Raw genomic sequence first — 288,358 nt, forward strand, 5'->3', positions numbered from 1 at the left:
CTCTTCACATGTTAAATATGTTTTTGTCCTGTTGACAGTTTTCTCTGCTCTGTCCCTTTAAGGAAAAGACCCTGAAGGAGCTGCTCACCCCATTAATGCTAGAGGCTGTGAGTTTTTCAGTTCTACTGAACTCTGCATGACCCTCACAGACAATAATTGCTTTAACATAGGGTTAGGCAACAGCAACAAACTTGTCTAAAAATAAGCCGGGGCTTAAAATACAACTTAACCTGGGAGATTTAAGTAGGTAAAGAAGATGGCTTCTCTCTGGAATTGCTTCTTGATTAATCACCCCATCTGAGGCTGTTGGAAAAATGACAGTTTTCAAACGGGGCTTTAAACGTCTACCGTTCTACTTTTCCATACTGGCAGGAAGCCAGTCCCTGAAAGCCACTGGTTCTTAAAGGGAACGGGTTCCTTTGGATTTTCCTGAGCTGCAGCTTGGGAAGAGAGTGGGCTGGTGATGGACAAACTGATGAGAGTTTTCATGCTCTTCCCTGAAGCTTTGTCCATCTTCAGGACAAACTCAAGGAGCAGCCATGGAGCCTGGAGGTGTGAAGAAGCAGTATCTGGGGATATTTTCAGCCGCGCTCAGGGCTCAAGTCAAAAAGCTTCCGCGTCCACGAATTTCTTTCCGGTCACATTATCCAGTATTTTGCATTCTACTAGTGCCCCCAGGATTTTATTGACTTGTCTCTGGTCAGCCCTCCGTCCTTCCTGCTGGCCTGTCAATCCTAGGGTTTTTCCTGGCTACCCCTTCTCTGAACATCCATGCCTTGGCTTTGGGGACCTTCAATTTGCAGCCAATCTGGGGATCACCTCCTGTCCACAGCTGGTCTGCTGTTCCAAATGAATCATGAATCATTTGGGTTAAAGTCTGACTTCTCCACCGCAACTGCTGGGCCCCCATAACATCACTGGAAGATATCAGTGGTCCATCTCCTTGTCTCCATGTCCTTGTTGATTTCTGCCATCCCTTCCCCCTGGACATAGTCTCTGTGGTCTTTAGGTAACTTAGGCTTTATTACCTAGGCCTGAAGCATGCCTCCAACTGGTGGGATTTTGAGACAAGTGTTTCATCTTGGCCTTGGGTAAGAGATTCTTACCTAAGAGATTTGTTTTTGTCTTGAAAGCAGGTAAGCTCTGTACAGGGATATGTTGGCTTATTGGCTTTCACACTGTATTCTTCATCCTAAACCTACAATTCTGCAAAGGATTCCCTAGGGATTTCCCACTTGATTTCAACTGGAGTGGTTCTATTCTGACCAGTCTTGTATATTGTACTAGAGGAGTTCCAGCTAAGATTGCCCCTTTTGCCTGCAGCATTCATCCCAAGATATTTACATACCTTGCTCTTTCTCCTCTTTTGTGTCTATGGCTCAGTTGTTCTCCACAACCACCCTATGTAAAATGGCAACACTATTTCCCCCAATTTCAGACTTCCTTCCCCATAGTATCTGACATACTATATAATTAATATGGTGATTTATGCTCCCATTCATTTTGTTATGTTTAGTACTTCATCCCCTGCACCTAAAATAACATAGACACATAGCAAGTCCTCAATAAACATTTGTCCAATAAATGAGTAAGTTTGTCCAATAAATAAGCTATACTTATAGAAAGTGTCCCAGAGTTCTAGGGTGTTATGTCTTACTTATCATGAGTCAAAATGACCTCTTGCTGGAATCATTTTCCTTCTTTCTTTTTATTTTATTCTATTCAAAAAATTTATAGCCAAAATGACTTTTTGGTAAAGTGGAATGTGGCTCTTTAAGACACGTATAGATTTGTGTAATCACCACCATCAGAGTCAGGGTACAAAATGGTTCCATCATCTCCTTGGAAGCCCAAACTTTCAATGCTGCTCAAGTGAAGTTACATATTACCCTCCACCCTAACCCTTGGCAACCATTAATCACTATAGTTTTGTCTTTTTGAAAATATCATATAAATGGAATCATACAGAATGTAACATTTTCAAACTGTCTTTTTAAAGTCAGCATAATGTCCTTAATCTATGTTGTTATGGGTATTAACAGTTTTCTTTTTCAGTGCCAAGTAGTATTCCACGTATGGACATACCACAGTTTGTCTATGCATTCACCCACTGAAGAACATTCGAGTTGTTTCCAGTTTCTAGTGATTATGAAAAAAGATGGTATAAATATTTGTGTACAGGTGAATGTGTAAACCTAAATTATGAGAGCTCTAGGGTAAATACCCAGGAGTGGGATTGCTGGGCCATATGCTCAAGGTACATTTAGTTTCATAAGAAACAACAAATCATTTTCCAGGTCACTGTACCATTTTGCATTCCTAGCCTTAATGCATGAGAATTCTAGTTGCTCTGTATTCTCCTTAACACTTGGAATTGTCAGATTTTTTTTCCCCTTCCTTCTCTCCTTCCTTCCTTCCCTTGCCATTTAATAGGCATGCAGTGGTAACACGTGGTGGTTTTAATTTGCAACTAGTGGGATCTCATTTCCCTAATGTTGAACATCTTTTCTTGTGCTTATCTGCCATCCATTATCTCCTCTTAGTAAAGTGTCTATTTAACTTTTACCATTTTTAATGCAACTGAATTTTAAGACTTTTAAAAAATATATTCTAGCTTACAAGACATAATGTGATTTGCACATATTTTCTCACAACCTGTAACTTGTCTTTTCATTTTCTAAATAGTATTTTTGATTTTAATAAAGTACAACTTACCTCTTTCTTTTCTTTTATAGATTGTGCATTTGGAGTCAAATCTAAGAACTCTGCCTAATTCCAGGTTATGAATATTTTCTCCTGTTTTCTTCTGAGAGTTTCAGAGATTTGGGCTTTACAATTAGGTCAATGATTCATTTTGAGTTAATTTTTGTATAAGCAAGATTTAGTTTTAGGTTTATTTATTTTTGTATTATCACATCTTTTCATTCTGTAAGTCTAATTGTTCTAACACTCTTTGTTGAAAAGACCTATATCTCTTAATTGAATTGCCTTTGCACCTTAAAAAAAAAAAAAATTGGCCATACTGTATGTTCTATTTTGAACCTTCTATTCTATTCCATTGAAATATACATCTATCCCTTTACCAAAACCACACTTTCATGATTAATGTGTCATTATAGCAATTGTTAAATTCAAAGAGAATGAGTTCTCCAACTTTGTTTTCAAATAATTTCTAACGGCTGTCATCTTGTGCTATGAAAGCAGGAGAAAGTAAAGAGAAAAATCTTTTATTGAGCACTGTCTATTTGACAGACAGTGGACCATGGAAATTTACTACGTTTAATTTTTAAAACAATGCGTTTCAGGTAGGTATTATTTTACCATTTCTAAAGATAAGAGAACTGAGCCTCAGAATTTTAATAATCCACCCAAGGCTATGTAGTTAATATGAGGCAGAGCCAGGACTTAACCCCAGGTCAGACTGACCTTCAAGCTTGCAACCTGTCTGCTACACAATAGTTCATGTCAACTCTTCTGGATTCTGGAGGAAAGGAAAATGCCTGAGGATACCTTGGATCCTCTGCTGGATTTAATTTCAAAAGAAATCATTTATGTTAAAAAAAACAAAAAACAAAAAACAAAAAAACCCTCTGTGATTTCCCAAAAGATATTTTGTTCCCATGGTTGAGATGCAAACATATTCTTACTTATACAGTCTGAACAGAAGGTTTAGTTTGGACTCTTGAAAAACAGTGCTGAGTTAATAATCTAAGAGTAGACTGTCATACTGGCTACAGGAAGATAAATAATCAAGGATTCTAAGTCTTTAATTTAATATAACTTATTCTCATTAATTAAATGCCAATTACCTGCTTGTCTTTCCTGGGAACTGGCCTTTGCAATTAATCTTTTCAGAAACGTTGTACACACATGCTCACAGAGGTATTAATATCACTCTCAAGATTTACAGGCACTGGACTCTTTGGCTTAAACCATCCTCAAACACTCTACACTGTAACCGCAGATAATCGTCATAAATTTCCTGATCTTTGACCTAACTGGTTCTTAAATTTCCATTCCCTAACGGGCTTGAGGAGTTCGTATTTATCATACTGAGACGCTTACTTCTAAGGATCAACGCATTCCGGCAAGGCTTGGATTTCAGATCTTTGACCCATCTTCCTACTTGGGGTTTTTGCTAGTCACAACAGATCAGACTCTTTGGGGACTAAGAGCATACTCTGTCCTCTGACTCCCCTGAGCAAAATCATTCATTCACAGACGATATAACCTTGCAAAATACCCTGAGCAACTTGACCCCTAAGAAGCCTTTTGAATGCCCCACCTGTACTGATTTAAGCATTCGATGGCAGCACATAGCCCCTGCTGAGAATAGTCCCATTCCTGCCTTTAGCAGCTGGCTGTATGTATCTGCACTTTTTATTAAATTTTTTTATCCTCTAGACTGCTTACTACTTATCCTTGTACATAACTATACATTTTATGGTTGCTATAAATTTAAGTTTTTGCCAGTGGCTGGTGGTTTGCTCCGCAGAGCTCGTCTGGAATATGTGCCTTCTAATTCTGTATTTCAGCTCAACAAAACAAGGAGACAGAGGAGGAAACCAAGTTTATTGAAGGAAATCTCAGGTTTACTTGCAAACTCAGAGTCACAGCTTCCTACACCTGATCAGCTTCCATTCTTTGTTAACATTTCAATTTCAGTACCCAGAATACAATGATCTCCATCTCAATCACTAGTTGAATGTTCGTTTTCATTTGCTTATTTTTTAACTTAAAATAGTTACACATGCACATGCAAAGTGAATTTAAAGAGTGTAGAAAAGTACAAGGGACATAAGTCATAAATTAGCCATTGGAATATATAAAAGGTCTAATAAACGATTTGGTAACGGTAGCACATATGTACCAGGCACCATGCTAAGCTCTTTGTATCCATTTGCTCACCGACTTCTCTCAATAACCATGAGATCATTACTGTTATTACTCTCATTTTATTCTATTTTATTTTTATTTATTTTTTAAAGTAGGCTCCATGCCCAGCGTGGAGCCCAATGCAGGGCGCAAATTCACTACCCTGAGACCAAGACCTGAGCTGAGATCAAGAGTCAGATGACTCTTTACCAACTGGGCCACCCAGCTACCACATCACTCCCATTTTAATGATGAGGGAACTGAGGCTTAAAGAGATTAAGAAATTTGATCAAAACCTCTCAGCTATTTTGCGTGATGGAATCCTGTCCTGAATCAAATCTGTCTGACCCCAAATCCCATGTTCCAAACATGATACTAAAAATGTGAGCTATTCACCACCATTATCATCTCAGATTTGTCTTCTCACCATTCCTTGTGACCTAGCCTAACCATGTAATTAAAAATCTATCTATTATGAGTCTTTATAGGCAGGGCCAAACGTCTTACTAGAGATGCTTCATAGGTTAGCTTGTACAATTCATTCTTTGAGTTTGATCAACCCATTTCTCCAATTTGTAGGAAACAAGGAAAACTGAGCTGGGGGTTTCTTAATAAGTCATTATCCTTGTAGGTAAACATGGTACTATTATTCCTATCGGTACATCAAGGGCTATAAATTATTGTAGCTTTTTTCCACTTTAGAGCAGAGATAGATTTGCCTCAATTCACTGATAATCTTCTAACCAGTCTCTGTGGTCACACCAATGAGTTATTGTAAGGTGCTAGGGCTGACATTGTGTGGGGCTTTGGACAAGAATAATGAATACTTGTCCCCATTAACACAATGCTCTGACATAAACTCAATCTATTCCACTCATTTGCCAAAGGGGCAGCTCTAGGTCTTAGGTGACCCTGGCTACTGCTGATTAGATCAGGGTTATGCACATGACCCACAGTAGCAATTCATTGACTAGAAAGAAGCTGATCAGTTAGTATTTTTTTTTTTTTTTAACTAAGCATCAGATAAAGGATCCATGAACAACTACTACCGAGGTGCCTGAAGATTCTTGGCTTGTTCCTTCCCTAGGCTTGTTTGTTTTTTCTATTTATTATGTCTGTATCCTTTAAACTGTACCTACCCGCCCCCCTGCTTTTTCCAAAGTGATCTGGAGTGAATTTTGGTTCCTGGGAATCAACTATCACTTGGACAAGAGAGATGTATTAAACTTTCTTAATACCAGAAACAGCTCTTTGGAAGTACAAATGGGTGAAGGTCTACCCACTAAAATGCATAAAATGGTATGTATCAGACTTGAAAGAGTTAACTTCCCACAAAGAACTAAGGGGTTGACTTCCTTTTCTTCAGTTGGACCCAGATTAATTTTGGTTGGTTGCAAATGGTGTTTTTATTCAGGAGGCATGGGACATATGTGATAAATGTGGGGACTATCATATGTCTTATAAAGAGCTAATTGTTTGTGAAAGATGCTCTCCCAGTGACACACACAAGTCTGATGTACACTGGCTGCTGGCTCTTCTATAACAATTTCATTAAACTATCCACGCTCACACCAGAACATAATGTGACAAAGTAAAGATTGTCTTCTTTGACCTTGGCAGGATCTGGAAACATTAAAAAGAGATCAAATACTTTTTCCTACAATAAACAACTTTATGAAGACCTAATCACTCTGCATACTAAATTCAAGCAGAGGACTTATAAGCCATTTTCTCATTAACATTGTTGTTAATTTTTCATGCTGTATCCAATTTTCTCCATGTCTCAAACTAACCACTTACTCTAATTTATTAGCTTAAGAATTGCCGAATTACAAAGGTAAGAAAAAACTGTATGTTTTGCCTTTCCTCCAGAATTAGACTCCCAACCCAAGGAACTGGAATTTTTCACCATGGAATCATTCCCCCGGTCCTTTAAATTGGTGTTTTATCAAATCTCTGGCCTCTGGAATGCTGGCAGACATGACTCAGAGTAGAATGTAATGTACTGTTTCGTGTCTTTGTAGAAGTCATTTTGCATTTATCTTCAGAATTATTTTATCATTTTACGAACAGTTTAACATATTTACTCATGTGTAAATGGACAATGGGTGAAGATTAGAGAGGCTTCATTTGCAATGAAGACCTCAGTAGAGTCTCAAAAAAAAAAAAAAACCCATATATATATATATATATATATATATATATACATATGGTTGAGCTACCAGCTAAAGATTATAAATTACAGATATCAAATTATGGCCATAATTTCTAACCTTTAACATATTGCTTTTAAAAAAAGAGAAACAGAAAATTTCTGAAAAAAAAAAAAAAGAAGAAGAATCTATTTCAACCTCACAAAGATTCTTGAAACTCACCACTGTACTAAATAAATACTTAAAAGTCTTGAGTTTATAGTTAATTCTTTCCTTGTAGTTATAGAGCCATATTTGAGGAGAGAAAGTTTTTGGCTGACTTATTTGGAAGAAAAAGGAGGCACCGGAAAATAGTAGGAAAATTCAGGAACTGTCCCAAATTTTAAAGTAGTCAGGGTCCTGGCCCCTGGGAGAGAGAGTTCATTCTTCATTATTTGTGTCCCTTTCAACATGACTTTGCTGATATCAATGCTAACATTAGTCAGAGAGTCCTAAAACCTTGACGAATAGAAAGTGAATTCATTAGCCTGTTTTAAGACATACCATCCAAACATGGAAAATGTAAAAGGCCCAAAACTTTAATTTCTGAGATTTAACATTAGCCAGACCTCTCTGACATTTATAGACATGCTCTCCTAACTACGTGCTCCAAAGGCCAATTACTTTGTATTCATTTCTTTTTCCAATGAAACGTATTTGTCATCAGACGTTTGTAAACGGATTTACTGATACTTTTTCCTGTTTACACACATCATGGTCAAAAAGTAAAACTTATAAAATATAAACCATGGTCTGCAAAAATTCCTGGAGACAGCTGAGACTGTGCGTTACAGGACAGCAGGTGGAGAAAATGGAGTAGCATCACTGATTTTCACACAGGTAACCTGAAGGAAACAGGCTCATTTGCTCTGATTTAGGTCAGACCAGGTGGTTAAGAGTTTGGTGTAGCCTCACTTTGGCCCAACTCTGGACTGAACCTTATGCTCAAAAGAATGCGTGATGCAGAGCGACCACACGATAAATATTAGTTGTTGGGTGCATTTGCTTCCCTGACCTCCATCTAATATTCCCGAGGTACATGTTACTGGCCACGAAAACGCATGAAAAGTTATCTACTGGGTGTGTCGCCCCACTTCCAAACCTCTTCTAGGAATGAGGACTAAAACAGAATCTCTTTGACTTCAGGTGATCAGTAGAAACATTTTGTAACAAACTAAAACAGCTGTACATAGATTCAACTAGAGAATGACCATGATAATTTTGCAAAACTTTCAGATGAGAGGGAACTAAATAAAAGAAAAAAAAATGGCCAACACACATCTCCTTCCAGAATGCCTCTAGGTCAGCAATAATTATTTGCGGGTGGTAAGGGTGGAGGAGGGTGGTGGTGATGAAATGAGATTGCCTCCATTGAATTGCTTTTAACCCTGGTCCAAAGTGGTGGTGATGGAGGGGTTCTTTAAATAGCTTTGAGAATGCTGAGCTTTAAAAACAGTAGGTGATGTCCTCAGCATCCTAGCCAAGCTCCTCCCTGCAAATACTACTAACAATCACAGCACTACTGGCGTGGATATAAATATTCATATCAATAAATGGGATACTGCTGAATCCACAAATAGAGCTGGAATAGCCCGCACATTGTCACTTCACCAGAGATACAGAATTTATTTCTTGGGAAAAGTCTTCTGTAAGAGTAACATCCTCACAAAATAGTTCCCCACATGCCATTGTGTTGATTGTATTGGAAAAACCCATCACATATAGACTGCGACAAGGGGTCCAGATTTCCTGGGCCCCTATAAAAGCCAGTAGACCGCCTATTAATAAGACAACCAGGCAACGCACTTGCCTCCTTTGTTCAAGGGTGTCCTAACATCAGAGAAGATAAATATAACAATTCATAGTTTAGAGAAAGAAAACACACACAAGTCACACAAGTCACACCTCTTAGCCTGGGAAATTAAAAGGCTTGTCTGAGTACAGAACTAGATCTCTTGATTTCTCTCCTTTCTCCTCCCATTCCCCCCTCCTCCCACTTCACGTTTTTTATTGAGCAAATTTCTCTGCACAATCTCTAAACTCAATTAATTTCATAGCAATTCCTGGATGCTGTATTCACAGGCCTCACCGTTCCTTGGGAAGGTGATCTAATAAATGCAAATGCAAGAGAAATAAAATGCCCATCTATCCACAGTTCCTGAATCCTTCCAGAACACACAGATTCCATTCGTGAGATGTGAAACCAACATATTGTTCTCACTGCAACTAGCAGTCTTAGGATTAGCTCCAGATTCTTTATTTTGGTTATTTAATCCTTTAGAAAACAATTTAAGGACGTTCTTATCCTTCTGTACACCTTATTTCAATTCCATTGGTAACCAGAAATATAGCCAGTCGAGGAAAAAGGCTAATTTGTTATACACTGGACATAGTATTGTTGAATCAAGTATTGTTACACACACACACACACTTTCACGGGAGATACATTAATGCAGAAACAAAGTTGTGATAAGTAACATTTTTCTTATTCTGTAGATTTCTCAGGTGAAACCTTCCAAGCTCTATTTTTCAACTTTTTGAGTTAAGAATTGAGAAGATAAACATAGTATTTCAAATCTCACCACCGTTTATTAATGCTACTAGTAGGAGTACTGTGTTTAACATTTCAGGATCTCTGTAGTACCTGATTATCTCTGTATGAAACTGTGTATCGACATTACTGCCATCATCTAATGAAACAAAAACTTTGTGGAGTGGCCCCTTCTGGTGGGTATTTGAGTCACTACCAGATCTTACCAGATCTTAGAGAATGCTACACACTCTGCCTTCTCTCAAAGAATCTTCAGCAGTTAAGAATTATCTTGATGTTCCTATTTATCTTGCATTTCTGATCAGCCAATCTATGCAAAACTGAGGGGTAGTGGCCAGATGTCTCCAGCACGGGGAGTTCAAGGAAGTGGGACAAATTGAAAGAAGGAAGGGAACCTCACTCAGGCATGTAACACCTTTTCTCTTTCTGGTAAATGTGAGTTCAAGAGAGCCCATGGGGGAATCACTGCTTGTGCAAATGCCCACACACAGTTTCAAAGCCCAAAGCTTCTGGCTTCCATGACCCTAGCAGTTGCACCCACAGGAACCCAAGCTCTTACATCCAAAGAGTCACAAACCACAGTGGACATTTGGACCAGCTTCCCAGGAAACACTGGTCAGAAGGATGTCAGTGCAGCCCAGGCCAAAGTCACCCTCCAATACAAGCGGAGAACTGCATAAAGAAACATGTGTACAAGGCAGTATTTCTCCAGAGAGCTATTTCAGATTCCACATAAGAGTAACTGGTGGCCTTGGATAAATCATTCCTCTCATTTATGTGCTGAACGGGAGAAAACAAGTCAACAACTGATGCATGCAAAAGCATTTGGAGGTGATGGATGGAGACATTATGGTGCATTTCGTCAATGGCATGCCATTAGAGAAAACCATTTCATAGAGTAAATTAAGAAAACAAACCAGCTACGTGACACACTTGGAATTGCTACTGGCCAGACCGGTTTTTCTCCTCCAGGAATGAAGCTGCGTGGGATTGACATTATCATTATCACTCAGACTCCCCTTCCTAGGTTACTGCCAGTGCTTGTCTGACACGTAAATCCCCAGCCTGCACTTCCCCATAACGATGGCCACTCACGTAAGTGGCCAAACCTATCGCAGACCCCGATTTTCTTTTATTGATGCTTTGAACTATCCTTTGAATCTTACTGCTATTTACCCTCATGTGTCAATATCTTGTTTTCTTCCCCAAATTACAAGAACCTTTGGTGACGAAAACAGAGCCTGGCAAGTGAAGCTTACTGGTCCAGCATGGTGCCTGCAATGTGCAGGAAATATGTTGATTTCACCTGTGATTAATTTCCATCTTTCTCACATACCTGGCTCTTGTCTGCCCAACACTGATTAGTTCATTAAGACGGCATTTCTTCAGACCTAGATGCTGGCAGTGCAGAAGCAGAGACCTGGTCGCCGACCTCAGGAGCTCAGTGGCAGACCAGCGGCAGACAATCAGAACATGCAGCAGGTGGCACTGTTTGTGGGTGATGCGGCAGTACTGAGAGGAGGTGTTCTGGGGATGAGTAGGGGGATTCAGGGAAGGGTTCCAGGAAACAGAGGAGTTCCTTTGGAGGATTAAGTACTTGGTACCAGAGCGCTAAAGCCAGTGTGTGCAAGGGCGTGTTGCTGAGCCCAAGCTTGGAGCACTTGGGTTCCAAGTCATTTGCTATTTTAGAAGCTTCTACTGAAAATTTCAACCTGTCCTCAAGGTCATCCACTAAGGTCAGGGCAGAAATGGGCTATGAAATTAGAGGCCCCTTCCCTTGGTAAGCGGGCTCTGAGAGCACTCAGATGCATCTCACAGTAACCGTGGCTTCATAAACATCAATGCTGATTGATGGGTACAGGCTCTCTGCCTCTCCGTGTTTAGTCTATTCGTGCTTTTAGTACCACTGTGGCCATGCTCCCTAATGGAAATGCATTCCTCTCTCTCACCATTACCCAGATATAGACGCTCTCGGATATGAAAGGTTTTTTACCTCAAGACTTTTGTCTTGTAAGACAACCCTAATTCAGGAAGGAAACAAGGAGGAGTTGAGAAGAACCTACCACAAATGCTTTGTCTTGTAGTTTAGAAAGAGAGAGAGAGAGAGACAAGAGATGGGGGGAATTTAAAGAGCTCAATGTATGTATGGCGTGGATTTGTAGCTTCATTACCTTGACTCTGTTCAGTTCAAGGAACTCGCTTTCTCTTGTGAAAGGCTCTGAATAACCTGGAAAAATAAGCTTAATGTTTCCTTTTGCACCCTGACCCTCAACCCTTTTTCCTTTTAAGAAACTGTGATGGACAGCATAATAAAGTCCTCCATGTATAATGATAGCTCCCTGGGTCTAGGACCCTAGTGATATTATCATATTGACTCCGATAAATCCATCGTGAGGTAGGAATTACCCCCACTATGCAGGTGTGGGATCTGAGCCTCAGAGAAGTAAAGTAGTGTGTCCAAGGCTACCCAGATGGGAAATGGCATCACTGGGATGTGAAAGCAAGCACTTCTGTCTCAAAGTCAGGAGCTTTTCCTGACACCCAGTGTCTTCCAGACTGGACATACACATGTAGGTATGTCCATACACATGTGACAAACAGGGACATCTCTCTTGTGGGAGGAACAGCTCCCGTCAGAGTTGTTATAGGTGGACTGGCTGGAAGGAAAGAAAGTGAATCCTCATGGGAACACCTGGAAGTCTGATGCTAAGGTTCCTTTCAAATAATCGGGTTTAATAATAATAATCAACCACAGATAGGCAGGTTGTTTCCTGCTATAAAATCACGTTATGTCTGGCCAAACTGATCTGTCCATCTTTGGTTATTCCTGAATGTCAAACTGGAAAAGCAGTTCATGCTCAAAGTTCAGAGCCCAAATGCCAATGTGGGGCTATCTCTTTTGATTTGCTGTGTGACCATGGTTGGTACCACTGACCCTCTCTGAACTTCTCTTGAGTCACAGAGGCTCACTTTATGATGGGCGACAGGGAAGAGGGAGGCTTTTCAGAGAGGCTTTTGAATCGGTGTGGTTTTCTTGTCCATGGAAAAATAGGACCGGAGCAGAAAGACAGAGACGACATCTTGAAAAGGAAGGGGAAGTAGCTCTAAACTTCTGGAAGAACCTTGTCAGACAGCAGACACACAGGCAGCAATCTTGCTACTTCATCACAAAGTAGGAGAAAAAAACATTTTGCATTTAGAAGCAGACATCCAGAGGGGGGCCTGGAACCTTCTATAAAGCCACCTACTAAGAACACTACTAGAACACTACTAAGTGTTCCAGTCCCGGAACACTCCCCACATCCAAATGCCTCCGGCTCCCTACCCAGCAGTGTTTCCAAATGCCTCAGCTTATAGCCGATTTCTCAAAAGTAGACTTTAATTCACTTTGGTCTCAAAATTAAATGAAAAGCAATTAAAACTTTTAGGAAAGTGGAAAAGGGCATGAAAAGATACTGAGAAACCAAAATAAAAGATGGATGTTCAGTCTGATGGAGCAGCAGAGCCTTGCTGGGGGAGGGGACATTATTGTGGGCACAGCAAGTATTTTATCTGCCATTGACAAATCCCAAATCCTCCCAGCTTCTGTTTCTCCCTACTTAAGACCTGGGTCACAGTATTTATTTACTTAAGTGATGGAGATGAGGGCAGGCTTAACGTTGGCCACCTGTCAGAATAACAGTGACCTGCCTCTTAAGGGGATTTCAGCAACTACCCCCTCCCCCCCACCGCCTCCCCACAATATCTTTATAAGACAAAAGGGGATTGGGAGAAAATGTAGAGTGAAAATTCACTACCTGAGCCTGAAGGAGAGGGGGACATGGAATGTAAAGACACCAAGGAGTGAGAGATGCGGAGATCAACGGGAGCCATTGGAAGCACCTCTAGGGAGTACGGACCCAGTCCTCTCCTGAGATTAGAAGGGATCTGCAAACTAGGATACCCACACCGAAAAGTCAGGCCTCCTTATCTGCCTCTCACAAACGTCCTTGGGGTTCTTCATATTCTCATGAAAGAGGTTCATTATAGTTTCCAAGGAATGCCAACAAATACACTTTCTCAGAAATGAGGTCATCGCTGCTCTTGAGGGTGAGGAGGCAACAGACAGGTCCTGCCTGGAGAATTTCAAGACAGCACGGGGGACCGTATGTAACAAACTGAGGCCAGGCAGTAACCCCTGTATCACAGCTTACAGCCACTTCATCAACCTCAACCCCCTTTTCCAGCGATGGTAAGAATCCAGCCAAAGGCATCAGAGCCGGTCCGAGCAGGAGCCCGGACTTGGGCAGGCACGCTGGCCCCAGGCCCTGTGCTCATACCCACTGCCGTGCGCTGTGGCTCAAGCAGGGAAGATGTGGTCCAATCTGAGGGATGTGCCAACAGCAGCCCCAGGAAGGCCAAGACACGCCCCCAGGCCCATATCAGGTTTTCATTAGCTCTTCAAGGGTTTCAACTTTTCTGGTCCAGAGGCCACGTGTTAAAAAGGGCCGGGGCTATGAATTCAGACAGACCTGGTTTTGAACCTTCCACTTTCCTAGGGAAATTTATTTAACTTTTGGAGCCTCGGTTTCCTATCTATAAAGTGGGGCTTCTGTGACCTCTCCCAGGGTTTTGTGAGGATTCGAAACAAAATATGAGACCTGCTCAGCAGAGTGCCTGGTGATGAAAGGACAGCAAGTGCCAATTTGTAAGAGCTATTTCCAATGTTCCTTTGTTAGAAGGCCCAGTGGAGAGAGCTTCAGGCCTTTGGACAGTCACCCTGGCCCTCCTGGAGGCTATTCATACATATGGAATGATGAACCTGGACCACGAGCCAGTCTACCCCGCAGATTGAGCGGGCTGGGCGGCTTCCTGCCCCCTCACAATGGAAAGCAATTTTAGTTAAGTGCTTAGCTTAATTAGTTTGTGTCCAGACGTGCTGTCAAAAGCTGTACACGCACACTTGTCATCATGATCATCCCCCTGTCCCTGGAAAGCCTGCTTTTCCAGAAGTCTGAGCTTAGCTCCAGATGAAATTTCCATTCAGTCACTCTCACTCTCACTCCAGCTCCCTAGGAAGCGCCCTGAAGTCAACACCTTCTTCTATTGATGTGGCAGATCAGAGGAGGGTTGTTAAGTTCTCACAGTACCTCTTTTGGCCCATCATGGCCACTGTGGTCATGGACCACCTCTGCTTGGGAAGGTCAAGTGTCCGCTCTGTGAGCTCAGACCAAAGTGTCCACCACACATGCTGGGTGGCAGCCAAGACACTTAATCGATATTAACAATTAAGATGGTTACACACGTGAGCCTGAGCAGGAATTCTGGCCTAAAACATTCTCTCTACCCAGCGGGTACTGAAATCAAGGATTCTTTTCATCAGTTACACCAAAGAGTCCACAACAGAAGGAGGAAAGGAAGATCTGTCAGAATACGATCCAATGGGCACCGGAATGTAGACTTTTGGGCTATACTGCGGTTTTGAGATCATGCTGCATTTCTTCACTGGCTGTTCCAGAGAAAATACAGAAAACATTATTTAGTTTACCACACCCCATTGTGCCTGTTGACTCCTGGCTGCCATAACATTTTAGTGACGGACATAAATAAAGGACAGCGAGGAGGCAACAGTAACAGCTCCTGGGGACAAACGAGACCGAGGAGTGGTTACTCTCTTACCCACTGGTTCACCCTCTCCCAAGCACGCACACAACCACAAACCCATCCCTAGCCTCCACTGCACGTGACCCTCCCTCCAGAAATCACAATGGTCAAGACGAAATAGTCACCCTCTGAAGCCTACGGCAAGAGAGATGATGGTGTGGTGGAAGGAAAGAGGAGACTGAGTGCCTTATCGATCTACCTGCTGGCCTGTGAAAGGTGGGTAATAAAAATTTATTGAAAATCAGAAAAAAAAATCACTTATTCTAATTCTTCTGGAAGGCAGCACTAATGTTGCATATGAATAACCCCCGACCCCTTCCCCAGGACTAAACCACCATCCTGCTACCAGCCAACCCTCCAAACAGGACAGATTTAAAAATCTTGCAATTTTATTTGCATATAAAGGCCGCTAGATATAGAATATCACAATAAATTTAAAAGAAACAACTGCTTTCCTAAATTTCATTAACAAGATAACATAAAATAGAATAAAGCTCAACAGCATTTACAATGGGAAAACAGAAATGACTATTAGCGACAATATTTTGTGCTAGCGAAGATTGCATCGACACACAGTGCAAAATGGGGGGAGGGAGAGGAAGTAAGAAGACAATTCAGGGTATTTAAATATAAAGGACGACTAAGCCTTATTTTAGTTACCTTCCATTGCATCCACGTAAGTCTGTACATGCCTGCAACTGTACCTAGACTTAACTCAAGCTCTTTGAGACCTTGAGCTCTGAGACAATGTGTCAGCCCCTTCGGACTTCTGATGCCCTGCTATAAAGCATCCCTTTGCAGTTGTACTGTCCTTGGCAATATTAAACTCCTAACTTAGTCATAATACACAAAAAATATTTATATATATAAACCCATACTGAAAAGGAGTCTGCACGCTCAATTGTTTTTTTAACTGTATGAAATATCTGCTCTTGACAGATTCCATTTCCATATTTTTAAAGCTAAAATAATTTAAAAGAAACAAACAAACAATGAGATCTTGTAGAACCACAGTACAGATCTCACGAGCTAAGCCATCCTTTAAACGAGGGCCGTTTTCTTCCCTGGACGCAGCTTTCTTTATCGTGAGAGTGTGAAGAGAAGTTTTTCCACGCCTACTTTTGCTGAAAAGATTGCTATAAATCCAGGCCATGTCTGCAAAAAAGAAGGGTTACCAAGAAAACAACAACAACAACAAAACATCAAAAAATAAAACACTTCAAACAATACTCTTCAACAGTTGTGCAAATCTGGGTGGTTTTTAAAACACTACCTACCTGTTTTTCTTTCTTTTTTTATTTTTTTTCTTTTTCTTCCAGCTTAAAGCATATTAAAATAAGACTTTCATCACCTTTTTAAAAAGAAAGCTTGGCTGTCCTTTGGCGAATACTAACAATTTACAATGGCGTGGCCTTTGAGAAAACGGAAGTCATTTTACAAATTCACAATGCTCCTTTCATTTCGAATGGACGCCCCATTTAAAAAAAAAATAATAATAAAATAAAGGAGAAGCACAACCTCTAGCGTCATTTGTGTTCCAGTAATTTACAAAAAGAACTCACAGGATTTGGAAATAAACAAGTAAGAGAATGTAAGTTTATAATTAGAAAAATGGCAGTTTATAGACCTTCCCTCACATTCCAATTGGGCTTTCGGAGCTTCAGGAACCCTGTGGGTTTGGAAGGTCAAATATAATTGGAGGGTTGGTCGGTTGAAAGCTGACTGTACATGTTGAGGCATTGATGTACGTTGTATAACCGTCGGTCATAATGCCGTAACCTGTGGAGACAGAGTGTCATGCTTTACTGTAATAGATACAAATGAGAGTGACTCAGTGGTGAGCTGTCACGCAAGGAAAACTAAAAAAATCTTTGCCAGTGGGCAGCGAGATGAGATTCAATGAAGGCTCCCCCAATGGTAACAGCTTTCGGAAGCTGCCTTCCAATTACATTCTGTTTTCTTTAAAGGGAGAATCCTCACTTCAAAGCAAAGTGATTCTTTTTTTCTCTACTTAAGCCTTAGATTTGTCAGGGAAGACTGTGATTTCTTTCGTAGTGTGAATAAAGAAAAAAAACATCATTTTCCCCCTCTTTTTAAAATATGATTTTCATTTCAAAGCCCTGCATTAATTATTGAGCTCTAGGAACAGAAAGAGTACCGAAAGGGATTCCTCAGGGTACACAACTCCAAACCCCACATGGGCTTCGGGACAGGTGTGGAGGGAAAGGGCCTTGCATCAGGATCTAGGAGGGGTAGGTGTGCAGCTTCCTTATCTAGGAGATGATCTCTAAACTGCCTCAGTGAACGTTAACAATACCAGAACTTATCTCCCTCGAATTGTGTGGCTTTGGTACTGAGTTCCGTTTCATTCAAATAAGTCAAGTAATCGCTTTTCCCAGTGATTTGCAGAGACATCACCAGAGGTTCAAGCAAAAAAGCTTCCTGCATGCAGTACATAAATCTCTCGTGACCTATTGGAAGGAAACTAAGAAAGTTTCTCTGGGTTTTCGGTATGTTAACTCCCTTTTATAATTTTTAATTTGTTGACATTTTCAGCATGTTTGCAAGTTTGCACATTTCCCTGGACACCTTCGACCTACCTTAGAGCCTCTAGAATTAAGTTTGTAATTCTATGTTGGTATCAGGTTCTTGTGGAATAGAAAAATATGCACGTGAGAAATTAAATTACCAGGACTTACAAAAATAGCTGAGGTTTTTTCCTTTTCTTTCCTTTTTTTTTTTTTTCTTTCTTTCTATTTGCTAAAATGTGCCCCCAAGTAAGCCTGTGGAGAGCTTAATGAGGGTCAATGAAAAAATCTCTTAAGAAAAGAAAAGAGGCATTTAAAATGTGCACTGTTTAGTTCTGGGGTCATAAAGTCTTGTTATCTCTCTCCATCAAGAGGTTGGTATTTGCCCTCTCTCTGCCCTCTTCAGCTGTCTTAAGTGAATACAAGTGAGACAAGTTTATTTGAATATGATCTCCTCCCTTTTAAACAAGTTTATTATTTTGGGACTTCAGTGGAATTCCCCAATTGTCTGGCTAGCTTAAAGCTAATTAATGATTAAAAAAAAAAAAAAAAAAAAGGATCACATACAAACTCGTAGGCATGCTGCAGGAATTCAAGCCTGATCACTGTCCCCCAGAAATGCCAGTGAGACGCGTGCTCCCATCCCCCGCCCCATCCCCCAATCCAGTACCACGCCTTAGAGAAGTCCCCCCTTCTCTGGGACCACGGCTCAAGGTCAGGGAAGGACGATGCCCACTCTTGGGAAGTTGCCCCCCAGCATTCCATGCGCTCGGCTGGTGCCTGCCCTTGGATTTTCTCAGGCATTCGTAGGATGATTTTCAATACATAATACTTTTGTTTTTTTTATTTTTTTATTTTTTAAAGATTTTTATTTATTTATCAGAGAGAGAGAGGGGGGGAGAGAGCGAGCACAGGCAGACAGAATGGCAGGCAGAGGCAGAGGGAGAAGCAGGCTCCCCGCTGAGCAAGGAGCCCGATGTGGGACTCGATCCCAGGACGCTGGGATCATGACCTGAGCCGAAGGCAGCTGCTTAACCAACTGAGCCACCCAGGCGTCCCAATACATAATACTTTTAAATCCACGTCTAACCCAGAAGCCAATGGATCTGTGGGCTTTGAACAGCACACTTTGTTTTCTCATTTCATCAGACACAGAGGCCTCAGCAACTCACCTGCTGATTCATAAATGACTGCGGAGGACAAGCTGTAAGGGGGCGCTGGAGAAAATACAGCAGCTGCCTATGTAAACGCACCCACGGCCCGGAAACCCCCGGAACTGGGAGAGACCGGTAGGGCCAGGAAATCGAAGGCCTGCTGAAGGACAGCTTCGTATGGGTCTAAAAACCCTCGCTTAAAAAAGGAAGGAAAGACAAAACCTAGAACCGTCAAGTTTCCTGGGAGGCTTTCCGGTTCTGTGAACTTGACTCCAGCTCACCGTGAAAGGCAGAACTAGAGGCAACTGGACCAGTTCCCGTGAAGGCGAGATTAAATTATTCTGTTTCGCCTCAGCCTGACCCTAAGAGTGCTGATGATTTCTGAGAAGTCTGAAAGGGTTTTCGGAGGTTCGTAAGGAAACAACTACCTGCAAGTGTGCAGGTGCCTGCCGCTTCTGTTCTAGAACCTTCACTGCATGTCTCAAGTTATCTGTTTCAGAGAATGCCTTGTCTTCCTGGGTCTTCACGTGTGTTCCATATGAAGCACAGTATTTACAGACAGAAAGAGGCCACAGAAGTTATTTCGTCTAATATCTAGCCCATTTCTTTTATCTTAAAGAAAAAAAAATATGTACTTTTTTGACCTCAAGTCTGCTCTCCATTGGTGGTTAGTGAACATTCTTCCCCGAAACTCTGAGATTCCAGAAGTTGCCTTGGGGGAGTGCTGGGCTTTCCATAGGGTGAACCAAACCTAGTTCTTTCTCTCCACTTTCTCTCTGCTTCAGAGAGAGCAGCTCCACATAAAACACGCATCAGGGGCACCTGGGTGGCTCAGTGGGGTAAAGCCTCTGCTTTCAGCTCGGGTCATGATCTCAGGGTCCTGGGATGGAGCCCCGCATCGGGTTCTCTGCTCAGCAGGGAGCCTGCTTCTCCCTCCCTCTCTGCCTGCTTCTCTGCCTACTTGTGATCTCTGTCTGTCAAATAAATAAATAACATCTTAAAAAAAAAAAACAAACAAACACGCAACAGTGTCATAGGCAGGTGCTTCTCCTGATGCTTCATCTTATAAAAGGGTTCTGTCGCTGGTAAAAAGTTTGACAAGCACTGCTCCAGTCATTCCCAGGGGAGCCGAGGTCCCCACTCTGGAATGAGACCATGAACCTCATGAATGCCTTTCTTCTGATCTTACCTTCGTGGATGCCACCAAAAACGTGGAGCTTGGGCCGGACTCGCCTCTGGACGGTGTTTAAAAGCTCCACGCAGCCCACTCTTTGAAGCTCCTTTGGAACCCAGTCTCGAAAACCTATGGGCAAAATGCAATCAATACTCTTAATTTTCCTTCTTCAGGTAAGGTTTCATTTAGACTTTCAGGAAGCCATAACTCACAGAAGGTTTATTACATTATCTGTAATCCTAGCCTCTCCATTAAAGCTCACAATGGCTTTTAAGGAACTTTTCACTTGTCACTTTGTCTTCTTTAGGTTCTTGAAACTTCTTCTCTCTTTTTTTTTTGGGGGGGGGGTTTCCATTTTTTTCTTTCTGTTAATTAACATTTTTTTTTTCCCCTTTAAGGGATTTGATTTATGCGGCCCTGGTTTCAAATTTTCATGGGCCTAATGACATGTATTCCCGGCAGTTCCTGCAATATCTCTTTCTTTTACAATTCAGTTACTTTCTCATTTATTATATCTTTCTTATAGCAGTTTACTTCTAAGATGGCTCAAAGAAGACAGGCTAGGAGGGGCTGTCCGTAAACTGGCCACAAGATACCTGACCCTGCTTAGATACATCAGCTCTTAACCCTTGGTGGTTCCTGCTGACCAAATCATGGAAATGTCCTGCTCTTCCTCCGGTCTCCTCTCTAACAACAGGCAACAACATGACCTCATGGCGGCATCCCGTAAGCTGGGGCTAATTGACTACCTTTAAAGTAAAAGCCGCTTACTTCCATGCTTAATGCAGAAAATCCATAAAAACGGACATCAATTGTAGCACAAGTCAGGTATCTGAATGATGATGGTCAAAATGGAACCCATACGCCTCAGCAGGATGGGTATAAAGAAGGCAGGTGGGACTAACAGCTAAATCGTCATCTGGGAGAATCCAGACCATAGCTCCATTAGGGGATTTCTGCTACTTAGAAATGATCGGGGAGAAATGGACAGATAAGCTTGTTCCACTTTGCTTGAAGAAACTGTAGAAATGAAAATAGAGCATCTCTGTACAAATGTGTTAGGTGGGGGTTGGGGAATGGCCGGAGAGGCTGGAAAGAACATCAGATGAAAATGGGGGCCCCATGAAACTTCCACCAGGGGTTTCAAAACTGTTAATCAGAGGAAAAAAATCCTTAATCCAAAGTGACTGGCATATTCTGGCATATTCCCTCATGGAGGTCTGTTTCTCGAAGGGGGAAAATATGTAATTCATATATAATCAACCTGAGAAGGCAGCCTGTTTCTACCATAATAGTAAAGTCTCACAGAGCTTGACTCATAGAGTAAAGTCTCTTTCCTCCTCAGTGGGGCCCATCTTCACTCCCACCCCAATCCGGCATTTTCACAAGAATCCCAATAATGTACTGATTAAGGTTCAACCTCACCTGGTGAAAACCTTGCCTGACCTTTTATTTTGGAACCCCTTGAGGAAGAACTCACTTTGCTATATGCATAGCCCTCTCCAGATTACTCCATGTTTGCTACAGAGAAAGGGATGGTAGGCTCCCTGTGGAAAGTTCCTGGGATGTCTGAATTCTTTGGAGACTAGAATTCAGACTTATTACTACTGCCATTGGCTTCTGTACCAAAGTTAGTGGTTTGATGAATCTGTCAATCAATTGTTCTGTCCAAAGTTGTGTTCCAGATAACACTGGAGTCATGTGGACGTTTCTGTGGGGAGAATATCCCAGTCTTGTTTACAATACACAACCTTAGGGGAATCATGTCTGTTCCCAAGGAGGATAGTCAGTAAAAGGATCAAGTTGGCTGAGATGCTCTCTCTGTAGGTCTCGATGGGTAACTCATGCTGATCAGATATTTAGCTAGCCCTTCAGGAGTTAGTCTCTAATGACTGCAAAATAGGGAAATCAATGAATTAGGGATGATACGTGTTGTTGGTAAGTATAATCTTTTAAAACATGGATGGGATGGAATGGAATGGGATGAAATAGGGAAAAAAGCATGGGGATGGTGATTCTTAAATATTGAAAAAGTCAGGAAGTGCTAGATCTTGTGCAAATCTGGACAATTTCCCTATCTGCAACAGAGCAGGTTTCTCTTCTCTTGCTTCTCCCTATCATTAAAATATGCCACCATAACTCGCACCTGGGTCCTCCCTTTGGCTATTTCTATGTGAAACACAGAGCACTCCCCTGGTAAGAGAAGGAAAGCAGCCCTCCGTGGGTTGGAGGAAACAATACTGACAAAGATTAAATTCACAGTAGGGGACATGAGTTAGATTTTCTTATTTTTCAAGTTGACAGAGGAGGGAAGTGATATGGACAACAACCCAAGCCAAAGGGAAAAATTGTGAAAATAATTGTATTTTCTTCCTTTTTCCAAACCAAACCTTGCTAGTACTGTACATGTGGACATTTATTAAGAGTGCAGATTTCATGTTATGTGTTTTTTACCACAATCAAAGAAAAAGGAAACTCTCCTATTGAAAGTGAAGTATCTTAATGTCTTGAGGACACCTTTGTTGGACAGGAAGGGTCTTGGCATCATAGATACCAGACAGATGGGGACCAGGGTGATAGGCACGTTTGAAAAATGTTCTGTGGCTAAGCCAAAGAGATCACAAGTTCTTGAATAATTAAAAGATAATCATATAAGTCAAAGAATCATCTTCTAGGCCATAATCTTCGTAAATAAAGGCATCTCTGAAGCATGCTGGTGATCTAAACCAGATGTGGGCTCAAGGATTCTGTAGCATGACCGTCTCTAAGTAACGTTCAACATAAGTCCTTATTTAACACCTAAGGTTTAAAAAAAAAAAAAAGAAAAAGAAAAAAGAATTCTTTGCTCATAGAATCAGCTCAAGTGTTAAACTTTTTTTTTTTTTAAATTTTTTATTTTTTATAAACATATATTTTTATCCCCAGGGGTACAGGTCTGTGAATCGCCAGGTTTACACACTTCACAGCACTCACCAAAGCACATACCCTCCCCAATGTCAAGTGTTAAACTTTTGAAGACTTCCTTATATGGAAAAGGAAAATGAGCTACTTTATCTTATCTCTGGGAGAAAGAGAGGGACAGAGACAGAGAGACAGAGAAAAGGGAGGCAGAGGGAGAGGGAGAGAGAATTTCAAGCAGGATCCACGCTGAGCATGGAGCCCGATGTGAGGCTCAATCCCACTACCCGAGCCCAAACCAAGAGCCAAATGCTTAACTAACAGTGCCACCCAGGCACCCCAAAGGAGCTACATTAAACAAAAGTGTTTTCCGTCATTTCATTCCCTCACAAGCCCTGTGACTGGGAGGTCTGTATCTTCCTTCCATTCCCCACCACACCTCCCTCACTCCTAAGTGAGTATAGTTCTTAAAATAAATGATCGAGCTCAAAAGGCTGTGGTGCTCCACACTCATTTGATTTTCCCTGACTCAACGAAATAAAAAAATTTAATTTCAAGAACACCTGTAAGCCCAGCAGAACTGCTGAGTTTAATTATCATACTGGTTTCTTTTAAAGACATTGACTTTTCTTTTTGTGTTCGCTTTTTATTTTTTGAAGGAAAAGGATTCTATCCCTGAAGCATTATTTATTATGCTTTATTATTATGAAAAAAGGCATCCCTTATGACAAAAGGACAACCTTTGCTTCACTTACCTAGAGGAGGTCCGTGTGTCATGAGGATGTCGATGCCCTCAGGGATGAGGTTCCACTTGTCCAGCAGAGACTGACCTCTGGGCAGGTTAAAGCCCCATCCATTAAACCACGGGGTCCTTTGGGGGAGATAATGCACACGGTATCAGGCCAGCAGAGCCGCGTTTCCGCTCTACGATATTTCTCTCTCGCACGCTCCCCCCATGGTTTGCGTTGCTCTCTTTTCTCTTTTTGATGGCTGGCCCTGGCAGCAGGATGCTTTTTTGTTGACGGCTTCAAAACCAAGGCATTTGAAAGCAAGTGTGGAGCCGAATTGTTCAACCAGAGAGGGGCACACGAGTCTCTACAGTGGAGACTCTCCCAGCAGACCTCTATCAACATTTTAACAATGCTTTGTCTTCTCCCCCAAATCTCCATGCTTCCTCAGATGCCTAGTTCCGATCCAAAGCATTTCCACCCTTCCTGCAGTATCTCAGAGCTCAGAAATTCTATCAGGACGCCTTCCCCCCCAAACACTGTGACACTGCTTCACCAGGAGCCTTCTTACTAACGCCCCTGGAGAAAAAGCCGGTGGTCAGAAGGCAGAGTGCGAATCCCTATACACGGAGATGTTCTAAATACGCTGGACAGAGAAAGCTGAAATAAATACAGGGGCTCTGACAGGGGGACAGGGAACAAAGAGCAAAGGTGGGCTTTTCCTCCTGTCATCAAAAGGAAGATTTGGGGGTCACTCTGGAATCCGCTCTTCTGACAGGGAACGGAAGCAGTCCACTCCTCTCGACAACTTCTGCTCCGGGAGCGAGTTTCTGAGACTGACCGCTTCATGCAGAAGTGAATCGGTTTGGGTCCCTCCTGTGATCATCTCTAGTTGGTGCTGAACGTGCCTCTACCATTTATAATAACAAGAGAATAACCAATTTTTCTCTACAGATGCTACCGGCTAAATCACATCAGAACAAAGCAGTTCCCAGGGCTGTCCTCCCAAACATCTAGTTACAACCTTTATTTTTTTAAAAACGACTCTTTCCCCTCCTGTAGGAAAACTCCCACTTGCTAAGGCATACATGCAAAAGATAAGCTGGTTAGTTTTCTGGATAAGCTGAACTTTCCTCTTCGACTTAAGTTGGCTCTTCCGTGCCGAAGAGGTGACCCTGTGTCCAAGTCAGCCTGGGCTGTTGACTGACCAAACAAGGTTGCACTCTTACTTAACGCCAGTCACAGGCCAGATAATCAGACTCTCTCAAGACTCAGAACTCAGAAATACAGACGCAGCATTCATTTGGTGTAGGAAAGGACAGAATGAAAGGAGGGCACCTGAAAACCATGTGAAAATTCATCTTACACATGAGAACCTCAGTCTACGGCCATACCACCCTGAACGTGTCCGATCTCGTCTGATCTCGGAAGCTAAGCAGGGTTGGGCCTGGTTAGTACTTGGATGGGAGACAAATGAGAACCTCAGTTCCCACTGATGTGCTTGAAAGAAAGTTCCAGAGATAACAGACTGTGTGGCCCCAGCTAGAAAAAGTGAAAGCAAGAAAGTATCTGACCTGGTTCCTATAATTATTTTCCAAGTTCCTAAGTCATCCTCAGGGGTTTATTTAGAGTAACAATAATAACTTTCAAAGCTCCTAAATAGGTGTTACAAGTCACTAAACCTGCAGTGATTTGTTACAGCAGCCAACAGGACACTGATACAGTGGCTAAAATGTCTGGGCCGTCTCTACCCTCCAGGAGCTGTATGCGACACTGGGTCTTACCTAGCGCACCACCTAGCGCCTGTGTAGCCAATCAGCACAGCTCTTCTCAGCCATGCTCCGCTGCTCAGCTAGACGCTGTGTTTTTGGTTTCCTTGGAGGACAAGGCAGCACTTGCTTTCTTAACCCAGGCTGCCAGGGAGGCACAGACATCACAGGCCTGAGGGTAACGTGAGGTAGACCCTCTTAGGGCTCAATGAGCCAATCTTGAGTCCATTTATCTTGTAGGACTTCCTACCTTCAGGTTCTTAAACATTTTCATTAGAGTCTGAAACAGACCTTTCCCAGTTTGGGATGCCCACCCTTCTCGTTCATTTTACAGTGACCCCTTTCCATGATTTGTCTTAAAAGTAAAAAGAAAAAAAAAATGGCAAGCTCAAAACCCAGTGAAAACTCAGTGAGCATTTTGGCATGAGAGAGAGAAAAATAAGCAAAAACATCTGTTTTCCTAGATTTTGAAAACAAGCTTCTGGGCCTATGGTTCCTGTCTGAATGGCAAATAAAGAAGGCTTGAAAGCGTCCCAAGCACACCCAAGTAGCTGGTACAATGAGGAGCTCTCATTTCACTGTCAGAGTCTGTCTGAGGGCAGTCAGCCTCTGGACCCCCAGGTCATCCCAGAGGATTCCAGAGTCATAGGAATAAGACTTCAATTTTCAGTCTTTCTCATTTTCTCTTGCAGAGGCTTCTCGGGAAACCCACAGCCCTATTCCCCCAGGAAGTGCTCAGTTTTATAAGTGCTTTGCAAGAGTAAGACAAGCCCATTGTCTTTGGATACCCCAAATTTTATTTGGTTAATGTTAAACTTGTGACAAAATCCAGAAGTTTCCAAGTTAAGGGTAAACTTTAAAAATATCTGGCTTTCATTTTGACTCAAGCCAATATGAACATGTATGAAGTGAGACAGAATTTAAATGATAAGAAAAGGAATATTTATCCAGCCCCTGATATGCTTTACACAGAGGTTTTAACATAGACTATTAAACTTCATTACTCATACAATCCATGAATTATTATTAATAATCTGTGAGTACTGCCAGCTCTATTTTTAGATAAAAAAGCTGAAGATCAGTGATATCAAGTAACTTGTCAATATTCCTAGGATTGGTTAAGTAGCGAGCTCAGATTCAAGATTCAGATCTGCTGGCTCCAAAGCCAGCTTTGAACTAGAAAGTTTCAGTTCCCTTGCACAAGTCTGAACTGAAACCTTCTAGTCCAATTGTGGTTTTGGCTTTCACACCTGTAAAGTAAAAACAGGGTCGCTCCATACAGTCGCTTAGGCTGTGCACTGCTCAACTTCAGGGGGTGCTGTGGTATTGTGTGTTCGAATTGGCTCTGAGCAAAAATGAAATGTGATTTCAATGATGTTATTATGGCTTTTATGATATTTTCTGTTCCTTTAGATCCCCCAAATAAGGCCTTTTCCACAAGACAATGGCCAACGAATCGGGAAAGCAGCCCAGTGATGTGTGCCAGAATTAACCCAGCATGGCTTTAATAAATAGGGGCACACAGAAGAGACATATGTGCTAATTCTCATTCTGGCATCCATTTATAAACTCACGTGAACCTCAGATAAGAGAGGGATGGTCAGTAGGCCACTTTCCTCATTTGAAAAATGAATGAGTCCATGGATTTGACTACTGGATTTTAGGACTGCTTGTAGGTTGCAGAAATCTCATGCAGGAGCCGCACACCCAAAGCAGGGGTGCTCTTGCTGGAGGGTTGGGAAGAAGGAGCTCTGAACCTGCTCACTCCCTGAGTTCCCTCCTCCTTTCTGACCTCTGCTTCCAAGCAAAGCCAGCAAAACCCGGCACTTGATGGTCCTTCTGTGATCAAGAAATCCTAACATTCTCTAAGTCTGTGCAGACTATCCATGCTCTAAATAAATACTGTGACTCACTCTCAACGAATTGCCAAAATTGCCTATAAGGGACCAAGTCCAGTGTGGAAGAAATAGCTGCACAGAGCAGAGACCAAATGTGTCAGTATCAATGAATAATGCTTTATCCAGTTGAGTTTCAACCTGAAACATGAAACCCCAGCAGTGAGCCCATCAGGGGTTCACTGGAAAATGTGTGCACAGTCAACCTCCAGAGCCCCACAATGGGTTTTGTTCTGTAGCAATGGGGAGTGAGGGGGGAGAGGTGGGGGAGGCATCCAGGGGAACAATGTCTATTGCCTCAACCAAGGACTCAGTAATTAGCTGTGACTAACAAATACCACATGGGAACCAACTTGTAAGAAAATGTCCCACAAAGCGCCCTATTGCCCGTAGGCCAATCAGAACGCGCAACCCATCCCCTTACAGAGAAGGATTAGAAAACTCTGGAAGGAAGGGGAGCACTAGGGCTGCCTGAAGCCATTGGACCAAAGACTCAGATGGACAGAAGCTGCGTGTGCTTTGAGGGCTCCCTCCCCCTTGCTTTCAAAATTAGGGGCACTTAGCTTCTCAGGGCCAAAAGTCCAGGGGCAGGTGCTAAGGGAGTTAATGTAGGCAGGACTTGTTCCCAACAATGTCAACACAAAACAGGTTTTCTATATGGAACTGGGTTGAGATGCAATCGCTGCAAAGGTCATCTGTGTTTGCAGTACACAGTGCTGTGGTGCGGGCAGAAGGGAGCTGCGGGACCATAAATCTGAGATTAGGACAGGTGAATGACTGTTTACACTCCCCTACCCAAGTCAGTGGGGGGCTGGGCACGCCCCAGGAAAGCAGGATTTGGAAAAGAGAAGGTCCTGTTCTGCTCACATGGGCTACTCAGGTTCACAGCCCTGGTACTTGCTGGTCAATGTCTACAAATTCCCCAGGTTCAGACAAGCCCTGGTCAGGCTGCATCACAAAGACTCAAGATTGCTATTAATAGACTTCTAGGTGCCTCCTGCAAAGATTAAGGCTTGGGAGCCTGGTGGGCTTACATGGAAGGTGTGAAGGGGAACGTGCAAGGGCTCACAGCTGGTATGTTGGCTGTGCCACTTAGAGCTGCGAGGACCTGGGGGCTCTGTTTACCACACTTGTTATGGAGGTAGGAGGTATGAACATGGATTATGGAATCCCAGACCAATCAAGTCCCAGGTCTACTGGCTTGTCCGTCTCCTCATCTTTCAAACAGAAACAGAGTATCTGCCTATGTCGGTAAAGTGAGACCACTTCTGCAAAACTTTTGGCAGAATACTGCCACAAAGTATTAATGTGCGGCTTTTAATTTATATACAAAATATATCAGCAGTATACGTGTAAGTACCCACACGTACACGTACATGTACACACACACACACACACACACACACACACACAGAGTTGCTCATGTTACTTTTTCTTTCTAGAATTTCCCAAGCTTCAGCTCATCAAATAACAGGGACCTCCTGCTCCAGACTTTTGAAGAGTTCCCAATGAATAGGCAAGCATTGCTAGATAGCTCGATGGAGCCTGATTTCCTCTGGCTGATTACTTATTAAAAGGCACTTCCTCAGGTCACTTTTCAAACAGGCACTCGCTCGCAGGCTCAGTCTCGCATAGACAATCCCGTGGAATGTAAGAGCACAGGGCAAAACGTTAGTCAAGGCTGCTTAGCTGGCTACCACAGGTGGTTAGATTTTGACAGGATCTTAAATTGGGAAAGTTCCAGGAAGGGGGTGACTTGGGGTCCTCGGAATATTAATAACAGGGCGCTTGGAGAGGCTCACTGGCAGCACGCACAAGCTACTAATTAACACCATCACCACAGCCTGGCATCTCCGTGAAGCAGAATTCAGAAGCCAGGGGCCAGTTTCCACACACAATTGCTTTTCTGAACGACACACTTCAGAATTGCAACCTTGCTCACGCCCCGCTCTTCCAGGCGCCGTCGGCCCGTCTCCGACGTCACATTGCACCGGGTCCAACAGAAGCTAATTTAACCACCGCTGGTTAAAATCACACCGCACTTCACAGCCCCCTTCACATGCCATGAAGCTGTCACGATAATTCTTGATCTCCAGCTCACCTGACAGCTCAGCCCTCCCTCGACTGCAAAGCTTCCCGTCAGTTGGAAATCGCAGCTTCCCTGGCACCAGATGTGTCATCCTGAACATCCAGAGGAAAGGCAGACACCTGCCCCACTCCCTCCCTGGCCTCCTTTTCTCTTCTTAGCTCTGGAGTTTGTGAAGAAGCCAGCCTTCTCCCCCAAGTCCCTCCACTTTGCCATGGCTAGGAGCGAGAGGAACGGCTTAACTTCAGGGCGAGACTTATAGCCCCGTACAGCTGCCTGGGAATCCCGGCTGGCCCAAACCACAGGCTCAGTTGCTGAAAGGCCAGGTCTGGCTTCTCTCTCACACCAGCTGTCTAGTCCCATCTCTTCCCTGTGACTCTGCAATGCGCTCTTGCCTTCTTGAGGGCCTTGGGAGGAAGACAGACACTATTCTGATAAAGGGCCGGCGGGGGGGGGGGGCGGTCAATACAGTGGTCTGTGCGCTGTGGGCGGCACAGGAACAAAGCTCACCTGCGGGGGGGCACCTGAGGCCCCTAAGCTGTAAGCAGGGGCTTTATAAACCAAAGATCTGTGCCTTTGCAAACATGCCAACTGTGTCCCTCTTTTTGGTAACGAATAAAGGTACAAGTGTCAGAATTAAGCCTCTGTTACCCATTTTCTTTTCCCCTGATGGAAAGGAGATGGTGTAAGCGGAGTTTCCATTAAGAACCAAGGGCAGGGGCGAAAGGACAAAACAAAAACCCACTATGACCTGTTTTCCAATGTGGTGTGCCTTGAATTATTCAAAATAACATTACAGCGTCTGTTGCCTTCCCATTGGGCTGTGTGGGAGGCTAAGCTCATCAACCATGCAAAGAGCCTGACAGGGCAGAGGGAAGGCCAGGGCAGGACCTCTGTCTGGGTGGGCAGGTGAAGCAGATCTGGGGCATGGCCAGGTGCCTCCAGAAACAGCATTTTGTTTTGTGGCTGAGGAAATTAGAGGACCAATACCAGGGTGCCCAGGCCAGAAAATGGGACCCATGTTGCCCTTTAACCCCCAGCAGGGAGAAATCCTCAAAGATGGAGATCAGCCAACTGTCCAGGCTTTAAAGAAAAAGGGAGGCTCAGTGGATGGTGAGGAGGAGGTAAGAAAAGCAGCATTCCTCGTTTTTTTCTTTTTGGGTGATTTTAAAAATTTTGGTAAACAATGTATTACATAAAGCTTACCACTTTAGCCATTTTTAAAAGTGGATAATTCAGTGGCAGTCAGTACACTCACAACATTGTGCAACCATTACCACTATCCAGGCTCCAGAACTTTCTCCTCATCCCAGACTGAAGCTCTGCACCCATGAAACAACAGTTCCCTCTCCCCACAATCCCTCCAGATCCGGGCAACTACCGTTCTATTTTGTGTCTCTGAACAGGACTAGTGCAGGTGTCTCACGCAAGCAGAATCATACCACATTTATCCTCAGCTCTGGCTTATTTCCATTAGTACAATGAGTTCATGGTTCGTCCACACCATAGCATGTAGCGGGAAATCCACTCCCTTTTATGGCTCAATACTATCCCACAGTATGGCTACACAAGATCCAATTTCTCATCGAAGGTTTCTGAAAGTCTAGGATGTGCCAGGCATGAAGCTTGGCCATAGGGAGACATGGGGTCCCTTGCTTTGTGAAGCTGTGTGGTTACTGAGTTGAACGCCCAGTGAGGATGGGCTCAGTAGGGTACGCGTGGGGCAATTACTCATTCAACAAACATAATCTATTGTCAACCAGCAGGACTTGTCGTGGGCTAGGTTCTGGCAAAGCAGATGCGGGAAGTCCAAAATTGAATACTGTTTCCAGGATAAACTCACAGCTTGCCATCTCACAGAGGAGGCTGCCCTGGACAGAAGGCCTCCATTTCTAAGTAATCTAATTTCAGAAGAACTTGGGGAACACCAGAATGATCTGAGAATTAATCCAGCAATTTCAAGGGAAGACTGGCCCCCAGGCCACCAGGTGACGGGGAGCCTACTTGACAGGACTTTTGGGGGGAGGTTTCCCTCCATTTCCTCCCACACACTCCTTAATAAGGCCAGGCAGCCGAAGCCAGGACCACAAGACACAAAACCACATCCTACTGCAGACTGAGTCGGTGAGGGCAATGTGTGTCAGACGCCTGGCTGGTTCCAAAGCACAGGACAAGCAGGATGGAAGGAGACAGGAAGATTGCCAAGTACTCAGGCAACTTGGCAGAGGGCATCTGCACCTCCCACCTCCCTCTCCCCCTCTTCTACCCTGCAGACGTGTCACAGAAACCTAGTAGGTAGAGGAAGAGTTTCCTAACTTTGATTTCCAAATGAGCAAGAAAAGGAGGGAAAGTGTGTTCAGGATTAGTGGCATTTGCCTTGTTATATAGTGAACTCAAGAACTGATCTTAAGGGGCGCCTGGGTGGCTCAGTGGGTTAAAGCCTCTACCTTCAGCTCAGGTTATGATCCTAGGGTCCTGGGATCGGGCCTCGCATCGGGCCTCGCATCGGGGCCCGCATCGGGCTCTCTGCTCAGCAGGGAGCCTGCTTCCCTCTCTCTCTGCCTGCCTCTCTGCCTACTTGTGATCTGTCCAATAAATAAATAAAAATCTTTAAAAAAACAAACAAACAAACAAACTGATCTTCACAGGTGGGATGGCCCATGAAATCTGTGCCCCCAACGAGAGGATTCTACATTTTATTATGTTTAATTATTTGAGAATGTGCCTGTGTGAGTGTGCCTTGTCACACATTTATGTAGGTTAATGCTGGTTTCTTTTTATACTATTTCATTTTGGAGAGGGGCCCACGAGGGTAGATCTGGGGAGGACCACACTGGCAAGAAGCCCGCCACCAGAAAAATAGATCCCAAAAGAATACATAATAAGTAGACAATAAAATACTGTGCAGTCATTCGTTAAACATAACAAGGGAGATTGGAAGTTTGGTGACTTCAGTCTGGTTTACCACTCTATCCCTAGCACTTGGCATAAAGCAAATGCTTAGGTATTTGTCAACTGAATTAAGAGTGACCATTCATGAAGGGTTTGTAACGTCATGAAAAAAAAAATGTATCTATCGTGATGGTCAATGGTGAAGCAAAGTTTAATTTGCACATCACTATGAATACAAGTATGCAAAAAATGCTTAGAAAAAAGACACAGACCAACATACTGAATGGTTAGCTTGGGGGTGGGAGGAAGATTAAGAGTGATTTTTTCCCCCCTTCTCTTTGTTTACTATTTTCTACTTTTTCAATACTGATTAATATCATTTGGAAAAAAAATTATTTGGTGTAAAACTTTCATACACCCAAATTCAAGTTGGATATGGATGGACAGATTCACTGTCTCCTTAGACTACACTGACTGCAAGGCTGTCCCCCCCCCCCCCCCCCCGCCCCAGGGCGTGGAGCAGGTGTCCAGATGGTGTAGCTTTGGGGGGACTTTTGCTCAGAAGGCTGTCTTCTTTCTCCCCCTCCCCCCAAAACAGTTTGCGGGAAGAGAAAGGTGTCTTTAGTAGCATAAGTCTTTTATTCATTCAGGTAACTCAGTGCAGCATGTTTTCTGAGCACCTGCTATATGCCAAGCACTCTTCTGTTAGTGGTGGCTCGTTTTTCATTTTACTGAGGAACTTCAGTTTAAATGTGGATAATGTTATTTATCTGCATAGCACTTACTTAACAGAAATTATGTCCACGTTTCTTAGTTCAGGATAACCCCAAGCGGTGAGCAAGGTATTCATTTAAGAGAAAACAGTATGCAGAATTTTAGTGACTTGCCCACCATCCCCTTCGGCGGAGGTGGCAGGAACAGAACTGTGTAGTGTAATGACCATCTTTGCAAGGTTAAAACTTAGGTTGGTCTGGTTTCAAATTCGGACTGCTTTATTTTATTTTATTTATTTATTTATTTATTTTTTAAGATTTTTATTTATTTGACAGAGAGAAATCACAAGTAGGCAGAGAGGCAGGCAGAGAGAGAGAGGGGAGGAAGCAGGTTCCCCGCGGAGCAGAGAGCCCGACGCGGGGCTCGATCCCAGGACCCTGGGACCATGACCTGAGCCGAAGGCAGAGGCCTTAACTCACTAAGCCACCCAGGCGCCCCTCGGACTGCTTTCTAATCAGCAGTGTGACCTTGGGCAACTTCTTCCACTGAATCTCATTTTTCCATCTATAAAATGGAGATAACAATGGCAACACACAGGTTCCTTGTGAGGACTGGATGTGACAATATATGCGGTGCATGTGGCAGGATGCTTGCCCGACATTAAGAATTAAATTTAGCTCTTTTTGTCATCATCATGAATGTTAACATCATTATAAATATACGTTATCTTCAAACCTTTGGCTCTTTGTTCCCTACTTTATCTTCTTTGTAGGGCCACAAGAAGTACCTTCCCTCCATTGCTCAGATTTAGAATGTAAATACCAAGGAATCAGAGCGATCCATTTAAAAGCAGGGAGTGCTAACAGCTAAGTCCAGAGGAGTCAGCGTCAGATAATGAGACGGCAAGGAGTCAGAGTCAGAGGACAGAAGTTCCAGCCCTGGCTCTTCCAACTTACTTGCTATGTAACCTTGGGCAAATAACCTCTCTGATCTCCTGTTTCCGCCCCTGTGCCACAGGGACAACAATTCTTATGAAACTCGCAAGGCTGTCAAACAGAGGCCGGTATAAGCGAGTTGCCCCTAAAGGGAAAGTGCCTTCTAATTCCCATGTCACCGGCTGTCTGTGTTGCCTGTTTGTGCTGCTTGAAAAGCTTAGAGGAGCTGGAATAAGTGACAAGGAGGTCAGACGTAAGTTAAAGTGTTGGCCCCCACTGATCTACCATTTTGGCTCTAAACGACTAGTTGCGGTCCAGACCGATTTAGCAAAGTGAGAAAACTCTGAGAGCAGACTGGCGGTACACACCATCAGACGGATAAGGGAGAAGCTGGAGCTGCCCCTTCAATTCAGAGGTTAAAGCAAGCAGACAGAGCGGGTGTCTCCCTCACCGTGCCAGCCAACCATAGATTATTAATTGGGCTCAGCCACCATTGTCAAGCCCCTTCCACTGCAAGACCTTGGCAAAGGCGCTTCGGGGAGATCAAAATGCAACACGAGACTGTCCCCACCTGCCATCTGGTTGGGATAACGAGACAGTCACAGGCAACATTGTTCTTCCCTATTTCTACCCCTTAAAACTCGACTGAGCCCATGAAGGCCCAGCTCGCATATTCTCCAAGAAACTTTCCCGGATCCTCTCAACACTTTAACTGTCATTTGTGGAATTTATCATATTCTACATTATCACTGGCTTGTGTGTTTGCACGTGTGTGTTTTATTTCCTATCTCATTCCAACAAGTTGTCCAAGTCGTGTTATGGGTTTGTCTATCTTCCCCAATGGATAGTGAGTGTCCCTAAGATCTGTGTCCCCAATAGGCACAATGCCTGTGACATAATAGATGTCAAGAAAATATTCATAATAATGAAAAAAGCAAAAGAGAGTTTATAATAAGAGCCCAAGGTGGTGATCCAAGTAATATGTGTGACTGGAGGTCGGAATGGGGCAAGACAGATGAAGGTCTGAGTTTTTAAAAAACGAAGGCGATTTAAAAATACTGGACTCTATGTTTTGGAGGCCAGTGCTGCCAGATACTATAGCCACTGTGGGGCTCAGCACTTGAAATGTGGCTCGTCTGCTTGAGATGTACTAGAAATGTGAATGACATGCTGTATTTTGGATACTTCACAGAAAAAACAAATGTAAAAACATCTAAGTTTTTAAACCGACTGCAAGTTTCGATGATAATATTTTGGATTTATTAGGTTACATAAAATAGGGTATTAAATGAATTTTACCTTTTTTCACTTTCTAACAAGGCATATTTAAAATTACATATTTGGTTCATGTTATATTTACATTGCACAACACTGGCACAGGCCACAGAAGTATTTGTACTATGATTCAGAAATCCCAGTTTAGGTCTTATACACTAATGAGATCACCCAAAAGTGAGTAAAAATGCCACACAAAGTTTTTCACTGCAGCGTTATTTGTAAGTGCAAAATATTGGCAACAAGTATATCCTCAACTCTGCATAAAAACAAAAATGGTTAAGAAAATCACCATTTTGGAATATCCAATAATGTATATTAGGCAAGTGCTAATTATCAAGACTAAGTAGCAACACAGACAATTCTCAAGACACAACAGTGTTTGAGCGGAGCTCAGTGCCTAAATCTACAAACAATCTGGACGTAGGCACATCCTTTCACTCAACTCATCACACATCTGCTGAACTCTTCCTGTACCCCAGCTTCTGTGTTAGGCAAAGACTGGCACTGGAGATGAAAGGAGGTGTGTAAGGGAAAGAGACAGCAGGGTGTGCAAATAGAGATACCAGGTAGAATCTGAAGGAGGTCCCATCTAAGCTTTCCTAGGATGAAGAAGGACTGCGGAAAAGAAGAAAGCTGTTCTTTTGGTTTAGGGTGGGACGGGGTTTTCCTTGGCGTACCAAGATTTCTCAGGTTTTTGCCATGGAACAGAAGAGAGATCAGCATCTGATTCCACAGCAAGACCCTGGCACCCAGCAGGGGTGCGCTGTTGGTTCAAAGAAGAACAGGGCAGTCCTGCCCGGTGCAGCTCCGCAGTCTGAGTCCTGTCTATGTAGGCGCTAGCTAACACCTCTCGTGGTCTCAGTTTGCTCATCTGTAAAATGGAGATTATTAAAGTATCTGCCTCACTGATACATTGCGGAGAAAATTAAAGTTCCTAGCTTGGTGCTTTTGCACCTAAGGAGCATGACGTCAATGTTGACTTCATTATTATTGTAAAGACTAGAGGACTAGGCAGGAAATAATTGATCAGGAAGATAAAGCGGATGGTGGAACCCTGCTGCTCCCAACACTACATTTGAATGGAACTGGTTCACTTATTTTCAGCTTCTAGAATCATTTATAACCACTGAATTAATTCAACCAAGTTTTCTTTTTTTTTTTTTTAATGCCTTGAAGGATGATAAAATTGTGTTTTATATAAGGTGTCAGTGAAATAAGTTAACCAGAGAATTATTCAGGTCTGCTGTCTTTCCCTCAGCAGCATAAAAAAGCCAGATGTACGCTCATTTCAAATTTTACATTTTTCTTCCCCTGGCGTGTTACTCATTTGGTTCCAAACTCCTCAGTCAAAATATTAAGCATAATTTATCGACCTCTAGGTGACCTCTCATTAGACAAAAATAAAATCAGGTCAATTATCTCAATTCGTAAAAAACTGCTGATGAAGTCACGAAATTTTGAAAAAGAAACATTTCATCTTTCTGATTCCCTATCCTGCTCTTTTTCTAGTAAGAGTCTAAGCAAGTTTGTATGAAAACAGACTCTTTGTTTTATAAATAGAACACTGTTCAAGGTTTTTTAGAGGTGTCTGCTAAAAATAAAGAGGGTTCTAGTTTACTTCTTTATAGCTCTCAAAACAAAACTAAACACAACAAAAAAGCCTGAGCTTAACTAAATGTTATATTTCTATTTTGAAAGGTGTCTTTATGTGAGTCAGGCATGATTTCTTGAAATGAAATTCCCCAGAAATTAAATTTCCTGTGTTTATATACAAGGTGTGCCTCTGTTAAGTAATGACAACACAGTGTGTTTGTTGTGTTGGGGTTTTTTTTTTTTTTGACACCATGGTGCTTTTTTTTTTTGTTTTTGTTTTTTAAACATATGCCCCAGAATGAACACAACTAAATGTTCTACTTCTAACCTATAAAATACTCACACAATTCCTCTTTGAAAATTGCTTACTTTGTGGAGTATAATGACTATTTTTATACATGAGTTCTAGGTTATTTGCTGCCAAATTATCGGCATTACTTTGAAGGTGAACCCTTTGGTCCCCCAATGGTGAGCTGACTGTATTCCAAACTATTTGCAGGTTGCCTGGTTGGAAGCTGTCAAGCGTCACGGTGCAGAAACAATGCCAGGTTCCGAGGTGAGTCCCCAGGAGCCAAGCGAATCCCTACTGACAAGATTCAATAACATGGATAGCGCCAGAACTCCACCACCCAGCATGAGGTGAACTTGGAGGAAGGCCTGCTTTTCAAATCTGGATGCTAGGCACAAGGCTCTCCTGGCCCCAGCTGGATGGAGGCTCCAGGACCAGGGGCAGGAGACTATGAGTTGGACACAGCATCTGAGGCTTCCTTCCACGGAGCTTTCCGGGGCAGAATGTCCCACAGCGTGCCCAATGGATTGGATCTGTTGAGACTGTTCAGAATCACAAAGGGTTTGGGGGCTCAAGAAGTCTGAGAAATGCTCCCTGCCGTAGCATTTCCCTTCCACTTCGACGGCATAAGGTGACCCTTATCACCGTAAAGACTCCGAGCAGCCCTGCAGAAAAGAAATCTGTTGAATTTAATGTCACTGAACATGTCCCAAACATATGAGGCCCCTACCAATCCGGCTGCACGGTTATCTGTCATGCCTGTTAACGGCAGTGAAACTGTATGTAAAGTGTATGATGCGGCAGGCACTGTTCTGAGCGATTTACAGACAGGAAATCTTCGAAGGCCCACAGCATCCCCCTGAGGTAGAGGTTAAGATTAACCTGATTCTACAGATGCGGAAACTGAGACAAAGGGAGGTGAAGGATATCCAACGGCACAGAGACCCCTGTTTCAGCACCAGGCCAAACCAACCTTGGCAATCAAACACACCAATCTCCTGAAAAGTCACTTAGGATAACACTGCCCCATGCGCAGGCCCCGGTGGCCTGTGTCACCCCTTTCTTTTCTCACCCTGGCCCTTCCCTCTCATGAGTCTTCTGAAGCTAAATTTAGAAATTTCCCACTTTTGCCACAGAGAATGACAAAGTCAACATGGGTCTTTTTTCTTTTTCTTTCTTTTCTTTTTTTTTTTTTAAGATTTTATCCATTTATCCGACAGACAGAGATCACAATAGGCAGAGAGGCAGGCAGAGAGAGAGGACGAAGCAGGCTCCCCGCTGAGCAGAGAGCCCGATGCAGGGCTCGATCCCAGGACCCTGGGATCATGACCGGAGTCGAAGGCAGAGGCTTTAACCCACTGAGCCACCCAGGCACCCCATGGGTCTTTTTCAAAAAGACTAAAGAAAGATTCATCCACACTTCTGAGGAAATCAGCTCTTCTCTACCCTGCAGTATCAATCCTACTGCTGCTGTAACAAATTACCACGAAGTCAGTGGCTTAAAACGTCTCAGATTTATTATTTTACAGTTCTGGAAGTCAGAAATTCAAAATCAGCCTCACTGAGCTAAAAACCGAGGGATTGGCAGAGCTAAAAATCAAGGGATTGGCAGGGCAGTGGCTTTCGAAGGCTCTAGAGGGAAAATCCATTTTCTTACCTTTTCCAGCTTCTAGAGGCTGCCAGCATTCCTTGGCTCTGGGTCCTACACATCAGCCTGACATTCACTTCTGTGGTCATACCTTCTCTCACTTTGAAACCTCCTGCCTCTTCTCCCATGAGGACCCTTCGGATTATACTGGGCCCACCCAGGTTATCCAGGAGAATCTCCCCATCTCAGGGTTCGTGATATAATCACATGTGCAAAATCCATTTTGCTAGGTAAGGTAACATTGACAGGTTCCAGGGATTAGGATGTGGCCGTCTGTAGAGGGCCACGATTCCGCCAACCCCATTGGCATTGCACTGAAGGTGAGTGGAAGGGGAGATGGCCAGGGGCCTGGAATTGGCAGGGGGTGGGAAGAAGGAGTTGGAGATTCCTCAGGAGCTCGCAACTGCTGCTGCAAAGGGGAGGGAAGCTATAAGATCACGTAGCTTCTCTCTTTTACCATCACCAGCTCAGCTCCCATGGCCTCTGGACCGCAGAGGTGAGATGAAAAAAAGAAGGCAGGCTGTGATTCTCAAATAGATGTGTGTTTACCCCAGGGGGGCATGGTTCTACATTGGGAGCACCCGAATCCACAGATCGTCCTGATTTATCATCCTGGATCAATAATTTACCTTCAAGATGCTAAGATTTAAAACTGGAATCACTTCTTTCATAATAACCCAAACCCAGGTTTATCACTGGTTCTGCTTTAAAATGACACTTTTTAACTCTCCCTGGTTGTCTAAGCATATGGGACGTAACACAATCCATCTCCAATGTTAACAGTTAAGTTTAAGTAAATTAATAGCTTTGATCCATGCCTAGCATACAGGAAGCTCTCTGTAAGTGTGATAATTCGATTTGATTGCTTTTACTCCACCGCAACCTGGACCATCACATAGACACCTGCCGGGTACTTTCTATACCTTAGATGCTTTTAGCTTCACAACAGCTCTAAGAAATGGGAAGGACTGTCATCCTCTCCATTTTACAGATGCTCAAATGAGGTGAGGTCTACACTGTTCGAATCCTTTGATCAGGGTCACACATCTGACTGGCAAAGCTGGGAGCCAACCTCTGCTTGCCTCCAAAGCCCACCGTTCCAATGCTTCGGTCTCTCCTGCACATTTGCCACCCGGATTCTTCTGGGACCAAGAGAGCGTGCCGCAATCACAAGTCAAATCAGAGTTAGCAGAACTTCCGGTGAGTTCTTAGGGGGTTCCTGGTTGCAGATTTTCTGAGTTATTAATACTGCCAAGAACAGACTTCTGCTTGCTTCGTTGTTGGCGTCAGTGTTTCAGAAAGTATGGGAAATGGACTTTTTATCCCTCTTCCTTCTCCAGTCACCTTTACTCTCTATCTGATGACGCACCATCTCCTGTGTGTCATGGCCACAGCCTTCAGCTGGCCCAGTAACTTTTTCTTGAAGCCCTTTAATAAATAGTATCAAAAGTGGCATGGTCTGACTTCTTCAGCAAATGGAAATTTCTAGGAGTCAAATTTTTGCCGGCTCTCCTTACAACAGAGAATTTTGAACCTGTGGCAGTGGTGTTCGATTGCCCTGACTCTACATTTGGAAGAAGACACTCTGTGGTCTCCTGAGGACTTTGGCTAAGAATAACACGGGGAGAAAGAGCGAAAAGCCCATTTCCTGAAATCATCACAAACATGAAGAAGAGGAAGCTTTCCAAGTCCATAAGCAATGACACTTGGCTAGCCAACAAGGGCTGACCACCTACTATTCGTATCTCTTCCCTAGACTGGAGTCTCTCTGGATTTTATGAGCTAGAAGGAACTGGGGGTTGGAATTTCCAGCTTTGCCTCTACCAACAATGTCAAACTCCCCAAGGTGGGGGTAAATCTTGAAGTAGCCAAGCACAGATTCGGTCTCAGGACAGCCTGTCCATAAACTTCATGATTGTCCCCCCTTGACAATATGCAGAGTGGGCTGGCTCAGGAAAGCACGTTCAGCAGAGCACGGTATAGTCAGACACTAAGGTGCTGGGTTTTAAACCTGCCTTTGAATTAAAAGCAGTCGTGTCACCTGAGAAGTCACTAAATTCCTTATGCAGCGGTTGCAGCCCTTCCTTCCCTAAGATAATAGGGCTTGGTATATAAAGTACTTGATTTTCCTTAGTGCCTCTAAGCTGCAAGATCTATAAGGGAAGGCATTTTTGTACTTGCGCACCTCCAATAGGGCCTGGCCCTTACGGGTATTTGAGGAGTATTTACAGGATGCAAAACAAAATCTGGAGGGGTAGCCTTGTGTTGCACAGAGTACATCAGAATTGCCTGAAAGGCCCACTCCAGAGTTCACCAGGGGGAAGGTGCGGCCTGAGAATGTGCATTTCTAAGAAAGGCCCAGGGGCTCCCAGTGCCGCTGGTCCTGGGACCAGAGTTTGAGAAGCACCAGTGTCATGGTCAAGAGCAGGCTTCTGTGGCAGACTTCCTTAGTTCAAATCCTGGCTGTTAGCCCAGTTTACCTCTCTGGGCATTCCTCTGGGCTTCCTCATCTGTAATAACACAGATAACAATGAAACTTACCTCACAAGGTTCCTGTATGTAAAACGTTTCGAATAGGGCCTGATATGTCATAAACCTCGTGTTTGCTATTCTTATTGGGAGATTTTTTTCTTTTCTGCTTTGATGTCTTAGTCTGTGTTTATATTAGTTCTTCCAACAACCAAAGAGGTATATGTAATTTGGAAATCCTGAATCTCGCCCCAATAGTTACTCTGGACATGGCTGCGTTATACATTTTCCCCACTGAGATCTACACAGACCTTGGGCCTTTGCTGAGGAACAGAAAGAAATTTCTCATTTAAGAAGTCAATGTATCTTTAGACTTTTAGGGTGACCACCCGTATTTTCCAAATCAGGTAACATCTAGCTTCTAGCAATAAGTGGGGATGTCACCTCCTGCCTACAGAGTGTGGCCAAGCTGGTCATTTCTAGATGGTCAAGGCCATGATGGATATCATCACCTTTCTAAGACTGCCTGTGCTGGTCATGAGAAGTGCGGAGAGTTTCTCTATTTAAACTCCAGGAAATTAACAGTGGAACAAATTAAAACAACAATCAGATTTAAGTGGCCTCTATCAGGAAATTAACTTTAATGGATATTGTCATCACCAGGCCTACCTCAGAGCTGCTGGTCTCCCCGTGTCGAGACGCCATAAAAACTAGGGCCTAAACGCTGAGGTACCCACCCACGACGTGGAATGGATTTTCGTTTTACTACCTTATGTTTGCTTTAATATGTCCCTTTCCCCGTTCATTCAAGCTTTTCTGTGATTCTATTAAACTGATTACACACCTCTGCAAGTGACTGCACACCTTACCTGAGACAGAAGCTCAAATGGGGACTAGGAGAGCCATTTCCTGGTTTTGTCACTTTTTTTTTTTTTTTAAAGAGGGATCTGAAAGCTTCTCTTTTCCCCATCAAATTCCAACCATAGAATGCGAGGGTGGCTTAGAAGGGACTGTTTTCTTTTTCTAAGTCCTTTCTTTGCAGGAGAGTAAGAACCAACCCTGTTATCTAGGCATAGCGACATTTTCTGGATAAACACTTACTTGATATCTGGGCTGAATCTAGTCTCCAGCCTTCCTCTTCCTTCAAAACATCCCCAAAATCTACACGGAAAGGCCCAGGGTTCAGCTGTCATCTTTACTTGCTACTGTAAGAACCAGGGACAGACCAAGATCACTAGATCAAGGGAGGCAGTAGAGGGTATCTAACTCACAAAACCATCTGACTTACTAACAAAATGAGCCTCCAGGACCAAGGGGCAGGAATCTTGAGGCATAGAGAGCTGATGGGCCTAGTGAACCCAGTCCACCTGACGGCAGCACCGAGCTCGGACTCTGGAGCCAGTCCTCTGGGTCTGAATTCTTAGTCCACCACTCTCTGGGTGAACTCTGGCAAACTTCCTCATGCTTCAGTTTTCTCATCTGTATAATTAGAATAATTGTTCCTCTACCTCAAGGGCTTATTGTGAAGTTTACTTAAAATATATAAAACACTTTGAATGTTGCTTGACATGCATTGTATTAGGTATCTGTTATATGACTAAAATACATTGAGCCCTACTATGTGTCAGAAATGACAAGGACATGGCTTTTACTCTCAAGGAGTTCATGGTTCACTAAAGTTCATGGTTAAATTCATGGTAAAGACTTGAGAAGAAGTAAGTGGTACGAGTGAGTGTGGAATAATGAACTCGCGTCTAACAGCTTCCTCTTACAAAATACCTACTATAGGCGCTTTCCACATGTGTCCTCTATTTCATCTCCGTAAGAGTTTCACAAGGTAGGTATTATAGTCTTGAGTTCTCTATTGAAGAATAAGACTAAGAAAGTTTAAGTTAGTGACTGAAGCGTCATGGCCAAGTGGCTGAGCTGGGACCTGGACACAGAGCTGCCTGACTTCAAGGTCATGCTCTTTACCCGGATGTGGTAAAGTGGTGAGGGAACTTAGGAAACCATGCGGAGCACAGGAGACTAGCTCGTATTTTAACCCACAGAAAACGGTGATGTCAGGGAAATTACCGAACTCCCCTCTGCTTCCGCTTCTTCCGGTGTAAGAGGGTACTATCCAGGTCCTACCTGCACAGACTTGCAGAGTCACTGTGAGATCAATGGAGAAAACCAGGACAGCCCAGAGAGGCATTTCGAGTGCCAGAGAGAAGCAGGATGCTCCAACTCCAGCCCTTAGGGGCAACAGCTTCACTGACTGACCTGCCACCCTTTCTTCCTTGAGCTGTTCCCACAAGGTCCTAGTTCTTCAAGGGCAGGGGAAACATCTCCCCCTACTCCCATGGCATTTTGCCCACTGTTAGCCACAGAGAAGGAACACACTAAATAGTTCAGAAACAGGACTCTAGCAGGGGAGAAAGATTTAAGTCAAAAATGGCAAAATGTGTCCAAGGAACTCATAGAGGGATATGGGGTTTGGTGAAACGAGACGAGTGAAACTAGACAAATGAACTGGGAATGACATGTTGTCTGGTAGTGAAATGTCTCGGGTTCAGAGAAACTCAGGTTAGGCCCTTGTACTTCTCGATTCGGAAAAGAACAAACCCTCCAAACCTTGAGAGATTTGCCAATCACTAATTATATGCCAATTATTCTATTTTGGGCTTTTGCTAATGAGATCTGGGAAGTGTCTTAATTACCCAAAATTATGAAAATAATTTCAAACTTGACTCTAGGGCTAGTTTTACTCCACTTAGGAAGAAAAATATAAATGAACGTACATGGGGTTATTTTTTATTAAGAAATACTCTGAAATTTGCTGGAACTCTAGATCCTGTTATAAACCCACATCTACAGCTCCAAGTTTTAGGCACACGGCAGTGTCACTATTATGTTCAGTGGATTGCTGGTGCGTTTTGGTGATTTCCAGAAAAAGGTGATCTCTTTAAACCATGGTGCCCTAGAAATCCCAGTCCTTGCTGAACAAGGAGAAGGTGAATAATACTCGTGCGTGAGGGGGGCCGGGGAGAGCTGGGACACAGAACAGAAGCAATCGACCCAAAACGGGGAAATAGTAAGCTTATGATTTAATATGTGCTTTTCCTCATGAATTGTCTCCGATAGCCCAAGTAAAAGGGGACTTTCTCGGACAATACTGTGTCCTAGTTGTATGTATCTTTGTACTTTATAACCTGTCTTTTGGAAGGCCATAAGGGAAGGAGTCTAGTATGGAAAGTAAGGACCAGTTCTTGTCCTACTTACTATATACTACATTGCCTTAAGCAAGATACTAAAAGTCTCTGTTTCAGTTTGTTTGAGTACGAATCACTGTATTTATTGTCTTACCCTACAAGGTTAATTAAATAGAGGTAATATAGGTAAAGCTTTCAAAGTACCCTAGACTAGGGGTCAGCAAATGATGGTCTGTGGCCCAAATCTGGGTTGTTGACTATTTTTGTAAATAAAGAATTTTTTCTAAAAAAAACCTGTTTATTTGAGAGAGAGAGAGAGAGAGAGAACAAGCAGGTGGAGTCGCAGGCAGAGGAAGAGACAGGCTCCCCGCCAAGCAAGGATCCGGTCACAGGGCTCTATCTCAGGACCCCTGGACCATGACATGAGTCAAAGGCAGACGCTTAACCAACTGAGCCACCCGTCCCTGTAAGTGAAGTTTTATTGAGACACAGTCATATCTATTCATTTACATATTGTCTCTGGCTGCTTACACACTGTTATAGCTGACTTCAGGAATCATGATAGAGACCTTATACCTTGCAAATTCTAAGATATTTACTCTACTCCTGTTACAGACTCGTGAGGACTGAATGAATGAAGGTTGTTAAAGCAGATGTAGGATGGGTACCGTTATGGCATCTTACAGATAAAAGAAGGAAAGCTCAGTGGAGTTACATTCCCTCCTCAAGGTAGCAAAGTGAGTAAGTGCCAGGCCAGGACTAGGCACTGACTATCTGACCCCAAGGCCAGTATTTTATACATTATACTCTGCTGACATGTGCTTATTTTACTCAATAAGCAATCAGGATCGAGGGGGCACTGCTGACAAATCAATAGCTGAGACCTTGCCTTTGGCATCTGTATGAGGTATGCCTGTTACGAGTCCTGTCCGCTCGGAATCACAAGGATGTATCCGGAGGATGCTAAGAAATCCCACTACAGCCACATTTTTCCAAAGAGTGTACTGGGGAATGATAATAGGTCTGGGTTAAAAAGAGGGTTTCATAGTCAAACACATCCGTGAAAGGCCAAGTTAAAAAAGTTTCTTTCCTTCAGGACTTCTCAGAGCCTTTGGTGGATTAGCACACACGGAGAATCTCTGAGAGGACAGAGGGAGTGGCGCTTTCCTAATCAATCCTTGCCCCTCTCTCCTCAACCCATGGTTATCCAGCAGAACTGGTGCTCCTCAGAACACTCTGAAAATCACTGCTTTTCGGTCTCAGAAATAGTATTTCTCCATTTCTAAGAAGGACTATACCTCCCCATACCCAGAGGACATATTTTTTAATGAATTAAAAGAAATTAAAACCAAGGAAATGCCCTTTTAATTACAGCTGAAGCATTTACTGACCAAACAGTTCCCAAGAGCTATTACTAGAAACACATGCTTTCCAATGCTGCTGAGAAAAGACTTAAGTAGCAGTTCATGCTCCTTCTAATCTTCCAGACTTTCCTAACTCCGGGTTGACCAAGAGACAATCAAGATCATCTGTTCCATGTGGAAAATCAGAAATGGAACAAGTGAGGGATCATATTTTTATACATTTGCCACAATTCCCTTCTATGAAACCAATCCCTCTTAGAAACATCTGTAATGTATGAAATACTTACAATTGACTACAATCTTGTGGTCATTACTTAATTATGCTTCCAAAAGATGCCCCCTCATTCCAGGAGACTGGCAACAGATCTGTGAGTCTGTGGCTCAGTCTCATATTTCTCTCCTACTTTGTCCTTTAATTCAATCCCAACTACGAAGGGAGGAAACATTTCTGAAGCTTTGGTCCCAGGGCCATCGCCTGCATTTTCCTGGTCCCCTTTCTTTTTCACATTCTTTAGACCCCATTTCTTGGACCCAGTGGGAACACGTACGTGCTGCAGCTCCACCAGAGTCTTCAACGCCCCACTCCAGGCTAGGTTAGGCATTCTTCTGATCCCTCCTTATCACTCTGAAACATGTATGTATGTATCAACCTCAAAATGTTCCTTTATGGCAATATAAGTACTACAAGGCAGATCTTGTTTTACCACTGTATCCTTACAACCGAGTCTGGTGCCTGGTACCCAGATGTAAAATAAATATTTGTGTCTGTTGGTCTCAGGCTCCCTGGAACAACAGGCTCAAAGAGGACAAGAAGGGAGCATTTCATATATATTCAAGACCCCTGGTTTAAGTAGATATGTAGAAATTGCTGGAAAGTTACGGAAGAATGGGAAAATGGAAATACTCCCTCAGACGTGGTGGTTGAAGAAGAAAATCACAAGATTTTAGATGGGGAGTTAGAAGAGTAGTTACCAGACAGAAATATTCTGGGTATGTTTTAGAGGGAAAAAGTAGAGCCCCACTAATTAAGATCTGTGATATGAGTACACTTGGTCAAATGAATTCCATTCCTGGTAGGAAAAGAGTCTATAAAAGCAAAAGAAAATTCTTCTCCTACCCACTTAAGCCCCAATGTTGCATCACCACTTCCTCATGTCAGGGAGATCATATGATAGTTGTCTTTCTCTGCTTGACTTATTTCGCTAAGCATGATTCGCTCTAGTTCCATCCATGTTGTCGCAAATGGCAAGATTTCATTTCTTTTGATGGCTGCATAGTATTCCATTGTGTATATATACCACATCTTCTCTATCCATTCATCTGTTGATGGACATCTAGGTTCTTTCCATAGTTTGGCTATTGTGGACATTGCTGCTATAAACATTCGGGTGCACGTGCTCCTTTGGATCACTACGTTTGTATCTTTAGGGTAAATACCCAGTAGTGCAATTGCTGGGTCATAGGGCAGTTCTATTTTCAACATTTTGAGGAACCTCCATGCTGTTTTCCAGAGTGGTTGCACCAGCTTGCATTCCCACCAACAGTGTAGGAGGGTTCCCCTTTCTCCGCATGTGACTCTTAATCTCACAAAACAAACTGAGGGTTGCTGGGGGGAGGGGTGTTGGGAGAAGGGGGGTGGAGTTATGGACACTGGGGAGGGTATGTGCTTTGGTGAGTGCTGTGAAGTGTGTAAACCTGGTGATTCACAGACCTGTACCCCTGGGGATAAAAATATATGTTTATAAAAAATAAAAAATAAATAAAAATAAAAAGCAAAGGAAAACAACATTTTCTGACTACCTACGAAGTGTGAAGAACTATGTCAGGGCAGCAGGGATAAAGGGGAAGGGATGAGACACTGCTCTAGATCTGACTAGTTTCATGGTCTGATAGAAGACCCAGATATGAAAATATTTTAAAACAATGTGATCATTGCTGGCATTCATTCATGACTTCATTCATTTGGCCACACAGGCAAAAGTTACTGAGCACGCACAAGGTGTAGAGGCTGGAGTGACCACCTCCACGAGGAAGAGTTCTGGAATATCACACATAAGGTGACATTTCCACTCATTACCCACTGGGGCTCCATTTATAAAAACAGTTATCACTATTCCGCTCTGATTCTAATCTGCTTTGGATCAATCACGTGAGAAATTCCTTAGATGCAGTATCGCTACGTCTCTTTACACAGAAATGCAGACTCCTGCTATCCGTCCCCCAGACCTGATTCCCCAACCACTCTCCTGGGGATTTCGTAGGAAATGATATATTTTAAAGTCACGAAATAGAAATAGCATTTATGATGAGGAGATAGTACAACTACTGGTAGTTCCCATTAATGAGAGCTTCCTGTGCGTCAGGTACTAGGCAGAGTGCATTCCAGGCTGGAGTCTGGGATTACTACTTTGAAGTATCCGTATCCTCTGTTTTCAGCAGAGGAGTCTGCAACTTAGCAAAGGTAAGTAACTAGTCCAGGGCCACCCAGCACAGATGGGAGTCAAGCTCTGGTCTGCTTGACTCCAGGGCCAGTGTCCTGTCTCACTGAGCTCTTCACATGGTGGGGGGCAGGGAGGGAAGAGGAGGACAGGTATAGTGGGAAGGGAGAGAGAGAAGGCAAAGGAGAGACGGAGTGAGGGAGAGAGAGTGAGGGAGACAGAGGTTCAACATTTTGGAAAGCTGGCATGGTCAAGTGGAAGACTTGCCAGCCAGAAGATGTGGGCTCAACCTTTGGCTCTGCAGAATGAACTTAGGGAATGGGCCATGCTTTATATAGACTTGGAGGTAATAATTAGTAGACCCCCTCCTGTGGCACCTTCGGGCTCAAGAGAATGAGCGCTGAACTAGCTTGAAGGAGTTCTGCATGCTTGAAAACAGGATGAATCAGCGACCGTTCTCGCTAGCAGCAAGACTGCCTAATGAAAGAGAACTCATCTAAAGCAGGGATGAGCCCACCTTATGCTTCTCCTTAGCACCAGGCACTCGGAACAGCGCACTGCTCTCAACCCACACTGGGTATATGGATGAATGCGAATTGCTAAGGGACGCAAGATTTTCTGGAGAAAGCACTGCTTTCAAAGCAGAAGAAACACCATTTTGTGTTCTTGTCATTTTGTGAAAGTTAAAGCAAGAGTAAAAGCAAGGATATTGATTAAAGCTTTTGTAATGAGTTCGAAAATAAGTAACACACACACACACACACACACACACACACACACACACACACACACGGCTATTCATTGGGAAAGTAAAAAAACAAAAAAACAAAACCAGGATGGACTCATAGTTATGTGAAAAGATTACCCGTAAAGCACAGAAAGGTAGACAAGATGAAATCAGGAGCGGCACAATTTGCATTCCACCTCCACTGCAAAGTAATGAAAATAAAGCCATGTGCTTGGAGCAGACCTGTCACTTTCAATTGCCCCAAACTGTTTTGCTCATCTCACAAAGTGCTTCAAACGTATCAAAAGCACTTGCCTTCCCGAAGAAGTGGTCCATAACAAGACTGGAAATTAATATAGTTTCTGAATTACTCTCAAACATACAAATGTCACCCCCCCCCTTTTTTAATTGTGTTAAACAGGACACATTTTTCCAAGATGACCTAACTCCACAATGGCTAATCCATTTAAAATAAACATTCCAGATAAACCCACCTCAGGGCTGACCCAGTAAATACAATGTACATTTACTAGGATCCCAAATAAGCTAATTAGATTTAAAAAGAATATGTACATTAACTCACTTTAAAAAAGGACATCTGCTGTAATCGTGCTCCATCCCACTTTTCCTTCTCGTTTTGTATCTTATTTTGGGGCTGTGCTGGTTTGTGGGGATTCTCCCCACTTGCTTAGCTGATTCTAGTTTAAAAATGTTTAGATTATTGGGCAATCCACAAACATCTGAACGAAATCTTAGCTGCCTGTATGACAGCATTAATTTCTTAAATCCCCATAACTGTATGATAGGGAAACAGCCCTTGGACAACCTTAATTAAATAAATTGCAGTGCGTCCTCCGACTTCACCCAACAGGATTTCTAGGAGTCAGTGATCATCCACACTGGGACGAACGAACAGGACACACAGCAATTTCTTAACTGCCACCATATTAATTTTTTTTTCCTCGTTGGGAATTGAGAAATTAAGTTTAGGGGAGATGAGCAGTCCCTCAATGACTGTATGAATGAGCAGTCATTCATACTTTTCCCCAGATAACACCTAGTCTAAGTATCTAGTCACTACCTGAGTGACCGGTGACAAAGAGAAAATACACACAGCAAAAACCAGGCTGGCCTCATTAAAACGTCTACCGGGAGAACTCAGTCGGTGAGGAAGGGCTTTGGGCACATAGGGCTGGCTTCAGGGAAATACTCTTCAACCCTCTCATATAAAGAGGAAATAAGGCTCAAAGGGCTGACGTGACTTGTCCACAGACCTTTGACTAATACATAAAACTAGACTCCATAATTTCTGATTCATAAACCAAATTCTTACCGTTCTATTTTTGGACTGGGACTCAGGGGGTCTGAATTCTTATCTAATCTGTCACTAATTAATGTAAGTTTTATTGTGGCAAAATATGCCTAACAGACAATTTGCCATTTTAACCATTTTTAAAGGTACAGGTGGCTGGCGGTCAGCACATTCTCGGTACATTCCATCTCCAGAGCTTCTTTCACCTTCCCCAACCTGAAGTCTACACCCATTAAACAAAAACTCCCTATCCCTTCATCCTCCCTAGCCCTTTCTACTTTCCATCTTCATGCATTTGGCTAAAGTAGGTGCCTCATATAAATGGAACCATACAATCTTTGTGCTTTTGTGTCTGGCTTACTTAGAATAATAATTTCAAGATTCTTCTATGTTGTAGCCTATCTCAGAATGTCCTTTTTTTTAAAAGACTGAATAACGTTCTATCGTATGTATACACATGTTATTTATCCATTCATCTGGTGATAGACATTTGCTTCCACCCTTTGGTGATTGTAACTAATGCTGCTAGGAGCTTGGACATACAAACACCTGTTTGAGCTCACATAACTTGTTAATGGAGCAATTTCCCTTTCCCTAGTGTTGCCACTATCATCTCTAAAATGATGGTAGAGGGTATACACATACCTTCTTCAGTAGCCCATTTTCTACGTGTATAATCATTTCTCCATAGACCATCCAGTATTGTGCTAGGAGGGATGCAGACAGTTACTAATCCAGTCCAGATTTAGGATGATACAAAATTATTAGCTTTGCAGTCAAGATCAGAGAGTTTGATTCCTTCCTGGTCCTGGAAATTCCAACAGTGTGTAGAGAATGGGATATGCTAAAGGGTATGGGCAAGGTTCCTCTTCTACTCTCCCTTCCCAGTATTTCACCCATTAGGAATTCACCCTGAGCAGGATGCTTTGGTGGCTCAGTTGGTTAAGCATCTCCCTTTGGCTCAGGTCATGATCTTGGAGTCTTGGGATGGAGTCCTACATTGGGCTCCTTGCTCAGTGGGCAGTCTGCTTCTCCCAATGCCTACAGCTCTCCCTGCTTGTGCACACGTGCTCTCTAATAAATAAATAAATAAAATCTTAAAAAAAAAAAGGTAAGAAATTCATCCTGAGCAAAGACTCTTAATTCAACCCAACCTGACAATCATTTATTGAGCAAGCAAGCACAGAGGTCTGTGCTAGATTCACTGGCTCGATCATGGCATCACTAACGTTTGGGAGGAAGGCATTGTGATGGAATGACACATTGTTCAAAGCGCTAGCTATTGGGGCGCCTGGGTGGCTCAGTGGGTTAAGCCGCTGCCTTCGGCTTAGGTCATGATCTCAGGGTCCTGGGATCGAGTCCCACATCGGGCTCTCTGCTCAGCAGGGGGCCTGCTTCCCTTCCTCTCTCTCTGTGATCTCTTCCCTTCCTCTCTCCTACTGTGATCTCTCTCTGTCAAATAAATAAATAAACTCTTTAAAAAAAAAAAAAAGCGCTAGCTATTACACAGCGTGACTTAAAAAGAATAAATTAACTCACTGCAAAGGGGGAAAAAAAAGCAGTGTAAGTCAGCAGAAGAAACAAACATCTCTCCATCTCCTGGCATCTTTGTCCACGTTTGCTTGTCTTCACCCTCTGCCAGGCTGCTCCAGGCAGATTTAAAATATCTACAGAGCCTGCTCGGCAAAGCAATTAGAGAGCCCCTTGTATATTTCAATCTGGCTAATGGCTTCCCAGGCCATTCCCTCGCTAAAGAAGTGCCTACCGGCAAAGGCAGTCGGGGAGCACCCCTCTGACTGGAGCACACTCCAATATTGGAAAACAAGCAGCCTGTTCGCCAAGACGGTCAGGGTGCAGCAACCCCCCTCCCCCCAAAACCCCGCTCTCCCCAATGCTGAGTTCCAGTCTAAAATGACTTCTTATGTCCAAGTTCCTCATTTCCCCCAGTACAGCAACTTCTAATGAAAATGTGGACATTTAACTCAAGTGCTCTTTTGTAATGGTTTTACATTCGTGTCCTGAGAGGCAAAGCAGCCACAAAGTTAACATATTATGTTGTTTTAGCAGGGAGGAAGGGAAGGAGGGAAAGAAAGGCTGTTGAAAACAAAAGGTCATTTTATTTGATAACGTTAAAAGAACATTAGATTTGTACTCTATGAGCCGGGCTGCATAAACACGGGGGCATTCGAGGCAGACAGGCTGCGGCTGGTCAGGTGGGCTTTCCCTGAGCCCTGTCCATGTGCGACACAGCCCACTGGACCAGAATCCGTTTTCCTGGGCTGCCGCACGCCACAGAATTTCATCCAAGTTCAGAAGTTCTGACAGTCTGATTTGATAAAAATCCCAAACCCACAGTAGCCCATTATGTGGGCAAACTATTCATTTTATATTCACCTCCTTGTCGTGTTAGTGCAGAGGTCATCTAAAGAGGAGGCCTAATTAATCAAACTGTCAGAGGCAATGAGGAGGAGCATGTTAATAGGACTTTTATTTCACCCAGGAAAGCGGCGGCCTGACAGGGACCAGAAAATATGGCCTTGGTGTTGCTGTTTATTAGCAATTCTGAGATCAGTGGTAATAGGAGCCAAGCAGTGTGTGGTTGATAAAGTGCAGGGTGTCAAGCAGCAGCAGCAACTTGAAATTAGACTGACAAGAGCCAGCACTCGCTGGATATTGATAGCTGATAAACAGGAAGCCCAGTGCAAAGGGGCATAGCGAAGAGGGTGGCACGACCATGAAGGGTCTGGGCAGTTAGGTGGGGGCGGGGGAGAAAAGGCAGAGTACCGATACTGTCCTTTGCTCATTGCTCAAAGGGTCTCCTGCACAATGAATTTTTTTTTTTTTATATTTTATTTATTTATTTGACAGAGAGATCACAAGTAGGCAGAGAGACGGGGAAGCAGGCTCCCCGCCGAGCAGAGAGCCCGGATGCGGGGCTAGATCCCAGGACCCTGGGATCATGACCTGAGCAGAAGGCAGAGGCTTTAACCCACTGAGCCACCCAGGCGCCCCTGCACAATGAATTCTTTATTTAACCAGGGTTCTTCGGAGGCTGCAGTACCCCAGGCCCCGTGCTAGATGCTGGGGAAGCAGGCCCTCCTGTTTCATAGACTAGCGCTGTGCTTACTGATTGGGGGAGCAGACCCCATTAAAAATGCAAAGAAAAGGGCGCCTGGGTGGCTCAGTTGGTTAAGCAGCTGCCTTCTGCTCAGGTCATGATCCCAGGGTCCTGGAATTGAGCCCCACATCGGGCTCCCTGCTCCTCGGAGAGCCTGCTTCCTCCCTTTCCCTCTGCCTGCTGCTCTGCCTACTTGTGCTCTCTATCTCTCTAATAAATAAAATCTTTAAGAAAAAAAAAAGAATGCAAAGAAAACTCTCCACCTTCAAAAGAGAAAAATCATATTTACACCGGAGACACTAAATTAACATACAATTTTCTGGGTGTTTTAGAACTGAAGTTCCCTGAAAGATTTTCGGAGCGGAACTCTGGCTAAGAGAACCCTGTCTGCTGTTCCCATCTACTATTTGAAGGGTTATTTTTCCAGAGAGGAGTGAGGATTGATTTGGGGAAGGGGAGAATGGGACACATCATAAGGACACCATTTTCGTAATAGGGATTTCCACTGGCGGACTAGAGAACATCTTCACATCACTCACACGGAGCCCCATTCTTGTGCTTTCTACAGCAACATTCTGGTTGCTGAGGAGAGAGCCGTGATTTTCTGGAAATCAGCCAGCAAAGGCGTCAACAGGTCCCAGGGTGTGAGATGGGCTCTGAGACAGGAAGGCACAGTAGCACCTAAGGAGCTCCACGCACTTGACACTTAAGCCAGCCCCCCCACTCTCCGAAAGCCTCATTCTCATTCTCCGCCTCTGGACACAGACCCGGGCTTCGGCTTGTCTCACGGCTTCCACATATGCTCACGTTGCTCACTGAGGTTTTACAGCTTTATCACACTAATTCTGACCACAGCCTGTAGAAAGGCTCCTGCTACCATGTATCCATCTATAAGGACAATGCCTAAACGATTTTAGACAATTTCCTTCAACAAGGATGAACTGCAACAACTTTTTGTGTTTAGAAGACATTCCCTGGGATGCCTGGGTGGCTATTGGTTAAATATCTGCTCAGGTCATGGTCCCAGGGTGCTGGGATCAAGCCCCGCTTCGGGCTCCCTGCTCGGTGGGAAGTTTGCTTCTCTCCCTCTGCCTGCGGCTCGCCCTACTTGTGCGTGTGCTCTCTAACAAACAAAAACAAAATCTTAAAAAAAAAAAAAAAAAAGAAAGAAAGAAAAAGAAAATAAGAAAAGAAAAAGAAGGCATTCCCTGTCAGCCCAGAATAGCACCCCCCCATTATTTTTTTAACCTTCTCTTTATAGTTCCTTCATAGTACTTATTCTAACTCATACTGAATTTATTTGTTTTACTCACCCATTTACTTGTTCTTCAGTCTCCCCCACTAGATCTGAAGGTTACCACAGGAAGAACTGTGTCTATATTATACCAATAGAGATCCATTCTCACACACAAAGCCTGGCACATGGTAGGTGCCTAATAAATGTTGTGGAATAAATGAATGAGTGAATGTCCCGAAATATAGCCAAGAATAAAATTAGAGTGGCTCAATTGATTAAGCAGCTGTCTTCAGCTCTGGTCATGATCTCAGGGTCCTGGGAAGGGGCTCTGTGCTGGGCTCTCTGCTGAGCGGGGCATCTCCTTCTCCCTCTCTTCCCAGCTTGTGTTCTCTCTTGCTACTTCTCTCTCTCTCTCTCAAATAAATAAGATCTTAAAAAAAAAAATTACAATATTGCAAATCTTAAAGTTCTGCTCTGTTAGAATACAAATTCATATCTTCACTCTAAGATATTTATTTATATTTATTTTTTATTATTATTTATTATTGAGTATCTGTTATTGTCAAGGCTTGTCAGACCTGGGAATTCACTTAACAAAAGAGCCTTGACTCTGCCTTTATGTTGCTCTGTAATTTCACTCCTTGTCTAGATCATAATAAAAAATAAATATAAGGACTAAAGCAATGTTAGTGATAGCAGGTGTTAGGGATACATCTCATAATTTGTGCATATCTTCTCACTGATGCTCACAACTGTCTTAAAAATCAAATGCTGCTCTTGATCCCATTTTACAGATAAAGATCTGAGCTCTCAGAGGTGACGTGAGCTGCCGATGACCAGTGGCGGGCAAATGGGGGAGCTGAGATTTGTCAACAGCCAAGTCTGAGCCCAAAGCCTGACGTGTAGAATCAGCAGTAGAGCCTCTCTCCCCCTGGTGCTTCTAAGGGAACAGACACAGAAAAATAAGAACTACACTTGGGAGAGGTTTGCACCCAGGTTTTGTAGTCCAGAGTTTAATGGTATATATCATAATGGGAATTTTCAGTTTGCAAAGAATTTCCATGTAAAATGACACATTTCACCCTCAGAAAAACTCTGTAAGAGGGAAGAAAGAGAGAGACTATTTGATCCTTTTTCCAGAATAGGTAACAGGCTCAGAGAAGGGCTGTCTCAGAGCCATATAGCTGGTAAGCAGTAGAGAGGAGTCCTGAACCTGGTCTCGTAGGCTCTCTGGCTTCCCAGGATCACTTTAATTTTGCATTTGAAGGATTCATAAACTATCCCAATGGATCCCTGGAAAATAATCCATGGAATTAATATGACAGAATCCTGCAACAGCAGAGCAGCAGCGTGGTACGGCAGCAAAAGACACCTGGGTCACTGTCCCAGCCTCCTCACTTACTAGCAGTGGGTGTCTGAGCAAATCACTTTGCCTCTCTGGGCCCCCGTTTCTCCCCCCATAAAGAGGGGGCTGGGGACGTCGTGGACATGATTTGTAAGTTATTTCCCAGCCAGGAAACTGTGAAGCTCTATCTTACCCCTTGTTTCCTTCTCCTTTTTGGCTTCCTTTCTTCATCTTTTAGTGGCTTTGATGGCATTGGGGAATTAGAGGTGACACAGCTTGACCCCTCATGACTAAGGACCATGGCCTTTTGGTCTCACAAACACAAGTTCCATGGCGGCAGACCTGATACCCATGTGCGGTGTGAAGTGAGGGCTCAGAGCGAGGGAGGTAGTCTCTGCCAGCAGGCAGCCCTGTGGTGATGGATAATGGAGATCCTGAGGGCCCCGGGACCCCATATTTCTCATTTACACCAGGCTGATTCAGGAACTCGGCTATGGAGACATCTTCGCCCGAGGGCCAGACATGTAGTCGATTAAGAATCTTATCAGGAACCCTCCCACACCCCCACATCACTGTGTGGGGGATGCTATTTTAATGTTAAAAGAAGCCTGTTATCACATGCGCGTCCGTTGAAACTTTTACCATTTTCATGTGTGTTCCAATAATGTTAGAGGAACTTTCAAAAGAATACAACTGCTTTGTGCAGTGGGCCTCATTACCACCGAATTTCAAGGGGGTGGGGGTGGGGTGCTGTTTCATCTCCCTGACGGGCAGGCTGCCCTGGGAGATGCAGCTGGAGATCTGGAGGCGGGAGACCTGTGCCCTAGTTCCTGCTCCCCATGTACCTTGATGTAATCGTGGGCAAGTCGTTTAACCTTGATTTCTTAAATGGGGAATGGAATCACACCAATTAGGCCTGCCTCAGAGGAACGTGGGGAGCGCAGGGGAGCCGGAGCGGGGTTCCTATTTCCTGCCTCCTCTCATTTTGCCCTTTCTGCTCATGTAATTCTGCCTCAAACCACCTCACCTGGTCACTGCAGAATGAAAGCAGGAATCAGACTGTTTCACCTGTCTGCTTAAAATTCTTCAAGGGCTTTTCACTGCCTAAGAATAAACCCCCAATTCTTTTTTTTTTTTTTTAATTTAAAATTTTTTTTTATTAACATATAATGTATTATTAGCCCCAGGGGTACAGGTCTGTGAATCGCCAGGTTTACACACGTCACAGCACTCACCATAGCACACACCTTCCTAAACCCCAAATTCTTGAGTTCTTCGCGCGGAGGAGTCCTGGCCTGCACCCGGTGCTCTGGCTGTGTGGGGACCCCTGTGCCCTTGACCCTTTCACTTCAGGCTCTGCATCTTGCTGTTTTCTGTTCTGAAGGACTTCTCTACCCAGCACAGCCAAGTGACCAAGGTTGGGTCATCCTTCAAGATCTGGCTTAAACAAGACCCCATCTGGGGGGCGGTCTACGGATCTGGGCCTATCCTGCAGCATGAAGACTTCTTGTCCGAAGTCTTACAACCCTTACCGAGTGGAGGATATCACCTGTCAAAGTTGTAAACAGACTAGATGCTCCTGCACTGTCAAAGTTCGCCACATTGACCCTAAAAGGCCCCATCGTCAAGATTTGTGTGGGAGATGCAAAGGCAAACACCTGTCCTGTGACAGCACTTTCAGCTTCAAGTATATCATTTAAAGGAATGTTAAAAAAAAAAAAAAGAAAGAAAGAAATGGTCCTACTTGAACGTGAGCTAATGGAGCAGACACGTTAGCTTTTCTCTAGCTCCTTTCCTGCCTCTCCCTTCTCAAAAATACTTCATGAAAGGCTGTAGGCTCTGTTCCTACAGTGCCCCACAGGGAACTTCCTTCAGGCTGTGTCTATGGTATTGGAAATAATGTATTTCTATGTCTTTCCCTCTCACGTTCTCAGTATTTCTCTTGTGGTCCTTGTATCACGATTACCTTGGGGACTTGTCCTGGTGCTCTCTCTCTCTTTCTCTTTCTCTCTCTCAAAAAGTGTGGGGGTGGGGGGCACCTGGGTGGCTCTGTCAGCTGAGTGTCCAATTCTTGATTCTGGCTCAGGTCATGATCTTAGGGTCCTGAGCTCAAGCCCCGCAGAGGGCTCTGCACTCGGTAGGTAGTCTGCTTCAGAGTCTCTCTCTCTCCCACTGCCCTCCCCTCGCCTGAGTATGTGCACGTACACACACACACACACACACACACACACACACACACACACATTCTCTCTCTCTCTTAAAAAAAAAAGAGAGAGAGAGAGAAAAGAAAAATAAGAAATGAGGTCTCCTGGGTCCCACTCAAATGCACCAAATCACATCTTCTGGAGGAAGGGTGTGACCTGTACCTGTTAAAGTCTGAGAATCTCTTACTAGCAGTAAGCTTACCTCATTCACTGTGTGTCCCCAGAGCTCACTCACCACAGTATGTGGCACACAGTAGGCACTCAGTAAACATTTGTGAATGAAGGAATAACTTAAGCCCTTGGGACACAGGCAGGTGGAATTCTGGTCCTGAAGGTCTGACTTGAATATGAGTTGCCTTAAGAGGTCTCTGTGATGAGGGAGCAGAAGATTGGCTGAGGGCAAAGCAGAAGAGGGACACCCTGCCACTTCCCCCCCGACCCTCCACTCCTGGGTGGGACAGTGTGACATTCTTCCTGGAAGCTCCCAAGTATCTTAACCTTAATACCTTGCTAGAGGGAAAAAATGACCTTAACTTGACAATGACAAGACCTCTGGTATCCTGTAGGTCTGTTGGTTGTCTTTAGTTTATGAAAGTTCTTTTCAAACCTCCCTTTTTTTAACTTCCCCCAACTCCGGAGTGTATCATTACCACTCCTTAAAACCCCCATGCCCAAGCTCCTTGTGTGCTTTAACAAGCCACAATTTTGCCCCAAAGAGGTCTCAAGAATTCTTTCCTGGTCCTTGTCTCTAGACCTCATCCCACCTATATTCCCAAACCACATCATCTGGAAACACATTTGTCTGGCAGTGTGAGGCCCTAAAGTCACCATTAAGAGAAAAGACCTAGGAGAATGCTGCCACGCTCCTTTGCCAACATTATTCTATCTGGTTCCGGAGAAAGAATGGTGGGAATGGACAACGAAAGTGGGGTTTGAGAAAGAAGTTCCTTGAGGGCCACTGCGGATGGAGACATCACAGAGGAGACGCTCCTGGCTGAGGTGCCCAGCGTGCACCGTGCCTTGTCCACATGTGGCTTCCTGGTGAAGTCCACTATGAGCACTGAAGGAAAACTACTCTTTGAACTGTTTTGTTTGTTTGTTTGTTTCTATTCAGAACATTAAATAAATAGAAAAGGCTAAACTACCAGCATCTAAAAACCAAGTCTCTGGTGAGAACCATAAGAGAAGCCATGGAATCCCTGGGACCTTTTTCATTGTAAAGAGAATTTGGTGCCCAAGCCTACAGGGGTAAAAAAGTCCCATCAAGCTACAAACTCAGTCTCTGGAAAGACTCCACACCCCCAGGGCATTCCAGGTCCCAGAAAGCTGGGGAACCTGCAGAGGGGGATGAGCGGCCTCTAAGCCATCCAATGGCCCTCAGGTATCCCTTAATTCAGTCTTCTTCAAAACAATCTCTTTGAATTGAGGCTTTGCAGGGGACATAGCAAAATGAAGACGGAGACCACTTTATTTTATGTCGGGAACAATCAGATTTTTCTCCAATAGAGCAATTTCAAGCCTGGCTATTTTTCGCAAATAGCGTACCGCAGGCCCAACAGTAAGGCCGCACCCCAGATACTTGCTGCGTCGGGTGACATTCTCACTGAATTCGTTTCCTTACACATTAGGAAAATAAATGATTTTCCCTTCCTATGGGGAAAATTGAATGCACCAAAATTTCTGGTCATTTTGTACAGTTCGCGCTGTGATTTGAAAATGGCAGATTTCATTGGACACTGATAAGACCCAGAAAAAAAAGACTGTTTCTTCTACTCTGAGCTTCCCCACTTGGCTCAGAAAGGCAGATGCCTTCCCTCTATGTCTAACTATCCGTTACTCCCTTCCAAGGCTACAGAGGAATCTCAGATTGGTCTCTCTGGGGCAGGCTCTGCCCGGAGTGAGGTGGGATCAGACAGCATTTGAATAGCATTTGCATGCGGCAGGAATCAACAAGGCAACCTCCAGTGCTGGGTCCCGTGGAGATCCAGCAAACAAAAGAGGTTAGGGGAGTGCCCCCCCAAAAAGGTCAGCCCAGATCTTGTCTCCAGGCCACACCCCTTTGTTGCATGCATTTCTTTGAGCAAGCAACAACTTCTTCAAAAGATTCCTTTAAAAAGGGAGGGGTTTCTTTTTTACCTTAGCCAGGAGACTATTGTTGCTTGAAAACAAAAAGAATCTGCACCTTAATCCCGATGACATTGCTACAGGAACCTTATTTACAGTATGACAAAAACCCGTTCCATTCTTACAGCCTCATTAAATCTAAGCCTCATTTAACTAGCGGGACATTTTTACAATGGGTTTACTGGCGTACTGTGATAAATGGCTGTCTAACATCTTTCAACAATAGCCCGGCTACAGCCATAACCATGATGTGTATAAACACAGCATCGGTTTAACAATGCACAGTGCTGAATAGCAGGAAGTGAAGGCAAACATTTTCCCTGGGTGTTTCTGTAGGTGGGTGTTGTGGGGGGAGGAGTGGGTGGAATTCACTAGAGGGAAAATTTATGAAAATTTTTTTACAAGTTTAATGTTTCTGCTAAAGAGAGTAGAGATGACCTTTGGAACGCATGACCTATTTAAAAAAAAAAAAAAAAAAAAAAGTTTCCTGAAATTTGTTAATTTGATCCCTGAAAAGATAAAAGGGATTGGCAATAAAATGAAAATGACGACTCTGTTCCCTCCCCATTTAAAAAAAATTCTCTGTCCAAAAAATGAATAGAATGGCTTGGGAACACACACGGGTCACATGTCTAGAAGATGAAGTCCAGTCTGCCTGTTCAAGAATATAGGTTAGGATGCCAGGCAAATCAACACAACCATGGCCAGGCCAAAGACCAAGGCACTATAAAAAATAAAAACAAACAAACAAATTGCATTTTTTTCTTTGTGACAGAAAACCTAACCATCACATGCAAACTCAAGACAGTCTGGGGCCTCTTCCAGGTACTTGTGGGTGCCAAAGGGGCGAGAAGCATAAGGTTTCCTAAATTAGGAGAGAAACTTAAATGTACTCAACACATTTAGATCCTACCTGGATTGTCACTGGCCTCGGATTTAATTTCACACCAAATGCTATTGCATAACTGGACAGAGCAAAGCCTCTAGTATTTACACTGGAGACCAAGGTCTGACATTCTGTTTAAATGAAATTTCCCAGTTGTCCCAAGCAGTTTTTACCTTGTTTCCACGCTAGCAGTTTGAAATGTCACTACATATTGCTGCAATGACAAGTGAGCCAAAGCCAAACCTGGCTTGTCTGGTGCTTATAGCAAACTGGCCTGGGAGCCAGCCTCCATCCTCTGCACCACTCCCCTCAGGGACACTGGCCGGTGCTCTGTCCCATCAAGCACTGTTGCCAAAGGGGACCCAAGAGCGCTGGCAGGGACCCTCTCCAAAGGCTAATTAGGAGGAACTGTGGACAATTACCACTGAAAAGGAAGGACACTTGATCTTTCTGTCTCCTTCCCTTCTTATGTTTTAGGAATCAAAGACTGCTTTCGGAGTGGGTTTTGGCAAGAGCTCTATTTTTATTATCAGAATATATACGTAAAGCAGAAAACTAGTTTTCCATTAAACTAGTTTCCATACCGTTTAATGGAAAAGTAGTTTTCATAGTGTTAAAACAATTAAAAAGCTAAGTATATGCCCTTAGGTGACTCCAGTGTCTTGTTTTTTTCTTCTTCCTCTTAATACCAAAAGGCAGCTTCTGCAACCTACGCCTTCCTCTCCATATGGGATGGGAGGTAATCAGAAGGCACGGCTGCCTGCTTCATCAACAGTGTAAATCAATTAAGCCTTGCTATTTCCCCCAGGGAGCCGTCCCTTTGCAGATCAGCCTGGCTTAACGTGATGAGATGTGGGAACTCCCCACTCACAAAGGTAAAGATTCCTCACCTGGACAGTCCTGCCGAGATCAGAACAGTCTTTGGGCATAGCCAGAACGCATGAACCTGCTGGGTATTCTGCTCTTAGAGACGGACAAACTGACGCTCTGACCGAGAGCCTTTGTGATTCAGTCTCCCCACTCCCACATAGATAGAACATTGGCCCGGATAATGCTTCATCATATTCTGAATTCAAAGCCTTATGTCTTACCTTTGAAATAGAGTATAATTTGTAAGAATTTAAAGACGTTCCATTAATTATTAATTATTCTTGATAAAGATTATTTCTCTACAGAAAAGCCACAGAAGTATAAATAATGGTGGAAACCTTGTAGCAGGTCCTTTAGCTTTGTTTGTGATCCCTGAAAGTGAGAAGCAAATGAAGAATCTGGGGAAAATTCATCTGGGGAAGAGATACCTAAGGAAGACACCAAACTCCTTCTGAGTATCTTGAGGAACTGACATGTGGAGTCAGGCACAGATGGATATGGGTTCAACCGAAGGAGATTTGAGTAGAACATACAGCCTTGCCTGATGAATGGTCCTCAGCTGAGAGGAATAAAAGCATAGCAGAAGGAGAAGAAGACGACTAACTACCAACCAACCAGTAAAATCAATCCTGACCGTATATGGGGTAACAGGTGTTCTGGCCACATTCCATTTACTACTTGAGCGATTCAGCTGAGAGTAGATGAATTCATTCATTCTCATACTCTCACTCTTCTACGTGTGTGTGTGTGTGTGTGTGTGTGTGTGTGTGTAGTAAAGGAATGCTTGCATGGGCATTGGCTGGCTAGATAAACTTTAAGGGATATGCGATCCTGAACTAAAATTCAAATGGAAACAGGAAAGAAAAGAAATGGACTAGCCTCCACTTCTTTTTTTTTTTTTTTGGTAGGCACAGTATATCTATTTTGGGCCTTTCCAATTTCTAAAATATTGCCATCACGCTTTCACATGTAAGACCCTCTTCACCAACAGTCTTAAAGCACCATGTGAGCACTAATAATTCATCAACCACACAATATGAATGAAAACTATCCAAACTGTCAAATACACAGACAGCAATAAGAACTAATTCGCACCTAGAAAAAGTGACCTATACCCCTGTTAAAATGAACACCTCACTGAGAGAAGTTACAGAGAGAAAAGTCAAGTCCTGGTAGCAGTCAATTTTCTTCTTAGACTTTGATAAATGTTATTCTCTGTCCTTTAATGGGAGAGAGTTCACTCATATGGTTTCAGTCTGTGTGTGAAAAAGGCTCCTCAGCATTTATGGAGTAAACCCACACGCTTGGAAAATCTACCCCCAGCACCGTCCCTGGACATGTACTAAAGGAATGCTGACAAGGAAAGTGGGGACAAAATGAGGGAGAGATTCTCTGCCTTGGTCTGGGACAAAGGTCTCTCGGGGGTTGCAACGGGCCTTAAAGATGACATAAACACATAATAAGAAAGCTCAAAAGGAGTTTTTTGTTCATGTATTAGTCTGGCATTTTGACCTTCTAATTTTTCAAAACAGTCCCTTCTTTTTAAATTGCTGAAAGCTGATATCCTTCAAAAGTCACATGAGACGCTTAAAAGGATCCCTTGGCATTTTCAAATTGTTGACATGTGCCCCAAGTTTGTAAAGTTTCCGAACCTAATGGTACCAAAAAGTAAATAAAGGTCCAAGGAAGAAAGCTAGCATTTACTCCGCGCCCACCAAATTCCCTGAGTCTTTACATATGCATTTAATCTGCAAACCAGCCATTTCATAACCTTTACGCGAATGAGGCTCAGAACGGTAAAGCAATTTGAGCAGAATTCTCCAGTTAGTAAATAACTGAGCCAGGGTTCAAACACAGTTCTGAGTCCAAAGCCATGCTCTTTCCAGTACACGCAAGGATGGCAACACAATTAGCAATTTATGCCATTTTGGCATTCTAGCATTAGTAACAAGAGTCATCTGAGATTTACCTGCGGACCACCGTATTCATATTTGCATCTTAACTCCTATTGGAGTCTTCCCAGAATCTATGTTCTCAGAGTCAAGATACAGTTTGATGACAGAGATGAACCAATCTGCCTTAAATTCCTAACTTCCAAATGCCCCGGACACCCTCTTGTGCTGCGGCACCTGATGGGGGCTTTCCTGTGACACGAAAGCCATTCCTGGCACAAAGGAAAGGAGCCCTCGCTTGAGCTCGAGCCCTGGGCTCTGGTTCAGGCTCTTCCAAAGCAGTACCTCCCATCTGCTTCTCAGTCTGCTTTCTCTTGGGCTAAGTGAGAGATGAAAATGAGAGAACCTCCAAGGTCCTTTTCCGTTCCATGGATGAGAAAATGTTTTGAGCTTGGGAGAGGAAAAGTTAAATATGAAAACATAAAATGTTAGACATGGAAAGAAAACTCAGAGATCAACTGGTAGAATATTTTCATTTCCTATTGTGAAGAAAAGTGAAAGCCAAAGGACCAAGGTAACAACTAAAATTACTTGAGTAGGAAGTGAACATGCATGTAACGGGGGTTCCCTTGGGTTTCATGTCCCCTCCCTCACCTACAACGCAGAGCAGAATGAGCTTGGAATAAAACACACAATTAAGGAGAAATATTTAAAAGTCAGTAAAAACCACAACCAACACAGACCTTGAATTAAGAGCATTATAGTTGTTTGCCTTCCACTTTTTCAGGCAAAAGGCGGAAAGGTGCCGCCATCAGGAGTCGACTTATAAGAAGTAATTCTAGGAATAAATACGCGGCAATTCAAACACCTATAGCTTCCAAGCAGGTGTTCTCACATTTTAGTGGGCATGAAAACCACCCTGCTTAACTATCCTGCTAACGTGCAGATCTCCTGCTCTCCACCTTCCCTCTAAAGGTTCTAATTTATGTCTATGTAGGGCCCAGGCACTGGATTATAAAAAACAGAGGTCAAGGTTGAGACCTGTATTCAGGAAACACATGTTCTTTTTTTTTTTTTTTTTTTTAAGATTTTATTTATTTATTCAACAGAGAAAGACAGAGATCACAAGTAAGCAGAGAGGCAGGCAGAGAGAGAGCGGGAAGCAGTCTCCCTTCTGTGCAGAGAGCTTGATGTGGGGCTCAATCCCAAAACCCTGAGAGCACAACCTGAGCTGAAGGTAGAGGCTTAACCCACTGGGCCGCCCAGGCGCCCCAGGAACCACATGTTCTAAAGCAAGATGAGTGGGGCCAATAAAATTTTGTTAATTACCATCACCCGGAGACACTAGAGGATCCTGCCTTAAAATTCCTAGGGCAATTTTGAGTGGTTATCAAAATAAAACACTTTTTTTACTTAATCTTCAGAAATGTAAACTTACCAAACAGTCCCTATACCAAAGATGACTGTTTATCACTATTGCACTACTATCTGTACACAATGTTAGCACATTCATAAATAAATCCAATTCCTTACGTGGGACTTTTAAGGAGCCATGGAGTATCTGGTTTGAAATAGACAAAGTCACTATGACAACTCTAATTTTGTAATAAGAAAACCCACAAACATCCCAGCACACAAAATAAAAGCTCAACTATGGCTTTTGAAATGCTGCCTCTCTTGAGGTTTTTCTGCAATTGGAAATGTTCAAGTCTTCCTAAGAAGGAAACCATGGCAGGGCCTTTGGGTCACGTTATAAGGAGAGGCCTTGACAAGAAGATCATGAAATATTCAGTATAACTGTTTTCAAATCCACAAAGTTTCACATAGAAGCTCTTTCTCTGGGTCTTATTATTCCAAGATACATCGTAAGTTAACAGAGTTACATGAAATTGCAAACAAGGTTCTCCTGCCTCCTCCTCTTCACCCCAAACCTGCCTTGGCTGTGGCTAAGCTGGACGACTGTAGCAGCAGTATCAAACATTTCCTCCTTTTTGGGTTTGGAACCCAAAAAGGAGGAAATGCTTGATATTTCTTGATATTGCAGAACCTGTGTGTTGTGACAATTAGTTCTGCCCAAGGGCAGAAAGCCAGTGACAGTCTCTTTTTCCAGAAATGAATGGACATGGTTTGAACTATCTAGAGGCAAACAGCAGCAAGGAGTCTTGCTCTGAAAGCGAGCTCAGCAACAGTCTCTTTTTCCAGAAATGAATGGACATGGTTTGAACTATCTAGAGGCAAACAGCAGCAAGGAGTCTTGCTCTGAAAGCGAGCTCAGCAACAGTCTCTTTTTCCAGAAATGAATGGACATGGTTTGAACTATCTAGAGGCAAACAGCAGCAAGGAGTCTTGCTCTGAAAGCGAGCTCAGCAACAGTCTCTTTTTCCAGAAATGAATGGACATGGTTTGAACTATCTAGAGGCAAACAGCAGCAAGGAGTCTTGCTCTGAAAGCGAGCTCAGCAACAGTCTCTTTTTCCAGAAATGAATGGACATGGTTTGAACTATCTAGAGGCAAACAGCAGCAAGGAGTCTTGCTCTGAAAGCGAGCTCAGCACCTGCTCCACTTTGCAGCCCACACGATTCTTGTGTAGGAAAGAGAAAACACTGGGAGCTTGGCCATTACAGAGGCACACGGGGGTGCACCCCAAAATGAAACAGCGACAGACAGATGAGTTTCACACCCTGCTTACAGCATTTTCTGCATAAATCCAGAATGTCCCGTGTTCTCTGTCAAAGGTAGCTCTACTCTGCGTTAGTTATACCAGTTTCTATGTTTTCGTTTTATCCTCTCTTTATCCATTTCTGTGTCTCTTGGTCACCATATACATGTGGAGTCCAGTTCCCCACCCGATTCCCACAAAATGGGGAATAACCTTTCTTGACAAGAACCAGTCGTCTGTCAGTCCCATATTTTGCGGGGTATGCTGGGGTGGGAAGTATGTCTACTGAAAAGAACCTGAGAGATGGTTGGGGAGAATGTAAAATGGCATAGCTACTATGGAAAATGGTATGGCAGTTCCTCAAAAAAATTAAACATAGAGTTACCATATCCTTCAGCAATTCCACTTCTGGCTACATACCCCAAAAGAAGAGACTCAAACAGATACTGTACACCAATGTTCATAGCAGCATTATTCACAATATTCCAGAGGTGGGAGCCATCTAAATGTCCATCCACGGATGAATGGATCGACCAAACGTGGAATATATATACAAGGGAATATTATTTAGCCTAAAAGAGGAAATTCTGACACAGGCTCCCATACAGGTGAACCTTGAAGATATTAAGTGAAATAAGCCAGACACAAAGGACACACATGGTATATGAGGTTCCTAGAGTGGTCAGATTCAGGGAGACAGCAAGGACAATCGTGGTAGCCAGGGGCTAGGGGGAGGGGGAAATGGCAGTTAGCATTTCACGGCTATAGAGTTTCAGTTTGGGATGCCAAGAAAGTGCTGGAGATGGACGGTGGTCATGGTTGCACAATATGAATGTATGTAATACCACTGAACTATATACTTAAAAATGGTTAAAATGGTAAATTTTGTCATGTGTTTCTGTTTTTTTTTTTTTTTTTAATCACAATTTTTAAAAAGGAGCTGATAGGATAGTGATGATGTCGCACCAAAGACACTGTTGAATGGGATTCAGCCAGCATATCACCTGTGCTGCAGCAAAGCTGAGAGCCAGCAAATCCATCCCTTCTCGACTGGAAAGGATGTGCTACCTTCTGCAGTACAAAATCCAGCACCCTGAGGCAGGCGTATGATGAAAAGGACCCTAAAGAAGAGAAAATGTTCCCTGGAAGTTGACTACAATGACTACATCTTCTTTATGAAGAGTCAATGTTCTTGCAGCCTTTCCATATTTAAGCAAAAATCATCTTGACAACTTAATCTCCAGAATTTTTTCCCGAGTCTCATTTCACAGTCTGAAGGTAAGAACCACATATTTCCTATCAAAAATGGAAACTTATTTACGTTTCAGGAGATTATCCTGTGTAAACATTCAGGCAGCGATGCCGGGCACTCACTGTCCTGCATAAATCCATCTCATCAACTTATCAATCATAATTCAACAAGTCTGTGTGCCTCCTTCAAGTGCTGCCAGATTCAGAGGTCTGGGAAGTGGAGCGTTGCAGGATACTGGGGGAAATATTGCAGTTACCAATAAGGCGATCTGCACTAAAAGACTCACAAAGCTTTGTTCTAATCTGAGCACGTTTTGGAAACATAAAACTGAAAGTTCACATTTAACACCTGGTCTTCATTATCCCTATTTTACAGGGTAAAGACATCCCCGTTACAAGGGAGTAATCAAAGATACAAACATTCCTTTAATCTAACAATAAATGGAAAACAGCAAAAGGCAAAATGCAAACAATACAAATTCTATTAAGCGCCAACCCCCAGCACAAACTCATATCTGTTTTTCTGGGACCCATACGGAAAGAGAAAAGAATCACCCGCAGCCTACAGATTCAACTTGGGCATGAAGGAATCACAAAACTTAATATAAGCTTTGCGTAAAAATCACTGCCTAAATAATGCAAATAATTTAAAATAATGTAAAAATACCAAGAGTTTTTTAAAAGTAGGTTCAGAAATATTCTTAAAAAGGAAAGGGAAAAATTAATCTCTTTTAAGTATTATTTTAAACAATGACTTCCTTCATTTAGGGTAAAAAAAAAAAAAAAATTCTGTTTCTATTTCTGGCCCTCAATCTATTTTCCCGGACTGCATCTCCAAGAGCAGTTTACTAAAGTCCAAGTACTTGCAAACAAGGAGTCCAATAATACCCTATTCCCATCCACTCCAATTCCCATTTAACAGATAAATAAAAAGCCAGTGCAGTATGTTTAATTGATGGAAACTGAAATATATAGATGTTATTTATTACCCACATGGCAAAAAGTATGGAAAAGGGCATAGTCCCTATCATCTGGTATTTATTTGATGGATGGAAAGTTTAATAAGAAATCTAAAAAGGCACATATGAAGAGATTTTAAATCTGGAAAGAAAAGGGTCATACGGAAGGGAGTCAGTCAGGGAAAAAACTACTAAATGTTGGAGAGAAGAAAGAGGGATTTTCCTAAGGAACCTGTGGTTTAGGACACAAATAAAATCATTAAGAATAACTGAATGACTATGGGATGGGATCTGCCAACTTTTATGCAAATGGTGAACCTAGAGGAAGAGGTTAAAAGTCCCTAATACCGCTTCTTTGTACAGATTCATGTCACTAAGAAAGGTTTTTCTGCCATCATTCAGGCCAATTCTGAAATATCAGTTACAATATAATACGGAGACCCACTGAAGAAAAGGCACCAAATAATTGCAATTATATAAAGGAAACGAGCTTCAAAGGAGAGCTGGCACTTCCTGTCTCCAGTAAATAGCTCAGGGTGGACATTCAACATTCGTCAGTTGCTTTCCCATGCTCTTTCCTCCATTTCCTCTTCCCCACAGTCCTGGCTTCCACTTGGGGATCCATGGCAAGCTGACTGAACTCCAGGCCAGCAGCACAGAGCTTGCAACACAGGCTAATAAGGCCATTGGTGCATTCCAGCCCTCTGGCTCTGGCAGTTGGTACAAGGGTAGAGATATGCAGAACCAGCTACAGGATTTTACTGAGGCCGCCTTCCCTCAGATGTGGTCTCTTTTCCCCACTTAGTCCCTCAAAGCCACTGGCAGCCATTCTGGAAGCATGAAGAGACATTATGCCTGAGAATGGTGCCAACATGTAAGGAACAGAAAGAGAGAAAAAGTGTCCCAGTCACATGTGAAAGCCATGTTAAAACTTCTTACAAAGGCACACCTACTTTAATTTTTTTTCAGATATGTGAGTCAATACTTTCCATGTGTTCAAGTCACTTTGGGTTGAGTTTTCCATCACTTGCAGCATGAATATCTTCACTGATATGATGTTATGCCCAAATTGTTACTATATATTTGATAATTGGTATATATAACTACATACAGTATTTTAGTTTCAGGTATACAAAATAGTGATTTGACATTTATATACATTATGAAATGGTCACCACAATAAGTCTAGTTATCATCTGTCACCTCACAAAGTTTATGTAATATCGACTATGATATATTTTTAGTAAGGCAAAATATCATTAATATGGACCTTATACTAATGACTTTTAAGAAAATGTATATCAGGGAAGGTCTAAGTTGGAACTTAACTACGCAATGCTTAAAGAAATAAGACTCAAAGAGGACATTTAAATTTAGATTATAAACAGTATATGGTAAGCATTCAAAAAAATTTAATGAATTGCACTGATACATATTTAAGATATGTTAACAACTATGCAAACACTTATTTCAAAGTATCTAAAATGAAAATTCATATCAGCCCCTTTGATTTGACCTTTTACTAGAACCAGAAGTTACCAGACTTTTGGATCTCATGACTAGTAAAATGTCAAGGAATGTGTTGGGTACTCATAAATTATTATTTTTTCTTTTACCACAGAAGGAAGCTAAAACAAAACAAAACAAAACAAAATGTACATTCTTACAAACGCACTCACCAAACCCAATAATCAGCTGCTGTATTTCATTAAAAAAAAAATTAAGGACCAAAAATGTAGGATGAACATAATTTCAGAATAAAGGCCAGTCCCTTCCCAAGAAAAAGAAGTTGAAAGATACAATGAAAACACAAAACACATCCACACATTCTTTTTTTTCTCACTCTGTCATGATAATACTGTGAAAGTTCACCTTCAGTTTCTTAATGAACTTAATGAAGGAAACCATTTTTGAAAACTTAGGCTTTTCACTAATTCAGCTGTCTCTTTCTCAATCATCTGGCTAGATGTTTGTGGTTGTGCTACTGGGCAAAAACCTGTTAACCTGAGGTTATTCTGACTATGAGAAAAAACTCTGATCAAGTTCAGAGAAAAGTGTAGGAATATGCAAGATTATATCTTATTGCTCATCTTCAGTCAGTTCACTTTTATAATTTATAAGAATATAATTTTATCACCTTTTTTGCTTTAGTTTCTATTAGGATGGGGCAAGAATTTAAGTAAGAATGTTCTCAAGGAACTTAGCAGTTTGGGCAAGCCAATACTAAAACCCATGAGACAGCTGGTGAACTCTCAGGCTCTATGGTTCAATCCTACTCAGCTTAGAGTTTAGCTTTCTTTCTTTCTTTCTTTCTTTCTTTTTTTAAATATTTATTTATTTATTTGATAGAGATCACAAGTAGTCAGACAGGCAGGCAGGGAGAGAGGAGGAAGCAGGCTCCCTGAGCAGAGAGCCCGATGCGGGACTCGATCCCAGGACCCTGAGACCAGGGCCCGAGCCGAAGGCAGAGGCTTAATCCACTGAGCCACCCAGGCACCCCTTAGAGCTTAACTTTATTATTAAGCAAATGGAGTCTATTTCTTTGATTGCCATTTCTACCACTCACTAGTTGTATGATTCCGTTCAAGTCACCTCTGGGTCTCAGCTCTATGGTCTGTGCAATGACAGTATACCTTCCCCACAGTGTCATGACGGTGAAATAAAATGTTTATCACAGAGTATGGCACATGTTACATTCTCAATCAAACAGGAAGAGTGAGACTATGCAAATTAAGAAGATCTCAAGTGGTTCAAGCCGGAATTGCATTTAGAGTTTACATAGGTACTTTAGCGGGTGAAGCTGGAGTATTAAAGCAATGGAGATACAGATGGGGTCTACGACATGTTGGAGCATACATGGATCACATGAAGACCCTTAAACTTACTTGCTTAAAAAATACTGCTCATGGAAAACAATACACCTGAGACCCAAATGTAGCCCTCATTCCTAGTTTGTGGCCTTTGGCAGGTAGAACTTGAAGACAGCGAAAAGCAGAGGATTTCAGTGAATGGAGTGGTTCTAGAAGCTTGTAGTAATAGGAATGCTTTCCTGACTTGCTAACCCATTGCTCTATTTCATTCCTGATCACAGCCCTTAAACCAGTACCAGATAGTCTTCTACACCAATTTCTGTGTAAGTCTATTTTTTTGTTGTTGTTAGAATGAAGCTCTGTGAGAGCACAGACTTTGCTCTAAGCCTGGTAAAAAAAACAGGTGGTCCACAAATATCTGAATAACTAAATGAACATTGTTATTATTTGGGCCCGTGGATTTCTCAACAGAATCACTACTTTCAAACTAGGAACTCTAGTTCCTGAAATTTAATAGATGTATCTTCCTCTTTGAATGAGGGCCCAGTTAGGAGAGCAACGAATGATAGCCAGGTAATTCAATAAAGCTATCGATATTAACACGGAGCATTAGCTTCAAAAGTGTTAGAAGAGGAACTTGGAGTTAGCCATTATAGGCTACCCCTGCCTCCCACGGGGCTGGATTGACAAAGGCAGGAGGTGCTGTTGCTGGAAGGCACCTGAGACCACCATGGCCCACACAGCAGAAGCTGGGTCCACTGAGGAAAGGGCTCTCCAGGGGAAGCCAAACTCCAGAGCCCCATTCAAGTAAGGTCCAGTCTGGGAATCCTAGTTGGTTGTAGCTCGCCTGCCCTGCGATGCAGAGAGGCAGGGCGAGGGTGAGGACTGGATCCATCCGCAGAGAGCAAAGATCAGGGCAACTTCTGATTTTTAATCTCAGCACGGGTCAGGGACTGAGTTGTTCTCTGTCATCTTACTCCACTTTCAAATGTTTTTGCAAATTCAACGGAACCAGTACTTTTTGACCCCCGAGATAACACTGAAAAGGTTTTGGACTAAAGCCAATTTGAAAAAGGTAAGTATTAAGGCTTGCACAACTGTGACATTCTGATTCTTTCCAATTTTTTTTTTTTTAAAGATTTATTTATTTGAAAGAGAGAGCGTGAGCACACGTGAGTGGGTGGGAGGGGCAGAGGAAGAGACTCTCCAGCAGACTCACCGCTGAGCCCTGAGGCTCATCCCACGACCCTGAGATCATGACATGAGCCAAAATGAAAAGCTGGACACATTCCCGACTGAGCCACCCAGACACCCCGATTCTCTATTTCTGAGCCAACTCTACTTAGTAAGAATGGAAAACCATGTTTAATACTGTATCAATTTGAACACATTTCTCAGCCACTGAATTGGAAGAGTATATGTATGTATGTATATAATAGTGTAACAAATACTTTAAGCCTTCATAAATTTTTACCTTCACAAATGAGGGAATAATTAACAGAAATATTAATCTCTGTTTGGTCTTCCTCATTTTTCTCTTCCTCATTCCAAGAAGACCTTTGTGTTCCTTTGCCTCAGGGGTGTTTGTATATCACGGTTTAAGTAGAAGTTGCCAGAAATGCCCCTACTCCCACTTTTCTGGCTTTTGTTTTCACTGAGGGCACAAAGCTAGGTCAATGCATAGGGGAGGGAGGCTGCGTGAGTGCCCTTGGGGACAGGGGAGGGGGTGAGGCTTCGGTGACCAGAAGCCATCAAGATAAGCAGAGGGAGAACTCCTTCCTCCACAGTGAAAATAGAAGGCCTATCTGGAGTAGCGAGGACTCGGCTGGAATTTCTAAGGGGGTCCAGTGGGTGGGGGGCCCACAAACCCTCAGCAGGAACAGCTGTTCTGTGATCCTTAGGAGGCCAAATCATGCCCTCACTCAGCGTGGGCAGCAATTCCCTAGCCCCAGTCAGGGAAAACAGAGCCGTCACCTGCCTTCCAGGGACCACACAATGCCAACAAAGGACGTCTCAGCAGTGGACCCCATCCAGTCCCCTCCAAATGGTCCAAATCTGGTCAAGGCCCCGGCTTGGTTGGCAGGGCAGAGAGAGCCTTAATCATGGGTGAGATCTAATTTCTTCCTACACGATTTGGTAAGGACGCAGATTTAGGTTTATTTCAACTCTAAAACCAACCAAACAAATACGAATGATGTGAATTTCTTGCATCTGTGTATCACAGAATAACACTCACACCTGCTGCACATGTTTAAATGTTTAAAAACTCAAGTTGCTGGTGCAGAGTTATGGCTCACGCCTTGGGCTTTCATCAGTAGATGCAGCTGTGGAGCTGCTGGGACTGGGAGGGGTCGGTCATATTCAGAATCCTTCCCTCAGTGACAGACTTGCGGATGGCACACCACGGTAAGATGCCACAGATGCCTCTTAGAGATCACTTGGGGTCAACAGAGAAGGCAACAGAGCTCCTCAGAGGCCCCGGATTCAAGTCAAAGATGCCATATATTAAACGGTGTTTCTCAAGCTTTGGTCCTCGTGGGCTAGAGTCATGATTCACTCGCCACATCTGTGTCCCACCTGTACTAATATTTACTAAATATTTCTCTACATATGGATTCACTTTTATTACTTAAATTTATCCTTGCCCTAAACAATAATATCCATGAAATCACGAGTTTGGTGTGCTACATATATACTCACACACACTTTCCAATATGCATGCAATAAATAACAAAATTACTCAAGAACAAATGCTGCTCTGCCCACTGCCTAAGATTACGTCATGCCTCATTCAAGCGGCGTGAACAGTCCCGTTTGGGAAACTGCATCACATGCATTTATGTAAGAGCTTCGGTTGTTCTGGATCAATTGATGGCATCTTCTCCTCCCTTGGATCCCAGTTTCCAGACTTTGATAACTTTCTGATGATGATGGGTCTGAGTATACAATGGAACGGGGAAGCAGAGAGTGAGGCAGGGGTTAGAAAGGAGGGACAGGAGGAAGAGGAAAGGATGAAATAATGAGAGAAGTAGAAAAAGAGATTTCAGGCAAGAGATCCAAGCAAGAACATTAATGTCATGGGACCCTGTTATTTTTTGTGTATGTACAATCACGCCAGGAAGTATGTTTGTCAAAAACATGGTTACCTCACGGAGGCGCAGTATTATCCTAAACAATTACACAGTGCTGGTCCCAAGCATAAACCTGAAAAGAGGAAGCATTTATGCTTGCATCCCCCAGATTCTCCAAGGCCCCTTGTAGTTCCCCCTGCCCCTTGATCTCTGCCTTTTTGCTCTGCAGAGACTTACAGCGGGGGGCACAGCCGGCTCTGCCTCCACACCTTCCCCCCACTTACCTTCCTTATCCGCTCAGGAAGAAATTTCTGCAAAACTCTTCCTCTGGTCACTGATATCTCTGGGAACCAAATCCATTAAGATATTTTTGATCCTTACTCATGCTATTTTGAATGTCTGGTGCACAGGAAGGAACCGATAAAAATAGAATTACAATGCCCTTACCGCCAAAGTAGCAGAGGGGCTGATTAAGATTGATGTCTGAATAAATATACAATAGCAGGCCCTACATCTTAATAGCTTTTGATGGAAGTAGAAAAGGAGTGAGTGCAGTTTTCACTGACTGTATGTGTATACATTTGTTTTCTTACCATACACTTCTGTCTTAAAATACGGCCCCTCTTTTTTTTTTTTTTTTACAATATCAAAAGACATGTAGAATAATAACAATAATACATAAAATCATGGCTGATATTCACTGAGCACTCATGGGACGACAGGTATGGTTCTAGGAAGGTTACATGTACAAACCCAGCCAATCCCCACAACAAAAGAGGGATGCGTGGATACTGTGATTCCTTCTTCCTAGATGAGGAAACTTATAGTCAGAGATGCATCACAGCACAGAGATCCGTGTCTAGGCCCGCTCCTCCAAATGAGTATATTAGCATGGGAGTTACTAATATCTCTTCACCCTGACCTCCTCTGTACTCAGAGTCTCTAAGATGCAGAGTCTCTATGAAGTCCTTCAGGGACTGCCGGCCACCCAGTAAGTTCTGGAACGTTGCAGTGCTGCATAACTGCCATCATCATCATCATCACCATCATCATCCTTTCCTCCATAACCTCCACTGATGAGGAGGAAAATCCCTCTTCCTTCCTCTCTCGCTGCCCCTATGAATCGTACGATTCAGAGTAAGTAAATTTCAATGAAAAGACATGGCCTCATCCTACAGTCTCTCCAAGGAAAGGAGGTAGGGGTCACTGTCCTGTCCTGATGGGTACTCAGAGAACTCCAAGGGACTGCCTTCAGCCCAACCAAAACCATGTCCTTCAACTAGCAACATTCAATTTCTGGTTGGCAGTCACTTGAGCTCAAAGAGCCTTGCTTATCTGTAAGTGGTTATACTTGTGGCTTGGAGATTAAATTCTTTTAGCTGTCCGTTTTAACAATTCTATCCACTTATATTTTAGCATGTTCTTTTATATAATCTTATCATTTAATTTTGCTTAACATTTTACTTTTCAGGTATCAATAGGAAGGTCCACCATGAAATGGACACATGGACAGGCAGTTCACGATTCAAATTGAAGAGGTTTGAGAAAACTTTCTCCCTTCACTTATTCTCTGTGCTGTTGGTCTGTCATGAAATTCAGCAACAAGCTCCCCATGGTAAGCAGGAGGCAATGCTTAAAAGTAGACCACCCCCATCTTCCTATCATTCACAGTCTCATTTAAGTCATCTGTGCCCTGAGATACTTGTATCTATACTCCAAAAACCCCCCACTCCTCCCAGCCAAGATTTGCCTTGTTACAACTCTGGCTTCATGCTTGGTACCCAATGGCTGCTGCCCTCCTTGCTCCTTCCGGCTTCTCATCTGCTCCAAGACTTCCTGTCTAGGTTTCCAGCCTCTAACACTCGACATGACTATGCCTCCAAGGACAGTGAAAGAAGGGAGCTTGTGCCATCTAGGAAGGGTGCCCACTCTAACCTCGGCAAAAAATCAAAAATTTCCCACAACAGGACTTTTTAGAACAAGAATGTAAGTTAACAATCCATTATCAGGCTACTGGACTCACTTATTACTAGTCAGCAAGCCAGAAATCTAATCTTGATTTCTCCCTTAGCCTCAGCCCATCACTCCTAAATCTTCTGATTCTACCTTCTCAGCATGTCTTGAGTCTTTCTTTCCTTTTCATCTACCCTGACAATGTTTTAGGGAAGACTCTCCATGTCTCATTCCTGGACAATTCAACAATATTTCTAATTATTGTTCCTGGTCTCATTTCCTTCTCCACTCCCTTCATGTTAGTCTACCCTGCAGCTAGAGTTCTTTCCAAAATATAAAATAGTCATGTAACTCTCCTGCTTCTAATCTTTCCATGGGTCACCAGGCCAGAAGACAAAGTCCAAAGTCTTAACACCCAACAGATCAGGCCCATTTAGCCCTCTACCCTACCTGCATTCTAAGGCAATGGAATTGCTTTCAGATCTAAAATTTTAATTGGTTCTGTTCATTGTATTTGCAGCTCTTTCTGCCTGAAATATCCTCTTCTTGATTCTTTTCAGTCTTCCTGAAGGCTTTCCTTAACCACCCAAGCGGAGTCAAGTGCTCATCATGCCTCTGTCTCCAGAGTAATCTTAACTGAACTAGCTGGAGCACATGTGTCAATGATGCCACTTGTCCTCTTCAGTAAGAGACTTCCGGGGTCCTCCACGGTCAGTATTCTATATTGTTCAATCTCTTATTCCCAGTGTCGTACCTACTTAGAGAAAGCATTCTGTAATTTTCACATTCTGCACATAACTTTCTGGGCCCACCACTAAGTTGAGGCCGTGACTTGACTTTTTGCATTAAACAATCTTATAAAATAGCGTTTTCCAACTGAGGGTAGTGTTTCATTAGCAGGTCATGAAAGGAACTCAGTGGCCAGCATTTTAAAAATGGAATACACAATGAGGCACTACTACGTACTCATTTGGATGACTAATTCCACCTGCCCCTTTCCCCCACAAAAGTACTGGCATTAATACAGAGAAATCGGAGCCCTTCTGCTCTCCTGGTGGGAAGGGAAAATGATGTGTCTGCTGTAGACAATGGTATGGCGACTCCTGAAAAAATTAAGGACAGCATCATTTACTGATTCCAGTTCTGGCTACGTATCAAAAGAAGTCAAAGCAGAAACTTGAATAGATATTTGCATACCACGTTCCTAGCACCATCACTCACAACCAGGAAAAGATGGAAGCAATCCAATTGTCTTCTGACAGATGGATAGCAAACTACATATGATCTAAATATACAATGGAATATTATTTAGCCTTAAAAGGGAAGGAATTCTGACACATGTTACAACATGGATGAACTGTGAAGACATCGCGCTAAGTGAAGTAAGCCAATCACAAAAGGCCAAATATTGTATGAAATGTATGATTCTGCTTATTTGAGATACCTAGAATAGTCAAGTTCATAGAGAGAATATAGAATAGTGGTTGCCCGTACTGGAAGAAAGAAAATTGGACTTGATGTTTAACAGGTACAGTTTCCACTGGGAAAGATGAGGATGTTCTGGAGATGTGATGGTTGCCCACATCATGAATGTACTTAACGCCACTGAAAAGTACATTTAACAGTGGTTAAGCAGTAAACTTTACACAATACCTGTATTTACCACAATTGATAGAACAAAAAGAATAGACTAAAAAATATCAAAATGCATCTTTTGTAGAAAGGATAAGCATGTTCTCTGAAAGTTGTATTTCTTTTTTTAAAGATCTATTTCTTTATTTTGAAGAAGAGAGAGAAAGAGAGAGAAAGAGCAGGGAAATGGGTAGAGAGAGGGGGAGAGAGAGGATCTCCAACAGACTCCTCACTGAGCGGGGAATCAGAGGTGGGGCTCGATCTCATGACCCTGGGATCACGACCTGAGCCAAAACCAAGATTTGGATGCTCCACCAACTGAGCCCCCCAGGCGCCCCACGAGTTTTATTTCAATAAAAGTTTCTATATACTTATTTTTTTAGTGCAAAACAGATATCTTATTATGAGTTATGATCAAAAAGTTTAAAAGCCACCCTTCCAAAAACTTATTTTTAATAGCTATGACATTCTATCGCATAAATACAGTGCAATTTTTAAACCCGTCTCCTACTTTTGGACATTCAGATCATTTTCTTTGTTCCCTCCGTTCCTCCTTTTTCTCCCTCCTTCCTTCCTTCCTTCTCTTTCTCTTCTCTGCAATGAACATTCTTAAACTCTCCATATGCATCTCCTATTTCACCTCTTGTCATGTAACTATTTTTTTTTTTTTAGTTTGTTTCTGTAATCATTTTTTTATACAGCACAATCCAGCCCTTCAATGGTTTCCATTTTGCCTTCTTCTCTGATTGCATTTCTAATGCCCTCCTGCCTCACCCTACTGCTGGAAGCTCCTGCACCCACTTCACACACCCAGGCCATCCTTCCAGGCTCCCAACAGAAAGCTTCAATGGCAACAGAGATGGCACATTCTTTCCTCTGCAGACACTGCCAATGTTACTGTGATGCACAGCTTCTAAGATGCTCCCAATGATCCTGCTTCCTGGTATTCATGCTCATGTGCAATCCTTGGCCTCTCGGGTAAGGATATGCACATAACCCAGTGATCCCCTTCTAATTAAAAAGAATATGGCAAAAATGATAGAATATTACTTCTGAGGTTAGGTTACAAAGATGCTGGCTTCCATCTTGCTGGTCCTCTTTTACTCTCCCACTTGCTCATTCTGATGCTAACTAGTTGCCCTGTTGTAAGCTGACTTGTGGAGAGGCCCACATGGCAAGGAATCGAGGAAGACCACAGGCTAACAGTCAGCAAGAACCTGTGAGAAACTGGGGCTCTGAGTCCAACCATTTGCAAAGAACTGAATCATACCAACGACCACTTAAAAGTCACTTTGGAAGTGGATTCCACCCACATCCAGCCGTGAAATGAGACGCTAGTTCTGGACAAGACCCTTATGATATACTCCTGCTAGAACCCTTAGTGGAGGACCCAGCTAAGTTGTGCCTCGATTCCTTACCTATAGAAACTATAAGATAATAAGTACTTGTTGTTTAAGCACTAAAGGCGGTGATTTTTTTATTTTTTTAACATAGCTGTAGATAACCAATACAGCCACAATCTCAAAATTTCTGGTTGTTGGGCCTAATACAAATAAAGGCATTTATGACTCTAGAATTTTCAATTAATCATCACCACTATCCGCTGTTGAGAGCATTTCTAGCTTCCAATGCCAGAAGCAAAGGTGTTAGGATCAACGAGTAACCATTCTTGAAAAATGAGGCTGCAAGACAGGCAGGACCAAAAACTCTCTTCTTATCCACATCATGCATCTTCTGTTTGTGTTGGTAGGAGAGGACAAGTAGGACTGTTGTCTATGGTACACTGAATTCACCTTCTTCTGGTGATAGCACAACAATTTTCCTTTGAACACTCATTTCTAGGGGCACCTGGGTGGTTCAGTTGGTTAAGCAGCTGCCTTAGGCTCAGCTCATGATCCCAGAGTTCTGGGATCAACCCCGCATCGGGCTCCCTGCTCAGTGGAGAGCCTGATTCTCCCTCCCCTCCTGCCTGCTGCTCTGCCTACTTGTACTCTCTATCTCTCTGTCAAATAGATAAATAAAATCTTTAAAAGAAAGAAAGAAAGAAAGAAAGAAAGAAAGAAAGAAAGAAAGAAAGAAAGAAAGAAAGAAAGAAAACTCATCTCTATTCCACTGTTAATTCAAGTGCTATAGGTGAGACGCACCCCCTGTCATGCTTGCCTCAGGAAGGAGTCTATGACCAGGCTTAGCCAATTACAGCATTCCATCCTCCTTCCCACACTGATTGGTTCTGGAAAGGACGCGTAAGTCAAAGTGGGATAATGAGACTCTCTTGATTGGATGTGAAGTTGAAACTGCCAGCAGCCACCACAAGGGGAAAGTCGATATACAGAGGAAGCCAACAGCCAAAGATCCGTCCAAGAAGTAGAGCTGGGTTCCAAAAATAACAAATGGGTATCTGGATCAAGCCATGCTCGATGTCAGTTATCCACATGGACATCTAAGTTCCATGTGCCAATAATTTCCCATTTTTGCTTGAGTCATTTTGAATGGATTTCTGTTACTTGGAACTAAAAGAGTTTTAACCGATACCCTCATCCTGCTTTGTTGCTCCAATGTTTAAAAAAAAGGCTGTGTAACTTGACCAAAAATGTTGCTGATATGAATTAAAATGTTCTTTGACTACAAAATCAACAAAGCCTTGAACTGTAAGGTATGATAAGCTTGCTTCTATAAATTGATTCTCATATATCTAAGATGGCTGGAGGAACCCAGAATATGGGTTATTCCATTTAAGAAAACTTCTTTCCATAGTTTTCCTCTCTTCTATTAAAGAAATGACTGACATAAACATGCCTCATTAATCCTTCCTTCCTTCTTCTCTTCCTAAAATATTTCATTAAAGATACCAATAAATGTTGAATGAAATAAGAAAGTCCCAGAGGGCTACATTCTAATTTCCTTTTAAAAATCAACTTTACTGATATAAAATTTAGGTACAATAAGCTGTATCTATTTAAAGTGCACAATTCATTGGAATTTCTCAGATGTATACACATGTGTAATGATGAAACAGGGGCACAATAAAAAAAAATTTCCATCACCCCCCAAATAATTCCCCTACCCTTTGCAATATACCCTTCCCTCTGCCCCAGTGTAATCGGCAACCGCTGGTTTTCTTTGTGTGAATTTAGTTTGTATTTTCTAGAATTTCATACAAATGGAATCATGTTTAATGTACTACTCTGTGTCTCGCTTCTTTACCTCAGTATATAATGATTTTGAGATTCATCCATGTTATGCTGAAAATATCAGAATCTCATTCCTTTTTTTTAAATTGCTTGATAGTGTTCTAATGTATAGAATCTAATACCTGTCTATCCATTCACCTGTTGATGGACTTATGGGTTGTTGTCTGGTTGAGTTAATGTGAAGAAAGCTGCTGTGAACTGTTGTGAATCTTTGTCTGGACATGTGTTATCACTTGTTTAGGGTAAATATCTAGGAGGAGAATGGCCAGCTTGTATGGTAGGTACGGTAGGTAAGGATTAACTTTCTAAAAAACGTAAAAAGTTTTCCCAAAAGCTTGTAGCATTTTATACTCAATCTCCAGTATAAGAGCTCTATTTGTGGCCTCATACTTGTCATTTTCTGGCACTGTTTTAAAAATTTTAGTCTTTCTGAAGGGTGTTTAATGGTATCTCATGTGGCTTTAGTTTGCATGTCAGCCATGAATAATGATGTTGAGTATCTTTTTGTATGGTTAATGGCCTTCTGTTTATATTCTTTTACGAACAATCAATTCAAACTTTTGACCATTTTTTTATGAGGGTATTTGTCTTCTTCTTATTAAGTTGCAAAACTCTTAGTTTAGATAGTCTGGATACAGATTTACCTAATTGTCAGATTTATTTGTCAAAAATTTGTTGTCCCAGATTGTGAACAACATTTTTACTTTTCTAATGGCGTCTTCTTATGAGGAAAAGTTTTTAATATTGATAAAATCCAGTTTGTCTTTTTTTATTCTTTTATGGTTCATGCCTTTGCATGTATCCCATCTAAGAAATCTTTTCGTACCTCAAGGTAGAATTATCTCAGTTTAAGATCTATTTTTCATTTATTTTTGTAGATGGTGTGAAGTATGGGTCAATATCTATAGTGATAGTACAAAATTTGCTGAAAACTATTGTCTCTCTTTAAATTGTCTTGGCCCTGTGTCAAAATTTATTTGACCATATATGTATGGGTCGGTTTCTAGACTCATTTTTCTTTTTCACTGACCTATATATCTCTATTTTTCACCATTAATACATTGTTTTGATTATTAAAATCTTAATGGTAAGCCTGGAAATCAAATAATGTAAGTCTACCAACTTTAATTTTTAAGTTGTTTTTGACTACTCTAAATCTTTTTCATTTTCAAATAAATCTGTTAAAATCAGCCACTTATTTACAAAAATCAAAAGCCTACTGAGATTTTGACTCAGTAGACTGAGTTGAATTTACACATTAATTTGGGGAGAACTGAACATTCTACAAACACAGTAAGTATATCTTCATTTGCTCAAATCTTACAATTTCTTTCAGCAATATTACTTAACTTTCAGGAATGAGATACAATACGTTTTGTTATATTTATCCTTGGCACTTTATGTTTTTGGTGCTACTGTAAATAAAGTTATTTTCAATTTTATGCTGCTCATACACAAATATACAGTTGATTTTTGTATATTAATGCTGTACCTATAAACTTGCTAAATTCACTTATTCTAGCTTCCTAGAAGATTCCTTAGGATTTTGCAGTTTTGTAAATTCCTTAGAATTTATAAATTAACAACAGTGTTACATTCAAGAAAAAATGACAGTTTTACCTTTTCCTTTACAATCTTCATTTTATTTCTTTTTGTGCTTGATTATATTGTTTAGTGCTTCAAAAAATTTAGTGTATAGCAGTACAATCCTAGGAATCTTTACCTTGCTCCTGATCTTAGTGTGAAAGCATTCACTATTTATCATTAACTATGATGTTAACTGTAGAGTGTGACCCTATTACCAGACTGATGAAGTTCTCTTCTACTTCTAGTTACTGAAAGTATTTTTTTTTTTTTAATGAATGAGTGTTGAATTTATTCAAATGCTTTTTCTGTATCTATTGAAGTGATCACATGGTTTATCTCCTTTATTCTGCGAACAGGGTAAATTACATAGATTGATTTTTTTTTAATATTAAACTTATCTCAAATTCTTGAGATAAACCCAAATTATTTGTAATACGTTAAACTTTCCATATGTTGTTGGATTTGATTTTCTAACTTGTATCGAATATCTGAAGCATATTATTATATAATTTTGGGGGTAATGTCTTTGTAAGATTTTGGTATTGATGTTAAGCTGGCTATAAAATGAGCTGGAATGTATTCACTCTTCTACTTTCTGAAGTAGTTTCTTCTTTGAATGTTTGATCATGTTCGCAAAAAACCATCCAGACTTGCAGTTTTCTTGTTGAAAAAGTTTTTGAAAATGAATTCAATTTCATTGCTATATGTAGTGCTTTTTAAATTTTACACTTTAACCTGTGTCTTTAGTAAGTTGTAGTTATTTTAAAAATGTATCTGTCCACTTCATCTGGCCATTTTTTTTTGCATAAAGTTGTTCATAATATTATCATATTTTTAATGTATCTAAGATTTATAGGGACAACTCCTCTTTCATTCTTGATTTGGTGATTTATATTCTCTTTTTTTCTTAATCATTAGAGGTTTATCAATTATGTTAGTATTTTTAAAACTAGTTTAGCTTTATTGTTTTCTGTTTCTATTCCACTGATTTCTGCTCTTCACTTTAGTAATTCTTTCATTCTACTCACTTCGGAGTTGTTTTTGTTTTTTCTAGGCTCCTGAGATGGTACCTGTGGTAACTGGCCTCATATATAAACATTAGAGCCAGAAATTCCCCTTTAAGGCTTGGTTTACCTGTACTCCACCAACTGTAGTGTGTTATACTTTCATTTACTGTTCAATCTGAAATTGTCTCTAAATTTGGGGATCTCTTCTTTGACACATTTAAAAGCATGCTGCTTAGTATCCAAATATATGGTATCTTCAAATATATCTTTACTGTTATTAATTTCTAACAAAATTTAGAAACATTTTTTGTGTGTTGAGGGAATAGACTCTGTATGATTTCAATCCTTTTAGGTTTACTTTGTTATGGTAAGCATATGGCCTATCATGGTGAAAGTACTATGTGCACTTCAAAAGAATGTCTATCCCATAGCTGCTGTGGGAAGTATTCTACAAGTCTCAATTAGGTTTAGGTGGTTAGTAATGCTGTTCTGATCTTCTGTGTGTGTGTTTTTTTGTTGTTGTTGTTGTTTTAAAGATTTATTTATTTGAGAGAAAAAGAGAGAGTACAGAGAGGGGCAGAGAGAGGGGGACTTTCTGCTGACCGTGGAGCCTGATATGGGACTCGAGCTCATGATCCTAAGATCATGACCTGAGCTGAAATCAAGAGTTAGTCCCTTACCCAAATTAGCTACCCAGGCACCCTGATCCTCTATGTTTTACCGATGGTGGGGTTTCTAATTCTATAATCAATTAATGAGAGATGTTTTGAAATCTATTATGATTATGAAATTGTCTATCTTTTCCCTTTAATACTCTCAATATTTGCTTTATGTAGTCCAAAGGTCCAATGAAGACATTTATATGTCTTCTGATGAACTGATCCTTTTATCATTACAGATGCCCCTCTTTATCTATGGTAATATTCATCTTCTTAAATTTTATTTTACCTGATATTAATATAGCCACTCCAGCCTTTTTATGCTTACCATCTGCCTGGTACATCTTTTCCTATCCATTTACCTCAGCCTATTTGTATCTTGTTTTTAAAGTGTATCTTTATATTTAAATGTGTCTTTTGTAGATAGCATATAATTGTTTTCTAATCTATTCAGATAGTCTCCACCTTGTAAACTTATGTAATGTAATTACTCATGTGAGTATATGAAGGCCAACTCTTACTCATTCTCTATTTGTCATCTTTTTTTTTTTTTTTTTGTTCCTCTTTTTCACCTTTCCTGGCTTCTTTTGTGTTACTTAAAAACATTTTGGAGGGGTGCCTGGGTGGCTCAGTGGGTTAAAGCCTCTGCCTTCGGCTCAGGTCATGGTCTCAGGGTCCTGGGATCGATCACCCCATCAGGCTCTCTGATCAGCGGGGAGCCTGCTTCCTCCTCCCTCTCTGCCCGCTTCTCTGCTTACTTGTGATCTCTGTCTGTCAAATAAATAAGTAAAATCTTAAAAAAAAAAAAAAATTTTGGAATTCCATCTTATCAACTGATCTTTAAGCCTTACATCTCTATATAGTATATTCTTAGAGATTGCTTTAGGTACATTGTACATCCTTAACATTTTACAACCTACTTAAAGAGTTAATTCTGTACCATTTCACATAAAATGTAAAAGTCTTGAGATACGTAAATCTTTTTATCTTATTTTTGATATAACTGTCATATGTATTACTGCTATGTTATTTATAAGCAAAAGATATTAAAATGTTTGCTTTATGTCATATGTATTTTTGAAAATAATCAGTGGAAAAAAAATAGGTTTTTATATTCAACCAGTTATCAGCCATGTCTGATACTCTTAATTCGTGAAGATCCATGTTTCCCTCCTGTAGCGTTTCCGTTCAGTGTGAGAACTTTCTTTAGCATCTCTTATGGTGTGGGTTTGTTAGCAATGAATTTTCTTTGATTTCCTAAATTTATCTGAAAATGGTATTAATTTGTTTTTATTCTTCAAAGCTATTTTCACTGGCTATACAATTCTGGGTTTGCTTTTTTTTTTTTTTTCCTTTTAATTCTTTAAAGAAGTTTTTCTACTATCTTCTGACCTCCATGATTTGATGAGAAGTCCGATACCATTTTACTCATTGTTCACTATATATAATATGCTGCTTTAGTATCTGGCTGCCTTAACTATTTTCTCCCCCTCTCTCGACTTCAGTAATTTGACTATGCTATTCTTAAGCATAGTTTACTTGATATTTTCCCTCTCAGAGGTTCAAGGATCTTTTAATTTGTAGATTTATGGTCTCTCAACAAATTTGGAGATTTGGGGGCCCTTATTTCCTCAAATAACTTTTTGGTTCTATTCTCTCTCCTATCCTATAGGTCTCAGATTACCTATATGTTATACTTTTGCTATTGTCCCAGAGATTACTGAGGCTGTTCATTTTTTCAGTAATTTTTCCTTCTCTTCTTTAGACTGCTGAACTTCTATTAACCTACCATCAAGTTTACTCATTCTTTTCTCTTGTAGAGAGAAAAATCTGCTGTTAAGGCCATATAGTGGATGATGTATTCAATTATTACATTTTTTTGGTCCCAAAATTTCCATTTGGTTATTTTTTATTTCACTTCTGATATCTCCTAATGTTTTATTCATTATAAACATTTTCTTTATCCTTACTTGGCATAATCACAATAGCTGCTTTATTTTTTAAGCTTTTATTTATTTATTTGAGAGAGAGAAGAGGAAAGAGAGAGAGTGTGTGTGTGTACAAGATGGGTACACACTTAGGGAGGTGTCCTCCCCTTGGTCCTCCCCTAGGGAGGAAGAGGGAAGATACAAGAAGAGGGAGAGAGAGGGAGGAAGGGAGGGAGGGAGGGGAAAAAAGAGAAAGAAGGAGAAGCAGGCGCCCCACTGAGTTGGAAGCCTAATGCAGGGCTTAATCCCAGGACCCTGGGATCATGACCTAAGCCAAAGGCAGACATTTAACCCACTGCGTGACCTAAGGACCCATCACAGCTGCTTTAAAATCCTTTTCTGATAATTCTGATATCTGACTCATCTCAAGGTTGGCCTCTTTCATTGTCTTTTCCTTTGACAATAGTCACATTAATCCTGGCTCTTCACATATCAAGTAATACCAGATCCTCTGATGTCATTGTTGTGGGGACTCTGGATTCTGTTATATTTCTCAGAAGAGTGAATGTTCATGGTGTGCTTTAGCAGGCAATTATCTTGGTTGAAATTAAACTCTAAACTCTGTCATGTCTGTGGTGGGCAGTAGTATAGACCTCCTTTTAGACTGCTTCCCACCACACATAGCTCAGAAATCAACCAGAGACTTGGACAGAGATTACACACAGAATTTGGTGTTTCTCTTATTTGGCTCTTTTTTTTTTTTTTCCCTAGAATTTCCCCACACTTTGTCATGGCTCTAGTAACTATGAACTTCTTTAAAGGGCTCTTCCTGTATAAAAGAGCAGGCTCTCTGTTGGAATTTTAGCCACCCAATGCTATAACTCTGCCCAACTGTGGCTTCGCTCAGAGAAAAGCCACAGAAATGGAAAACTCACTCTATGCTTGATGCTTCTTCCTCCAAGTCTCAATCCCCTCCAAAAATCTACCTGCTTGGGTTGACTCTCCAAAGCCTTTAGGTAGTTACTTTTTATTTTTCCAGAGTTCATAGTTATTACAGGAGGTTCAATCTATTAACTTATTTTCCCCTAAGTGAAGCAGAAACCCATAGTACTTTTTTTTTAAATGAAGTTTTAAATAACCATGTGTGTGTATGTGTATGTGTTAAGACAAATGTAAATAAGCAAAGGAATGATAAAAATTTAAATTAATGTTTACCTGCAGAAAAAAGAGGGATAAAGGAGAAAATGCACAGATTAATTCAAATTACACTCAGTGTGCTAGTTCTCTGGCTGGGTGTGGGCTACTAGGTATTTACTGCACTATTCATAAATGGATAAATATCATGATAGTAACAAGGCCTATACATAGACCAGTGATGACCCTGTGTCCTGAACCAAGGACTTCCAATATATTTAATTCTGCGCATCTAAAAACAAGCGTTCACAGAGTCCTCATCTTGTTTCTATACTCTTGAAAAGTCTATTAACAAGATTCTGACAAGCTCCAGGTATGAAATGGCTAAGGATTTATGAGATTCATTTATAGGTAAAATTTATGTACCATTCAAATTTAGGGATGTCTTAGACACATGGTTAATAATGAGGAAACCCCCTGACTAATGTCATTTTGAATAAGAAAGATAAAAAGACAAAACCATGCATGGTGTGTATTGTTTCTTTGTTCACAATACATAGAGGCTCTTTGACCAAGACAGGGAGAAGTTCCCAAGGGTGTAGAAGCAAGAAAGAAGCAAAGAGAGTGAGTGTTAAGAATGTTGAAGCGTTCTCAAAGCAGCAGAAAACTTCAGCTTGCATGCCTAAAAGCATATCCACATGTCAAGGACCGTGGGACATTTTCCCAGAGGGGACTGGATACGAAGCTTCCCTGGTCTTAGTATCTTAAACTAGGCTGAATGGAACACCAGGGAATATGCTAGAGGGAGGGAGAGAGCACACTGGCCAAAGGGGTGGAAAAAGTGATGCAATCAGAGGGCTCTTTCCCATCTCTAATTTTATGACTCTCCGTAAAAAGGAAGGAGAATTCAAACCACTTCAAAATAAGATCAACGGAGACCTGGCTTGGAAGAGTGGATCTGATAAAAAAAAGTTTATAAAGATTTATTGCCATGGTTGATAATCACATACCATGCCAAAGGTATCTCCATCTGACTACTGTTTTTCATAGCATATATAGGGTAAAATTTTAAACTAATGCAGAATAATTTCTCTGGGAATTGGGAACAGTAGGGAGAGAATCTACAAACAATATTCACTATAAAATAAAGGCTTTCCTTCCTGACAATCAAAAGCTTGACAAATCATGCCAACGTTTTATTTCTCAGGATTTTTAAAAGAGCACAACAAACAGAAAGCTCTTCACTTGCTTGCTATCTGGTTTGATTTTAAGGTGAGCGCAATTCCAAAGACAAACCTCAAAAGGAAAAAAGAATAGCATTAGATTTTCTTTTTTTTTTCTTCTTATTTGATGGCATTAATAATAAATGGTATTTTCCTAAGTCAAGTGAAAAAATAAAACCAAAAAACAAAAAACCTTTCTGTTGCTTTCTTTGAAACATCCCTAAAAGCACATTTTAAAGACTATGCTTTAGAAAACTTTGAGACAGACAGAAATTCACTAAATGCTCTAAAATTCAGAATCTCTAATCACCCCCAAGGGTATGAGGAAATAGGGCCTCTTTGGGGAAAGGGAATCCTAATTATGTGGCCTGCTGGAGAGGCACCCAAGTTTATGTCAGTAGCAGATTCTGATAAGATAGGCACCAAAAGAATCAGGTCTGGACTGTTTCAACGCCGGGGGAGGGGGTGTTGGTGTAATGTTGGTATTTAACTGTGATCTAGAGGCCAACAAAGGGCAGGGGGGACAAAGCAGAGCCTAATGAAGCTGCTAGTGTCTGGGGTGAAAGAGCCACAAAGCCTTTCAAATTAGCAGCTGAATCCTGACACTCATTAGTGATTATACATGCAAAGGCGGCAATTTAAAGCTCCAACCAGTAAAACAGCCAAGACACCGCATAACACACAAAGGAAATAAAGTATGTACAAAAATAAAGAACTAGAACCTTTCAAATGTCTTCCCTTTCACATTTTGACATTTTTCTTTTTCTTTTCTTTTCTTTTTTTTTAATATTAATGACAAGACTGCAGAGTGCTTACCTTCCAATTTAGTACTAAAATAATTACCACTGCGACTAAAATGAGACTTTCATTTTTTTTTTTTTTTTAATCAAGGAAGGTCTAGTCAGGAATTGCTTCTGCTAAGTTCTGTACAAGACATAATATACTCTTGTTAACTAACAAAACCAATAAATCAAGCTGAAGCACTTATTAAAGTATCTTACAGCACTAAATTTATCACTGATGACAAATTTAATTTGGGACTCTGACAGTTTGCTCCTCGCTTGTACTTCCAACAGATTTCTTTCTTTTCTTTGGTGGGGGGAAGGGGGAGGAGGGGAAGTGGGAGGTGGCAGGCAATTATTTTATAAATAATGAATGCTGAAATTTACTAGAAATTTTTGGAGCTGTAAAAGACAACTTCTGATAGAAAACGGTGTTTCTCCCACAGCGTCACTGTCACTGGGGAAAGTTATGCATTAAAATTCTTTTCCAGCGGTTCTGTCCTTCGCACATTAGAGTTAGCAGAATTTTTAAAATGGTGATAATGAGCACTTTACGAAGCAATTTATAATCATCACTCAGTTAACCCACACTCTATCTCCACAGTTAGGTCAGTGCACGTCCCTTGATAATGAAGATAAGAAAATTGAGATACTGAGTTTTCCCTACCGAACAGGTAGAATAATTTTAATCTATGGCAAGGTCATTCTGCACAAGGGAGGGTGAAAAGTAAAGAAATTCACAGGATTGTGTAGGATTTTCTTATAATTACCCAATACTGTAGCTAAAAGGATGATATTCCCAGTTTAAGTATCAGAAGAGAATTACATTACAAATACACATAAAATTATTATTAATAGGCAACCTTTGCTCGACACCATACTTCCAGACTACATGATGTGAATGTTGCCTTATCTTCCGTTCCGGTCAATCTCACTAGTTTATTGTACGACACATCCAGGTTACGTAAGTTATATTTTTCTATAAACTTTTCCTCCTCCTAAAACATAGCTCTACAATTCTACATTAGCATTTTCTTGTTGTGTTTTCAAATGGTGTTTTCTTTCTTGACAATGCAATCAGCATATAGAAACCAAATTTCACTGCCTGGTCCCAGTTAAGGCAAAACCAAGCAGCCTGAGCCACAGCCTGACAAGGAGAACACATTAAGCTCTGGAACAAAAGCATCCAAGTCGACCTGTTTTGCAGACTGATTAATAGAAACAAGCTCCAAGGACTAATCACAAGCCGAGCCCTGTTTTGCAGATTAATAGAACAAAGACACAGGAGAGGAAGGGAGGTTACAGCACTGGAATACCAATAAGCAAAGGTAGACGCCAGGCTTTCCTCTACTCAGGTCACCTCCTCTAAAACCAGATTTACTGACCCCAGACCCAGGGTGTCCCCTTCAGGGATGACTTAAAACGCAGCACTAAAGAGGTCTGGGTTCTCTCCATCACCCTAGCACCAAAGGAGCCACCTAGGTTCCACCTTCTTTGGTGATTCTGATTAAAGAGGAAACAAAATTTCTCAGCAGAATGATGCATGAGTTGGGGTGCTTTCAGAGGATCTTTCCCACTTCAGCCAGACAAACCACAGCACTTATTGATAGGGACAGACACTTCCCCTTCCCCATCTTTTGCTTTTGCAATGGCCGGTCACACAGGTAATCTGGGAAGTGTGTTCTTTCCTGCAGGCACAGCCCATATCCAAGAACTCCATTCACAAAGTTTGAATAAGGGAGTCAATTTCCAAATTACCCCTAGACACACATTTTACAACGGGAGAATGTGGCTTTCTTTCCTGACTGTAAAAATAAAATTTACCCACTCTAAGAATATACGAAAGCCCAGGATACTAGAATGAAAAGCAGGGGGGGGGGCACTCATAAAAGAAAATCGCTGTTATAGTTGCGGTATATTACCTCTCAGTTTTCATTTTCTCTCTATATTTATACACATTCTTTATAATGTTACGATCCCTCTGTATATTTTTGGTGGGGATATGGCTTTTGAAATGCTCAGTGCCAAGCATAAGAAGAAAAACATACCACTGCTCTCTGACGACTGATGCTAATTCTTGAATGACTAAAACCAGGTGAGTCTATGAATTTTTGCTGAAATTGTAAAATCTTATTCATGTGAGATCTGGCAAACTGAAGACGGTTTACACAGCTTGAGAAACAATCTTTAGGAATGGAAAGGTCTACTTTTTGCCTGATTTCTCTCCCTGATGATTTTCTGCAGCAACTACTTTCTTTTCTTCTTTTTCTTTCTTTTCTTTTTTCTTTCTCTCTGTTTCTTTTTTGTAGACAAAGTTTTTTTGGTGTCATTCGAAGAGTATTTGAGTCAACGGACAAAGACAATGGATTTTCTCTGCCATATTTGTATTCACTTTATAATAATCCAATGATTCTGTTCATTGCAACCACCAACAAAGTAAAAATACATTTATAATGAAAATCACAAATTTCAGCAGTTATAAAATCTCAGAACTGACTCGAGAGCACAGTTAAGCCTGTGGTTTACAGGCTAGCCAAACTTCAAAATTTCCAAAGAAGTGATCGTGTTTCTCTTTGGCTTTTCAGGAGGCTTTGAACTCTACAGAAGATAATTCCTCTAGCAAATAAACTTAAAACCAGTTCTTCCTTCTAATTGTAATACTGAACAGCACATACAAAGTGTTGGCACACGGGAAGGTAGGTACCCAATACCCCAGAAATCCCCCTGCCTTTCACCTGCCTGCTTCCGAAGCCGTCCCACGAGGAGCAACCAGATAAACTCTGGTAAGAGCTGTCTAAAAGCACAAAGTGGGGTGCCTGGGTGGCTCAGTGGGTTAAAGCTTCTGCCTTCGGCTCAGGGTCCTGGGATGGAGCCCCGCATCAGGCTCTCTGCTCAGTGGGGAGCCTGCTTCCTCCTCTCTCTCTGTCTGCCTCTCTGCCTACTTGTGATCTCTGTCTGTCAAATAAATAAAATCTTTAGAAAATTTTAAAATAAAAATAAAAGCACAAAGGTTCGGGCCAGCATTATACACATACTTAGGGTTTCCATTTTCCTACTCACTCTGCTTGACCTCCAGGTAAATATTTGCCCTTACAGAATTGTATTTTTTTCAGGGAGAGGTTGAACTGGGCTAAGAAAAGGAACTTCCTTGCTGTTTCCTTTGAAAACAAGGGAAGTATCAAGAAATGCTTAGTAAAGGAGGCATCATAAGCATAACCTATAGTCCTCATTTCAAATGCTTCCCATGGATGTATTTACTTATTTACTTTTTAAAGACTTTATTTATTTGAGAGAGAGAGAGAATACTGGGGGAGGGGTGCTCAGAGGAGAGGAAGAAGCAGGATTCCCACTGAGCAGGGAGCCTGATTGGGGGCTCCTTCCTGGGACCCTGAGATCATGACCTGAGCCAAAGGCAGACACTTAACCAACTGTGCCACCCAGGAGCCCCAGATTCAATTATTTAAAAAATATAAAAGTAAACCCCACAAACTAAGTCTCTTAAACAAATTTCCTTTCCACAATCTTTTTGTTTTGTTTTTACGTAACACCAAAGGAAAAGAAGAAAAAGCAGGAAGGTGGCTAGTAACAAGCTGACAGCATATTTGCAACTAGTCTTGCCACCAACAATTTCTGATTAGGTTTTAGTCCAGCATCTCTTATTTGGTTTTGTAAATATCAAAGCAAGGAGGTTTTTTTTCTATTGATTCCTGATTTACAATAAAAATAGACACCCCAACTAGAGCCAGTGGGAGGGGGATAGATTTTTTAAATCATTAAGATAATAAAAAGGTTTTCCCGTTTCTGTCTTCGGTAGTCCACTTTCTAGAACCATGGTTCTCCCAGCTACATTCCATTGCTCAGGAAGCCTCCTGTGGTATGGAAAGTATTAAGTATTCAGTATTAAGACTGACCCACCAGTCAGTCAGTGGGCACTGACCCACCCCACGATTTCAATACATACTGTAGCCTGAAACTGAGTAAGAGAAACAGTGATCTTCAGTTACTAAGCCAGGCAGGCATCAGGGCACTTAGTTTCATGTTCGACCGTTTTGTACATGATGTGTAAAAGAAGTGCCTTCCCAGTTTTAGGAAAGGGTGGAAAATCAGTGTGTTAACTCTGACTTTTTTTCTTCCTTTATAAAAAGCGTTGGTTTTATGTAACTTTCGATGTTGATTTACTGTAGGTTCACATGAAATTTCAGAATTACTTTTTTTTGGGGGGGGATGTTATCTACCCTAAGGAGACCATGTCAGACATTAAGGACATTAGGACTGAAAGCGTCTAAATTACCCAATATTATCACCAGAGACTTCAGATGCTGGCTTGGGAAATTTCATCTTGGGAAGAACGTAACAGAGGTTGGTTCCTAACCACCTTCTCTAGTTTGTCTTTATGCGAGAGGTGCTTCCCTTTGTTGCCTTCTTTTTTGCCACAAATTTCATCCTTGGACATTATTGGTTTTTATAACTGTATTTACACTTTAACCAAGATGATCTTTTCCCAACAATGATATTTGCGCAACAGTCTTTCTATGTTCTCCCCTGGATTAATGCAGATTTGTAACTCATCTCGCCAGCTTTTACAGAATGCACGCAACATTCGGCAAACCACAGCCTTTCACACTTGCCCCTAGCTTCCTGCTTGAGCAGCCCCACAGAGCATTCCATATTCGATATGTAGTCCCCGCCCAACATTACCTTTATTTTTCCTGGGTGAAAAATGCACTACACCAAGCATTACTCATACATTTCAAACGATACTTCACGAAAGTGACCTTAAAAATCCCCCCTCTGCCGGGTGCCTGGGTGGCTCAGTGGGTTAAAGCCTCTGCCTTTGGCTCAGGTCATGATACCAGGATGCTGGGATCGAGCCCTGCATTGGGCTCTCTGCTTGGCAGGGAGCCTGTTTCCTCCTCTCTCTCTGCCTGCCTCTCTGCCTACTTGTGATCTCTGTCAAATAAAAATTAAAAAAAAAAAAAAATCTTAAAAAAAAAAATCCCCCCTCTGCCTTCATGTAACAGACATCTATTCCATGTCTTTTGACCAAATGCTGCCCATGTATGGGGAGCACCTTTCGTAAATGGTTTCCACTCACCCAGATCATAAGGAACTTGCTGTGCAAGGAAGCTGTGCACTATTTGTTTTTAAAAATTCTCTTTCTCGGGGCGCCTGGGTGGCTCAGTGGGTTAAGCCGCTGCCGTCGGCTCAGGTCATGATCTCAGGGTCCTGGGATCGAGTCCCACATCCGGCTCTCTGCTCAGCGGGGAACCTGCTTCCCTCTCTCTCTCTCTCTCTGCCTGCCTCTCTGTCTACTTGTGATTTCTCTCTGTCAAATAAATAAATAAAAAATAAATAAATAAAATCTTAAAAAAAATTCTCTTTCTCTCTTACACACACAAACAGGAGGAATCATTTTCTTAAACTATGCTTCCTATTCATCTTTTTTCTGCCTCTCTTCACTTCTCCCCTTCTTCTCTGAGGTACCAGCATAAGAAAAGAAAAGAAAACAGAACAAACACAAAACCAACCAATCAAATAAACAAACACAAATAATAACCGTTATTAAAACTACACAACTGTTACCTTTCAGGGGAGAAAATAGTATTTACTGAGCATTTACTGAGTGCCAAGAACTTAACATACATGACCACATTTTAATCCCATAAAAATACACGGAGCAGTGAAAAACACAAAGGCTTTGTCAGGGGTTGACTTCCAGTTCTGCCACTTTAGGAAATGTGTGTCTTTGGGTGAGTTAGTTAACTTCTCTCACTTCCAATTTTTATCATCTCCCAAATGAGGGGGTAATCTTACTTTCTTTATAGGGTCGATGTAACACTTAAAAACAACGTGATTTAAGCTACCTTGATGTGGGTGGTGCTTAATATACAGTGGTTATTACTATCTGCATACCCATTTGACAGATGAAACTATGCCTCGGAGAGATGGAATAATTTGCCTAACAAAGTAATGTGTTATGCCCTAAACGATAAAACTGAGCCTCAAGTTTGTTGGGGCAAGCTGTTTCTAAAGGCCAAAGCCTGCAGCCTCCATGCTCCATTCCTCCTTTCAGTGGGGAAAACAGGGTTGCAGGTGTTTAAACTATGCCCAGTCTGGGGATTAGACCTTTCAGGCTACGTCCGCCCACTGGGGAGATTCTGCTAGAAGTTTGTTAAACCTGAAGAACAGATGGCTTAAGGGGCGAGCGAGTCAGAAAGAAGAGCTTAGCCCAGTTTCGACAAAGCCTTCACTGTCAGAGGGATGTCCCTGAGCACAACATGGTTTGGCCTGTCCCCCAACAAGCTCCCTCGGGTTTAGAGGTGAATCATTAGGAGGTGAGTGACATCATGTCTTGACTGCTTCTCACAGAGCAGCCCAGAAGGGCAGAGGGCCTCTCTCCCATGGAGCAGAGAACAGAGCATGGCTTTGATTATCACGCCCCTATTGTGAAGCGACTTTGGCAGCCCGCAGACTCATCAGAAGGGTGGAAAGGGAGGAAGGCTATGCAGATGTGGTGCTGGGCCAAAAGGGAGCCACTCAGTGGCAGTGGCAACGCCAACATTATGTTCCAGGGCCCATTCCACATTCACCATTGCCCATCGGGAGGATTAAATGAGCCTGGGGAGTTACTGGAACTTACTGGTGAACACATGGGCTCTCTAGGGCAGAAGAACAAGGGAGGAGGCAGGGCAGCAGCAGTGACTGGAACCAGGCAAGTCTGGGTCAAGCCCGTCAACTGGACTCCAGGGCACTCACAGTCTGGGGATACCCGGAGAAATTCACATTACACTTACGGTTCAGAGTATAAACTCAGAAATCCAGGTTGGTCAAAGAGCACAGAATCCACATGACTTTAATTCATCTCAAAAAATTCAGTCACTGGGAATTTGACCATTAAGAAAAGAGAGAGAATACCCCATGTCGGATAACTGATTCCTAACGTCCAAAGAATGTTCCAAGTGCCCAGCTGGTCTAGCTTCCTACCAAACTCACACTTACACTGACTGCTTTTGCTGCGGCTTGAAGAAAAGGTCTTCAAATCTAATAGAAACTTCTATAGTAGCTCCTAGCCTGGGGATAAGGCATCTGAAGTAAAGAAATGACAAGAAAGAACCTAAAAATACTGCTGGAGTCTTCCTTTGAAATTTCCCACTGCCTTCAAGATGAGGTTTGTCCAACTACTCCCATTCCTCCCCTTTTCATTAAAGGACACTCACCTGGAGAGATGTTAGGCTGTCTGTATTTACGCATGTTCAGGATGGATCTAATACGAACAAAGCTCACAAACATAGTTTAGTGCTCTGTTTGGTTCCACTTTGCCCTACCATCTCTATCTAATCCTCCTTGCAGATTCATGGCTATGCTTGATCTCATACTGGAAATATTCTGTCCTTTGCAACTCCTGACTCCTCTGTGTAGATCTTCAGTCCGTCCGCCACAGACCTACCTCCACCACCATCAACCTCATTCATTCATTGACCTGAAATGGACAGAGCACCCACCATGGGCCAGGCACCAGGCTCCCTGACCGGGGATGCAGAGAACAAAGCTGACAGGGTCCTTGCCCTCCGGGAGCTTAGAGCCACTGTACCGTCGCCTTCCATCGCCCAGCAGCAACTGTGGGTTAAAAAGGAGCCAGTTGGGGGGCGCCTGGGTGGCTCAGTGGGTTAAAGCCTCCGCCTTTGGCTCAGGTCATGGTCTCAGGGTCCTGAGATGGAGCCCCACATCGGTCTCTCTGCTCGGCGGGGAGCCTGCTTCCTCCTCTTTCTCTGCCTGCCTCTCTGCCTACTTCTGATCTCTCTCTGCGTCAAATAAATAAATAAAAACTTTGGGGGGGCGGAGGAGCCAATTGGTGTAACATGAGAAAATGAAAAATGGGCCAGCAGCGGGCCGGCCGGCCAGGTCTCAGTGGTAAGGGCTGGGGCACGCTCCCTGGAGCACGGTGTGTGGGCCCAAGCCAGGCAGGCCTGACTGCAGCAGGGGCACACGGCCAGCTCTCCCTTCTTGGTGCGTATGCCCGGGGCTGAAGTCTTTCTTAGTGGATACCTGGTGCTACAGAGGGAATAAGCCACAGGTACCCAATACTTACTCCCTGCTGATGGTACGCGAAGGAATCGTGAGTCATTTCTAGGGAGCAGAAGGACCAGAAGGAGGGGATCCATGTCTCATGACACACTGAGACACAGATTGTTCACAGAAAATCCTAGGCTCTGCAGCTCATCAGGCAAACAAACACTGGATTGATTATTCCTTCATCTGTCCTGTCCATATCCCTATTTTCCCCCAGGAGCACCTCACCCAGAATCTTGAGAGCTCCTAAAGAGTATTAGCCTGGATTTCTGTGTGCCTTTTCTGCAACTGGATGGAAAAAGGTAACTCTTCAAGTGGCCCCTTCCTGAATTGCCTCAGGTCAAGGAGGAGAAGGACATCTGGTTACTAGGATATCCTGGTCTAGTCTGAGGAGCTCAGCATAAGGAAGGCTAGATTCTAGTCCTATTTCTCTCCAATCCCTTTGGGCGCCGTCTCTGTCAAAAACCCTATCTTGACTTCCTCTGTCAAAAGGAGGCCATCCCGAGCAGCACCTGACATATGGGCACTTATTTTTTGCTGGCTATTATTTTTTTAAAAGATTTTATTTATTTATTCAATAGACAGATCACAAGTACGCAGAAAGGCAGGCAGAGAGAGGAAGGGAAGCAGGCTCCCTGCTGAGCAGAGAGCCTGATGCAGGGCTCGATCCCAGGACCCTGAGACCATATCCCGATCTGAAGGCAGAGGCTTTAACCCACTGAGCCACCCAGGCACCCCAATGCCGGCTATTATTAATCATTGCTATTAATACATGTTTACTTCAATCGTTTAGAATTATTTTTTTAACTTAGATTTTAATCATTTAGAATTGCCGTGAAGCCCAAATGAGAGACTACATGGGACAGGCTGTGAGTGAAGTCATCACGCAAATGCAAGCTTATGACTGCTGTTTGCTGGGTGAGGTTCTCTCTCGAACATGCAGGCAAAAATTTAATCCACGCCGATAGCTGATAGTAAGCACATGCGAATGCACGCAAACACTTCTGTGCCCCCCTCACATTCTTCTACACAGGTACCACCGCCATGTCAGATAAAAGCATCAGGACAGGCTTGAAGGGTTCGGATGGAGTGGGTTGGAAAGGTACACGTGGGATCCAACTGCACGGGCTCTGCAGGACTCGGCTTTGGAATTGGTACTTACTGATATGGCTCCGTACGAATGGGAGGTAGAAAGCAAAGTGATCGGTTTTGCTTTCTCCTTTTTCAAATAAACAGGGCAGTTGTTAAACCAGAAGTGAATCTGATCCCATGCGGCTTTAAGAACAGTCAGCTGCATTCTGGAACTGGCAAAAATGTAAACAGAGCCTGTAACTCTAGAGCAAAGGCAGGACACCCATAGGTTTCATATGGGAGAGTCTATGGGCCCCGTGCCAAGAAAAATGAAATGTTAGCCTGGGCCTTTAAACAGAATCATGTAAAAGCGGAGTGCATATTTGTTTAACACACACACAGACCTTTTTCTGTGCCAATACCTATCTGAACCCTCCTGAGTAAAAGCTGGAATCCCTGAGACGGTGGTAGGAACCAATATTGTTTGTCCAGTCCTGTTCTTTGGCATGAAAGGACTTTCCTGCTGAACATGGAGAGGTTTTTTTCTTCCCTTTTTTTTTTTGGTTGGCCCAAGTTAATTACAAAGTATGACTGTGAAAATAAAATAAATGAGCCCATTCTACCCATCCCCATATCTGAATTCTATCATACGAGTTGCCAATTGGTTTCCTAATCCTCTTACTCAATATCTGCTGTTAATTTGTTCGCTATTTCAAGAACTTGAAGACTGTCAGCAAAATACATGATGCATTACAAAACTTATAATTGGAAATAAAAACATCTGAAGCTTTTCTGACAGGGTAAACATAAAGTACTATTGCACTGATCAGAACAAGGAAACGTGAGCAACCTTGTAGCTATTTCTGTGCAGACACAATTACAAATGCTAACTCCCACTTTTTAAAAATGCTGAGAAAATTATATCTAAATGAAGGAATGAATGGACTCAACATGTTTGTGGATCTGCAATGAGGGGCAGGGAGGAAGGGAAAAAACCATCCTGCTCACACTTCCTTTACAGAAGCAACTCCATGGGCTTTCTCTTGTTCTGCAGCCATTTTAGAATTAACACTGTCTGGGGCCCGATCTAATTGTCCTGCCACAGAAGTTAAGGCACTTCCTCCACAGTTACTAAATCTGACAAATTACACCTGGGTCTACTCTAACATGAAAAAGTGTGTTCTTTGTTCCTGACCTCTTGGTCAGCATAGAGATCAAATTCCTGGACATCGGAAAGCCCTGCTCATATTCATTAAAAGCCACGGGAGACCAGCCCTGCATTTCTGTTTCAAGAGGGGAACAAGGTGCAGCCACCGCCAAACAATAAGACTGCTCTGCTGGGGTCAGAGCACTACAGGCTTTTTTTTTTTTTTTTTTACTTTTTGCAGCTTGGCTTCTGATCAATTAGTACCTGGGTTTTTGCACCCCCCTCCCCCACACACAAATACAGCATCTTCATCTTAGTATCAAAAGAACAACCGAAACAAACAAAACAAAAACACAAAGGCGCTGGTCGATTTTTAAATGGCAACTGAGTTTCCTGAAATCTGTTTGTACTAAGATGCTGGCTAGAGATCCAGGAACCAAAAATACAAAGCTGATTTAAAAAATTCCACCTTTCCCCCCTACCTTGTGGCCAAACATTAAAATTTTGTCTCTGCCTTCAAACCATACCCTCAGCTTTTGGAAAAGACAGAACTCAAAGTGATCATAAACAGGAAATCAGGAACCAAGGTGGTGGCTGAAAAATCAACACAAGGGATGCAAAAAATCCACAAGTTTTCCTGTCGTGGGACCGAAGTCCTTGGCAGACCTAATCGCCTGGCAGCACAAGACCGTCTCCTTCTCCCCCAAAGAGGGAGAGGAAAACACAGCTGGAGAAGTTAAGAAAAGCTGTGTCTAAACCGTTACTCTCAAAGATGCGAATACATCAGGCTTCATTCCTTTCTTCCAGATACTTGGAAAAACAAGATGGTGAAGAAATATATACAGAAACTGCAGAACCTGCCATGAGACCTCCTAAGCCGGGGGTGCTGCCTGGATCTGGTCAGCTCTTGTCCTCCTTCCAAGGGAGCACCTTTCTTCTGGGACAAGGCAGCCCACTTACATCTTCTTCTGTGTAAGTAGGCCACCGAATTTCCTCAGACCTCGTCCCTGAGAAGCTAAGAAGGACCCCAGTGTACCCCTATTGCAAACACACACAGATCCTTGGAAGTGTTGCAAGTTATTCTCCAGGTACAGATTCTGGCTAAATTGTAAATTAGAGACATTGCTTTAATTCTCCTTCATCTTTGGGAAGCTTTCAGCTGTGCTATAAGCTAAAACAGTATAATGAATATAGACTAATATTCCTCTTCAGTACTGAAAGCAAGTCTCGATCTACATTTTTAAACACAGGAGTTACCGCTATCTTTCTGGTGGGACGGGAATCCCCTCTGAGAAATCCTTTGTATCAAGGATCTTATTTTGATCTATGTTTGGAAATTAAGACCACTAGTAATATCAAAGTTCACTGGAAAAGCCCGGGAACCAAACTTAAACGGGTTTACATTGTTTGGGGGCTGGAATAACTAACGGGTAACTGAGCAGACATTCACCTATGGGTGGGTCTCAGGGATGGGGAAAAACCTAACTTCTGAAGGGAGAAAAGCAATAGCTCTGGTATAAATCCCCCCTCAAGGTTGCTTCCAGTCAGATTCTTAAGTGAAAGTGGTTACAAAGTATACAAGATTAAAATAATCAAGCATGCTGGAAAATATGGATACTCTTTGAAAAGTTTAGCTTTGGTGACCATTTCAGCGAGTGCTGGATGAGAGATACTAGGGCAGACCTTGCTGGCCCTATTTCAGAAAAAGAGAAGTTCAGTGATTGGCCTCATGTCGCTCAATCAGTAGCGGTGAAACTTAAGCTCCAACACACCCTATCTGACTCCTCATCTAACAGTCTTCAAACGAAGATGGGAAAAGTATAAAGTAGATTTGGAAGATTAGCCCCCCTTATCAGTAATAGCTCACACTCATTAGATGCTTACTCTATGCCAGAAGTCTTTGGGGTGCTGTGGATGCATTAACTCATTTAGCCTCATAGCAACCACAGGAAAGAAGTAATGCCACTATCTCCCACTTTAAAGATAAGAAAAGAGAGACCAGGAGATGCTCAGAAACCGGCCCAAGGTACCAGGGCTGAGTAAATGGGAGAGCTCGGAAAATCTGTGCTCTCTGCATAGAAAGGCTAAAGCACGGGCATTCCCAAATCAATGTTCAGATTATCAGCAGTCCTGGGAATATTTTATAAAAATTTTTGAATCTAAATTCAATTTAGTTAACATATACTGTATTATTCACGTCAGGGATAGAATTTAGTGATTCATCAGTCTCATGTAACACCCAGTGCTCATTATATCCATTGCCTCCCTTAATGCCCATCACCAAATCAGCTCACCCACCTCCTCTCCAGCAACCCTCAGGTTTTTTTTTTTTTTCCCCAATAGTTAGGAGTCTCTTATGGTTTGCCTCCTTCTCTGTTTTCATCTTATTTTATTAATTTTAACAAAATATCTTCCCAGTAAGATCCAAATTACTGATACCTCCAAAATATATATCCTTAGTCCAAAGACAAAACACAGCAATTCGTATGGGTGATACAAATTCCATTTGAAGATCCCCCTTATTGTAAGGAAGTGCTAGGCAGGAAACAGTTAAAACTTTCTGAAAATCTCAACAAATTATGTGTAAAGACAACTTTAGGGTAACATTTCAGAAGATTCATCCTACCTACCTTCTTGATTAAACCACCCTATTAAAATAAACAATTTTTGAATGACATCAATTCAGCTCAGACATAAACATTGTCTGAAGTCTTTACGCCCCATCACATCACATATTTCCACCATTGAAAATGATTATGCCCCATCACATATTTGAATTACTATGTGGTTTGTGGGTTTTTAAAAATTTTTTTTAAATTTTTATTTTATATATTTATTATTTCTTGAGATGCTGCAAGATCTGCCTTTGGATCCAAAATCACTCCTTCATTCATCACAGCTGTCAACCAGTGTAGCTAAACCTTCTCCCAAACAGATTTTAATCTGCTCAGATAATGGAGGAAGTTTGCTTGCTATCATCACTTCAGCAACTATCAATCCAGAGATTTCTGAACGTGTGGCTTGTTCTGGAACAGCCTTCCATAATCTTTCAGAAATCATCTTCGGGTATTAAAAAAATATATCTTAATTCCACATAGAGCTTCTCTGCCAATCAGAGGTCATTCCTAAACTACAACATAGCCATTAAGAAGGGAGCTAGAAGGGAGGAAAAGCTCCCTCTCCAGACCTTTGTCCAGAAATGCTAATTCCGACATTGGACATTACCATGTTTTCAGCTCACACTTGGATAGGACCAAATCCTACTCTTTGTCCTCTTTACCACCTTCTTGCATATACAAAACATTCCCTGATGTACTTCCGTCAATCACCACTGCGCTGGACATCACCACCGCAGATTATAAACCCCAATTACCACACTGCCACCATCCCCATCTCAGTCATACCGCACACCCCAGAGTCAGACTCAAAATCAGCAAAGGATGCTGCCAACTCAGTCTGGGTGATCACTGAGCAGTCACTTAACCTTTCTGTGCCTGAGTTTTTTTCACCAGCCAAATCAGAATCGCAACAGTGTCCATTTCTTTTTTTTTTTTTTAAACATTTTTTTTTAAGAATTTATTTATTTATTTGACACACAGAGATCACAAATAGGCAGAGAGGCAGGTAGAGAGAGAGAGGAGGAAGCAGGCTCCCTGCCGAGCAGAGAGCCCAATGCAGGACTTGATCCCAGGACCCTGAGATCATGACCTGAGCCGAAGGCAGAGGCTTCACCCACTGAGCCACCCAGGTGCCCAACAGTGTCCATTTCTTAAAAGCATTTTAAGGAAAATGAGATAAAAGATAAAAAGATCTAGAACAATGCATGGCATAGAGTAGGTACTGAAGTAAGAGTTCAGTCATTGTTGGGTTGATTTTAAAACAAAATATATACTTCTTGTATTCTTGCATCAGTCCTTCTGGATCCCAACTAGTAAAGCTAGGGGAAAAAAAAGATCAGCTGTTGAGAAAATAACCCCACTTTCTACTCTACAGAGGACAGACAAAACTGTCGAGTGGGATGGCCAATCTGAATTCATGCTCACTGTCTGTCCTCTTCCGGCCTTATCTGTAAATCCAGTGCAGGGCTGGGGTACTTCTCCAATTAGGTAAGTAAAGGTTAGTCCTTCTGCTCTTATATACACACAGAGCCCTCAAAAAAGTAAATTAATTAATTAATTTAATTAATTAATTAATTAAATAAATAAATCCAAAGCTCCTCTGATACTGATCTTCTAGTCTAGAACTCCCATTTTAAAGATGAAGAAACTGGTTTGGAGGCTAAGTGACTTGCTCAAGTTCACATAATTACTCAGGAGCAGAACCAAGGCCAGAAAATGATCATTACCCTACGCAAACCACCAGGCACTCTTCCATATCCATTACACATGTCACTTAATTTAATCCTTATAACAATCCTCTAAAGTAGGTATTATCTCCATTGTCTTAGAGATGCAGAAAATGAGGCTCATTCTCTGTAAACTAATGTCTTCAAAAGCACACAACTGACAAATGATAGAGACAAGGTCAAATGCTTCCTGTCTGGTCCCAAAGAATACACACCTGTTTCAAGTTTTCTAGAGCTCAGGGCTAGAATTCTCCGTACTGAGTCTCAACCTTTAATGTTCAAACTGAGCGTACCTCAGCCTCATCTGGGGAGCTTTCAAAATACAAATTGCTGGGCTGGAATCAAAGTCTCCGGGGAGGTATGGCTTCAAAAAGGTGTAATTCTTCAGAGTTGGTCGGGTGATTCTGATTCGAAGCAGGATTTGAGAAACCCTAATCTAAGAAGACATTTCAGGAATGCTTCCAGTATAAAATGAGAGGTAAAGGAGTTACCTAGAATGTTCAGAGTAGCTGAATCTGTGTGTGAAGTAGCTGAAGGTGACCCTCCCCTAAAACCTTCTGTGTCCCACAGACACACACGCAGCCCAGTTACATAAACATGTACATATCGAACCACAGCCCTACTTCCACTCATCTTGCCTAAGGAAATCGGCACCACAGTGAAAACAAGCGCTGTTCTTCCCAGCAGTTCCAGAATCTGTGTTGTGTTCGAAATGCAGCAATAAGCTTTCTTTCCACCCTTATTTGCTGCACCACAAGTTCTTAGGGCCAAGCTAAAAAAAAAAGGGGGGGGGATTGTATCAATGAGCACTTACCAAGGTGCCCCATATATCCTGAATCCCTTCACGGTTACCTCCGAGTCTTGTAAGTAAATACTGTTTGTCAGGAGGGACTGAACGTTGTCAAAGTCCTCTGGTTTCAATTTGGACACAGAGGGGAAACGGTAGTAGTCCTGTTTAACAAGGTCTGCCATGAATTCCTTATCAAATGTCAGTTCATGATTCCCAGCAATCACTATTTTATATTCATATGGCAGGTTTCCTGAAATAAGAAAAAAGAGTACCAATTAGCACGTTCATTTCCCATCACAAAGTACAACAGCCCAGACTGTGTGATTAGCAGACAGTATACCCAAATGAAATAGCTCATGCATTCCTTTATATTTCCATGGGAACCAAAATTTATGACTACGCCTTTATGCTCTCAAAAATGACAATAAACAGGAGAGAGGAAGCTGCTAAGAAGCTTAAAAGCTACTAAGAAGACATTCAGCTTTCTAGTTCCATTTCCCTCTTCTGTATGCTATAGATTCACTGTGATGAATCACACTTTATAATTATCCAGTGAAAAGCACTTTAATCACGATCCTTAAAAAAGGTCTGGACTTGGTTTGGTCCTCAAAAAATAAGCCAACCAACTGTTCTTAACAACTCAAATGACTGCTTGATTTGTAGGATATCCTTCAAAAGTACATTTGTAGTATATCATACAAAAGACATGGCACTGCCGAGCATTCCACAATGTACATAAATGAAAGGAACTCCGGAGTACAATTTCATATTGTAAGTTAAAATTTACCTTGTGGCTTGTGAATAAAAAGAACGTTAATAATGGCCCCCTGATTAGAAGGCTAACTTTCCTCCCATCGGGATGGGAGAAGAAACTGTAAAGCTTAACCCCCTTTTAATATTTATGGTATGGAAATGTGAGTTCTCGGTGTGTGCTTTTTATGCAAAAGTTTCCCGATCAAAATGAGATAATTCTGGGAAGAAGAATGAAAGCTATAAAGGAAAACCCAAACACCAGACTTCTGCATAGATTTATAATGTTTGAATAAAGTACAGATCATACATATTAATAACTCACCGTGATGCTATAAGAACCAAACTCCAAAGGGAGATAGTGCCGGGCAGCTGTCCCCATCCTGAAATTAATGCCCTTTTCTCTTCTTTGTCATTACCCATCCCTCAAGCCTCACTGCAGAGCTGCTGCTCATTTTATTTTATTTCATTTTATTTTAGGAGAGAAAAGGGTGGGGCAATGGTGCCTATAATTCCAGCTTCCTGAGACTCCTGGGTCCAATGCAAAATTAATGTTTCCTGCTATTCCAGGAAGAATGAAAGTTACCACTAGCAGGAAATTGGATACACTTGTTGTAGGAATTGGTCCTTACCAGCAAGCCAGAGTCAATGATTTAATTAATGAAGTTTAGTGGGGAGGAAAATTATATTTTGGAAGTGGGGGCAAGTTTTGCCATAGGTACTTGGACTTCAGCAATGCAAACTGCAGAAAACTGGGCTGTGAAGTCCTCAGTCCCAGCAGCGCACTGCAAGCGTGTTTGCTAACATTGAATTTTTTTTTTTTTTTTTTTTTTTTTTTTGAGAGAGAGCAAACACCGGTAGGGGTGGGGGGTAGAGGGAGAGGGGTAGAGAATCTTAGGCAGGCTCTGTGTTCAGCATGGAGCCCAATGCAGGGCTTGATCTCAAGACCCCGAGATCATGACCTCTGCCGAAATTAAGAGTTGAACAAGTGCTTAACCAAATGAGCCACCCAGGTGCCCCTGAAATGATTTTTAAGATCACCAGAGTATGCTTTGTAATGCTATTTTCTTTAGCTTTCAATTTTTAGGTTTCTGTCAGTAATGAAATTGCATATATAGCACACGGTTTAATAGGGAGGCTTAAGAGAGAAATGAAAGCAGTCAGAAAATAACACCGCAGAAAGCAGCCACTGCAAACACTGCGGCCCAGCGTCCCTGGATATCCTGACTACTAGCGCACAATCTGTGGAACATGACTTTGGCCTCAGTTCTGTGTACGGCTGTGCTGAAGCGCTCACGGAAAACAGGGAGCCTCTCTCAAATGTATGTTTTTGCAAGTTCATAATGCGCACTAGCATAAGGCAATAAGGAATGTGATGTATGTTGCGAGCTACTTGGACAGAATGATATCTTGCACAAGTCCTTGCATTTAAAATACATTTGAGAGATGTATTAACGGGCCGCAAATCCGCGATGACCACGCACACTGGGAATTTCTGAGAAGCCCCTGGACTCTAACATCATGGCTCTGTGACCCCCTTTGGCCCGATACTGCACGCCCAGAGTCGCCTGTGCCCCAGAGCCAGAACGGGCTGTAACATTTTCCTTGACGGTAATCTGTTTCAAGGCAGGTCGGACCTGCATGAGTCTTTGAGCAACTCTATTTGTACAAGTCACGCTATAGCTGCCCAGTTCCGTTTTAATCATTCATGACGACGGACTCACTGTAAGCCTTTCTTTCTGCACCACAGCTCTCGCAAGAAGGCCTGGCTTCTTGCTTTTTCCATTTTAGAATTTTGGTTTAGGAAGGGCATGGGTGAGACAGAGAAGGCAAAGGAAGTATATTTTCCTTCTTGGAACATTTTTTTTTTAAGAGAAAGTGAAACTGGTGCAGAGTAAATCTCCTTCAGGAAGACCTCTCTTTGGTGTCTTTTAAATCAAATTTTGGAGACTCAGCATAAAGAAGTAGCCACCAAAATGATGATATTTACACACTGCCAGCGAACTCGTTTCTTTCTGAGAATCCAGTAGTAGTTTCCAACTTCCACCCTCTGTTACCTATGTAAGTAAAAGCAGGAAGGCTGACAAATCTCCTGTTACTTGATGGTATCTTTTTTTTTTTTTTTTTTCAAGACTAGCTTAATTCAGAAGGCTCTGCAGTCAAGCTCCAAACTTCTTGGTATTCAAATAGCATCATTTAAAAATTGTTAGACAAAGAGGTGCCTGCCTTGATCCATTTTATTCAGATCAGGCCACTGAAGTTGACCTGCCTGAATAAAAAAACTGAGGCTATATACAGTTATTCTGACACGGAAAAATTCTTGCTTTGAATGACCTAAAGAACTCTAACTAAGCATTCTATCTTTCCCAAGACATGCTATATGTTCTACTATCAATTTACAAGATTATTTTAAGTGAAATGGAGATAAACTTTTGACAAACTGTCAAATTGTTCTGGAAGTTTTAAAAATGCATATTTGGAGAAATACAATACGGCAGTACAAATAATGATATATGGCTTCAGTTTTTGTTTCTGTTTTTCATCGCTACTTTCATTTTTCTATTTTTCCATATAAAATAAGAGGTGATCTAAAGAAAACTATTGAGCAAATCATAGTACAGATAATTCACAAGTATGGCAAAGTAATGACTACAGCAAGGAAATGAATGAGATGTGGGAAATTGGCCCATCTTCTCATGTCCTCTTGATCTCATTCTTTCCACTCTCACTGGCACTTAAATTTTCCAGACATCTATCTTTGATATTTTGGGTCTCTCTCTATATATATTTAATTCTCCTTCTTACTGAGTTGGGTTTACCAAACCCAAGAAAACAAAAACAAGCAGCCATTGACTTGTGTGCGCACACGCGCGCGCGCACACACACACACACACACAAACACCCACACCTCTCACATACAATCCTAAACCATGCTTATTTTTCAGATGCTTCTTCATTTCACATCTAAACTTTTGGAAAGAGGATTCCAGAAGCTCACAGCTGGTAGGCCAAATACAGCCCACAGATGTATTACAGTTGGCCCTCAATGCTGTTTTGTGTTTTGTTTTTAAATTGAACATTTAGAAATCAGGCGATGTCATGCAAAAAATTCTGATTTTCTAGCTCCTTTTGGAAAATCAGAAGACCAGTCACTACCGACCATCCAATCGGCCACAGACCTTTCCACTCCCTACGACTTCTCACACCTGGCTCACTTACCACATTTGTGTTGTCCAACCGTCCCCTCTGTTATCAGAATGAGCAACTAAGAGACATGTGGTTACTCAGACCTTACCCCATGCAGTCTGGTTTGTGTTTCTATTCTCTTCCCAAAGCTTTCCCAGAATGTCAATAATAACTTCCTCATAGCCAAAGCGCAGACCTTTTCTCTCTTCTCATCTCCAGGGATCATGCTGCAGTGACATCCCTGTCCTTCAAAGTCTCTATCCCCTTGGGGCGCCTGGGTGGCTCAGTGGGTTAAAGCCTCTGCCTTCGGCTCAGGTCATGATCCCAGGGTCCTGGGATCGAGCCCCGCATCGGGCTCTCTGCTCAGTAGGGAGCCTGCTTCCTCCTCTCTCTCTCTGCCTGCTTCTCTGCCTACTTGTGATCTCTGTCTGTCAAATAAATCAATAAAATCTTTAAAAAAAAAAAAAGTCTCTATCCCCTTGACATTGGATGCTGCACTCTCAGGTTCACCTCCTCCCTCTGTCACATTTCTTTCCTTCTTCTTCTTCCTCAGCCCCCTTTGCCTCTTGTCTCATTCTCGGTTGACTCACTTCATTCTCCCTCTCCATCTTTACTTTTATGGATATTAATTAATATTTTCTTATAGTATGTCTCACCCTTCTATTCTCTGTGATTCAATTTTAAACTATTACAGTTTAAATGACGGAAGCAGCGTGAGGTTAAGAGCAGGGACTCTGCTGCAGGCTTCACCACACTGGCTGCATGACCTTGGTCAGAGTCCTTATGTTCTCTCAAGTGTGCTAGCAGAATGAGTACAACAACTGCACCCACCTCATAGTCTGTGCTCAAGATAAAATGAGATAAGATTTCTAAAGCACATGCATGGTATGGACTAAACAATCAGTGCACGTTAATTATCGTTCTACTCATTTTTCTTAATTTTGCCTTTTGCATGTGACTTGTCTCCCCCTAGACTATGAAGTCCTTGAAGGTACAGATCGTGACTTGTGGCTTCATATTTGACCCAAAATACCCAGTTCCATCCCTTCCAAATGGCAGGCACACGATTACTATTCACTGAATAAGTGGAAGAATGAACGAACTTCTGCAAGATTTTCGAGGAGTTTTCTTAAGAGAATTACGGGCACTGAGCTTGTCCTCTTGGGATATGACAGTTTAACCGTTGTCACACCGTCCTCCAGAGACACAGGTTTACTCAGAATTTACCCAATTTAAACCTTCTGAAGTGTCCCACTGTGCCCCCAAATTCAGTCTAGCCAAAAAAGTCTCTAACAAATCATTTTTTAACTGGCCTTTTCCTTCATCTAAATGGGGGGAAAATAATACCACCCCCACCAAGGTTTGGTACACCTTAAAGCAGATGCTGCATGTAAAGAACTTGCAGTTTCTAACACTTCATGATGATTCAACAGATATTAGCTGTGACATACTGGTTGTTACAATGATTACCCTTCCCAGGTGCCATCCAAGAAAATATTCGGTGATCCACAAATTGGATCACTCCCTGGTCACAGTGGCACAAGGTCACTACTCCCAAGGAAAAACATCTGGGATGGTCTAATGCATCCTTCAAGTTAACAAAAGCATTATTAGAGTCATGAAGGCATCTGGATCTAGAGGTGGTGGGTGGCCTATGAGGCCTTCAACCTGCACACTGATTGCTTTTGTCAAGATGATTCTAACCTTGCAAAGTGTGTCTCTCCTGAATACATCACTTGTTTCCTCCTTCTGTTATCCAGTTACACATCACTTCTAGTATTTACTGACTGCCAAAAAAAATGTGCCCGCATCAGCCTATCATTCACAAATGAATAGTATAAACCATGATCGATCGCCATCTCTCCAGAGGGACTACTCACCTGGAAGGTCCCTCACATCTTCCTAGAATCAGATACAAAACACGATCTCCATATACTCCCAGAAGAGTATATAAGAATATAGAGAGGAATAGAATGTCTAGAAAAGTTGAAGATCTTCAGATATGCACATGTCTGATAAAGCCACAACAACTTTAAAGCAGACACACGGTGAACTGGGTCAAGGTCAGCCTCCTTTCCTTACCAAACTCTGGACATTGAGTGTGTGACTTAAAGCGGCTCCCATGAATAACAGCCCATGACCTCAGCAGGCTCTTCAGAGACAGCCGCATCTGGTGATTTAAAAGTGTGATCCGTGAGCCGGGCCACGTGAGGGAAGAGACAAGGGCAGAGGTCAGAGACCTGTTCCCGCGTTCACCACTGCTTTCCTTTCCTTTACGATTTGGGGAAAGATTTCCTGTGAAGGCTTAGCCCTGGCTTAAAAATATTCAACAGAAAAACCACTGGTTTATCCAATTCCATTTTCCTGATGAAGAAACAGAGTGCCAGAGAGGTGCGGCCAATTGCTAAGCTAAATCACGGGCCACACTGGAGGCACAAGTGGGATGAGAAGAACTCTTCCGCCTCCCGCACTAGTTTTCTTTCAGGTGACCCCAAATTTTTAAGAGTCTTATGAAGTTTGGCTTAAGACCTACCTCTTACGTGAGTCCTCCTCATACCCTTCGTCCATCTATGGCGATCCTTTTCCCTAGCTCTAGGCAGCGGCAGCCTTTTCTGTCCGGATCAAGAAATAGAACTGGCTACGTGACGGATTTCTCCTCCCGCGGTCATGAAGCAGTTTCAGCTCCATAATATGACAACACACATCCTGGCCCAGTGAAGGCATTCCCCAAATGCTACTGCAGCTGTGGGTGTAATTTCTTACCCATCTGCTCTCAGAAGAATTTGGGAGCCTACCCAAGGAAGGGAAGGTCATGGCCTTGAGAAGGAGAAGGAAAAAAGCTCCTGTGCCCAGCTTTATGCAGGGTCCCAGAATTTGAAAAAAAACTTGGCTATGTTATAAGAATTAATATGAGACTTTGACAGGGGAATAGTAGTCCAAGATAGTAAACCCAAATGCCTACAGGGACCAAAGACGTAAAGCAAAAATGTGAACTGGACTAGGTGGAAATAACAGCGGTTGTGAGGACCAGCACACGTGTGCATGACCATTTAAAAATAAACATATATCAACACTTCTCTGGCCAAACAAGAGTCCTTGCCAGCTTGACCCCCCCAAAATAAAAATTAATGTCCTTCAAAATTAAGTATCATACAACTGTCACCTATTTTTCTGCCACGAATCACTATAAAATGTATTCCTCTGGAAAATTCAAAACTCGAAGTCAATTCCAGAACAGTCACTTTTCTTGGGAATCTGCCCACCACCTGCAAGAAGATGACCCCTGCCCCATATTCTCTGTTCGTCATGAATGGTGAGCGTGGGAAACAGGGAAGGCCAAAATGGCCATTACGTTTGGCTAATGCCAAATACTGCCTTCCCTATACCCCATTTTTTTAAATCAAAGATCTAATAAGCAAGATTAACTGGCTGCTGTCTCCTAATTTCTGCTAAAACTGGGGGAAGTAAAAAAAAAAAAAAATCCCAAGTACAATAGTAGTTCTTTGTGAAGAACTCTGAGAGCATCCCAAAGCAAACATGGCTTGCCAGGTATCGAAAGGTGACAAATTTCAAGATCTCCAATCTCCACGCCCACTCCCCTCTATACCTTAAATGATAGCCTTGGGAAATATAGAAAGACAAAAAATGTGTGGCATAATGCTCATATTCAATAAAGCTTACTGTGCAGCAAGAAGAAAACACAGAGATGACGAGACAAGAGGAGAACCTACTATAGTTTCCAGATACCCAGGAAAATCAAACTCACAAGGCCAAGCTTCAGGCCTACTTCCCCTTGGCAGTATGCTAGAAAAAAAACACTAATTTGTGAAATTAAAAAAGAATAAAACAGATATATAGCCAGACCTATTATCATGGATCTGCTTCTAAACAAAAGAGATACGTTACAATTCAATCACTTTTCTGAAATCTTCAGCCTGCAGTGGGGGCAGTGCCAGGGGCCTGTTTTAAAACACTGCTCCTTAATGCCAGTCTTATAAAAGGACCTTGTTATACCCCCAAGGTGGATAAAAGGCAGCAATTTTTTTTTCTGTTTAAAATTATTATTGTATTTTTAATATCATGACTCCAGCAGAGAGGGAAAATGTCCAAACTCTTGAAATCTCTATTCCACTGAGAACTAAGAGCAACTTGGGCTTGAAAACTGTTCAAGCAGAAAATTTTGCAGGAGGATGAAAGGAACAAATAATAATCCCAGTGACTAGGAGGATGAAAGAACCATGAGGTTCTGGGATGGACTAAGGAGAGGCGTCATGGACATTCCTTGCCTGGATTACCGGGGGCTGATAGCTGAGCAGGGCTGAGTTGAGCCTGGAGGCAGGGAGAAGATGGTCAGTTACAAGTGGGCAGAGCCCACGTTCCCCACTGTTCTCCCAGAATCGAGAAAAATGCGTGGCATTCAGTCGGTGCCCACTGCCTACTTGTTAAATGAATGAAGGGACCTCTGGCAATCCCTCTCGGCTCCACGGTTTACACTCACTTGCCTGGGCCGCAAAGCCACCAGAAACATTCAATCAGGGCAAGCTCCGTCTCTGACCTCAGTCTGTCCCCCGTCAGGCTCCATTAATTTTCACAAGTCCTGACAGCTCTAACGTGAATACTCACACTTGCTGACGGAGCCACACAGCAGGTTCAGACTGCTACCTTCTCCTCTGAAACTCATGCATTAGGGTTTCTTCCATGCTTGCAATGGGAAACCAAGTCTAAGAAATATTAAACACAGAAAACTATATTACAATAACATCAGGGCTGAGCCGGAAACCCAGGAGAGTGTAAGGAATGCTGAGTGAAAGCCCAGTGGTCCAACTGCAGGAATGAGGGCTAGCCTAAGAAGCCACAGCTGACATGCTCCCTCCTCTTCTTCAGCCTTCTCCATGCAAAGAATCCCAAAGTACCAGAAGATGCTGTAAGCCGTAATCCATACAAAGGAGACAAGAGCCCATCCCCCACCCAGGAAAACGGGCCCCTTCTGAACCTCAGTGGTCACCGGTATTCGGTACTGAGAAGTATAAACCATGAGGGAGCAGACGGTTAGCACCCATAATGACTAAAGACATAAAAACAGCTCAAAGATTTGATTGTTTGATCTACAGGCGTTTCCTGTCTCAGCTGTAACTTTAATCCAACATAACTTTCTGTGATTTAAACATTCAGGCACACACACTCGTTCACACTTCTACATGTTAAAAGACAACTACAAGGCAGTAAAAATAAATGACAATATTAACAAATGACAATATCGTCTTGGTTTCCCAACTGAGTATCTCTAAGTTGCCACCAAGACCAACATGGCACGTTCTGCATCTGAAGATGGGGCAGTGAACTGTCCACTGAGACCCAGCTCCAACTACACTCGAGTATTTCCATCCGGCTAGACAACCAGAACCACAGGTAGCTTCTTCACTGTACTCTGTCCAACCTCTCCCTGACGAATATAGGCCTTGGCTTGTTGAGAAAGATTTATTCCCCATACAACAAATTCTATCTGAGCACTCAGAATATCTCCTTAAAGACCCTTTCACCTACTTCCCCAAGGTTCAGAAAACAAGATCCAAATCAGGATCCCACTGGATAGTCACCAGAAGAATTCACCAGAAGAACTGCTCAAGACGCGGTAAATCTCAACCCAAACAGCTGGGTGCATGTTTCTATCACTCAAATGTACCAGATGTGGGGATATACGGCACGATGGAAAGATCATGGGCTGTGGAGTCAGACTGACTTGGGTCCAAGTTCCTGGTTCCATCACTTATTACCTCTGAAACTCAAACTTAAAACATGCTCATTCACCTCCATATTACTCATCAGAAAAAATGAGGATAACTGTGCAACCTACGTGCCAGAGAGGATGTGCAGACGGAGTGAGATCAGGAAAGGACCTAATATGAACCTGACACATCAACAATAATTATCATCATCATTTTTACCCTGTCCTCTGTTGTCCACTGTAACCTGATTTTGGTTAAGGGGCCCATGTCCAACTTCTTACCACCTTAAAGAGTATTCCATAAATGTCTCTAATAAACTGGCAGTGTTGACTGACAAAATCCATGGTGAGCTAAAGAATATTGTTATTTTTCCCCCCCACAAACCTTTAAAAAGCAACTGAGAAAAGGCACTCCTTCCAGCATCACTTACAAAATAAGTGGCAATTATTCTACTGAATAATTAGAAGAACAAATGCAAATCCTATGTTTACATTTTCAGACATTAAATATGGTGAATATCAAATTAAATAAAAATAATACCGGCATAAAGACCATACTCTTTAAAAGAAAGAACACTTTAAGAGAATTTTAGATTCCCTCTCCATCTTAACCCTTCAAATAGTAATAAAAAAATCTTTTTTCTCATAAATGCTCTTATTTTTGCCTGCTAAAGTAATGTTTGGGCAGATGCGTGCAGGATTTCAGTGTGCAGGGATTCCAGGGGGCTGGTCCACAGAAGCCAGAGCAGAGGGTTGACAGTGGAAATAAAATCTCTGCCTTAACAGCGCCACTGGGGCCAAATGAAAATGGTCTTCTAGAACTTGATTAAAACTAAATTGAAAAAGAACATATTTGGCTAATATTACATTAGACTAAAATATAGAAATGAACCCTAATACTCTCGAAATCTAATAAGAGAAAGCCATCTCAATTTCCAAACTTTCAAAAGCATCTTCTTTAAATGCATCACAGATCAATTTACATGGTACTTTTGCCAATAAGCAAAACCAAATCACAGGTTCCAATTGGCTTATATTGGAAAGTATGAGAGCAAATGCTAGAAAATGCAATTACTGCAAACAAACTCCATTTTCTCCCCTCTGAAGGGAATTTCAGAGAATATTTTATTGCCATCAAATAATATTTCTGAAGGCATCAATACACAATTCTATTTTCTTTTCAAAGTCCCTACTCACTGGATAATCTAATCCACTCTACAGAATATCTTGAAATTTAGAGAAAAGCCCACGAAAGGGGATATTACCTTACACACACATCCTATGTCAATTTTAATAATTTGCAATCTGGACAGGATGCTGCACAAAGCAAAATTTAGGATCCAATAAAATTGACTTTTCCCATTTTGTAAATCAAAGTTTTAATGAAGCACTTCAAGGACAAAATTTCAAAAGAAATCTCTCAGGGAAGGTTATTTTGATCAAGAGCGACAGCAATGAGATGGAAGAAATAGAGACCACGTTCATTTCCTCTTCTGTTTCTGCTTCCCCCCCCCCAACCCTTCAATTGGCAAAATTCTCTACAAAGTAGACTTCCTGGGGGTTATGAAATCATGAAGTCTCCCTGTGATAAGTTTTGGTTTTGTTGAAACACCAGCTCCAAAAATCTCTATCTCTTTCCTTCGGAACAGTTTAGCAGCCTCATGCCACAAGCCTCCTCTCTAGGATAAAGTAGTACAAAGTGGCAGAATTCCTTAGGAAGAAACCATTTTTGAAAAGTCTATTATGACCCTTGGGGTCCAAGGTTCCAGGACGGGGAGTTGGAGGTTCCTTTCCCATTTTTATTCCTTTCCCATATGTCACGGTCTGAATATTTATGTCCCTCTCAAATTTATACGATGAAATCTTAATCCCCAATGTGACAGCGTTTGGAAGTGGGACCAGGTGACTGGTCATGAGGGTGAAACCCCCATGAAAGGGATTAGTGCCCTCATAAATGAGACCCTCCAGAACTCTCTAGCCCCATCCGCCATGTGAAGACACAGCAGGAGGATACTATCTGTGAACCAGGAAGAAGGCTCTCAACAGAACTCAACTGTGCTGGTTTCCCAAGCTTAGACTTTTCAGCCTTCTAAACTGTGAGAAATAAATTTCTGTTATGTATAAGCCACCCAGTCTGTAGTACTTTGTTACAGCAATCCAAGTGAAGTAAGAGATCATAGTTTTCTAGTATCCAGAGCTCTAGCCCTCAACATCTTGAATCTACAGTTCAAGACAAATTCATCCAGGTCTTCCTAAGTCCGTGTTTTCTCATAGTGTGCTTTGGCATATGGTGTTCTTTACAGCTCTCCTTAAATAATTCAATTAAATATGTTAAGGAGTCCAGGTAATCATGGCACAGTTGGAGAGCATACTTATCTGCTGAACACTGTTCCCAGCAAGACAATAAATTGAGAAAAGAGCAGAGGTGGTCAAATGTTCTGAACATTTGAAGTCAGGTGAATACATACTGCTTTAGCCTTAAATTTCCCATTAAAAGTATAAGTCCACTTTTCTCCCCATACCATACATACCCAAGCCCTCTGGCAAGGTGTGGATTAACCTTCCCTTTAGGTTTGCATCTTTCATGAGTTGAACTGTATCTCCCTCAAAATCCATATGATGAAACCCTCACTCTTAGTACCTCAAACATATGACTGTATTTGAAGATAGGGCCTTTAAAAAGGTGAAGAGGGGCGCCTGGGTGGCTCAGTGGGTTAAAGCCTCTGCCTTCAGCTCAGGTCATGATCCCAGGATCCTGGGATCGGGTCCCACCCACATCAGGCTCTCTGCTCGGCGGGGAGCCTGCTTCCTCCTCTCTCTCTCTGCCTGCCTCTCTGCCTACTTGTAATCTCTGTCAAATGAATAAATAAAATATTAAAAAAAAAAAAGCTACATTGACCCCACTCCTAATCGTGGTCCCTTCCCCTCTTAAAAAAAAAAAAAAAGGTGAATAAACTGAAATGAGGCCATAAGGATGGGCCTTAATCTTATCTGAATGTTCTCCTTATAAGAAGAAAAATAGGGACATCTAGGTTGCTCAGTCAGTTAAGCATCTGCCTTTAGCTCAGGTCATGATCCCAAGGTTGTGGGATCAAGTCTCACATCGGGCTCCCTGCTCAGTGGAAGCCTGCTTCTCCCTCCACCAGCTGCTCCCCCTGCTTTGCTCTCTCTGACAAATAAATAAATAAAACCTTTATGAAAAAAAGAAGAAGAAGAAAATATGGACCAGGAATGTGCTCCCACATGAAAAGTCACAGCAAGAAGTTGGCCATCTACCAGCCTCCAAACCTGACACCTTGATCTTGGACTAGTAGCCTCCAGAACTGAAAGCAAATAAATTCTGTTGTGTAAGGCCCCAGTCTATGGTTTTTGTTACAGCACCCCTAGGAAACTAATACATCTTTCTATAAGGAAGACTTTGCTTATTAATCCATCCTACATGCTAAAGCTGAGGTGATCTTACCAGAATACAAATGCAATCATATATTCTTTCCATACACTTACAGGCTCACCCATGTGAAAATCCTCCCAGACTTCCTACTATTGCCTACAGATCAGAGGCCAAACTCCCTGTGTAGGGTGTGTAACTCTGTTACCTGGCACTCTTCAGCCACTGCTCCACTCATAGGTTGGGCTCTGAGCCTGCTAAATGCTTGCAGCTGATAGAAGGAGACTGTGTCTACAGGGCTCTTTCTCCCACTTGACCATGGACCTCAGGAGGATCAGACTATCTTTTACTCATCTTTGCATTCTCAGTAGGCTTCAGCAATTATTTGTCAAACAAATGAATGAGTCAATGAAGAAATGATTTTATCCTGGCTAAGAATCATGTGGACAGGAGTAGCTCGTACCTCAGTTTTAAATTCTGAATGGCCTTAAAATGTGACAAATCCTATTTCTCTTTCATCTTCGGATGGCACCATGTGTATACATCACAAAGTATATTATTCATTTGCAACTGAGAAACTAAGTCTAATTTTAAAATCTATTATAAGGAATTTTTGTTGTTGTTGTTGAGGAAGGCAGAGACAGTGGCCTGCACACAGTAAGGACTCAATTTTGTTGACTGAGTGAACAAATAAATGGATAAATAAATGTAAGAAAGAACTATACCCATCACACAAATAATGTGTTTCAATTTCAAAACAGAAGAGAATCACTTCTGTTGCATGATTAACATTACTCATTTAAAGATTTTCCCAACCTTTGTTCCCAGGATTGGGTAGCTTCGAGGAGTAATCAATAGTGGAGTTAATGGAATAGCCATTCATTATTTGAGGAAGGTGTCTGTATTTCTTCTTCACTGTATGCCTTCATCTGAAAGTTCTTACCCATAGGCCTCTCAGGCAAATCACTGCTGTTTTGACAGCTGGCTTTCCTGAGGCCACTCTTTTACAAATGAGCCTACTGCCCGGGCCAAACAGGACATGTGTGTGCATCTTCTCAGGACCCCAAGTTGCTGGGTCACATGAAAGAATCCACACTAACGTCCTTGCAGGGCCTGCTTCTTCCCACTTGCTTCCTACAGAAAAGTCAAGAGGCAGAAGGGTGTTCCTGACCTCTTCTCTAATTCCAGGCTCCCTGAAATTCTCACCTAGAAGAGTCCTCAGAGATCAGCATCATTCCTTCTCTGGAATGGGAACCTAAGACCCAGCAAGGCTAAATGACTCCTCCAAGGTCACCCTATGAGTTAGCTGCAAGGTGGAACTCCCCATCTTGCCGACCCATCTTTCCCCTTTCTACCATATCACACAATTATGGAGTCAGAGATGGCCTAAATGATTTGCCTTACAGATCAAGAAATTTAGGTTCAGAGAAACTGAGAGGCATTTCTGAAAGTGCTGACAATCATGAATCCGGACTTTTAAAATCAACCTGCCACAACCCACAACTGTGAGCATATGGCCACTATTTCCTCCTATCTCAGAGATACACAAGACTGCTCAAAGTTCACAGTCGGAATCATCTTTCTTATTCCTTTTTAAACCTCTGCTATCATAGTTTAAGACCATTTTCTTTCATTTGACAAGGCAAGGCATGGCATGGGTTTAGCTATCTTAACTGTGATTTAAGTCAGAGAGTAACTTAAAACAGTAAAAATGATCTCTCTGGACCGAGCCAATGTCCTTCCAAATTTTTCTTCTCTTTCTGACACTATGACTGAGGCACCTTTGCTGAAACTCAGCAGCAAAGATCTTCCATGAGGCTAGCATCCAATTTTTACTTATTTTTTTTTCCACCAGAAACTAAGGAACTGATTGGCTGACGCTCAGCCAATATGGTACCCCTTTTTTGTATCAAGTACCAAGGTGGTTTCTCAAAGTCTTGAGCAAAAGATTTTTCTAGACCGCTATCTTCCTATAATACAGTGGCTCCTCTCAGCCCTGTATTCATTTCTGCACGTCTCTGAAATACTAGCATTTTCACTAGGATTATTCTCCTCAGAGTGGGAGCTAAAGCCAGTATCATTGATTCTTAAATGCTGAAAGTAGAGGGGAAACTTTTTTTGAAAAAAACTACTTCTATTAGTTTTTTTTTTTTTTTTTTTAATCAAGTCTTTGAAATGTTTTAGCCAGAAACTGGAGATCAGATACACTAGCAGGAAAAGAAAGTCTTTTTGCAGGTTCTAACATTATTCTCCACAACTAAGAACACCAACCACTTCTATTCAAACCCATCTAAAGCCCATAAAGTTGATTTCTTAGTAGGAAGATCTGGCCAAATTTCAGTTCTTTGGGTTAAACCATTCTTACTTTTAAATTCTGTCATGTGGCACATTTCAACTGCACGTTCTCAGATTCACCCACTTTGTAGTTTCCTTTCCCTTTGAGCTCATTTAAAAAGCTGATTTCAAAATTCTTGCAAAGTCAGGTCTCAACCTAATTTCCTAATCCAGCAGCCTGTGGAAAAGAAATCCTATTAGATCCCATTAAATCTCATTAAATCCCCGACCCTCTCAAAAGTCAGGATGAGATTTGAGAATGCCCATGGAATGATCACAGTCTTTCTACAACAGTCACACTATTCCCCCAGATTGTTGGGTAGGACAGTCAGTATGTTTGGTCTGGGCTAGGAATTAATGATGCACAAAACAGAAAAGGGTCTCTTATGGAGCCCCTGTTGGAGCTTATACTCAGCTAGGAGCAAAAGACAATGAAGGAGTAAATATCTACTAATTCAACTTAGGTTATGATAAATGCTAGGCAGGGAATTAGCAGGTGCTATGAAAGAGAGTCATAGTGGATATCTACCGAGGCATGGCAATCAAGGGTCGGGTCTTTTTTTTTTTTTTTTAAAGACTTTATTTATTTATTTGACAGAGAGAGAGAGAGATCACAAGTAGGCAGAGAGGCAGGCAGAGGCGGGGGAGGGCGAAGCAGGTTCCCTACTGTGCAGAGAGCTCAAGGTGGGGCTCGAGCCCAGGACGCTGAGACCATGACTGGAGCCAAAGGCAGAGGCCTAACCCACTGAGCCACCCCAGGCACCCCAAGGAAAGGGTCTCTGAGGGGGATCAGTCAACATTTTCAGTCTTCCCAGCGCTTTATCAATAATCACTTAGGAAAGACTTCCCTAATCATGTGAAACACGATGTAAGGAGGCATGAAGCACATCTGTGCAGGTGTGCACACACACGCACATGTACACACATGCACGAGATGTGCAGAACAGTATATCAAACACACGGTTCCATTAAAACCTCAATTCTCATGAGAACACTCAAATACTGCCATCCTTTATCACTGATTAGCTAAAACATAACTAAAGAATATTTTTTTCAAAATCTACTCTTGTGATTGAAAATCTAAAATGTGTTTATTCCACTTGCTGCCTCAGTAAGATCAATAGTAAGGGTCTCGGGTCGAAGCAACCGTGCAGGAAGTAAAAACGGTACGAGACTGGACCGAATGTGCACATATTCTCTGTTCACGTACTCATCCCCCACCTCTCCACCCCACCCCACCCCCAGGGAAGCCATGTGCTCAAGAAAAGTGGGCCTATTCTTAGACCCAGGTGAACAGATCTTGACGAAGTGGTAATTTTATTTCCCTTGCCAGGGACTGGTTTAAAGAGGTGCAAGTCTCCCAGTCCTGGTCCATGAGACAGGAAGGGCCCCCTGTGGGGCCCAATGAGACAGGAACAGCCCCTCTTCCCACTGACCTTCATGCTCTGCCTTCTTGCTCTGCCTGAACTTTAACAGTCCCTGTCCAACCTTTGTGGCAAGGCTAATAACATATGAGAACAGGAGAAAGGAATGCTGAAAGAACTCAGGCCCCTGAATTACCAGATCCTGAAAAATGCTTTACTCCCAGCCTTCTTGTTATACGACATAATAAGTCCCTTGCCAGTTAAGCTATTTTGTTTCTTGCAGCCAAAAGCCTCCTGATTTAACTCACTATGTTTATACTTGGACACGCTTAATTAATAGCATTTCTCCCAAACAACGCTATTTGTATCCCTTCCTCTCCTCCTTACAATACAGCCTGGGAAGAGATCCTGATTGGCGACTGGCATAGATATGCAGAGTCTCTGTAAACAAATCAAAAGATGATGACAATTATGAGGCCTACAACCAACATATACCTCACTTACCCTCTGTTCCCCACAGTCCTAAAAAACTATATATACATTAACCTACTTAATTCTTGCATGAAACATAGGAGGTAAGAACAATTATCTCCTTTCACACATAAAGTAACTGAAATACACAGCAGTCCCAGTGGAAAAGAATGGCCTATTGTTACAGGTGATGAGAGCCTGCAGAATAATATCCCTGAACTTGACAACTGATACTGTCATAAGGAAGAACAGTGGTCATGAACTGGAAAAGCCACAGAAGAGCTCATTAAAGCTCTGATTATTTTGATCTACCAGTAGAAAATCTGATTCCTTAAGTATAAGCTAGACTTCCAGAATCTCGATTTTGAACTCTCTGCCTGGGACATTCTGATAAGCAGTGTGTTTGAGAAGACACTTGAACTAGGGAAAACTGAGCTGCTCAGATTTGGGGGACATACCAGGATAAACTGAGTGGATCTATTAACCCCTTTTCAAATTAGGTAAAAAGCTTCAAAAGTTAATTCCCCTTGGAAGGGTTGGATAACCTTAATTCTGTCTAGATTAGAATCAAAAACCAAAGTTAATTTCCTTCCAAAAACCTAAAGGACACAACAATTGCCTGTGTCTTCTTGTCTTCCTGATTGCTGGATTCATGTACTGACCTCAACGTGCCTCACAGACATGCCAAGAACCTTCAGAAGACATGGAACAGCCTACAATGTAAAGGAAACTTAAAAATCCCACCAAGCCACGGTCACGGTCATTTCAGGAACTTTCAAGCAGAGATACTTGGAAGACTGAATTGGCCATTAAGAGTTAAAGTAAAGCAGGCATACATTTCACCATGGCAAATGTGTGTCTACAACAGTCAGAGAGCACGAATATGACAAAAGATGAATGACACCAAACCAGGAACCTGCCCATCTTACAACATGGCAGACCTCGATAACATCATTCCTAACATCTTTTCTACTGAGTCTGGATACAGCAGGAAGACTTTTCTTAACAAAGTGCTTTAGGACTGAAACTCTTAAAGAACATGAATAAAAATTAAGCCTCCTCACTAAAAGACCAAAAAAAAGAAAGAAAGAAAGAAAGAAAGAAACTATTACACCTTCATTTCCCAGACACTCTGCCTGGCGCATCGAAATCTTGCTATTAGGATTTCTATAGCTCCTCATCTCTTGTTCATAAAGAGCACCTGGATAAATGTTTGCTGAATTTAATGTAGTTTTTTTTCCTACGACTTTGACCAAAGGATTTAGCATTTCCCTAACAGGAATATTAAACCCAGCAGAGCCCATGAAACACTGGAACCAAAACAGTTAATTAGCAAGTCACCAAGACTGGAGCAAGAAGCAGGAGGCACAGCTTAGAAAGCGGCCCATTTTTCTTGTAATAAAGAAAATAAAGACAGTAATTCTAAGAACATTTATTAACCCCCCAGTATGGGTAATTGCCATCAGATGTGGGTCTGTCAGTCTTGCATTAACATAAGCTACTGCATCTTGGTTTTCAATGGCACAGTAATGCCCATGATACTGCAGATAAGTGCTAACGCTGGAGTTTTGAGAACCAAGCCCTGTGTCCGGCAAATGCTTTTTTAAAAGATTTCACTCTCAATGGTTGCTTGCCCAGAGAAATTCATTTTATGTTTAAAAAAAAAATGCAAGAAAGAAAACAAGGAGGCATTCAATTGAGCAAGCATTTTCTTAACTCATTTTAAGATAATCTCGTGCATTCACCGACAATTTCTCCAATGGGTGGAACCACAGAAAGAGACTTTGTATGGTTTGGCTGTATGCTCCATTCTGTATTGGTGTATGACCTAAAATAATGGAATGGCGATAAAACAAAAAAAGAAAGGCTTTATAATAGTCAGGACACGCCGACCAATTTTAAATTGAATTACACAGCCTGCTAATCTTTATGATGGGATAAAATTTCTTTCAACATTATGCATTATACTAAAATTTGCAGCACTTCCCCCACCCCGCTTCTTGAGCCGAGAGCCCCCCACGCACACCTCCCCGGTGATAAAGCTTCCTTTCAACCCCAAAAGCATTGTTCCTGCTGACTGGGAAGACAGGGCACAGCCCATGCAAGATTTCATTTTTATAGCTATTGTTAGTTGGTGCGCGTGTATATGTCACACCAGGGTACACCCCAATGGTAGTATGAACCTGGGACACATTTTCCTAATATCCACAAGCACACATTCTTTAAAAGGGATAGATTTGAACACAGACATGCAAGATGAAAGGGATTTTGAAGACTAATAAGGTTGAGGAGCTTTGTGAAATGTTATAAAAGGATATGCAGATCCCTGTACACCCTGCATATCTGATGAAGAAGGCAGACTGCAGGAACTCTGAACCATCTAAGTCCAAAAAGTGGGAGGAAACCCAATGAAGGATAAGCCTGACTGTCTCGGCCGTGCTCGTGCTCATGTGGTCTGTTCCGTTCCTCTCTAGGTGACAGAGCAGGGCACTTATGTGAGGGGTTAAGAGCTTCTTCCAAAAGTTCAACCCTTCCAACCCCATTGAAGAGAATGAAGAGAGGACAGTCAAAACTGCTTGCACAAGTTTCTGATCGTCCTTCCTCCCACCCAGGGAAAGGGAGTTTCCAAATTTACCTTATTTAAAAACCACATATAAAATATTCCTAGGAGACCCGACCCTTCTTAAAACTTAAGATCCTCCCATATGTTCCCAGTACCTTAGACTATAGAATCCTACTCCGTGAAGCATTTGGGCGTACCAAAATAAAAAATAAAAGACACATGCATAAGTACAGAGTTGTAAAAATTTCACGCCCCCTGTCACTGAGCTCTACCTACAACTTTTTTTTTAAATCTTTGCAGGGTAGACAGAGGCCATAGGTAAAAATAAAAACTTAAATCTAGGAAGTACTAATAGAGTATATGGAAAATTATGAACAACTACCAGAAACTACTCATACTTTCTGTTTTAGATTTTTCTAGAAATCCCAGACTTTTTTTTAACGGACATGCACCCATCCCGCTGAGACACATGTTGGCTGCGGCCCACAGTGCACTGACTAATGACAGTCACAGTCATCCCTGGGGACCCCATGTACTCCTGCTCCCAGGGGCGGCATCCCAGAGCCACCTGCTTTTTCCTCCAACCAGTTTACGCCAGCTGTATTTTTTACCATAATTGCCTCATGTAATTATATATTACTTAAGACAATGAAATAGGAACATTAAAAGACTATATAAATTTGCTCTTGTACCAGGAGTAAAGGACAGCACTTTAAAAAGTGAGGGGAAAAGAATCATAAAAATCTAGAAGTAGTCTGCACTCAGACTGTTTTTGCAAGGATCTTTACATTCTTCCTCGTCAATAAAGAAACTAGAAAACGTGATAAAGATATCTGAGATGAAGATAGTAAGTTATATGTGGGATCTGCCCAGGAAAGGCAGTGCTGATCTCTAACCTCTGCGTTCACATCTAAGGTAAAGGCTTCAGCAGGCCCCCACGTGCACATCTGTGTGCTTCAAAGTTAGAGGAAAAATACTTGGCTATGTGATTATCATCATTATGGTTTCCTGCTTTAGTGGTTTCTGGCACACTGGGTAGGGGGGCTCAGGTACACACACGTGAAGGTAGACGTTATGCCTTTCGCCACCTCTAACCGTCGTGTGGCCTTCTCAAAGAACAAAATATCCAGAAGCAAAAACTCTATCGGCCCTACAAACATGCAGACATGCATGTATTTTTGGTTTCTACCTGTTTTTATAGGAGAATCACAAGTTTCCTCACTTCCACGGGGCTAAATATACAAGTTCAAAGATGCTTGTGTGACTTCATAGACCAGTCATTTTTTGGCTCTGTAATCCCAATGCTTACTGAATTCAGCCTTTCTGTGAAGAAAGGAGTCATAACGTGAGAAATGTGAAACTGGGCAATGAAAAAGGTGAAAATACCAGTTTGCTTTCCTAAGTCAAGAAACTCAGAACGGATGGCTTTCTGTGTAGGACTAACTACATGTAGCTCTTATCCTTCAGATCCACCATCACTGAAACTAGACCCTGTGCCCTGGCTCAATGAGCAACTCCAAAGTCAGGGGATATGCACAGGCTTTGATACACTACAGACGCTCAATCGCAATCAGCTTTGTAATATGAAGTTATTTAGAGTCAGTAAGTTAAGAACTAGACAACCTCCTTCTCCACAGTTTACAGAGAAATCAAAGCTCAGAGATTGTCCAGTTTACAGCCAGATGTCCTTTTCAGGCAGTTTTGACTCCTCAAGAGAGAAAGAGAGTTTACCTCCCAACCTTATTTGCATCCAAAGGAGAAGAATTCAGTGTAGAGGATAAATGAGATTCATGTAAGTGGCAGGGAGAAGGGAGACAATACAGTTTAATTGTATAACTTTACCCTGAAAGAAGGAAAAAAAAAATGTGCTGTTTCCTTCCTGTTCCTGAAATTTCAACAGAGTTTATGAATGGGTTGAAAAGTTTGTGTCAGTTTCATAATGCACACAAAACTTGTAGTAATAACATCTAAATCTGGTCGATCAATAATGCATGGTATAGTTGGTTGCTTAATTATTCATTCTGGATACACCAAATAGGGTTCTAAAACAAACTCCAGATGCGAAGAGAGCTAGGAAATACAGGCAGTAAAATTAAAAATAAAAGTCATTTTCCCCCAATGTGATTCTTTCCTAGAGCATTGTAAAAATCTCCTCTAATTTTCAAAATGAGAAAAAAACACTTTGATTAAGAACTCTATATATGTTTTGACAATTATGTGTGTTTTATAGACTATCACAAGTACTAAAATCGAATCCCTATATATCTCATTTCAAAATATGTACATAAAAATGTGGCATATACCACAATATCAGAAGATCACAAGGTGACAAATAAAAGCAAATACAAGCATAAGAGCATTTATCAAAGATACGTGATTAAAAAAAAAAGGCAAGCAAAAAGAATGTTCATTTGGGAGACACAAATCATAATAGAAGACTACTTGCAGTCTGCCTTATATGGTTGCAAACGTTGTTAACTGCACAAGAACAGCAGCCAAAGAGGTGAGTGGGAGCTGTGTGCCATTCAACAAACATGTACTCATCTGGTCCAGGGGCACCTCTATACACCTGGTACAAAAGCACCTTATGGACAAACAGGAGCTCTAATCAGGAACAACACCGGAGAAACTACTCCTATTTCCTTCCCTAAGTAATAAAAAAGAACAACAACAAGAATAAGCAAAACAAAATCAAAATAATATACAATAATAAACAAAACAATAATAAACAAAAACAAAACCAAGAGGAGCGATCTAACTGTGAGTTTCAAAATGGACCCCCATCTGAGGCTAAAATATGAATGCGTACTAATCAACGGTCTTTGAAGGACTCCTTCCACCCACAGCTCTGGAATGTACCTTCAAGTTTCCATAAGGACTGACTCAGCCAGGCCAGAAACACAAAGAGAATCTGACTGTGCAAGTTTTTAATACCAGGTTATCAAGACTCTTTTGATCTCATTACCTAGCACATTCTACCTCACAGTCTGGCAGCCTTCAATCAAACGAATTTCATTTTCTGAGCTCATTGTACCTCCCACTTTTCTGAAATTGAAATTAAATTCAATGTAAAAGTATAAAAATGTTAACTGACAGATGATTAATAAACTGGGGCTACCCACTGGTGTAAGAAGTGCTGTCTATATAAGAGTGGTCCTTCTGGAACTTCACCTTGGACTCCACGTCCCGCTCCCTAGGCTAGTGGCCTGCCCCACGTGCTGGAATGGCTGTACTGCATTATGTGGGCCATGCTGTAATTATGTCCTCTTCTCTTTCATCTTCCTTGCACGACTCCAAGTGAACATGTGTAGGGTGAGCTAATGATTTGCTGCGTATCTCTGATGAGTACTATATTATTTGCATCATAATATTTTCATTTCTTCCCTCTGCACGTAACGCCACGTTGACAGCAAGGTCAGTTAAGTTACTGTAAGGGATTTTTAATGAAAACAATTATAAATTTAAAATAACTGTGTTTAAAGCACTTAACAGTCACTAGGGTCAAGTGATTACAGCAGTTACAAGACCCATGGGACATGTTCACACCAAAACAAAGTGAATAAATTACCTCAGCTGGCGCATGTAATCACTAAGTGACCACAGGGGTCAGGCCGAGTGGAACCCTGAAGACTTTCACGCAAAACCAATAATGAAAATTTATCAGTCAAAAGAGGGAGGGAGGATTGGGGAAACGTCAAGAATTAGTGCGCGCAGCGACAGACTAGAAGCACAACTGACTCTCCATGCGCCTTGAAGGGCCAGGAAAATGACACCAAAAGCCCAGGGGACAGCTGGAAAAAAGATTCCAGGAAACAATACACAGGCAGGCTGGGAGGAGGTAGGAGAGCTCAAATGCAAGCGATCTATTAAGTATCAGCAAGTTCAAAGCCATACGGAGGACCACTTTGGTCTAAGGATGACTGTCGTTACCTAGAAACCTGAGCTGCAGTCAGGAAATATATTCAGAGGTTGCACGACAAGATAGGGAGGGTTGTGATTTAATGTTAATGAAACAATCCTCTCTAACATCTACATGGCACTTCATCTCTTCTGTGTTGCAGAGAAGAGGTGGCTGAAGGTCGGGGAAACAACGCATTTTGTTCATGGAAGTAAAGTGATGAAGTGAAGAAAACCAAACATTTTTTAAGGAGTCCTTATTTGCTAAAGATTCCACTGGAGTGAGTGCTCAGGAGGCTCATAATCAGAAGAGGAGACCAGAAGCCCTAAAAGTAATGTGTAGTAATGGGCTGAACACAGTGTGGAAGGGAAGAAGGGATAACCACCACCAGGGATGGCAGGGCCAGTTTCAGAACAGAAGTAACTTTGAGGGGCTCCTGGGTGGCTCAGTGGGTTAAGCCTCTGCCATCGGCTCAGGTCATGATCTCAGGGTCCTGGGATCGAGCTCCTCATCGGGCTCTCAGAGAGCCTGCTTCCCCATCTCTCTCTCTCTGCCTACTTGTGATCTCTGTCTGTCAAATAAATAAATCTTTAAAAAAGAAGTAACTTTGAATTGGGCCTTAAAGAACTGGCAAGAGCTCACAGAAAAAAAAAAAAACAAAAAACAAGACCGGCAGGATCAACAGGCACAAATATTCAGTTACTTGGCAAAAATTTACTGAGTACTTACTAGGCACCCAGCACTGTGCTTGCAACCCCATCAATGGCAAGGAGCCAGTGACACATGCCCGCTGCTCTTCTGGAGCTTGCTTTCATCTATCTATCTGTTTACTAACACACATGTTCGGAGAATCTCCTATGTGTCAGCAAGTGTTGTAGGTGTAGAGAATATAGTGGTCGACAAGACAATGCAGACCCTCATGGAGCTTGCCCTCGTTGGAGGAAGAACAACAAATAAGACACAGAAATAGGAAAAATAAGGCCTTATCAAGGAGGAGGCATTTGAACAGAGACCCAGAGACCAAAGAAACTGTTAAGTACGAAGGTTCAAGGTGGAAATACCATGGACCAGAATGCGGCTGTGGTCAGATGACAGGGAGCAGGGAGAAAATGATAAGACAGAAGCCCAAAGAGCTAAGGAGAGGATGGTGAGAAGTATGGTGGGAAGTGAGGCTGGAGAGATTGATTAAACCAGTTCGTAACAAGCCTTGAACGTCACGATGGACTTTCTCCCATCAGTTAATGGATCCTAAAATACATTTCAAAAAATAGCAGTCTGGTGGGAGACCTCATGGAAAAAGGGCTCTGTGCCTCCATCTCTGCATTTGTAAGAATGGTCACAACAGCATCAACCAACTTAAGTACCGTGAAGAGTAAATGAGTTCATTCCTATAAAGGGTCTGGTAACGATGAGTGCTCAATAAATGTTACCATTCATGTATGATTCCAAGAAAGAAGAATGAATGGAAGGCTAAGCCTTGGCAGTTTCTTTAAGCACAGTGGAAGTCCAAAAGTCACTTCGGGTGCCTGAATTAACAGTGATGGAAATTGCAAGGGGAGTTCAGGAGAATGAGCAGTCTTTGGAGGAGATATTAATTCAGTCTGAGATACACTGGTTTTGAGATACCTTGTGTACCTTCTACAGTTTATGGCAAAACACCTAGTCACTAGTTAGACACAAGGGTCTGGACAAAAAAGATTAAGATAAAATCTATACTCCATTCCGTATTCAAAATCTCAAAGAATCTCCCAGATTTGATACACAGTATTAACATAGGAGGACAAATGACATCACACCAGACAGAAAACAAGGCTCCTATTCCTGGACCCTCCATTAACAAATCTGTGAGAAACTGAGTAAGATGCTGAAATGCTGAGTTCCAGTTGCTTATAAAAGGGGGAAATCACACTGGCAATCAATGTCTGGATTCCAAATGCAATGATCTACCCTCTCGTTCCCTTCTACAATCTCAGTGCATGTCCCAAAGCAGGACCTGGACCTTAAAAGGTAATTAGAATAGATGCACATCATCTTCTGAGGATGAAGTCCCTTCCTGTTCTGGGAGACAAGGATCCTGCTCCAGGATTTAGCAATACCAGCTGACCCTTGGACAATGCTGAGGTTAGGAGTGCCAGCCCTCCCACACAGCGGAATAGGTGCATACACATTTAGCATGTATTGTATGTATTATATACTGTATTCTTACAATAAAGTAAGCTAGAGCACACAACATTATTAATAAAATTATAAGGAAGAGGAAATAATCCATAGTACTGTAAAAAAAACTACATGTAAGTGGACCCGTGCAGTTCAAACCCCTGTTGTTCAAGGGTCAAGTGCATGCAAGTTGGGGGCTTCAGCTTTCCAAACTCTTGGATCATATGGCTTGGAAAAGCTGAAGACTTTTTTGTGTCCAAAAAACTCCTTTTTAAATTTTATTTATTTTAAATGGTGATACAATTACCATACAGCAAAATACAAAAAGATTCCCCCTTTTCAAAGGGCTGTTACCTCGCTTTTTCTGTGTAGCTGGGGAAGTGATGGTTATGATGTCCTGCCCATGTCTGTTTCTTTCTAAGAGATGCCGATGATTTCAGAAAAGGAGAAGACAGGAAGTTTTGGAACTGAAAGCCGGAAGAAGCATGTAGTGAAATGTCCAGTTCTTACCTTAACTCACAATATGACCCCAGCCTGTCCTTCCACATTTCTAGATCTCCATCCATCCATCAGCAAGACATCAGCAATACCGTCTGCCCATATCAACTTCCCTGAACCATTATAAGCATTAATGATCTAATATACTCAAAGGTACTTTGAGTCCTTTGGAGGAAGGATGTCATATAAATTAGAAGCATTATAATTAATGTAATTTAAGAAAATGGCTGGCCATAACAAAGAGGATTAGGTTCACACGGATCACAAATGACCTAGTCATAATGTCCTCAGGTCACTAACGATCCTTCCTAATGGAACAAAATCCAATCTCACTTCATTGAGCGTATTCAATTGTTCTGTATTTGGGTTCATTCCCCCCACCCCAAGAATCTTACTTAATTCTATATCAAAATTGAACCGTGCTTTAAAATGAATTTTGTCCTTATTGGAAAATATTTTATATATAAATTAGACCATGAAGTAATTCACCTTAGGGAAAAAGATTCTTGAATGTAAAAAAGGACAAGTAGATACCAAGCATGAATCAACTATTCAGGTGAAGCAAATATCCTAGTACATGCAAGAAAACAGAATGTCTGTATGCACACAACAGAATACATACAGGTACTTCACAGGCACTTTTTAAAAGTCAACAATTTCATACTAAGGAGAAAAAAAGCAAACACCCTCAGTAAAGTGCTTAAAATAGAAACAGAAGCTATTAAATAAGTAATAACGTTAGAATGATAACTGGAAAAACCAAATTATGAATCAAAAGCTAAAAAGTGCAGCATGTCAGATTGGGTTTTGTGAGCAAGCTAAAGGCTAAGAAACTCCTTTGATATTAAACTCTAAACAATAACAATCAGGGAATTCTAGGCTCTAAAGAACTCTCTGACACCTTCTTCTCCATAAATCATGGGAAAAGTCATCTTGTTTGTCCTTCTCCAAGCCTCCTACAAAGGCTCTTTATTAGATATGACTATTACGTGGTAATAAAGTTATATGTCCATAAATATTCCAATGAGATTCACCTGCTCAAATCATTTCTGAAACTTTTCATTGGGAGCTGCTACCCACTTCACTAGATATCATTGCACCACACCATTGTTTTGTGTATTTTTCTTACGGAGGTATAACTGATGTAAAAAATTTTACTAGTTTTTGGTATATAACATAATGATTCGATATTTGTATATACTGCAAAATGATCACCTCAATAAATCTAGCTAACCTCTGTCAGCACACATAGTTGCAAAATTTTTTTCTTGTGATGAGAACTTCTCAGATCTATTCTCTTAGCAACTTTCAAATACGTAATGCTTATATATAACTATCCCACAGTATATAGTATTGCAATATAATACACTATACTGCATCACTGTACTAGAATATACAGTATTATTAACTATAGCCACCCTGCTGCACATTACATCCCCAGGACTTTTGTTGCCATTATATCACATCATTATTTTTTATTCTAAATGGTATCTCTCAACTTGACCACTTCACAAGCTCCAGCTCCTAATAATTTTGTATTGTTCAAAAAAAAAAAAAAATCAGAAGCCTTAAATGTGACAACCATGTCTAGAAATCATTATGTATAAGGGCTTAGGACATAAATTGGAATCTGCCACCGATCACCTGGCTGAAGGCTGGTGTGCTGGATTTTCTGAAGCAGGAGCCAGTGCACAAGGATGGTTCCCAAAAGGAGGTACCGTGACACTGGAGAGGAGAGGGCATGTGCCAGATTCACGATCAGGACAGGAGGGACATGACAGGACACTGAAGAGAGGGCTAAGAAAAGGGGAGGCCTGGCCCCTCGGGTGTGTAGCTCAGGGGGAATCAGAATCTAGGAATATGTCGATGTGTGTTGGCTGTGGTGTGTGTATGTGAAGGAGACAGAGCCAGGTTTCCAGAGGCCACACAAAGCCAAGGTGTTCACCCTTTGCTCAGCTCTGCACGCAGAATGGGCCTCAAGCCAGCAGGTCACTGCAACACAAGTGCCTGTAAGGCCACTTCTGCTGAAGTTCTGCTCTCCCAGGGAGTAAGAGACATGCACCAACAGGACAGGAAGAAGTCATGGTGCATTTGGCACAAGAGAGCAAGTTACATTTACTGACCATTCAACTGCTTGACCATTATATTATTTAACCTACAACCATCCTCATAGGTTAGAAAGATACACTAAGCATGAATAATTCTCCTTTGACGGAGGAATAAATTGAAGATCACAGCATTAACAATATTGAGATCAGGATTTAAACACGGCAGATAAAGTCCAGTACTCATGCTCTAACTCTATACCCTCCTGTCTTTCTACACATCAGTACTTAGATATGCATTCGTATCCCACAGAACAGGACGCATACGAGCTGTGAAGAGAAGTTATCTGTGAACTGTAAGATACCCTGGTGATCCTTTTTTTTTTTTTCCTGTACCGTTATTTACATTTTTTCACCATGAGTATGGAAGTTTTCACCATGAGAAAAAGAGTCTGCATTCATTTTTAAAAAGCCCTTAGAGGATGAAGATTTTCTGACACTGAAGACATTCAAAAACACATGAAACAAATTTTCAAAGGCTACAGAGATTATTAGTGGGGAATGATAATCTTAATTGAGGGAAATTTGACAATATATAATAAAACCATTTTTTTTAGATATGTATCATTTGGACCAACAATTCTACTGCTGGGGGATAGCCTACAAATATAACTTAAGGATGTCTGCGAAGAGAGAGCAGAAAGGATTTTCATCACACTAGTGCAGGTAATAAAAGAATGAAGACTTCTTAGGTGTCCAGTAATAGAGATCTGGTTAAATAAGTCAGAGTGCATCCACATAGGAGAATGCTATGAGCATGATGTGTTAATTTTTAAAGTTACAGGATAATATGCACAGTTGTAACAATTTTTAAAAATAGTCTTTAAACAAAAAGTCCTTAAAGGGTGAATATTTGCTGCTATTGAGAAAACTCAAGACAGAAACAGAAAGTCAAAAAAATTCTCTCACATTTCATAGTCAAAGAGAATTACTCTAAAGATAGCCTCATAGAGGGATGTATATTTTCTACTTTGCACACATCAAATACTTGAAATTTTATAATTTTATGTGTGTCTTAGTTCTATTAAAAATATTCTTTTTTGGGGACAAAGTATTTTAGCCATGTTTATTGATGTGGAAAGTTGTGATATATTAAGATGAAAAACACACAATAAAGCAGTACTACCATAAATCTGTATTTTGGTAGAAGATATGCGTGTGTGTGTGTGTGTGTGTGTGTAAGTATGAACAGAAAACATTCCATAAAGATTCACACTAAAATGTCAACCGTGGTTATCTCTGGCCATAGATAATTTTGTTTTTCCCTTTCACTTGTCTCTTCTTCCTAAGTAATCAAGCATGCATATATAAGAATGAAATTAATAGCCCTGACTGTGAAAGCTTTTCCTAAAGCCCGGCTCCAAAACTCTGGGTTAACAACAAGATTGCTGGAGAAAGGACACAGTCTCCTGATATGATTATTCTGAAAGAAGCAAAATCAATTTATAGGTCTACAATCTGTGATGTTTGTTACAGTCACACTCGGTTATAACCATGCCTAATACAATGCTCCCACAAATACAAATAATCTTCTTGTTGAGATTTTCCTTGGGAATATTTTCATTCTTCCTTTCAGGCCTGGAGAAATTGGAAGTTCAAAGCTATTACATAACAACCAAGACCAAGGAAAAGTCTTAATGGAAAGTTCAAGGGCTGTGCTAAAAGGGATTCTAACTGGCTAGACTGTTACATGTAATCTTTAGGCAGAAACAACAGGCCACCCAAGAACTTGGTCTAATTATAATAGGAAACAAAACAACAACAAACCCTTTATAATATTTCTGCACCATATGTAGGAATCATTAACAATAGCCAATTGAGTGCTATAAATACTTTGAGGAGAAAGAGAAAGAGAAGGAAAGAGAAAGAGATTTTACATCCGGAACTACATAATTTTAAAGTCTGTGCCAAAAGTACAGGCAGAAAAAAGCCTGGTACCTTTATGCTCATTCATTCACTCCAGGATTCAACAACCATTTCTGCATACTGTGCCTCAAGCCCTATACTCCAAAATGGGTGTACAAAGAGGCTCGTCAGGCACGCGCTGTTGGCTAGTGGGGAAGACACAAGCAAACAATTACAGAACCACCATGAAAGTTCAATATGCATGAGCCATATTCAAGAAGACGTCTGCCAAAAATATTCTCAAGGTGAGAGGACAGCAGGGATGAAACCAAGTGGACAGTGAAGAACAGTAAAGAATATCAAAGAGGCACAGGCTGGAAGAAAACGGGTAAAGGGAAGGAAGACCACACGTAGCCCAATGGCTTACACGATGTACTTTCAGGCAAATCAGTGTGGTACAGAATTTACTACCAATAAAAATAATCACATCGTAACTAGCAAGCGTGTTATAGTTGGCAAATTTATTTTGAAGCCAAGCCTGTGATTAGGATGCATTTGTGCCAAGATAAAAAAGAAAATGTTATAATGGTTGAGTGGCTAGGATCCCAATTCAGCTCTCCAAAGCCTATTCCCCTGTGACATACCTGTAGCATATCTGACCTAACATATTAATGGGACAAGAGGATTTAACTATCACTTTATTTTTTTTTAACGAATTTATTTGTTTATTTGACAGAGAGAGATCACAAGTAGGCAGAGAGGCAGGCAGAGAGAGAGAGGGAAGCAGGCTCCCCGCCGAGCAGAGAGCCCGATGCGGAACTTGATCCCAGGACCGTGAAATCACGACCTGAGCCGAAGGCAGAGGCTTTAGCCCACTGAGCCACCCAGGGACCCTAATATCACTTTAAAAAGAGTTTCTCTGGGAAAGATTGATCTGTCCCTCTTTCCCACAACCCTACAGTCCCTGGCAATAAGAAGGCACATGTCTCTCTGACCCTGGGCTGTTCCCTTCAAGATAGCCCCATGGGCGGCCACTGGGTAGGAAGAAGGGGAGCTGATTTGCGAGATGGGGGACTCGGGTGTCTGACCAGCCAGATCAGCATCGGCAGCCAGCTGTCAGAATATGCTGGGTTTTTTGGGTTTTTTTTTAAAGATTTTATTTATTTGACAGACAGAAATCACAAGTACTAGAGAGGCAGGCAGAGAGAGAGGAAGGGAAGCAGTCTCCCCACTGAGCAGAGAGCCCGATGCAGGGCTCCATCCAAGGATCCTGGGATCATGACCTGAGCCGAAGGCAGAGGCTTTAACACACTGAGCCACCCAGGTGCCCCCTGGGGTTTTTTTAAAAATTGAAGTGTTCACAAGGGGGAGAGACCAACCCACAAAAGAAAAAAGACTGTCGGGCTCCAGTCAGTGGGTATTCATCTCAAGGACTGAGATGAGTGTGATGAAATGTTAATGTCACAAAATGATTTAGACATCCCCCGTAGCCTACATGCCTGGCTACATCGTCAATATTCACCTCTTTGTAATCTGCTACCATTGGAATTGTCTACACCAAATGTTAAGAATGCTTCCCCACCTCAAAACGCCCTCCCAGCAGCCAACACCTAGACAGAGGTTGTACCATAAAACTGTTCTAACATGCCATAAACCCACCTGAGACTCACAGCATCCGTGTATGTGAGTGTATGTGTCGAAGGAGGCAGTTATTCAAAGAACCACCGTTTTACCCAGGATATGATTCGTCCAGCAGGGATTCTAAGCCCCACACTGGGAATAGAGAAAGACAGGAGGACACACTCTGGAAATGGGAGTCCGATGGACCCAAGTTCAAATGCTGAGGTTACCTCCTAGTTGTTAGGATCATAGACAAGTGAACTTCACCAAGGCTCAGTGTCCTCATAAGTACTGAAGAAGCTACTAATAGCTTATTCATTAGTAACAAGAACAACTTCATCAGTTCATGTGAGGACAGCATGAATGATACGTGTACTTGGGGGGTGGGGAACAGGTATGGTGTCTGGACTCTACCACTTACAGATAATACAGGTTCATTCAACACCCCTCCCTGTTCAAGTTCTAGTCCCCATGTGGCCATCTGTTTTCTGAATGACTCTGAGCAATTCATTTCATCTCCAACCAGTGTACCCTCCTCTCAAATTAGGAGGTGGGACCTCTGAAGCTTCTAAAAGTCCTAGGATTGAGTCCAGTAAGGGGGGCTTGTTGTCTGCTTCTACTCCGAATACCCTTTGGTCCTCCCTCTTACAATCTAAATCCCTCTTTAAATCCGTGGTACCAGTCCCTTCTAGTTTCTGGTTTGGGGATTCTTTTTTTTTTTTTTTTTTTTTGCCTCTGGCTCTGTTGTCTTTATCCACACTAGTTGTTGAAAGTTGTCTTCAGGTCTGGGCTGCCTTAAGAATGGTCTCAGCTTCATCACAGAATGCATTTGCACAACCATCAGGGGGTATACTGTTATTATGATGCCCATTTTACAAAAGAGAAAATCAAGGTTCAAGAGTTTAAGTAACTTACCAAGAGTAGGGAATTCAAAACTGGCTCTTCCCAGCTGCTTACAATCCTCATATGGTATCCTACCTTCCCAAGTCTGGCTTTATCTAATTCGAGCTCTATCTTCTTATGACCCTGTGCTGTGCTAGCTTATCTCATAAATCACTTTACATTAATAACTTTGTGTCACCCCGCCATGTGGCCTATGCATGAATTAACCAGGACCCATCATCTCCGAACCAACAGGGAAGTCATGATGGGATTCTCAGGCCCCGCAGCTGGTAGATCAAGGTTAAGATTTTAGACAGGCAGGACTTCCATACATCTTTCAAATAGTAGCACATGGTCAAACAGCTACTCGTCTACCATATGAAACTGCTAAAAACTACTGTGTTTTAATTCAAGCCTGATGTGCAACCTTCCAGTTGCTTCAAGCCCATTCAACAAAGCAGAGTAGTAACAGAAAAGGGCTCACACCTTGGGGCCAGGCAATCCCAGGTTGAGTAGTCAAGTGAATCTGAGTGGATTTCTCTGATACTCTCTCTGAGCTTATTTGTTAAACGACCTGGGGTAAGTCACCCCAGCTGAGCTTCAGGTCCCCAATCTGGAAGATGGGATAACAATGCCAACCTTAGAGGGATGACACAGGGACAGAAGGAAGGCCTGGCCTGTGGTGGAAATACAGGAGCCTGCTGGAGAAGAAAGGAGCTGGGGGGATGGTCAGATTGTTTCCAATGATCGGGATAGTCTAAAGCAGAAAGATGGAAATCAATAAGAGGTTCTTTGAACTTGAGGGGTCTTCCAAAATCGGTAACGACCCATGCCAGTGAGAGTTGGATGCCCTGTTAAGACAAAAGCCCCAGACCGATCTGACCCCTGACTCCATTCTGCTAGGTCATCTGGCAACGGTTGCTGGAAGCACTTTCTTCAGGTGCGAGGCTTCCACTGAGCCAAGTGGCAGAGCGTAATCTCACACCCTCTCTCACTCTGAGAGCACCATAAGGTTGCCAGGGTAACTGAGCTATTCTGGTCCTTCCCAATAGGATCCCAACTTTATCCTTATCCCATGGGCTCCCTTTGGCCTCGTGTTCTACACCCTCTGATGAGGCCTCTTACTTCTGCCACACAAGATCAGAGGGGAAAGGAGAAGAGAAAAAACTGACCGTGCAAGTGGACCTTAGCATTTTATTTCCTTATCATTTTATTTCCTTAGTTACGGCACATTTCCATTTACAGAGTACTTTCCCTTATAAAATCTCCCAGTGTTGACTTCTAATCTACTAAATAACTCCTCTGACCTCTTCTTGTTTTTACCCTTTAAATATCTGTTGATGGTCCATTCACCACATTCCCCATTCAGTTATTAATGGCCCACAAAAACTTACTAGCAGCAATCATTTACTGATTAATCTGCACAACAATCCAGAAAGACAGGTAGTATTAATCCTTAGTTCTGCAGAGGGAAACCAAGGGGAAAAGAGAGGTTAACTCAGTTGCCCAAGGTCAGTGGCTAAACAAGATTATAACCAGGTCTATCCTGTCTTGTACTTCTATAAACACTTCCCACAGTGCTAGTCCCTTTCTTTACGAATCAACATTGTCAAGGCAGCTAGATCACTTCTGCGTTGAGATTCAGTTTCACAGAACAGTTTAGGACTGTCATGATTCAACCTCAAGTTATTCAGCCTGCTAACAGTTCATAAATAAAAATTGCTAAAATTAAGAGAGAATAGTACTTGAAAGCCAATTTTACAAAGGCAAAAGAGAAGTGAAAAGATCTGGCTTACAGACCCAACTCTGCCACAAACAGACTCAGAGAGTCATTTAACTTCTCTGTATCTCTGAGTTATCTATAGAAATGAGATTATGCTGAATGTTATTTAAGGTATCCCGCTGTTTAAAACGAGATGACTGAGTAACTACTAAAACAGCACAAAATATAAAGCTCCAATATCCAATGCTGCCGCGATCATGCTTACATTGGTGTATCCATTCATTGTTTAGTAAACTACATGGCTACAATCCCCTTGGAAAGCAAGATGCCGACACACAGCAAAAACCATAAAGAATTTCATATCCTTTTACTTAGTAATTTAATTTATACAATATTTTACCCTAAGAAATAAGTCAATAGAAGCAAGAAGACATATACAAATAAATGAAAATGCAAATTTCAGTGCTAGGTATCAGAGGAGAAATTATCAATATCAATATTCATTTTTAGAGGAATTCCCTCATTAAATAAAAGCACAGAACAATATTAATGTCATGTTACGATTTAAAAGGACGAACATGAAAATTATGCAAAGTCGTTGAAAATCATGTCAATAATATTCAATGAAAATAGCCAGAAGTAAAAGACCAGATACATCCTCAGATGCCAACTACATAAAATGTGGCTAGATGGGCAAGGTCAGGGGAAAACTGAAAATTGTTATGTTAGTAGTTAGGCTTAGCTTTAAAAAATATTTTAACTGTTATTAATGAATGCTGTTTTTCCATTCACACAGACATTTTATCATTTCATCAATTATTCAAAAATTTCTCAGCCCCTGCTTTAGTCTGATGCAAAATGAATTTTAAACTTTCTGCCTAAATCTCCTGAGTAATTTTTATTGACTGACATATTATTCATGACATTATTCTTTCAGCATGATTTCTGCTCTTTACTATATAATTCTTTAGTGTCTTTAGAGATTCTAAAATCTCAGAACCCTTGCCTTCTAGTCCTCACCTAAGAGGATTCTTTTAAAACATGTTGGGGAGGGGGGAAGATGTGTCATCTAATCTAGCTACGAATAACCCCATGATTGCCTTGTAATGCTAATATTTGGCAACTGTCTGACCCAGGAGCACACATTTTTCCATAACCCTTGACCTATGGGTGCCTCTACAGTAACCACAAAGTTGTCATTATCCTTTTCTTGGTGTATCTAGGGTGGTTTCACATTCCAAGTTTGGGGAGCTTTACAGCAAGACAACTTATCATGTCAGGAGTTTTAGGGGCCCCATTGGTTCACTTAGGAAAGCTGCCCACAAAAGCAGCACTGTGCTAGGACCCTCCCTTCATAGAAATACTTTCACAGCCTCCTCCACTTCTTAGAAATGTTCTCTTCCTAGTAGGTCAATTGTACATCTTTGCTTATAATATCTGGGAAAGACTGCAGAGCCAATGAATTAAAAATATGATTCTAGGTCTCTTGTGTGCCAATGAATGCCCTCATTAAAGCAGCATGAGTGAGATGAGATGGGTTTCAAAGCTTTCCGTCCCTTTGCCCCAGAGCCGCTGAGGCCAGGCACTGAAAGGATGCACAGTAAAATTAAATATCTAAAAATTCATCTTTAATTAACAGAATTGGATTAAAGCTAGACACCACCGCATATCATACGAGAAATGGCTGAGCTGGCTTCCAAGTGCTCTAATTCAATTAGGACGCAGTGAGTGACACTCGGACGGGAAAGGTTAATTGGGGGCGCCAGAACGCAATCATTCCTTACCTAACCAGTCATTAAACTTCTTAACCTCTGAGGGCAGTCCCAGCTCGGTGAAATCGCCTGTGTGGAGAAGGATGTCCCCATAAGGCATCTGGATACCATCTGTTCTGGAGTGCGTGTCTGAGATGCAGACAAACCGCGTGTGGCCCGCTGGTTTTGGAGTGTCATATGGGATGGGGTCGACCCTAAAGTAGACATAACAGATCCCATAACAGTTAAATATATTAGAACCCTTGTCATTGTCATTGCACATACATATCGACGGTTATCCGTGAACGCGCCCAGATAAACTGATGCAAAGGCAGAGGCGGCCGTTGCAACAAGGGAGACTTTGGGGTTCACAGGAGAAAGCATCCCCCATCTCCGACCCCAATGACCAAATTCAAAAAGGCTTACTTACCTGGGAGGAGAGTGAAAAGGAAAGAATAGCTTACATGTAAAATCAGAAATAACCTAGGAAACGGATAGAGTGATTAATGGTGAAGTTTAGGGATATTGAACCCCAACTGGGGAAGCAAAATTATGCTATTTTCTCTCATCATGCTCCAATTGATCCCACTACTCATTAAGAAATGGATAACTACATTTATTCCTTCTTAAACATGCATAACTTAAGCAGTGAACTAATTTACAGAGAACACCCTGCACATGCTTTGCCAACTGAGAGGTGGAGAGATATAGATAGAACTTATTTTAATTTCCTTTCCGCAACCATTCTACACCTGTATCTTCTTGTCTTTGCTAAGACATTCGCAAATCAAGCGGTGGGGAGAGAAGGGGACGTCAAAATAACAGGACTTAAAAGAGAAACACTGAATGTTAAAAGAACATTGTCAAGCTCCTTCTTTACCACCATGAATTATCTGTAGTCCCAGGTACACCTCAGACTTGCAACGCTCAGATGCCTTGGGCAAAGATTCTATTCAGTACAAACAGTAAGCCTTTTAATGGGTGTGTATAGATCTACATATGCATTAATATATGTATAGTTTTAGAGACCTAAGCACTGTGAAATTACACTAGGGCATAAGAATCAAAAGGCAAAATGATCAACCCGAAGCAAAGAAAATGAAACAGAACAGTCTCATTTAATTGAGTGTAACAAAGTGTGCTAAATAAACTTGGTAAAGAAATGCAAATCTGACTCTTCAAGCATACAGTTTTAATTATTTAAGGGGTTTGTAGCAGAGTTAAGGGTGCTTTAACTATATTAACTCTACACTGACAGCCTCCTTTAATTTCTCTGTAGGAATGTACACTTATTTTGGATTATGGGTGAAAAGCAGCAGTTATAAAGGCAAAGAGAAGGTCACAAGAGAGGCAAATATGCAATGCGGAGATCAGAGTGTGAAACATTAAATAAGGAACAATATTTCATGTCACAGCCCCACCCTTCCTCGTTAACATGCAGCAGAGGATACGCTGAACGCTCACCACGAGATTCCCTACATGTGTTACCTCCACAGGCTTTGTTTAATTTTTCTTTCTTTTTCCCAGTTTTCTAAAAGAAACCATCTGTTTTAACAATGGCAATTTCAGTGAGGAGAGTAAAGACATCGAGAGACAACCTGGATAGTCCTGAATGTCTTTAACGGTTAATCTTTTAATGTAATTTTCCCTTTGTCACAGGAGAAGGAGGGGAAGTAAGAAGAAAGGAGAGGAGAGGGGGAGGCACCATGAACTGGTTAACGCAGTGGGTCTAATTGGAAACCCAAAAAGTTTAACTTTGCAAAAAATTAATGAATTGTTCCTGTAAAGGCTAGAAATTAATAACGCTATTACCATGGAGAATATTCACTAATCCACTGAGATCTTATGAGTAACCTGGAAACCCTTCCGATTCTATCCAATGTTGACTCTTCCATATACATGGAAGCGTCCGGTGACTTCCCTTCCATTACTGAGACTCTATGACACTCAGTCTTAGTGGTTCCAGTCTCGTCAATATCTCCTGTCTTCTAAAAGCAGTTTCCCGAGAGAATGAATGACTGTTCTCTGCAGCAGACTGGAAGGGAAAAGTGAAAGTGATCGTAATATTCTGTTTTCCTGTCAAAAGTTAAGATGCTCCCTGGAATCGGACCATGCACACTGATGCTTAATCCACCAACATTTGAATGAAAATTAAATAAATATCAACCACTGGACTTCTAAATACATGAATAATTCAAATACTCATATACGCATATACATACAGACATAAGTACATCTTTATTTTCCAGTTCCGAACCTAATGGGAATATACAGACACAGTCTCTACTTCCTCTTTTCTGTAACTTAGCTGACCTCCAGGCACAACTACTATATCGAAATCCTTTACACATCCATCACTTATCAGAGGGACATGCCTTATAGTTATCATTTTGAATTTATGAGAAAGTAGCACAGATATAAGCCCTTCACTGTGAACAGGCCCCTATTCTGTGACTTCTCCTCAATTTAGAGAAGCAGATCATCCTCTGGTACATCATCTGTCTGATTCCCATCTTAGTTCTACATTGGGCAATAACTTTCTGAGGCCACGGACAAGAACACCAATTTTAAGTGGCTTCACTTCTCGCCCCACCTTCCCATGTCCTCCAGAGAAACATTTAAATGTCCAACAGAATTAATAGTGAAAGAAAGGCCACAGAATAGAAAAATAGAGGGGAAAGGGAAAAGGGAGAAAATGCATCTGCTTAGCTTTGAGCTGAAATAAAATGAGTCAAAAGTATACAGAAAGAGGGGGGCCTGGATGGCCCATGCCTTTCAGGTCATGATCCCAGGGTCCTGGGATCGAGTCCCGCATGGGGCTCTCTGCTCATCGGGGAGCCTGCTTCCTTTTCTCCCTCTCTCTGCCTGTCTCTCTGCCTACTTGTGATCTCTGTCAAATAAATAAATAAATAAAAATCTTAAAAAAAAAAAAAAAGTATACAGGAAGACTGACTAAGAAGGTTCACCCACCAAGATCACCAACTTGATGTCACCAGAGAGAATCAGGTGGATATTTAAGAGTGATATGGAGGATTGATTCGAGGTAGAGACTTGGGGAAGGAATGGGGGAGGTATAAATAGGCAAATGCATAAGTCATGTTTATCCTCTGACCCAGAGACAGGAATGTCCTTTGTTACCCCCAGAACTCAAAACAAGGCAAGAGAGGGCTTCAGGACACAAAACAGCACAGCATGCCAGAGGCACGCTGCAGGATAACATGACAAATATCACCCCGGGGTCACAAGAAGGAAGACACGTCCACCCAAAGACATTCAGAGTTGAAAATAAGACATCCTGCAGAGTAGGCAAGTTGCAACAGATATAATTAAAGTTAAGACAACCCTCAGGAAACTACTATTTCCAAATTGGGCATTTGCTAAATGCTTTGGAAATAAAAGTCAAGGCAGTCAAGTATTTTCACCGTAACAGCACGTCTAAGGGAGACCCCGACTACCAATAGATCTACCTGTTCTCATTGTGCGAAGACCCACAGACTACATTTTCCGTCTTAGTTAACTTCACTGCTTACTGTTTATGCTGCTGACTTCTCAAATGATCGACCATTTCCCCTAAGGCATCATGTCAAGTATCCTAGCAAGTGAGTATCTTACCAAGGCAATCTAACCCCCAGAGCCAGATTCAAATATCACAGTGAGATTTGCACGTACATTTGAGTACACCCAGGGGAAAACAAGATGACATGGGAAGATGAAAAGAAAACACAGCATCATAAAAATCTCAGCACCGGACAAAACCTTAGCGGGCACTGGGTTCAATGTTTTTCGTTTTGTTTTGTTTGTTTTTATTTATTAATTTGACAGAGAGAGCCACAGCGAGAGAGGGAACACAGCAGGGGGAGTGGGAGATGGAGAAGCAGGCCTCCCGCTGAGCAGGGAGCCTGATGCGGGGCTTCATCCCAGGACCCAGGGATCAGACGTGAGCCGAAGGCAGACGCCTTACGACTGAGCCACCCAGGCGCCATTGGGTGCCTGGGTTCAATGTTTTACACGAAGCTTGAATCTCTTTTACCCCATCTCTGCCTAACTGACACAAGTTTTCTTCCCAAGGTTTCCAGAGAAGGAGAGCTCCTGAGCTCCCTTCTCTTCTCTGGGGCCCCACATTCTGGTTTTCTCGACAGTTCTACTTGCTAAAAAGTTTCTGATTCAGTCTACATCTCTGCAGGCACAGAGAAAGCTGAGCATGGTCCAAAGAGATTGGCCCAGAGCCTGAAAATGAACAATGTTGGCTGAGGTATTTGCTTCTGGTAAGTCATTTCATTCTTTGGGGCTTCACTTTTTTTCCCCTCATCTGTAAAATGGGAATAGTAACGCCTAATCTTCTATGTTGCTATGAGGATATAAATTGTCAAATACTGGGTCTGGCACATGGCACATTCTCAGAAAGCAAAGACACAGAATGACCGAAGAGTGAAGCAGGCTTGGCTATCTGCTTTGACTCTCACTCCAGATTTATTAACAGTGTGACACCAAGCAAGCGACTTAACTCCTGTGTCTTGGTTTCCTTCACCAATAAAATGGATATAAAAATAGTACCTCTCCCAAAGGACTGCTGTGAGGATAAAAAGGTATCATGTACTCAAAGCATTTAGAACAGTCTGACACAGAGCAGACACTCAGTAAGTGGTTTTTGTTTTTTTACTAAGTGGTAATATTTTTGCTACTCTTAGTAGAAGTAGTACCTTTTAGTTTCTCTGACTTCCATCTCTTCCTCTACAAGGAGGTAACAGCGACCACGCTGGGACTTTCTGAGAGTTAAAGGAGGTCACAAACCCAACACCCAGCACAGTCAGGACACATCCCCCACGGTCAATAACTACATTGATATTTTTCCCTTATTTTCTTCTTTCATCCCAATATTCTGCATGTGAAATACCACAGAATAGGTATCCAGTCCCCTTTTCCCTTTGGAGGTTCTTCAAATATTTGAGGACAAGTACCATAATCCCCTAATATCTTCTCCACCCTAATCAAGGAGCCCTGGTTTCTTCAGCTCTCCTTGTGTGTTTAGATTTCCAGTGCCCACAGAGCCCTACTGGTCTCTTTTCCTCCACACGATCCAGCTGGTCTGACCACCTCCCGGGACAGTGTCAGAATTTATGGACTTGTGAATTCATGGGCCAGTGAGCTGCGTATCATAGACAAACGCTGTTAGGGGTGGTGGAGAGATGACAGTGCTGGGCACACTGGTGGTCTCTCCAAGAGGAGCTATCCTCAGAACGTTTTCTAATTCAGTCTCCAAGGTTTGTGCCAAGCCTCAAATCTTGTTCTTGAAGCTTGACTATCAAGTGTTGATATATTTTACTGCATATTCAAACAAATAAACCATTCTCATTTATTCAGTCTTGACACGTTAAGAATGTTTTGCCCATAAAAAATATGATAATATTACTGCTTCCACTATGGAATATTCTTCTGACAATATCTGTTATTTTTCCCAATAACAAATTTGTATAGTGTTGCAAGCCCCATGGACAGATCTTCATAAAAGCTATTATCGTGTCATTTGTCACGACATGGACTTCTTCTTTAGACCATGTGTGCAAGGAAAGCCTTATGTACACAATTAGCCTATAATTCAGAGTGAGAATGGACTATTACCCTTACAAAGCCTTCTAATGGGAATCAAACGTCATTTACCTCCCTCGTCCCACTAGCAAATCCTGATGCTGTTCGTGGCATTCTGCTGACCTTATCTCTAAAAAGTTTTCCAATGTGACACTGAAGCTTTCATTTTTTTTACCCAGAAAACTTAGGTGGCATGAAAGCCAAAATTATATTCACCCTAGATATATTGTTTGCTAAAGATATGCAAAGCCCGCCAGCAAAACAATGAAATCCAAACACCAGGTGTAATTAGTAAAATCACAGAATTTTACATTGGAAGAGACTTTAGAGATTGTCTCATCCAATGTTCCACTTCTTGGACTGTCTTCCTTACTCATATATACTGCTACTTAGTTTCTGTTAAGTGCCCTACCCTTTTATATTTTTTTTAAAGTTTTTTCCTAAACAATATCATTTCTGAATTCATGACTGAGATTTTAACTACACATTAAAATAAACAGATAACTACTACAATTACAGGTTCTCCACTCTAAAGAACTAGAATTCAGATTTTCTAACTTGCAGTTTCTCTTTCCACCCACTTAATTCTGCAAACTAAAAAAAATGCTGACACTTGGAGAATAAAAAAGATAAAAATTATAAAATGCTAGCAGATCACCTAAACTCTGGTAGCCATTAAGATCTACTGAGTCGGCCTGGGGAACCTGGGTGGCTCAATGGGTTAAAGCTTCTGCCTTCGGCTCAGGTCATGATCCCAGGGTCCTGGGATAGAGCCCTACATCGGGCTCTCTGCTCGGCAGGGAGCCTGCTTCCCTTTCTCTCTCTCTGCCTACTTGTGATCTCTGTCTGTCAAATAAATAAATAAAATCTTAAAAAAAAAAAAAAAAGATCTACTGAGTCAGCTTAAAAATGTTTGGAGTTCACTCTCAAAACATTCAAATTATTATGCTGGCTATATTGACCCCTCAATTCTCATGTAAGCTACCTAGTCAAAAGGAATCTCTTAAAACCTCATAAAAGTCTGCATATTGCAGTACGTTGGGGGAAGTGAGCAATTTAAAAGTTTGATTTTTAGAACACTGGTAGAAATTAAAAGTGTTCCTCATTCTCAGATATGTCAAGTCACACGTGCAAACTGACTGTAAATATTTCCAAATACATGTCTTTTTAAAAAGACTACTTTAGGGGCACCTGGATGGCTCAGTCAGTTGGTTTAGTGTCTGCCTTCAGCTCAGGTCACGATCTCAGGGTCCTGGGATGGAGTCCCGCATCAGGCTCCCTGCTCAGCTGGGAGTCTGCCTCTCCCCCAGCTCGTGCTCTCACTCCTGTTCTCTCCCTCAATATAATAAATAAATGAAATCTTTAAAAACAAAAAACAAAAAATTACTTGACAGATGAGTTCATTGTGTTCTTCTTTTGTTTTGTTTTGTTTAAAAAGCCCTGTTTGTGGAGTCCAGGAGTTCCTGCACTTTTACCCATTGGTCATCACTTAGCAAGGTGACCCTGGGCAAGTCACCTCTCTTCCAGCCTCTTCTTTAAGTGTGAAAAGTGGGGCAAAACCCAATGACCCCACATGACTAGCTGCATTGTTTCTACATGACTATTTGTTTAAGGCTTCAGAAATAATTCAGTCTCTTAAGTAGCTTAAAACGTGTCCTTTCTCTTTGCAATCTCACTCTCTGCTTTCCCAGACAATGCAAAGATAAACGCAGTCCAGATCCATCCAAACATAATCCGAATTAGGGAGACTTTATATGGAAAAAGAAGTGAAATTGCAATGCAGAGCTGCAGAAAAAGCTTCCAGGGGTATCTAGTGTAAAAGAGACCAAAGCCAGAATTCCAGTTACCACAACAAAACAAAAATGAAAGGGCATGTGATTTAACTAAGTTGCGTCAGAAGTGGGGCTGTTCTCATTTTTCTCAAACTATGAGCTGGCAAAATTCTCCTAGTTTAGCCATCATGCCCCGGGAACAGTAACGGTGCTGAAACACAGTAAGTAAGCATAACAGAACCAGATGTATAAATATATTCACATTTGTACCAAGGGCACTGCTTTTCTTTAACGGCGGGACTGCTGTATCAACACTGTTCTATCACCGACTAATTATAGCTAACAAAGCCCATTGCACAAAGTATGTCTCGTCTATTTTTTCCTAGTACAGAAGTACAGTGCCGACATTCAATGAATATTAAGTGGTCACAATTGAATTCTTTGAGCCCTGAATCTGATAGCAATTCATGGTCTTCCGACCAATGCCATTCAGGTGTTTTAGTGTTCGTCAGGCTAGCGACTATACGAGCCACTGAAGCCTCCCAGCTGGCACATTGTTGGGTCATAAATATCTCCCTGGAAATGTACCATATCCAGAGTTAAATGTTTCCCTCTCTTCTAACCTAACAGCCAAGTTAATCGGCTTACAATTCTGCATAGCCGTCTGGCATCTGAGAAAAAGGGGGCACGTGACATCGTACTGAGTCCCTGTTACTCCACACCGCGGGTCAAACATTCAGTCAACAAGCACTCCTTAGGCACCTACTTCTGTGCCAGGTACCATGACAGGTTCTAGAAGGGCAAAGAAGCAGCAAGGATGGTTTCTTCAAGGATTCTGCAGTTGATCCGTCAACTCATTTATTCACCAAATGCTTACCAACGTGTCTGGTTTCTGCAATTTTGGTCATTTCCCAGCATTTAAACAGGTAACTTTCAGAACAGTGCGCAAAGTGTTATAATCGAGGCTCTGCGAGGCACTGTGTGGAAAGGAATAAAATGCCCAGCACTGCTTGCAGGCTCGGACGAAGGATAGGGGACATTACAGCGGGCAAAGGACAAGGTAATATGTCCATTTCCAATGCCTGGGACAAAGGATCTCAGGCTCTGAAAGAAGCAAGAGAGTGGCCTGAAGCTGGAATTTGAACTGGGATTTCAATAAGCATAGGATTGGGAAAGTTAGGCAGTAAAGAAGGGCTGTGCAGGCAATAAAAGGAGCAATGTGGAAGCACTTAAGATGTGTAGGGAGCCTGGGAGTACGGAGGTGTGGATGGAGCAGTCATAAGACAGTGAGCAGTGGAAGGTCTGAGAGGCCGTGGGCAGGGGGAGCCAGACCACAGACAGCCAGATGGTGGGACCTGAACCAGCCCTGAAGGCCATGGACATAAACAGCCTCCTCCCTCCCCCACTGAGAGCTACAGGAGGCACAACGAAAGCAGACTTTTAGGAAAACTAAGGATCCATGCAGGATGTGAGGGGAGGTGGGGAATGGAAAGACGGAAAGACAGAAAGGAGAGGGTATGGAACAGTAGTCCTAGAAAGCTGATGAGGATATTAAACCAGAAGCCCTCATGAGGAGACCGCAATGAGAGAAGTAGCCACAAATGAACTACAACATCCTACGCTACGTGGTTTTATCCTGTCCACACTTTGATCATGGAGCCCGTGCGTGGACTAAACTTGTGTCCTCCCCGAAAATTCATACATTGAATCCCTAATCCCTCAGGTGACAGTATGAGGAGATGGAGCACGTGGAGGTAATTAGGTCATGAATGGGACTAGCAGCCTCATCAAAAGTGATGGAGAAAGATGATCGCTCTGGCGGCCATGTGAGGACAGGGCCAGAAAGTAGCCATCCACAAGCCAGGGAAGGGCTTTCCCCAGGCATCAAACTGGGGGGTACCCTGACAGTGGGAATCCCAGCCTCTGAAACTGTGAGAAATAAATGTCTGTTGTTTAAACCCCCCAATCCATGGTATTTGTTGTAGTGACCCAAACTGACTAAGACAACTGGATACGAAAGACATAAACTTTTCAGGTTGAAAATAACAACGGTAATAACGACATCGATGGCAACAGTCTTCATTTAGAAGTCCGGCGCCACGTGAGGCCCTTCACCTGATAGTTTTGATCTAATCCCTCAGGCAAGTAAGGATTAGATGAAACCTAACAACCTTCTAACCTAACAAGCCCTCCCCCTCCCCCACCCCCTCCACCACACCCCAACCCCCCACTGTCTTTCTCCCATTTTGCAAATGAGGAAGCAGAGGCTCAGCGAAGGCTCAGGCCTAGTGAGGGGCTCTGCCCCAAGTGGGCTGCTCAGCATCTACTCTGCCATCCTGCAGCTATACAACCTTCTCTTACAGGACACAACACACCCAGATGTAAGAGCACACAGTTTTGTTTTCTTTTGTTTTTACATCAATAATTACAATTACAACTTCAAAAACAAAGTGTGGGTCATTTGTAAATACTGGTCCATCTGAAAAAGTCTTCATCTGGCTCAGTCCAGCATAAAGAACCTTAAGGAGACATGAAAAACACAATCAATCATTTAATTTTTTTTTTTAAACATTGGAAGTGACATTCATAAGGAGGTGTTGGGTCTGAGTAAACAAGATTTTTTTTTTTTATTAAAACTGCTATCAGAAACAAAGTCTACTGCCTTTCTCTACCATTCCAACTCATCAAAGACAAGTTTTCAAGGCTTTAAGTCTCACAAGTAGTTGTTAATGGAATTCACTGTTTAGTTAATCGCGCTTATCAGAAGTTCACTTAGCTTCATATTTGCATGGCTAATAGGCCTCCCTTAAAGTGTGTGGCCATTTCCATTGGATTTTAATGATTTGTGATTTTTTTTTTCCAACTTTGGGTTGGGTTGATAGACTTACTTTCAAAAAAATAAGTCATGCCTAAGGCAAAAACACCATTTTTGCTACAGCTGGGACATCTTGTTAGTACATTTCAAAACAAATGCTTATTTGTAAAGACCACTTAACGTGAACCCAACGTTTAACAACCTTTCAAAGTTAATCCAATACAATCATTTTCAGACTCAATATATGATACTCTGGAGCCTGTTTCATAACAATAAAGAGAACTATTTTATCTTTCATCTTTATCCCTTGCTGAAATACCCAGTCCATTATTCAACCATAAAAAATTACATAGTTCCCACACAACAGACGCAGCCATGGAAAACCTTCTTCCTCTCTGGAAACGAATACTTATGATCTTGGTGGAGTTATGTCATAGTTTACATGACTATCTCAAGGTTGGTATATCCAAGGTACAGACCTGATGGGTGACCTGCCCATGATCACGCAACTAGCATCTGGTTGAAAACAATCAAATCTAAGTCTGACTGTAATTCCAGCAGTCAATTTACTCTGAACAATAACAAAGGGAAATACAGTCTATCATGTTACTACTACTTTTTTTTTTAAGATTTTATTTATTTATTTGACAGAGAGATCACAAGTAGGCAGAGAGGCAGGCGGGGAAGTGGGGGAAGCGGGGTCCCTGCTGAGCAGAGAGACCAATGTGGGACTTGATCCCAGGACCCTGAGATCATGACCTGAGCCCAAGGCAGAGGCCCAACCCACTGAGCCACTCAGGTGCTCTCATGTTACTACTTCTAATTAGCACTGGCCAAACTGACCCTGACAAGGTCCACCAACAGGTATGACTAGAAATTAGTCCTTCACTTCAAGCTTTTAAATGAACCACTTTATTCATTTAGTTCACAGGTTAGCAAGCTATAACCCATACAAAAAAATACAGCCCAATGCATGTTTCTATAAAGAAAGTTTTACTCTAGTGCAGTGACATTCATTCGCTTAAATATGATCTATGGCCACTTTCAACCTCTAAGAGTAGAGGCAAAATTGTACAGATGCCACATGGCTTGCAGTGTCTAAAATATTTACTATTTAGAACTTTCCAGAAACAAGTTTGTCCCTTCCTGATTTTGTCACCCAAAAAACGTTTATCAAGCAATAACTGTATGTTAGACATTACATAACTAATAAAAATAGTTAATATTTAGCAGTATCTATAATATGCCAGAGGCTTTTCCTATATTCCTGTATTATTTTCCTCTATTATTACATTTAATCCTCTCAAGATCTCTGCACAATGTGTGTGCATTTGCATGTACACATGCATGTGCTTTTTTGTATGCTCCAAATTTTAATTAAGATCCCACATTAAGCTTGGGACTCTTGATCTGGAACCTGTCTAAACCACGAGCTTCTGCCCTTCGTGATGTAATACTGTTTCTCAGAGGTGACTATGGAATGAGCATCCTTTTAATGGAATGCTGAAGTCTCTGGGCATTATCTGATCCCATAGGGATAAACGCCTTAGCCTTTGGGCTCTTTTACAACTTGGTAACTTGTAGATAAGTGAAAGCAATGCAAATAATTCTTATCTATAGTTGCAAATAACTTCTGTCCAGTGGAGGTTCAACGGACTCCCCCCGCTAGTTTGGAATCCATTTGTAAATTCATCTCAACATTCTTTCGGTCCAGATAAATTTGTGATTCTCCTGTGAGCCTATTATAGCAAGCTTCTTGGTTCCCTCATTTATTAGTGAGTTAAATAAAAATTTTAACGTGTTCATTTTATATCCATATGAGTCAGGGTTTTGAAGAATTATTCTTTAACAGGGGTTACCAAGATGCCATTTTTATCTTCTTGAAGCTCACTCACATTTTTGCTTAGGAGGGCGTACATACCAAGATGTAATCAATGTGGCCCTGAATTTTGTATACATATGTAGGTATAGGAGCAGGGAGAATAAGAACACAGTGATTAAGAGGTCCCTTCAGGGGTCATTTAAGGCACTTAAAGCATCAAGAAGACCTAAGTTTAGACCATGGCTCTTCCCATGCCTAGCTTAGAGACCACAGACACATCACTAAACTCCGCTAAGCCTTCATTATATCTCATCTGTAAACTGGGAATGATAGCAGTTGTTGCCTCACAAAGTCAATTAAGTAACTATTGTTTATAAAGGGACTGGCGCACATTAAGTGCTCAGTAAATGTTAGCCATCATTATTGAAATTCTTCCGTAAGAAATACCAAAGAAAGGAATTAGTTCTATTTGAGGACAGTGAAGTCTTCACAAAGTGGGTATATTTGATCTGGGTCTTGAAAGGGCAGTAGGAGTTCACCAAGCAGACAGCTACAGTAATGTCATTCGGCATAAAAGGAACAGTGTTTGGTTTTGTTTTGCTTTTTAAATAGGAGGTATGAAGGTGAGGAGGCTAAGTCAGAGTGCCAAATTTACAAGGCAATTCCCAGGTAGACACTGAATTTATAAGGTGACCTGAATTTTCCTAAAGTTGTTAAAGCCTGTACCTCTCCACGGCAGGACTGCTCAAATCACATAGGAATGCATTATTCAGATACCAATTTTCACAAAATCCAGAGACCCAATCATCATGACCACAGTTATGACTACTCACACCAGTTCAAGTACCCACTGGAGACAAGGCTCTAAGACCACATTTTACAGGAGCCAAACATATACACTGTACTTTAACAGTCAGCTTTCATTGAGTGCAAACTCTCTCTCTCCCTCCCTCCCCCCAACCCCTTTCTCTCTCTCTCTCATTCTGTCTTTTGTACACCCATGAAAATAAGATACAAATCAATTACATTCTGTTCTTACTCTGGCCAGATTTCTTTAAGTGCCTCGTTCTATGTCATTTCGACATTTGTTTATTGATTTCATGATAGTTCACATATAAAATGACCGTGTTTAATTCCAAATCAGGGACTCCCCTGGACACTTTGGATAGGACGAAATTTCAGATAATTCTCAGTTCTGAGTCAATATTTGCTAAAAGTTTTACTAGAAAGTCTTCCTCCACCATGTTTGCATTTGCATAATTCTGTTTGCTCCTTTCCCTGCAGCGTTCCACCCATTTGAATGCTGAACCTTAGAGGGCCTGTTATCTGACCTGTGCCTTGGGCAGAGGGCCTACAGGTCTGCTAAGACTCAGGCATGTCAGCTATCTCTTTCTGCTAGAGCAATGATGAATAAGATGAAAAGGAGGTTAGATATGCTTTAGTTTATTGGCAGGAAAATAATTTCTCAAATGGCCTTCTCCTTTAAAAAAAGTAACAACAACAAAAAAACCCTTCCAGGTACTCCCTTGTGCCCTACTATCAGATATCAGCCCGCCCCCAGTCTCCCGAGGTTCTGCTGTGTGATTGTTTCAAGCTCTCTTCCTCGCAAAGAGGTGAGCACGTGACCACTGCCATCCATAAAGGCTGAAGTGAGTGTACTTAGCTAAAGGGCATTGCAATAATTTTTCTCTTCCACGTGAGAAAGTTAGCCTTGAAAATTCTCTGGCTCGGTGCCTGTTTTTAAATCATCTTTTAGGGAGGGCTGGCCAAGGGGGCATGCTGAAGCCAATCCCCTTCTCACTCCCATATCAATTGCTCTTTAAGATCACAACAATAATAACAATAATAATAAAAAGACGGCAGTCCCTATCAAGCCTTCAGATTCGCTTTCAAGGCAGTGCTAAAGACCCGATATTTTAATAGGCAATGCCTCCAAATGCGCATTGTGGGAAAGCAGTCCTGGCTGGTAGATTAAACTTGATTAGCATAGGGGCTGGCGCTGTTCTGTGCAGACAACGTGATTCCCGTTGGAATCCAAGGTGAATGGTGGCCTGAGAAAGTCGCTGAACAGATTCGTAACCCCCAACTACAAATCGGCTTCTGATTCCAAAGAAGCGACGGGTTTTCCTCCACCCGCGCTGTAGCGTGCCATGGTTGTTAGGAAACACAGAATCATGACCCCATTTCAATAAATACAGCAGCAGGACTAGAATATAATTTCTCTTTGTCCTGACTCCTAAATGTTTGTTTGCTACAGGACCCATGGCCAGGAAGTATTCCCATCAGGACCCTGCAGAGGGCATGTGAGAAGAGCCAGGAATTCTGATGTGAGTTTGCCAAAGGAAAATTCTGCAGAGCACTCCTGATTATTAGCATACAGATAATTTGCAGAAGCCCTTGGCCCGAGGGGAGGGTTGATCTCACACAGACCTCCACTTGACGTTCCCACAGCTTGCCTGGCTGAAGAAATGGGCACCCGCAAGAAAAGGTAAACCTCAGCCAGGTCTGCTGGGAGATCCTTAAACAGCCTTCACTTGGGAAAATCACGCAATAAGAACTCCCACAAAGTCCAGTTTGGGACGGGTCCTTTTTTGATGAGAGGCCAAAAATCAGGGTAATCGGTGAATAGTCCCACTGGGTTTCTGGATTCAAGTTTCTTTTTTGTTTGTTTGTTTTAAACAGACAATTGAATATAACTCAATTTGTTCTCCACAAACTGAAATCCTCTGGGAGAGGTCCAGTTACAACTTGAACCCAAGTCCATTACTTTGTCCCTTGTGTCTGCCCACTGTTCCCTTCATCTTTTACTTGCACAAAATGCACTTGCACTTCCTATTTTCTCAAAAAACTAGAGCATATGTAATCTGGTTTTATCCTCACCTTGTAGGTAAAAAGATCAGTGTTCCTGTTGAGTCTAAGATCCAGAAGGGTTAAGTGACTCACTCAAGGCCAATGTTAGCAGAAATGGATCCAGGCTCCATGCTTCCCTGTGCTCAATAATAAAAAAGAAAAGTATCCTCTAGGAGCCCTATTTACCACAATGTCTCAGGCACTGTGCCAAGCAAGCAGTTTATGGAGATGACCTCATCTATTCCTTCCTAGAAGGTGGTACTATTAATCCCATTTTACAGATGTACCAGATTTCTGAGGTTAAATAATTTCCCCAAGGTCAGAGATGCCATAAATGGGGAAGCCTTAATTATAAGGGAATCAGTCTGACTCCCGGCTTATTTGTTTCTACTGCTTGACTCCCAGGCCAGTACCTGCTTCTATGCAAATCCCAATGGGAAACTGAAGAATTACAAGTGTTCTCCACATCTGAACATTTCAAACATTAGGTATTACTTTTCGATACCTAATAAACTTCTAAAACTCTACTTTAGTCCACTCTGATATTGTCCAACACAAAACACTAAAAACTATGAAGTACTACCTTTGGTCAGGTGTTCTTACTGGTCTACCATTTGTTTCTATCTCTTAGACTGGGTCAAAGAAAAACAGATGGTTTGATGCACATTCTTGTATCAAATTTACTAGAATGCCCGGAAAACTTTATGAGCCTAATACTTGAGACAGACAGACAACAGAGATTCAAACCCTAGATATGTAATACACATGGAAGAACTCCAGAACATGGCGTACCTGAGCCCCATGCTTCAGTTTTCTCCCACTTATGTGAGGGGTACAAACATTCACCTCACAGAGGTGTTCTGAGGAAGTCATGAGACTGCACTGAGCATGGTTCTTAAAGATCAATAATTACCATAATTATCGCTGTTTTCTCATTATTTCTGTCCCTGCAAAATTCCTCAGGATTGCCCTAATTTCGCAAGGTTGAGGAAACCTGAATCCTTTCCTTAATGAAGTGTTCCATATACAGCTCTCTCTTATTGACAGATGATAAACCCCTACACCCTAACCGGGAAAGAACACACCATTTTATGACTCATAATTCAACTGTCTCTTAAAATTAGTATTCGCCTCGTACTATTAAAACCGTCAAGTCTTCCATATCACCTCAGTACTCCAGTCAAATAGGTGTTATTTTACACACAGTAACGTGTTAATTCAGCCAAGTAAGAGTCACAGGAGAAACCAGAATCACAAAGGGAAGCGGCTTTCCCTGATTCACAAAAGTGAATGTCCCCCAAATATGAGAAATTACTATTTTACTGTGGAAAAAAGCTTTTATACTCCTAATGGTAAAATACGTACTCGCTCAAGTTACAGAAAGGGAACATTAGTAAAATTAGGAATATGTGTACATAGAGCAAAGAAAGATGCACCCCTACTCCTCTACCCGGAGAGAGCGTCTAGGAACATTTTGGTGTGTTTTCATTTTGCCTTTTCACGATGCATTTTTAAAACATAATTGGGATCATTCTGCATTCAAAATGTTACATTCTGGGAATTTTTTGCTCCACTTAAGCCATTTTAACGTCAGCACTTTCAGTGCTACCGCAGACTCTTTATAAACTGTTCACTGGCTGCAGGATATTTCATGGGTTAGTTTTGTCACAATGTTCTTAACCATTTCCTCTTGCTGAACAACTCCAAAAGGCTTTTAAGCTGTCAAGCCCAGACAAGATTTCTAGACACAAGGCGCTAACAACGGGGCCTGCCTGTGGTCGTGAGCGGGGCCATTTTGGGAACTCGCTGCGGAACTTCTCTTCCTAAGTGAGAAACACCGTGGCTCCTACTCGTCAAATACCAACAGTCCAGGAGTTCAGTGATGTGTGAACCCCAAATGCCAGCAGTTCTGGGCAACAATTACAGCAACTCCTCTAAGATAAATAAAATGAGGTTTTCGACAGTGCTGGCCACCCACCGTGAGCACAGGAAAGAGCTCGAACACCTCCCACCTTTGCAGCTCCCAGCGTGCGCTCCAGTGCAAACAGAGGGCACAGACAAGAGAGTATCTGCTTTTCTCTTCTTCCCCCCAAACAGTTTATTTCCAGACATCACTGTTCCATCACCACTCAACACCATTTGCTACCAACTGCACCCTGAAACCTACTTTTTAGAGTAATGTACCGTGTTCATTATATTTTCTTTCAGGAAAGAAAAAGAGGCAGAAGCACAAAAGTTATGCAGAAGGAAAAAAAAAAAGCAGCAGCCAATGTAGACCTTGTTTATGGTCACAGAATGTAACAATGAAGTTAGAAGACACAATTATCAGTGCTCGGACAGGAGCTTCATTCCCATGCACAACCATCTTATTCAGATCCCAAATTCAGTGTGCCCCGCCTTTCGATTGAGGAAATTTAGAGTTACATTTACATGTCCCACAGTCGAAACAAGCAAACAAACATGGATTTTTTGTTTTAGGTACTTTAAAGAGACGCAAAGAGAAGGCAGCATTTGTGAACCTCTAAGCACAGGAGCTAGAACTTTGAAAATCTTCATTGTTCCGTGAAAAAAATACTGAGAAACAGGGAAAAAATGACTTTAAGTCGAAAGTCAGGATGGCCTCATGGAAAAGAATGGGCTTTGTCAGAAGAACAGTTGGGTTGGTATTCTGATTCAAGCCACAGGAAGGAGGGATAAATAGCCCCTTTAAAGATTAAATATGGCATCTACAACTCCCAGAACCATCTCTGGCACAAGGGAGGTAAGTCTTACATTGTAAAGATGCTGGTATTATCGACAAGTCCATACTGCAAGGAGGAGGAAGCCACTGGGTGGTCAGATGGCACTGACAATCCATGAGTGTAAATAATCATAAACAAAAGGTCAAAGACCTTATAAAATTGAAGGCAACTACTTCTTTCTCTTTAACCTTATGAAACAAACTAAGAACTAGGGAGAAAAAGCACAGCCTAGACTTCTGGTTTCTCTTGGGGCAGCCTGACCAGCAAAAGGTCCTTAGGGCACTTTGTGAATTTCCCAACTGCAAGGCGGGGTGCCCTGCCTTCATGTCTGTTCTCTACTTAGACCCATGGCAGCTTCATGCCCACCACTCAGCTCAACTCTAGACCAGGCTTCTGAACCAAGCCTGACCAACCCTGACCACAGACAGCATTCAGGAAATCCCAGTCCAGGCCTCAAGCAGCTCAAGGACAAGCCAGCTGATACCTTGCTCTGCTATGCCTTTTACCATTTCAGTTCTAATAAGTGGACTTCTGCCTCTTTTTCCTGCTACTGAGCTTTTATAACCTCCCACATTTCCAGGGACTACAACCAATCTGCCCTTGTACCGTGCCTTCAAAGCTAGGCTCCTATTTTTAAATTTCTGCCCCCAAACTTAAGAATATCCACGAGAGGTTTCTGTGGTGGGCTGCCACACCGTCTTTGAGTTAGAATCTCCCCCACATTTGCCTGCCCTGGGCTGGCCTCCCCGACACAAGTTCACTGGTATACAGCTGCAAACAGCCATGTGACCTCTCGTCCTTTCAAAACCTGCAGCTTGCCCCAACCCTAAAAGCAGACAGTCTCTGGGACTCCTCAGCAGTGTGCGGACCGGACAATCTGGCCTCCTCCACCATTTTCTAGATGCCATTGTGTACAACAGCAGGCTTATCATCACCTATTTAACTCACTCCAGAGGACAAACCATTCTCATTCAGCTGCAAATTATTTTTTCAATGTTGGATTTTTCTTCTTCTCTATAGAAACCACCTCAGTCCTGGTGCTCTGAGCTGGTCCGTCAGCCATCATTCATATGACATGGGACCCTGGTCACTCCAAACACAACCACAGTATCATCACTCTTTTGCTTTAGAGATATCAAGAAATATACTGATTTCTAGATTTTTAAGCATCAGAAAACAGTTCTGGGGATGTATTTTACATCTTACAGAGAAGAAAATGGGGCTCAGGTATTGAGAGATCTGTTCAACATCAGAGCATGAGTCAACATTAATTTTGAAACTAGAGGCTCCCAGACCATCAGGCCATTGACATATTCTTCAATGAATACGCCTCAAACTAGTAAAAAGAAGAAATCCGGACACACTTCTCTGGAATCTGAAATTCTTTATTCCAGTCAATAAAGGGCCAGACTCCACATATTTATTTCCTACTTCCATAGCACTCCAAATATACCTCAAAGTAAAGAAAATCTTTTCCTTCTTAAATATTTACATTCAGTTATGGGTTTTAGCTGAATGGGTTAACAGTCTTGAGTGTTCCCTCTGGAATTCATAACCTGTGAGCGTGATATTTCCATATGAAACTCTCCCTGACATTATAACATAATGCCAGTGGCCTTGGAGTGGATAGTCCAGGAACTAATATGAGGAATTCTGAGTACCTTCAGTTTAAAATCTTAGAAAGCTTGAAATCCAAGGATCTTTGGAAACCATCAACTTTAACTAGTATTTGTTCCATTTTACAGATGAGGGAACTGAGGCCTATACCATTTGATTCTCAATTGAATATGCTTTTCTCCTTTGACCCCTCAGCCTCCAAACAATAAATTCCTCCATATTTGTGTTTCTGAGTTTCTGAGTAAAAAAGTCATGCTAGGTCATGCTTCTCTATGGAGCCTCAACCCGTGGAACTATTCCAAAAAATATGTTTGTGGATCTGGATTGTATTTAACTTCATGTTCTTCATGACCAGTTCCACATGGTTTTGTCATGAGCATTATTTTGGAAAAGAAAGGAAAACAGTCAAAATCCAAATTAATTCATAGGTCTGTCACGGCTTCCTTAACAAACTAACATGATCCATAAACTCAGACAAATGTTTATTTCACTGACCAGCTATGAAGTCTTAATCTTGGTTTTCTTATCTGCAAAGTGGGAATAATACCACCTACTTCAGAGAGTTTAGCTGAGAACTGCATAAGATAATGCACTAAAGCAGTTAGCACTTAGCTGGGTATACAGTAAGCCCTCAACAGTTAATAGCCTTTATTCTATTATTATTATCTCTGTGGATGTAACCTTGTCCTATCAGGCTTGCCTTTTCTCAACCAGTTTCCTTGGTCTAACTTGGGCTGTGTGACCTGCAGTCCAGAAGATTTAAGATATCTTAAAGGAGAGAGAAAAGGTGTTCCCCAAAAGTAGTGTTTAACCAAGACAGGACAATAAAATGAGGAAACAAGCCATCAGAATGGGAAAAATAACCAAAAAAATAAGGGTTGCTTTTATACTCTAAGGCTAGAACAAACTTGTATCGAAGCTGATTAGCATCACCAGTGGGCATTTACACTGAACAATTTTCCCCCCACAATAAATTGGTAAGATTACCATTTTAATTTATTGAACAGTCCCAGACTCAGGCAAGTTTGCTTCCCTAGTACATAGTAGGAGTTTAATAAATATTTGAATTAGTGAATGAATAAAAGAATGACCAATGTCAAATAAGCAAATACATACCCAAACTGATACAGTTATACCTGCTCTTCTATTTACATGGCAAAGTAAGTTTTAGAATATTTCTATCTTACCTCGAGGTATCAATCCCAATTTTTTTAATTGGCGACAATGTATAATTTTATATAATCAAAATAAATGAATTCAAATATATTTTTGGAAATTGGTGGTATATTTTCTCTTATTCATGACTCCTGATAGCCTAAAAGCAGCTATTATGTCAAGACAAATTATTAGCTTTCAAAATGGTGTAATAAACAAAGCTATAATTCATGTTCATTTGGAAACATTCTTCCCTAGTTATTGTGAGATTCAAAACACATATAGAGCCAGATAATCTATTATGATTGTTAGTTCCCTAAAAAAAAAAAAAAAAAAAAAAAAAAAAAAAAAGAATGGCCACTCGTTAAGTAACCAATCGGAAAACATCTCTAATCAGCTATCTTGGTCACTTCAACAACAAAATGTGCAATTATTTCCGTCTCTAAGCTAAAAGACTGAAGCTATTTACCTAAGACTAAGACTAAGCTATTTATCTATTATCTAAGCTATTTCCCATTCATATAGGATTCTTTGGATCAACTTTCCAGTAGTCAGTCCAATACCTTTATGGACAAGCAGAAGGTTGCCGTAGTACCTCTTCATGTTAATGACTGTAAGGGATCCAACCAAAGAAGACATTTAGTCTGGTGAGTCTAAAGAGCCCTCTGGCCAGAATGAGAAGACCAAAAGTAAGAACTCAGGAGTGAATTTTATTCCTTGGGTGTGTGCAACTGGCACTCTAAGGTGCTAGGGAAGGTATGAACAAGTATGAAGATGATTTCTGTAGCTGGAAAATAGAGAGAACTCTTTCCATATATGCCCATGAACGGGCTTCAAAGACAAACCGTGAAAAGAGTTTCACAACTGTTCTCTGCAATGCAGTTTTGCGGGATTCGGTCATAAGCACACCAAACAGAATACACACACACACACACACACACACACACACACACACACACACACGTACACATATGTATCTATTTTATTGTTATTCTATTCATTCTAGTGAATGCATTAAAAAGAAATGAACAATCTGAGTCAGTGGTTTACAGCCACACTTGTAGCACCACAGTGATAGTCTTTCTCAGGTTGAACTTTTGGGGTCATCCTTTATCTTTCTAGATAGAGTTAAGCTATTCCCAGAACTGCTTCACTTACAGATACTTTGTGAACTGCTTTCCCCCCAACCCTTCTTTCTTTCTTTCCTTCCTCTTCTCCCCTCTCTCTCTCCTTCCTTGCTTCCTTCCTTCCCTTCTCTCCTCCCCCCACCCCCAGCTTGGGAACACCAAAATTTGTAGAGAAAAAAACTGAAAGCATAAAAATGCTTTACAGTCACAACCAATTCTTTTCAAATAGCTAGCAAACCTGGTCTTCCTCATTTGGACAATTACAGCCAAAAGAAGGATCTAGTTTCAAAGTGCAGCTGTTCATTTGAAGTGGGATAGGCATGGTTAATTTTTTCAATGAGAAAATGGTGATGAATGGAATAGAAAATAAAGATATCTTTTAAGCTAGACCTAAAAAAAAATATTTTAACTCAAGAAGGTCATCAATTTGGAAATACTATCCACAGAATTTTCAAATCACGGAGAGGAACTTTCAGGAAATCTTAAGTGACTACAAATGAAAAGTATGCCTCAGAGACCAGTTTAAATAAAAGTCACAGTAGTCACATATGCGACTTTAAACCATGCAACATCCAAGGCGGTGGAATCTTAGGGAAGCCACTGGGATCCCAATGCGTATAATTATCTTCTTTGTAAACCACACAGCAATAGCAGCAGTGGTCTCTACCATTTTTACTAATAAAATTTTGTTGTAGATTACAGTTGCATTTCAATTCTTATGACTTCTGAATATTATTTCGCAGACTAAAACAAACAAATGATCTTTAAAACTACATCTGATGCTGGTCACCAAGTTACGTTCCCTTTGTGAAAATTCACTGAGTCTAATACAGTTAATTTGTATACTTCACCAAACCCATGTTGTGCTTCAATGTAAAGCTTACTAATAAAAAAGAATCTAGACTCAATCATCTCCTTCCATATGACGTTTTTTTAGCTATATTTGTTTAAATAAGATGAGAACACAAAACAGCTTATCTCCTTCAAAACCTTACCCCAAAGTTTTTGTAAGCTATTGTAGAATGTTAGTTTTTCTTTTGGGTTTAGTATCCTTTTTCTTTATTTTTTAATTTGACAGACGGAGATCACAAGTAGGCAGAGGGAGAGTAGGAGGCAGGCCTCCTGCTGAGCAGAGCCCCACGTGGGGCTCCATCCCAGGACTCTAAGATTACGACCTGCGCTGAAAGCAGAGGCTTTAACTCAATGAGCCACCCAGGCACCCCTGGGTTTAGTATCCTTAAGTCTTCTCTTCTGATAGAAAAAAATGCATGGTCTCCTATTTTAATTTCCCACTCCTCACCTTTAATTCTTGCCACTTTGCTCTACTAATACTTTTCCAAATAAGCAGAGATCACCATTCATTACTAAACATCTTCACTGTTGTTAAGTCACTGTAACTGGCCTGCTTTTTCTTCTTGAGAGCTGTCGTCCTGCTCGGCAAAGGGCACAGTCGCCCTAGCTGCCTGCTGCGTTGTGGGGTTTATCAATAATGTAGCTAATAAAGAGAGGTTTTGTGGATAACCACACTGTGTAATAGGTTATCTAAGAACTCATACCTTTTCTTCAACTTCCATTTTAAAAATTCATGAATTAAGAAAACCTCAGGGAGGAGGAGGGTGATTTGTGAAATAGGGCATTCTCATTTGTCACTGAAATTACTGACTTTTGGAGTCAGCGATTATTATTGTTGTGTTTAATTATTTATTTTCAAGGAAATAAGCTGGGTAATCGCAAAATGACTTTTAAATCATTGGCCTGAAGAATATCTTCTAAAGAGCCAATTAAGATAACGTATTTTATACTGGTCACTAAAAAAAAAATAGTGACAAACTGAAGTCTTTTTGTGTTTGTTTCTCTGTAAACCATTTTCTGGAGCCAACTGTCTGAAAAGCTTCAGATTCCTTTATACCTCCAACCAACAGCGACTGGCATTTACTCTTAGTAAGCAGAAGTTGTCACAAACACAGAAAGTGATTAGCAATCACTTGCTACACGACGACGTGCCACAGTCTTAAAACCCCATTTACCCCCTACTGAACCAATATCTTAGCTCATTCTAGAGAATACGAACAAGTATTTCTCCAGCAACTAACATAAGTGAAAATATGAGCCCTAGCTCTGTAGAATGCAACAAATTTGGTCACAAAGGAAAATGAAAGCAAGCACCCTAATACTAACTCAAGACACTTTAGTTGGAGAAAAACAGCCTGCATCCCATAACATTTTATGATACCAAATGAGATGCAGGCAATGTAATTTCACTTATGTGATTCACTTACAAGCAATGCAAATGCAATCTTGCTGATTACATTTAAAACAAAAGACTGAATCTGCTTATTTATAGAGCTGGCCAAGAGTCATGCAAAAATCATGCTACTCCCCCCACGAATATGGAACAAAAAGAAAACAATCTGCCTGAAGACCTTTTCATCTCCACAGAAAGAAAAATGATGTTAACAGTGAACCCTGAGTTGACCCAATATGCTTAATAATGTGGCTTCTTGGTGCCCTCAATAGAAAACAAGGTCAACTGTGTGAGTAATCGTTAGTTGAGGTGTTCAACCCACATGCAAACAATGTCCAATGTTTTATTTGCTTTACAGGAGTGTTCAGGAAGCACTTGCATTTTTGTTTAATTTTTTAAAAAGATTTTATTTATTTATTTGACAGAGAGAGAGAGAGCACAAGCACGGGAGAGGCAGAGGGGGAGGGAGAAGCAGGCTCCCTGCAGAGCCTGGGAAGCCCGTTATGGGACTGGATCCCAGAACTCCAAGATCATGACCTGCGCTAAAGGCAGTGGCTTAACCAACTGAACCACCCAGGCGCCCCTCTATGTTTAATTTTAAGCCTTCGTTTATATGTGGGTGTGTGTGCATGTGTACACACAAATGTATTTGTAAACAGACAGTAGAGATGTATAATTTCTACAGTGAAATGTAGACTGCTACAAACAATATATTCACTAGCTGGACTCCTTGCAATACATATTTTATGAACTTCTTCTGCCTACTCAGATGGGGTCTTGACCATTCCAGAACTACTAATTTTTATTTTTTAAAGATTTTACTTATTTATTTGACAGAGAGAGAGAGCAAGAGGGAGAGTACAAGCAGAGGGAGGGAAGAAGGAGAAGCAGATTCCCTGCTGAGCAGGGAGCCCTGATGTGGGACTCTATCCCAGGACCCTGGGATCATGACCTGAGCTGAAGGCAGTCGCTTGACCAACAGAGCCATCCAGGCGCCCCAGAACTACTAATTTAAACCATCACCAAAAACTTAGAGCTTTTATTAGAAAATTTTCCTATTATAAATAAATGGCCTTCCTCGAGGAAAAAAAAAAATTCCTATTAGGAAGTTCAACAGTTAGAACTCAGTGGGAAGGTGGGCTGCCAAAGAGCTTCTCTGAACTTCCCAGAAAAGCAACAGAGATGGAAAAATTCTACTTTCTGTGATGCTCCATTTTTAAAGATCTAACAGGTACTCCTGGCTAACCACCAGCAACTGAACCAATGCCCAGCTGTCAGCCATCATACTGACAGCAGAGTTCTATCTGCACCACCCCAAGCAAGGAGCATCGTCGCCAAAGCCAACTTGGGCCCAGCTGCAGTTTGAACAGAGAGAAGTTTAGTGTGATAACCTCACACCTGCCACAGAGAGCATTTTCCAAGAGGGAAATTGCATGTGGCTGGAAACGCTCCTTGAGGAGTGACTCGTGGCCACGGGGTTTCCTCCGTCTTAATGAAGAAGACACACTTCAGTGGTCTACCAGGCGATGCCAACACCAATTATGGATAACAGGAGCAATTTTCTGTGCAATAACACCACTGTTTTTTGGTCTAAGACATCATTTCCAAATAGTAACCACTGAGAACTTCTCAAAAACTGAAGGCCTTTGAAGCTACCCCTGATCTTGGATTCTAAGCCACAATCAGGTCTCAACACTGAACTCAAATTGAACTTAGTAACATTTATTGCTCTTAAACATCCAAACTTCCACCTTCATGTCTCCAAATGGAAAAGACCTAAAAGCATATAGGTTTGCTCATTTGCACACAGCACAAGCAGTAGGCCCCCAAACCATTTAATCTGTTTTGAATGAGCCATTATCCAGGCCTGTGGCATATGCATACTTCTCAACTTCTGCATCCTAGCAAAAATGCAATTGCTCTCCAAGTGCACAGTCTCTGAGTAGGAAATGGCAGTGGTTTCTGGATCCAGAAGATGCTGCCAGATTTGAAAGGAACCAAGTGACCCAAGAGTAGTAGTAGTAAGAGCCAGAGGAGATATTGTAATAGGAAAGCAAAGTGCAATCCTGTTTAGCTGCTCCTGTTTAATTCATACCGTTTTCCGTCATAGGGTGCCTCCTCCAGGGGGCCTCCCTTCTTTCACGTTTGGGACAAGAGTCAGATGTGAAGATACTTTGACCTGGAGTATGTCTACAAGGAAAATTAGGAAATAAAACTGGGAAGCAATTTAATTGACTTAATTGTCAGATGGAAAAGGATTTATTTCAGGCATGTTCTTAAAGAAAAATTCTCCCTCACCTCTCCTACTCGGTTAGGATTTAATATCTGCCTCAAATTGTCCATTCCTTAAGCACTTTCTGCTTAGTAAGGGTCATAAAGACTATGACCAGCAGTCCTGTGTGATCTTAATCAGGTCTCTCAACCTCTCTGGCCATATATCTCTCCACATGTTTCCCTCACAGTGAACACAGCACATGGCAAGTATACAAAAATACACCTCGACAGGCTACTAATAAGAATGCAGATGACTGTTTCATTAAATATTATTTAATTCAGGTGCATTTGATTGTCTTCCTAAGTAGGCAAAACACCCCTAGCAGACAACAATGGGTGGCTTACAGTTCTACACTATTCTGACTGCTAGACCCAAGAAGACATTTATTTATTCATTAATAACTATTTATTTATTATAGCAGACACTGTGCTATGCCTAGGGAATAAAGCAATTAGGTGAAACAGCCACTATCCCTAACCCACCTTGTTACTTCAGTAAATACTGATTGACTGATTCATTCATTCATTGAAACATTTTCAGTGACACCCAACTTTCCCCAGACCTCCCACTTCTCTTGCTCATTTCCTCCCTATCTGTAGATGGTTCCCAAGATTTCCATCAAGGAAAAAAGCTCTTTGTCTTATGTCAACATTTTAGAGGTTCTCATTCCAAGAGGATCACAAAATCACAAAAGAGGCCTCAGTCACTCAATGTCAAAATATGAGAGCTGTGAACAAACCATCCTTTAGGTATTGATGAGTGAGTGACAGCAGGTGGCAGGGACATCTTCCGGAAACTGGAAGGAGGAACACTGAAGCAAGCAAGGTTGGCAATAACTAGTCCTGGGCGAGCATTGTAACTGCAGGAACGACTCTCTAAAGATGACGGGAAGATTTTAAGTTGAGAGAAAATGTACCATGAGGACAAAACTACACACACACATGTTGAAGACTGTTTATTAACTTGTTAAAGAGGTTTAACTGCTGAGCCCTCGGGCACTGTGCTGGATTCAAGATCAGCCCGCATCAGCCCTGCCCTGACAGAGCTTCTAGTCTAGAAAGAGAAATAATGCTATCTTGACCATCCCTTTATATTTGCAAATGTAAGTTCCAAATGGAGGTAACGGGAGCTTTAATGCTTGTGGATTTAAGTGTGGATACTGTGTAAAGCTGCTCTTTTGATCTTACCTTCACACGCTTCTTGTCCTGGGACTAGGCTATGAGAAACAAGTGGGACCAGGAGATATTACAGACACTCTCCTACTCTGGAGAAAGGAAAGCTGCCTCTCTTTTCTCTTACCCTTTCCCCAAAATCTCGTGGTTATTTCCACAGGTTATATGGACAACAAAGATACACGTTATTAGGCATTTTACATTTTTTATGGCTCTTCCCAATTCATGGCAAGTCCCTGACTTTGCCTGCCTTCGTCCTCAGTGCCCATGTGTACTTAAGCACACAGAGGCTTAGGAACCGAGTCTCCAGGTGTGCGCACCTCAGTGCCCCCCAGCTGCACCAGAAGGTGTTCTACCTCTGATACTAAAGCTGATAACACCAATACGAGCAAACACGTTGACAGGACTTACTGTGTCCCAGAAAATGTTCTAGGTAACACACATAAAGCAACCGACTTAGCATCCCTGACCGTTCTATGAGACACATATGAATTTTTCTTCTCTGTGAGAACGCAGAGAGGTTAGGTTGCTTCTCCAAAGTCATACAGCTAATAAGAAAAGCAGACCAAGACTCAACCCTTGGCAGTCTGGTTCTAGAGTCCACGCTCTTCAACATCACACTCTACTGCCTATCTCCTCACATGGTGAAGCTCAGAAATATACTCCAGACCCTTTGGTGTTTATTTAGTTAATAGTTAAAAATTAGTTGATAACAATTAAAATTAATTACTAATGCCCCGTATGTTAAACTTGACTACATTTTCTTAATTTACGGGGTATTCACACTATCTTAAGAATACATCCCAGAGACTAAAAAGAGGGAGAGAATGGTAGAAACAAAATGCACCTGATCCTACGTGCATCGAACACTCTCATGGCCCCTGATCCAACTCTAGAGGGGAGCGAACAAGATCCATAAATCTGGGTAGATGGGTGGTTCATGTAAACAATTCAAAGCCTTATCATGCCTCTCTGAACTGACTCCCATTTATCAAAAATGTAGGAGCAGGTTACACACGGCACCCTCCATTAACTAAAAAAACACCCATACATTTCCAAAAGGTAGGCTCGGCACCCATCTCTACCCATACGTACGCAGACGTGTGTGGGTGGAGAAATCCCCACGCGCACGCAGAACTCCGAGCAGCGCCTGCCTCCTCTGTGCAGTCTGGGTCATGCATAATGCAAGAGCGCAACTGCTAACAGCAGGCGCGCACCAGATAATTTACACTTGTTTTTATGGACACGAGGAACTGATCTTTGAAGCTGTCCCTAATGAGATTCCGCTTGGCCCTAACAGCATCCTGAGAGAGGGTTCCGGTTTTCTACTTGGCACCCGGTGCGTATTTATCATGCAGAATACAAGCTCATTTAAATTGCACATGTGGATTTTGGTGTCTTCCCTATTTTAAAGAAAGATTTTCCTATACTGAGGAGCACTGACTCCTCAATTACTAAACCATACTTTACCTAAACAATGTCACTGCCAGTCACCATGGGTACTTATCAGAGAGGCAAGTCCATCAAAGGGATTCTACCTGCAGGGCAAAAAGCTCTCCCAATTCTAGTCCAGCCCTCCGGTCCAGAAATTCAATTAGGTCCTCAGCCAAAGGGCATCTCCAGAAAGGCTAATTATACAACACCTTCCAGAGCAGACACAATTGTGGGGACAGTCAGGGAAAAAACCTGAAGTCAGTCACCTAAATTAAAAACTTCCTGCCCCAAAGTGCTGGAAACGCAAGCCTCTTTTTCTTATTATCTCCCCCTCTTTTAAGTCCTGCTCCGTATAGAATTTTTCCTTAAGCTTGCCGCTTTTTGAGGGCTTTTTTAATCATTTGGTTTTCAAGGGGTTTCAAGCTTAGTCACCCCTCATCAGAACTCCCATTACATACTTACTTTGGGTTTAATCTGTTTTCCCTTATATTAATTTTTTATAAAGGTTTTTCAGTTGCTATCAAACACCAATGTTGCGGGGAAGGTGTTATCTGTACTTAACCCAAATCACAGACTTCTGTCAAAATGGTTATACTACAAGAGCTTATTAATAAAAGTTCACGATCTCAAAAAAAAAAAAAAAAAAAAGGGAAAGTTGTTTCAAAACAAGTACGGAATAAAACTGGTTAATAAAACTGGTTCGCCTTAGGCAAAATGCATAATTCCCATGATAAACAGATGACCTGTTTTCAAGGTCTTGATTTCAGGTCAACTCCACAGATTGGGGGCAGTTGTCAGTCAGACTCCTAATCACTGGACTGAAATATATCCTAATTAATTTCATGCTTCTATTCAACGATCGTTGACTCCAAAAAGGACCAATAAATAAGCATTTTTCAAAGGAATTAAAACAATATACTTTCTAATTCCTCCGTTTTTAGAGAAAAATATAGGAAACCCAAATCCTTTAGGTCAAGCTGAAAGTGAAACTGATGTTTTTTCCTATGTTAGATATGAGAATTTACTACTGTCAATGCAAATGACAACTGACGGCAGCGGATAGATTACAGCATTGGTGTCGGAGGATCAGAAATACTCACTCTGAGCTCCATGCATCTCCACCCTGAAAAAAACACGGGAGACTTATATAAGTTACCCTTTTTAAAGCCAAGTATTTGGTCAAGTCTAAATACATGGTCTCAGAATGAAGGGATGATGACGAGGGAGCACAGACTTCTTGGAGAAGCACCAACTAAGAGAGTACTGAATCCTGCAAGCTCAACTTTCATTCATTTAACAAGAACTTGGAGAGTGTCTAGAATGTGCCTAGAACCGTGATAGGTGATCTAGATAGAGGCAGGTGAAAAGAAAGAAAACTACAAAGACAGGGTAGCTGCCTTCATAGCCTACTGGAAGACAGCCATTTCACAAATAATTTAAAATACAATAATTTAAAAAAAAAACATTTATGGGGGTGCCTGGGTGGCTCAGCCAGTTGCGCGTCTGACTCTCGGTTTCAGTTCAGGTCATGATCTCAGGGTGCCGGATGGAGCCCCAACAGTGGCTCCCCATTCAGCAGGGCTTGTCTTCCTCTCCCTTTACCCCTCCCCCAACTCACACTCTCTCTCCCTCTCAAATAAATCTTTAAAAAATAAATTAATAAAAATGCATTTATGATACGTGGAGCCAAAGAAAAGCATCACTTGTAGGTACTCTGAATACAGAGCTTTCTCAACTTACAATGGAGTTACCTCCCAATAAACCCATCATAGGTTGGAAATACCCTAAGTCAAAAGTGCACTTAACACATCTAACCTGAGGAACATCATAGCTTAACCCAGCCCACCTTAACCATGCTCACAACACATCAGCCTACAGTTGGGACAAAATCATGTAACACAAAGCTTATCTTAAAATAAAATGCTGACCAGTTCATGCAATTTACTGAATACTGTACTGGAAGCGCGTAACAGATTGGCTGTATGGGTACAGAAGGGTTTTGGGTGTATTGGTTGCGGACTTTCCTGATTGCATACTGACTGGGAGCTGTGGCTGCCACTGCCTGGCATCGCCAAAGAGGGCTGAATTCTGTATTGCTAATCCAGAAAAAGAACCTAATTCAAGTACAGTTTCTACTGAATATCATTTTTGCACCATGGGGAAGCCGAAAAATCTCACATCGACTCGCTGTAAGTCAGGGACTATCTCTACATATAAAGGTACACACAATCACGGAGGTGGGGGGGGGCTGTCAACATCATTCTGAACCTCAAACCTCAAAGTTTAGGACCAGCCTGATGCTCTCCCCACACCTCTTCAAATATCACTCACTTGAAATAAATTAAAAACAAGAAATTCAGGAGGTGTGCCTAGAAAGTTGGATTTACAACGTGTCTTCCCTTTAATGTCAGCACCAAACAGTGACAGGATCGAAGACCTTGGGAAAAATCGGTGGACAGATCACCAAAGCGGGCACTAACGGCTGCCAAATGTCTGGCTGGCACCAGTGTACAGACTCAATTGGCCATAAAAACCTCACTGTAGTCCTTGCTCCTCTCAAAAGAAATCATTTCGCTATTCCCAATGAGGCTTACCCAGAGGCCAGTCTTAGGGGGAGGCCTTGAATTTTGAGCTTAACTCAATTGCATGGTTTAGGGCAAGAGTTTCATGTTTCAGACGTGCAGTCAGGTAATCTGATCCCATCAGAGTTTTAATGGCTTCTAAAAAATCCAAAGTGTTAAATCCTTTTCCCAGCCTCCCCCAGAGCGGTCTGAGGGTGTTCCCCCCCCCTCGCCCAACCTCCATCCTCCTCCCCCCAGTCTCTTATTTTTCATACTCAAACAGTTACTAAGTCTAAGACACTAATTTAACACACATTTCTTAATCCTCGAGTCTGATTGTAATCTGTGTGCTAAAAGTGCGCACATATCTAATGTACTCCCTTAAAAAAGCACTGAGGGGACAAAAGGATCACGGGATAGGTAGAAAGGGTGCTCAGCACTATTATCCTGATTCCTTATAAGCCTGGAGAAAACATTCTCCAGTTCTGGGGAAATCAAAGGCACAGACCCTAGTATATCCCACAGCTCCAGTAAAGGCACATCTCGGAGTCACACTGTCTCAGGCAGCATGCCTGGCGTGGAGAGAACAGTCGATTAAGTCCGTGCCCCTGGCTATCATGAAGTTCACACAGACTCAGTCTCTCCAATCCAGTGTGGGAGTCCCCTGGGAGACCGCCCAGTCTTAGAGACTTTAAAAGCAGGAGGAAACAAAAACTTCTCAACAAGAGTAAAACAGACACACCGCATTTAAGGGCATCAGCAAAAAGTTATGGCAATGATGGGCCACGTGCAACCGTGAAGACTCTGCAGCAACTCAAGGGTTAATGTTGGGGCTGAGGCCGCAATGAACAACATTATTGACAATAATAGCTACCACACATTGAGCTTTGAGAAGCTGTGCCACGTGCTTTACTAAGCACCAAGCATCCTCTAATAGAAACTTCACTGTAACCTAGTGAAGCATGTATTATGATGATCCCTACAGTAAAGCTAAGGCATCAGTAATAGATAATATACCGGAACACATGCAAGAGGCATGGGGGTGTAGTGACAGAAAAGCATATGGATATACTATTTGGGGGAGGGGTGGAGAGATTTTTCAAGTGCCATATATAAATATAAATATAAATATAAATATAAATATAAATATAAATATAAATATATATATATATATGTATGCATGTATATGTGTGTATGTATGTACATGTGTGTGCATGCATGCATGTGTGTGTGTGTATATATACAGGCATCTAGGCATGCCTATATATCTAGGCATATATATATATCTAGGCATATTTATATACGCCTAGATTTCTGCAGGCAACAACCACTCTCCTCCTGAGTTCTCCCCTCCAAAATATATGCATTCATTCTTCCTGTCGCTCACGTTCTTCTGTTTATGGCTTTATTAAGATATTTATTAAGATATTAAGTCCAGCCGTGGCTCCTGCAGCCCGTGGCACAGCACCTCGCAAAACAGCACTGTTTGTTTATAAGGTGACACAACCTTCCCCGCAGAGTGTGGGGGCATGACTAAAATCCACTAATGGCCAGAAAGCTCATTTTAATTCTACACTTAACAAAATAAACACCTCATAAAGGCAGGTAAGCAGAAGCTACTTTTCACCCTGGACTGCTTTGTCTTAATAACCTTTGAAAGGAAGGAACGGACTGCAGGGAACAGGCTCTCACACATGCAGAACACAATTATGGCACAAAGAGAGCATGATAAAAGCAAAACCCCTTATGCAAAGTTAAATTATCTTTTTCCTTGAAAGGAAGGGGGGAGGAGTACCTCTCCCAAATACAAACCATTGCTAAATTGCAACAGTTCTTTCACTGCAAATTCTGGCTGCATTAGTGGGATCTACAAGTCTGTCTGAAAAACCAGGGCATTTGATTTCCCTGAAACCAATTCCCAAAAGGGCTGATTTTTCCCCCCTTTTGTCCACAGAAAATGAAGCTCCACTTACATGTTGGAGGAAATAGTTCAAAACATTCCTTTTTTCCTCAAAGTGCAGAATTTATGGTAACAGATAATTAACAACAAATGACAAACAATCTGAGCAGTAAAGGTCCCAGTTTGGTTGCCAAGATGATGGTATCAAATTCCAAGATAAACATTGGAGCGTGCCGACTGCCATTAACGTCCAGGGGTCGAGATGGAGAGATGCAAAACAGACCAGGCATCTGCCATGGAGGGGCACAACATGGAGCAAACCACCCCTCACAGGGTTATTATTTCCCTTCTGAGTCCTCAAGAGTGTCAGTGGGGGTGGGGGTGGGACAGGGCTCACTCCACAGTACTGAACAGACACCCAAGCCTTTATACCCCACACAGGGAAAACATTAATCTCCTTTGAACTGCATTATGGAAGAATGAGGAATTGATATCCTTCAGGAGTTAACACCTCCTTCCTGGTTTTGTTCTTCCCAAAGATTTGCACTCCCCTTCTTCTTTTCTCTGAGTTTGTGGAGTCAAAATAGATTTCAGTGCTACCAGTTGTGCCCAGACTGTGAGGGTTAAGAACAAAGTGAAAACAAGTTAACCTGTAAAAGTTGGAATTTGAGCACAACATATGGTAAGTCTCCCAGATACTACCAGATGGCCAACCTTGGGAAATCGCAATTCAGATATTCTTACATTTCTCAAAAGCCAGTTCACCGTTTGTTATTTGTCAAACGGATTTTTTTATTTTAATATTGAAATACAAACCTAAAGTTTAAGTTACCAAAAAGGGCCTAACAAAGTGTCCTTCTCAGAGACCAAAATAGGTCAATGTATCAAAAATTGCTATTCTGATCCTTTCAAGGGCTAGATTCATTGGTCTGTGTGGGTGGTATGTGTAAACCCAAAAAGTTAAGGTATCATTTGTCTTATCTCCTTGTAAAGTTCATCTTGACTGATGTTTAAGGATGCTGACACTCTCCTGGTATTACAGTCAAGCCCAAGGCCAGGAACATCATAATTGCAAGAAAGTGTTATGAGCCAATGTATTTACCTCCTAGTCTGTCTGTCTCTGTCTCTGTCTTCTTTCCTCCCTCCCTCTCTCTTTCTCCTTCATACATATTCCCATTTCTCCTCTTCATAAACCACACATCTCCTCATTATATTCCTTGCCCACCGAGACAAGACCAGTATGCAAAAGTTGGTAATATTTTTTAAAGTGGAATATGTTAAGGGCACCTGGGTGGCTCAGTGGGTTAAAGCCTCTGCCTTCGGCTCAGGTCGTGATCCCAGGGTCCTGGGATCGAGCCTCACATCGGGCTCTCTGCTCAGCGGGGAGCCTGCTTCCTCCTCTTCTCTCTCCCTCTCTCTGTCTGCCTCTCTGCCTACTTGTGATCTCTGTCTGTCAAATAAATAAATAAAATATTTTTTAAAAAATGGAATATGTTAAACAAAAGGTAAAACCAAGAGCGATGGGTAGGGTATTTGTGATTTTAAAAATTTTAAATAAAAAGTATCTAGTGCAGTCAGATAGGCTTCTGTAATTATCTTTGAAGTCTTAAGGCAAAGCAAAATAAAACAAAAAGAGAACTATTTTCCAAAACTCAGGTCTAAGATAGAGCTAGTATGCTGTCTACGTCATAGCAAAAGGCTAAATCAGAAAATTAGGGAAACATATTTAAGTCGCTTAGCTGGTGGAAGACTTAATTTTTTTCTTGATTTCAGTTTTAAGTCCTTGTGCAAAACACATTTTAAACTAAGTGTGCAATATGTAAACAGTTTGAAACTTGGTCTGTGGCCCAAATACCTAAAACCAAATACCACAAGTAAGCCACTTTTCTTAGCCAATCAGTATAAATGCCAAAATAGCCCACCACAAGACGTGAACAGATATTTTTCCAATCCAAGAATTATCAAATCTTTGAGCTGGAAGGTTTCAGAAGCTTTCTGCACAAAGAAATAAATGGGCTTGAGTAGAGTCTGTGTTACGGCAATCTTCCAAGGAAGCCACTACCAACAGAGGGGCTAAGAATGGTTTAATTCTCACTTGGCATTTTAAAGCTCAGTAATATCAAGTGCTGAACATTTACCTACTTGCTTTATTAATGGTACTAGTTTTTCTTTGTCTCTCCTTTTTTTTCAACTGGTATCAAGAGCTTTACTATTTAATATAAAACTGTGCAAAAAATTAAACCCACTAGAGGGGCTTACAGTCTTGATTTGTGGTAAAAAGGAAAATATGGAAAGCTTACAAAAATGTATTTTCTTACATACGTTTTGCCCTTCTACGGGGACAGAAACTGAAGAAAAAAAAAAAAATCTCCAAAACAAAACGGAATAAAAATATGCAGGCCCAAATACTGCAAGGGCCAATAAATCCAACAGAGTTTCCTCTTTGCAGAGTTCGTGTTTCTACACAGACAAAGCCTCCAAGTGTACTTCCATTTAAAAAAAAAAAAGGGGGCCAGACTAACATGGTGGTCTGCAAAAGGGGGGAAATTTTGTTCCTACTGATACTGAAGTAATAGTGAAATCATGCCAGAATGGCTGCTGAAACGTTTAGTTTCCAGCATCCTGTAGAAATCTAAAAGGGGGGGGGGAAAACAGGGAACGACAGAGCTGAGGAAAAACCTGAAAAGGAAGAAAAACAAGCTGATGGACAGATCTTCTGAGACTCAGCGAACTTCTTTTCCTTTCTGGAAATAATTCAGAACTACCAACAGTTTGCTGTACAACACGTGGTAGATTCAGTGATTTGGGCTTTGTTTTGATATCTTAAAATCTACACCTTCACAAGCTCTAAAGTCTCAGAATTAAAATATAAAATGTCTCAAATACAGACTCCCGACTGCATTACTTCCTAGTGAGCCATTTTGGGTGTTTTCTTCAAAACATCTCCATGAAGGAAGTTTAAAAAAAATAATAATAACAAAAACTGTACCGAGAGCAGGCGATAGATTCAGTCCATAAGGAGAAGTGCTTTGACGGGTTCCCAGTTTCAGGATGTGTCTATCCATTGACTATGGCCACACTTTCTCTATGAATCTTTATCTCTATAAATGTAGGGAAGTATTTCAGAATTTAAAATCCAGGCATACCATAGTAGATTGACTTACTTTGTCAAAATTCTTTACCCTCCCTGAAAGTCAAATAACCAAAAAACAAACAAACAAAAGATTACTACACAGTTATGCAATATACAGCCAGGGTTCTAAGAACAAACCCCCATATGAACCAAAAAATTCTAATTTTAGGTTGCCTTTTTAATGCTCGAATGCAAACAAAGGAATCTACAGAATAAGAAAAAAGTCAGCTCTAAAATGAAGTCAAACTGTCACGGACCACAAGACCAGTACCCCCAGGGAGTGTATAGGAAAAAGAACTTAAAAAAAGAAATGAGAGAGGAAAAGAAAAATACTCTGTTTACATATGAGTGCAAACGAAAAGAGCCATTCAGCATCTCCACCATGAATTTCAGATTGAAAACATTAACAAAAATTATGTCCATGCTAATGTGCAGGCCAGTGATAAATTTGTAATGAGAATGAATGGCTTACCAAGAGAGAAAAAATGTTTAGAATGTTTTTTCAAACAGCTAATGCAGCCTTGGATCCAGAGCAAAGGATGAATTTCTACCTTGTCAGTAAAGTGCAACTTGACAGAGCCCCAAACATTCCCTCACTCGTTGATATCAGTCTTCTTCTGGGTGAGAGTTAGGGGTTCATTTCTCTTCTCCCCCCTCCACCACATCCCCATGACGCCTCACCATTATACCCTCTTCCTACAGAATACCACTAATGATGAGGGATTTATATTCTTAATTTCAAACAGACCTGAAGATAAGATAAGCACTAGGAGAAATCTGAAACTGCTGGAGTGGGAGGCAATGATGTTAAAAGGGCACTAGGTTCTTGGTGAGGAACATGAAATTCAGAGAAGCCCAATGTACTAATGACCATAGACCTACTAAGTGACCAGGACAGCACTAGAATCCAGATTCTCTGAAATACTATTAAGTAGTCCACAGCAACCTACTTATTTCCTGATACTGTTTATTCTCATGGCTTCCAAAAATGCATCTAAAAAGACTTCTTAACTAATTTCCTTTCAGGTATAGGACTAGAAAGGAGACAACGTACCTCTATGGCATGCTCCCACCTTCCCATATGTGAGCAAGTGGAACTATACTGAACCAAAAAACAGCCTTTGGTCTATTCCTTGGTTATAATGTAAAAAAGAAGGAAGTGCCCCCCAAAGTAGGCAGGCCCAAAGAAAGAAGATTTGCATTTGTGGGAGCCTTCAGTGCAAGTCTTGCAGACAAGGCAGCAAGACACTTACAGACAAATTACATTATTATCATTCTTGAAAAAAAAGGTTTTTGTCATAAAAGTATTACATAGCTGTTATAGTAAGAATTCAAATTATGTAAAAAGGTATATAAAACAAAAAGTGAAAGGTGTCTATCCACCCCAACTCCCTCCCCCAAATTCATTCCCAAAATAATCACCAGTAATGTTGGTTATTTATTTTTCTACACACTTTTATATTTTTTTAACCAAAGGCACCATCCGATAACTCTCTTGTAACTCCATCCTTGTACCTAAGGATACAGACCTGATATAAACATTTACTACCAGCACGAGAAATGAAAATTCAGATCACACACACAAATGAAGTCCTTTAAGAATGTGACATGGAATGATCACAAGCTACCCTAAAAGCTTCAGATCATTTTTGATTCAGAACATCCAAGCAAATACTGACCAGATACTTTATAATGCAATAAGGAGTAAGGAGAACACAAGCTGGGACTTGTCAGATCTCACACAATAAGGAATTCCAAAAGGAAGATGTTAACACTGATGTTACCAGCTGGACACAAGACCATGTGGAAAAGATCAAAAATATTATCACAGCATTTATTTATCAAGTGCTGTATCTTTCAGACACTCTATGTCATATGCTTTATCTCACTTAATACTCACAACTATCTTAAAGGATCATTCAACCCATTCTACAGATGAGAAGACTCAATAAGTTGTCCATCATTGCTCAGCCAAGCTAGTAACTGGCAGGATCAACACTTGTATAGAGATCTCTGATTCTAGACCACATGCTCATCTATCATATGAATATTGTCCTCATTCCCTGGCCAAAGCTGTGGCCCTTTGCACTCAATCCTGGTTAATTATAGTTAATTCTTGATGCTTCTGTTTTAACCACTACCATAGGAGAAGAGCCCAAGACACTGATGAGGGTACAAGACCCTGAGAACAGCCCACAAGGAATAACCAGGCGACACTCAGTTCACTGCATTCCTTCTCCCAACGGGACTGTTACTCCCAAGAAGTAACTGAGCTAAGTGAGATAATCCCAGGCTGTTTATGACCTTGACAGGCACCAAGAAGTCAATACATCTGCCAACACTGATGGTCAAATATCCCACCCAGAAGAGTTTGCTGGGAATGGTTCCTTGAAGAAGACAGGACAAAACTTATCAGTGATTTTCTCATTCATTCATTTTTACTGCCCTGATTTTCAAAGTAAATTGAGACAGCTTAGAATAAAAAAATGCAGAATCAATAAAGCAATCATTAATAACAGCTAACATGTATTGAGTATAAGCTATGTACTGAGAACTCCTCTAAGAATTTTACAAGTAATACTGTTTTAACCTTCACAGCAACCTTTTGAGATAGGCCCTACTTTTATCGCCCACATTTTACAAATGGAAAAAGAAAACAGAGAACTTAATACATTTCTTCACGGTTGGTTACACAGCTAGTAAGTGGTGCAAACCAGGCTTTAAATCTAACAATCTTTTCCACTGGAGAGGTCAACCACTATGCTATGCTTCCTCCTAAAACAAGTCTAAAAGAGCAACAGCACAGTAATATTCCACAAGTGTTGACAACTGAAGACAAAGACAAACAAAGGCACTAAAACCGAAAATAAAATTTGATAGGCGCTTCCCAGCAACCAATTCTTAAAGAAGAAGGTGAGAAATTAACCTCAGTAGGGCGATCAACCATCCTGGTTAGCAGAGGACTATGGGACTCCCAGAACACAGGACTTTCAGGGCAAAAGCCAAGATGGCTTGGATGTCCTGCTGAAAAGGGTTTTATAATATTTTATTAGGCCTCACATAATTAAAAATACACAAAATCTTTACGGTGCTTTCAAATCCACATTGGCTCCTTCAGCAACTCCTCCCACCAACATTAAAAATACTAAACAATTTTCTCAACACTCTCCTTGGGAAAAAAGAAGGGATTGTGTTAAAATGAAACACCGTTAATTGTTGGTTTTCAATCATCACATCTCTCACTATGTTCAAGAGTCTGGGTAAGAGGAACACACAAATTCTCGGCTAAATTCTGCCCTATGAACTCCAGCTGTGCTTTCCTTTTCTTTCCCAAGGTCATTTAAAGTTGCTTTCTTTAAAAAAAAAAAAAAAAAAAAAAAAAACTTCCTTTAGACCTTGCCATTTGTGACAATATGGATGAACCTAGAGGGTATTATGCTAAGTGCAATAAATTAGACAAAAAAAGACAAATACCATACAATTTCACTTCTTTATATATACATGGAATCTAAAAAACAAAACAAACAAAACAAATGGATAAACAGACAAGAAAAGCAGAAACAGACCCACAAATACACAACATAAGGTATAGACTTGTCCAATCACTATGTTGTACACCTGAAACTAAAGTAACATTGTGTGTCAACTATACTTCAATTAAAGAAAAAAATCTTCCCTATGTCACAGGCAGAGATGCAGGCCAGATGCAGGTTCTTAGAAAGCTTGGTGGCAGCCTTGTCAGAACTCTTGGGAGACACCAAACCAACATCAAGCAGTAAATCTCCTAAAGTCACTTGAAACAAGAGTTCTGAAATCAGCGATGAACTGGATGAAGATGCGGGCCAAGTTTTATGTATCTGTATTCCCCCTATAGCAACCCCTTGCAAATAACTGTTGTCTTAATTGCAATCTTAATCCAGTATGTCAGAGCTAAAAAGATCCATAACTGTCATTTGGTGCAAATGTATACAAATGAGTAAACTAAGGAATGGAGAAGACAAGTAAATTGCCCAAGGTGGGTCACAAAATTGACATGAGACTAACTGAATTAAATGGCAAAGGAGCTATTCCTTAATTAAGGCAAGAAAACCTTATACTAGGTGTGTGAAAGAAAACAATGGATCACTTAAGGCACCAGGATTTTAATTTCAATTCAGGTGATCCATAATGGGTCTTCACAGACCTCAGTTGTAAGTGAAAAAGGAAAGGAAACATAGTCAGGATCCCATGTAAAATAATGAGCAACTATTCAATGAAAAAAGACAAAATATTTTTAGGGAGAGAAACAAATCTCTGGCATGACACAAGAATTTCAGAATGACAGAGAAATTTTAGACTAAATATTGTATGGATATTTTCCAGTCAATTTAAGTTTCTGTTTAGACTAGGCGCATTTTTTTTTAACTATAAAAGAAACATAACATGATCACATTTAACCAAGATACCTGAATGCCTAGTATGGGTCAGTCACTGTGCTAGGGCAGCAAGGAAAAGTGGAACCAAGGAAAGGTGAGCCAACTGTTCAATAAGACACACACACCTTCATACAAACACTCAGAATGTTGAGATAGAACAGAAAAATTCCATTGAAATTCTCCAAATCTCAATCACAATATCTTATCTCAGTGCACAGTCAAATCATTGGATGAATCCAACAGTCCATCAATCAGTATTTCTGAACACCTTTTACCTGCTCAATCACTGCTTTAAAGACACAAAGGACAGAGAGATAATACATCCAAGTGGTAGGGGCTGAAGTAAGGACTAGGGGTGTTGTGCTGGGGAGTGGAGCACAGCCAGTTTGGACAGGGAGAGAGAGAAGTTTTATGGGGTGGAAAGAGGCCTGAACTGACCTGAGGCATGTGGTGAGCATTCAATGAGCAGAGCATAAGTGTGCTTCTCACACCTCAGCACTAAAAGCAATGGCACCGGGACAGAGACGGCCAAGGTGTGCTCAGGAGATAGTGAGCCAACCTGCAAGCAGCCAGAGCAAAGGGTTCGAGAACAAGCCCTCCTTAGGTGATGAAGGTGAAAGGGCCAGCTGCACCCAGAAGCGGAGAGAGTGCTGACTCCAACCTGGGAAGTCTAGTGAGAGGCTATAGAGCTGTCTAAGCTACCAATGCAAACCTCATTTTGCAAGACTTTTTTTTCCCTCCAAAAGGGTATGTAATTTGATCCTTAGATTTTTTTTCATGGCTAGATGTAAGCAGATTAGTTCTAAGGTTGCATGATTTTTTAAATATCTGTTTGTTCCCAGTTCACCAACAGAATCCTAGGGCCATGAACAAGTGAAGACTTAAGGGGATATTCCCTATCAGTCATCCTCCATTCATCTCAGGAATCTGAGGCAAAACATACTCTTTTTTTGCCAGAAAGGAAAACAGAATTCACAAAGTTCTTTGTGATTCCTTAATACAAAATGTCACACAGGCAGAACAGAGCTAAAGGTATCCCAAGTACAGCTTACACAAATTCTATAACGTATTTGAAGAAAAAGAGATCATTACAGGCAGAAGAATAAAAGGAAAATTTGAAATGAACACAGACTTATTGTTCAGAAAAGCCATTTTAACAAAGGAAAATCGTATTCACCTTAAAAACTTTCCCTTAAAATCATGTAAACAATCCTCCATAATCATGAATAAACTGATTTAAGGAAAGTATAAAATTGTTCAAAATAGTTTAGCACTAACCATTCACAAAGATTTCTTTCCCATTTTCTTCTCTTTTTTTTCCAGAAATCCCATCATTGGTAATTCAGTGACTATAGAATATACTTGCAAACTAATACCTAGGCAGTCAAGAGAGATCTTTTTGTTTCATTAGTGTTTCCAAATTTGGGTGGGGTGGGGTTGGGGGGGTTGTATGTGTATGGGGGAGAGGGGTCCTACTATTTTTTAAATGCTCAAATAAAACAAATACCAGAAAAGAACTTGTGACTTAGACATCCCCCGAGTTCAGTTTTGCCAGGAATGGAAAAAACAGTCAACAGAGCCCTAACCTCCTTTCTCTCTTGACTATACAATGGTGTTCAAAGAGGTTTAGTCCTACTATGAAAGACTCATGTTAGACATTGGAAGGGTCTAATAGAGAATGAGCACCAGGCATTGAATCAACTAGGGAGATAGTGACCTTTTGCCCCTTCTGCTGAAAGCCCAGCACATCCTGTAGCAGAGGAACAGAAAGACGCTGGTGTGCAGGCAGGTGCTGCAAAATCCTGGCCTCTGGATTTCTCCCACACTCTGTTCCTTAAACAGTTTAAAACTGAAACATGACTTCAATAGTATTAGGGAGTGAGAGAAAAGTACAATTCCTGGAACCAACTGTTCCACTGTCCCTTAATCCTTTGTTCCCCATATTGTTTGAGTCCTGTAGCATGCAGCACACGTTCCACGAGCAACAGGCAAGACAATGGATTTAGCAGTGGCTGGACAATTCGTCCCAATTAGGCCTATTTCCCAGCTGAATGTAAAGGGGTAGTGGGGTGAGGTGTGTGTGTGGGGGGGGAAACTGCAGAAATTTTAAAGAAATATTTCCTCGGGGAGGCAAACAATACAGGTAAAGCAAACTGAACCAGGGGTCAGGAGACTCTGCCAAAGTCACTGTGTGACACCGGGCAAATACCTTAACCTCTCTGTTGTTATCCACAAAATGTGGGCAACAGACCACCACTCCCTAGATCTGGTGATCTAATGTCAAACTGTGGTTGAAAATACGCTGAAAAATCTGAAAAAGTTACACAGATGTAGGGTATTCCTCTGAGCCGTATTTGGAAGCACAGATACCCATCTGTTTTACCAATCATATACCTTTTTATTCTCCCCTGGCGGAAGTCATTAGAGACTTTCTTATTTTACTTCTATTTTCTTGACGGCTAATTTTTTTTAAGTTCATGAGTGATACTTACATATGTACATGTGGCGGCTGGAATCTGCTCTGGTTGATGTTGTAGTGCGTGAAAGCCTGGGTGGGGTTTGAGCTGTACTCATCCACCGTTATGGTAACTTTGCCTTGAGAAGGAATCCCATGAGCCATCCTTCCTCCCTATAGGCATGAGCAATTCACAACTTTCCGGAGCAAAGGATGGAAGCAGGCATGGTGTGTTTCAGCCAACCTCTGAACCCAAGGATCTACTCATCAATACCACTGTGAGTTTCTGGGAAAAAAAAAAAAAAAAAAATTACAAAATGAGAACAAAGAAAAAGAAGGTGCTCTAAAAAATGTCAAATACAACACCTAGACATGAAATGGGCGCAGGAAAAATCTTAACACGTGTCGTTGCCTCATGAACACAACCTTTCACAACACTCTACCCTGCATGCACCGTGGAACGGACCCTGCACTCCATAGCACATTGCTGGCTGCTAGCAAATCACTTCCATGGCATTCCAACTAAGATTTCCTCTTTAATTATAATTACGGCACTTAACATGAATTACGGAAGGGGCATATCCACAGTTGCCATGGTGTCTAACTATAAATGGTTTGTGCTTGAAGTGGAGAATCTTCCAAACTTGCCCTGCTAATTGGAATGTTTGGTCTGTACAAAGTTGATGTCCTAGAATAACGTGGAATCTCAATGCTTAACACAGCCATAGAACACGATGACAAATTAAAGTTTAAAATGCTACACTTACAACAGATACCTGTGTATAACTATAACACATACATAATATATGCACATGTTACACACAATTTTTTCTTTCACAAGCAGTTCCCCAAATACATAGGTACTCAGCGCCTGGTCTACATATGTATGCCACTCTGGCCAAGAATCTTATGGTAAGGCAAATCCTTCTTGCTCAATGTAATTATGATTTCTTCAAACACTCCAGTCACGCAGAAGAAAGTCAAACACATCCAGGCTTGGACCACTACTTGGATGCATTCATTACGCCTCGCTTAGAGCCCAAAGAGAGCCCCGAAAGGTGGCGGCCATTACGTCGACCACCTCATTCTTGCTTGGTGCTGTATAATTCTCAGTAGCTGGTTTCATTCTTTCAAAATTTCCGTTAGTTTTGATTATTCTGATAAATGTCAATATATTATTTGCTGTACTGGGTTGAGAAATGAGGATGTTTATTTTTATGGTAGGTATGCAAAGAGAGCAAATCCCTGCACTGAGAGCTGTTGGAACTCCTTGGTGCAACAGAGAAGAAACGGGTAGCACCCTCCTGGAGTAACCCTTGGGCAACCCACGCTCTTTACTTGAAGTGCTCTGCATCAGAATATGTTTACCATGTGCACCATTAAGCTCCGGGAATCTTAGCTGTTATCTCAAATAAAAATATTTAGAATAATAAGATTAGCTTTAGATTTGGCATGAAACACCTTAGATATCAGGCAAAAGGCAGATGGCCTGCCATAGGCCATTTATTTTATTATTTTACAACCCGGGGGGGTTGTGTAGTCCTCCATATGCTAGCTGGGCTAAGAAATTCCACAGTGTTCTACGCAAATCATTGCCTTCTTTCTATTAGCAAAGCAAGCTAAATGACACCCACCTTGTCTTCCTTCCTAATGCACAGCGCCACTGCCAAGAGATGAATCCCTGGTGTTCTGGCATTTTAAACAAAGTGTCACTTTGGGTTCTCTTTCTTCTTCCTGACTTCATGGGAGGTAGGAGTCCTTTAAGCACTAGTTGATAGACAACCAGGCCAGTAGGATTAACTAAATTAAAATCTCTCCCTGCTCCTTTGATGCAAGATATCTATAAGAACTGCTTACAAATCATAATGTAGCAGTTTTCATACCAAGTTTGCAGCTGTTTCCTTAATTTCCCCCACAATTATATTTTACTGTTATTTTGCATAACAGTAAAACACAACACCTGCTTCAAATTGCAGTCCTGTTCTAAGTACTGTAATTCTCTTTTGAGACACAAAGTACCGAGACACTACTGAAGCGCAAAACTGCATAATTGCGCCACGCTGAAAAGTAAATACAAATGAAAACATCTTCCTGTTATAGAAATGGCTGTCATTAAAAAGAATGTTAGCCATCAAAGCACAGAGAGAAAAAAAAATACACATTTTCAGACCGCGAGAACTTAGTGTTTGCATAAATTAAAGAGTGGTGTAAATTACATGGCAATTCTTGTGTTCCTGCCATCAATGTCTATTGTGTGAGATACACAGCATTAAGAAGCAGAGGAGACAAAATTCATGTCTACACTACAGTGACCTCTCTATAACGATCTCTGCACTCTGCACCAGAAAAAGGTTTAAATGTTTCTGGAGTAAACTCACCAATTAAACTAAGCGAAAGAGCCTAGAAATAAAATTTCCACACCTACTATGTAAATATCTATGCAGTTACTTAGAGTACTTATTAGATCCTCCCATTTGAAGCAGAAAAGAGAACATAGAAGGTGATCAATTCACACCCCTCAATGGTCCGGTCTATCCTGAAGTCCAAGTCAGATTGCCTTTTCTATCAAGTGAACATCTGTGCCTCTTTGCACCTTTGCCCCAGCAAGACAAACAGAACATCTTTTCATCAGCAAGCACAGACCCGTGTAACTCTGAAGGGCTAAATGGGTGGCTGGCACCTCATTTGAATTCATCTTCACCATGTTCTCTTTCAAATGTTTTATCGAAAGAGTGCACCTGCAGTGTCTACCTTCTTTAATCTGGAGTCCTTTGAAGAAACTATCGGACAGAGGCAGAGAGCTTCAAAACTTTCACAGGAACCTTTATAGGCAAGTCAAGAAAAGGCTTATTTTTTAAAATACTATGTTCACCCCAATATTAAACATCAACACATGGAGAAGGCATTTTTTGTTTTTTGTTTTTTCCTAGCAAACTCTCAAAGAGAGGGGACAACAACCCTCTGACCTGTGAAATTTGGGAAAAGCTTTAAATAAGACAGAGTGATACACTATCCTAAAACTATCCAGAAGCTGATTTGCCTTGCTTCACATATTTAGCCAGTAAAATCTTCCAAATGTCCAGATTTTGGAGCATTTCATTCTCATTACCCTTGCATCACTTTTTACATATAATATTTAAAGAGACCAGTATTCTTTCTTTTAATTTTCATTTTATATTTCAGCACATTTGCTCCACAAAACAAAAGAACTTGGTACTAAATGCCTGGAATCCTAAAGGAAAATCTAAAAGGGACTTACATTGCCAAACATTCATGCTAGTGCTAGTTTGATTTTCGCTTTAAAAAAAAAAAAAAAAAAATCATGTGGGCTCATTTTGCATTTCCTAGACAGCAATCGCGTCTCCCGTCCCTTAAGCTGTGCAACTTGCAATGTTCTTTTTCGGGAATCTGGCTGGAAAACCTTTTAAAAGTCTGCTGGCAATGAAAGGATTAAAAGCTGAGGAATTAAATAACTGTCTCCACCTCCTAGACATCAGAAGTCCAATTTACCAAAAGTTTCAAAGCAACAACTGATGACCTCCCTACCCGAGCTCGCTCGGCACAGCCTATGAGAAAGGAGCCCGTGATTTCCTCCTTTAAACAAGGATGCTCATTTTATTCACCAGCCCTCAGAAGATCGCCCGACCGCCAGGCCGGACTTTGGAACTCGCCTGCTCCAAACTCCACCAAATTTCGCTCTCTCCTCCCTCTGCCGCACGGATCGAGTGATTTCACAGCTCACGCCCCTACTATTTTATGCCCACCTCCAGTTACTCATCCCTGTATCCCGGAGCGATGCCTACTAGCCTGCTTAGAGGCGTCTCCGCCAGGGTTTTGAGAGGGATGCACAAAGTTCCACGTGCCTCTGTCCACAGAGCGCCCCCCCTCCCGCCGCACTTACACCTGAACTTGTCTCCAGCACTGCGGACACCCGCCTGGCACATTCTTTCGGAGAGAAAGGGCAGGACTTTTCTCCTGCGCCTCTGGCAACGCGTAGAGCCTATATATGGTGGGGCGGGGGGCGCGGAATTCTCTACTTTGGATTGGTTTGTTTGTTTTAAATCTAGGGTGGGCAGTTAGGGGGGGTGTCCTTCAGGAACTACACACACACACACACACACACACACACACACTCTCTCTCTCTCTCTCTCTCTTTCTCTCGCCCTGCCCTCCCGGCTCACGGCCGGCTCGTCCGGGCTACAGCTCCCCCTTCCTTCCTGGAGCACCAGCTCGCCTTACTCGCTCAGTCCCCGTTGCCACCACCGTCGCCTCCGCTGCTGCCGCCGCTGCTGGCACGGCTGGAGCTGGCGCTCGCGGCCCGGGGCTCCGCTGGGCGCCTGCCTTTCTTTCTCTCTCTCTCTCTCCCCCAGCCCCGGATTGATTGATGACCACCGGCGGCCAATGGCTCTGACACCGCGCCATCCTCGCTCGAGCATCACAGCCCCACGCCCCCGACGTCAGCCTCGCGGGCGCATTGGCATCCCCGAACCCTCAGAGCGGAGCCCGCGCCCGGAGCCGCCGCCGCCGCCGCCGCCTCCCCGCTCTGTGCCCCGGAGCTGCCGGGCTGCTTTCCTGGAGCGGCGGAGAAAGGAAGGGAGGGAGCCAGGGAGCGTTAGAAGGGGGTGTGGAGGCCGCGGATTTCCCCCCTCTTTAGAAATCTTTTCTTTCTCTTAAAGTTTTGTTTGTTTTTTTCCACCCTGACCCGTTTGTGTTCGTTTGCAGCATCTAAATCAATTACCGTTTGCATGACCCGCATTTGCACTGAATTTGGGGTACGTTGGGGGAGGGGGTTAGTAAATATTCTCCAAACCTACCCCACCGGGGCATCCTTAATTTCTTGCTGGTGGATTCTAACTCCCTCCGCGATCTCCAGAAAAATGCCCCCTTCAGCTCCTAGGCCGCAAAACCCCGGAATTCAAAGGCTTTAAAAAGATAACCCTGTTCCGTGTAAATAGCAAAGAAACTCCTTCTCTGGAGAAGAAATCGGGAGGCAATGGTTACTTTTTCTCCCCGCTCGTACCCCCGCCGCCCTATCCGGATCGCCGGCTCGCTCCGCAGGCTGCGATCGTAGAGACCGGAGGCGGCAGGGGACAGCGAGGTTGGGGCGCGGGGACACGGTGAGAAAAAGCCCCGCGCGGGAGCTGCGCGCGCGCGGGCGGCCCCGGGGGCGACAGCGGAGCGCAGCCCAAGCACAAAGCTGCGCGGCGCCTTCCCGGCCACCGCACCTCGCTCGGGCCGCCTCGGGCACCCGGGTCTCGGGCCAACACAATGCACCCGGGCCTAGGCCGGGGCGGTTCGAATACATAACCCCGGGACTTTCTAGTAAACAGCTCGCCTAGCCCTTGTCCCCACCCCCATCCCCGCCGCCCGGCTTTCGCTGATGCCCCTCGCGGGCACCCCCTTCACCCTTCCTAAGAAATCCCGGCGGAGAAGGGAGCTAGAGGTGGGGACCCCGAGAGGTCGGGGGCTTAGGACTGGGGGGAGGAGGAGGGGAGATGAGCAGAGGGGCGAGATGGGGAGTGGGAGGGAGACAGCTCCTGAAAAAGAATTTGCTTTCGCTCTGGGGTAGAAAATACGCCCTCCTCGGGTTCCGAATTGCCCGGGAAGCGCCCGCTCGTGCGAACGTCAGGAGCACCAGGGCAGCCGCGGTCCGCAGCCTCCAAGCCCCTCGCACGCGCCTCTGACAAGGCACCTCTCACCCGGGCTCCGCTTTGTGTGTGCATTTTTTTTTCCCTTCCTCTCGCGCGCGGCACCGGGCGCCCGGCCGCCTCCTCCCCCTCCCCCGCCCTCCGCCTCCCTTCCCGGGGCGGATTACCTTTCCCGGGCTGCGCTCCGGGTCCCGGGGATGCCTTCAGCGCCCAACGAGCAGACGATCCATCGCGGAGCGGCCCGAGCCGGAGGGAGGCGTGCGGGGGGCGCGCGGGGGCGGCGAGGGGCGCGGGCGGGCCAGAACCTTCGACCCCGGAGGTCCCGCCGCGGGCTGGGGCGGGGGGCCGGGGGGCGCGGCACGAGAGGGAGGCGGGGGTGGGGGGGGGGGGAGAAAGGACCCGAGCAGCCTCGTTCTGGGTAGAGAGCGAGCGAGGGGGCGAGGAGAGGGAGCGAGGGCGCGGCGAGCCAGAGGGAGCGCGAGCGGTGCAGTGACAGGGACTGCCACTGGGGTCAAAGGAGCACAGCTCCAGGAAGCAGGGCGGCTGAGGCGCCGCTCCGTGCGCGCTCCCCGGCGGGACCCCGCGCCCCCGCTCGCCCCTCCTGCAGCCCGGGCCCGCTGGAACCCCCACCCGCGCCCCGAAGCCCCGGGGTTGCAAGAGGAGGAGGGAGCTGAGGGCGAGGCCGGCAGCCTGCTGGTGCTCTCGGGTCAAGCAGGCAGCAGGAAGCTGAGCCGCAAGTTCATCATCAGGAGTGTGATCAGCGTAAAAATGATAGGGGACCGGGGAGGGGGGCGGCTGCGGAGCCCCAGAAAAATAAAGGGAGTTTTCCCTCCAAATGGGCGTCTTCTGCAGAAAGAACACCCAGGCCCCCCCATCCACCGATCTGCCTGGCGCTGTCTGGAGTCCTGGCACAGCTCCAGGGCGCCGAGCTCGCCTCGGGGGCAAGGGGAGCGGCTCGGGCACCGGGCTCAAACCAGGGAAGGCGACCCTGGGTCCTCTCCCAACTGCTGAGCTTAGGCTTTCCTGGGGGAGAGCTGTGCTCTCTTTCCTCAAGCCTTTCAACTAGCCAGATAGGCACGCGCACACACACACCTTTCTCTCTGCAATGTTGTGCCTGAGAAAGAAAAGGCCAATCCAGATGATAATTTTTTTCACCTCCACGAATTAAAGCAGGTTCAGAAGAGGGGGGTGAGGAGGGCCAAAGACTCTAATTGTTCCCATTTTTGTTTTGGGAGCACATATTCCCCTGCCCCCCAAAAAAGAAGCACTTCAAAAACATTTTAAAAATCAAAGTTGGTCCAGTTTTCTGCTACTTTCGATAATGGCAAAAAAGACTTTCAGGATTGTATGCAAACAACCTAAGGAAAGGAAAAGCTGCTGACATGCTAGAAGACACAAGACAAGGAAGAGAAGGCTTTTAGAAAACTTGGTTGGCAGGGCCCTGTGTAAAAGACGAGGTGGGCCTGTGATGCTATGCCATTGTCAGAGCTGAAGGATTTGGACTGCAACCAGATCTAATTCCTTTCCAGGAGTGGGGCTCAGAGATCTAGGCTTTCTCCAAAGGGAAATCCAATGGATGTGTGTGAGAGAGAGAGAGACGTGTGCTAAGTATACTATTTGACAACTGACTAGACATCCTGGCTGAAATTATATCCCCTAAAAATAAAAAGGAGCCATTTCAACCTGGTCTGTGGCCTCTGTGCTGAGACTAATTGGTTTCCAGGGTCTGGGGAGGAAGGGAAAGAGGCTGGTAGGAGCCCCTATAAAAAAAAGATCAAACGGAATTCGCTAGAAAATATTTCCCTTTTACAATGGGCTTTCCTGGCACTTGAATTTTAAGTAACCTATCTCTTATGCCTGAGCTGAAATGAAGGGAGAGATGGTGTTGCTAATAAATTTATTTTGTTGTACAGTAAGCCAGTGTGTCAGTACTTGTCAAATGTTCTGAGATCAAGAGGACAGTGATTCTCCTTGCCCAGCACAAATCACAGCAAGTGGCATTGACATTAAAGATGGCAAAGATGGGGAGTAGGGGGGAGCACCTTTAAATTTTTTGTTTTCCAGTGTAGCAGGAAATACTGACTAAAATCATGTTGCTGAAGAAATGCTTGGTTTTGTTTCCCTTCCTCTGAGTTAGTAGTGCACTCCTCTTATCTAAATGGTTTGAATTTTTTTACTGATTTGGGCTGATTTAATCAGTTTAAAAAAAAAACACAAGTTAAATAATTTCTGTGGTTTTCTTCCTTTTTTTTTTTTTTTTTAAATAACTGGTAGTCAATCAAAACAGCCAAACTTACATTCGTGCATGAACCTGAATCTATATGTGTGCACACAGATAATAAATAATAATGTGTTCTACCTAGTAGCACATGTTACACGATATTTAGCACTATACAAAACAAGTGAGTGATCCTTTCACCAACAAAGTTGATGAAAATTTGTATATCATTGTACTGCGTGGGAAAAATTGAGGCAAAAAAAAGCTGCTTGAAATTGTAACTTGTAGCCTAGGAAGAAGTCATCCTCTTCCCTGTCCCTGATGATCAGTTATCTACTGGGAGAAGTAGTGACCAAGTTGTATTAGGGCTATGAATTTTTATTTCTATTAGGTTACCAAAATAAAGAAAGCCTGAAAAATAGCAGTAAATTTAAATAATAGTCAGGAACAAAAGGGACTCACTTTTCAAATAATTCTCATTACATGGATTTGAACATGTTGTGTTGTGTTTTGTTAAATCATATTCTCCATCAATATAGCTACCTACACTAAAAGCTCGTTTTAAAATGATTGGATGTGAACCATATCTGTCCCCCGACATCAGCTTTGAAACATCGAGCCTCATTATAGCAAATTTGAAATGCTATAGGCTGGGAGTTTTTTTTTTTTTTTTTTTTTTTTTTTTTAAACATAAGTGAGCCTATAAGCTTCATTTTTTTGTCATTGTTAAATTCAATTTTTATTGTTTATAATGGAAAGTAAAAGAAAGCTAAAAATAAAATGCCAAGTTTATGATTGCCTTTATGCAAATATTACAAATTTTTCCCTTTAATGGAATGTAAATTTGGACCCTTTCTCCAGTGATTTCATCGAAGGAACTGGCAAATATGCTTCCTGATAGTCTCCTGCAATATCTTTTAAAATATCTTTTCAGAATGCATTTAGGGAAGAAAATGAGAGAGTGGAGCGTGGGAGAACTTTAGGTGGAAGCTTGGAAAGTGGATGCTACTTCCCTTGAAAGCTTAATACTTTATTTGGCATTAGCTCTCATTCTCCCTATAAGGATAGGTTTTCTAATACTTTAGGGACACGTGTATAACTTAAAACTTGGTTCAATCCTGTGGTTCTTCTTCAGGGAAAAAAAAATTATCAAAACTATTGCATTTCACTGAATAATTTTATTGAAATTATGTACACCAATCTAACTCTATGAACAAACAGCGACCATTTTGCTTCTTTTTTCTATTAAAATTTTCTGCATCTTTATCATTTTCCAGTAAAGCTTAAGATTATAGGTTATAAGAAATCAGAGCCTGCTGACAGAACTACTATTATGGTGCAGTTCAAAAAATTCTGAGCCAGTGAACACCCCCATTTTATTATTAATTCCTATAGTTTTCATATTTTTTGACGTGTTCCAAATGGGGGTTGTTTTTTTATTTGTTTGTTTTGGTTTTGGTTTGGTTTGGTTTTTTTTGTATAAACTCCTCAAGTTTAAGAATTATGCCCTTTAGTGCTGCCTGGGTGGCTCAGTTGGTTAAGCCACAGCCTTCTCCTCAGTTCATGATCCTGGAGTCCCGGGCTCGAATCCTGTATCCAGCTCCCAGCTCCAGCTCTGTGGGGAGTCTGCATCTCCCTCTGACCTTCTCCCCTCTCATGCTCTCTCTCACTCTCTCTCTCAAATAAATAAAATCTTTAAAAAAAAATTATACCCTTTATTCCTTCGTGTCCTTTGTTCTTATATGCTGTGTACATGCTAGGAACTTGGAAGTATTTATTAAATGACTGTATGGGTCAATAAATGAGAAAGTGAGTAAGAGAAAGCATCAGTGAAGGAGATAACTATACAATCAAGGAAAATCCATACCAGATATGCAGAAACGGAAGTGATGTCATGAGGCCAGTGTCAGAGGATAAGAGCTAAGACCTTCTTATGGTGTTCAAATAGTACATTTAAAGGGTTTGCTAATATCTTTATAAACATGAAATAATACATAAGACTGTTTCAGAAATTGATTTTCTCATAAACTGAAGATTATCACGTATCACACCTGTTTAACGTGAGCCTTTTAAAAAATACAGTAAGATGTAAAAACAAACAAAAATATCCCTGAGTAAAATTTGTATCTTTAAATTCACAGAGATAATGTACCAAGATAATAGTCTCAAAAGAAACTTGTGATTAATCTGATTTTTTGATAGATCGTTTTAAAAGTTCTCAAAATTAACATATGTGTTTTGTCCTTTGTATTTAAAATTAACTTTTGGTAAACCAATATAAATGTTTATGAATGAGAAATATTCAGGAGACTCTAGAACTGAGGAAATTTTGCTTCATAAAATAAATTTTTAAGACATTATCTCAGAAAGGCTAAGCTTTGCCAGCAGCTTAAATAATAAACATGGAGGGTGTGGAAATGTTTAAATTTTGCAAAACTCACCCATTACCATACTTACTAGCCAACATCTAGCATGTATCAACAACAAAGACAAGTATTATTTATACAATAATAATTTTAAAAATTAATTTAAAAATCTGGCAAGATACTGAGCATGTGTTAGTGTGTTTTCCATTTTAACAGACTTGCATGATTTCTGTTATCAATTAATACTTGCCAAGTTTTTCCCCATATCATGATCCCAATTCTGGAAAAATGGTAGAATTTAGTGGTACTTGGGACAGGCTTGTCAGTGGCAGAGCATTCTCGTGGAAGTGAAAGGCAAAATATTCTCTTTTGAAAGATGGGCATGTGGAAAAACCATAATAACTTTTTCAATTCTAATAATTCAATTTGACAAGCTAGTGTAAGATATATCAGTAGTTTGAGTAAGCAATACATAATGTAATTTTCCTTCTTATTAAAAACAAATGCGTGAATACATTTTTTAAAAACTGAGTTTGAGAGACAAGCAGAATCTAAAACCCATATCTCTGTATTATTAATATAATGGCTTGATTATTCAACAAATGTATTTTAATCTTCTTACTAGGCAGAATATTTATATCACGCTGATTGTCTAAAGGTGCAAAAAGCAGAGTTTTCCTTCACGTTATAAGGTACATAATCTCATGGGTGCAAGTGGTCTGATGTTAAATAATCACACAAATAAATACAAATTGTATCAATGAAAAGAAGAGGCACCTGGTGTAAAACACATACACACACACACACGCACACCCCAAACAAACCAAAAAAAATTAACAAAAAAACTAAGACCAAAAACAAAACATAAAATAAGACTTTTCTTCTCTGAGGTTGAGCAAAGATTTCCCTGATGGAGAAAAGAAATACAAACACATCATAGGAAAGAGAAGCCCTGTGGGCATTGCTAAGGGAGGAGTCACGTGGTACCTGTGAGAAGGGTCTGGATCTGGATTGGTACACAGAGGCCAGGATCAAAGGGCCAGGATAAAAACATTTGAAGGCCAGAGCGAAGGCTCTGTTCAAGATGTTCGACTTCATCCTGAGGGCAACCGGAAGCTGTTTAAGGATCTTAAGTAGAAAGGCTAACATGATTAGATTTGTGTTTTGAAAAGGTTGCTTTTCCCCCACCGTGGAGAATGGATTTTAGGGGGCGAGAGTGAACATTGGGAGGCCAGCTAGGGGTTATTGCTGGCATTGGGTTGAAGATGATGGTAGCCTTCAACAGCATGACAGTTTGGAAGAGACAAGACACATAGAGAGACAGGAATGGATTCAAGATATCTGAATAAATTTTACATAATAAAGACAAAGATTACTAGAATATTGAAATTCTGACAAGGCTGAGAGCCATACTTACCTAACGATATTTTTTAACTACCACAGAGATCCTAAAATTTTATCTCCCATTCAGTATCCCACACCTACTTCTGGCTAACACGTCTGGACTTGTTATTTCATATGAAGCATAAGTGCAGGAGGTAAGGGTATTTCCATTTTCCTATAAAGATTTTTAGATGCTATATCACGTCCATGTTTGTCCTCATTAGAACTAATTCACTTCTATTTAAAACATTATTCTAAGGGAGTCTTCACAGGTGGCTGTTTTTAAAGTGAGATCTTCAAAGAAAAAGATATGTTTTCAGAGGAAATGCATAGACACTGACTACAAATAAGAATATTCTTTTTTCAGCAAGGGATTATTCCATGTGGACCCGATCAATCTTCCCAAACCAATTGTAAGAAAGATAATGTAGTCATTGGGTTTCTTCCTGGTACAAGCTGTGGCTCTGCTGGACAACTCCAACTTCTAAGAAAAGATGCAATGGAAATGCAACAAATACAGACATTTTAGACTTCTATAATGACAACTATGTTTTCTAATTTCACCCCTTTCTTGCATTTCTACATTATGGAAGTTCCATCAATTTCTTCTGTTCTCATGATTCCCCATAATGACCACCCCTAAAAAAAATTAAAATCTGCCTACACGAGAACAGTTGAATAGCCAAGATCTAGAGCACATGGTTTAACTAGAAGCTAAAATAAAAGAAAGGTTGATTGGAGGGTACTAAACACACACACACACACACACACACACACACACACACACACAGCACTATATCAAAATCCCTATTTCTGTGCTGATGCTCAGCACAGAAGGAACTTTAGAAAAGATTATTTTTTTTATTTTCAGTTTTTGTTCCTTTTTCTATTCATTGTTTTGTGAAAATTTGGAAAATACAGACAAGCAAAAGGAAAAAAATAAAGATTAGCTGTGATTTTATCATTCAGAAATACCATTATAAAATTTTGTTATATAGCTTTTTAGTTAAATGTAGTTTACAAAAATGGAATACAATTGAGAATGCAGTTAAGTGTATAGAGTGGTAGTTGAGAGGAAAACCTGGGTTGGAATCCCACCTCTGGCTCTTAATACCTGTGTGACCTTGAATAAGTTGCTAAAACCCTCTGCATCCTGGTTTCCTCATTTGTAAAAAGGAGATATTAAATATATCTGCTTCATAAAGTTGTTGCAAGGATTAAATGTGTTAATATCTTTTCAAGTACTTAGATTAATGCCTGATACTTATCGAACAATGATTATAAGCTTTGTACCCCATTTCTTAATCTTTTTAATACAACATTAATACATAGTAATAAATAAATTAAACCCAGAAGTACATGAAGAAATAAAAGTTCCTCTTTTTCCTCCCTCGTATCCCACTACCAGTGTAACTTATTCTTTCAAAGGAATAGAATACTATGAACATCTCTCATGTCATTAAACATCTTACTATGGCTCTAGATACTAGAACTTTCATTAAAAGAAGTGTTATGTGCATGTTATAAGTTCAGAATACCCAGCAGTCCATATTCCAACTCAAAACACTACACATATATTACAATCATGGAAGATTACTTTAAAAGATAGTCCCTTAAGGATTCAGTAGTCCTAAAACATATTAAGAAAATCCTTCTGTTATTTTCATTTACGGGAATGATTGAATTGATCTTTGAAAGACCAAAATACTTAGAGTTTTATTTTGTTTATTAATTCCCTTTCTTTGAAACATGAGCAATATTCCAAAAAGTAAAATTAAGGGTGTTATGCCTTGCAAGCCACAGTTTTGTGCTATTTATGCTGTTGAAATTCATAAGGAAAACAAATAAACTGATAGTTCATAGCAAAATGATGACCAGTTGAAATTTGAACTTTACCATCAGTTAGTTGTTGACGCAAAACTTTTTGCATACTTCAGAGTTGTCTAGAATATATAATGGGTCATAATCTGTAGCATTCATTTGCCAACAGGAGGCTCAAGATGTGATGGCAGGAACATGGGAAAGTTGTTATGGGAATTTAAGGGGGGGGGGGATAAAAGAATTCTTTGGAACTTGGCAGCTCTTTGGCAAATTGGATAGCTGCTGCTTTTCCACCAGCTGGGGTATGAAGTATATGGAAGTGTATATGGCCAGTGTTTATTTTATTATAAGACCTCCATATCAAAATCAAATAGTCTGTGGTACCTCAACCTTTGCCATACACACAGGCTAATCTAGTCAAACAAATATGAGTGTGTTTGAGTGTCAGGGAGCTGGCTTGGTGGATTCTAAGATTTTTCCATTTTAGAAAAGTCTGTAATAAGAGAAAAATGTGTTCTACAGCAGCTATTATCTGGTATCCGAATTTGCTGTTGGCAAACTGGTCCTTGCATGTCTTTGAGGCATATGGAAATTGATGATGAAAGTGTCTATTGTAACTAGAAAGATAATTTGATGAAAACTGAAGCAGTGAACTGTGAGCACTGTTAAACCAGTGTCATCAAACAGTGCTTCAAAAATAATGAAACAGAACTACCAGCCCTTTATGAGTAATATTGGGTAAAAATGAGAAAAGCACATGGTATATACAAAAAGTTTAAATATATGAGGTAATGCTCTTTTTAATTACTATTATTACAAAGACCACTCCAAAAGTCTACACCCAGACTCCTTTCCATTTATCTCTAAGTAGACAATGACATCACGTCTCCTCTAAATTATTCAGACTCAGGGGATGGAATTGGCTCATTCAATAGGGAATGCCATGTTTGGTGTTGGCACGGTACTTAAAGCCTCTCTCCACATTATCCCCAAACTGAAAAGCACATTTGATGGTGGCCAAATGATTAAAAAAATTTCCCTCTAGACTTTAAGCATTCAGAAAACCATGAAGAACAAAAATAGAACTGCACCATAAGGTATAATCATAAAACGTCATAGAAGAGGAAAACTTAAAAAGTAAAAAAACGCTCCAGTCATCTGAAGGCTAGCAGTTCGTGAAGTCATTAGAAGTCATTCCATACGGGCTGAGTTGGAGGAAAAAGTCAGAGGTTGCTTTGTTCTTGGCTCTGAGTGAAATCAAAACCTACCCAGATCCTATACAAAGGCAACTGCGGTCCGCCTTTTTCTTGCTCTGTGTATGCCACTAAACACACGTAAATGACTTATGTTCAGAAAAGTCTGTGATTCTGTTCATATTAATCCATGTCTCGGGCTGGCAAAATGCCTAAGCACAATCAAAGGGGGGTGGGGGTAGAACCCTGCCTTTTCAAACAGGATAGAAAATTTGTACCAAAAGATCACAGGGCGACAGAGACAGCTGGAAAAATTGGAGCTGGGGCTCTGATTTTTGTGCCAGTGTTACACCTAATGCGAAGGGAATGCAGATGATAGATTGAGAGCTATGTATGTTGTTTAGTTAAAGGCACTGTACTGGCGCAGAGGTAAAAGTGTAACATTTTAAACATAACATCATATTGTAAGGTAACTCAAAACCCCTTGCTGTTGCAAAGAATTAATACCTCAGAAGCCAGGACAAGTTGCTAATAAAAGAAGGTAAACACATACAAAGAATAAACAGTAAAGCCAAAGCTTCAAAATTACTCAATAGAAAGGTGTTTCACTAATGTCTTGTAATAATCATATCTTTGGAAAATAGTGCTAACAAGTGTTTTTACATACATAGAATTTTCTGCCAGATGGTTTAAAACACTCAGGCTACCAAGGGGTTTTCAAATCAAAGGTTCTAGGACATTTGCACTTCTAAAAGGAATGTGTATGATTTTTGGGGGGGGGGGGTTGTAATGGTTTTATCCATAATGGAGAATAAAAAACCAACGTAGCACACATAACTATCTGTAACATCTCTATTTGAGCAGAACTTTTCATTCCAGGTGTTACGCGATATAATTTTGTTTGGATGAAGTGTGTCTTCCACAACTGAAACATTGGGTATAAAATGGATATCATTGTTTGTTTCCCTCCCAATCCCATCTTGTTTCATTTTTTTCCTTCCCTGCTCCCCACAATCTCCCCCTCCGCCCCGCCTCTCAAATTCCTCATATCAGAGAGATCATATGATAATTGTCTTTCTCTGATTGACTTACTTCACTCAGCATAATACCCTCTACTTCCATCCAGGTCTTTAGGAATGGCAAGATTTCAAAATAATTTTTTAAAAATGGAGATCATTGCAAGTTTTATTGAGATGTGTTGAGGCTCTCCCGGGTCCGTGCAGGATTCAGGCTGTGTTTTCAGACTCCGAACTCTGTGGCCTTTGACAGGCATGAAGAAAAGCAAGACCAAAACAGTTCTCACAACACAGCCGGTGGTCACAAAGAACAGCCCATGGAGATGTCTGTCACTGGAAAAAACAGCCTTTGGAAGTGAACCAAAAGAAGGAAAGAGGTAGAAATGGAGAGAGAGAGAGAGAGAGAGAAAATGTGTGTGTGTGTGTGTGTGTGTGTGTACATGAGTGCATGAGGGAGAGAGAGGGGAAGAGGGAGAGATTGAGAGACAGATTGAGAGCAGATAAAATATAATATTTGAATACTGCAAGATAAATATTAAATCCTAAAAAATCAGTAGCCGGAATCACAGGTACATATTTTCATCCCCTATTTGTCTCTAAGAACATTAAAAAAAAAGAGTTTGAAGTATAGGTGATCATCAACACAATGACATTAGAAAAGATAATCTGCTAGAACCTTCTGGCATCTTAGAGAAAGTTAATTGGTTCCAGGGAGAGGGAGGGAATAGTTCGAGAAACAGCAAACTTAGTCTCTTGCTTTGTTATTTATTTTAATGTTTTTATCTTTAGTAAAACACCATCGTCTTCCATATATTAATATCACTTGCTGTTTTCTAACTTGCTTTTTTGACATCGATGTGCTCTTACATTAAAATTCTTTTCTTTGTAGGGTGATATTTTGTTGTCGACCTGATAATAGGTAATGGAACATGCATTATGATTTAAAAGGTGCACACAGGCCCTGAAGCTTTTTTTAGAAAAGGGTTAACATACTCTCAGCACATATATGCATAAACTCATGTACCCCCAATATGTAAATCCTTCAGACAAGCTTGGTTAAGATAAAATCATATGCTAATAGGTAACTAGGCTGCTGTTCTGCCATTCTCTCACCACTTTTTTGTTTCCTTTTTCTTTCTTTCTTTCTTTCTTTTTTTTTTTTTTTTTCTGGTTTTCCAAATAAACAGCAGGCCCTAAGGGCTCTTTGAACTCACTAGAGTGTTTAGAGCCAGCAATCACTGGTTCATGTAGCTTATCTTTTCCTGGTATTTCTGTGTGATTTAATAGTTCCAGCCTGGCCAGGGGAATGAAAACTTCTGGGTCTGTTTCTGGAAGCCCTGCACTCCTCATTGCCATCTGTGATAAACCAAATAACCTTTCTCTGCTTCAGCTATTTTTTTAATAATCATGTCTGTTTTGCAGCAATGCAGGAAAGCTTGATAAAATAGTTGGAGCTGTTCACCAGTGAAGCAAAGCCATCTTCTGAGTCATGCAGGTGTGTCTAGTAATTAATTAATGAATAAGTACCAACCTCTTGATGGTAATATTAATTAAATATCCAACATTAAAGTGGCATTTAACTGCCAAGGGATTAATAAAATAGATCTTTACTCTACTAGATTGGGATTCTTTAGTGGTAAGTAATAGAATCTGACCCTGGCTAAGATCAGCACGAGAGAGTTTATTGAAAAGTAACAGGATTACATCAATCAGGAGGCTTGGGGTGGTGGATTAAATTTTCTGAAAATAACTGCTCCAATATATATTATATCCCACATGTTCCTCTTACGATGTGTTGTTGGCTATACTCTGTATATGTTCTTTTCCCTTGAACAGTGCTTCAATCAAGTGCCAAGGTGACACCCCATGACTTTGGGGCCGGGTCATAAAAAAAGATAGGGCTTCTCTATGCTTCTTTCTTGAGGTGTGTATCTTTGGATCCCTGAGCTGTAAGAAGTCTGGCCATCCTGAATCCACAATGCTGGATAGACCATACCAAGATTTTGCGAGATGACCAAGGAGCCCCATCTGTTCTGGTCCCCAGCTGGTCCATTCTTCTCTGACCGGGTACCAGACATGTGAGCAAGGCTTCAAGTCCGTCCATTCAGCCACCCGAGGCAAAAATGAGTAGAAGAGAAGCAAGCTGTCCTTGCTGGGACCTGCCCAGACTGCAGAGTCAAGAGCAAAATAGATGTTGTTGTTGTCTTAAGTTACTAAATTAGGGGTGGGTTGTAAAACAGCCCAAGTAACTGGAACAGTAAGCAGGAAGCAAGAACCAAGGGGAGAAGACAGAGCTGGGAACCAGGAGCTAGAGAACTACCTTGCAGTGTGTTCTGTGGTCATGGTACTGCCACTGGGATGACTCACTCCTACTGTCTCTCCCATCCTGGGTCACTTGTGCAATCCCAGAGAGTGTATCCACAGAACAAGCTGAGGCGGTGGGTCAGCTCCTGCCCCTATTTGAACAATGCGGAAAAGATTCAGTAAATAGAGCCCCCAGCAGCTGCTGGTCTCCCCAGTAGGGCGGCAGACACCTGGATTTAACAGCCATCAAGACTACGATGGGAAGAGAGATATTTTCCAAAAAGAAATTGGAGTGTTTTTCAGAAGGGCAAACGACTTGACAGAAAGTAAAAATACAAGTTAAGTTGACTCGACCGCATTTCGTTCTACTTAAATAAACAACTTCTGCTACAGTTATAGTATCCTTGGATACAAATCAATTACAAAGTAACGGGCATATTTTGTCTGCTAATGGTGTTACTGATTAAAGTTATTGAAATGGTCTTTGAGATGAAGTAAGTCATTGGGTTAAAAGATCTTAGATATTACTTGGCTCCTTTTATGTCTTCCTCACCAGCCTGCTTCTTTCCTTCCTGCTTCTCCCCTTTCCTCCTTCCTACCCTTCCTCCTGCCCTTTTTTTTTTCTTTGCTTTGCTTTTCCTTCCCCTTCCCTTCCTTGCCCTCCCTCTCTCTTCCCTCCTCTCCCTTCTCCCCTCTCCTCCTCCCTCCCTTTCCTTTTTCCTTCCTTCCTTTCTTTCCATCTCTTTCTTTCTTCCTCCATCATCTTTAATAATTTAGTATTTAGCTTCCAGTCTACCAAAGAGCCACAAACATAAGACAAAAGACTGTAGATTATAAAAACACTCAGAGCTGCCGGAAACCGTGTTTATGGAACAAAATGGGGGAATAAACAAATAACAGATTGATGAAACACTAAAATTTTCCAAAGCCACTGTGTTTCTCAAACTATAGCTCTTTTTTACTTCAGTCTGCTTCAAATGCAGTGGCCCAGCACGCACACATATACACACACAATTACTTCTATAATTTTCAATCAAATCAGCTGCCCGATTCCTTGAAAATAGTAAGACTCACTGGTTATTTGACCGATTTGAAAGGCCATTGATCCAGTGGCCCGATGGATAGAAAATATAAAAGATAATTTTCCTTTACTGTCCTTGTTCATTCAAGTTTTAATTTTTTAAAATTATTTAACAAGAAACATTTTTCTCTTTTAAACAATAGTGCAGAAGTGGAAAAAATGATTCTTCATCATAGAGACTTCTCTATCGTTTTTAAACAGGAGAAATAATTACATTCTTTAAACCAAGATGCCTTCTTTTCTGTAGAAAAGACATCCGTAGAAGACATAGAAATTTCACCAAAATGTAAAGCAGATTATATACATATATTTTACATTCAATATATACTGTAACAATACATTATTGCTAAGATAGTTTATTATCAGTTTCTGGAACATGCATAGAATAGATTTGGGAACACAGCAAAATGTGAAGAATTCAAGCCAAGCTTGGGAGTCTTACATAGTTTCAGACTTTAATGGTGAAATTATTAGATGGATAGATAGATAGATAGATAGATAGATACATAGATCGATTAACCGATTGACCTCAGAAATTGAGAGTTTCTAAATTCTATTTTGAGGTGTAAGTGATTGCTTTTCCTCTTCGTTCCCCCCCCACCCTTTTTGCTTCTTTTTGGCTTGATTTGGCCAGTGAAATCTGACAAAATCAGAAAAGTGGGCTCAGTGTGAAAAGGCAGTGTAAAAATGAAAAGATGAGCATCTCTACACAGCGTCTTACTGTTGTTCTTTCAGTATTTTATGAAAGTAAGATTTCTGAACCTCAGCCTGATTGATATTCATGCTGGAAAATTCTTTGGGTTATTATTATTATTATTATTAAGGTTTTATTTTATTTAATTAGAGAGAGAGACAGAGAGCACATGAGTGGGAAGAGGGGCAGAAGGAGAGAGAGAAGAGGTAGAGCAGCAGACTCCACACTGAGCGTGGAGCCTGAGATCATGACCTGAGCCAAAGACAAGAGTCTGATGCTTAAATAACCGAGCTACCAGGCACCCCTGGGCTGGAAAATTCTTTGTTGCAGGAACCAACCTGTATATTGTAGAAGGCTTAGCAGCACCCCTGGCTTCTGCCCACTGTAGGCTAGTAGCTAGCACTTGAGTTTTTTTGTTGGGGAGTGGGTGGGTTGTGGTAAAATATACATAACATCAAAAGTATCATTTTAATCATTTTAAAATATGCACTGCAGTGACAGTACATTTGTATTGTTGTGCAACCATGGCCAGCATCCATCTCCAGCAGTTTTCCATCTTCCCAAATTGAAACTTCATACCTATTCAGCAATAACTTGCCTTTCCCACCTCCCCCAAGTCCCTAGTAATCTCTACTCTGCTTTCTATTTCTGTGATTTTGACTACTCTAGGTGCTTTACATCAGTGAAATCATACAATATTTGGGTTTATTTTGCAACCAGCTTATTTCACTTCGTGTAATGTCTTCGAAGTTTGTTTATGTCATAGCATGTCAGAATTTCCTCCCTTTTTAAGGCTGAATAATACTCCATTTGACAGATACACTACATTTATTATTTCATTCATCTGTCAGTTGTCACTTAGTTTGGATTCACACCTTTTGTGTCTTGGGAATACTACTGCTGTGAACATGAACCTATGTTCTCAAATATCTATTTGAGTTTCTGTTCTCAGGTCTTCTGAGTATATAGACAGAAGTGGAATGACTGGGTCAAACGTCTCTAGACATTGTCAAATGTCCCTTGAGGGGAAAAACCACCTCTCATTAAGAACTGCTTTCCTAGGGAAACAAACTTCTTTGAGCAAAGGTATTTCCACAGAGCTGAGTTATGAAATTTGCAGTGTAAAAGGAGCATTACAAGCCATCATGAATCATCTCTGTCTCATCACTGAGACTTCTATTTGGCCATCAGCAGTGCTTAGGAACTTGGTCACCCCCAAGGCTACCTAGACTTGCCCTATCATTCTCTCTGTACTCTCTTTTAGTTCACTGTCTCCTTCCCATCATGCTAAGAACATATTCATGTCTCTATATCCTCTATCTTCCACTTGCTAGTCACCCTAAAACATCTTAATAGAGTAATCTATAAAACCTCAACTCCCATTTATTCTTTAATCAATTAACATCTGAAACTGCTTTGAATACAATCACCTAATTGCTCGATTCAATCATGTTTTCTCTTATCTTTATTCTAGACAGAGTCTTAGCAATATCCAGTGCAACCCGACCTAACACTCCAGTGGGTCATTTATTCAACAAGCATTTATTGCACTATGTATCACCTTGTAATAAAGAATATCATTGGCCTTTGTCTCTGGTTCTGGAGGGTAACTTCCAAACCCTTAGAATTTCGTAAGTAAGGAGGTGTGTCTTTGTTAATCATGGTGTACCCCTCAGATCACACTTGAAATTATGCATGGAAGTAGACTCCCAGATATTTATGCTAATGAAATGGGCCAAGATGGGGGCTGGCTATGCTGGAAAGACCAACCATGAGATTAGACTTTGGGGCTTTGAGCCACATGAGATAAGCCTGAGCTCTGAGGAAGTGGGTGAGGCTAGAGATTAAGTCATATATGTAATGACTGAGCCAATCTTGCTTTTATTAATGAAATTCTGATAAGAATTCTGGATACTAAAGTTGAGGTGATCTTCCAAGGCAAACACTCTGTATATTGGCCCACATGGGTGTACTGAGAGCCTAACATGCATCCTGAAGACAAAGAAGCTTCACAGTTGGGACCTTCTTTGATGTTCTCTATGCTTTTTCTCTGGGCTTGTTCTGATTTGTGTTCTTTTGCTATAATACAACTATGATCATTTAGTACAGTACTTACGATCATTAAGGTACATGAAGTACCTTCCTGAGTTTTGTGAGTGGCTTCAGTGAATTTTCAAACCTGAAGGGGTCATGGGAAACTTCGAATCTGTAGCCAGCTGGATGTAGGTAGCCTCAACATGTGACTGGTATTTGAAATGAGGGCAGTTTTTTTTTTTTTTAAGATTTTTATTTATTTATTTGACAGAGATCACAAGTAGACAGAGAGGCAGGCAGAGAGAGGAGGAAGCAGGCTCCCTGCTGAGCAGAGAGCCCGATGCAGGGCTCGATGCAGGGCTGGATCCCAGGACTCTGGGACCATGATCTGAGCTGAAGGCAGAGGCTTTAACCCACTGAGCCACCTAGGTGTCCTGAAATGAGGGCACTTTTATGGAGGACTGTGCTCTTCGCCTGTGAAGTTTGGCTTAACAACTAGGTACTTAGTACCAGAAATCATTATGGTCGCTCTGAGAGACTGATTCTTCAATTCCATGTCAAATAAAACATTGATTCCTAGCCTCATGGAACTTATAAAGAGATACAGAGATATCAAAATACAAACAGAAAACCAAACATAGAAACTCCTCTGGGTACAAACGAGTTGAATTTCCAAAGACTTTTTATAAGTCTATTGTTCCTAAGTCCAAACGATGCCACACCAGTGATGAACATATGCACATCAATTAATGTTAGGTTTCACTTTGTTTCTATCATAATCCTATGCCAATAATTAGTAGTTTTCATCATCCTCGCTGCTTGTACATTCATTGGACATAATGAGATTAATAATGCTCCTAAAACACCTTGAAATTAAGCACAAACAGAACAAGCACTCAAGAACTAAGAAAAATGGAAACAGGATGACTAAGATTAAAATGACTGTACATGACCACTTCTGTCTTCAGTTGTTGGAGAACAGAGCTGACTTGGCTTTGTTCCAGAGCAAAGCTCTATTTATACCGCGTCTATGGATTTCTTATGTGGGACTTCACAAAGACAGGCTACACATACATCCATAACTGTATCTGGATAAGTAAACGGCCCACAGATGAAAGTGTAGGGAAGTCTTCTCAGTGACCTGAAGGTCAAGCAGAAATTAGGCGGAGTGGGGAGAGGTTCCACTGAAGGAAGAAATTTTAACAGGTACAGAGATCCTAAGGTAGGAAAGAGTTTGGCACTTCAGAGACAAAGGAGAGTCTCTGGAGAGAATGTGTCTGGGAATGAGGAAGCAATTAGGCGAAGGGGTCTGCCTCAGCAAGTCGGCACCAAGTCTCAGGTATCAGAGGTTGGTGATAGCCAATATATTTGGGTAAATACTATGGTTAATACTGGGAAACAGGCCAAACCAGTCACATCACACGGGTGTGAGCCTACAGGGGAATAGAGATGTGTGTGTGTGTGTGTGTGTGTGTTTGCGCGCGCGTGCACGCTTGCTTGTGTGAATGAATGACTTAGAGCTATAAAAACTGAGGGTCAGAGCCACTGCGTGGCTCAGTGGGTTAAGCCTCTGCCTTTGGCCCAGGTCATGGTCTCAGGGTCCTGGGATCTAGCCCTGCATCGGCTCTCTGCTCAGCAGGGAGCCTGCTTCCCCCCCCTCTCTCTGCCTGCCTCTCTGCCTACTTGTGATCTCTATCAAATAAATAAATAAATAAATAATATTAAACAAAAAAACAAAAAAAAAATTAAAAAAAAAAAAACCTGGGCATTGATAATAGGGAGACATCAGACTTGGATGGAATGAGGAGCTGTATGAATACTTGCCACGAATTATTTTAGTTAATGTTTAATCATAACACCAAGACAGGTGTTATTACTGTGAATCCATTTTAAACAAGAGAAAGGCATAAGGTCAAATGATTAGACTGGGATTTGAACTCAAGCAGTGTAGGCTTCAGAGCCCTCTCTGCTAACTTCGTTTCTGAAAATCATGCCCGCATCAGCACGTGCCACAGTGGAAATGCGCTCCCTTTCCCCGTGCACGGTGGACCCGTTGTGAAAACGAGAAGATTGTGGCTGGATTTCCACACATCGGCCTCCGGGCAACAGGGGCTATGAACTGCTCCCACTGCCAGCCCTGAGCCAGGCATCCGCACTTGGGTCTAGCAAGTAAGCGATGAAACCCAAGTTCTCTAAGAATTAAACGCATATTTGAGGAATGAATTTCTTAGAAGACTGGGCTTTGTTCAAGTGAAGAGGATTTGGCTTGTGGAGGGATATTGAGATATCGATGCAAATGACACTGAATTTCAACTCCTGGCTGATGAAGGCGAGACTCTCTCAGCTCTACGAAGTCCTCCAGCTCATGGTGGCTTTTCATTTCCATCATGGGCACCATCTAACCTGACCCTTCCGTATGCAAGTTGAAGCTTTTCTAAACTGATCTCATTTCTTTTCATTTGGTATCGGTTTAGCATCCAAACTGTCCAAATCAAGCCTTGTCAAAGTTACTTAACTATATTTCCCAAAATTCTCCAATGTTTCTGTAGTGCTAGTCATGCTGATAGTCCCATATTCCCCCAAACATCTTGTGCCTTCCCACTTGAGTGCACATTTAGTAAAAAATAGTCTTATCCATTTTACTCCATTTTTCGAGACCATTTCTACATTCTTTCACTTCCTTCTAGATTAGCCATTGTCTGTGTGAGGAAGTTTTTGCACATCTTTATATTTATCCTTTATTATATCCTGCTTCAGTTTTTCCCTAAATGTTTGTTTGTGCAGACACACCATTTACACGTGATAAACTCCTGGGGACCATAGAGATTGGAGGTGGTTCTACAGAGGTAACAATGAATAGCATCATGTCACATTGTCAGAAATGTATTTCCTCTTTGATTCTTTTTCAGTAATTGGAATTAGGACAGGAAAAAGTATCTGTTTTTTACCAAATGTATATTTAACACCTGTATATCTCACAAGCCTCCCCACATAGAGATGAAAATCCCTTAGTATCTGTATAGAATATTGTGAAACATTTCATTGTATTTACTTTTGTAAATATAAAAGCAAGGAAAGTAAGAGAAATAAACCATGCACTATAATAATATACTTTTAAAAATTGATAGATTTAAATTAAAATATAAATAAACCTTATAAATTGTGTAAATACTAATGCAGTCTGTATGTAAAGTTGTCACCGTGAAGCATATAATTCACCAAGGTAAGGATAGTCTTAAGAAGAAATAATGGACGATGGGAAGAGCATTGATTGGATATTGAGAAATCTTGGCTCTGGCAATGAGAGCTAAAGAGGACAAGTTCAGGAGTCATGTCACCTGGTTCTACCATCTGTGTAAACTCAAATGAGTACTTACACTTTTAGGGAGCACTGTCTAATAGAACTCTCGGTGATGTTGTTCTTAGTGTTCTATAATTTGAGGTGAATGCTACAGTAGCCACTATTGAGCACTTTAAATTTGGTCTGTGCAACAGAGGGACTGAATTTGAGATTTTATTTAAATTAATTTAATTTTAATAGCAACACACGGCTAGAGGCTACTGATCACACAGTCCAGCTCCAAGAATCAGTTCTCTCATCTATAAGATAAAGATAATAATAACGCTTGCTTCAGGAGATCATTTGGAAATTAGATGAGATAAGGCACATGGCATACATAGCTTAGTACTTTGCATAGAAAAAAACTTAATAATTGTAACAATATATTTAACTAACTTTATTGGTAACTTGTTTCACATCTCAGTAACTCAGAGACTGGTGCGTTTGTATTTTAATTAAATGGTGTCTAAAATCATCTGAGTACTGATGTACCGGGTTCAGTTTTGTCCTGAGACCCAAATGTAGGATCATAGTAAAGGCTCCATAAGTAGGAGCAAAGGAAGGCTTTTGTTGGGGGCAGATTCTTTTTTTTTAATCTAATTTGAACTCAGTTTCAAATTTCTTAGAGTTTGTGAAAGATTAAATGTCTTAGACAATAAAAGAAAATACAGGATGACCAAGCAAAACTTTGAGTAAATTAAGAATATTGCTTTCTACGAAGAGGGATCTATGCTGAATGTCAACTTTGTTGAGTTGATTATGCAGTGTGTTAAAGTTTCTGATACTCTGGCCTGACTGTATCAAAGTGCTCCCTCCCTTAATAATGAGAGTTGCCATTTATTGAGAGTTCCTAGGGGGCCTACTGTCTGCCCACTTATTACAACAATTTATTCTACAACAGTTTATTCTACAACAATCTTACAACACGTGTGCTGTTATCCCTGATATAGGTCAGGAAATGAGCCTCAGAGAGTTCAAATGAGTCATCCGAGGCCCTACACCTAAAAGTACTATCTAACCCCCCCTAGTTTTAAAGCTTGCTGACCTTTCCCCTACAGTCCATTCTTCAGGCACATCTAATGACTTTATAATAGTTACGCCAAATAATAATAACGTGCAATCCTTACAGAAGCCAATTAACGTATAGTTTGGTTTCATCTGAATCTATATATTCTTCAGAATTCTTTTCCAAAGCTGTGGCCAGGGATTGTGATTTTATTTGCATGGTTCAGAGGGTTCTTCTGTAAAGGCTAGAAAAGAAATTGTTACAGTATCGCTATGGCTTTCATAGTTAACATGTGTTGGCAATTCTTCAGCATCAGGATCTAAGTGGTTTACTTGAGAAATCATATTTTATCCTCTTAGCCCAACCAATTACCTGCAATTCTTTTTTTTTAACATCTTAATTTAATTTTATTTTTTTCAGTGTTCCAAGATTCATTATTTATGCACCACATCCAGTCGATACCTGCCATCTTTTTTTCTCCATACCTGCCATTCTTATACCTATTTTATTGACAAGTAAACTGAGTACCGAGGGAAAACCATTTTCTAAGATCACCCACATGCAACTAAGATTTGGACGCAGGCAGCATGACAGCGACATCCAGGCTGTGAGCTAGTACACTCTACTACCTCCTGGTAATGTCTGTGTGAGGTCTGAGTACCGGTCAGTACTAGCTCTCCAGTGCTGGACTCGGGTTTCTCCAACAACTTTCTTACCATAACCGGAGTCTTTTTGCTGTGTCACCCATAATACTTTTCTTCTCCGTGTCTCTCCCTCTCTGGCTGACCTTTTGCACCACTCAACTCCGATTCCTTTTCTCTGCTTATTTTTACTGTCGGGATACTTACGTAACGTTAGGAAGTGTGTGAGTTTTCTGCCAAAAAAGAAAAAAAAATCTTTATCAACAGGAATAGTGAACTTTCAAAACACCTGGAATAGAAAACTGTGAATTCAAAAGGAAAAAAGCTCAAATCTCAATTCCTTCTTTATTTTGCCGGTATAGTTTTCAAGAGAAAGAGAAGCTATGTTGTTCTAAAGCAGCAACATTTTATTTTCTGTTGAGAGAATTTGGTTTAAAAAATCTATAATCTATATGACTTTATGCTTTTAGGAAAAACTGTCATTTTTAGGACTCCGATATTTAAGGATAATAATGAGAAATATTCAAGGGAAACACTAAACATTGAGGGGAAAAATACATTTTCTGTGTCGAGGAAAAGATATTTCTGTGTTGTAAGTGGGCCAAATTATGAGAATTATTCACAGACTTTTTTTTTTAATAGCACTTACCAGAGCAGTTAGGATAATCTATGCTCTATTGCATCATGTGGTACTTTCAGGATTTGGCATTTAAGTACGATACGTGCTAAATTGAAAATATCTTCTTGTTAAAAAGAAAGAAAGAGAATTCTATGAGAGGTTATTCACCTGTCAGAGGTTATCAGAAGTTGTAATTCAGGAAAAAAAAAAAAAAAAGAAGAAGAAGAATGTAAAGACAGAGGTTGCCCAGGAGATTAATGTTACTTAGTAAACTTTTGGTTTCCTTAGTGGGGCTTCCATTTGACAGGCAAAGAAGTGACACACTTTGACGAGGACAGCCATGAGAATCCACGGTAAACGTAAAGGCATTCAAGTCATTCTTAAAATTTGTACAGAATATGCAAAATTTGTAGAATTTATAGAGAATATGTACAGAATATACAAAAAGCAAGCTACGATTAATCAATAGTTTCTTTTCTTCCATTGCAGCCAGGCTAGGGAGGATGGAATAAAGTCAGATGCTATTTACTGAACTCTATCATTTGTAAGTTTATAGGAGAATTTATATTTATTCTAGCAACTGCTTTGGGCACATGCTCTGAGGTTCTATAAACTGTAAGTCTCTGTGTTTCTGCAAGCTGTGAGATTTCACCAGGGAGGAAATAATATATAATAGGCAATATGAATCATATTTTTATCTGATGTCAACATTACAAAAAATGTGTTGATTTTAATAAGGTAAACCATAGGAAATTGTCAATATTTGACCATTTTTGATTTACAAAATGTCAATTTAATATGGTTCAACCTAATATTTTAAAATGTGAATAAAGCACAAGGCAAAGGTATTATTTTTGGATTCTAACTGTAATGGGAACAGCACTGGAATTTGTTCCAGTTACAGAAGTTATGGTGATTTGAACACTTTTACCTCAGAACTGTATTTGGAAGTGATGGGCTGAGAAATAAACAGAACTTAAAGTGTTCTCTGACATTCTTAAGTATTGTATCAGACTTGTTCGCCATAGAAGACACTTGGAAAATTGTCATAGACCCAAACAAACAAATCGTAAGTTAGATAATGCAAAACATCTAGTGTTTGGGTTGAATGTTTTTGTGTCAATCTCAACTGCATTAAACAACAAAGAGAAGCATAGGTAGCTTTTCCTCCAAAGAAACTCTATAGCCATACAAAGGGTCTCTTGTTTATATACTAATAGTTAGCTTAATTAAAACAAGACAGAGGGGTGCCTGGGTGGCTCAGTAGGTTAAAGCCTCTGCCTTTGACTGAGGTCATGATCTCAGGGTCCTGGGATGGAGCCCTGCATCGGGCTCTCTGCTCAGCGGGGAGCCTGCTTCCCTCTCCCTCTGCCTGCCTCTCTGCCTACTTGTGATTTCTCTCTGTCAAATAAATAAGTAAAATCTTAAAAAAAAAAAAAGAAAGAAAAAGTAACACCATACATTAGGAATTACATAAGACCTTGGTCCCTTGATTTAAATGTATGGGATTCACTTTATCATTCAAACTATAGAAACACCTCTCCAAGAGAGAAAACGAAGTGACTCACCATGAGTTTCACTACTAAACATCAAAGGTCATTTAGTTCCCAGAAAGAACATTTAGTAAACCAGCAAGTTATCCTTCTCCGCATTTTTTATCTTGAAATATTTCAAACCTACAGAGAAGTTGCAAAGTAGTACAATGGTTTTCCCTACATTCACCTAGATTCACCAATTGTTTGTTACTATTCTGTTTCCTCTCTCTCTCTCACTTTCTCATCCCCCTCAACTGTTCTATCCTCTCTGACAACCATAAATAAACAAAGATATATTTTAAGGTTATTTTCAGAGGTTTTGAATGCTCTTCACGTCAGGTGTGGACCTCTCCCTTTCTCCAGTTTAACTAATCTGTCAAAGATTCCTAGATTCATTTCTGTCTTTGGAAAGCACCAGCTTACCTCAGGAATTCACTCTTAATCCAGCTCACTCCATACCTCAGCGTTCTAAAGTTCATTCCTTCAAGAGAGAGGAAGCAGGGATGGTAATTTTATCATTTATCCACAGGCATGTAGGTGGCAGCAACGACTATACACTCAGTGTCCTCAGCAACGAAACAAAGCTCCATCAAATCAGTTTAGAGGGGGAAGGGGTTATATTACCTTCCTCCTATCAAGGCAAGGTCTAACTTTCTCAGCAAAATCCTGTGGGGAGTTTATGTGCTCTTCTCACCTGATTGGGGGGCCTTTCCTGGATAACCCTAATGGATCTCCTTGCCTCCAATTCTTCCCTCTCCTCCAACTCATCCCGCTCACAGATGCCAGCTCAGCCTTCTGGCAACTCTACTTTGATCATGTCACTACCCTGGCCAGATATCATCACTGATGTTTTATGTCCAACAGGATAGATTTCAAATGTCTTCATCTGGTAGGACCCGGTATGGCTGTATCCGTTGTTGAAATGTTGCAATAGTTCCATACTGATTGGTAAAGAGAAATCCTCTACTTACTGACTCTGTAAACTACCTCGTGATCCAGACTGGTAGCTATGGCAGAGAGTAATGGCGTTTGGGAATGGTGCTGGTGTGATGACGTGTGGTATTGGTAATTGCCTAGGGACTTAGGTAGTGAAGTAGGGCCAGTGGCGAAGCCCGTGTAGCTACTATTCCCTTGAAACCAAGATATCATGCTTGTTTTAGGTCTTACCTTTAGATCATGCATCCAGTCTGTGAAAAATAAATAGATAAAAGTCTCCCATGCATCAAAAAGGGTGAACCCTCTTGCACTCTTAGTGGGAACATGAACTAGTGCTGCCACTCTGGCAAACAGAATGGAGCTTCCTCAGAAAGTTGAAAATAGAGCTCCCCTGTGATCCAGTGATTGCACTACTCGGTATTTACCCAAAGAATACAAAAATACTCATTTAAAGGATACATATATATATATATATAGTGTATATATAGTGCATTTCATTTATATATATAAATATATATATATATTTATATATAAATATATATAAAACTCCATCATAAAAAAGAATGAAATCTTGCCATTTGCAATGAAGTGGATGGAACTAGAGGGTAATGTACTAAGAGAAATAAGTTAGAGAAAGACGAATACCATATTATTTCACTCATATGTGAATTTAAGGAATTAAACAAATGAGCAAAGGGAAAGAAAAGTGAGAGAGGCGACCTGAGAAACAGACTCTTAACTATAGAGAACAAACCGATGGTTACCAGCGGGGAGGTGGGTGAAATAGGTGACAGGGATTACGGAGTGCGCTTTCGTGATGAGCACTGGGTACTGAATGGGAGTGTCAAGTCACTGTATTGTACACCCAGAACTAATATTATACTGTATGTTAACTAACTGGAATTTAAATAAAAATTTAAGAAAATGTTTCGCATGTGCCACCATCAGCACTGCTACAATATTGTCGAGCCCTCTATCAGCTCAACCGTCACATCCATACGTCGTCCTCCACTGACCAGCCAGAAGGATCTTAGCGCTTATGTCCAAACATACCAGGACACAGCTTAAAACTGCCTGTGTCTTCCTTGCACATAGTAGATGAATATCTAACTTCGGGACCATGGTCTACAATGCCAGATAGGGCTGCCTAGCCCCTTCTTCCTCTCTCCCCTTGCCCTACCTGCGCTGGCTGGATCTCCACCCCTCAACTATTCTGAACTTGTAGACTTCTCAAGACCTTAAGCATTTTTTCATTTGCTCTTCTTCCCACCTGGAATGAACTTCATACATTTGGCTTCGTGACTGCCTTCTTCTCATAAGCCAGGCCTTTGTTCCAAATCAGTTTCTCAGAGAGGCTTTCCTGGGCTTGTTTTGAAAACCCATATCTCCCCTATTCCATAACCCCATTTCTTTGTTGTATCTCAGAACACTTGAAATCATCTTACATACCTCTTTGTTTTTATGTTTGTTTTCTATCTCCCTCTGCTAGACTCGAAGTTTCTAGAAGACAGCTTTCTCTGGCTTGTCATTGCTTTCTCCTGGCACACAGAATAGTGCCTGACCTGATACACATTTGTTGACTGACTGTCTGATTGACAAAAGCACAGAGCACAGTGCCCAGCATGTAGTAAGTACTCAGTATCTCTTAGCTATTTTGTCACCATCACAGGCCTCTGTTAAGTTATATATCTGTTGGCCTCCCTTCCTCTTTTGGCTCCATCTTTCTCACTTTCATTTTACTATTATTTTTTTCTCTCTCTCAGTTTTATATCTTAGCACCAGTAGTAAGCTTGGCACTAAACTGATTTTGTTGACTCTATTTTTATTACAATAAATAATAATCAAACTTTTATGTAGCTTTGATACTTTGGAGGGTAGCTTTATCCCCTTTTTTCCTTTCGATTTTGACTTTGGGAAAAGGAAGAATCAGATTTCTTGCTAAAAATTGGCTATAAATTTTTCAAATTATGCATATTTCCTATAAAACAAATGTAAACTGGCAGTCTGGAGGTTCAATATAGCTCTTGGATGTGATTTGTTTTGCTCAGCAACATATTAAAGTTTTTTCAGCGTACATTTAAAAATTAAAAGGATTCACAGTTTTACTTGGAAAAAAGGAAATTACATTTTTGGTTTCTCTTAAAAAAAAAGAAAAGAAGAAGATCTGGATATAGTGAGCTCAATTTCATGCAACAGTTGGCTGGATCACATCATGAGCCTTTGAGGTTGCCCTAGTCCCAACTTATTCTTTCTCTTTCATTTGTTACGTGCCTAGGTCCCTAGAAGAATTTGAGCTTGTAGCTCCCATTGTAAAGAATGTTTCCTTATGGGAAATTTTTGTTTATTTGTTTTACACTTTGCTAGATGGAATTAGAATTTCCCAGCTCATTTGATCCAGGGTCCTGGTTTCATTTGATGAACTAGGAGTTAGGGTAGGTGATTTAAGAAAGACACCTAATTTAGATACAATGGGGGGGGGGCTGGGGTGGCATAAGGTAGGAAAGGGACAGATTTTTTTATGGGACAAGACTTTTATTCAACCTTATGGTTGCTCTATATTCAAAAAGAATACATAATTACAAATTTTATTTTATTTTTTTAAAGATTTATTTATTTATTTGACAGACAGAGATTACAAGTAGGCAGAGAGGCAGGCAGAGAGAGAGAGAGGAGGAAGCAGGCTCCCTGATGAGCAGAGAGCCTGATGCGGGGCTCGATCCCAGGACCCTGAGATCATGACCTGAGCCGAAGGCAGAGGCTTTAACCCACTGAGCCACCCAGGCGCCCCCACAATTACAAATTTTAAAAATTAGTGTCTTTCCCAGGACATTGAAAGAGGCTAGATCAATGTCATAGGCTTGAGGTTTAGGAATCATGAATTCTATAGAAAATCCACTTCTGACTGGAGTGAGAAAGGAAAGAGAAGGAAGCTCTATAAGGGAAGGAAGAAAGTTTTCTAAACAATCATTTAGGCATGAAAATCTGTGCTTACTACAATATCAAACATGAAATTGAAGACCTGCTCCGTTAAACTGATAGAGGCTGAAGCACGGGCTTTATGCCAAAGCTACTGTTTCTTTTCTTTTTTTTTTTTCTTTTATTATCCACTTTATTCTGAGGGTAATCCTTTTCTTGGATCTAAGAATTCTTATATCCCCTGCAGCCCGAGTTTCCCAGGCTCCCATGGCAGCTGGCTTTGGCTAAAGGGAGCCACTGACTTGAGGTGGGAGTGTGGAAGGAGCCAGGGAGTTTCTCCCCCTCCCTCTCTGTCTGGGTGTCTGGGTGTACCTCGAGAAGCAGCTGTCTCCTCAGTGGCTCTGTCTACCTTTGAATGAACTCTTCATGGGTCCAACTTCCAACAAGAGATTTCTGCCTCAAGCTCTGCTCATAAGCCCCTTTCCTTTGCCTCCCGACCCGAGGGGTGGTGGACATTGCTGCTGGTGGCTCATCTCTGGGACTGCTCTCCCTTTGGCTTTTCAGCTCCTCTGTCATCCGTGTAATTAATTCCATGCATTAAAATCCTCTTGTTTTAAATACTCAGAGTGGATTCTCTTTTCTATTGGAATTTGACTGCTATTGAGACATTTTTGTGTAGTCTTAGTACTATGCTGTACTCATGCTTAATTCTATCATCTTATTATACTTATGATAAAATTTTGAATATAAAATCTTTATACATTTGTCACCATATTCTTTATGTCATGAATTTGGTTTGTTTGTTGGTCCATTTGTTTGATAATTTGAAGGTATCTTTTAACTATCCAGCCTATGATAAACTTTGTTTGCATAAAGGAGTGATCTTCCTTTTGCAGATGCTATTCATAGAGTAAATCTTATGAATGAGGTACTGAAATACCAAAGTAGTTCCCAAATATTATTTTTATAAAGCATATGCACTTACTATGGATCTAACATAAAACCTGTATTGGTTGTTGGTATAATGAATCCTCGATTGTAATGAGTATTTTTTTATTATGGAAAATTTCAAACATACACAGAGTAAATAAAATTGTATAATGAACCCCAGGGTTACCATCACCCAGTTTCAACAATGTTCAACATTCTGACATTTTGTATCATCTATACCTTCATCCCACCACCACTCCTCCACATATGTAGATTTTTCAGATTGACTTCTTTTACTTAGTAATATGCGTTTAAGTTTCTTCCATGTCTTTCCATGGCTTGATAGGTCATGTCTTTTCTTGCCTTGCCTTGCCTTTCTCTTCTTCCCTTTCCTACCTCTCCCCCTCTCTTTCCTTCCCCTTTTCTCCCACTTCCTTTCTCTTCTCTTCTCATCCCTCCCCTCCCTGTCCTTCCCCTCCCCTCCACTCCCCTTCCCTTCTTTCTTTTTCATGCTGAGTAATGTTCATTGTCTGGAATGTTATTTATCCATTCACCTACTGAAGGACATCTTGGTTCCTTCCAAGTTTGGGGAATTACAAATAAAGCTGTTATAAATATCCATGTGCAGGCTTTTCGTGTGGATTTAAGTTTTCAACTTTGGGTAAATACCAAGGAACATGATTACTGAATTAAAAGCTTATTAATAATTGATCAAGTTTTTTTTTCAATGAGATGTAAGATTATTCAGATTGTCCATTTTTTCTTGTGTAAGTTTTTGTAGATTATACTTTGAAGGGATTGGTTCATGGTATCTAGGTTACCAAATTTATGGGTATAGAATTTTTCACAATTCCTTTTTTATATCCGTGGGTCCTATATGAATGTTCCTTCTTTCATTCTTGACATTAGTAACTTGTAAACTTGTCTTCTTTTTTCTTAGTTTGCCTGCTTAGACACTTACCAATTTTATTGATCTTTTCAAAGAATCAGTTTTTAATTTCATTGATTTTCTCAAATGATTCCATTTTTTATTTATTCGTGCTTCAATTTGTAGTCTTTATTTTTTTTCCTGATTACCTTGGATTTAATTTGCTTTTCTTTTTCTAATATCTTATGATGAAAACTAAGATTATCAACTTAGATTTATCAATTTTTAGATCTTTCTACCTCTCTAATATAGAAATCCAATACTATAAATTTCCCTTTAAGCATAGCATCTCACATAACATTGATAAATTATTTTAAATTTTGAGTTAAAATTTTTTTAAATATCTCTTGAGATTTCTTGTTTGACCCATGTGTGATTAGAACTATGCTGTTTAATCTTCAATAATTCTCCTGCTATCTGTCTGTTTTTCCTTCCTTTAAATTTGTTAAGACTTGTTTTATGACCCAGAATATGGTTTGTCTTGAATGTCGCAAGGGAGCTTGAGAAGAATTCTTATTCTGCTGTTGTTAGATGAAGTCATCTAGAGAAGTTGACTACATCCAATAATTGATGGTCTGTTGAGTTTAACCATGTATTCACTGATTTTCTTCTGTTGGATTTTTCTATTTCTGAGAGAGAGAGAGATGTTAAAGTCTCTAACCATTCTAGTGCATTTCATTTATTTCTCTTTGCAGTTCCATCAATTTTAGCCTCGTGTATTTTGATGCAGTTGTTAGACACATACACATTAAGGACGGTTATATCTTATTGGAGTACTGAACTCTTTTCCAATATGTAATGCCCCTCTTAATCCCTGATAATTTTCCTTGCTCTGAAGTCGGCTCTATCTGAAATTAATGTAACTATTCCTGCTTTCTTTTGAATAGTGTTACCATAGTGTATCTTTATCCATTTAATTTTAATATAGATGTTACTTTATTTGTAGTCAATATGTAGTTGGGTTTTTTTTTTTTTAATCTGCTCTATAATCTCCTGTCTTTTAATTGATATATTTTAGACAATTGCCGTTTAAGGTGATTATTGATACAACTGGGTTAGTATCTACCATATTTGTTACTCTTTTCTATTCATTGCCATTGTTCCTTGTTCCTATTTTTGTCTTCCTTTACTTATTCTACCTTTTGTGGTTTTACTGAATATTTTATATGATTCCAATTTTTTCCCTTTCTTGGCATGTCAATTGTATTTCTTTTTTCTTTTTTTTACTTTTTTTAGTGGGTTGCAAAAGTTTGCAATATACATTTACAACTAATCTAAGTTCACTTTCAAATGACATTATATTTCTTTACATATACTAACAAAATATTTTAAAATCTCTTTTACATCCCTGTGTCATCACTATCATTCATTTCACTTATATATAAGCATATATACATACATAAACATACATAATCAGATACATTGTTGCTATTATTACTTTGAACGGCTACTTGATAGATCAATTAAGATAAAAAATTATTTTATCTTTACTTATTCACTCTCCAATGTTCACCTTTATTTATGTAGATCTATGTTTCTTGAGCTATATTATTTTCATTTTCTTTGAAGAATTTCTTTTAACATTTCTTTTTAAGGCAAGTCTACTGGCACCAAATTCCCACAATTATTGTCATTTGAAAACGTCTTTCTCCTTCACTTCTGAAGGATTCTTTTTCAGGGTACAGAATTCTAGGTTTTTTTCTCTCAACACTTTAAATATTTCACTCACTTTCTTCTTGCTTTCACAATTTCTGAGGAGTCAGATATAATTGTTTTCTTTGCTCCTCTGTAGGTAAAGTCATTTTTTCCTCCGTTTCTTTTTTGTTTTGTTTTGTTTTTCCAAAATTGCTTTTTGATCTTTGAGTTTCTGAAGTTCTAATGTGGTATGTATGCCTAGTGTAATTTCTTAGCATTTATCCTGCTTTGTGTTCTCCTAGCTTCACAGATCTTTGGTGTGATGTCTGACATTAATTTTGGGAAATTCCCAGTCATTTATTTCAAATATTGCCTCTATTCCTTTCTGTCTTTCTTTTCTGCCTGATATTCCAGTTTTAGGTATCTTCATATCTTTTATAGATGTCCGCAGTCCTCGGACATTGTGTTCTTTTCCTTTGAGTTTTTTTCTCCTTTTTTTTTTTTTTTAAAGATTTCATTTATTTATTTGAGAGAGAGAGAGACAGTGAGAGAGAGCATGAGTGAGGAGAAGGTCAGAGGGAGAAGCAGACTCCCCATGGAGCTGGGAGCCTGATGTGGGACTCGATCCCGGGACTCCGGGATCATGACCTGAGCTGAAGGCAGTCGTCCAACCAACTGAGCCACCCAGGCGCCCTTCTCCTTTTTTCTTAATTGTGATAGTTCCTCATGGCATATCCTCACCCTCGGAGACTCAGCAGCTCTATCCAGTCTATCAATGAGACCATCAGGGGCATTCTTCATTTCTGTTCAGTGTTTGTGACCTCTAGCATTGCTTTTTGATTCTTAGACTTTCCATCTCTCAGCTTACATAATCCATCTGTTTTTGCCCATTGCTTACTTTTTCCATTAAAGCTCTTATCATGTTAATCATAGCTTTAAAAAAAATTTCCTGGTCTGATAATGCCAATGTCCTTGCCACTTTTGACTCTAGTTTTGATGCTTGTTTAGTCTTCTTAAACTATAGTAGATTTTTTGTTTGTTTTGTGTGCATGTGTGTGTTTCGTCTTTTAGTGTGCTTTGTAAATTTTTGTTAAAAGGCAGACATCTAAAAGGAACGGCAGTAAAGAGGCCTTTAGTAACGCGGTGGTAAGGTAGGGTCAGAAAGGGAAGCCTTCTGTAGTCCTGTGTTTTGGTCTCAGTGCTTTGGTGAGGATGTGGCCCTGGACTATGAGCTTCACTAGTGTTTTTCAGTCTCCCCTGCTGTCGGGGACCGCCTCCAGCCGGGAAAGTCCCCGCCATTACAAGATGGCGCTTGGCTCACTGCCAGCAAAATAGCTGCAAGTAAACAACGAACTTTCTGGTGAAGCCCGCCTAAAAGAGGACATAGTCATTGACTGTTTCAAATTTAATCAGCATAGTAACAGGACTCTCATTGGCTCTCCCCATTGCTTGGCCCCTTATTGGTCACCCTGCTGCATATAAGCTAAGGAAGTTGACGAAATAAAGGAGGAATGAAGCATTAACACCGAACCAGGCTTCTTGTCATCCTTGCGGGTCAAGACCGACACCCTGTCTCACTTTAAGTGAGACAGAATGGTTGGGGGGGCTGGAATTGTATATTTCCATTCCCCTAGATGGATGGCTAGAAGGGGCTGGTGGTGGGTATTTCCTTCCTTCCTTCAGGCATCTGACATCATCCCATCAGTTTATGTTCTGGCAAAATAATTTCTTCTGAGTGCAGGCCTTGTTTAGAAGGAAAGAGTTCTGTAGCATATTTCATATCTGTTTCTCTTTCCCTCCCCTCCTGAAAGATCAGGGGATTTTTTCCCCCTAATATTGAGTATGAGGACCCTAGAGCTCCTGAAAGTGAAACACAAAAGTGTGAGGGCTTCCTTATGACTGGGTGCCTCTCCAGTATTTCTCTCTCAGGCTTGTTGTCCGTACTTATAATTCGTTAATTATCGTTCAGGATCCTGGTATTGGTCCCCGTGTAGGTTTCTGCCTGTACGTTTGTGCTCAGTTAAATTGTGATTTGCTGTACTGCTGTCTGTCTCTTCAGTTTAGGGGACAGTAATTTGCCCCATCACCTGATTTCTCTGACAAATATGACTTGTTGATTTCTCTGTTCAATTTTTAAACTTACTGTTAGAAAAAAAATTAAAATAAATAATCTTACTGTTAGGATGAAGACTTTAAATCTTCGGACATACAGACCAGATATCAGAAGTCAAGTCGTTTACTTCTAGAGGCTCAGTTTCATTGTATGCAGATACATTAGTCTGCATTCTCAATAGTAATTAACTTTTTTTAAAATTAAAGGGCCATTCAGAAAAAAAAATCATGTTAATAATACTTTTTTTTTCATTTAAAATGAACATTATTTTATCACATCTTGGTAAATTTAAACCGAATATACTACATTTATAATTTAAACCGAATGTACTACAGAGCAGCAAATATGGAGGCACTTTTCCAATTATTCATGCTGAAATTAGATCTTAGATCCTATAGAGAAGCTGGAGAGAGTCATCCTCTGAGACCAACAGTTGCTCATCAAAGGACAACATTCCATTTTAGGTCTAAAATTACATATATGCTAAAAGCTTATTTGATCCTGCTACCCATTATAAGATATTTAAAGTCCCAGGAGATAAAATACTGATGCTATTTTAGGGGATGGGAAAACTATATAGATAGTTAATTCTATAGTAAATCTCAATGACAGATGTTTCAGAAAACTGAAAACCTGTCCTCTCACAGGGAACTGAGATGATAGTTCACTTTTTAAACTCTTTAATGAGTTTCTGAAAAATGTGAATTTGCTCCTGAGCAAAAAATCTAAATGAGATACGAATATGGAAAAGCTCCAGGGATGCCACATCACCTGCAGAGCTCACCAGTTGCTCGCCAGAGACCAGAGTATTTCAGACCTTCATAGAAACTTTCTGTGAACATGAGTGAGAGGGAGGGAAGCATGCGTGGCTACTGGGCTTTTTTTTTTTTTTTTTTTAAGATTTATTTGTTTGTTTATTTGAGAGAGAGAGAGAGCACATGGGTTAATGAGCAGGGGGGAAGGGCAGAGGGAAAGGGAGAAGAAGGCAAGCAGACTCCCGAGCACAGGCATGAAGGGGCATGATCTCATGACCCTGAGATCATGACCTGATCCAAAATCAAGAGTCAGTCTCTGCACCCACTGAGCCACCCAGGAGCCCCTGAATGGCTACTCAAAGGAGGGGTTTTGTAAGGAGGGTTGAGATTCATTCTAAGTGTTGAGTGGAGCAAAGGGAAAAGGAAGAAAATAATGATCTCATTGGAGCAGAAGAACTAAAAAGATTTTCTGAGGATCATGAATCAAGAGAATGAAATAAGTATGAAAATATTTAGATTTATATGGGCATCCGCTGTTGAAAGTTTGCATTCCACACACTGCTTAAGTGGAGCCAGATTTGCGAAGGTGAAATGTTGGCCTGCTAATCTAATGCATTTCTTATCTTTCGAAGACAAGGAGATATATGCCTAATTTTTATGCAAGGGAAAGCAGATGAAGATGAAGTAGATGTTCAAGTGATGGGGTTGTTGGACCTTTGACTATTCAAACAGAAATCCTTTATCTTCCCCAACACATTGAGTGCCTGTTCCCTTCTGAAAGCGACTGCCTTTCTGCTCCCTATTTTCCTAGTGAGAGAGGAAAATAAACTAATTGCCCCCATAAATTGTATCATGTTCTTCGCCATCTCAATTCCTCAAGGAAAACCCCTTTGTTAGCAAACCCAAACAGAATAAAGGTTCCTCTTCTATGTCCCCAAATACTTGTGCATGTCTGTGCCATAGCCCTTATTTATCACTTTGTATGGCAGTGGGTCTCAACGCTTTGGGTTTTGAGCATAGAATTTTGGCAGAATATTCAAAGGCATTAACTCATATCTATCAATATAACTGTGTTCATTGGGTAGTGCTTCAGCCTTGTGCTGTTATCTGAGAGGGTTGTTTAACTCACTGCTTTATATGCTCAGGAGGCAAATTTCTCAATTTTTTTGGTAAACGCATAATTTCTGAAAAATGATGGCTTAATATTTCATCTTTTACTCTTCACAGTTCTTAAACTGCAATGTGCCGTATTGCATGAGCTTTTCAACACCTCATCTGAGCTCATTGTACATATCGTACTTAGTAATAAATAAGATTTTCCTAATGATCCAACTTGGGCATCATGCTATAGAGCATTCAGAGCACACCAGTGTTATTTCATAGTGCTTGAGAACCACCGTTATACCAAAATAGATTTGTGGGTTTTTTTCCCACATTTATTATGATCAAATGAATGAATGATACGAATTGAGCGTGAGATAAACATAAATATTAAGTCTATATCTTTCAAACAGAGAAATTTAAGGGACCTTAAAAATATGCTGTGCTCTAAAATTTGGGTTTTTAATTTTTAATTCCTATAATTCTTTGATCTAAATCACCACTAATTTCCAGAACATTCTTCTTCTTCTTCTTCTTTTTTTTTTTTTCCCAAACATGCTTGCCCTTTCTTCCTTCCTCTGGTCTCTTTTTGTCTTTGCTTGACAAAACATTCCTTAGTTTTTTTCCTTAAAAATTCAGCTCAGTACAGGGGTGCCTGGGTGGCTTAGTGGGTTAAGCCTCTGCCTTCAGCTCAGGTCTCTGTCAAATAAATAAATAAAATCTTTAAAAAAAAATTTTCAGTTTAGTACAACTCAGAAATTACATAAACATCAGCTTGAGAAACTTCAAAACATTAACCCCCCCCCCCTTTTCTTAAAAACTGAAGAATGTATTTTATGAGGTCTGCCCAGGAGAGTTCATTATTGCAAAGCTGGTTGTGGCACCTAAATAATTAACCTATAACCAATATATGTGTGAAATTATTGCCTTAAGCTCGCCTTAGTGACTGTTTGCCATTAAATTAGTAGAATAAATAATTTACACCAAAATGTAGGCCTGAGATAACGCCATTAAAACTGATAGGACCTGTTCATTAATTTTAAGAAATCAGATGAAACACAATTCCCCAAATGTGAGCTCTTCTGTGGTGGAAACGGTGTGTTAGTTCTATACTTGCATGAAGGAATAGAGGAGGATCCTGAAATTGTTCTGCTGATGCAATGCCTAATTGAGTAAGGTGTGTGTAAAGCATTGTACTAAATATACATGGAAGAAAGGGTGAGTGTCTGCGTGAAGCTTTGGAATGATTAGAAACAAGCTGGTGAGAGTAAAACTTTCTGGGATAGAAAAAAATAGAATTACTTTTTTTTTTTTTAAGATTTTATTTATTTACTTGACAGACAGAGATCACAAGTAGGCAGAAAGGCAGGCAGAGAGAGAGGAGGAAGCAGGCTCCCTGATGAGCAGAGAGCCCGATGCGGGGCTCCATCCCAGGACCCTGGGATCATGACCTGAGCCGAAGGCAGAGGCTTTAACCCACCGAGCCACCCAAGCACCCCTAGAATTACTTCTTTTTTGCTTTCAGTTTATGGCAATGGTTCTTGAACTTTTCTTAGTCTAAAACCATCAAGAATACAACCCCCAACGAAAATCTGATCTGATAAGTCTAGGGTGGGGTCCCAAAATATTCCTCTTAAACAAGCCCTGTAAGTGAGTGATCCTGATGCAGATGGTTAGTGAACCACATTTTAAGAAGCATAATTCTGTGCAATTTGATAGGTTTGTCCACCTTGTCAAAGGACCATTTTTTTTTTAAAGATTTTATTTATTTATTTGACACACAGAGAGAGATCACAAGTAGGCAGAGCAGCAGGCAGAGAGAGAAGGGGAAGCAGGCTCCCTGCTAAGCAGAGAGCCCGATGTGGGGCTTGATCCCAGGACCCTGAGACCATGACCTGAGCTGAAGGCAGAGGCTTAACCCACTGAGCCACCAAGGTGCTCTCAAAGGTCCATCTTGATTACTTGTCTGACTCCAGGAATTAGCTTGGTGCTCTTACTTAAAAAATATAGTTTCTCCCAAGAATACCTTGCACCTAGCTCTGTATGTGAAGTGGTCAAAAAGGCAGGTGGAGCTTTGACTACTTGGGTAGAGGTGGCAGTTTTCAACATTTCACCTCTTAGCACATTCTCTGAAAGTGCTTCTTTGGCAACAATTTCAGGGAAATATATTGAAATACTGGTGGGGACTATGATAAAAAGATGTCAAAGAAAGCAGTACAAACCAAATTTAGAAAGTCTGATACATAATGGAAATAGTGCTCCCAGGGTGAGTATCTTAATCTGTCCAGGCTGTTATAACAAAATGCCACAGATTGAGTATCTCAGACAACAGAAATTTATTTCTCGCACAGTTCTGGGGGTGGAGAAGTTCAAGATCGAAGCACAGGTTGGTTTCCTTCTGGTGAGAGTCCATAATGGGTACTCTCTCTGGATCCTCACATGGTGGAAGGCTGTTAACTCACTTCTGTGTTTCTCCTTTACTCACACACTACTACAGCATTCACAACCCTTCTGACACCAGGTGTATGGATTTTTTCCCTACTGCAAGCAATTCTCTGTGACACCAGCTTCAATTCTTTTTTCTGACTCTAATTGGAGTTAGTATAGACTCTACAGGTGAGAGGTGAATCCTAAGAGATTGTCCCCTACTTCAGATACCAATCTCAAGTAGGAGGTTCCCAGGTCACCTACAACTTCTGCCTAGACTGGTCTATAAATCAAAGGTTCCCATGAAGTAATTGAATCACTTCCTAGAATAGAAACAGAATGCAGGGAAACACTTACTTATGTTTACCAGTTTATTATACAATATGGGATATGGAATAACAGCCAGAAGAAGAGTTAGATAGGGTGAGGTCTGGAAGTGTCCCAAGTGCAGGAACTTTTGTCCCCATAAAGTTGGGGTGTGCTACCTTCTCGGTACATGGATGTGTTGGCTAACCCGAAGACTCTCTGAAACCTGTACTTTTGAGATTTTTGTAAAGATTTCATCACACAGGTATGATGAATCATTATATCAATTTCCAGCTCCTCTCCCCTTCCAGAAAAGTAGGGTGTGGAAGGGTTCCAAGCCTCTAATCATGGCTTGGTCTTTCTGATGACCAGCACCCATCCTGAAGATATCCAGGAGCCACCATGAGTTGCCTCATTAGAAAAAAGACAGTCCCATTACCCAGGAGATTCCAAGGCCTTTAAAAGTTCTGTGTCAGGAACCAGGTCAAATGTCAAATATTAGAATGAAAGATGCTTCTAGGGCTCTTGTCACTCAGGAATTTATAAAAGTTTTAGGAACTCTGTGCCAGGAACCAGGGGCTGAGAACAATGTATGTATTTGTTGTTATTTTTCAGGGACCTAGTAAACTTTTGGGGGCCTCCTTTACAAAGATGCTGATCTTATCCACAAGGGCTTCACTCTCATGACCTAAGAACTTCCTTAAGGACCCACCTCCTTATACCATGACGTTGGACATTAGGATATCAACTCACGAATATTGGGCGTGAGGAGACACAAACATTCACATCAGAGCCGTAAGACAGATAAAAAAGGGTTATGTGGCCTTCTTTATGCTTTGCTTCCCTGTGACCCTATAGGACTGACCTTATTTCCTGGTCTAGACCCTTCCCAAGGATGGTCTCCTATTGTTAGAATCAGGGGGTATCCCAGCCTGGTAGAGGACACAATATCAAACAGGTAGTTTTCAGTCTGATTGTATTACATAAAAGATGCTAAGTTAGCATGTAATAAGGATTGCTAACTCAGTCTGCGGTGCTGGGGGGACTATTGTTGAGGAATTGCTGTTTGAGCTGACAGTTGAAGTCGGTGGAATTTAGCTAAGCCAAGAGTGTGGGAAGGGAGATGGGGGGGTGGGAGGTTTTCATGGAAAGCAAACTGAATGGCGGGGTGACTTTGAGGCAGAAAGCCTAATTTGTGACAAATCTGCAAAACCGGTAAGACTGGATCCTTAGAGACTGATGGGAGATTGGCCGGCAAGGGTCAGACCAAGGAGAACTTTGCAAGTTGCTGAAGATTTAGGCTGAGTGATTAGGCGCTTAATAAATATTATGATGGATATCACGATAATCTCAAGGTTACTAAATTTCCTTGAACTTTGATATGGCGGGCTCTCCTAATTTTCTATCCGCCCCCCTTCTTATACGCGGAAAGGCTCCGGTTTGTTTGTGTTCAGCAGTATATACGGCTCCATATGAATCAAGGTAGGTCTAATACAATTGTGTTTGTTTTCTTCCTGTTTGCCAGCTACCTATGATTCCAGCCTCCCTTGTGTTGATGAGTGGCTTATCGATGGCCTGTATCTGGACAATCAGATGTAAAGGAATGTACACTAAGTGCTTGTATTAGTTTCCTATCGCCACTGTAATAAAGTGCTACCAACTTAGTGTTTTAATGCACAACTCTATTCTTGTAAAGTTCTGGAGCTCCAAAATCTGGAATTAAGTTAAACTGGGCAAATGGGTAGGTATTAGCAAGTCTCTTCCCCCTAATGACTCCAGGAGAAAATTGGTTTCTTTGCCTTTTCTAGCTTCTGATGGCCACCTGCGTTCTTGCCTTATGACTCCTTCCTCACATCACTTCAAGCTCCCACCAGTCATGGTACCACTTACTTCTCTTCTGTGTCAACTCTCCCTCTGCCTCTGTCACATAGGGACACTGGTGATTACATTTTGGGCCCACTCAGGTCATCTAGAATAATCTCTTATCTCAAGATACTTAATCATATTTGCAAGATCCTTTGTCATATAATATTCACAAGTTCTGGGGACTAAGACATGGGTGTGGTGGGTATTATTCAGCTCACTGCAAGGTCTCTGGATAAGTTTTTACTTCCCAATAATTAGAGAACCCCTTTTTTTCAGTCTTTTCCTTCCTTGCTAGGAATTTTGGGGAGAGACTTTATTTTTTGTAGCCGTATTGTTTTAGTAAATTTTTTTTAAAGATTTTATTTATTTTTTGACAGAGAGAAATCACAAGTAGGCAGAGAGGCAGGCAGAGAGAAAGAGAGGAGGAAGCATGAGACCCTGAGATTATGAACTGAGCTGAAGGCAGAGGCTTAACCCACTGAGCCACCCAGGCACACCAGTAAATTTTTTAAAAATATATTTTTCCAGGAAAAAAATATTTTTCCAGGGTACCTGTGTGGCTCAGCGGGTTAAGCTTCTGCTTTTGGCTCAGGTTATGATCTCAGGGTCCTGGAATCGAGTCTGATATTGGGCTTTCTGCTCAGCAGGGAGCCTGCTTCCCCCTCTCCCTCTGCCTGCCTCTCTGCCTACTTGTGATCTCTTTCTCTCTGTCAAATAAATAAGTAAAATCTTTTTAAAAATATGCATATGTATTTCCAGCTCTAGTGAAGTATGACTGACAAATAAAAATTGCATATACTTAGGTGTAAAGTGTGGTTTTTTGGAAAGTGTCCAATGTGATGATTTTATTTATATATAGTGAAATGATTACCATGATCAAATCAATCAATACACCCATCCTCTGACATAGTTATTTTATGTGTGTGTATGTGTGTCTATGCTGAGAACTCTCTTAACAACTTACAAGTATACAATACAGTATTATAACTATAATCACCAGAACTTAATCATCCTATAATGGAAAATTTGTACTCTTTGACCAATATCTATTTTACCCACGCAACAGCCACGGGAAGACACCATCCTACTTTATGATTTTTTGAGTATGATTTTTTTAGATTCCACATACAAGGGATCAATACAGTTTTTTCCTTTCTTTGCCTGGCTTTTTTACTTAGCATAATGTCCTCCAGGTTCATCTTTGTTGAGGCTTTGATGCCTAGAGCTGCTACAGCCATTTTATTACCAGTGGATGATATCAAAGGATGAAATCCCCACCTATGAAGGGGGAAGAGCCTGGGCTCTTGATGACAACGTTGAGCTGCTGAGCAGAACCTTTAACAATATACCTTCAAACTTCCTGTTCGGTAAGATCATTGTCTTTCCTGGTTAAGTCACAGTTCGTTGCTATTATTACTTGCCCCTGAATATACCCTCACTGCTAGATTTGACAAATGAAGTTCGGTGCTTTTTGCAGCCAGGAAAATGTTATGATCAAGACCTAACACTGAAAATAGAGGAAATCTCATCTAAAATGGAGTTGGGAAGACCTGAAGGAGGAGCTCTCACACATTACTGCTCACAATAATTAGCATACCATGCACTCTTCAACAGCAAGAAGCTTAGTTTACTAACAGCAGGATCAAGGAAGAATTTCTCCTGGCCCAGCAACAGCCCTGCCAATGAGAACTCAGTGAAACAGCCCCTCCCAGCTTCTGTCTTTGAAAGCAAGCCGATCTCCTTTGTTCTCTAGACCTGCAAGTTAATAACCATAATTTGCTTGTCCAAATTGTAATTCCTCTTCTTCTCCCAAGTAAACTCATTTTCCTGGTAAAATAACTAGCTCTTTTTTTTTTTTTTAATTAAAGGTAAACAATATTATTATTTTTTAAGATTTTATTTACTTATTTGACAGAGGGAAAGAGAGAGGTCACCGTCCAGGGGAGGGGCAGAAAAGGGACTCCTTGCTGAATAGGGAGCGGGATACAGACTCAATCCCAGGAGTCTGGGATCATAACCTGAGCTGAAGGTATCATGACCTGAGTCCAAGGTAGACTCTTTTATTTATTTATTTATTTATTTATTTATTTATTTATTTATGTATGTATGTATTTGACAGACAGAGATCATAAGTAGGCAGAGAGGCAGACAGAGAGAGAAGGGGAAGCAGGCTCTCTGCTGAACAGAGAGCCCAATGCGGGATTGATCCCAGGACCCTGGGATCATGACCTGAGTCGAAGGCAGAGGCTTTAACCCACTGAGCCACCCACCAGGGTCTCCTTCCAAGGCAGACTCTTAAATGACTGAGCCACCTAAACACCCTTAGGTGAACAATATTAATATAGAAACAGAGACTTTCAGGGAAAGGGGAATGAAGAGAATATCTGGTAGCCTTTCTATTTTAAAGATTACAAATTGAAGATTACTAATTTGAGGCACGGAGGGGTGCTAGATTTTCACAAAATCAATAGCCAAAATTTAGTTCACAGCCTGGATTACCATTTCATCACCTGGCTCCTGCTTCAGTAATATTTCCCCAACCCATGAAGCTTCGGAACAATAGAAATAGACTTGAGGGGGAAAAGGCAAAGAACAGACATGTTAAGCTTTCTTTGCAATGCAGACTTTAACTAGGTTTCAAGTTCTTCTAACATAATGTAATTTAATGGGGAGAGCGCTTGACATTAAGAGGCAAAATTTATATTTAAAAGGCGAGGACTGTGACACAGTAAGGCACTTTAAGGATTTTGGCAACGAAAACCAAGAGTAACTGATAGTTGTTATTACACAAGAACAAAGAAGTTGATTCTCTAGGAGTAAAGGTGTTTCAGCGTCATTGTTGCTCCTGGGGGAAGGCACCTGGATTCCCCACCCCCCCCACCCACCGACAGCTTTATCCAAATAAAACACAGTGTGTTTCATCACCCATAATGGAAAGTGCCCGTCACTCCTTGAACATCATCATATGGTTGGTGGCCGGTGGATAATGGAGCACTGAATGTCAAGGTGACTGGCTTTCAATGCACACAAAACTAAAAATTATAGACCTGTCATTCCAGAGGCAGGCCACAATTAGCTGTCTATGCAACTTGAAATTTCCATTTTGCCAGCTGAGTAATCAGTTGACTGGAATTTCTCATTCTGGATGCATTTCCAAGCCTTTTGTGTGCCGCTCTTTTAAAATGTGGATTCTGAAGTAAATAAACAGTGCACTTAATCAGTTGTATTCTTTTTAGAAACACCCTCTTCCCAAACATATAGGCAAACAGCAATATTGTTATAATAGTAACAACAGTAATGTGAGGAAACAGTGTAAGCTTTGGGTTTTTCATCTAGAGATAGTAAAAGCTCAAGCCAAAAAATAAGAATCATGCCTTAATATCTGGGATTCCAGGGCTGAGAAAGTGCAACAGATTTTGGCAGCAGGTAACATGATAAGGTCACCAAGTAAGAAGTAAAATCAGTACTAAAAGTTAAAACTTGGGAATTTCAGTCTTGAAAATAATCACTAACTCAAAATTGTTTGCCTGTTTTCTGTCTAGATTTGGTTTCTAATTCTGTATCTGTGTTCTATCTTTTCTCTACCCCCATCTTTCAGAGCTAGAAAAAGTGATGCCAAAACGGGGTTTATTGAAAAATTGCATTGCACTTTTCATTCAGTTGCTGTTAAGTGCAGTAAACTCCAGGTCTCTACCATATGAGATCAGATTCTAGAGCATTTAGCTGGACATGGATCCTTACCCTCCTCGTCTGTTGCTCCCAGTCCACATCCCTCTCTCCCTCCAGTGAATGGTCCCTGTCTGAATTTAAATTGCCAAGCCATGAGGACACGAGTGAAGTTGACAATGGATATAAACTGGGGAAAAAGATCGAAAGTCTGAGAAAAAGAAGTCTTTGAGTGAAATTCTCTCTACATCTTGGAAATCTCATGATTTTATTTTACTTTCCATCATGGTCTTGATTATTGGTAATGTGAGGCTAGGTTTCACAGAATAGAAAAGATTTGCCCAATAGAGTAAAAGAACTGAATTTGTATTGTATTGAAATAAATCCTAACCAGGTGGTTGCTGCTGTTGGTGGAATATTGACTATTCTATTGTTTTGAATGACTGAGTGTCATATTTTACTGGGAATTGATTTCTGACCCTCAGTCAAGGAAGAATTGAATTTGCAATTAGAGTCACTCTGTTGTGTAACTCAGATTATGCAAAGATCATTCTGAAACGGCAACTGAGATATAACCTAAGACTGGTGTATGTCTTCTCCTTAATTTCTCTGTCTTTGCCTCTGTCTCTTTCTCTCTCTCAATTTTTGGTGTGTATTCAGTTTTTTAAAAGACCAAGAGACCTTTTTTTTCATCTCTCCAGAGAAAAAGGACATAATCTAGGATTACAGGAGACTTGGCTTTCTGTTTTATAAGAATCTATACCTAGGGGTGCCTGGGTGGCTCAGTGGGTTAAAGCCTCTGCCTTTGGCTCAGGTCATGGTCCCAGGGTGCTGGGATAGAGCCCTGCATCGAGCTCTCTGCTCAGCGGGGAGTCTGCTTCCCCCTCTCTCTCTGTCTGCCTCTCTGCCTACTTGTGATCTCTGTCTGTCAAATAAATAAATAAAATCTTGAAAAAAAAAAAAAAAAGAATCTAAACCTAGCAATTGCTTAATGTTCTGTTTCCCATTTAAAAAATAGTAAGCTTTGTCATTGATGCCTAATGATTAGCATGAAAAGGGAAAGCCTTTTCAAAACTAAGATAGCATCTCTTTAATTCCAAAAATGTCCATTTAAGAAGTAACTGTGAAGATAAGCAAAAGCTATTTTCTCTAAAAGAAAGCATTTCCAAATGAACAGAACAAGCAAATGTGGACTTAATTAGGTGGACTCAAATGAGTATTAATTATTCACCTTTCCAGGGCCAGAAAGGTGATGCTAAAGAAATGAAACAAGGCCTGCTCTTGGCTTCTTTCCTTTCCTTTCTGTAGCCGCTGCTCTGATCTGAACTGGCTGAAGATGTGATAGCAGGAAGCCAGAATGAAAATTTGCCCTTCCCTTCACAACTGAGGGTAAACTGTTTTTGGAAAGTGTAGTATCCTCCATTGAGATAAAATGTTATTGGCTATCTGATTTGACATATAATGAACTTTCTTGTGGTTGGAATACGCACATACTAATCTGTTATGTCTTAAAAGTAGCTAAATAGATACCTTTAAAATAGCTAAATAAACGTTATCCGCATTTTCAGAGATCCCTGTATACTAGACTTAGTGTTTGGGCTGGTAGCCAAAGTGGCGAATCATTCGAATTGATGATAATCACTTAGAGCCTAGGGCTGTTTACTTTTGCGCAGTCTCTTTAAAATGCATTCTTGTGCATCTGCTCGCTTACCCAGGTGAGACTGAGTGAGGCACACACAGTCTGCCAGTGAAGTGCACTCAACACTGACACAGTAAAAGACCCACTTACATGAGTACCAAAAACGTGTTAGTTTCGAACGGCAAGAAGTGGGGTGGGAAAGGACCAAGGGATAAAAGATTTAGCAAATTTGTGTTCTAGGCCTGATAATGATAGTGACTACTTGTTCCTTACCTCTTAATGTTGATCAGAGTGTGTGTGCGTGTGTGTTTGTGTGTGTGTGTACGTTTGGGTGTTGGTAAGAGTGTGTGTCAGGATAGGGCTGGAGGGAGTGGAGGCGGAGAGAAACTCGCTCACCTTGAGGAGTGTTTCCAAGAAGTGAGATGCTTCTGTTATCATGTCTACATGCTAATTATCCTTGTACTCTACACACTTTTAATTCTTTAGGTAACCTCATGTTAACTACCTTTTATAGCTGAGGAAACCAAAACCCATGAAGACAAAGTGACTTGTCCCAAACTGGACAGCTTGTCAATAGCAAAGCTGGAGCCAGACTCTAAGCCTCTGACTTTCTGTGTAAGATACATTTTTTCCTAAACGAGTTGTTTTAACCACAGGACCCTGAAAATAAGCAATCTTCTCAAAGGAGCCCTGCATCCCGGTAGGTTCTTTCAAATAGCTCTTTCAGATGTTGAAATAATTACATCATTGAGTCCATTATAAATTTCAATCCACTATAGAAAAATATGATTTCTATATATCTTAGTTAAGCTATCTTTTAAATTCCATCACAATAAAGGGAAAAAAGTTATAGCTAAAAAGCATAAGATTTCACTCTTCATCTAAAAACGTGTTTTATTGAGGGAGAGGTATGTAAAAGGTAAAGGGTATGTGAACAGGAATCGAAAATACCGAATCGATTTGTGCAATGTTATTTAAGTAGAATTCCTTGGTAAAGATGGAAACGGCTCAAAGAAATAAGTATTTGTAGGCATGTGGCAGCAGTTTGCCTTAAACTTGAATCAGCTGATATTATTTTTAAAATCAATATTCTTTTTGGTGAAGTCCAGGAATCATGTAACAAAATGTCTCTTTCTTGGTGAGAGTTTTCTTACTAGACCACAGTTTTCTTAAAAGATTGAAAGATTTATGAAAAATACTGTGACTCAGAATAGATATGCCATTTCTACTAAATATAAGAGATTTTTAGTCTCTATTAATTTAGAGACTAAAAGTCTCCAAAACACCTCTGTAAATATATTTTTTTCACTTAAGTTGCTACATTTGTAAAAAGGTAGGTGAGTCAGAAACAAATGCTTTGGAGAACATTATTTATAGACAAATCTAATGAATAAATAAAACTCTAAATTAGTACAGCTCTAATAATGTGTTCTACTTCTCTTCCAAAACTCCTTTCATTACAATTTCATAACAAAATTTCTGTATATTATAACTCACTGCTGCTGTGGTGCCTCTCCCTCCACCCCCCGCAATGGAATAGAGGTTAACCAAATTTTATAGCTTACTTCAACTATTTTTTGCAGCTCACCAGAATTATGCCATTACTATAAATTATCTTAAAATTATATGTACATAAAGATTGACCATTTAATGACTGTATTATTCTTTGTTAAGATTATAGGTGGGCTCATGTCCCACACTAAAGTGGTCATAAATAATATAGTGACTGCAAAGTCAGGTTAATAGTAAAAGCAGAGTTTTGTGGTGTATCTTAAATACTAGCGTTCTTAATCCTCTGGTTTCCAAAAAAAAAAGAGAGAGAGAGAGAGAACAAAAAGTCATGTAGCAGTAGTTTATCCTTAACCTCCCCCTACCAACCCCCAATTCATCTGGCTAAGTTTTGTGGGGCTTTTTCTTTTCATGAAAATTATTCTGTCACATCATGTGCGTGTATCTGTCACTGGATCTGAATTGCATGTGAATTATACCTTGAATAGATGCCCCAAACTGGAGGAGCGAACATGTGCCCCTTGTGAATATTTTAGACTTGTATGAGTTCTCTCATATTTTTGTTTTTGTGCAAGGCCGCCGGTGAGGCGGTGAGGCGGCCTGGAGCCTTGAATGCTGACAGCCTCCATTAGCATGAATGCTGTTCTCTTATCTTCCTTCGCTCTCCTCCGCTCCCCCCTCGCTCTTTCTTGTCTGACGGTTCCCTGACATCGTTGACAAGGCTGACACCACCAATCAGCTTCGACTCAGCAAGGTCACTGTTCAGACTTGACTCGTGATTGGCTGCTGCGCTTCAGCGTGTTATTACTGTCTGATTTGATCGGAGGCAGGGGGTGGTCTCCAATCAAACAGAGAAAAGGTCCTAGAGAAGGTAATTAAATCCTGTCAGAGGCAATTATCGGTTCCAGGGCCATGACTCTGGCCCTGAATGCAGATGATCTGAAACTGTATTCTTGTAGAAATTCAAGAGGGCTCCTGGCGTGGTTCAGCTAGGCATAAAGGAAGCAGCAGGCTTTCTGCAAACAATGCAGCTCTGTATTTTGAACCTTTCTGTCTTTTTTCCCTTTTACCCGAAGACTTCTGTTTTCACTGATCAAAAATATTCCTTTTCAGGTCACATTCTAATTAATTTAAAAGACAAGGTTTTCCTTTCTTGTACATAAATAATGACGAGTTTTACCAAGGAACTTCTGCCCCCAGCACGGGCTGTAACAAACAGCCTTTATCAAGGCAAACCAAAGGGTTTCATGGAAGGACACCAATCTGCAGTTTGGACCAAGGGAGGAAAAAAATCGAAAGTCTCTAACATGGATGTTCCTGCCCTGTCTGTTTATGCCTTACCAGGCACATGGTAGAGTTGGCTGCTGTGACAAATCTGGAAGTTTCTCCAAGGTAGTAGGTCTCTCAGTGAGGGCAGTATTATGCATTTAACGGCTATAGTTTTTAAAGGACAGGAAAAAAAAAAAAAAAAGGCTGCAGCAGATTTTAGTAAGTGAGGAAAATGATTCCCCCCCCCCGAAAAATATTTAAGAAGGTTAAATTTTGAAACTGGCCTGGAAAATAAAAACAGAAAAATAAGAATGTTGTGTTTTTAATTGGGATGGAAAAGCAAACGCCAACACCATAAGTACCAATTTTGCTTGTGTATAGATAAGAGGACTTCAGTTTTGCTCCCCTGTGTGATTTCTCTTCAACTGCTATTTGTTATTAAGTAACCTTTGCGAGGTGATTTTTGCCCAAGAGCCTAGCGTTGCAAGTGAACCTCTCTCCAGATCCTGAATATCAGTAATTGTTCTCAATGATATTAGTCAGTTTAGCATGAAAAACATTTGATCTGGTATGAAGGCACATCATAAAGTGTCTGTGGCCTCACACATTGGCTTTAATTGGCTTTATGAAATACTGTATATAATAAATGCCAGCCTTCCAAATGGATAGCCTTGATTTCAACTTTTGAGTTTTGTGATCATGGGTATTATTTTGTCAAGAATAAGATGTTCAAAACACCATTAAAACAATTTCTGTATTGTTGCTGATGAAACAGTTTAACCACTAGGGTTTCTCCCGAGGGAACAGTTAACTTTCCTCTAATCTTGGTTGTTTTCTTTGTTCCTAAAGCACCATATTCCTTAATATGCCTGACTTTATTTGTTTTGTTGAAACATAAACAGATGCTTTAATCAAAACATCATTTAAAAAAAAGTAGTCCCTGCTACTAGTCCATTAATCAGGAAGAGGTATCAGGCTAGGAGAGAAATTTGTGGGAGAAGATGTTAATAATAATGAAACTGTTTTGGATTCTGGTCGGCTGGATTAAAAAAAAAAAAAAAAAATCTCAAGTCCAGATCTGCACACATGACTCTGAAAATGATGTTTAATTCATTCCATATTGCATTTTTGGAACATCAAAGGCTTCATCAACTTCCCTAATAAAGATAAAATCGATATGTAGATAGAAACAAACTACCCACAAATCTGGCAGCAGATTTTAGATCATTAGAACTAAGGTTCGCTGCCATTACAGAACTATTTTGCTTTTCCTCCGTGTGAGTGACAACTCTGTTCCACTTATGAACCAAGATGTTTATTTTTATGTGACCAATCACTGTATACTGCTGTCTGGTTAGATAGACTACTGGGTTTGGTTTGGTTTTGTATTGAATTGGTCGCTGTCCATATGAAAACACCTCTTTTGAAAGAAATCTTCCTCTATGAAGAAAATTAACACGTTTTGTAAGTAAAATACAAGGTAAAAAATTCGAAATATTTTCCTGAAATAATTAAGATCAGTGCTCCTAAAAAAGAAAAAAACAGAAAGGAAAAAAGAAAAGAAAAACACTGGACCATGTACCCTGTTTATTGAAGAGCCCTCTATACTCAGTCTTGTTGCCCCGATGCCTCTTTTCAGCTCCCTCACTGGTTGGGGAACTATGTGAGGACAGGGATCATGTCCTACTCCATCTGGTTTGCCCAGAAAACCAATAATTCCAAGACTATATCATTCCACTGACTTCTGTAGGACACCCATATTGGCCTCTGTGAGAGGCAACTCCCAAGCTGAGACTCTGGAAAGCATCAGTGACTATATAGTAGCATTATTTAATCAGAGAAGATTAACTAAAATGTCCTGTTGGGGAGTGGACCCTGATCCGAGGGCTGTTACCTCTGTCACAGTGTTTAATTTGTGCCCTAAATAAAGATGGGAAGTTCTTTATGCTAGTTACTTTCTTCTGTTAGCATCAAAGCACTAACCATCAGAATTGCTTTAATGCAAAATATCTGAGGTTATTAGGATTATAAAGGTGGGCTGTCTGCATGATGTGACTTTAAAAGGTTTGTAAACAGGACTCTCCAGGGGACTTTATGTTGTGTTCAATATTACAGTATATTTTAACATTTACAGTGTTTATGCAACCTTATGTTCTGTTGCTTTGGTCAGCATTGTTGGAATGGAAAAAAAGGATTTGTCGTTTAATCAGTCTTTTCCAGATTTCTGGGGAGATTCCTACCACCCCTGGGTGCTGGGATACACAGCCCAAACAAAGCCCTTGGGGGACGTTTTCAGGGTGGTGCATTTGGGAACAATAAGTTATGAACAGTGATAAGAACTGGGTATACAGTTCCCTGTCCAACACCAGAGCCAGTGTACCCTACTGATTCCTGAGTGCACTGAAATATTGCATAAATAAGACAAAAACTATCTGTAGTTCTTAGTTGTAAGCTGGAATTCCTCAAAAGCAATTGAGACCAAAAAAAAGAAAGAAAAAGAAAGGACCCGTGACAGGAAAATCACTATTAAGTAATATGTACCGAGAACTATATATATTTTAAAAGGGGGGCTGGCAGTGAAAAATTAGCAGGGCCTTACCACCTAGGGAATGAAGAAAATTAACTTTTGCTGTTTTGTGATGTTGCTGTGAATTCGCTGTATTGCAAGCTGCATATTTCCCCCTCAAGGGATCTGAAAACTTTTCAGATTTTATTAATTTATTGGCTCTGCGCAGAGGTGTATTGTAAACCAATTTTAAGTACTTCATTCTGGTATTTATTCACCGCTTACTAAAAGAAGCAGCCTTTTCTACCAACCCCGAGGGTTTCTGTAATCAGTTATATTATGCCTTTCTTCAACCTGAGGATATGAAATCTAAATACATTTCAATATTTTATTTGATGTTTCTTAATGGGTGTCACCTTCATTCCTGATTTGCAAAATTAGGGACATCTTCTTTCAGCAGCAGCAGCCTGGCAGACTGAAGGTGAGATTGAGGAAGTGTCCCCTCTTCCTATGTTTAGTAGGTGCCATTTTTTACCCCCTTCTTATGGACACAAAAATCTGGAAATGTGGGTGGTGGGTTAGAAATGATAACTTTTTTTTAGTTGACCACGGATGTACTTTTTATTTTTCCCTTTCCAGAATTTGTGCCATATATACATATATATATAGATGCATATGTATGTATATATACACATATATGATCTCCATCTATATATTTGAAGTACAGTTGACATAGAATATTGCATTAGTTTGAGATGTACAACATAGTGATTTGACTTATGAAATTATGAATTATGAAATGCTCACTGCAATAAGTGTAGTCACCATCTGTCATCAGACAAAGTTATTACAGTGTTATTGACTATATTCCCTATGCTGTACTTTTCATCCCTGTGGCTTATTTATTTTTATCACTGGAAGATCGTACCTTTTAATCCCTAGAAATACTAGTTTTAGAGTGAGTGTGAAGTTGGATGGCAGGGTCAGAGAATGGTGGGTTAGGAGATGAGAGCTGTGGTTTGGCACCAGGAGTTGGAAGGCCAAGCAACCGGAATGAAGAAAAGATGGACGTATTGAAGGGGGGACTGCTGGGACACAGGTGAGGTAGGGGTGGAGGGTAGAGATTAAAAAAAAGAACACCTCCTTGGTGAGTGGGAAGGCTCAGGGACACCCAGCTGGAAGTCATAGGAGGCTCTTGATTCTAGATCGAGCTCTGTCCCAGTCCACTGCCAGGAATGTAAGTTCTCATGAATCTTGCTCAGCATTTGCCCCAATTTTTCCCCCCTCCCTAGGGTAATCAGATAGAACACAGCGCCCTCGGTTAAACCGAATGTCGGACAAATACTGAATACCCTTTTTTAAAATTTATTTTTAAAGATTTTATTTATTTATGTGAGAGAGGGAGAGAGAGAGGGGGAGGGAGCACACAAGCAGAGGGGAGGGGCAGAGGGAGAAGCAGACACCCCACTGAGCAGGGAGCCTGATTATGGGGCTCCATCCCAGGACCCTGGGATCATGACCTGAGCCGATGGCAGATGCTTAAGCAGCTGAACTACCCAGGCACTCCTGAATATTGTTTTAGTGAAAATATGTCCCAAGTATTGCATGGGACACACTTACACTAAAGGATTATTCCATGTTCGCATGAGATTCAAATTTTATTAGTATTGGTATTTTCTTTGCTAGATCTGACAACTCTACCCACCAGAAACCCAGTAACACCTGGAGCCGAGGGCAGGCCAGTGTTGACATTCTCCAAACATGAGGGCTAATGTCAGTGTCAGTATGAAAATTACCCCCTGGGTGCCTGGGTGGCTCAGTGGTTTAAAGCCTCTGCCTTCAGCTCAGGTCATGATCCCAGGGTCCTGGGATCGAGCCCCGCATCGGGCTCTCTGCTCAGCAGGGAGCCTGCTTCTCCCTCTCTCTCTACCTGCCTCTCTGCCTGCTTGTGATCTCTGTTTGTCAAATAATAAATAAATAAATAAATAAATAAAAATTTTAAAAAATTGCCCCTTGATCAAATTTCTACTGAGAACTTTGAGGTTAGTTTATTTGTTGCCTCTTACCTCTGTCATCTTTAGATATCATTGCAAATTTTTTCTTTCATGTTCTGATACCTAAATTCCTCTGTCCGTCGACTACCCCTCCCCCCCTCAGTATTCATTCCCTTCTTTTCTTTCTCCCAACTTCTTGCACGGTATCCCCTGAAGTCCACAGTCCATTGCTGACAAAGTCGTCTTTCTGTGAAGGGATTTGAGTCTCCTCTTGTCTTAGCAGAAACCCTGCTCTTCCTTGAACATAGTACTTCCTCTGTAGCTGTAGCTGTCTTGAGTGGAGGCCACTTTTTCTGAGATACTCCAAAACCTATGGAGCAAAGAGGCAGGGAGAACATTCTCATTGTCACTTCTAAATCCCATGCCAAAAACTTCTGGTTATTTTGCTTCTCTTCTCTTCTCTTTGCTGGTAGCTTCTTATCTCCTATTCCCTTTCCACAGGTAAGAAAGACTTTGTCCCTTGTCTCACCTTCTCCCAAATATATATGGAACTTCTATCATTATCCAGGAGAATTTCAACAACCAAATACAATGTCTACTGACATCCTTGTCTACAGCTGTGGTAGAACACAAATGACCACAGAGTCTTTGTAGCTCCTGTTGTCCAGAGGTGGAGTCCATTTCCCTATCCTTTTTAAATCTGTACTGGCACTGTAACTTTTTTGTCCAATTGAATGGGCAGAAAGAACACTAAGCTACTTCTGAGGCAGGATCTTAAGATGCCTTGTGGTTTTCTCTCTGTCTCTATCTCTCTCAGAACACTTCTACCTTGTGAACAGGCTGAGTGTAGCTTATGGGAGAGAGAATATACATGGAGCAGAGACAAGCAGACCAGTTGAGATCCAACTGCCAGGTACACAAGTGAGGCCTCTGTAGACCTGGACCCAGCGGAGTTACCAACCAACTCTAAAGGTCAGAGGTTTCCATCTAGACCAGAAGAGCTGTTCCAGCCTTCCTGGCTATTCCAGTCATCACAGCCACCTCACAGAACATGAGTTAAATAATGAATATTTGTGGTTTCCTGCCATTAAGTTATGGAGTGATGAATTAAATAGTGAAATTTAGATGAATCCTTTGGTGTCTGGGTCACCTTTTTCTTATTCTATAGGAATTCTATCTTTATCCTTGAGAAATGTCTTTATTCACATAGAGGTTTGACTGGCATCCTTGTCTTACATGATTTGCTTTCTTCATCTCTGAAGAAGTTCACCCTCATCTTGAAAACAAATACGGTTAGCATTAATAGGATGTGGAGAAACAGGCAGAAAAGAACAAAGGGAAGTAGGATCATGTCTCCAGCCTCTGATCTAAAGAGGTGAAATCCTTTTGGATTGACGGCAGAACTGATCATAAGATAGTGGGAAACTTCCTGTTAAAGCAGAGACATATTTAGACAATTTACTCGGACTTTTGTGTCTAAAAAATCTCTTCCCTAAATCTGCTATGGGCCGTATCTCTCCAAAAATATATTTGAGAGAGAGAATTGGACAACTGGGGTCAAAGTTTGTTTCAAATATGTTGTAATTAAAGAGGGTTCATAATTATGGGGTCTCAAATAGTGTACCAATCCGGTGATGACAATGATTTTTTTTTTTCAGTGTTAATTAATCGACACCTTGAGGTCTGAGGAGATGCAGTGTCAAAAGATAAATGTCAGTGGCTTCCAGAGAATAGGTGGGAAAGAGGAGACCTGAGTGGTGGTAGAATATAAAGAGTAGGAAATAATAGGAGGATGATGGGGAAGTAGATGTAAATTTTTGAGCCAGAGAGCTTGATAAAGAACAGGTATCAACCGTGGAGGAAGAGCTGAAGGAGGATGGGCACTGTTAGGCCCTTCATAAATCTCATGAAACAGAAAATTCTGATCTCCGGGGCTCCCTTTTCTTCTAGGTAAAATCAGTGTGTTGGAGGGGACAGCAAATTTTTGGCATGCTTACAACCATTTCTTCTTTGCATAGCCAATCAGACTGTGACAACCAATTACATTCCACTGTCCTGTTCAACTTGGATGTGGCTTCTCAATTTCCTTCAGTTGAACAATCCAGGGAACTCAATTAATACATTAGAGAAATGAAATATGAGGAGAAAACCCATGCCTTTACCCTCAAACAACTTGTACAGTATTAAAATTCTTTCATGGTTGATGTGGAAAAGTGTCAAATCTTCCTCCCATCTCTGCTTTAGGAGATGGTACAAACAGTGGCCTCTTATAACCTGACCCCTCACATCAAACTGATTCAAGTTCCAGAAAAAAAAAAAAAAAAGTCGATATAAATATTTGTTCTCTTCAATCTATTTTTCAAAATTCTAAACATAGAAAACAAAAAAAGACATTTAAATTTAATTTTATCAAGATGAAGGCAAAATTGATTTTGACCACATTATCAGATATATAGATTTCAAGAAACCAGCATTCAATTTTGAGTTTTTTTTTTTTTTTTCTTTCCCATATATGTCAAATTGTAAATCCACTTTGGGGATACAATGACTTTTTGTTGGTGTTGGTGTTGTTTTATTGGATTTTTTCTTAAAGCGGAACCCACATCGAGCCTTGAAAACCAAACAAAAGTCGCCTCAAAACACAAAACCAACCCTTCTTTCAAAGATTATATGTATTTCTCCTCTTTGTTCTGACAGAAAGTGGCGCTTCCCAAGTGACCCATCACGTTGGGAAATTGTGGCAGAGGGGCAACACCCAGTTTTTAAAGAAAGCTTATTAATGTATCTTGAATAACCTTACCCTCTCCCTATGATACCAGAGCTTGCAGAAATGTAAGTTATGGTTTGATTTTTATTTCAGCAAACAACTCTAATAAAGCCAATATTGAGTATATATTGAATATGGTTGAATTATATGAAAAATCTGTCTACCTTAAACTTACACTCTCCATGGCTCATTTTGCACTTTAAAAAATATACTGTGTTCTTTTCATAATATAAATATAATCAATATTCCGTTTGGAAAACCTGGCAAACACAGAAAACACAAAGGGTAAAAACGATTCATATTTCTTCCATCCAGAAGTTGCTAGGCTTATCATACTTTAATGTCCTTTAGCTTTCCTTCCCCCCTCCCCCCTACACCTCCCCCCCTCCCCATTCTCCCTCCTTTCCTCATTCCTTCCTGCCATCTCTCTGGTACCATGAAGCATCTATTGTTTTCTTATTGTCCCTGTTTTGCCTTTAGCAACATACTGTGAAAATGCTTCCAGATAAATGCACATTCCTCCTCAATATTCTTTTCCTTAGAAGTTATTTGGAAATATGTTCGTATTTTGCATACTGGTCACTAATTAACTCTAACTATTACCCATCAATAACTTGAAACCTTTTATCCATTAACTATTACTCACCCATACTTTGTAGATCGTGCCTCCCTTGCTTTTCCTGTTTTCTATAATAAATACAAATAATAATAAACGTTCCTTGTATTTGCATAGAACTATTTGAACTCTTTCACACATTATCTTCCTGGAGTGTCATGGCAATGCTTCTAGATAAGTAGGTAGGAAATGTGCTCTTATCATCATTATTATAGATGAAGAAACAGATTCAGAAAGTTAATGATAAGCCAGCTAGCTAGTTAGTGACATAGACAGGTTTAGAGACTGAGTTTCCTAATTCCTATTCAAAACTCTTTCTTGAGCAATGCACAACCTTCCAAAAATATATAAAAGGAGTCTTTAAAAAAAAAAAACCACCATATGTATAACATTTAATGTAAAAAAGGGAACTCAAATAGAATTTACCACTTTGTCAGGCTCAACACATAATTTTGATGTGATGCCAAGATCTAAGGAGCATAGGCACACAGTTTCATCAGTACACTGAAAATAGACATTTCAAAGTAAGCACGGTGGACAAATTAACTCATCATGGACAGATGATAGTTGTTATTTTCAATTATTGTGATTTCTTTTCTTAGTAATATTATACGGTTGCAATTATCTAATACTATTCAGTGATCCAGTAAGACTTTTGGCCTTTAGGGAAGAAAAAAGTCTCTGTGATGCTTTTTTAGTCATGAAAAATTTAATAATATGAAATTTAGTATGCCTTTAAAAATTCAAGTGGGAGGTAAATAAAATAGAATCCAAATTTTTAAATTTACACTCACCGTATGAATAAGAGACAAGTTTTCCAAGCTCTGGCTGCTTTCTGTAGAAATGACATTCCTGCACAGGTGTCTGCTGACTCAGTCTTGGCTTTACAGTTGGAAGCCCTGCAGAGGTAAAGAAATTTCTAGCTCATAGTTGTCAAGATATTAAACCACTCTTTAAAAATTAGTCTTTATGGGATTCTAGTGTAAGAGACAGAGAAATGTAGAGCAGCCATGGATAAAGCAAGAGTGGAGGAGGATGAATCCCCATTCGCCTCCAGATTTATTCATACTTATTTATCAATTCATTTTCAAGCATCTGCTGTCCTTGGTGATGGGGACCCTTCGGAGGGCAAAAAGAAACAAGGTCCCTGCCCTCGGGCAGCTTACAGTCTAGTAGAAAAGACAGTTATTGATTACATGATCCTCCTTTCAAGTTTAAAACTACAGCTCAGACTATAATGCACAGATGTACAAATGTTTTAAGAAATTTTAATGGGCACACGGGCTACGTGAAGAGGCCAGAGCATTCTTCTCCAAGGGAGTGGTGCTTGGCTTGGATCTGAAAGATGAAGAGACATTTGCTAGGGAACGAGGACAATTAAGGTACACTGGGAAGAGGGAAAGGTATGTGCAAAGAGGAACTAAAAAATTAAAATAGCATTCCTGGATGAGGGGCAAGAAAAGGATGTAGGGAATGAGATAAGGCTGGATGGGCAGGTAAGGGCCAAACAGGTAGTGGGATAGCTGGCCATGTTAAGGAATTTTGACATTGTTGTAAGAACAATGGGTGTAGGGGCGCCTGGGTGGCTCCGTGAGTTAAAGCCTCTGCCTTCGGCTCAGGTCATGATCCCAGGGTCCTGGGATGAAGCCTTGCATCGGGGCTCTCTGCTCAGCGGGGAGCCTGCTTCCCTTCCTCTCTCTCTGCCTGCCTCTCTGCCTACTTGTGATCTCTGTCTGTCAAATAAATAAATAAAATATTTTTTTAAAAAAGAACAATGGGTGTAAGTGGTATGACTCAATTTGTAGTTTTGAGAAGATCGCTCTGTTGTGATGCATGGAGCACTTTGGGGATGGGGTGGGGCTGTCAGTGGCTGTGAGTGGACGAGTCAATGGACTGGGGCCATGACCCAGGGAAAAGAGAACAAGGGGAACAGTGGAGGAAATGTGGAGCAGGGGGGTGGATTAGAACTGTTTAGAAAGCAAAGTTTGCAAGGCTGAGAGGATATTAGGGGAAAGGAGCAAGGAGAGAAGCTGTCAAAAGCAGGTTTCTGGCTGGCATAATAGGTAACGCAACTATGGTGGGGGTTCAACCCTTTAGAGCAGGGGGATGGCAAACTGCGGCCTGTGTGCCAAGTCTTGCCTGCTGCTTGTGTTTGAAAGGAAAGTTTTACTGGAACACGGCCATGCTCTTTTTTTTTTTCTTTTTTCTTTTTTTTAAATATATCATGTGTGGCGGCTTTTCTGCTCTACATGCAGAGTTGAGAAACTGTAGCAGAGACTGGCTCACAAAGCCTAAAATATTTATTATCTGGGTCTTTACAGAAAAGGTCTACTGACCCTGGCATTCGAGAGGGACTACTGGAAAAAACATGAGCCTGGGAGGAAGACAGTTTGATTTGGTACATGCGTTTGAGGAGCTTTGAGAAAGTCAAGAGATGAGCTAGGAAGTGACAGACCAGACGCTCCAGGTGGGATAAATGTAGGAGTCACGTGTATGAAGGCTGTAATGAAGTCATGAACAGGGATGTCATCAGCTAAGGGGAGGTTAGAGTGACAAAAGAGCCTGGAGAAAGGCCATCATTTAAAGACTAGGTAGTGTCATGGTTAGAGAGTGGGTGATACCAAAGTCCGTGGCATGACCAAACCCAGGGGTCTGAGGTTCCTAGGGCAGTCACAACAAAATATCCCAACTGGGAGACTTAAAGCCACAGAAATTAATTCTCTCACAGGTTGGTGGTATTGCTGGCAATCCTTGGCTTATGGACACATCACTCCTATCCTACCTCTGCTGTCACATGGAGTTCTCCTTAAATGTCTCTGAATCTGTCTCTTCTTATTATAAGGACATCAGTCATATCCGATGAAGGGTTTATCCTATTCCAGTGTGATCTCAAATTAATTGAATTAATTCTCTCTGTGATGATTCTATTTGCAAATAGGGTCACATTTCAAGGTTTGAGGTGTACCTGAATTTTCGGGGGACACTATCCAACTCGGTGTACCAGTGGAAAAGGTAAGTTCCAAAGGGAACAGTGTCAGCAGCTTTGGGTGCTGCAGAATGGCCCAGAGAATGGTTTCAAACTTGTTTCAGTTTATTGGAAAGCAGAGACCTGTAGATGGAGGTTAAGTAGATTATACTTAAACGTGGATGTGCAGATTCCCTCCTTTCTTCCAGTCATCCTGGAGTTTTATTGATGACTTGTACTAGAAAGGCCATCTCTGTCTTTGAGAGATGGCCCAGTTGGCGTCCCTTGCGTGGCCCAGGGGTCCTGGCTCTGGAGCAATGTGAGAGTACCGATGCCACCTTTGGAATTCTTCTTTTTGATCTTTGCAACCACTTGATTTCCCTTGGAGATCTTTCCTTAAGTAATATCCAAGCCCTCTCCTATTTAGAGTGCACGAGGGCTAATGGGATCACTAGCTGAGGTGAAATGGTTGCAGATGGTAATGTGAAAAGACTAATTTATTTTCAGAGGCTTTTAGGAATTCATGTGCTTTTAATGATAGCTTACTATAACCACAAATCCCTCATTTTCATTCTTTAAAGGGAGAGGATATTGCCCATTATTAACAACAGAGGAAGATAGGGTGGGCAGCTAATTGACCCAGCAAAGCTGACACAATTGTGGTGGGGTTATGAAAGCTGAAGAATTTTACTATGCTCCTAGGACTTTCGTCTCATTTTTTATATCGACTTTTTTTGACCTTTTGGCGAGCCATTTTCACCTGCTTGTCTCTCTTCCTCAGTCAAGCTTCCAGCTGGCAAGCCCACAGCGAGGTGGGTTTTCTACAATCTCTTTTTTCATCTAAAAACTGATGCTGCCTTGTGCTCCCACCAGTGGCCCTGACGGCTTATTCTTGAAGGGGCAAACATGGGTGGAACTAATTCCTCCCTGTCAGTCTGCTCTGGGATCCTGTTATCTGCTTTTTCTTAAGCCAAGGGGGTGGGGATGGTGTATTGCCTATCACTAAGGACGAGGGAAAATGGGGGTGAATAGGAAAGGAAATCTGTGCTTTCCTGAGGGAGGGGGAAAAAAAGTCTTCCATAGTCATAAACTGTTAATTTCAGGAGGGAAAATATTGGTTCCCTCCCTGGCTCTGTAAGACAGCTGGACGTGGTGGGACCACATTTCTGTAATTCTAATAGGGCCAGAGGCCCTAAGACAGCACATAGCAAGGCCAGAACTCACCTTCGCTGAAAGCTTCCACTCTATCTGCCAACATCTCCACTCCTACTGACTTCTTGGTTCTGCTATCCAGATTTATGTTCTGCTTCTGAGTTGCTGGTTTATTCCTAGAATTTTCAGCTCTTAAGCTTGGATTTTTCTGAGGGGTTTTTAGAGGGCTGCTCTGGCCATATGAAATCTGTCAATCACTAAATAGCTCTTAACCTGTTACTTCCTCTTTATCGGTGTACCTACAAATGGGATATGATGTCTTCCTTCTAGGGTGGATTGAGAACTACATGAAGACGTATATAAAAGGCACCTCATAGGGGCGGCTCAGTGGGTTAAGCCACTGCCTTCAGCTCAGGTCATGATCTCAGGGTTCTGGGATTGAGCTCTGCATCGGGCTCTCTGCTCAGCAGGGAGCCTGCTTCCCCCCTCTCTCTGCCTGCTTCTCTGACTATTTGTGATCTCTCTCTCTCTGTCAAATAAATAAATAAATAAAATTTTTTAATAAATAAGATCTTAAAAAAAAAACCCTCATATACAGTAAGCACTTAATAGTAGTTGGTATAGTCATCATCATTAAAAGGAGAATCCATGCTGGAAGTGCTTTGGATACATATAATGAAATTTGATAGAGTTGATTTCTAGGTAATATTAATTATATCACATATATTGACACATTTTTCATATTTTATTTGTAATTCTACTTTCTGCTGTCATAAAATCCCTTAGAATGACTGGGGTACCTAATTGGCTCAGTTGGTTAAGTGTCTAATTCTTGATTTCCCCTCAGGTCAAGATCTCAGGGTTGTGAGATTGAGCCCCATGTCAAGCCCCATGTTGGGCTGTCTCTTGGGTGTGGAGCCTGCTTGAGGTTCTTTCTCTCCCTCTGTCCCTCACCCCCATTCCCATTCACACACGGGTTCTCTCTCTCTGAAAAAAAAAATCACTTAGAATGACAATCAAAAATAATGATGCATTTTTTGGAGGGATACAGAAGTCGGCATGTAGAAAAAAATAGTTAAGAAAATTGTATCTGTTCTGGTTTTATATGTTGTGTTAGGCATAATCTATTTGTCTTTTCATACCCATGTTGCATCCGTCCATGCCTCTATAGACTTTTCTGTTTCCTGGAGGCTACCCTCTATGGACTGAAGTTCCCCGGCCCTCTCCAGAGGGGAGGCATCAGTAGAAGATTAGAGGCTTAGAATAAAGTAAGTTCAGGTTCTTTGTTTCCCTGGCTGCTTGGCTGAGGGCCATTGTTCCTGTCAGGCAGCTCTCCCTATAATTATAGGTACAGGTGTCTCAAAGCTCCCATCACCTATTCTTCCTCCTTCCTTCCCCATTGTGCCTTCAGGCCTAGAGATGGTAACAGTTCCTAGATGTTGCTGGCACCGCACTATCTCACCCTTCCTTGCAGGTTTCCCTTAACCTTTCCCATACCCTTATAAATAGTCCCTTTGTTAAGCTTTCCTCAGTGAACCTATTTAAGTATGCCACCAATTTTTTCCCTACAACATGAGTGCTTCACCAGTTACAATTTAATTTTCCACTGTAGCTGAAATTTTTTAAAATTTTATTTTATTTCTAATTTTAACTCCAGTATAATTAACAAACAGTACTGGGGTAGTTTCAAGTGTACAATAGAGTGATTCATCAATTCCATACATCACCGAGTGCTCATCCCTATTTTATCCATCCCCCACTCACCTCCCATCTGGTGACCATCAGTTTGTTCTCCATACTTAAGAGTCTGTTTCTTGGGCCATGTGGGTGGCTCAGTTGGTTAAGCATCTGCCTTCGGCTCAGATTATGATCCCAGGGTCCTGGGATTGAGCCCTGTGTCAGGCTCCTTGCTCAGTGGGGAGCCTGCTTCTCCCTTTCCCTGCTGCTCCCCCTACTTGTGCTTGTTCTCTCTTTCAAATAAAGTCCTTAAGAAAAAGAATCTGTTTCTTGGTTTGTCTCTCTCTTTTTTCTCCCTTGGCTTGTTTGTTTTATTTCTTACATTCTACATATGAGTGAAGTCATACCATAGATGAATTTAGAACAATGATTTTAAAGATGGCACCTGAGATTCAAAAGAAATTAGTCCAATACATTTGTCTTCAATTCCAAATATCGATGAATGGAAGCACTGAAATGATGATCGCTTACACTATTTTTAGACATATTGTTATTTTTACCACTATTTATTTCAGTGCCTACCACCCCGGATCATACAGGTTGTAAGAAGACATAATAAAAATAGTCTACATTTGTAAGAACTTACGATGTGCCAGGCATCTTTTAAGTGATTTCAAGCTTCAAAATAGTGCCAAGGAGTAGTAACCATTAGTATCCATTTTGTTTTATAGGTGAGGAAACTGAGATGTGGAAAAGCTAAGAAATTTGGTGAAGATTCTCAGTAGTAAGTGGTTAAGTCATGATTTGAACCCAAGCATTTAGACTCCAAAACCAGCACCCAGAGCCATTGTGCTGCAAACGACCCAACACTGTAGTCATCAAATGACTTTGGAACCAATTTCAAAAAGTAAATGTAGCCATCAGAGTTTCGGCAGGAAATGGATGACATACTCAAAATTGCTAACGGAGAAATGTTTAATAAAGATTATATTACAGAGTTTAGGGAAACAACAAGGAAAAATGCTATCCTTTAGGGAAACAACAGGGAAAAGTGCTATCCTCCAGGGCTAGTAGCAGTGGAAAGTTTTACTACCCTAGACCTAAAAGGACAGGATAGGGAAGGGTTACTAAAATCTCACCTCACCTATAGGTGACTATTGCCAGGTAAAATCTGTGGCATTTAGTTGAAGAACATAGTCAACTGACCTGATCACACAATGAAGAAAGCAGAAGAAATACTTCCCTCCTCTCTTTCTTCCTTCCACCCATTTCCTGCTGTTCTCTCCTGTTGGAGGAAGAAGACATAGGAAGTCAAGAGCCCAGCTGACACAGTCTATAAAGGTTTGTCTCCCAGGTCCAAAGCAGGATGAGGAAAGGTAATGGGAAATAACCAGCAGAGTAAATTTCTCTGTTAAAGAAATATCTTTTGCTCCCGGAATAGTTTTATATAAAACTAAAATCTAAACTAAAATTGGCATATTTAATAAGTATATAAAAAGATCCCTTTTTCCTTTTCTTTATTTTCATTCCTTTTGGAAAGGAACTAAGCGTTTGTAAATGCCTCTACACAGTGTTTGCTTAGTTAAATCTCTGTGACAAAAATGTTTATATGTCTTGAGTATGTAAATATAAATTAGTGGATAGAAGCCACATTTAGTTCCCAAACAGTTATCAACTCAAGATTAGTGGTTCACCTTGAAGCTATTGTGTACAGTTATTATAATACATAAGGAATATTACAGGCTGGAATAATTTAAAGCCATTTGCATCTTTAAGGGTAGAGATTGGACTGATCCAATCATAGAAGTTTTAATAAACCTTTAGAAATTGTATGAACCTTTTAGATTATCTGGTTAAACTTCCCACTCATTGAAGGAATTTTCTCTATAAGAAATCCTAAAGATCATTTTCCAAATGTTAGAGTCCATAAATCAAGGAAACAGAACTTCCTAGAATCCTATGACATTACTGATCTGGAATTCTCACATTTTCTGGAATGGACTTTACTCTCTCTTCCATTATTATTTCTATAATGTCCTACTTTTTAACCAGTCGTATAGCTATTTTCAATTTTTGAAAATTTTGCTTCAAGTTATTTAATTTTGTGAGTGAACAGGAATCAGAATATGGCAATGCAGAACAAACAATGAATTAAAACTCTGTTTGCCTACCTAAGCATTTCCCGGGGGAGGACGAAAATTGTTTAGATGCTATGCTTGTTTTAAGCTAGCATATTCACCTGCATGGGACTGTGTACTTGAGTATCTGTCAAACATTAAGTTTTACATGTTTCATTTGATCCATACAATAAGGCAGGTACTAAAATTATGCCTATTTTATAGATATGAAAATCAGTTCACTTCCTATAAGTAGATAGATAGAACTAAATTTCTGTCTTAATTCTGCCACATTTCAAACAATCTCTCTCAAGACACTAGAAGAAGAGAGAAGGAAAAAATGCCTTCTGAGGAAGTGCTTGGAAATGTGTGTGGGCATTTATTATTATTATTATTATTATTTGACTACCATGATGGTTGGGGAGTGCTATTGGTGGTCTGGGTTGCCAATACAATAGTGCTCATTTAAGAAACACTGACCTAACCCACCCTAAAATAAAGTAGAACATTGAAACTGTTTGGCTCTTAGAAGAAAAATTAGAATATTCACATCTATTACTTTATAGGTTTTGATTACGTTTATATGTCTTTGTTTATTTAAAAAATGTGTGTGGGGGGGAGAAAGATTTTTATAAGATGGATGGTGATGGGAAATCATCATACACTTTTTTTTAAAAGATTTTATTTATTTATTTGACAGAGAGAGACACATTGAGAGAGGGAACAGAAGGAGGGGGAGTGGGGGAGGAGAAGCAGGCTTCCTGTTGAGCAGGGACCCTGATGCAGGGCTCGATCCCAGGACCCCCTGATCATGACCTGAGCTGAAGGCAGACACTTAACAACTGAGCCACCCATATGCTCAGAAAATTGTCATATTCTAAAATAAGTAGAGGACCATGTGACCACACGTACTGCTGAATTCTAGAAGCCTCATTTTTACATCATGGTAAAAGTTGGTATGAAGAAGTAAAGATGTATTGTATGGACTTTCAGTATTTATTAGTGTTTCGGGCAGTACTAAAAGCAGCTAAACTGGTGCCTGAAAGATGTTTCTGGGAAGCTTAACTGTTAAGCTCATCTCCTCTCTTCTAGCGGATGAGTTATAGCCCAGCCATTGGCTCATATGCTTTCTCGTTTATGCCCGATAATGTAAATTGGCTGGAGGGAGGAACAAACATTTCGAACTTATTATCGGTCTCCCTTTTGCTCTGATTTGAGGGATGCAGACAAAAAGAAGCTTCTTGGATGATTCAGTGTCTGTATTAATCTTCCCAATTCCAGGTCCTTTCTGGTTCATTCTCTTCTCTAAGTATGCGGGAGTTCTCTACCATACTGGCTTTTAGCTTGTGTTCGGTGGTTGCAAAGCACGCTGCCTGCCTCTCTGTCTACTTGTGATCGGTCTCTGTCAAATAAAGAAATAAAATCTTAAAAAAAAAAAGAGAAAGAAAGAAAGAAAGAACACCCTCTCTTCGGCATTACAGTGTAGTTCAGGCTCAATCCTGGCTCTACCCTTTTTACTTAACCTCATTTGTAAAATGGGGGGAAATAGTAGCTCTGGTGGAATTGTGAAAATTTAATGAGATGATGGGTGTAAAAGTATCCTATCTATAGTAAGCACTCAATAAATGCAAACTATTTTTATTATCTGTCATCTGGTCCTATCCTGTCTCCCCAGCTTCTAATTTCTCTTGACAATTCCACACTGTACACTGTAATTACATCAGACTAACCAGTCAGCATTTCCTTCCTGCTGGCTCTCATGCTACACGTCTTCTATGAAATGCCACTCTTCTACTCTATGAGGCACAATCCCTCTACCCTTCCAGGTGCCGCTAAAATGTCCACCGAGTTCACTTATCAGAATGAATCGCACCTTCTCTTCACTTCTACAGCAGACACGAACTCGTCTTTGCTCACACAACCCAGACTTTGTTTAAGGCAGAGATAGGCCACAGTCCAGGAAACATCATGATTGTCCTAAACCAATCACAACAAAACCTTTCCCCGTGTTCCCAAACCTCCTGGTATCTGGAAGCGTGGCCGTGATTCATTTCTGGCCAATAGGGTATGAGGACGAGTCTGTGGGAGGGACGTCAGAAGAATTTGCTTTTTCAATAAAGGGACTAAGGTGACTGCTTTGCTTGTCTTACCTCCTTTTCCTCTTTCTTTCATTGAAGATGTTAAACCCATAGCAACAGCCACCGACGGTGACAATGGGCTCTAAATCTGAGAGAAAGGTCAAGAAAATTGATGAAAAGTTGACTCTCACATAACTGAGTTGTGAAAGCAATGGAAGACACTTAATCTTATCTTTCTTATTACGTGAAAGAATAGCCTTTACTTTTTAAGCCCTTGAAAGTCAAAATTTCTGTTATTGCAGCTAATGATTACTTAATATCCTATCATTTAAAAACACTTTTTACAAATCATATAAAGAGCATTTGTGTCATTATTATTTGTGTGAACACACAGAGCCCTCTTCCGTATTTATGTAGCCAAAAACCTAGCATAGCACCTGCAATGAAATGTGTTTCCTGCCGAAGAAAAGGAAAAGTGCTTAAAAAATCAATATCACAGGTATTTTTCTTTTAATAAATATTATATGCATTCATTGCAGAGAACTTGGGAAGTACAAAAGGGCCTGTGGTAGACTATTTTCCTAAATATTTGGGGCCTCTCTAAATATCTGGAGGAATGTACTCCCTTGCCTGTGAACACAGGGTTGGCCTTATGGCTTGCATGGACCAGTGAAGGAAGAGATATGGTAGGAGGCACAGGCCAACAACATAAACCACATTTTGTCCAGTTCCTTGTTTCTTTTTGAAATTAATCACTCATAGCTTCTCTGACTGTCCTTGTTCTTATCCCATTTCTTGCTGCCTCGTTGTTATTGATAGGACTCCAGAGAATTACATGCTTAAAGGTGACTGCTTTTGTGTGTGGGGGGGTTGCTGAGTGGCGAGGGGCGAGGTCTCTGTTTTATGGAACTTTCTACCAGCAACAGAGGGGAGGTAGAAAACTAAGGTAGCAAAATACAGACAAATGCCTTTGTAAAGAGCGGTGTTTTGAAGAAAGTGAAACAGGGGGTCATGTTGTGTAGACAGCAAATGGAGAAGTGGAGGAAGAAGTGGGTGGTTTTAGCCTGGGTGATGAGAAATGGTCTCTCAGGAGGTGATCTTTGTGCCGATGGCCCACATGGCAAGAAGTATTCAGCCACGTGAAGCCATGCCACATGTCTTGAGGCATGAGTATGCCAGGTGGAAGGAACGGCAGGTGCAAAGGCCCTAAGGAATGAGCTTGACATTCTTGGGGGGAAAAAGGACAATGTGATGAATGAGGGGAGTTGGAGTAGGTTAGGTGAAGGTGTTTACAGAACCCGGGCTCTGCAATTTTAAAGAGCATGATAAGTACTTTGGACTCATTCTAGGACTCATTGCATTGGAGCAAAATTAGAACAAAGTCTGCTTTCTATTAAAAAATGTTCACTTAGCTGTCTGTGGAACACCAACAATGGAAGGATGAGCACAGAAGCAGAATAGTTGGAAAGTATTGGGGTTCTCTAGACAGAAGTTGGTGGTGGCTTAGATCACGGTGGTTTTGGTGAAGATGGAAGCAAGTGAATGGACGGGAAATGTATTTTGGAAGTAGCACCAGCAGAATTGATTGGAAGGTTGTACATGTTTTGGGTCTCCTTTATGTTTTGTGCAGTGGTGAGTGAACCTGGTGGGTGTGTACCTGGTATCAAAATATCTCTCTTGGAATCTCGGTCCCACCACTCCCAGACTGTGTGATTTGGAGCAAGTCACTAAACGTCTGTTTCAAATTCTGCATCTGCCAATCCTTCTCAGAATTGAATAAATGAATTAACACATGTGGAATGCTTAGCACCATGCTTGGCCCATAGGCTGCAATTGCATCAATTTTAGCTGTTATTATTATTGTTAGAACTACATGATCCTTGGCATTTTGTTCAAAAACGAGTGTACTTAAACCACTTGGCTTGAAGTGGCTAGTGAAAAGCTGTGAGGCAAGTAATGCAGGAGGTTTATCTCAGGAGACTTCTGTCTCCCAGAGGGATAACTTCTGATGTGGATCTAGACTGAATGGCTGGAGAAGTATTCTCCTTTACCAGTAATAATTCAGTGCAGGATATAAAAGCTGTTCAGGAAGAAGCATAATACTTTTTTTTTTTTTCATCTTTGGTAATTCCCCCTAAGATCCCCCTTTTTATTCTAGCACATTATTCATCTCTAATATAAAGGAGATAATGTGGAAATTAAAGTGCTAATTTCAGCTGTTATGGGAATCAGGCCACAGTGTGGGGATTAAGAGACAAAAGAACAGGAAAAAAAAAAAAAGGAAAACCTTCTCAGCCAGGTTGCTTTGAGCCTATGGATTTTTATGAACAATTTGCCCAGCATTGAATGGAAAATGACCCTTTTATTGGTAAATTTCTGAATGCCGTAGAATTTAGTGGCACTTGTGGTAATTCATGGTTCCATACGTGAGTTACAAATGTTTCTTAACTGATAGACTGTGAGAAATGTTGAAGGCAAGGTGGATATTATGTAGTCTGCCTTATTGTTAGATCTTTGTTCACTAACAGTAAAAGCTGCCATTTATAGAGTGCTTGCCAGGTACCAGGGACTCTTTCCGACATAGCCTATCTTATTTAATCCTTACCATCACCCTGTAAATAGATAGCGTTCTCTCCAGTTCAGAGAAGCTAAAACCGAAGCTCAAAGAGGCAAAGAAACTGGCTCAAAGTTACACACAGGAAGAGGTAAAGCTGGTATTTGAACCCAGATCCATCTCTCAATTCTATGCTTTTAACCACTCTATTACAACAGCTGCCAAATGTCTTACTGGATTTTATATAAATTACATCTGTGCATTATATGAAATATAAACCCAGAGAAATTTAAAAAAATAGCTTCTTATAGGAGTAAAGATAAACATGTTCACATATTATAATTCAGGTGGAAAAGATACCTTGTTTGTAATTCATTTTTATTTATTTTTTATTTTTTAAAAAATATTTTATTTATTTATTTGACAGACAGAGATCACAAGTAGGCAGAGAGACAGGCAGAGAGAGAGGAGGAAGCAGTCTCCCTGCCAAGCAGGGAGCCTGATGTGGGGCTCGATCCCAGGACCCTGGGATCATGACCTGAGCCGAAGGCAGAGGCTTTAACCCACTGAGCCACTCAGGCACCCCTGTAATTCATTTTTAGAGTCAGTGTCTTATATTGTTTACCATAGGCAATAAGCTTGAATGTGTAAGACTTCTTTCTTTCTTTTTTTTCTAGGTTAAAAATTACCTACCCTCCAGTTTAAAGACAAGTGAACAGGGGAAATAAACCTTGAAATATTAGAGTCACGTATGGCTTGGTTTATCTTCGAATTACTGTTTTAATCACTTCTAGCTGTGACCCTTGTCAAATTGACATTTTGTTTATTTCAGAGAAAAATAATATAGACCAAAGTCATAATGTCAGGAGAGTGTATAGAAATCCTTCCTAATCCATCTCATCCTAAGGAAAAGTGCAATGGTATTGCCTTTCACAGATTAACTCCTTCATTTCAGGAGTGGAAAATATCCTAGAGCTACTATCGAAAATGGTAATGTTAGCCACATGTGGCTGTTGAACACCTGAAGTATAGCTAGTCTGAACTGAAATGCGTTTTTAACTGTGAAATTCATACCAGATTCTGAAGACTTAATATAGCAACAACAACAACAACACAAAATACCCAACAACCATTTTTTATTGATTATGTGTTGATTTGGTAATACATAGAAAACAATGGGTTAAATAAAATAGACTATGAAAAATAATTTCACCTGTTATTTGATTCATGTTTATGTGGCTATCAAAAAATTCAAAGTTGCATGCATAGCTCACGTTACTTTTCTGCTTGGTAGCGCAGTTCTCGAGTCCTATATTTAACGTACTTATTTTCAAACCCATTTTGGAGGTTAATGGGGGAAGAATTCATGCCCTCAGATACACAAAGAGTGAGTGTATAATGCCCCACTTCTGATATAATGTAAAATCAATACCAGATCCTCATCTAATTGCCAAGGGTAATAAACTCATGCTTAAGTCCCACAAAGCCAAATATCTTCTTGGGAACTCATCTGAATTATGGAAGGCACCCAGGCCTTGCAGTCATGCAAGCCTGATTTTAAGTATCAAAGAGCCATATGACCTTGAGGATGAGCCACCTCTGTGTATCATTTCATGTCCTCCGAGCCCCACCTTGTGTACGGCTCCTGCTGTCCCGGCCACTTCTGCACAGGCTTTAGCCAGCTTGGCCCAGGTGAAATAGGGCAGTGTCTTGCCACCTCCCCTCCACCACATCTCTAGCTTCCTGCCCCAGGGCTTAGATGCAGGGCACCCACAGACGTGTTCTTGACGTTGTATAATCATGTACACCTAGAAGGGCAAAGCGGTTAGTACTGAACAGTCACCTTAAGCAGTCAGGGGAGAGACCCAGCAGTAAACTCTTCCCTCTCTCCTAACAGAGGTGCACAGTTCTAGGACACAATTCACAGACCTCCTCAGAAAGGTACACGGGGCCAAGCTCTGTCACCTTTGGAGGTGGCCAGCTTTATAATGCATCCTTGTATCGGTTTTTCCTTCTTCCCTGTTTCTTTCCCTGCGTCCCTCAGTCCTGCTCCTTGGCTCACTTCCCAAATAAACTGTCTGTATACCAGCCTTTGCGGCAGACTCTGCCTCTGGGTGGAGGGGGAAGGCTAAGGCATCTTGGGCAAGTGAGGTGTTTGTATGCATCTTGATTTTTCCACAGGGAAATTGGGGATTGTAATGCCAAATTTTAGGCATTATTATAGGAATTAGGAAGAATGTATAAACCTCCTAGCAGAAACCTTTGACAGTCACTCTTATCTTCTCCCTTGACATTTCTGAAGATGAAATCCCAAGTGGATGGCTAAATAGCATCCTTTAAAGTTGTTTCATGCAAGTCTTGGGAAAGGCAATGTTTACCATTTAGAATGTTACTATTTAGAATTACCGTTTAGGTAATTAATTATTATTAATTACCATTAATTATTATTAATTACCATTACCATTTAGAATGCTACCATTCTAAAATAACTGAACCTGGGTGCCTGGGTGGCGCAGTGGTTAAGTGTCTGCCTTTGGCTCAGGTCATGTTCCCCGGGTCCTGGGATCGAGCCCCACATCGGGATCCCTGCTCAGCCGAAGGCCTGCTTACCCCTCTCCCACTCCCCCTGCTTGTATTCCCTCTCTTGCTCTCTCCCTGTCAAATAAATAAATAAAATCCTTAAAAGTTAATCAATTAATTAATTAATTAACCCAAGTGGGCTAGAAATAGAGATGTATGCCAAAGGAAAAGTCTCTTCCTTGGTAAAGTGATTCATTTTGAAATGAGAGGGAAATGGTGTTGATCACCTCATGGGACACAGAGTTCTGGTCTGGGGTCCAGCACCCTCTCCTTTGTCTCTGAAGTCGGAATGTGAGAAATACAAGCATGGGTGAGATAACACACACACACACACACACACACACACACACACACCCAGTGGGTTTAGAAAGAAAAGCAAATGTGCCCATCTACTTTAAAAAGAAAGTGTTGAGTTTAGCATGCATCAGACAATAAACTCAAATGTGAAATATTCTTTTTAATCCCTCTACAGATGTACCTAATTTCTATGTTGAGGCACCAATCTATTGATAGTGGAAAATTAGTCAATTCCTGGGAAACTCAGTTGATTTGAGGTTTCTCATTTCTTTTTCTTCCTGAAGTTGCATCTAAGTTTAGGGGAATAGTCAGTGTGTCAAGGTACTATGTATTGTAGTCACTGGGGTCAGGAGAAAAGGGGCTGTCGGGTCCTTAGCTGTCATCTTTCCACACTGGCATGTTTAATGGCTTCTATAGTACCTGGTTTTTCACTCCTGGTCACTGGCCCATTATGTAAATGCCCCGATATAGTCTCCTGAATTTGACATCACAATCTCTCTGGGTTTTCCAGTACCCCATGTCATGTCCATGCTATTCTCAGCTTCATGAGGAAAACACATTTTCTTATTTCCTGTGACACCTTGAGGAGTCCATGAAGTTGTGTCAGCAGCTGCGGTAGGCAGCGGCATGGCTTCCTGACGAGGTCCCACTGTATCCCCCGAATCTGCGTATGGGGTACGCTTTGCGGCAAAGGAGAATTAAGGTTCAGAAGGAACAAGGTTATCAATCCGTTGAATTTCCAACAGGAGATTATCTGGGATTATCCAGATGGGTCCATTGAAATCATAAGGGTCCTTCAGTGTGGAAGAGGAAAGTAGAAAAGTCCGTGACAGAGTGATTCAACGTGACAAAGACCATGGAGGAAGATGGAGGACAGGGGATGCACGTGCAGGACAAGGACAGCTTGGAGGAGCTGGAAAGGCCTTGAGAGCCTTCAGAAAGGAAAACAGCCCTGCAGGCACCTTGATTCTAACCTACTGAGACCCGGTTTGGAATTCTGACCTCCATAATGCTAAGTGAGTAAGTTTGTACTGTTTTAAGTCACTGACTTTGTGGTAATGTATTAAGCAGGAAGAAGAAACCAACTTCCTCAGCCGTTTCTAGACAGATGGCGCACTTTTCCAGCCCCATTGCCTCTTGGCTTAGCCGGATGCTAAAAGGAACAGGTCTCCTCTGCTCTCAGATCACACACCTTATCAGCAAACTCTTGTTGATGTTTTGTCCCCTTGATGACATCATGTTGAAACTCTGCCAAAATTTACGCTTCGTATTCTCTCTCTTAACTCTCTTTTCTTTCCTCAATACTTCATCAACTCCGGACTGGGGGGAAATGTCCAACCCTGACCAATTACATATTCCTCCGACTCTACCAGCTATGCCAAGACCTCTGTAAGAGTCTGACTCATTAGCTGCATTTTCCCTTCCCTAAGGCAGGAAGTCTAGAATACATTAGTAACTGTTTGCATGAAAGAAATATCCAGAAATTTAAAAACTAAATACAATTAAGTGAAACCAAAGAACACTAGCTAATAGATAAAATCTTGTCTTATTATCCAATTATTCTTTAAAATAAGGTTTTGGGAGTGCCTGGGTGACTCAGTCTGTTGAGTGACCAACTCATGATTTTTGTTCAGGTCATGATCTCAGGGTCACAGGGTTGAGCCCATATTGGGCTCTGCGCTCAGCAGAGGAGCCTGCTTGTCTCTCTCTCTCTGTTCCTCCCCACCGTCCCCTGTTACCCTCAAATAGATAAATAAAATCTTTAATAAAATAAAAGAAAGTTATGGGTCAATTTAAAAGTTTTCATTTTCAGTACAAATTGAGTGTGTGTGTGTGTGTGTGTGTGTGTGTATGTCCCTATATCAGCCACAGAAATGTACCATGCACACACTTATAGATGATGAGAGAAAGAGAGAGGCATGACAGATAGCAGGCAGGAGGAAATAGAGAGATGGGAGCTAAGTAAGATGGAGAAAGGGAAGCAATAAGCTAGAAATAACCTGCTGAGAATCTGGCCAGAAATGCTTGTGTCAAAAGAAAGAGGAAATCAGAACCAGATAACTCCCTACTGAGGATGAAGAGGCTTCTCCAGGGTTTTCTCTAGAGAATAATGAATCCCTCTTCCTGCCAACTCAAGAAAGCCTTGATTTTTATATTTTTGCCCAGATTTTCTACCTCTGTTCATTAATTTTTTTTCCCCCAAGGATTTCTCATTGTTTATTTCCATCACTAAATGTTTCTGAGTATTCTGCTAGAATTTCATAACACTTGTCCACATTCAGCAAAACTTTTTTGACATCCCCTATGTGCCCAATATCATGTCAATGAGACATACTACTTTACTGACTCAAGTGAGCAAAGATAATTTTTTTCTTAACAAATAAATATGAAGGGCAGAAATAATAGAAATGACCAGAATGATTATAGAGCTCTCTATGTCAGCTCCCCCCCCCATATTCAAAGAATTTATAGCTCTTTATTAAAGAAGATCATAAGTTATATAACAGGAGATTAAATGAAATATTTACATAAATCTTTCCATTTTATATATAAAGAGTTCTTTCTCACCAAAATGATGATATATTATTATTATCATTCTTCCAATTTTGCAACTAAGGAAAATGAGTTTTAAAGAAGTTAGGTGCTTTGACCCAAGTCATTTGAAGCTGATGCTCAAATCCAGGTTTCTTAACTTCAAATCTTGTGATTATTTTACCATATCATCTCACTGTACCATAGACCACATTGTTAAATAAATACAAATTTTATTATGTATTGCAATTTTGTGTTTTATTTTATAAGCTGTTAAAGCCATGCAGCATATTCAGTAGCTGCTATGTGCTTGGTAGGAGTTTTTATAGAGACAAGCATTAGAATTCCTTCTATTCCTGGAAAGTTCACCTTTTCAATTTAAATGCCCCCTACTGGAGTCTGCTTTACCTTCCCTTCTCCAGTGCCAAAAGTCTCTCTCCACCTTTGATACAGCTACGGTAGAGGAGAGTTATTTGAAGTCCTCTGTGTATATAAAGTTGCTTTACCCCTGTGTCTTCCCCTCATACTTCCTACTTGAACTACATTTCTCTTCTTGCCTCCCCAGAGAACTGCTACTCTGACAGCACTGCGTGCCATGTAGTGGGCATAGAAACTGGGAACAAATAAATATGAGAGAATTCAATACCCTTTAAGTGAGAGGTCTTACAGTTGGGTGATGGCAGTGGATCTGAGAAGAGGGTATACACGCACAAGAATCTGCTGAGGCAAAACTGACAGGTTGAAGGAAGGTGTCAAACATGGGAGTCTCGAAGGGTGGTGAGGCCACTTAGTTAAGAGAAAAGGACATGGAGGAAAGTCAGTTCAGCTTTGTGCATCTTACAGCTGAAGTGATGGCGGAACTATGAGGAGAAGATGTCCATCAAAACCAGAAGTAAGAATGTACATCTTAGGAGTGAGGTTTGACCTGATGGTTTAGGAGTCATAAGTACAGATGGCCATTTTTCTAGTTTCCTCTCCTTACAGAGAAGATGGAGGTGAGGAGGCACGTGTAGGTCCATGGAAGGAAGACAGGAAATTGGAATGTGTTTTACCAGAGGTAATAGAGCATGAGGCTAAGATTAAAGAATGCCAATGTCCAACTGGAGAGTCAAGTCTGAAGTAACTTACAAAGCCAAGAAAGGTCTGAAATAAGGACCCTAAGGTGAGGTGTGAAATTACAAACTGGAGAACTATGAAATATGAGCTAAAGGAAGAAGGATTTATAACATCAAGCAAGGTTTTCTGAATGACTCTAGTTTTAAGAGGTTACCAGTACCCATGGTGGGACTTTGGCATTTGTGGGGTGAATGGGTCAGGATTATTTAATGGAATAGGCCCAGTATAGACACATGAGCAAGGACAACTTGGAAGTTATTCCTCAAGCTTAGGATAGGATAAAAAATAAATAAATAAATAAAAAATAAAAAAGGAAAGGAAAGAGTGCAAAAACCTGATTAAACTCTATGGTTACAGAGGAAGCAAAAGAAGAGAAGCCACAAAATATTCTAAGAAAAATTAATCATGGCCTGCTGGGAAAAGGTCGAGTGGAAGAATAAGAGGTCAAAATCTGGTGATACCTATTTAGTGAGTTGTAAATTGAGAGATAGCAACAGAATAAAAAGATTAAGATGATAGCTTCTATGATTTCATCTGGCTCCAAATATTATGATTCTTCCCTAAAGAAAATTCAGGAAAAAATCTTAATTCATGCAACCCATTTATCAATTTCTTGATATCATTTGGATTTGGGGACTTCAAGTGTAAAAACATAATGCTCCTCTCTATAATGAGGTAGAAAACAAGGCTGGTAACTTTGAGCTTTTCATGTTTAAAAAAACAAAAATTTCTCAAATTTAGTTCTCCCCCTCCCCATGAGGGCTGATTGTGGCTGTTTCTTTTCCAGTAGTGGTGAATGATCTAGGCAGGGATTCGGGGACTCCAGTCAGCAACTTCTGATTGCCCCTTTGTTTTTCTGTAGGAAGGGAATTAGTGACATCTGTCTCAGGGAGCATCTGGTGACAGTCCAACAATACACAGGCATAGAGAACGACCACATCTTTCCGGATCCCTATGGATTGAAGAACTTGCCTCTGGAGCTCTTGGGATTCAGAGTAAGCTTGGAAAATTTTTATGAGGTATAATGACAGGCAAGGTCAGATACATTGAAAGATACCCTCATGTGCTGTTACAGCTTTTCTTTGAAATAATACTTGGTTTTGTTATACAACATACTGTCACTTTTCAGTTTCATTCACAAGCTCCTTGAAGAGAGTCTTAGTCTGTTTGGGTTGCTAAAACAAAAATACCATAAACTGGGTGGCTTCTCTACAACAAAGGTTTGTTTTTCACAGTTCTGGAGACTGGGAAGTCCAATACCATGGTGCTGGCAGATTCACTGTCTGGTGAGGGGCCACTTCCGAAGCAGTTGTAACCTCACGTGGTGGAAGGAGCTGGAGAGCTGTGTGAGGTTTCTTTTATGTAGACACTAATCCATTCATGAGGGCTCTACTCTCATGACCTAGCATCTCCTAAAAGCCCCACGTCCTAATACCAACATATTAGACCCTGGGTTTCAACATTTAAATTTTGGGAGGACGCATTCAATCTACAGTAAAGAATAAGCTAACAACAGATTGAGTGACAGAAATTTCTAGAAAAAAAGATCCCTGGTGCCCTCTCTGGCACAGCTGTATTATGACTTATGTGGGTCCTAAGCACACCTCCCTTCAAGGGCCCTTTCTTCCACAAAAAATTTTAAAAGTTGCATTTTATGACTGAATTAGTCATTTTCTTCCTTTGATTTTAAAAGAAATTAAAATGAAAAGATGTTGTGGACCCTAAAATACCATACGTCCTTGACATTGTGCCTTCTTATTGCCCCCTTGTTGTTGGGAGCACCTTCTTGCTTTTCCTGACCAGCTCTGTCTTTTCCTCCATGAAGCCCTCCTTGACTGCTCTGCCCGTGGAAACTCCTTTAATAGTTACTGTCTAATTCATTCTTCAGTTAGTGCATTCCACATTCTGTTGTCATTTTCCTTTTACAAATGAGTTTTCTATTCCAGGACGATGTTCGGTTCCTCAAGAGCAGGGACCATGTTTTACGCCTCTTCCTCTCTTTGGCGCTGAGCACATGTAGGGGTATTACCATTTATTGAGTCCATGCTCAATATATATATATGCAATATATATATATATATGCTCAACTATATAGCAGAACTATGCAGTTGTATTATCCTCACTTTTTAGATAAGGAAATGAAGAGCATGGAAGAAAATCACCTTGCTCCAGGCCTCCTGTTCAGACTGAGAATTTCAGTGTAAGTTTCTCTGGTTCTAGAGGAAAAACATCTTTCTACTCAGTGACACTGCCCTCACATGTGTGTGATGGTAGGCATGTGAGGAAGATAAATCAGGAGATAGGAAAGAAAAGGGCAAGAAAATGAAATCAATGAGAAGCTCTGCAGACCTTTAAATTCTGTATATTATAGTCAATTTAAAGCAAATATGTTTAGATCTCTATTGTAGCTTACTTGAAATCTTTTATTTTTTTAGTGTTTTTTTTTTTTTTTTTTTTTTTTTAAAGGAACCTCCACACCCAGTATGGGGCTCTGAGATCAAGAGCCACACACATTCTTTGGACTGAGCCAGCCAGGTGCCCCTTGAAATCTTTATTCTAAGCATTATAAACAAGAAGAGGTACCTGTTTACCCTAATGACAATGGTGGGATGGGTAACCTACCCCTGATGTAAAGGAATCCCTCATTTAATATGGTCAAGATTTTGATGTCACAAAATGAAAATTAAAAGAAGAAGAAAAGTAATTTTTTCCCAAAAACAGTATGATCAAGCACTAATTCCTCCTTCAATACATCATAATCATGTCCCATGTTTCAGCCAATATTGGGCAATGTCAAAGCTAGGTCCAATAATATCCATTCAGTGATTGCAAATTTGGGGCAATAGGAGTTCTCCATGGACAAACCCAACACCAGTGTGTTCGTATCTGATAGGCTTCCATGACATTTCTGAAAGAAGCCCATGATTTTGCCATTCTCGTGACATCAAGTCACAACCAACAAGTATTCTTTCTGTCTTATTTTAGTTGCTTGCCTTTTTAGCTCTCTTCATATCACATCTTCAAGTGGGAATAGATTTGAACCATGCGCTACAGTTTATTGATTTTATTTACTTTTTATTTTAGTTTTTTAAAGATTTTATTCATTTATTTGACAGAGAAAGACACAGTGAGAGAGGGAACACAAACAGGGAGAGTAGGAGAGGGAGAGCCAAGCAGGGAGCCCGACGCGATGCAGGGTTCAATCCCAGGACTCTGGGATCATGACCTGTGCAGAAGGCGGATGCTTAACCACTGAGCCACCCAGGTACCACAAGTCTGTCTGTTTTAAACCTTATCTGTCTAGAAGGTGAGAAACCACAGGAACAAAGAAGAGATAAACCAATTTTGCATATGCTAAGTTTGGGATCCTGGAAAGAGATGAGCTCTGGATGCAAACATTCCAGGCCTCGGATGCTGCCTCTACCCCTCAAAGCTGTGTGGCCTCCGGAAAGTCATCTAATTCTGTTTACTCATCTAGACGGTCCTGATAAAAGCTCAGACCTTTACAGGTTAGTTTTGAGACTAGGCCATTTCCTGTGGAAAACACTAGCTTGAGACCTAGCATGTAGTAGGTGCCTAATATATGTTAACTTATTAATATTTGTATTATGGTTTCCATATCCGGACAGGCATCTTATGTTGCTGAAACGGTCAGGGAAACATAAGTGTAAAATCACATTAAAGTGTTCCATGCAGGGAAAAATAAGTGGTCCCCTCTCCTGATTTTGCTCATTTATTTTTTCAGCAAGCATTAAACCATAATCAGACCCTTAGAACTAGGAACATCTCTTAGCAATTAGAGGTTCACATGTAACAACTGAGCTCTTTGTGGAAAGAGATGTTATTAACACACCAGCCCATTCTCTCTTCTGCAACTTAAAGCCCCCTTTGTTACAAGCATTTTGTAACACACTTCAACTAATCTGAAATGAAACTCATAGATAAAATAACCTTTCTATTCAGAAGATTTTTAAAAGTGTCCTAATTAAATATAAAGGAAAAATAAAAGGAAAGTAATATATAGTAAAATAATATAGAGTGCTTAGGCACAACTACACTGTAAGGCCTAGTGAAGTTGTCAGATGCTTTTGCTTATAAATAAAATCACCTCAGCTGTGATAACTGCAAACACAGACTGATCCTAGTGTCTGCATTGGCGACCCAGACACCTAGACCTGTATCGCTTGCTGATGTTGTTTTCTGAAATGGTGAATGACTCTCTATAAAACTTTAAACCAAGCATGATAATTGCATTTACATGCAATTTTACATGATAATTGCATTCTGAAAAAGTCAATGTATATTAAAACTATACACAAATACTTTGTGTTATATATAATGCGGGGCAAAGCTCTAGATCAAGATAGTTCTAACTAAATTTTTCATAGACATGAATGTCTGAAGGGACATTCTAAACTTGTATAAAACTTGGGACAATTTTTCATCATGCAGGATTATCCTCAACATTACAAAATATCTAACATCTCTGGCCTTTCATTATTTATGGCTAGTGATATCCACCAATCATTTGGACCAAATAAAAATCCCCATTAATTTTTTAAAGCATCCCCTATAGGGCAGCCCTGTCTCCACTGAGAGTACTGGGTGGGTCATATTAAGTACTTGAAATTCTCTGAACAGGGTGACTTTGCTTATTCTCTTCTATCTGCACTGGATTCTCTTCCTCTGCTTTACCTTGATACTATTTACTAATTACTAAAAGACTCAGTGCAGCTGTTATCCAGGAAGTCATCTGTAAAATCCCAGTTACTCTTCCTTTGTGTTCCCCTAAGACCCTCTGCTTAGAATTTTCATGTACTGTATTGTGTTTTCATGTCTGATTTCCAGTATTATTCTAAGAGCTCCTGATGACAGAGCCAGTTTATCTATCTTTACTTATTTTCTAAGATTTTATTTATTTATTTATTTGAAAGAGAGAGAGAGAGAGTGCAAGGAGGGAGAGTGACAAGCACACTCCACACCGAGCACAGAGTCCAATGCGGGTTCCATCCTAGAACCCTGAGATCATGACCTGAGCCGAAACCAAGAGTCAGATGCTTAACTGACTGAGCCACCCTGGTGCCCCTATATTTACCTATATTTTAAAATTTCATTTCTTTGTCTTTAGTACTTCACTCATGACTGCCACATAGGAAAGACAGATGGGTGGACAGATGTTTGAACGGATTAATAAGTGAATGGCAATGTTTATACAATATTTACTTTCTACTTTTTCAGGATACCTTGCCTGGCTCTGGGGGAGACAAATTAGAAGTGGATCCTGCTGTCAAGGTGTTTGTAGTCAACGAGGGGACTTAGATCACTCACGGTCATTTAACAAAAAACAAGTATCAGCTCTCGCATGTTCCTTAGATATGGGTTGAAAGTAATCTACATGGTGCACACACTTTGTTTGGAGTTGGTGGAGGAAAAAAAAAAAAACTTTTGTAAAACCCCAAGTTTAGGAATCAGTAGAGCTATTTTAGGTGGGTTAGCTAGGTTATTCTGATGTGGTGCAGAACAGCCCGGGATTGGTTTTAAATGGCAGTTTTCATACTTGGGGTATTTTAAAGTACTTTCAAGTGCTTTACAAAGTAATGAGTTAAACACTGGTAGTGAGAAACTATGTATGCTAATGGAGAAAGCCATTATGCTCTTGGACAGTAGCTCAAACAGGACTGTGGAAATTAGAGGCAGTTTTATTGATATTGGCCAAGATTTGGAATTAATCCTTGCTCCTTTTGAAAATTGCCATGGGATCTTTAAATTGCACTTGGATGGCCACTGTGTTTAATAAGATTGTTTTCTGGACCTGAGACTGAACCAGAAAGTTTTTGCAGACATTCTACAAATAAAACACATTTGGAGATAGCAGGGTTTTTTTTTTCCATAATGAATTTGGATAATGAAAGATTTTCATAGAAGAAGACTCAGGAAAAAAAGAATCCCCATGACCCTTCCCTAGTTTTTGGAAGTAACCTCACTGGAAGTTCTGAAATATTCAGATAAATGTGTTCCAATTTTGCCTTTGCTCTTCAGGGTTCTGGCTGAGACCGGTGTAGAAGTGCCAAAAATCTAATGAGAAAGCCTGTTCATGGACAATTTCCATACCACTTTTAACAGACTTGCAAGGTTAAGAAGATCTGAATAAATATGCAAACTTTATGATATCAAATGGAATAATTTCTCATGCCTTTGGCCTTTGAAAAATTTTGCATGAAATTCCATCCAAATTTTATTCAAATATTAGTGACTATTTAATTGGAAAGAGTGAAGTGATTTGAAGTTTAAAATTTATTTTAATATATTGTATCATCTACTAAATTAATATGAAATTAAAAGTTAATACCATTATTAGTATGCTTGAGAAATCTCCACTATAAGCCTATGATGAAACCTACAACTTAGATGGTAGATGTTAAACTTATCATTTAGGAGCGCCTGGGTGGCTCAGTGGGTTAAGCCTCTGCCTTCGGCTCAGGTCATGATCTCAGGGTCCTGGAATCGAGGCCCACCTCAGGGTCCTGGGATAGAGCCCCACATCTGGATCTCTGTTCAACGGGGAGCCTGCTTCCCCCTCTCTCTCTGCCTCCCTCCCTGCCTACTTGTGATCTCTCTCTGTCAAATAAATACATTAAATCTTTAAAAAAATAAACTTATCATTTAATACAATTCTTTTTTTTTTTTTTTTTTTTATTTATTTATTTGACAGAGATCACAAGCAGGCAGAGAGGCAGGCAGAGAGAGAGGAGGAAGCAGGCTCCCTGCTGAGCAGAGAGCCCGATGCGGGACTCGATCCCAGGACGCTGAGATCATGACCTGAGCCGAAGGCAGCGGCCTAACCCACTGAGCCACCCAGGCGCCCTCATTTAATACAATTCTTTAAGATTTTTTTAGAATTTGCTGGACACTATGTTACTGCAATTTACTATTCATTCATTTGGCAGAATGTGGTTGGGTACCTAATGACTAAGACAGGGATACATGTTGAAAAAGGAATCTTGGTAAAGACCTTGAAAGTGGATGTTTATTTAGCCCAGCTTTTAGACTTAGCAATAATAAGACTAGACATTAGCCCTGAAATTTAAACTAATCTCCAAACTATAAGTTTTTAGTTAAGAGCTCTTTTGATATCTTACAGAGTTTTTAATGTGCCCAAATCGTCAGTTAGAAGTTTGCTATACTCTTAAACCTTTCAAGTCCATGCAGAATAATACATCAAGCAAGCCACCTTTCAAGGGAAAATAAGGAACTGAGTTTAGTATTAGTATCTGCTTTACTTGCCCCATGGAATGCAAAATAAAACAGAGGGGCTTGCCTTCTTCAGCATAAGCAAAAGGTTAAACTTGACATGAGGACTTAGGGTTCACATAGGTTAGCCCCAGGGCAGGTTTTAGAAATTGGTAATGGATAAGAAGCAGATGTTTCCCAGATACCAGCATTTCAATGGAACCCTGAAACTTTCTAGAGGTGGAAGCAGGTAAGAGCATATAAATATTGGAAATGTTACAGATCTTTCCAAAGACACAGGAAACATTTGAAAAATAAGTCTGTTTCATTTGTTATGTCTTTCTCAATTTCCGGGATTATGATGATAACCCAAACTAAGGAAAAAGCTGTTCTTCATAATGGCAGAAACACTCATTTGGCACATAACTCAGTTCTCATATTATTCCTTCTGCCATTAACCCTGCTTTCCTGCTAGACAATGACCCAACCCCTCTAATGTGCCACTGTATTCCCAATGCCTAGTGTATTGAGTTAAATGTCCCTTAAAAATGTTTTGAATAAATGAAAGTATTTTTTGAAAAATTTTTTGAAAAATTGCAATTGACTTTTGTCTTGGTCTTAACGTCTTCATTTACAAAATGAGCAGCGTAGGCTAGATGATCTTCTTATCCCCTTGCAGTCTAGGACAGTTTTTAAACTTTTACTTGCACTTGTTAAAAATACAGATTTCAGGACCCAAATGAGTCAAAGTCTCTAGGGATGGGGCCTGGGCAATGGCTTTCTAATGCTTCACAGATGCTTCTTATGCACAGTAAATTCATTCTAGGGCCATACAGGTTTCTTAAAATAGGTTTAGAAGTAGGAGTGTTAACCACACCAAGGCATTTACATACAAAGGGCAAGTGGAGAGTGGAAGTAATCTTCCGGATCATTTGGTTTTCTAATCCCTAACACTCTTGCCTTAGAGATACGGATATTTTATACATGGCCTTTCTATCCAGAGAATTTCCTCCATTCTTGATGAAGGTAGACAAGAGTATAGTATTTCCAGATTTGGTTGAAAAGCTGTAACTCTTAAATAAAACAAACTCTACTTTTCCTTTCTTCATGAAGATGTGATTTTCAAGCTGTTAATCTTTCCATTTGCAGATACATCACTAAACTGGGTTTTGAAACATTGTACTACAAACACAGAAAAATTTCTTTAACTGACAGATAAAAATAGAATTGGCTTTCTCAATATTCAAACAAATTATTCTCCTAGAATGTTAATTGATGTCTACTTTTCTGATAAATGTTTTCCTTTATGAAAGTGTAACCCTAAAAGTCCCCAATTTAAAAGTTGGCACTTGTAGATGTGAATTCTTCATCCTGACAATCGAAAAAACATCTATTTTTATTCAGATTTCTACTAACCACAGAAAGTACCCATGAAACACAATTAAACAAACATCTTTAAGTCCTTTTATTGGCGTTCCCGTAGGCCAATATTAACGGCCTGGTTTAGGATGCTCAATCGCTTCTTTGTTTTTCCAAACTTCATACTCTTGATGAGGTATAGAGTGATAACACTCAAGAGAAGCCAAATATCTTTATATTTGGGTTATGTATCTGAACTCCAGTCAAAGTCAAATAGGTAGACTGTGAAGGTAGACCCAAGAACGAGATTTTCAGACATCACTCAGGCAGAACTTGTGCTAGGCTTCCTCTCATTCGGGTGAGTTGTCCAAACCAAACACAGCCAGTCGTTTCCAGTTTTTTCCATCGCTGTGCATAGTTTCCAACTGCGGAAATACAGAGACAATTTGCTTGACTTCATGTCAGATGTCAGGCCTGCTGACCTTCAAGGAAAGCTGAGCTTGACAATGGTGAACATTGCCCAGAGTATGCAAGTCTGTGGTCTGGTCTAAAATATTTGCTCCTCTGCCAGAAATACAGATGGATGTAAAATAGGAACATTTTAAAGGTTTAAATTTAAACAGTATGCCTTAAAGGACACATTTTACTGAAGCATTTTTTTCCCTGTATTTCAGAGTTATCATGTATTTAAATTGTAGATGCAGAATATTAAGCTGATTGAGAAGTTAGGGCATTTCCCCCCTCCCCATATTTTAAAATATACTGTTGATTTCAGGGCAGACCGTTACATTAAAAGGCAAAGTACAAAAGAGATCTTGATTTCTAAACACCATTCTGCAATGAAAGGAACCAGGGCTCCAAGGAGAAGATGATTCCAGGGCTGAGTTTAGAAAAACACAAGATAAACCTGGATATCTCGTGGTACCAGGATATGAGGAAATGCTCAGTGTAAGATGGGGTCTGTTGAAACTGCTCTTTTATTCAGAAGCCAACCTGAAGGAGTTCCTAAATGACCAAAGCTAGAACATTTTGAATAATGAAATAAATGATAACATTAGATGAAGACCTGGAGGATAAAATAAATGTCCAAGAGTCTACACTGATATAAATAAATATTTGGCTAAATAAACAAATGAGGGAGAAGAAAGCACTCTTCCTCACTATAAAATTATGATTAATAAATGCACACGGGAAGAAGAAAATAGAAAAATATCACAGTATGTTCTCTCAGATATTTACTAACTACAAAAGGAAAGGGTAAATTTTTCAGTGGTGAAATGTTCAGACACCAACTTAACCAAGTGGTCAAGGTCAACATCACTAGCAATGAAGACAAATCAATATCATGAACTCTTGGTACAAAGCACGGAGAAGGACACAACATCATTTCTATGTTATTCTTGCCAAAAATGCATAGCCTCATTCCATGCACAAGGAAATACTAGAGAAATCCACGTTTTTGACAAAATATTTGACAAATCACCTGATCAATACTCCTCAAAATGTCAAGGTCATGAAAGACAAGAAAACACTGAAGAGCGATTACAGAACTCTTTTTCCTATTTCTCTAAGGAGAAATAACTAACTTGCTATGTAGTATCTCTTTCCTGGACAAAACCTTGGAACCGAAAGACAGCGTTAGTGGAAAAATGGGTGAAATTCAAAGAAGGTCTGCGGCTTAGTTAATAACATTATACCCATGTTAATTTCCTTGTTCTAATCATTATGCGGTGGTGACGTCAGATATTGGCAGCAGAAGCTGAGTGAGGGCTACATGGAAACTCTCTGTGCTCTTGTTGCCATTTTTCTTTAAGTCTAAAATAAGCTCAAAATAAAAAGTTAAAACAATAAAATATAATGTGATAAGTGAAAATTATTTTAAAGGCAAGTTTTGGATGTGTCCTTTTTAAAATTTTTGTGGAGTTTATATATAGTCTAGACTCTTTAGCATGGCCTGCAAAGATTTACACCATCTGGCCTTTTCTTACCTCTCCGATGTCATCTCCAATTCTGTGCCACCCACACTGGTTTTCTTTCTGTTCCTTGAGCATGCCAAATGAATTCTCAGCTACACACACACACACACACACACACACACACACACTCGTCCCCAGATTTTCTCAAAATTGGCTTTTTTCTTATTGTTTAGTGGTGTCTATTAGCAAGTATCTCAGAAAAACAGTCTTGTTTCTCGCTTACGTTGCATGGCTGATCCATTTGCTGTAGATCTATATTTTCTTCATCCTAGGATCCGGGCACAAAGAGCAAACCCAATCTGGAATATGCCAAAAACTCATGGCAGAGGGAGGAGAACAAGCAAATTGATGTAATCTCCAGTTCTTGGATTTTTTTAGTGAAACTGGCTCACTGTTGTTTGGGCTCACATTTTATTGGTCAAAGCACTTCAAATGGACAAGCTTGATGTTAATGTGGTAGGGAAGGAAACTTCTCCTATGGAAGACATTGCAAATGTCTACATATGTGGGGATGTATAATCCTTTTTACAGGGAAGAAGGAGAAAATTTGGGAGCAATAATGCAATCTACCATAAGACTTAGCCCACATGATATCTTCTCCAGAGAACTTTCTTTTTAAAAAATAAATAAAATTTTATATATATATATATATTATATATATTTATTTATTTGAGAGAGCATGTGTTAGAGGGAGGGACAGAGGAAGAGAAAGAGAAAATCTTAAGCAGACTCCACACTGAGAGTGGAGGCCGACATAAGGCTCAATCTTATGGCCCTAAAATCACAACCTGACCTGAAACCAAGAGTTCGATGCTTAACCGACTGTGCTCCCTAGACACCCCTCCAGGGAACTTTCTTGTATGACTTGCACCGTGTGTCATCACTATTTTCCAGGGTACTTTATATTCTATTACTTTGTTTTATCTTCCTATAACTTCCTGAAATATACTTTGTTAAGGTTTCTTTTTATTATTGGTTTCTCCCAGTAGAGTGTAAATTCTCTGAGAGCAGAAAACTAATATAAACTGTTCATAGCACTATCCAACGGCACTGGTCCTCAATTAAGTGTTCAATATACATTTTTTGGGTAAAAGGAAAGCATGGCCCAGGGCTTCTTAATTCCTCTGTCTTTATATAAAGCTATCATAACCAATGTCTCACTAATAGTAGGCACTGATAAATGTTTGTTAAATAAATAAATGAATGCATATTTATATTGAATACAATTAAAGATGAAAAAATACATATTTATATGCCTATTTTTGTAATGGCTAGGACTACAACTAGGAGAAAAATAATCTCCCTGTTAAGAACAGACATTTTTATGCATTCAATTTTTCTCTAAGTACACTTGGATGAGGTAGATGAGATTTGATTTTTCTCATGTAGTTCCAAGTAACCTCACCTATGAATAAAGAATTTGAGGGTTCAATATGGCAAATGCAGAGCAGGTCTGCAGAATAGACAAATTACCAATTTGTCTTGGAAGTGAAGCAGCAGCAGATGAGAGATTGGGGGGTAGGGCTGGAGCAGAGGAGACAACCAGCACAGGCACACTGGTATTTTATATTTTGAGTGGTTTTTTTTTCTCATCCTTCTGGTGGTAAGACCCACTTTTTTGTAACTCATTTAAATAAGTGGTATTTCTTTGCAAAATTCTCTATTCATCTTTTTTTTCTGCAATATCTCTGGAATTTCTGTCATTCCCCTGTTTGACTTCCCCCCTCCTCCTCCAAAGGGCAAAATTACATTTTAGTTTCTTTCAGGGGGTATGACACCGTGAAGGCTGATTGGTTAGCAGACTATTTGCAGACCTGCTTAGATTGAGCCTTACATAGAGATGGAATTAGTGCTATCATTGCAGAAAGCTTGGGTGGACTTTGCCCTCCCTGATCCCCAGATTTCCACTATTAGTAGTTTATTTATGCGGCTTTAAATTAGATGGCCCAAGATACCTGGGTTGCTTTCAGCCATAATTCTCTTAATATGGAAAAGATTTTGATTCTTTCCTTAAAGAAGTTTTCATTGAATTCCAAGAAAAAGTGTTAGAATGGGGTGTCATTGTTGGGAAGAGGGACGTGGAAAACCATGGGAGGAGTAGAAGTATGAACTGGAAAGATTCATGAAGACAATCCTTTTTTATTTCCGAAGTCTGCCTTGAGCTGGCTTGGACCATAGAGTAAATAACCCACTGTTGTGGCCATAAACTTACAACGCATTATTGCACAGACTGAATTAAAATGAGGTCTGTAATGAACCTTGTCTAAGGAGGTTCAGTTAGGGGAGATCATCAATGGCCCAATTATTCCGGTTGTCCTTCAGGGCCATATTTCATAACATAGAGGTCAATAGAGTAAGTTTCTAGACTATTTACTTCAATCTTTCTCAAATGCAATGTTTATTGATTCTAGACCGTAAATAATATTTACAATGCTATTGATGAATTGTAAATCTTTGTAATGAGGTGGTCTGTGATTTAATCTTTAGTCTGCCATTTGTCAGCTCTCTACAGTTGAGCAAGATACTTTTCTAAACCTCAGTTTCTTCATCTGGAAAATGGATAAATGAATAGTATCTATCTCAGAGACTATTGAAAGGATTAAATGAAACATTTGTGTGTGCTGTCAGGATCTCAAACAGTTGTAGATCAAAAAGAAAAATCCAACTCAAACCAACTCAAACATAAAGGGGAATTTATTATTTTGTGCAATAAGGAATTGAGAGTACAAGGCTGACTTTAGGCATGGTTAGATGGAGACATTCAATGAGCATATTCAAAGTCTACCTCTTCTTCACCAGCTGTTGGCTCTTCTTTTCTTTGTTTTGGCTTTCTTCTCAAGTAGGCTCTCTTCATGTGTTGGCAAAGATGACTACCAACAGCAAGCTTCAAACTTACATCTTACATCTTAAAAACTACAGTGAAAAAGAGTATCTCTTTTTCCATGGTTCCAGCAAAAGTCCCTTCTGGATCTTGGGTTCTGTGCCACAGACTGAAACCAGGAGAAAGGATTCTCAGGTTGGCCAGATCCTGGAGCCAATTGGCTATGCCAGCTGCACCCAAAACAACATGGACAGAAAAGTGGGTAAGGGATACCTTCTCTCAACAAAAAAAAGCAGGGGGGAGGGGGTTGTATTACCACTAGAAAAATTAGGGGTAGGAAAATCAACAGATGTTCACTATTTTTTAAGGCGTTCGGCACAGTGCCTGACACAGATCAAGCCATCCACGGATGTTTGCTATTATTAATGTCACCATTTCCCTGGAGGAAGAAATAGATGGTGACCTTAAGTAGAGAACACCAGGGGAAAATCTGGTTGACTAAAAGTTAAGCAAAAGATGTGAAATAGGAGAGCTGACTGATTCTTCTTGAACTTTCCATTTCCAGTAAGCAGCATAGTAGTTGGCACATAATAGGTGCTCATAAATGCTTGTCTAGTGAATGAATACCTGCCAGGAATCATGCTATGCGCTTCCCATTCAATAGCCATTGTAATAACAACATAACTAAACTGTTTCACGGTCTGTCTCCCAAAAGTCTCTCTTTTTTCACAGGCTAATTGTAGGGTGCTTAAGACTTGAAAGTGTTGTGAATCACCTGGAAATCTTGTTCAAATGCAGATTCTGATTGAGGGAGGGTGGGGTGGGGCCTGAGATTTTGCATTTGCAACAGTCTCCCAGGGGGTGCATTTACAGTTGGTCTGCACACTGCCCTTTGAATATCTAGGCTCTAAAGTTCTAAACTATTTCCAGGTAGGAGCTGACATAAAGCTTTTACTAAGGATCATTCAATTCCACTGTTCATTAGAGAACCTGCTTTAGGGTGCTCTTGTAGCATGTCATTTCTTTCATGAGCAAGGAGGCAAAAAGGAAAAAAAAGAGAATTTTTGCTAAGGATAGTCCACCTAAAAGTCTGTGACAACAGAGAAAACCATATAAATGTACTTTTGAAGAAATCGATGAATCAAGTATGAGCTTCTACAATTACTTAACATCTGTTAAGCAAATAGCTGTCCTTTATTGGATAGGAGCTCTGTACCTGGGCATTGTGTTTCCCATCTATTTCACTTAATCTCACAACATTCCCGTGATACTGTACAGAGTATCCTCAGATAACAGTGGAGGGAAATCCTTCTCAGAGCTATACAATGGGTTTAATGCAATAATGTGTACCTCATTCTCTCTCTTAATTTCTGTGTTTTAATTTGTCAAACAGAGTACCCTGGGAATGCTGAGAATGCCTCCATGGCTATTAATGTCAGGCAACTTTTCTTTTCTTTTCTTTCTTAACACTTTATAGTGTGCAAAGCACTTAGGCATTTATTGCCTTATCTGATTTAGCTGCTCCAAGATAAAAACTCTCCTTTTGGCATAAAATACTGAAGCTGTTTCTGATCCATGTGTCTGAAGGTGTCCACTCAAAATAAGACTTTGGAGTCACTTGGACTATACAGCCGGAGAAGGAATGATTTCTTCATAATGTTGGTAGTCCTGGGTTGACTATAGTACAGATTATGGGCACTGGTGGGAGCAAGACTGGATTTGATTCCTCTTTCAACCTCTTGCTAACAGTGTGACTACAGGAAGATGACACCTTTGTCTTGCCTCTATTTTCTCATTTGTAAAGGTGGGTGAGAATTGCAGTCTCTATATCACAGGATTGTTGTGAAAATTAAATTTAATTATGCAAAGGAGGGGCTTAGTTCGGTGCCTGGCACCTGAGTATTGGCCATGTATCTCATTTTAATGCATTTATCATCATCCCAAATCTTTCCCCAGTCAACTCCATTTCTAGGAATTTGAATTCTTGCCTCCACACCTGAGATTCATGATTGTTTCCTTCTGTTTAGGCAGCTATAAGAAGTTCACATGAAAACAGTCTCCTTCCTCTCTCTCTGTATCCATGATATTGAACATACATTTTCCCTTCTCAGCAATTACATGGAGGTTACATAACCTACTTGTCCGATTGGAACAGCAGATCTAGACTAATAAAATGTTACCATCAACAGATCCTTATAGGTGATCTGGGGGTAGATGAATCAGAAAGACATTGTGTTACATATTTGGAACACCGCTAAGTAGAAAGATTTAAATGGATCTAGACATAGGAATCCAAAGTTCCTCTTTCGAGAAAACAAAGTTACTCTAAGGCTCACCTGGCTTCTCCAGTGGCATACCCACTAGAGCTCATGGCTGCTATGAAAGTTTTTGTCCAGATGTGATTATGTAAAGTTCAACCCCTCTGGCAAGCTACTTAAATAGATAACCTACCGGAAACTCCCTTTCCAAGAAGGAAGGTCCATAAATCTGGCATTTCTTCCATGTAATTTTTGAAATTCCTTAGACTTCTGCCTCTCAAAGAGGGTAGGAGATGATGAACACATTTGACAGTTTAATGTTTCCCTAGGGGCTCAGTTTTGAGGCAAAACATCTCCAACTGTTGATTATTCTTTTATCTGACAGTTTAATTCCCATTCATATTCAGGGTCTCCTTAAGCATGTGTCTCAACCCTCATGTGATATTTAGGGGGGGCTATGAGAAGGAATTCTACCCATGTTCTAGGCTTCATATGTTACAGCAATTTGAACACTTCATTCTTTTTTTCAGTAATAGGATAAATTAATATTTACCCAACGTTAAAAGTAGGACTTGCTGACTCTAGGACATTTAGAAAACATTGAAAAGTTTTTATAAAGAACAAAATAAATACTGCTGGACATCCTACCCTCATAAGTAACTAACATTTGGTGTTGAATTTTCCTCATCTATTTATTTTGGGTATCCATGTTTATAATTTAAAATCACATTGGGATATTTTATAAATCATTTTAAGTTCTACTTTTGTACACTTAATATTAAATATTATATGAAGAACATATACCAACATCACTAGATAATTCACGGAAAAAGCTTTCTTTTCACTTCTCAACCCCCTTTACCAATTATTTATTTTTATTTATTTATTTGTTTATTTGAGAGAGAGAGAGAGAATGTGTGTGTGTGCGCGCGCGCGTGCACGTGTGCGCGAACTTGGGGAGAGGGGCAGAGGGAGAGACTCTTCACACAGACCCAACACTGAGCACAGAACCCAACAGGGGCTTAATCCTATGATCCATAAGATCACAATCCAAGCTGAAACCGAGAACTCAACCAACTGAGCCACCCAGGACCCCCTTACACATCAATTAAAATAGAAAAAAAATCCCGTGTGATAAATTTCATTATAAGAATGTACCAAAATTTATGTACCAATTCCTCTATATTAGGTATTCAGTACAATTTATGTTTTTTATTATTATAGACTGGGGTTGACAAAAGTTTTCTATAGAAAGGCAAATAGAAAATATTTTCAACAGACAATATTTCAATATTTCAACAGACTGTAAGGTTTCTGTAGCACCTACCCAACTCTGCTATTGCGAAATAGCCATGGATAATAGGTAAATAAATATGAATGGCCGTGTTTTAATAAAACTTTAATAAAGGGGGAGAAATATCTTTAAGGAACTTGATACTCATTATTAAAATTCTCTCCCAAAACATTACAAGAATTATACTTCTATGAAGTAGAAAATAAAAGCCCTGGTTTTTCTAAGGCTCACCAATATAGATTATAATTATTTAAACAATTAATTTGAGAGATATAAATTAATGATATCTTACTGTTTTGATTTATTATTTTAATCACCATGTTTAAAAGGTACATGAATATTCATTGGATGTTTACATCTACTTTGTTTGTGTTCAGAATGTTTTGTGACATATGGGAGACTTTTATTGCATGCCATTTAATTTTTTTTAATTAAACAATAAAATCTATTATAACCCAAATTTAAGGGAGACACATCCAGAAGTTGAACATATACGGATAATATTAATCTGGTTCACTGTTTTAATAGCCAAGCCTTGAATCTCAGGAATTAAATACAATAAACGTGTATTTCTAACTAGTGACACAGTTCAATGTAGGTCTTTGGTGACTCGGTGCTATGAGGTCATTCAAGGACAGAGGCTGAAAAAATCCCTGCCATTCTCTGTGTATTGTGTCCCTGTACACGGAAATCCAGCTTGAAATTGGGGAGCCACAGTGTGGAGAATGTGGACAGCCCCTTAACCGTTTGAGCCTGAAAATGACGTGCTACCTCTTCTCCTGTCCTACTGGTGGTATCATGTGACCCCACTCTGGAGGGCAACAACAATTCAAGTTAGCCCTATGCAAAGGAAGAGGAATATGTTTGGTAAGGATCTAGCCAGTCTCACTCCATAATTAAAATTTTAAAGTCAGATTTTAGGACTTTTTTTTTAAGTCTTTTTAATGATGATGGTGAAAACTTGTAGTCTTTTACAGAAAATTGTGGCCAAGACATAAATACAAATGTATATATCTATCAGAAAAAACGGAGAGCCAATGATAAAGCTATAAATACTTTATTTTTGGTTTCTTACACTAAAAATATTGAAGTGTGTGTTTCATTTGTAACTGGTCCCATGCTATTATAACAGTATCCAAAATTTGCACAAATTTTACTAATAGTCCCAAGGGTAAGAAGATTTTAGCCATTGGCTTATATCACTCAGTGAAGCCAAATAGAAAATCAGTCAATCAAAAACCAAAAAGAGGAGGATCCTTGAAAAAGAAAATTCAAACAAATATAAGAAAAAATATCAAAAGAATTTCTGCAATTAATCAGCATTAAATAAAAATTAATAACATCACACTTGACACACTCATATTATCCTCCTAATGATGAAGTCAGGAAAACAGAATCAAGAACGAAGAGATCATTAGAGATTTATATACGGGATCAGAATAAGAAAACTCAAAGTTATTTTTTTCCTAAGATAAGTGAGATTGCAAATGGAAATCATGCGCTTAATTCTTTGATGCTTATGTCTAGTCTTTCCACTGAGAAAGCTCAAAAGCATCGAATCATTCTATTCCTTCTTATTTTAAGCTGTTTATTCTAATACAGGATAACCTGGGCCAGGAAAGCACAGGAAAGTGAAGAGGCCGCTCAGTAAAAGGGGTTTAGCACCAGAAATTCCAAAAAGAATAGATTAACATTGTCTGCCTTTAAACTCTTCAAAAAGACCGTAATTGTGCCTTTTATATCTTACCCCGTGCTCCAACTGCAGAATTCCTCAACTCCCAGGAGGAGCCTCATAGAGAGGCTGTGCTGTTTGATTTGGCACTATTCACAAACCTTGGCAGATGATCAAATAGAGGGCACAGAAGTGCAGGAAAAACCTTAAGAAACTGTCTTCCCTGTTGTCCTTACTGCCTTCATGAATTGAAATCTCAATGGTGAGCATAAAGGAGCCATAGATATTAACGGAGCGTGCATAGCTGCAATTTAGATGTTTAACACGCCTTTGCATGGAGAAAGCATGCACATTTACAGCTTAGGTGCTTTATCTAGACTTGTATTTGTTTCCGTTTTCAAATAAACTCGGTTTCTTAAAATAATTAAGTATTTTTGCCCCAGACCTCTAGGACTATGGGTGTAGGCACGATGAATGAGCAAGTCTTGGCTTTGAACTCAAAAGATCTGGGTTCTGGTCCTGATGCTACCAGTTCCAAGCTGTGTAATTTTGGGAAGCTGCAGAGAAATTTTGAGCCATGGTTCATGTGTCTATTAAATAAATACTACCCAGCACACTTTATTGGATTTCAATTAGAAACCAGAGAAAATTACGTTTAAGATCATGGGAAAATAGTATATAGAAAACGTTTGATAAAATAGAAGGAGCAATACTGTTGTGAGAACTTATTAATCTAATTTTTAAAAAGATTTTATTTATTTATTTATTTGACAGAGAGAGAGAGAGAGAGAGAGTGTGTGAGCACACAAGCAGGGGGAGCGGCAGGCAGAGGAAGAGGGAGAAGCAAGCTTGATATGACCTGAGCTGAAGGCAGACACTTAACTGACTGAGCCACCCAGGCGCCCTGAAATTATTAATCTAGTTAAAACAGAACTTTGAAGATATGTTGTAAAACATCATTAAGGGACAGATATTTTAAGTAATCTATTTTACAGTGAAAGAACATAATCCAGAAGAGATCTGCTAGACTGTTTCGGAATTTAAAACATAAATGTAGAGAAAGCCCGTACCAAGAAAATAAAGAAAACAAGCAATAAATTGGTTCTAAAATTGAGAAAAGTTATGCTACCTATGGAGATGATTACCAAATAGTGGAATTTCTAAGAGAGGAAATTTCTAAAAAAGAAGATGAATTATTTATTAAGGAGCTCTTTTGCAATAGACTTGGTGATCTTTGACTGGTTTACTCATCCCATTCATTCATTCATTCATTCATTTTTTCATTCACAGAATATAAACTCTTTTGGTTGTATTCCCTAATTTATTTGAAGTTATATAATTCATATAAATACAAATTCTATAAGTATAGTAAATATAATGATAACACAATAAACAAAAGAAATCACAAGTGTGAATTTAAGTAGCTCCACAATTTCCAATTAAATTTCTCGAAAATTTCTTTAAAATTTCCATTCATATTATTAAAATTATAACATTACATATTTGGAGAGAGTAATTTGATAGTTCCACTAATCTCTTGGTCCCTTACCCATTTTCTCACAAGTAATTATTGCTACGAGTTTGGTCGATATCTTTCCAAGGATTTTTGCATGTATGTGCACACACATGTACCCATGCGCACACACATAGTATAGCTTTTAAAGTGCATGCTAATGGGGGAACCTGGGTGGCTCAGTCAGTTAAGCGTCCCACTCTTAATTTTGGCCCAGGTCATGATCTCCAAGTGTGGTGATCCAGCCCAGCGTTAAGCCCTGCATCCTTAGGCTCCATGTTTAGCTGGGAATCTGCTTCCCTCCTCCTCCTCTGCCCCTCCCCCTGTTTGCATGCACACTCTCTCCTCTCTCTGAAATAAATAAATAAATCTTAGGGGGAAAAAAAAGTAAAGTGTATGCTAATAAAAACAATAGGACAGGGCGCCTGGGTGGCTCAGTCGGCTAAGCTGCTGCCTTTGGCTCAGGTCATGATCCTAGAGTCCCGGGATCGAGTCCCACGTCGGGCTCCCAGCTCTATGGAGAGTCTGCTTCTCCCTCTGACCTTCTCCCCTCTCACGCTCTCTCTCACTCCCTCTCTCACTCTCAAGTAAATAAATACAATCTTTAAAAAAAAAATAAAAACAATAGGACATATGAATACTCTTCTGAAACTTTCTTTTCCTCAACAGTGTGTCTTGGAAATCTATCCATATTAGTACATTTTAATCTTACTCTTTTCAGCTGTTGCAATAGTGGCCACAGCACAGCTACCTTTCATACATGGCACCAAAGGAGTTGTGCAGTGAACAGCCTGCACAACTGTTTGTGGCAGCTCTCTGCCCTGCTTATATAACATGACTATACCATAGCTCATTTAGTTGTTCCTCTATTGGTAAACACATAGGTTGTTTCCGGTCTTTCAGTAATACCAATCATGTTTTAATGAGTATCCCCGTACAACCTATAATCACCAAAAATGTCCAGATAAGTCTAATGAAATCATTCATCTATTTCAAATCCTACACTTAGCATCAGAAATTCCTTTCTGAATTCTTGTGTGTTGTGCATACACTGAACAGCAGAAATATTAAAAACAAAACCAAAATAAGTCTTTTGAGAAATTGAAAGAGACAAATAACCCGTTTACTCTTTAAGCCCAGAAGGTTTAAAAGATGAGAGCCTTCTCCTTTGATTTCTCCATGCAGTGTGCACAGAAATTAAACTTTTTCCAAGTCAGTCTTTGTGCCTCACCCTGATTTGATTTCATTGTGGGAATGTGAAGATAGAATATGTATGTACTATTTGAAGGAAGCTGGGATTTTATGTGTTTTTGAATGGCAACATTTCTTTTCCACCCAAGATAACTTTATGACAAGTCACATTTATACTGCACTGCTCTGACATTGTGTTCTTATAGATTCATATAGTTCCATGCGTTTGGTGGAGACAGATGCTTTCCCCATAATGCCTTTGATCTTTTCTCTGTACAGAGAGCTTTTGAATATCAAGGGCTGTTTGTCTGAGGCACAGTCACTTGTAAACACGTAAGCATCCCTGGGGAGCTGTGTATTGCTCAGGTAATGGTGAAATGACCAGTTCTTTCTGGTGTCAAAGAGAGCCTTTAGTACAGTCCTCTTAAGGAAACATGGACCAGTGAAACAGACTTAATGAAATTGCTGAGTGTTAGAAATGGCATCTTTAAAAGGGGAGAAAATGGACAAGAGCCTCCTTGTTGTCATTTGGCTGTGATTTGTGGTATTGATTCTGGCCTTTGGCTGGATCTTGAACTAAGTACAGCAGAGGTCCAAGTACCTTGACCTCAAATGGAAGGTTTGCTCCTTCACAGAAGGAACTGGCTTCCTGTATGTGAAGAAAGGATGCTGGAGTGGAAGCTGGGAGAAAGAAAATGCTGGAGAAAGAGCAGTAGAGGCCACACCCAACGGCGAAGGTCAAAGGCCATATTCAAGACTCTGAGAAGACTGGCTCCCTGAGAGGGAACCTGATAACCTGACCTCACCTGCGGTTTTGTTTCACTATGTTTGGTAGAGGAGTCTAAGATTGTAGGCAAGTCTTCTCACAGTGGCATCGTGAGACCCTCCCCGGCACTCGCTCTGTGCCCGAGTGGTCTGCCTGTCTGCCTTCCTGGGGTCCAAGCACTCATTTCTGCCTTTAGGTTTGCATAAATACATGTGACTCAACCTGTTTCTCTCCTTAAAGCTATTGTATTTTCAAACAGGAAAGTAGCATAAAGATTACCTATCAAAACCTTTTTCACTTGAAAGATCAAGTCACCCATCCCCAGAGTAGATAAGTGGCCTGGGAGGCTAGGTCATTCAGCAAGTTAGTGATTCTACAATTGATTAAAACTTTGGGCAATTTGACCATCCCTGACTCTTCCTCATTCTTATCTTTATCCTCATCACTGTCAGGGCTACCATCACCATCGTAGGTTTCCTTGAAGGTGCTATATCCCTACCTCCTGTGTAATTCCTACAGTTCCATTCAGCGTTTGGTGGGAATGGCTTGGAAGTATTTGTCCTTGCTGCATAATGAAAAGATCTCTGGATTTGGAAACACAACACTTGGATTTACAAACAGACTCTGTCCTTTACTTTACCCTGAGTGACCTTGAAAGCCACTTTATTCCTTGGAGCCTGTTTACTTGTCTATAAAATGAAGACAGTAATGTCTGTTATAGAGTTCCTAGGAGGCTTAAATGGAAGCGATAGCATTAGTGTCTACTGCCTGGTGTGTGGTAGGCCCTCGGTAAATGGGACTTAGGATCACGGTTGGTATTGCTATTCTTTTTACTATTTCTCAGAGGCTTGAGAGTGAGTCCTGGCCCTGTTAGCTAAGCTTGGGTGGGTCACTTCCTCTCTGAGAGCCTCATTTGTAAACTGGGGAGTTGAAAGCGGTTCTTTCTAAAGCTCAGTGATATGTCACGATACAGTGCTTCTCAACTTTGGCATACTTCGGAGCACCTGGAGGTCCCATGCCTAGAGATTCTGATTCCGTAGGTCTGGGAGAAGCCCAAGAATTTAACAAGGACCCCAAATCTTAGTTTGCTTTTGTTATAACTGGGAAAAGTGATAATACCCATGTGGTAGGATAAGGGTGAGGAGGAAATGAAATCATACAGCATCGTTTTGGGCACATGACAATTACCCAGTGCATAAAGACTTCTGCTATCACTCTTCCCTTTGTCACTTTGCTCAGCACATATCCCCAGTCAGGAAGCTAAATTGGGGTCCCAATCAGGACTCTACTATATGTGTACTAGATGCAAATATTTAAAAAATTAGAAGATTTCTGGATTCTCTTTAAGTCCCAAGAGATCTGGCAACATTAAGCTTGCCACAGTGTCCACTGGCTGTCCCTGAATGTTGCTACCTATTGAAACCAGTCTCCACTCACTCCACTCCACGTGTTGATTTCTTCTTGTTTGTCCCCAGTGGGCATCTGGGTTCACAGATTCTTGCTGCAGGATCTAAGTCTGCCTCTCTATCCAGAGTTTCAGAAGAACTAAGAGGCTATCCCTCTCAGGGTGTTATTCTAGCTATGGTGGATCAATTAACCAGCTGTCTGTGGGCAGAGCCACGCCCCCCTCTTCACATCACAGCTCCTTCTGAACCTGAAAAATAATGGACAGAGGAGTTTGTCTTTATCACTCTTATGATATAGTGGCATAATTTAGGATGAGTTCCAAGGGGGCAACGTTATGAAAGCCTACTGAAATAGTTTGCCAGGGAACCTAACCCAAGCTGAGATGTTGCCTAACAGAAT

At 40.9% G+C, this 288,358-nt stretch overlaps 1 protein-coding gene across 5 annotated transcripts; it reads right to left on the reverse strand.

Moving 5' to 3' along the window:
• Window positions 1–15,632: 15,632 nt before the first annotated feature.
• On the reverse strand, window positions 15,633–190,856 carry MPPED2 (metallophosphoesterase domain containing 2). 5 transcript variants are annotated; one of them, XM_082682733.1, is made up of 8 exons: window positions 190,442–190,781; window positions 184,664–184,912; window positions 141,585–141,766; window positions 113,851–113,948; window positions 105,316–105,541; window positions 23,771–23,886; window positions 20,133–20,246; window positions 15,633–17,040 (listed from the first exon to the last, which is right to left on the reverse strand). In XM_082682733.1, exons 5-8 carry the CDS (start codon window positions 105,471–105,473, stop codon window positions 16,922–16,924), a joined length of 507 nt encoding a protein of 168 aa, XP_082538859.1. In that variant the 5' UTR covers window positions 105,474–105,541; window positions 113,851–113,948; window positions 141,585–141,766; window positions 184,664–184,912; window positions 190,442–190,781; the 3' UTR covers window positions 15,633–16,921. The 5 variants fall into 5 exon arrangements, with proteins under 5 accessions (XP_082538859.1, XP_082538856.1, XP_082538857.1 ...); XM_082682730.1 differs by lacking the exon at window positions 113,851–113,948 and having other exon boundaries at window positions 190,442–190,856; XM_082682731.1 differs by lacking the exons at window positions 113,851–113,948; window positions 190,442–190,781 and adding an exon at window positions 188,866–188,974.
• Window positions 190,857–288,358: the final 97,502 nt, after the last annotated feature.

This window comes from Mustela nivalis, assembly GCF_964662115.1.
Source record: "Mustela nivalis genome assembly, chromosome: 9".
Taxonomy (NCBI): domain Eukaryota; kingdom Metazoa; phylum Chordata; class Mammalia; order Carnivora; family Mustelidae; genus Mustela; species Mustela nivalis.

Excerpts from the sequence above, each read along its gene's own strand:
- MPPED2 (XM_082682730.1), bottom strand. The coding sequence starts at position 184,791 with ATGGCTCATGGGATTCCTTCTCAAGGCAAAGTTACCATAACGGTGGAT. Across the intron at positions 105,542-141,584 it reads GAAGTTTAATGACTGGTTAG|GAAACCTGCCATATGAATAT; the intron begins GTAAGGAATGAT and ends TTCTTATTTCAG. Across the intron at positions 23,887-105,315 it reads AGGATATATGGGGCACCTTG|GACCCCGTGGTTTAATGGAT; the intron begins GTAAGTGCTCAT and ends TCTCCCCCAAAG.